Source organism: Zalophus californianus, chromosome 16 (assembly GCF_009762305.2).
Source record: "Zalophus californianus isolate mZalCal1 chromosome 16, mZalCal1.pri.v2, whole genome shotgun sequence".
In the NCBI taxonomy this organism is placed as follows: Eukaryota; Metazoa; Chordata; class Mammalia; order Carnivora; family Otariidae; genus Zalophus; species Zalophus californianus.
This window is the reverse complement of record NC_045610.1, coordinates 3,466,910-3,703,267: the sequence shown is the minus strand read 5'-3', so window position 1 is coordinate 3,703,267 and position 236,358 is coordinate 3,466,910. Positions and strand designations below refer to the sequence as shown.

The 236,358-nt window shown below is 49.6% G+C and overlaps 5 protein-coding genes across 23 annotated transcripts; 4 read left to right on the top strand and 1 right to left on the bottom strand.

The window, feature by feature from the left end:
* The first annotated feature begins 28,566 nt into the window (after positions 1-28,566).
* Positions 28,567-94,883, top strand: PIK3R5 (phosphoinositide-3-kinase regulatory subunit 5). 12 transcript variants are annotated; one of them, XM_027567683.2, is made up of 21 exons: positions 28,600-28,690; positions 36,204-36,316; positions 69,209-69,367; positions 71,462-71,577; positions 74,917-75,017; positions 77,163-77,346; positions 78,097-78,235; positions 85,753-85,822; positions 87,672-87,846; positions 88,370-88,523; positions 88,773-88,856; positions 89,126-89,846; positions 89,959-90,121; positions 90,440-90,547; positions 91,013-91,141; positions 91,254-91,347; positions 91,458-91,534; positions 92,186-92,279; positions 92,359-92,441; positions 92,868-92,980; positions 93,087-94,883. In XM_027567683.2, exons 4-21 carry the CDS (start codon positions 71,518-71,520, stop codon positions 93,232-93,234), a joined length of 2,697 nt encoding a protein of 898 aa, XP_027423484.2. In that variant the 5' UTR covers positions 28,600-28,690; positions 36,204-36,316; positions 69,209-69,367; positions 71,462-71,517; the 3' UTR covers positions 93,235-94,883. The 12 variants fall into 12 exon arrangements, with proteins under 12 accessions (XP_027423493.2, XP_027423488.2, XP_027423482.2 ...); XM_027567689.2 differs by having other exon boundaries at positions 28,608-28,690; positions 77,278-77,346; XM_027567688.2 differs by lacking the exons at positions 36,204-36,316; positions 69,209-69,367 and adding an exon at positions 33,476-33,629 and having other exon boundaries at positions 28,585-28,690; positions 77,278-77,346.
* Positions 94,884-105,555: 10,672 nt separating this feature from the next.
* PIK3R6 (phosphoinositide-3-kinase regulatory subunit 6) lies at positions 105,556-156,815 on the top strand. 7 transcript variants are annotated; one of them, XM_027568286.1, is made up of 20 exons: positions 105,556-105,691; positions 120,239-120,340; positions 128,123-128,206; positions 128,637-128,728; positions 129,420-129,488; positions 129,953-130,085; positions 130,243-130,312; positions 131,320-131,503; positions 135,289-135,454; positions 136,159-136,245; positions 137,235-137,658; positions 137,969-138,047; positions 138,789-138,911; positions 141,594-141,704; positions 147,915-148,002; positions 148,284-148,354; positions 148,861-148,951; positions 149,751-149,866; positions 155,427-155,539; positions 156,123-156,815. In XM_027568286.1, exons 2-20 carry the CDS (start codon positions 120,328-120,330, stop codon positions 156,274-156,276), a joined length of 2,268 nt encoding a protein of 755 aa, XP_027424087.1. In that variant the 5' UTR covers positions 105,556-105,691; positions 120,239-120,327; the 3' UTR covers positions 156,277-156,815. The 7 variants fall into 7 exon arrangements, 6 of the variants coding, with proteins under 6 accessions (XP_027424087.1, XP_027424088.1, XP_027424090.1 ...); XM_027568287.1 differs by having other exon boundaries at positions 128,633-128,728; XM_027568289.1 differs by lacking the exons at positions 105,556-105,691; positions 120,239-120,340 and adding an exon at positions 124,799-124,941.
* Positions 156,816-159,153: 2,338 nt separating this feature from the next.
* Positions 159,154-183,117, top strand: MFSD6L (major facilitator superfamily domain containing 6 like). Of its 2 annotated transcripts, none has more exons than XM_027568291.2 (2): positions 159,154-161,196; positions 182,984-183,117. In XM_027568291.2, exon 1 carries the CDS (start codon positions 159,287-159,289, stop codon positions 161,066-161,068), a length of 1,782 nt encoding a protein of 593 aa, XP_027424092.1. In that variant the 5' UTR covers positions 159,154-159,286; the 3' UTR covers positions 161,069-161,196; positions 182,984-183,117. The 2 variants fall into 2 exon arrangements, with proteins under 2 accessions (XP_027424092.1, XP_035580680.1); XM_035724787.1 differs by lacking the exon at positions 182,984-183,117 and adding an exon at positions 178,113-178,128.
* Positions 183,073-194,594, top strand: CCDC42 (coiled-coil domain containing 42). Its single transcript, XM_027568292.1, has 7 exons — positions 183,073-183,208; positions 183,502-183,607; positions 183,801-183,905; positions 185,224-185,421; positions 189,710-189,931; positions 190,045-190,203; positions 194,315-194,594. Exons 1-7 carry the CDS (start codon positions 183,126-183,128, stop codon positions 194,390-194,392), a joined length of 951 nt encoding a protein of 316 aa, XP_027424093.1. The 5' UTR covers positions 183,073-183,125; the 3' UTR covers positions 194,393-194,594.
* Positions 194,595-226,893: 32,299 nt separating this feature from the next.
* Positions 226,894-227,391, bottom strand: LOC113908195 (60S ribosomal protein L12-like). Its single transcript, XM_035724752.1, has one exon. The coding sequence runs from the start codon at positions 227,389-227,391 to the stop codon at positions 226,894-226,896; it is 498 nt and encodes a 165-aa protein (XP_035580645.1).
* Positions 227,392-236,358: the final 8,967 nt, after the last annotated feature.

Here is a 236,358-nt window from a genome sequence, read left to right as displayed (position 1 = left end):
CTCATCCTACCCACTCTAGCTCAGGAGGGCCCGGGGCTTGGAGGAATCTTATTTTTTGGACCGGGTGCTGGGGTGGCGCCGGGGGAGGACAGGGCTGGAAAGTCTTGTCCAAGGACGTGCGATTACGTCCCCGCTGTCATCACCTCGGGACGCGCCTTAGGTCCGTGCTAAACCGGTCCTGTCGCCCTTGATCCAAGATGGCGAGCTGACACGCCTCCCCCAGTCGCTGCGGACAAGACCGAAGCGATAAAACAGACGGAGAGCTGTCGCCACTTAAAACTAGGGGGGAGTGCCATTCACACTCCTGAACCAGAAAAGTTTAAGAGGGCCCGAGGGAAGGTTGAAGGAACTCCAGTTCCTCCGGCGAGAAGCAGGAGTCGGCCTGCAAAGAGCCTAGAGCAAGCCTGTCTGCCGTGCCGCTGCTCCAAGTTCAAGGGAGCGAGTGCGTTCACGCGCGGGCCGCACCTGGGAACGCGGCGCAGGGCTCACGGCTGCTGCCCGGCGCAGGCTGGCAGGCGCAAGCCACCGTTCTGGCCCCAGGCCATTATTAAAATTGTAACTCATGGGTCCTCCCTTTCAGAAATTATTTTTTGACATTTATATTGAGATTGCAGGCTGCATTAATAATTAACTCAGGTTTTCTGCCTTCGTTGTTTACTGTTTATACAAACGCCTTCCTCATTCCTGAGTTTCTCATTGTAGTTTCTCACACAACTGAAATGTTGCTTTGAGTAACCCCTGGGGAAGGACACGTGGGTATGGGGACTTTCTGAGTCTTTGCGTGTCCAGGAATGTCTCTGTTAACTTCCAAGCAGATACTGGTTGCATATAGGATCCTGTAGGATCTAGAACCCATAACCCTTTATGTACCCGTCTGAGATAGGGGTGTCGTTAGCACTAAACAGGGAAACGAGTGGAAAGTGCTTGCTTTGCTTTGTGGCTAATACATCTGGGGAATCCCTGGACCTATTTGTGATGACCCCTTACAAGTTATTGATTCATTGCCTTCTGGTTTTTATAGTTGCAGGAACTTCTCCTAGAGAAGTTTTAGAGAATAACATCATTCAGACCTTTCCCTCTTTTTTTTTTTTTTTTTTTTTTGGCCACTGGCTTTAGTTTTCTTCACTTTCTTGAAAGAAAAAAACAAACATATAGGTTCTGTTACTGCCTCCCTTACTAATTACTGTTACTGACCTTGGGTTCGTCCTTTCTTCTCCCCTCACCTGTAAAAGGAACAAATTGGGCCGAGTAGGATGGCTGTAATAAAAAAAGGTAATAACAAGTGTTGGCGAGGATGTAAAGAAATCAGTACTCTCATGCATTCCTGGTGGGAATGGGGAAAACGGTGTAGCCCTTGGAAAACAGTCTGGCAATCCATCAAAAGTTTAAACATACAGTTGCCCTGTGACCCAGCAATTTCACTCTTAGGGATATCCTCAAGAGAAATGAAAACATTAGTCTACTCAAAAACTCGTATATGAATGTTTATAGTAGCCATTATTCATAGGAACCCCAAAGGGGTTAACAACCCAAATGTCCGTTAACTGATGAAGAGATACATAAAAGGTGGCATATCCCTATAATGCAATATTATTCAGCCGTAAAAGAAATGAAATACTAATGCATGCTACAAAGTAGATGAACCTTGCAAACGGTATGCTGAGTGAAAGAAACCAGTTACCAAAGACCACATGTCATATGCTTCCATTTATTCTGAAATGTCCAGCATAGACGGATCCATACAGACAGGAAGTGAACTGGTGGTTGTTTAGGGCTGGGGATGGGGCTTGGGGGCTACAGGGAGTGAATGCTAACGAGAATGGGCTTTCTTTGGGGGCTGATAAACACTGTGATGTTGGTTGCACCCACCCTGGGACTATACGAAAAACCACTGTACACTTTAAATGCATGAATTGTATGGTATGTGGATTATATCTCAACACAGATGTTGTATCCAAAGTCCTTCCTGAGCACGCAGTGAGTGTCAGGTGCTGGGGTGAGTACGGGGATACAGAAGTGAATGAGATGTGGGCTCTGCACTCATGAAGCTTACGTGAAGCTTACAGCATAATTGGGAGGTTAGCTATTTCAGAATCTGCCAAAAGAATGAAACAGCCTCCGGCGCCTGGGTGGCTCAGTTGGTTAAGCGACTGCCTTCGGCTCAGGTCATGATCCTGGAGTCCCGGGATCAAGTTCCACATCGGGCTCCCTGCTTAGCAGGGAGTCTGCTTCTCCCTCTGACCCTCTTCCCTCTCGTGCTCTCTGTCTCATTCTCTCTCTCTCAAATAAATAAATTAAATCTTAAAAAAAAAAAAAGAATGAAACAGCCTCCTCCTCACACTGCGCACAAAGACTTCCATGGCCCATACAAAGACAAGACAAAGGTGACGCTTAGGTATTACTTTCCCGTTCTTTTTCCTCCTTTTCTCCTGCCCGGAAAGAAAAGGCTACAGTAGCCATGAAGACTCAGTGGACTTTGACTCTCAGAATAGTGTCTCCCCAGAGAGCAGCCGCCTGCAAAGCCATGGCACAGTGATTAAGAGCAGCCCCTGTATATAGAGCCAGAACTCCAGGGTTCAAATCCCAGCCCTGCCTCTGGCCAGGCACATAGTCAAGTCACTTACCTTTTCTGGGCCTGCTTCTCTATGGGCAAAATGGGCATAACAGTTCCTAAGTCATGAGGAGAGAATGAGTTGATATCTATAAAATGATAGCCTGCGGTAGGCGCCCGGTAAGTACTAGCTGATGCTACCACTCAGTCCTTGCTACCCATCTGCCAATCAAGGTGCTTGACTTAGCTCACAGACCTGCTATTTTCTCATGTACCACTAGGTGGCGCAGACATACCACTTCGGACGCCGGAAACAGGTCCCTGGGTCCCCGGCATGGTTAACTCTGGGCTTTGATAAACCACCCCAAGAGTTTGCTCCTGCTGGTTCCATCTGTGAGCTATAGATAGCAACATCATCTATAACTCGGCAAATCTCTCTGGTCAGTGCCACTCCCTGGGAAAAGTGTTCTCCAATCTAGAGAAACCAGTGCAGGTGTCCAAATGAAGTGCGTGGTCCCGGGCAAAATGTTCGCTGTGCCCCAGCTCAGGACCTGCTATGGAACAGTCGCTGTGATGCACCCTCCCAGGGCACCCTCCTCCTTTGGATCACAAATATTTTTTAACACCCTCCCTTATCATCCTGAAATGAAATTTACAATGATGTAGCTTTCCTGCACACATAACTTCCTCCTCCAACATAAGCCCCCGGTGAGTGACATAGGCAAAAAATAAAAATAAAGTCACATATAGTCAAATAACACGCATTTCAATATGCTAATGCCCCGCATAGCTTCATTCAGTGATGTAGAGAAATAGTTTGCATGCTTCCATCTTGGGGTAGAATTACCAGGAAGACCTCTGTAACAAATGATATCTGATCAAGGCGTGTAGCCCTGGTGATTGCAACATCACCAATGGCCACCGCCCTGGGCAACGTGATTTTCCAAAGCGGGTCAACACGTTTCCGTGGAGCTGCCATCCTGCGAGGTTCGTGTACGTTAAGATTGTCAATCAAGACAAAACAAGACAGATCCTTTGTGTTCGTTAACAAAGTAAAACTGGGCTCTGGGCACAGATGATTTTTTTTGCATCTTTATGAATGTTCAGGGGGACACTTCGAGGACCTCCCTTCATGTGGCTCTTTGTCCAGAAAGGGGGGGTGGCCCTGAGGGAGGCTGGCCTCAATGGCCGATCCCGGGCACAGCCCAGTGGTCTTTTTGAGGCTTTTCCTAAAACCCAGCTGGGAAGTAAATCAGCACAGACAGAATCCTGATTTTAGCCACAGGGGCCAGAGCCTCTGAGCAAACCCCTGGCTTAGGAGAATTTCCTGCTGTACATTTGCTAGGCACGGCAGTCCCAAGCTATTCCTGCTCTGCTTTCTCAGGGATGGGGTTAGAGAGACCGGGGCTCGGTGGAACAAGGTTTTGACATGTTGGCATGTCCAGGCTTGTCCCTGGGCTCCACCTGCTATGGGGCTTTTTCCGGTCCATGCATCTGGCCTTTCCTTTCTCCCAGCAGTTAGGGCACCTCTCCCCCGAACGCCCCCCACCCCACCCCAGCTTTCAGCTTGTTTGTCTTGAGAAGCAGGTATGACATGACCCAATCTCCCTGCTGGTATTCCTGGAATTCAGCTAGTTTAGCAAACCGAGACTGGATCCCTCCCGAGCGAGGCAGCCGCTTCTCTCTGTACACATTCCAGCCCTTCTGCCAATTGATGTTTCAGGGCCAGCTGGTCATCTACAACACAGGTTTGGACACCTCAAGAATTTTCTTCCAGACTGGCCTAAAAAGGGCAGCCAAAGGGCCCGCAGTGCATCCTGCCATCAGACAAAAGGGTCAGAAGCCTCTCTAACTGTATATTTCTGCTCTTCAGACAACAGTCCGAATGCCTTCTCACTCAGCTATCCATGCACCTGCAGCTGTAAACCTATGTGGCTTCTCTAGTGCACAGACATTTATTGACCACCTCCTGTATGCCATGCCCTATGGTGCAGTGGGAACAGGGCAGGTACAGTCCCTGTTCTCCTAGGGCTCACGGGCTGGTGGAAAAGACAGACATTCAATAGACAATAACACAAACAGCTATGTGATTGCAGTAAGAACTGCAAGGAACATGGAGGCCAGATGAGGGAGCATCACAAAGGCTGGAGGGGACCGGGGACCTGGGACTCCGGAGTCACTGACGAAGTCATATTTATGTTGAGACCTGAGAGATGAGGTGTCTGTCAGCCAGGTGAAGAGAGTGGGGAAGAGACTTCCCAGTGGCGGGAACAGCACAGGTAAAGTCCCAAAACCAGAAGGCAGGTTGGTGTGGTCAAGAAATTATAATAGTCAACATTTATTGGTTCCCTCACTGTATGCCCCGTCTGTCCTAAGAGCTTTATGGGTATCCGTTCTAATGTTCATGATCATATGAAATAAGGTACTGTAAGCCCTGTTTTACAAATAGGGAAACTGAGGCATGGGGCGGCTAAGTAAATGTCCCAAAGCCTCCAGCTACAAAGTGACAGAACCAGCATTTGGACCCAAATCATCTTACTCCAGAGACTGTTATCCTTCTTCTTCTTTTTTATTTTTTTTGAAAGATTTATTTATTTGAGAGAGCGAGAATGCAAGAGAGAGAGTACATGGGGTGGGGAGGGTCAGAGTGAGAAGCAGGCTCCTCACCAAGCAGGGAGCCCGATGCGGGACGCGATCCCGGGACTCCGGGATCATGACCTGAGCCGAAGGCAGTCGCTTTAACCAACTGAGCCACCCAGGCGCCTTTTTAGTTTTTCCCCCCTGGCTTCATCAAGATAGAATTGACATACAACATGGTGTAATTTTAAGGCGAGCCGTGCCACAGTTTGATACACATACATAGCAACTTCCAAGCCTGTGATACAATGTAGTTAACTAGTGTTACCAGGCTGTACCTATTCATCCTATAAATGAAATTTTGTGCCCTTTGACCAACTTCCCCCTTTTTCCCCCAGCAATCCGCACCCCCCCCCCCCGCCCTTGGCAGCCACTGCTCTATTCTCTGTATCTGCAAGTTTGAAGTTTTTAGATCACCCTTAAGGTGAGCTTGGATGGTATTTGTTTTCCTCTGTGTAATTCATTTCACTTGACATAATGGCCTCATGGCCCGTCCCTGTCGTTGCAAATGGCAGGATCTCTTTTTTATGGCTGAATAATATTCTGTTGTCTGTATAGACCACATTTTATTTATCCATTTATCTGTGGATGGCCACAGTAGTTTTTTCTATGTCTTGGTTTTTGTGAGTAGCACTGCAATGAACATGGGGGTGCATATATCTCTTCAAGATAGTGATTTCCTTTCCTTTGGATATAGACACCTAGAAGTGAGGTTGCTGGATCATAGGGCAGTTCTATTTTTAATTTTGGGGGGAACTTCCAGAATGCTTTCCACGGTGGCTTTGCTAATTTACATTCCCACTGATGGTGCGTCTCCTTGCCAGAATTTCATCGCCTGCCTTTTTCTTAACAGCTATTCTCACGGGTGTGAATTTTTTTTTTAAATATTTTATTTATTTGTTTGACAGAGAGAGACACAGCAAGAGAGTGAACACAAGTGGGGGGCGGTAGGAGAGGGAGAAGCAGGCTTCCCACGGAGCAGGGAGCCCAATGTGGGGCTCGATCCCAGGACCCTGGGATCATGACTTGAGCCGAAGGCAGACGCTTAACCAACTGAGCCACCCAGGCGCCCCTGAATTGTTTTTTTAAGATTTTATTTTTTACTAATCTCTATACCCAACGTGGGGCTCGAACTCACGACCTTGAGATCAAGAGTCGCATACTCCCCGGACAGAGCCAGCCAGGCACCCTGTGGTGTGAGGTTTGGATGTACATTTCCTTGATGATTAGTGATGTCGAGCCTGTTTTCAGGTATTTGTTGGACTCTTGCATGTCTCCTCTGGAGAAATATCTCTTCAAGTCCTCTGTCCATGATTGTTTGGGTGGTTTTTTTGGTTTGTTTTTGTTTTTGTTTTTTGTTATTTAGTCATATGAGTTCTTTATATATTTTGGATATTAACCCCTTATCAGTAGATGGTTTCCAAATACGTTCTCCCATTCTGGAAGCTGCCTTTTCATTTTGTTGATAGTTTTTTGTTTGTTTGTCTGTTTGCTTGTTTTGGTATTTTTTTTGCCGTGTACAAGCTTTTTAGTTTGATGTAGTTCCACTTGTTGATCTTGCTTTTTGTTGCTTAGGTTTTGGTGTCATATCCAAAAAACACACTGCCAAAGTCAATGTCAATGAGCTTTTTCCACCATGTTTTCTTCTAGCATTTTTATAGTTTCAAGTTTCATATTTAAGTCAATCCATTTCAAGTTAACTTTTGTGAGTGGCATAAGAGAAGGGATAGACCTTCACCTGCGGGGGTGGGGGGCATGCTGGAGCATCCTGCGACCCTGGATCTAGTGGTGCGGGGCACCAAGTGCAGGGGGGTGTGGCAGGGTGTGCAGGTCCGGGGGAGCATGATGTCTTGTCAGCTCAGGCCACGGGAGTCTTCAGCATCAACAACAGTGTGGTTCTTGGCGAGTGCCGTGGGAGGTCCGCAATGGCTACAAGGGCTGATGGGGTCCTCAGCCCTGACTCTAGGGCCAGCAGTTAGGGACCAGGGCAGGTGGTGGTAGTGGTGGTGGCTGGAGTCAGTGCTGGGCACACTCGCAACTATGCGTGTCTGTGTCCTGGCCGGGGCCGGCTGCAATCATACCCATAGTGGTGGGGGCCAGGGCCAGCTGTGGGCACACTGGCAATTGTGAGGGCCCAGGCTGTGGGCATGTGCTCCTGTGGCTTCAGGTTCCCCCCTTTGAGCCTGTGCAAGGCAGTGGGTACCAGTGATAGGCACCAGGCTGGTAGAATGCAGGTGCACAGCCGGAGAACACGCATGGTGGTGAGGATCAGCTGCAGGGGTCCAGGACTCCTGGACTCCACTCCCAGGACTGCAGAGACCTGGACTCGCTGCCCATGCAGGCCCCACGCTCTAGGGGAGGAGGGCACATGGTAGAGAAAGGAGTGGGGAGGGACTCAGATGGCTGGTGTCTATAAACGTGAATACCTGTAGGGTGAAAAGGGGTGGTATCTGCAGGGGTCTGCAGTGGCCTTGCTGGCTGTTAGGGGCTGGGTCGTCTGCAGAGGAGATCCCTCCCGCTTCATGGTCCCTCCCACTGCATGGTTACTAATGGCTGTCCCCTGCTCTGCTTCAATGGTCCTAACCATCTCTGCACATCTCAGCCTTACCAGTCTCTCTGAGTGGGGCGAAACTGAAGGGGGCCTTCCATGAAGTGCCCTGAAAGGCTGTGCAAGCTGGTGGCTCACCCCTCTCTCCCTTTCCCAGCGCGGGGAGCTGTCTAGACTGGAAGCACCCTCCTGGCCCTGAGCAGCACCCGCCGAGGGGATGGGATGGGCAAAATGGGGCTAATTCTAGAGATAGCAAAGCCCCCCCCACCACCTCCCCACCCCCCACCATGAGGGTGCTTTGGATATGCAAGCCAGCCAATCCTGAGACCACACCTGGCCTCTCCCCTGCCAGCCACCCTCTACGCCCCCACCCCAGGTCCTAACCACCCCAGGCCAAGTATCAGACAACAAGAAACATCCCCTAAACACCAGAGCCTTCTGGAATGATTCAAACCAGCCAATCCTGAACCTGCATTACCAGTTCTTTCCCCGCAGAAACCACAACAAAGCCTCTTGCCACGTTTCCCTGTCATTTCTTCTGCCTCGTGACCCCCGCTGGGGCTTCCCCAGGAGACCCTGCATGGCCCTGGGAAGTGTGAGCAATAAACTGTCTGTTTGCTGGCCCATCATCTTTAGCTCTGCAGGGGCCTTTACTGTACATGAGTAATATCAAACCCTACACTTTACAACAAGGGGACCCTGGACGTTTAGCTGAGGCTCAGGGAAGAGCAGCTGAGAAGTAGGACCAGACCCGGGTCTCTGGGCTCCATCCCCAATGCTTGTTCCGCTGGTCTCCCCCGGAAAGATCGTGGGGGGCAGGGACGGGCAAGTCTGGGGGTGCGGCGAAAGGAATAAGCTCTTCAGAAAGGGAATAAAGATTTATTTCTCAGATAAAAACAGAGTAGTGAAGGGAGGACAGCATTGGAGTGGGCATCTGGGTAAGTGGAGGCAAGGAAGGAAGGAACAGTGGATGTATTTTATTTGTTTATTTTATTAAATTCGTGCCTATGATCAGTAACAGCAAAATCTCATCTGACACTTCCTGTCAGCCGGGCGCTCTTTTAAGTGCCCTCTGTGTCACATGGTATTGACCCCACGTAACAACCCGATAAGGTCAGTAGCCTTATTAATGTCATCTTGGAGAGGAGGAAATGGGCGCGCCCATGTTAAGTAACCTGCCCAAAGCCACCTGCTGACTCAGGTGGAAGGGCTAGGATTTCCAAGCCGGGTGGTCTGGAGTCTGCTTCCCAACCACTCTGTCACATCACCTCTCCAGTGACTTCAAGGCGGGCTCACCTATCAACGGGAGGTCACGCTGGGGACAGCCGACGACGTCCTCTGCTCTGAATGCACAGCAACATGCTGGTGCTCTGCCTCAAGGGGACATCATTTCTCCTCTCACTCTGGGAGGAATTATACTGCTCTGGCTATCCCAGCGCCACCAAGGGGCAGACCGTTAGTCTTCCCTGAGGAGCCCCCACATATGGAGGAGAGAACTTTCCAGAAGGCTAGCAGCCCACCTCCAATTTCCTCAGAAGCTACCCCCTGTGAGCCCCGACTCCCCACCAGTCGCAGAAGAAAGGATGGCGGTTGGCCAGGAACCAGCCTGTGTGATATTTCTCTGGGTTCTCGCTCACAGCCAAGGACCCAGAGCTGGGCAGCCATGTTGGCGAAACCCTCTCAGGGCTGGTTGGCAGGTGATTCACCCCCAGGGAAGGCTCTGCGTGAGTTTCAGATGGTCACACCAAGAGTTGTACCTGCACCGTCAAGGCGGTGTGTGTGTGTGTGTGTGTGTGTGTGTGAGGATGTGAAGGAGGGCAAGGAGGAGGTGGTCTGGGGAGACATCGGAGCCCCATCAGGGGCAGCCATGGGCACTTGACGCTCTCTTAGCCAGAGGAGCAAACTCCTCTTTCTTAAATACCAGCACCCCCTAGTGGGAGCAAGCCTCCACTCGCCCTTCCAGGGGTCTTCATCTGGAGTGTCTGAATTCGGAGGGGGAGAGTACACATCTTAATTTTCACTCACCTCCAACTAAAATCTGCCATTTTCTTTAATAATGAACGTTTGCCGCAAATCACAGTAGTGTCGGCAAATGGTACCCATGACTCAGTCCCCAGCAAACTAACAGGTATTTTATATCACATTAGGGTTTTTACAGGTAACTTGAAATACCACTTATGTTTCTCATGACATTAAAACGATGCCAGCTATTAGATTGGCCCCTGGGTCATATTATGTTGCACAATGATAAAGAAGCCGGTGTTACTGGATTTCTGATTTGTTTTTGTTTATGTTACAAATATAACACAGTTTTGTCATTTTCCTTTGCAGCCTTATGTGTTTTATCTTCTGCATTTAACACGTTATTCTGAAACAGGAGCCACAGGCTTCATCGGGCTGCCAAAGGGGTCCACGATATAAAAATGATTAAGGAACCCTGCTTTGGAAGGAGCAGGGTTAGTCGAGCCTCTTCTGCCGCAGAGGTAGAGGCTGCTGACCCACGGTGCAGTTATAGGATTCAGGATAGCCGGGATCAAGGCGAGTGGAGAGAGGGACCACCGTGGTGTCTGCCTTAGGCTGACGCACAGCTGACGCAGTGGTTCAAGTCGAAACATCAAAATTTGGAATCTCCAAATCCTACTGGTATTTGTGCACAAGTGGGCAATGGGGTTCCTCCCAGGGGCCAGCAAATGCTGGCCAGAAGGTTGCATTTTAAGACAAACATACGATAATACAGTGAAATAGAATCTGGTCGAACAGAACGAGGCAAAATTACCTCAAGGAGGGAGAATGGTTACCAGGTCCCAGAAGCATATAATGTGCCTGCAAATGTTGATATAAAGGGGGAAAAGATCTCTACCTTTAAAGAACTTTAAAAAACTTTTAAAATTGTGAAGTGCCAAGTGCTTTCAGGCAACATACAGCATACAGCACACACAATGCTTAATAAATAATTACAAAACACAGCTTAATAAATAGTTACAAATACACACACAGCTTAATAAGTAATTACAAAATGCATAACTACCACCAAGAAATAAAATATTAGCCTCTCCCTTAACAAGCCTGCCATGGGCTTCCCTCTGATCATAACTTGCTTTCCCAGAGGTAACCACTATCCCCACTTTTGTGGCTTTCATTTGCTGATTACTAAGGAGATTATGCACCTTATATGTTTATTAGCTATGGTTTTATTTTTTACCTGTGAAGTGCAAGTTCATGTCTTTTGCCCATTTTCTACTCAGATGTATTCTTTAACTCACTGACTTATAAAAGTGTCTTATATATTCTGGTGGCTAAATGTCAGTTATATGTCCTGGAGATACATTCTCCAAGTCTGAGGTTTGTCTTTTACACTTTCCTTGTGCTCTTTGTTAGTTAACAGAAATTATTTTTAAAATGATTTAAATATTTTAATCTTATTTTATGATGATGACTTTGGTATCATGTGTAAGGAATCCTTTCTTAGCCTATGGTCATGAAGATATTCTCCTATTTTCCTTTTAAAGTTTTGTTTTTCACATTTAAGTGTTTCATCCACATGGGAGACTTCCACTTCCAAATCGAATGTTGTAAGTAGTGGTGAGATTTTGTTGCAACAACCAGAAACAACTGGGTAAATTATAAAAGTTATATTTGTAAACACATCAAAGAGCTGTGGAAGCAAACAAAATTAGACTCACTAAAATTTCAGAAAAGGAAGGATGCTCCTTAGGTGAGCCACAATCAACAACATTTTCTTCCAAAGGGCATTTGTTGAATCTGAGCACAGACTGAGGCTCAGGCTTGCTATAGGGGAGGCTTCTAACTGGGGGAAGAGACATCAGCTGCACGTTTAATGACTTCATGGCCTGGCCTGATGAACCAGAATCTAGGAGGTCCTCAGACTGAAGGCTGATTTCCCCAAGGATGTATTTGCTGAGTGCTGGAGTGGCATGGAGGCTGGGGAGCTGGCTATAAAGGTAGCATGAAATCTCCTGCATTCTTGTACTGCTTAGAGAGAGAATGTCATATAACAAACACACGACAGGTCTCAACATGGACGCATGTGAAAGCAGCTGTGGGTTGAGTGGAGCTGGAGCTGCGAAGCCATTTCTGAAATGGCTCGTTCTTGATTGGAATGAGATGGTCAACCCCTCACTCTCTGTGCCCAATAGGGGAGAGGACAAACCCTTGCTGGGAGAAAACAGCATTGACTTTAGTCTCCATGGTTCTTTTATAAACACTGTACAGAATACAATAAAAATTAACGTGACAAGTATGGAGGCCTGAAAACATGACCTATTATCAAGAGGAAAACACAAACAATGGTAGTAGACTTGCAGGTGATCTGGATATTGGAGTAGGCAGACAGGGACTTAAAAATGACTATGGAAAGTATGTTAAAGGAAACAGAGGAAGAGGCAGACGAAATGGATGAGAAGATGGAGAACTGGATCTAAGTAAGAATCCAGTGGGCATCCAAGAACTGAGAAATATGGTACCTGAAATTAAGAACTCACTGTTTTGTTTTGTTTTGTTTTTAAGATCTTATTTATTTATGGGTGCCTGGGTGGCTCAGTCGTTAAGCGTCTGCCTTCGGCTCAGGTCATGATCCCAGAGTCCTGGGATCGAGTCCCGAATCAGGCTCCCTGCTCAGCGGGGAGCCTGCTTCTCCCTCTGCCTCTCTCTGTCTCTTCTGAATAAATAAATAAAATCTTTTTTTAAAAAGATTTTATTTATTTATTTGAGAGAGAGAGCACACAGAGGGAGAGGGAGAAACAGACTCTGCTGAACGGAAAGCCCGACGCAGGGCTCGATCCCAGGACCCTGAGATCATGACCTGAGCTGAAGGCAGATGCCCAACCAACTGAGCCACCCAGGTGCCCCAAGAACTCATGGGTTTAACAGCAGGAGACAGGACTGGTAAACTCAAACACAGTGCAACCAAAAATATACAACTGTAGCACAGAAGAACAAAAGAAAAGAAGGAAAATAGTCCTTATTCACAGACAACATGATTGTCTAGGTAGAAACCTCAATCTTCGAAAAGCTACTGACACTAATAAGGAAGTTTAGCAATGTTTCAGGTTGTAAGATCAACACACAAAAAGTCAATTATATCTCTACAGACTAGCAACAAATCATTGGAAATTGAAATTAAAAACAATACCTTTTATGATAGCATCAAAAAGATGAAATACCTAGTGATAAATCTGATAAAAATATTAAAGACCTGTACACTGAAAACTACAAAACACTGCTGAGAAAAAGTAAAGAAGACCTAAGTAAGTGGAGAGATATACCATGTTCATGGATTAAAAGACTTAATATGTGTAAGATTATCAGTTCTGCCCAAACTGATCTACAGTTTCAATGAAATCCCAATTGAAATCTCAGTAGGCATCTTTTTGGTGTAAATTAACAAAGTGATTCTAAAATTTATCTGAAAATGCAAAGGACATAGGATAGCAAAACCAGTTTAAAGTTGGAGGTTCTACACTACCTGATTTCAAGACATTATAAAACTACAGTAATCAAGACAGAGTACTTTTGGCATGGAGATATATAAATATATCAATGAAACAGAATGCAGTCAAGAAATGGAGCCGCACATAAATGGTCAATTGATTTTCAACAGAGGCAATTGTGTTAGAACTATTGGATATCCGTATGTAGAAACAAATTAAAAAAAAACAATAAAAAACCAGAAGTTTGGATCCATACCTCTTAAAAATGAACAAAAATGGATCACAGACATAAATTTAGAACCCCAAACTTTAAAACTTCTGAAAGAAAAGAAAGGGTACAAATCTTTGTGGTCTCAGATTAAGTGAAGGTTTCTTAGGTGTGACACCAAAAGTAAAATCCTATAAAATAAAAAATTAATAAACTGGACTTCTTCAAAAGTAGCAATTTCCACTAATAAGAGAACGAAAAGCTGTAGACTGGGAGAAAATATTTGCAAGTCATATATCTGGTAAAGAACTTGTATCTAGAATATATAAAGAACTCTAAAAACTCAATATTGAGACAACAAATTCGTACTTCCAAATTGGAAAACTATTTGAACAGACTTTTCATCAAAAAAGATATACAGATGGCAAACAAACACATGAACAGATGTCAAACACTATTAGTCACTGGGGAAATGTAAAGCAAATCCACTATTAGATACCACTACTTACACATTAGAATGGATTTAAAAAATATTTTAAAGATAATTCTAAATGTTAGCAAAGATGTGAAACAATTGGAATTCATACCTATTGGAGGGAATGTAAAATAATACAGCCAGTTTGAAAATGGCAGTTTCTTAAAATGCTTAAAATTTCGTATGATCTAGCCACTCCCTCCTAGGTATTTGCCCAAGAGAAATGGAAGCATATATCTGTTCAAAGACTTGTACATGAATGTTCACAGCAGATTTATGTATAATAGCCAAAAAACCTGGAAAAAGCCCAAATGTCCATCATAGGTAAATGGATAAATTATGGTAAATCCATACAATGGAATATTATTTAGCAACAAAAATGAATGGACTTTTGATATATGCAACGGGATGGGCGGAAAACCTCAAAATAACTCTACTAAGTGAGAAAATCCAAGCTGTGGCTAAAAAGAAATAATTTAGTCTTTGTCCCTGGTTCCTGGCACAGAAACTCCTAAAACCTGAGTGAATAGGATTGTTTTTTGGTTTTCATAATGAGCCCCTTTTGATCACACCTGAGTTTATGCTAATGAGATGGGCATGGTTACCAGAAAACCATTTGGTTAAAGAGTTGAAACTTTCAGACCCACCGACCAGCCTCTAGGAAGAGGTGTCTCGGAGATGAAGCCCTGTAAAAACTCTTGAACAATGGGATTGAGGAGTTTTCTGGTTGGTGAACAGGTGGAGGTGCTGGGAGAGTGTCGCATCTGTAGAGAGCTGGGAAGCTTGTGCACCCCTCCTACACACATTGTCCTTTGCATCTTTTCCATTTGGCTATTTCTGAGTTGTATGCTTTATAATTAACTGATAAACATTGGTAAAATGCCTTTCTGCATTCTATGGGCCTTCCTAGCAAATTACTGAAGCTTAGGAAGGGCTTTAGGAAATTCCCTATATATATAGTTTGTCAAAAGTACAGGAACGCTGGGATTTGTGACTGGCATCTAAAGTGGGCATCAGTCTTGTGGGGCCAAGCCCTACAACTGTGGTATCTGTGCTAGTGTCAGGTAGTTAATGTCAGACTAATTGAACACCCAGTTGGTGGCCAGAGAATTAGAGCATTGATTGCTGGTGTTGGAAAACACTCCAGAAAGAAAAAATAAAAGAGGACATATTGTATGATTCCATTTATTCAAAATTCTAGAAAATGAAAACGAATCTATACTGACAGAAAGTAGAACAGGGGTTGCCTGAAGGCAGGGGATGGGTGGGAGGAAGGGAGTAAGAAGGGGCACAAGGAAATTTTGGGGACTGATAGAGATGTTCATTACTGTGATTGTGGAGATGTATTTTCCTATGTACACATGTATGGCAAAACTTCTCAAAGTGTACTCTTCACATATGTGTATTTGCTGTGTACTATCTCAAATATACCTCAATGAGGCTGTAAAAAAAAAATTTTTTTTTTTTTTAATCCTACAAAGAGGGCGCCTGGGTGGCTCAGTTGGTTAAGCATCTGCCTTCGGGTCAGGTCATGATCCTGGGGTCCTGGAATCGAGCCCTGCATCAGGCTCCCTGCTCAGTGGGGAGTCTGCTTCTCCCTCTCCCACTCCCCCTGCTTGTGTTCCCTCTCTCGCTGTGTCTCTCTCTGTCAAATAAATAAATAAATAAAATCTTTAAAAAAAAATCCTACGAGGAAAACTCTGACCCAGATGTCATTCCTGATTAACCCTTTCAAATATTTAAGGAAGAAATAAGACCAGTTTAACATAAATTCATTCAAAGTTCAAAGTATACAGGATGAGGAAACACATTCTAACTCTTCATGAGGCCAGTACACCCTGATTCCTAAAACCTGACAAACACATTCTAAGAAGAGAAATTACAGGACAATTTCTGTTGTGACTATAAATGCAGAGTTCTAAGTAGAATGTCAGCAAATTTAATCTAGCAGTTATATAAATGAGATTATGTGCATAATGATAAAGTGGGGTGTTCTCCAGAATTGCAAGATTGGGTTAAGTTTAAAAGTCAACGTCATTCATCATATTCACAAAGTTAAAAATTTTTTAAAAACATATGATGATCTTAATAGATACAGAAAAAGCATTTGATAAAATTTAACACCTGTTCAGAATAAAAACTCTCAGCAAACAGGAAATTTCCCTTAACCAGATAAAGCATAATTCATATGCAGTTAATTCTGTGTTAAGTGTAAGATTGTAAGGACTTTATTTCAATTTTTATATGGATAATCAGTTGTGCAAGCACCATTTTATTGAACGCACTCCCCTCTCCCACTTGTCTGTAATACCATCTCTCATAAATCACATTTCCGCATATATGTAGACTTGTTTCCCCTGACCTAGATGTCTATACCTGCACCAATACCACATAATCATAGCTTTAGAATACATTTTTGTCTCATGTGAGGAAGTAACCCAGCACCACCTCTGCCCATCCACTTATTCTTCTTAAGGAGTGTCTTGGATATTCTTCGTCCCTTGGTCTTCCCCATACCATTGAGAACACCTTAACAAGTTTGATTTACAACTCTGTTGGGATTTTTCTTGGGATGGCATTGACTCTTCCTCAAATTTAGTTAGACATCGTCTCCTACTTTCATTTAATTCTTCAGGTATGGTTTTCTTTAGTTGTTGTTTTTTAAAATACATTTATAATGGCCGACTTAAAGTCTTTGTCTAGTAAGTCCAGCACCTGGGCTTCCTAAGGGACAGCCAATATTTTCTGTTTTATTTCCCGTGTATGGGGCATTCTTTACTGTTTCTTTGAGGGTCATCATTTCTCGTTGAATACAGGGTATTTTAAACCTGGAAATCAATTCATACCTCCATCCCAGAGTTTGTTGTTGGTCCTGTTATTTGTTCAGTGAGTTTCCTGGATGAATCTTGTAAAAAGCCTGGATTATTTGTAGCACATGGTAAGGAAGTCTGTTTGGTTAGCTTGGTGGTGAGCTAAAGATTTGATAGAGCTTTCCTTACATGCCTTAAAACACTAAGTGTTTTATCCCACCTTTTGCCAGCAGGTTGTATGTATGTGTTGGGTGAAAACCTCAGTGCTCTGACAGTTTACAATGCTGCCTTATCCACTTCCTGCTCAAGCAGATCCTCAAGGTCAGTCAGAGGTGAAAGATGAGGGTCCTCTCTGGGGTCTTCCTTGGGCGTACAAACAGCCCTGCACATGTGCACAGCCTTCTAGATTGCCAGGAATGTGTCTGAACTTTTCAAAGCCCCTTATGGACAATTCATTCCCCAGATTTTTTTCTTTTACGTGTTTTGGCCAACCTTTTGTCTGCCCACACTGGGACTGTTGCCCCGGGCACCTGTGCTGTTAAATAATCCCTCCTGATGCTTCCAACAAGGGACCTGGGAGTAGGGCAAGCTCTGAGCCAGGTGAGTGGGGCTTTTCTAGGGAGACATCGGATGAATTAAGTAGTGACAGTTATGGGGTGGGGCACTCTGGGATTCCCCAACCTCATTCTGCCTCCCTCAGTGGCTGTAAGATTGCCGGTTTTCAAGTCTACCTCAGAGCTGGGGACAGGGCAAGTTACAAATGACACAAAGCCTGCTGTTATCACTGACAGTCGGACGCTTTTCTTGAATAAATGCTCCCCAGGTTGTCACCGTCTGAGGATTAACCTTTGGTGAATTTCCAGAGTTCTGAAAAAAAGTTGATTTGGACAGTCTGTGTATTTTGTTGTCGCTGTTTGTTTGTTTGTTTGTTTGTTTTTTTGGCCAGTGTTTTTACTGGGTTCATGGGACACATTTTAGGAGGTCTTTACTCTGCTATTTTGGAAGTGTTTCTCCAGGATTGCCTTAAGTGTCACAGATGAGTTTGGAGAGAACCGATATCTCTGTAGTACTTTTCATCCATGAAAATGGGATACGTTGCCAAATATTTAGTTCTACTTAAATGTCTTTTGGTGACATTTTACAATATTTTGCTTATTGTCTTGCATATGTTTTATATTAATTTTTACTGCTTATGTTGGTGTAAATTTTTTTAAAAAGATGTGTCTTTTGTTAGTTGCTGGTATATGGCAACAGAATCCATTTGTTGTGCAGTGATCCTACACCCAGACATCTATTCTTGTTTGGGTTAATTTCTTTGCATCTTCTTTTTAGTTTTGTATGTCAAGAGTGCTATAATCTGTGAATCTTTTCTTCTTTTACAGTGACTTCACATGTGCTGTTGCTGTTATCCCAATGTTCTGGCTACGATTTCTAATACAATGGTGAACAGAAGTGGTAACAATGCACGTCCTTGTCTTGTACTTGATTCTTTTTTTGACTCCAGATGTTTTTATTCCAAATTGACTGCTCTTGGCAACATCCTTCTGCTCATTAACTGCTCGTTCAAAAACAGCTTTATTGAGATAAAATGCACAGACAACTCACCCATTTAAAATATACAATCAAATGGTTTTTCGTATATTCAGCATGGTGCAACCATCACTATAATCAACATTTCATCTCCCCATAAAGAAATCCCATACCCTTCAGCAGTCACCCCTCCCCAAATATCCCCTGAACTATCCCCACCCTTAAGCAACCACCAATTTACTTTCTATCTCTGTGGATTTGCCCATTCTGGATATTTCATAATACATGGAACCATACACTATGTGGTTCTTTGTGACTGGCTTCTTTCACTGAACAGTCACAAAGATGTCCAAATAGGTTGTTCCTTACTTCACTCCCCCTTCGAAGAACAGCCAACATCTATTCAAGAACAAGACATCACCGAGAGCATCCTAGAACATGGGGATGAGGCTGAGGCAGCCCCCTGCACCTCAGAGACCAAGACACACTTAGAATGAAGTTTTTAGGGTTCATCTACATTGTAACTCGTGCCCAATTTTAAAGAGGATACTACTAATATTTCCTCACTGAAGCTTTCTATTATAGGTATTTGATAGATGCCCTATTTCAGGTTAAGGAAGTTCTGTTCCTAGTTTTCTAAAAGGACTTTACCAAATGCCTTCTTGGCATCCAACCAGGTAATTATATGACGTTTCTCCCTTTTCACTGTTATATGATGAATGACATCACAGAATTTTCTAACATCACGTTACCCTTGCATTCCTGGGATAAACCCAAGTGGCCATAATATATAATGTTTTGGCCTCTTAATATCTGTGCACCTAGATTCACAAATAAATTGGCCTATAATCTTTCCCTTCTTCTCCCATATTTCTCGAATGTGAGTATCTAGGTTATGGTGGTCTCATAGAGTGAGCTGTGGACCTTTCATTCTTCAGTTGTCTGAAGGGGTTCGTACACGTTTGGAATGGTCTGTTCCTTGGAAGTTAGCAGGGACTGTCTTTGAGAAAAGATTTTAAATTGTCACTTAAATGGTTTTTTAATTTTAAAAAAGATTTTATTTATTTTTTTATTTTAGAAAGAGAAAGTTCAAGCAGGGGGAGGGGCAGAGAGAGAATCTTAAGTAGACTCCATGCCCAGTGGGCTCAGTGCAGAGCCTGGGGCAGGGCGGGGCGGGGGGAGGGGGAGGGCTCCATCTCAGGATCCTGAGATCATCACCTGAGCCAAACACAAAAGAGTCGACGCTCAACCCACTGAGCCAGCCAAGCACCCCAGTTGCTTCAATGTTTTATTGTTGCAGGATTGTAGGCATTCTGTTTCTTCTTGAGTTGGTTTTATTAAGTTTTCTAGGGAAAAAAAAGAATCCCTTCATCTTAAGTTTTAAAATGCATCATCATAAAGTTGTTCGTTGTATTATATTATTTTCAAAATCTTCACTGTGTTTGTAGTTACATCTCCTTCTTCATCCTTAATATTATTTACTTGTATTTTCTATTTCTCTTCTCTCTTGCCAGATATGTGTTTTTCTTTCTAAAAAACCATCTCTTGGCTTTATTTGGTACCCTCTGTTGAATATTTATTTTCTAGTTCATTGATTTGGGCTCTTATTTCTTTATCTCCTCCTTTTGGGGGGTGGAACGGAGACTTACTCTGTTTTCTTTTTCTAACTTCTAAAATCAGGCACTTAGCCAAATTTTCAGGCTTTGTTCAAAAGAACAAAGATTAGCATTTAAGAGGCTATACCTTTCCTTCTATCTACTGCTTTATTGAATTCCACAAGTTTTTTTTTTTTTTTTCCTAAATGGAATGTACACTTGGTAGGTAGCATTTGATTTTACTTAGGGCACAGGCAGGTTTTACATCTCCTTTTTCTTTTTTCTTTTATTTATTTATTTGACAGAGAGAGACACAGTGAACGAGGGAACACAAGCAGGGGGAGTGGGAGAGGGAGAAGCAGACTCCCCACCCAGCAGGGAGTCCGATGCGGGGCTCGATCCCAGGACCCCGGGATCATGACCTGAGCTGAAGGCAGACGCTTAACAACTGAGCCACCCAGGCGCCCCTCCACAAGTTTTGACATGTACTATTTTTGTTACCATTCAGCTCTAAATATTTTTCTTTAATTTCCCATTGTGCTGTTTTTCTTTGAGCCAGGGGCTATTCAGAAGTGTCCACTTTTATGGTAATTTTTAAGTTTTTTTTGACATCTAACATAATGGCACTGTGGTCAGGAATGTAGTCTGTATGACATGAATTCTTTGAAATTTATTAAGACTTGATTTATGATGTTGCACATGATTAATTTCTGTTGTCGCATGTGTTGTTGAGACGAACGTGATTTTTTTCCAATTATTGGATGTAGGGTTCTATGTATGTTCATCAGGTTCAGTTTAATTGATTTTGTTCAAATGTTCTGTAGGTTTACTACATTCTATATTTTGAAGTATTAATCATTCAGGAGGACTGTTGAAAGCTATCACAATGACAATAGATTTCTCAACCTCTTCATGTAGTTCTATTTATCATTGCTTTACATATTATTTAGCTTTTTAAAAATTGGTTTTGTGCAAGTTCAGATTTGTTCTATCTGTTGGTGAATTAAACCTATATCATTATATAATGACTATCTCTATCTCTAATACTTATGTCTATTTTAATGTGCAACGAACACAATCAACCACCTTTATTTTAGTATTTGCTGGGTGTTTCTGTTTTCAGCCTTTAACTTTCAACCCTTGGGGGGTCTTCATCCCTCAGATTTACCTCTCATAAACTGCAACAAATTGGATTTTGTTTTATCCAATTCAACAATCCTTGTTCATAGGTCACTTTGTTTCACTTACATTCATTATGATGATTGATATATTTTGGCTTGTTTCTGCATTTTAGCTTGGTTTCTATATTTCTCACTTTTTCTGTTTCTTTTTTCCTCCTCTCTTGCTGTTTTTGGGGCGGTGTGTGTGTAACTAGAAGCCTACACCATGTATGTATATATACATACACAAATACTCCTATACAGGAAATTTTGTATGATTGATTCCCAGAGGGGCGCCTGGGTAGCTCAGTCAGTTAAGTGTCTGCCTTTGGCTCAGGTCCTGATCCCCAGGTCCTGGGAACGAGCCCCATGTCGAGCTGCCTGCTCAGTGGGGAGTTTGCTTCTTCCTCCCCCTTTGCCCTGCTCCCTGCTCATGCTCTCTCTCTCTCAAATAAATAAACAAATTCTTAAAAAAAAAAAGATTGATTCCCAGAAATGGAATTTCTAGGTCAAAAAGTTTTATACTGTTTTGAAACTGCATTTTAAACCTCATATTTCAACACTTTTCCATGTCACTAAATGTTCTTCTATAATATTATTAATTAATTGTTCATATTTTATTATTGCATAGATTAAGCATATTTTAAAACTAATTCTCTATGTTTACATATTCATGTTACTAATAAATTATTCACTGCTTTAAATTATAAGCAAACTGGGGATTAATACTCTTGCATGCAATCTTGCATACAAGATTGATCCATTTTTCCTTCAAATAAATTCCAAGAAGCACCATTATTGGATTAAAGAGTACATGCATTTTGATGTTTCCATACACAATACCAAATTTATAGTTACTGTACAGCTTATGAGAAGTAGGTCTCCAAATGTTTGAAAACTGTGGGTAATATAAATTCTCCTATCTTTGCCCAGCTGTCAGGTGGAAGTTTGTATCTCCTTGTTTTAATTTACATTTTCGCTTATAGTTGAACACTTTTCATTTACTTATGGCTATTTGTATATATTTGGTGAATTGTCAACTTATCTGCTCAGATCACTCTTCTTTCAGGTATATAATTTTTTTAATGTAAAAAATATGTTTTATATTAAAGATGGAGTCCTTTGTTATTGCAAACATTTTGCCCTAGTGTGCCATTTACCTTTTAATTCAACGCTTATGGTAATTTTTCATGTAGAGAAATCATTTTACTGTAAAATATTCAAATCCACCTTTTCTTTCATAACTTCTGATTTTGGTGTCAAGCTTTAAAATGCCAGTTACAATTCCAACAGTATATACACACTTCCTTTTTTCCTTCTGACTTCTCTTGTTTTATTTTAATTTTTACATGTGGATCTTTAATTAGTCAGGGTTTTTTTGTGGTATAAGATTTGAGGTAGAAGCCACGCTTACGTTTTTTTCCCCTCTGTGGTTAGTTAGTTGTCCTATTTGAGGTAGAAGCCACACTTAGGTTTTTTTCCCCTCTATGGTTAGTTGTCCTGATCTGTTTATTGGATGATGGATCCTATCTTCTTTAGCACCTATTAAATTCATTCAGATACTTGTGTTTGTTTCTGACAAATCAGTTTGGTCCCATTGATGTTACACTTTCTATATATAGTACTATCGTGATTTTATGGAACTCTGTGATTTTATAGAACACCTTCCTATCCCAGATGGCAACTCCTCTCATTACTAAACCTTTGACAAATTTTCTTGGCTATTCTCACACAGCATTTCTTTAACGATACAATGTAAAATCATTTTGTCAATCTCCTTTCCCCTCCCCAAAGTCTTATTTGGCTTTTAATCGAAACCGTATTACATTTATATACTCAACTGGGAAGAACGGATGTCTTTGATAATATCACTTTCCAATTCAAGCTAATTTGTTTTTCCGTATGAACAGCCAACTGTCTCAGCATCGTTTTGGAAAAAAAACAATTCTTGCCCCCTTTGAACTGTTTTGCACCCTTGTCAAAAATCAATTGATTGTAAATGCTTGGGTTTAATTTATGGACTCTCAACTTTCTTTCACTGATCTAAATGTCTACTTGTAGCTTTGTGGTAAGTTTTGAAATCAGGGAGTTTGAGTCCTCTAACTTTTTCTTTTCAAGATTATTTTAGCTATTCTGGGTCCCTTGGATTTCCAATCCCTAGATGTTCTTCTTGCTAGGGTGAATGAGCTCTATTTTCTATGTGGTCATTGCTGGTGTACAGAAAACTACGGAAGGTCATATTTTTGTTTTTGCATCCAGCTACTTACTGAACTCTCTCATAGGTTCTAAACATTGCTCAGTTCATTAGCTAGAGTTTCTCAGGTAGACAATTGTATCTTTTGCAAATAACAATAAGCTTGATGTTTCCTTCACAAACTTATTTATCTTTTTTTAAATATTTTATTTACTTATTTGAGAGAGAGAGGGAGAAGCAGACTCCCTGCTGAGAGCCCAATGAGGAGCTCGATCTCAGGACCCTGAGATCATGACCCGAGCCGAAGGCAGACGCCCAACCGACTGAGACACCCACGCACCACCGAATTTATTTTTCTTATTCATTTTTCAACTGTTAGGGATTTCCCTTGAATTTCAGAATATTATCGACACCATCCACAGAGTGACATCCTTGTTTTGCTCCTCATTTTCACAGGAATGCCTTTGCTATTAAGGACTGTATTTGCTCTCCATTCCAGGTCATCACTAGGTATCCTATTGTTTGTTGGACTGAGATCGACACATTTGTCATCTTGACAAAGTCTTTCTAACCCCAGTCACTATGCATTTTCATCAGGGCACATCTTATTGGGATAATTATATGGTTTTTCTCCTGTGTCCTATTCCTATGATGAACAACATTCATAAACTTTTAACGTTGGCCCTCCTTCCATAAACGAAGTGTCTCCGGAGCCAGTGGGAACAAATTAGCTCACATTAACAGAAATAACTCAGGTCTCACTGGTGCAGCTCCCACCTGCATAATATAAAACAGATGTCACAGACTGGAACTCAATAGGGTCATGTCTGGCTTGGCCTGCCAGGGGTTTTAAAATACCATTTTGAATTAGCTGCCAGAATTTAAAAATCAAGAGATTTCAGATTAATAATGCCAATTTCTGATCTCTCTTTAAAAATTATAAAATCTGACCACAGCAGGCCTGCATTCCCACATGCCCACAATGGGCTGGAGTTGCCCCCCTGGATGGGGGCCTGGGAGAGGGGCTCCTTTAGTTTATTTGCATGCTTTCCACACCTTGTTTTCTTCATACCCCACTGTTTCCTACACATCAAGGTCAAGGTTCAATTGCCAGTTTTGTATTCGTGCAGTTGTTTTTCTTATAATGGGATTAGGCGAAGGTGAAATATTTCTTGTAATCATGTCTCTAGCAAATGTGGAAATAAGAGAAGAAGCCAAGAGGGTTATGGGCTTCAAGAGAAACGGGAGCAAACATATTTATCAGTGGAAGCAAAGAATATTCCTATATGTTTAATATGCAAAGTGTGTCTCTTGGAAGAATACAGTGTTATGATGCCACCAGAAAAGAAATCGTAAGAATACTGTGTGTGGGGAAAGAAAATCTCACTGAACTGGGGAAAATAAAAGAATGAAATATCAACGGGGTTTGTTTCAGGAGGCACAGAGTATAAACAATGCTGCCATGAAATGCCCTCCTATGGGGAAATGAATACCTTCTGGCCAGTTCGGTCCATAAGCTTGACCTCTTGGCTCTCAGAGACACTAGAGCTTCTGGCCCGTATGCCAGTCTCCCAGCTTCTTTCAAAGCTTCCTTCACTGTGTGCTTCTCCCCAACTCTCTCCCTTGGCCCTTCTGCTGCTGTGTCCAGGTTGGAAGACCCTAATGAAAGCAGCTCCCTGTGCTTCTGCCTGAAGCTCTTTTCCCATCGGGTTCAGATGCTAAGCTGTGGGGATGGCCAGGTACAGTGGTCACATGCCCATTGGTTGCAACACAGGACAGGCTTGGCGGGAGTGGGGGTGAAGGTTGGCCCCACGTCCACCACCTGCTCCCCAAACGTCCCATCTAAATTTCAAGATGGCAGTCGGTCAGTCAGAGCCTCAACCTCTCTTATGTTGAACTTCTGGAACTTTCCACTGGAGACCACTCTTTCTGGTCCACCCACAAACCCCTCTTCACAGGCCCCTGAATTTTGACCAGAGATGCTTTGGGCAAACCAGTCCACCTGAGGCAGCGAATATGTCCGAATTCCTTTAGGCTCCTCCAGGATGTTGGCATTCCTTGAACAAACCCTACTTTGTCGTGGCATATTACTGTTTTCCACTGAAGGCTGAATATAGTTTGTGCTTATTTTATTTCAGATTTTTATATCTGTATCATAGAGAAGAGTTCCTGTAGTTTCCTACAGAAACTACAAACTATGTCTGTAGTTTCCTTTGCAAGTTTTAATAAGAGAAAATGACAGGGGAAGTTTTTCAAATGCTTGTAAGATTTGGAACTTTTTTTTTTGTTCTTTAAAGTTTATATATTGATAAACAATTTTTGAATTACATAAGAAGTTGCAAAGAGTGTTCCCATAAAACTTTCAACCAGTTCCCCTAAATATTAGGATAGAACATAACATAGTATGATTATTGAAATCAGGAAATTAAGAGATACAGTACTATTGATGAATCTATAGACTTTATTCAAATGTTGCCAACTGTCCCATTAATGTCCTTTTTGTTGGTCTGGGATCCAGTCCAGAATCCCTCATTGTATTTCATTGTTGTGTGACACTGTCCCTCAGTCTTCTGTGTCCTGACTTTTATGCTGTTGGAAGATTTTGTAGACCTTCCCTCAGTTTGGTGTAGTCTGATGTTTTCTCATGGTTAGATTGAGGCGAGGCATTAAAAAAAGAGATTTATTTATTTATTTGAGAGACAGAGTAAGCACGAGATTGGGGACAGGGGCAGAGGGAGAGGGTACAAGTAACCGGAGCCCGACAATGCAGGGCTCAATCCCATGACCCATGAGATCATGACCTGAGCCAAAATCAAGAGGAGGATGCTTAACCAACTGAGCCACCCAGGTGCCCATGGGGGTAAGGCATTTTTGACCAGAATGCCATGAAAATGATGTGCTTTTCTTAGCGCATCAAATCAAGAGGTAAATGACGTTGCGATGCTTTGCTATGATACTGTCAATATTTTTCACTTGGTGAAGGTAGGGTCTCCCCGTTTCTTCACTGTCATGTTACTATTCTTTCTTTGTAGCTAACAGGTGGTTTGTGGGGAGCAACTTTAAGTCTAAGCGAATAACCCATTCATCATCACACCTTTGGCCACCACACTGAGCATCCATTGATGATTCTTGCCTGCAAACATGATTACTGTGACGTCTGCCAATTTCTAACTCCATCATTCCTCCGACGTTTAGTCACTGGAATTCTACCATTAAGGAAGCGTTGTCTTTTCTCCGCTTAGTTATTTATTTATCCAATTTTAGTGTTTCCTTGGTGATTATTTTCAGAGCATTAAGGATAAATGTAATAAGAGGAAGCAGATGGGGTAGATTCCTCTTTGAAAACAAGGCAGTTGAAAGGAGAGAGATTATAGATAGACATATATTTTTATTTATTTTTTAACACTTTATTTGACAGAGAGCGAGAGAGAGCACAAGTGGGGGGTGGGAGAGGGAGAAGCAGTCTCCCCACTGAGCAGGGAGCCTAATTCGGGGCTCCATCCCAGGACCCTGGGACCATGACCTGAGCCAAAGGCAGATGCCCAACTAACTGAGCCACCCAGGCGCCCCAGACATATGGAGCGACAACAAAGAGCTGTACAAAGTATTACACAATCAGGTGCCACAGGAGTGACAAGGGCACCTTGAGTCTTAACCAGTGGCTTGGGGGAGGTGGGAGTAGAAGGTGGCAGAAGGTGCCAGAATGGCTGTAGTTCCAAGTTCTAGCCAATAGGTGTCAGGTGTTGACCAGATCTTCAGGTCAGTGGCCAGCCCTCTGAGGACAGAGTGGAACTTGGTGAGGGGCTGGGATACGGGCAAGCCCAGGGGATGCAGGATGGGACTAAGTGGGCTTCATGGCGTGCTCAGCTCCCTGGCAGTGAGCTCTAACAGGCAACTCTGCCTTCCTACACCTTCAGTTTTAGGAATACCAGGGACATGGAGGAAGTCAAGCATGCCATAACTTCTCTAGCGTCTTCTTGAGCCTTGCAAAGTGATCTCACAATCCAACACGTCAATCCGGGATACATTGTGCCATTCTGGAGACTCAGTTCCTGAATCCAGAGCAGTTCCACCCCAGTGTCCCCACCCTGGCCACCTCTGGGCTGTCTCCATCTTCCCCTTTCTCCTTTTATTGTGGTGTAAAAGAGTAGGGATTGGGGAGACTAGAGTCCGCGCCCACCCTTACCAAGTCGCGTGACCTCAGCGTGCCGTCTCGCCCTTCCGTGGCTCTGGTTCCTTATTTGTGAAATGGTGGCGTGCGGGGGTCTGGCTGGTGGATGACGCATACAAGTGCTAGATGGCCTCTGAGCGCCCTTTGCAGCTCTAACTGCAGGCTGGAACCAGACCGTTGTGTTCGCCCAGGGGTACTTTCTGTTTCTGTGCCTTTGGGGAAGTTGCTTTTTCTTGGTATTTTGGGAGTCAGGAAGAGAAGAGCCATTGGTGTTCACATCCCTCAAAGCCTCAGGTAGGTCTGTGGCTTTTGACCAACAGTAACGTCTGACCTTGTGGCCAGTTTCAAGCGCCTTCCACAGCTATTGTGAGAGTCCCATTCAACAGTGGAAGTGGAAATTTCAGCCTTGCCCTGTATTAATTCTGAAATCAAGGGCTATTCTTCCCTTGCAAGGGCTGCCGGCACAACTTTCTTACCCCCATTTTGTAAGTGTGGAAACGAGGCTCAGGGCAGCGCAAGGACTCCCGCGACTCCGTGCTGAGTTCTTCCTGCCAGCGTCGTCGGGGGGGGGGAGGGGAGGAAGGGGCAAGAAGAGGGCCTGGACTCTGGACATGACCCCCCACCCCCCGCTTCGGGGGCCGAGAAATGGCCGAGTGACAGCCACCGGCGGAGGAAGGGGGAGAGGCAGCCTCGGGGCTAGAGGTGCGGTGCTGAAGGCCTGCCTTCTTGCAGAGGGGTGGGGGTCCAGGCGCCCGTCTGCGCACCAGGGGTGCAGGCATTTTAAAGGTTAAGAGCACCCAAAGAAAATAGAAGTAGGAGGAGGAAGTGGGGCGCTGGGTCGCAGTGAGAGAAGGAAGCAGCTCGTCGGAGCTTCCCCTTTGTCCTCCTTCCCCGAAGCCCCCACCCCAAGCCGCCCTCCGGCTCCGCCTACCCGTCCTGCGGGGCCGAGGCCGCGCTTCCGCTCTCCGGGACCCGCCGCACCTGACTCCCGGGGGGTCGGTGGCGCTCGGGGCCCCTCCGGCCGCGGCCGCCCACCCGCGGGGAACTGACTCTTCCAGGGCAGACGCGCTCCACGCTGGTGCCGCCGCTCCTGCGCTGCGCGGGGCCGGCGGGACTCGGGGGATGAGTGGGCCAGCCGCCCGCGCGCCCCGGCCGCCAGGTGGCGCTAGAGACCCGCCGGGCGCCCCGCCCCGCCCCGCCCCGCCCCGGCGTGGCCCCGCCCGCGGCCCGCCGTCCGAGCAAAGCCGGGGCCGATGCGGGGACTCGCAGTGCGGCTCCTGCCCGGCGTCGTGGTCCCGAAAGCACGCGAGCCGCGGGGAGTCGCCGCTGGAGAGGGGCTCGGCGCCCGGCGGGGACTGCAGGTGCGTGGCGGGGCGGGCGGAGCAGCGTGGCGACCGTCGGGGAGCAGTGGGCTCTGAGAGCGGCGGCCGCCGCGGGCGGGCTGGGCGGTGCTGCCGTGTCCCGGCCCCGGGGGCACGGGGGTCCAGGCACCTGCCGTCCCCGTACTCCCGGAGACAGAAGGGGCGTCCCGGGGCGGGGGGGGCCCTGCCGAGCGCCGGGGCGGTGCGTTTGGCCGCGTCCTCCCGCCCCCTTCGAAAGCCGGCCGGAGTGGGGGTCAGGAGCCCGCGCCCCCTCCTCCTGGGGACGGTCGTGGGGAGCGGTCGCGGGGAGCGTGGGCGTCGCCGCCGGGACCCGGGCGTCGCGGAGGTGCCCAGGCGCCGGCCGCTTTTCTGGAGCGCGGCTCGTCAGCGCGCGGCGGGAGCCGTGTTGACACCCGGGTGTCCCTGCGTGACTCCGCGGGTGCGTGTGTGCAGGTGTGTGTGCGCGTGTGTGCGCGCGCGCGCGCGCGCTGGCCCATCCCAGGCCCCGGGGTAAATAAGTGAGAGGTTCAGGTCAGTAGGAGGAAGGCGAGGGTTCAGAGAGAAAAGGAACGCGAGATGAAAGCAGCAGGATGTGGTATCGAGTGAGTTAACAAACCTCTGCGCGGAGAGGAGGGGTGGGTTTAGGCGAAATGAGGGCTCAAAGTAGGCCAGGTCTGCCCGGAAGGCCCCTTCTGGATCGCCCTTTCCCTTCCTCCCTCCCGTGGTCGCTGCATCTTCTCGTCCACACTCTTCCTCCTGCCCTGGACCACCTGGTAAGGCGCTGGTTCCCAGGGCTTGTTAAAGCACGCATTCCCCGGGCCCCAGGCCCAGCTTTAGGGGGCGGGGGGTGGGGGCGAAGTCTGGAATCTGTATTTTTCTAAAATTTGGATAAGCTCCTTCAGTGATGCCCTGGACCCATTGCTGGGGAGCCCTGTGTGATGTGGAAAGGAGACTTGAGCTGCCGCTGGGGTCTTGCTGTGTGACCTTGAGCATCTTCTGTCCCTCCCCCAGCCCGTTGCCCTATCTGTGAAATGGGCTCTAATAGTGCTCCCCCCCCCGGGGGGGGCGCTGTGGGGAAATTCCATGAGAAAAGTGTGATGAAACTAGCTGCACATGGGAGCTGTTTCCTGCGCGCTTGCAGAACAGGAGTATGGAGATCAGGGGGCTTCCCTGCTTCCTCAGCCTGCCCACCGTGGTGCGGGTCCAGGAAGACAAAGAAGAAGGTTTCCAGTGGTCAAGCTCTCTTTTCCTGGATACCCCCTCTTTTCAGGATACCCTTCCTTGCTTTTTGAAGCATAAGCTGCCAGGACTGTAGGGACCGGCAGGCTTGGGGTCTCTGTATGCTGGGCCTCGTTGGGATTTTAAGCATCGCCCCCCGCCTCCAGCTTAAGAGGGAGATGATTATCTTCTCTCCCCAAGCTGTAATGGAAGCAGACCACCTCAGCCTCCCCTTCCTCGTTCCCATGCTGCTCTGTTTGTTTCTTTCAAGAGGAATCAGTGGAAGCTAAGTGGTGGTACTAGGTGAAAAGCGTGTTTGGGGTTACTGGAGGGGTAATGATGATGAGGCTCCCCACACTGATCAGGGGCCTCTTGGCTGAGAAGTGGCAGAAGAGGAGAGCCAGAAGCCCCCAGTAGCCTCTTGGCTTGGACAGCCTAGAAGCCCCAGCTTGGATTCACCTTAGTGCTCCAGCTTTTGTTCCAAGAGGCTCACCCCAGTGGGCTGACCTGGCTGGCCCTGTGGGATCCCTGTGAACCAAAAGTGTTGTCTGCCTCAGCTGTGGGTGGGCTGAAGGCCTGGATCAGCTTCTTAAGAGAGGAAGCTTCTAGAGGGGCCAGAGAGTGATGAGCAGTCACTCAGGGGAGAGGGGGTAAGTTTGATTTTTGAGGCTCTGGCATAGATGTGTGTAGGAGGGGAAAAAGGAAGGGTTACATCTGACTTGTGCCCAAAGGGAAGATGAGACGTTCCTAGAGCAACCATGTATGACATAGTAGGATATCCCGTAGATTTGAAGACATATTTTCACATTTTAATGACTCAGAAATCGAGATGCATCTTACCATTATAATAGACAACAGTATTTCTTTCTTGGCAGCACACAAAATAATGACTTTGGGGACATGAGTGGTGGCCCGCCCTGGGTCTCTTGTGTTTGCTTCCAGGCTCGCAGCTGGGTTCTGGGTAACAGGGGGTTTCAGTTAGGTGCCTTCTGGATAAGGGAGATAGAGCTGTAGCAAGGTGCCCCCAGCAGGAGGATGGGGCCTCAGGGGTAGGACACAGTGGGTGACTGGTGGCAGAGAGCGGGTGCGGGGTCCTTCCTGGGTCTGGTGGGTCTACCAGTTGGGGTACTAGGCTCCAGCCTTGCTCCTGTTGCCGTGGTCATGTAAGGCAACAGATCGAAGCAAGAGTTTTGACCGTGAACCCTTTAGAGCTGCCACCACCCCCTGGGGAAGGCCCATACCCCTTGGCATGGCTCCCGGGCCTCTCGCCGGCCAGCTCAGGGCCACTGTCCTGCTGTATCTCTGGAAGCTTGGGCAAACCCCAGTGCCTTTGCACCTGCTATTTCTTCCTTCATTTTGCCATTCCCTTCCTCTACTGCCCAATGGACTGTGATTCCACCCCCCTGTTCAAACCTCATCATCTGTGAAGTCTTTTCCAACCACCCCCTCCCCACTCCCCGGCCCTGACCACTCCGCCTGTCCTCAGCCCACCTCGTATGTCTTCCTGCCGGGGCACTGACCACTCTGGCCTACAGGGTCTGACCAGCAACATGTTGGCTTGCTCACCTGAGCCACCTGATGCTCTGTGTGGCTGTTCAGGTCTCACCATAACCCCATCCCCACCCCCCAGAATGTCAGAGGCAAGAAATCCATGCGCACCAACAATGGGAGTTGCCGCCTGCAGGAGGGAGGGGTGTGCTTTTCATTTTCGGGTCCTCTGGAGTCTTCTAGCTGCTGTTGTTGACCTAGGCAAATGAGGCTGTGTGGTTTCCTTGTTGGGGGCAGGGGCTGGGGCACGAGGGCTGAATGTGGCGTCTGGGCTTCTGCCTCCCTTGGAGTTGATTGACCTGGTTTCCGCGTGTCTCCTGCGCTGCAAGGCATGTGACCTTGGTTCCGTCCGCGCCCGTCCCCTGGGGTGTCCGTTCTCACCTGCGGGGAGGTGTGTAACAGGTGCTTTCTACGGTCCCTTCCTGAGCTCCCACTTTCCCTTCACTGGCTCCGCACTTTTTTATGGAACACCTTCCCTGTCCCGGGCAGGTGCTGGGCTCCCTCCCTCCCTCCTGAGCAACACAGACAGTTGTTCCTGCCCTCATGAGATTCATCAGGCGGGCGGGACACTAGACCCACCTCCCATTTCATCACACTGGTGAGAATTAGCAGGGGCCTGTGATTTTACACAAAGGGAGCGCCATATAGCTTGGAGGGTGAAGGAAAGGCTTCCCTAGCCAAATCCTATTCATGGTGAGACTTGAGAGATGCAAGATAGAAACAAACAGCAATGCCGATTGATCGTAGTAATCCCTACCATTAGGCAGGTAGCTCACCCAGTGTGTGGCATGGACCAGGGGCTCAGGCCCTTGGAGGCCATCAGTTCTATTAGCGGTGTTCCCCTTTTCCTCGGCACTGATCATCAGCAGGGAGCATGTTTCACCGCTGCCCCCGTGGTCTCCTGGCAGGAGGGCCCCAGCTTCGAAGGGAGCCCCTGCGCCACATTGTCTGCCGAGCCTTCATTCTGTCCCTTTCCGGAGCAGCTGCCCTTACAGGGTTAAGAAACGCTGGTTTTCTATAATCCGGTCAACGCCCCCCCTCCACCCACATCCTTCTCCATCCAGAGCTGTCCTCCCAGAACCACGAAGTCCGTGTGGGCGCTTGGGGTCTGAGCGTCTGTGCCTGAATGGCCTTGTGGTTGGGACTCTTGGCACGAGGCACATGGTCACAGAGCCACGTCCACGCAGCCGGGCTGGGACGGCCCACCTCCTCAGGGTGTTTTTCTGGGTTAGATCACATCTGCACATCTGCACGGCTCTTCCTTGATAATGGAGATGGTAGACTTTCTACCACCCCGCCCCTCGGCCAGAAAAAAGGCACACATGTGCGTACACACGTATACGTGATTTCTCTCCCTCTCTCTTTCCAAGTTTTGCATAAAAGGTCAGGGTTGGGACGTCTGGGTGGCTCAGTCAGCTAAGCGACTGCCTTCAGCTCAGGTCATGATCCTGGAGTCCTGGGATCGAGTCCCCCATCGGGCTCCCTGCTCAGCGGGGAGTCTGCTTCTCCCTCTGACCTTCTTCCCTTTTGTGCTCTCTGGCTCTCATTCTCTCTTTCTCAAATAAATAAAGAAGATCTTTAAAAAAAAAACTTAAAAAAAAGTGTGGGGGAGTGGAGTGGGCGCAGGGGATGAGCTCCCTGACCACTCACGGAGCCCCCACCCTCCATGCTTACACTTTCTGGACTTCTCATCAAGTCTTGAATTCAGGCCATTTTCAAGATGACGTAAAAGCGTTACTTTTGCTCGTGGCGTCCTTACAAGAAACCCTCTGCTCCGTCCTAGCACTGCTCTTTCTTTGCCACAGATGCTCCCAGCTCCCCGAGCGCCCAGGGACCAGCCTGAGCCTGGGGCCTTGTATCTCTGATGTGGGGGCCCGGTCAAGTGCTACGTGTGAGGGAAGTTTTCTTCCGTTCCTCATGACGAAGGATTTTTAGAAGCCTGAATGGAAGTGAAGTCTGTTGAATAGTTCTGTCAGCATCTTAACCAGGAGATTCTTGCATCCTTTTGCCTTGCCATAGATTTATGTGACAGATGATATCATTAGCTTCCTTGGATTGAGCCCATCCTGCATTTCTAGAACAAACTCCGTTTGGTCAAGGCGTTTTATTCTTTAAAGGCAGTGCCAGATTTGACGTGCTGGGAACCTCTTTCGGATTTTTTGCATCCTTTCTCGTAAGTAAGGTCGGCCCGCGTGTTGCTTTTGTCCTGCTGTTGTCAGGTGTGGAGGTGTCAGGCTCTGCAAAGTGATTCTGGAGGAGTCTCATCTTCTTCTGCATCGCGGGCTGGTGGCCGGAGCAGGGGAGTGATCTGTTCCTGGGAAGTCGGGATAAAGGCTCTGGTCTTTGGTTCCTCTGCCCGCACATCCCGGCCTCCGGGGGCCTTTTTTCCTCTCCTCTTCTCCCTTCCAGAGCCTTCCAGGCACATACCTGCTGCCTCAGTGCTCCCCAGCTGGGCGTCACCTTTGATTCTTGGCCTCCAACGGTCAGCCACGAGTTCCCACGAGTCCTTACTTCCCACGCCCTTGGGCGACCAGATGGCCCAGTTTGGCTCCAGGTGCTGCATCTGGTGGGGATGCTGATAAACCACGTCATACGCAGACACAGGTCGCCAAGATGGTGATGACATCATGCCAAAGGACCAAAGAAGCAGAGAGGTTGTCCTCTAAGAAGAAGAGGGCACCAGGGACAAGTTGTGTCTATCTCCAGATGTTTGAAGGGAAAAGGCGAAGGCTGCCTGCTCAGCGAGGATCATTCTCCAGGAAGGAAAAAACGGGACCTAAATAGGCCGCAAGTCTGCTACAAGGAAGATCGTGGACAAATGCAGAACAGATCAACAATGGACTGGGTGGCCTTATGGTAATGAGTTCCCCGTTGGGGGAAGCATTCAGGGGAAATACATGTCATATGTGGACATGATTGCCGTGAGAATGGAGGCCACAGCTGCTCCATTCCCAGGTCTCTAGTTCTCCAAATCATAGTGGCCGCGTCAGACTGGTTGTATACAAATCGGTTGTTCTGACAACGGAATTTGAATTTAAGAAGTTCGGTGGCCTTGAATAAACAGATCCCGAAGCTGGCCGGATGCCCCCCCCCCAAAACCCACGGCCTGTTCCTCCGGAGTGGGGGTGCTTTGGTGGTCAGAAAAGTGTCGCCATCCAGGGCAGGAGACCCCAGGACCCTTGCTCACGTCCTGTGCTGGAGCGTGGGCTTTTGTGGGGGGCTCTCTTGTTCTTGGCTCCTTCCAGCCCCTGCTGAGGGACACGCATCGAGCCCCACTTTGAGGATCACCTTTCCGGGTGGCTATCCGAGACCCGCTATCAGGGCCAGCCTGCCCAACCTCCTGGTGGGGATTAATGGACTCTTATTGTGGGGTTTGGGGAGCCAGTGTTTCATAGATCTTTGTGTTTTGCATTCACTTCTGTACTGACATCTTGGGAGCTGCGTTCTGAGAAGACAAAGTCAGAGTTTTCCTTGGCCTGCTATTGCGCCTAAGGGAACCCAGGGGGCTGCAGCCTGACGTTCACACCATGGGGTGGGGGTGGGAGGTGACAGCTCCCCATCCCGGCCTCTGTCCCTAGGTCACCCGCTCATCCCTCCCAGCCCCTTCCCTCCTGGATCAAAGGGGCCCAGCCTGTGAGTTGCCCCAGTCTGCTCTCCGAGTCTAGTAGACTTAGAGGAGCTGCTCCTTCCCTCACGGCACTTGTCTTAATGGCAGGACTCCCGGCGGCTGCCAAGTTCAGACCCCAGGGCGCCATGCCTCCCACCACCCAGCCCTCTGTCTATAGGTCGGCTGCCTCCAAGGTCACTGGTGGCTCCGTAATGGCGAATTCTGGTGGCCTCCTCCTACCTGGTATGTCTCTTGGGGTTGCCCAGGCCCCCGATGCCCCCAGCTCCCCTGGGGCTTTCTCTCTTCCGGCCATCCTGGGGTCCATCTCTGTCCCTGTCCCACACCCACGGCTCCGAGCCCGGGCCTGCTGTTTGCACCATTTCGACTTCAACCCCTGTCGGGAGCCCAGCTCCTCACCCACAGAGCGGGCTTCCTCTGCGGACTTCCCCATTCTTGTCTCTGGTGACAACAGCCTCCCAGGCGTGAAACCGTGGAGTCACCTCTGAGTCCTCCCTCCATCTTCCCGCTCCCTGGTCCGTGTCATGTCGCCGCCTCCCCCCGGGGTCCTGGCTTCTCTCACTTCCCCACCGCACCCGCCACTCGCCATTCAGCTTTTGTCACCCTGCTCTTCCTGCGAAAACCCCTTCGTCACCGTGCTCGGAAGCTTCTGGAAGCCTCTGGTGACGCCCTACCTCCCAGGGAAAGCCCAGAGTCCTTGGCTTCCCGTTCAGGTGTCAACACTGAGTCCGGCTCTTGGAGTCTTTTCCCCGAACGCTCACCCCTCCTCCAGCCAGGCTGCCTGCCTCAGTTTCTCCAGGACCTAACATGTGCTCTTGCCTCCCTGCTCCCTCCTCCCGATGAGGAGACTCCCCAGCTGTCGTGTTCAGCCCCTTCTCCCCAGTGCCCAGCGAGCGGGGCCAGGCTTTGGGGGTGCTCAGTCCGTGTTGGCCGGTTGAGCCTCCATAGGGAGGAAGCCCGGGGCCCCAGGCTCGGATGGCAGGTAATTGACCGTCCCCCCCATCTGAGATCTCGTGGGGTTCAGTCATCCCCCAACTCAGGAACTGCACCCTCCAGGCACCCGTGGATTCTGCGGGCATCCGAAGGAGCACCAAAATCCTGTGTCTTTGCCTTCCTGGACAGGACAAGGCACATGTCTCCCCCCAGCCCGTGGGGTCCCTCCAGGCCCCAGGGGCCCCTGGCCAACTACACATGCTGAGAGCCCACTCCTGGGGAACCCTCGTCCCATCCTCCAGGTGAGTCAGATCTAAGACAAGCAGTTCTGTAAGTCTGATGGTGGGAAAGCCCGGGGCAGCCGGCCCCAAACAAGTCACTCCCAGACCGATGGCCGCTTCTATGCAGGGACCTGGGGAAGTAAAGTGTCTGTTTGCAACACGATGTTTACAAGGCAGAGGGGCTTCCTGTCCTGCCTACCGGGCAGGCTGTGGGGCAATCAGGAGCCGTGTTTTCAGGCGGGAGCAGGACAAAGAAACGCTTGGAGGATTTCTGGGGATTCTGCAAACATCCCCAGGGGTGCGCGGCCATGCTGACCCTGGAGGAGGCCAAGGCAGGCATAGAACTCCCTTGGGAGTTTTTAAATTGGGAGAAAGTAAAGTAGTACCATTAAGCATGGTTAGTTTGCATATTGCCCTTTACAGCTTATAAAGCATTGTTCCCGAACGTGGCTCTGCTAGTCAAGTGGGCACCCTTTAGAGCAAAAGGAGATTCCCTTCTGTCACTCCCAAGCAGGGTGATCGCCGGGGGTAAGCGTGGATGAGGTTTGGGTTTTTTTTCCCTTCCTCCCCACCCCCCCACTTTTGAATGGGAGTAATGCTTTGGAGAGGAAAGAGGGCTTTCTGGGAAGGAGAGAGCCCTGGGAAAGATTCCCTAGGAGAGAGAACCCTCCCATCCTGATTCCTCCAACGTAGACAGTGACACCATTCTCTGTGCCCCCTGAGAAACGGGCCGAGGGGGCTGAGACTGCCTTCCCCACCTCCTCCAACGTTTGTGGCAGTGGCCCTGGGCTCCCCCGAGCAGCCTGGGACCACCCACAGAAGAGCACAAGCTTGTGTCCAGGATCCCCTACTATCCCTGCGACCCGACAGCAGCGTCTGGACGGGTCTGGTAAAGTACCTCGGGCTTTGGTGGCCCTGGGGACAGGAATACTCTAGGGTTCCCTCTGTAGCAAGTGGGTGATCTAAAGATGGGGCTCACCATCGCCACCTGACTTTTCATGCCCCGAGGTGGTTTTCTGCGGTGAATTCTTCCTCTGAACCCATTAGAGAAACGTAGAGATGAGCTGCCCAGCTGGAGGGCAGAGGTGCCGAGGACTCCTGTGATGTCACCTTGGCCTGTGGGTCCTGGTGTGATAATATTGGTTTGGGTATAAGGTGCTCCTAAGACGCAGAGGAACGACAAAAAGCAAGGGCATGCCTTTTTAAAGAGATTGGTCATAAAACCCCTTACGTTAGGCAGAAGTGGGCTGAGGGAGGTGATTTGAGGAGGTGGCCTTGGGGAAGGACTGGCCTTGGGTGGCATCCAGAAAACCCATTTCTGAGCTAGTGATGCTAAGGAGCTCCGGCCTATGGCGTGCAATCTGTGTGGGCTTGGCAGAGGAGGCTGTTCTAGAAGGTTCCCGAGTCAGCTGGAAAAACGTGCTGGGGACTTGTGGGAGTTGGCAGAAGCGAGCCTTCGAGACTGTATGGCCATGTGTTGGAGGCCGTGGATAAAGAAGGAGGTGCCACCCATTCTTCATTCTCCTGGTCTCCTGCCTCTGGCCCAAGGCAGCAGGCTGTCATGGTCCAGCATCGTCCCGAGGTGGATGGAGAACGCCCCTTCTTGGACCAAGGCTCCGTTCTGCTGGCTCCCCGTCAAGGCCCCTGTGTGGGGACTGTTAAAGAGATTGGGTCGGTATAGTCCCACCTCGGGTCCAGAGCTCAACCCCTCAGAGTCCAGTTTCCCCCCTTCTCCTCCCCATTCAGTGTTTTCGAAGATCAGGGATTACTTTTCACTGCCTGTTACTCCTACCACCTGCCTAGTGGATGGAGGCGGCAACAGGATAATCATTATTTTTTTTTAAATAAAGACTTAATTCTTTTTTTTTAAGATTTTATTTGTTTGACACAGAGACATACAGCGAGAGAGGGAACACAAGCAGGGCGAGTGGGAGAGGGAGAAGCAGGCTTCCCACCGAGCACGGAGCCCGATGGGGGCTCAATCGAAGGACCCTGGGACCATGACCCGAGCCAAAGGCAGACGCTTAATGACTGAGCCACCCAGGCGCCCCTGAAGACTTAATTCTTGAGAGCAATTTCAGGTTTGCAACAAAATTGGGAGGAAGGTGCAGAGATTTCCTGTACACGTCCCCTCCCCCCAACACATGCATAGCCCTCCTTTGTTCTCAGCATCATCCACCAGAATGGTACATTTTCAACCAAGGATGAACATATATTGACACATCATAGTCACGCCAAATGCATAGTTTACGTCAGGGTTCACGCCTGGTGTTGGGCATTCTGTGAGTTTTGGTAAACATATAGTGACCCATAGCCATCATTGTAATATTATACAGAGCATTTTGAATGTCCTAGAATTCTTCTGTGCCTTGCCTGTTCATTTCTTCTGTTTCCGCCACCGTGGGCAATCACTGATCTTTTTTGTCTTCATAGTTTTGCCTTGGGGACGTAATTGTTCACAAAACTATCTGATCTGGTTTCAGGAAGACAAGTTCTGTTAATGCCTACACTGTATTTGCATGGTCCCAGCTGCCCAACCAGTAGGAGATTATCTCGAATTCAGTTATCAGAACTGTCCCTCTTGACTTGAATTGCTTCAATCCTAGCTGGCCAACCCAGTCCACTCCAAAGGATGTCTGACCTTTACATAAGTCAGTCCCTGCTCCTGCACCCCCAGAGTGGGATACACGGAGGTGAGCTTGCTGTAGAGAAGCTGCATGCTGCTTTTCTGGGAGTATGACTTCATCTTCTGTGGTGTGTCTTCTTAAAGGGGAATGTGGGGGCATGCTCTGTGGTCTCTAAGGTCAGATCATAAAACCTACTCCACCAGTTTGGGGAAAATCCTACCAGCTGTATCAAAATGACATAGTAACAACCCAAACAAAAATCTAATTTTGCTTCTTAGATAACTCAGTATTGACTGAACTATATTGTATCAGAGAGACATAGCATGGTGGTGGCGTAAAGAAGACACCTTCGTAGGGCGCCTGGGTTAGTGGATGGAGGCGCCATCTGGCTCAGATGGTTAAGCGTCTGCCTTCGGCTTGGGTCATGATCCCAGGGTCCTGGGATCGAGCCTCACATCGGGCTCCTGGCTCAGCGGGGAGTCTGCTTCTCCCTCTCCCTCTGCCTCTCCCCCTGCTCATGCTCTCTTTCTCTCTCTATCTCTGTGTCTCAAATGAATAAATAAAATCTTTAAAAAAATAAAAATAAAAAAAAGAAGAAGACACCTTTGTAGATTGAGAACCTGTGCTCCTTCTGTCTTGATCTGCCTGCCTGAACATGTGGCTTTCATCTTGTGGTGCATAATGGCTGCCTAGCAATGGCCATCATATCTGCATTCCAGCTAGCAAGAGGAGGAAAGAGAAGGAAGGAGGCATGCCTCTTCCTTTCAAAGGCATGATGTGGAAATTGCACTCATCAATATCTACCTCTATTCCAATGGCCAGAGGATAGTCACGTGGCCACACCTGACTACAAGAGAATCTGGGAAATGTAATCTAAGACTTCTAAACATTATATTATTATAGAAGAAAGGAGAATGGATGTAGGAGGACAATTAGGAGAGTCTCATCCACGTTTGGACTCCACTAGTTTGAGGTCTTTCTGAATTCTCACTGTCATATAAAGGTTCTTTATCCCTCCTGTTCTGTGGCAAGTGTGCCTTCTGAGCTCTGTTGAAAACCCTTAAAATACAGATGGCATTCTCTATCAAAAGCTGGAATCCACCCAAATGTCCGTCTACAGATGAAGGGTAGACACAACATGGCATGTACATGCGATGGAATATTATTTAGCCTCAAAAAAGGAGTAAAATTCTGACATGTTCCAATATAGATGAGCCTTAAAGGCTTTACGTGATGTGAAATGAGCCAGCCGCAAAAGGACAAATATGGTATGGTTCCTTGTATATGAGGAACCCAGAGTTGTCAGACTCATAAGGACAGCAAGAAGACCAGCGATTACCAGGGGCTGGGGAATAGGAAGAGAGGCTTGGGGAGTTAGCATCTCATGGGTGTGGAGTGTCAGTTCGGGAAGATAAAGAAGTTCTGGAGATGGATGGTGGTGGTGCCTACCCGGCCATGTGAGTGTTCTTAATGCCACTGAGCTGTGTATTGAAAAATGGCATGCTTTAAAGGGCCAAGAGCTGAGTTCTGATGAAGATCCTTGACACTCTTTAGCTGACACCAGTATTGAACCAGGGATGAATCCCTCTGTCTGTGTCCTTCTTCAGCTCGCACTTTTCCATGTTCTCACGTGACTCTAGCAGGACTCGCTCAAATCCAGAGATGCTATTTTCGTGCATTTTCTTGTATTACTGTTCATGAGGCCATTCCAGCCCCTGGTGACCCCCCGGGTCCTTTCATGAGTGTTCTCAATCTGCCTTTAACGACATGCAGAGAACGCTGCCAGGGCTCTGGCCGGCTCAGAGACTGTAGCTCCCAAGATTCTACGCTTTTGATGTCCTTTAAAATTGAGACAGCCCTTTCTAGTGTCTGTCTCTGTCTTTGTGTGTCTGTCTCACTCTCCATATTTCTCTTGTATATCTTTCATTTACTCCAGTTCTTCAAAGATGATTGGTAGCAGTCCCCTCTCACAAACTCTGGTTTCCTTATGACTTGGGGATGTGTTTATGCTCATCTGCAATTCTCAGCTCCTTTTAAGCAGCACACTCTCTATTTGACTTCATAGCCCTCCGCGGCGGCTGTCTCTCCCCTGGTCTCCCCCTCACCCGTTGTGAGTGTGATCCTTCTGAATCCCAAGGCTGATGTGTTATGCACCGGTTGAAAGTTCAGCAATAGCCACACAAGGCTCTTGAATAAACCCTTAACGCTTAGCCTGCTATCCAAGGCCATTCCCTCTGCCACCCCAGCCCATGAAGCAAACTTTCCCAGTGCGCCCCGTGTCATACTTTATCTTCCAGTGGAGCTGATCACCTGCCCTTCCCTAAAGGAATCATGCTTTCTTATGCCTATTGCCTCTGTCCATCTTCCCACCACCGTGCCTGAATCCCACCTCCGTCCATCTTCCCACCGCTGAGCCTGAATCCCACCTCCGTCCATCTTCCCACCGCTGAGCCTGAATCCCACCTCCGTCCATCTTCCCACTGCCGTGCCTGAATCCCACCTCCGTCCATCTTCCCACTGCTGTGCCTGAATCCCACCTCCATCCATCTTCCCACCGCTGAGCCTGAATCCCACCTCCATCCATCTTCCCACTGCCGTGCCTGAATCCCACCTCCGTCCATCTTCCCACCGCTGAGCCTGAATCCCACCTCTGTCCATCTTCCCACCGCTGAGCCTGAATCCCACCTCCGTCCATCTTCCCACTGCCGTGCCTGAATCCCACCTCCATCCATCTTCCCACTGCCGTGCCTGAATCCCACCTCCATCCATCTTCCCACTGCTGTGCCTGAATCCCACCTCCATCCATCTTCCCACCGCTGAGCCTGAATCCCACCTCCATCCATCTTCCCACTGCCGTGCCTGAATCCCACCTCCGTCCATCTTCCCACTGCTGTGCCTGAATCCCACCTCCATCCATCTTCCCACCGCTGAGCCTGAATCCCACCTCCATCCATCTTCCCACTGCCGTGCCTGAATCCCACCTCCGTCCATCTTCCCACCGCTGAGCCTGAATCCCACCTCTGTCCATCTTCCCACCGCTGAGCCTGAATCCCACCTCCGTCCATCTTCCCACTGCCGTGCCTGAATCCCACCTCCGTCCATCTTCCCACTGCCGTGCCTGAATCCCACCTCTGTCCATCTTCCCACTGCCGAGCCTGAATCCCACCTCCGTCCATCTTCCCACTGCCGTGCCTGAATCCCACCTCCGTCCATCTTCCCACTGCCGTGCCTGAATCCCACCTCTGTCCATCTTCCCACTGCCGTGCCTGAATCCCACCTCTGTCCATCTTCCCACTGCTGAGCCTGAATCCCACCTCCGTCCATCTTCCCACTGCCGTGCCTGAATCCCACCTCCGTCCATCTTCCCACTGCTGTGCCTGAATCCCACCTCTGTCCATCTTCCCACTGCTGAGCCTGAATCCCACCTCTATCCTCTTCCCACTGCCGTGCCTGAATCCCACCTCTGTCCATCTTCCCACTGCTGTGCCTGAATCCCACCTCCGTCCATCTTCCCACTGCTGAGCCTGAATCCCACCTCTATCCTCTTCCCACTTCCGTGCCTGAATCCCACCTCTGTCCATCTTCCCACTGCCATGCCTGAATCCCACCTCCGTCCATCTTCCCACTGCTGAGCCTGAATCCCACCTCTGTCCATCTTCCCACTGCCGAGCCTGAATCCCACCTCCGTCCATCTTCCCACTGCCATGCCTGAATCCCACCTCTGTCCATCTTCCCACTGCCGTGCCTGAATCCCACCTCCGTCCATCTTCCCACTGCTGAGCCTGAATCCCACCTCTGTCCATCTTCCCACTGCCGAGCCTGAATCCCACCTCCGTCCATCTTCCCACTGCCGTGCCTGAATCCCACCTCCGTCCATCTTCCCACTGCCGTGCCTGAATCCCACCTCTGTCCATCTTCCCACTGCTGTGCCTGAATCCCACCTCCGTCCATCTTCCCACCGCTGAGGCTGAATCCCACCTCCGTCCATCTTCCCACTGCTGAGCCTGAATCCCACCTCTATCCTCTTCCCACTGCCGAGCCTGAATCCCACCTCCATCCATCTTCCCACTGCCGTGCCTGAATCCCACCTCCGTCCATCTTCCCACTGCCGTGCCTGAATCCCACCTCCGTCCATCTTCCCACTGCCGAGCCTGAATCCCACCTCCGTCCATCTTCCCACCACTGACCCTGCATCCCACCTCTGTCCATCTTCCCACCACTGAGCCTGCATCCCACCTCTGTCCATCTTCCCACCACTGAGCCTGCATCCCACCTCTGTCCATCTTCCCACCACTGAGCCTGCATCCCACCTCTGTCCATCTTCCCACCACTGAGCCTGCATCCCACCTCTGTCCATCTTCCCATCATTGAGCCTGAAAATCCCAGGGAAGTTGTTCCTTCCTGAAGAATTATCTTGGGAATTACCCTCTCAGAGCAGCATTGCTAATTGACCTTCTCCCTCCTCCAAGTTCTTATTGCACTGCATATTAACCTTCACTGGATGCCTCGCCCATTAGATATAATCCAGTTCGAATGGTGCTGCTCTGAACTTTGTGGTGTGTGTCCTCTGAGTAAAAGTCTGGGAGTGGAATTGCTGTGTCATGGGCCATGCACAGGTTGCACTTGAGTGGGTAGTACTAACTGGTTGTCCTGGTTTGCACCTCCCCCCCACCTGCAGCCGTGAGGGTTCAAGGTGCTTCATATCCTCACAAACAGGGTTTTCTATGTTTTTCATTTTGGCCATTCTGGTGGGTGTGTGGTGGTATTACATCGTGGTTTGAATTTGCATTTCCCTTATGACTAATGAAATTGAGCACCTTTTCATGTTTATTGGCCATTTGGAGAGCCTCTTTCATGAAAGATGTATTCAAGTCTTTTGCCTGTTTTTCTAGTGATTTCTGTCTGGTACGTATTTGTCATTGGTGGTGATGGTGGTGGTGGTCCTGTCACTATGCGTGGTGACCTTTGAGGATCCCATCTTCCCATCTGACCACGAGCTCCTTGAGATTTCTGGACCCCCAGTGCCTACTAAGACCCTCCAATAGTAGACTCTGAATACACGCTCACTGTTGGTTAAATAAACCCTCTTTGATCCATACTTTCCAGTAGGATGACCATTCTCTTTGAGAGAGAGTGATGGAGGAAGTAGGCGGTAGAGTGGTTCTGCTTTCTCTAGAGCAGCTGTAACTATTGCCCCACATGCCCAGAGTGGCTAGCCTTATCCCCAGGCTTGAGTTCTGAAAATAACTCTACAGGCCCTTTTTGGTGTCCTTGGTGCTTTTCTCAAGCCTTCCTTTCCTGACACGCCTACTCCTCCTTTGTGTCCATTCTCTTTTGGGGACCTCCCTTCTGTCTTTGCCATACATGCCAGGCATCACGCTTCCAAGATAGATGATTAGAGGAACAACAGTTTATCAGATGGCTTGATTTTATCCTAAGGAAACCTTCCAGCTGCTGTCCAGGTGAAGCATGCCACCATCCCGAGGCCTTGCTGCGGGTCAACCTGTAGATTCATCTGAGAAAAGCAGCATCCGTATCTCAGTCAAGCAAGGTGTGCATGGTCCCATATCCATCTCTCTTCTTTTGTCATCCCTGAAATCTCTTTATTGTTCCCTCATTCATTCGCTATGCCTTCACTCATCTAGCAAATATGTGCGAGGCACTCTTCTAAGTCCTTGTGGAGCTTACATTCTAATGGGGCTGGAGGAAAAGGATGGGCAGCACATATGATAAATAATAAGTAACATGTACAGTGTGTCCGTTGGTGGTAAGAGGTGGGAAAAATAAAACAGATGTGCCAGAGGTTGGGTTTGCCAGAAGCCCTCCTCGACAACATAACATAAAGACTGGAAAGAGGCAAGGGAATGAACCTAGAAGACGTCTGGGAGAAGAGCACTCCAGGCAAAGGGAACAGCAAGTGCAAAGGTCCTGAGGCAGAAGCGCACCTGGTGTGTCGGCTGTGGTCATTCTAGTCCCCAGGAGGTGGCACCTTCCAGGGTGGCGTCAGCAGATCTCAGTATCTGAAATGAAGGGCAGTGTATTAGTCATGTTTGTATCTACCACAGCATTGAGCAAAATATCTTGTGGTCATATTCACTCGATAAGGGAAGTTTTTCTTTGAGTAAATGAATTTAGGGTGGACTCCCTCTTAAGCGCTTCCTCCTATCATGGCAGCCTCTAGCCGGCTAGTCAGATCTCTTACTCGACTGCTCCGAGCGCCGAGTGCAAGACTTCCAGCAAATGAGGCAAGAGCTGCTCCGCCTTATGACCCAGCTTGGGAAGCCACACGCTGTTGCGTCTGCTGTCATCAGTTGGTCAAAACAGTCACAAGCCCGCTCAGGCTCCACGTCTTGATGGGCAAGGGGCATGGCTGCACCGTGGAAGAGGCTATGGGATGAGAGATGGGGTGACCCCATCTTGGGAAAATATAGCCTCGTCATGTACCTTCTGTTTTCCCTGGGGAAGAATTCTCATTTTGTGTTGTCGTCGGGTTGTGGAGGATTTTCGGATATGTGCCGGGCAGCCCGGCCAGCATAAACTCCCAGTGGGAGGTGGTTGCTGAGCCCAGCGTGCTCCCTCCTCCACGCCTGCCCACGCCCCTGCCCCAGGGACGAGCCCTCCCATCCCCCAGGCATGGGGATGGCGGGGAGTCAGGCACAGACCTGTGCTCTGTAAAATAGGTACAGTCCTGGGGCGCGGCAGACAAACCTTGTGTCATTATTTTTTTGCTCGGTGTGATAATGGTATCTTCAGGCTGGAGAATGCTCTTGTTCTTAAGGGGTGCATGCTCAGGTGTTAGATTGAACCATATGCACTTGCTGATACTCGCTCCTGTTTGGTACAGTTCAATCTAACATTTAGTAGTGACTTGTCAGGATATCTGCAACCAACAGCTTGCTTTCAAATGGTTCAGCAGAAGGCGTGTGTGTGTGTGTGTGTGTGTGTGTGTGTTGTCAACCTAAGGATTACTCTGCCCCCTGGCTTAGGAGCCAAATAAGGGTGAGGCTGAAAGCAGATAGAGGTGGGACACCTCTGCCTTCCTTCCATCCATGACTCCCACCCACAGCCTGCCTCTGACCCGAGCCCCGGCTGCTGGGGGGGTTCACTGCACCTGCAGGCCTGTAGGACTTGCCCCCAGCCTGAATGGGTGATGCGAGGTTGCTCAGTGTCTGTGCGTAGAGACCCCCTCCCTGCCCTGGCATCGCTGGCAGGGAAGGAGGCATCTATCTGCTCAGGGCCTGGGGCATCAGCTGTGGGTGAAGCACGGGAGTGCGCAGAGGAACTGCTGAAGGAGGCTCTGGTTAGGGATGAGGAGGGAAGAGGGCTGGGGCAGGGGAAGGGGTGCAGAGAGGGGCTCTCCAGGGGCAGCTGGGTTTTCCTGGAAGGGTGCGCAGGCAGGAGCAGGGTACGCTTCCCGGGGAGGTGAGAAGGGGGCTGATCCTCTGCCCAGCTCCAGGGTCTGCTCTTCCCTCCAGGGGAGCTTTTGAAAGAGCCCAGACCCTTTTTGTGTGTGTTTGTGGGGGGGGGGCACTTGCGAAGAGCCCTGGGTGCCTCGCCCTCCTCTATGGGAAACCTGGCCCCACGGGGTGTCCCCGAAACCCCCGCACCACCAGCCTGGAAATTCTCAGAGAAATCGACAGGCCTGGGGAAGCCCCCCCACGTGACCCCCCCCCGGAAGGGTCTGCAAGGGGTCTTCCTGCAGAGAGGGCTCCCCAGCACTCACGGCCCTGCGCCCCTGTGCACCCCAGAGCTGCCGACCTCTCCGCCGGCCACATCCTGTGCCCTGGGGTGCGCGAGGCACGGGGCGCTCTCGAAGCACAGGCCAGATGTGCAAATTCTGCGGCTGTGCCCGGGGCCAAGCGCAGCACGGCTTGCTTTTCTTGGAAATCATTGGTGATTTGTTAGAAAAACAGGAAACACTGGGGCTGCTGGTGTGCATTTTGACTTTTCTGTTTTTGTTTTTGAACTTCTTTCATCTGTCCCCAGGCCCAGGATGTTTTAAGGATATTTCTGGTCAACCCCGGCCTTTAAGCCCCCTCCTCACCATTCCTCCTGCTGCCTATCCTCTCTCTCTCTGTCTGTCCCTCTTGCCTTGTGCCCCCTCCTCCTGCACCCCCAAGCACTGCTGTGTGGGGCAGGCAGGTCTCCAGAACCATGGAAACAGGTGTTGTATTTTGGTGATGCTGTCACTTGGTGATGCAGGGGCATGTGCTTTTGTGGAGTCGGGCTTCCCTGCACCTGTCCCCATGCCCTGTCTGTGGTACCCCCCCACCTTTATCACCGTGGTTAGACAGGAAGCAAAGTGGTCTCTGTGCCCTGGGACCACTGCAGCTGGGGCCACTGTCCCCTTGCTGGGGGACGGAGATGGGTGGCGTAGGTGGGAAGGGAAATGCTTCATCCCTCCTGGGTCAGACTGGAGCTGGAAGGGCCCTCAGAAGGCACTTTTTCTATGGAGACACTGAGGCCAAGACAGAGGGGACTCTGCACGGGCCCCAGATGGGGTGCCTTGACTTTAGAGGAAGAACGGGAAAGGGCTGAAGAGGTCTGGGTCCAAGCTCTGGCTCTGCCCCAAACCATCCCCTCCCTGGCTGTGTCTCAGAACAGCAGGAGGTGTGCAGTTGGCGGAGGGGAAGCTGTGGTCATTTTGTGCACTGAGCCTGTAGTAGCAGGCCAGAAAGCCCCCCTTTGGTGCTCTTGGTGAGTTTCCCCTGGGTCTCATCTTGCTAGGGGGTGAACTCTGAACATGCCTGATGGTTCGTTTGGGGCTGTATTCACGGATTTTTGTTGTCTATCCCCCACCCCATAATGGGCCACTGTGGAGAGGCCCATCTCCCATTTTGTGGATGAAGAAACTGAGGTCCACAGAGGTTACATGGCTTAACTCACTGTTCTCTGTTACCCAAGCAGCCCCCCAGGAGGCGAGAGGGCAGTGGCTCTCTGCCCAGGGAACTGCTGTGCCCCCAGGGCCCCCCTTGCTGGGCTCTGCCCTGGGTTTTCATTCAGTGTCTCCATACCACACATTTAGCTGGGGCCTCCCCCTCTCTTGGGGGAACCGTGCTTAGGGACTGCCCTTCTGAAGTCATATAAGAAGTCTGATATGAGAGATTAGAAACTCCCCAAACCTCTCCAGGGTGTTATTTTAAGAAGGTATTAAACTGTCTTGAGAGCGCTAGGATGGGTAAGACTAAGAAAAAGATGGGAACCAGCAAGGGAAATGGAAACACTGTTTAGGGCCCTTCCCAGAGAAGGGGATTTGAGGAATTCCGGACTAGGGAAGGAGGGTGAGCAGGAAGGTGACCCCTCCTCACAGCAGGACTCCTGTATCAGGCCCTGCTCTCCCTGCCCACATGCCTGTTCCTCTGGGTCACACAGCTTCTGGGGAGCAATGGCTCCTACCCAGGGGGTCCAAGAACTTGCGTGGGAAATGTGCGCCATCTTTGTTGTCACCCACCTCTAACTGAATGAGGCTCAGTATTTCCTTCCATTATGAATGCAAACAACAAGCCTCAGTCATATTAGTAGCACCTGTGACTTGGTCCACAGTAGAAATCCAGATGGGGTCCTATCACTTTGCATGTCATGTTGGGAGCATCTCAAATGTCATTTATGCTTTTGACTACTTTCAAGTGATAATAGTGCTTAGACGGCTGCTGGGTTTTGTTATTTCATGTGTTGATGAGGAGAACATAAATGACCATTTCACAAGGTTGATTATGACAACATATTGGTAGACTACCAGTTTGTTGTAATAATCAGTATTTCAGTGTAATTCATTTCCTTTGCTGTCCCATATATTTTGTTGTGTGCATTTGAAACATTATTCTGAAGAAGGGTCTGTAGGCTTCAGATCTAGGGCATAAAAAGGTTAGGAATTCCCGCTGCTAGAGCAACTAGGGAAAGAATTCTAGACGTTACCGGAGAGCTGAGGGGGGCTTCTATGTTAGGCAGACCTGATTGGCATCCTTCCTGCAGACCCTGAGAAAGTGGCTTTATTTCTCAGAGCCGTAGTCTCTTCACATGTCAATGGAGGTAAAAGAAGGTCTACCTTGAAAGCTTGCTCTGTGCATATGCCTGCCTGGTTGGTGATAGTGGTAGTAGTTTATTTAAGCCCACAAGACTCAAGCAGGCTCCTTTTTTTTTTTTTTTAATCACAGAGGAGATTCCAGGCTAGGTCCATTTCTTAGTGTCCTTTATGCAGAAGGGAAACGTGCATACCTGGATAATGTCTCTTATCTTTTTCTTTTGCTCTGGACAGGAGCAGATGGTCTACAGGTATCCAATATGAATGTTGATCCATAAACTGAAGTATTTAAGAACTAGGTGTGATGGCCATACAGTGGAATACTATTCAGTCATGAAAAGGAATAAGTCTTATAACACACTACAACATGGATGAATCTAGAAAACACACTAAGTAAAAAAGCTAGATGCCAAAAATAGTATATTGTGATTCCACTTATATGAAATGTCCAGAATAAGGAAATTCATAGAAACAGAGAGTAGGGGCGCCTGGGTGGCTCAGATGGTTAAGCGTCTGCCTTCGGCTCAGGTCATGATCCCAGGGTCCTGGGATCGAGTCCCGCATCGGGCTCCTTGCTCAGCGGGGAGTCTGCTTCTCCCTCTCTCTCTCTGCCTCTCCCCCTGCTTGTTCTCTCTCTGTCTCTCAAATGAATAAATAAAATCTTAAAAAAAAAAAAAGAAACAGAGTAGATTAGTGGCTGTCAGATGATAGGGGGAGGGAGAAGTCACTGCTAATAGGTATGGGGTTTCTTTCTGGAGTGATGGAAATGTTGTGGATTTAGATCATGGTGATGGATACACAACATAGTGAATATGCTGAAAGCACTAACGTGTGCACCTTAAAATGGTGCATATTCTATTACGTGAATTATATCTAAATTTTATAAAGTTAATCACTACCAATCCCACGGACATTAAAAAGATAGTAAAGGAATATTATGAAAAACTCTATATCCACAAATTTGATAACTTAGACAAAATAGACCAATTCCTGAAAAACACAATCAAAGCTCACACAAGGATGGATCATTGGAATAGATCTGTATCTATTAAAGAAATTTAATCAATAATTTATAACCTTCCAAAATAGAAAGCATCAGTCTCAGATGGTTTCACTGGTGAATTTTACCAAACATTTAAAGAACAAATTATATCAATTCTTTACAATATGTTCCAGATTATCTATGTAGAAAATCTTAAAGAATTGATCAAAAACAAACAAACAAACAAACAAACCTGGAAACTAGTAAGTGATTATAGGAGGTTGCAAGATGCAAGATTAATACAGAGAAATCTGTCATTTTCCTATATACCAGCAATAAACTATTGGAATTTGAAATAAAAAATATAACACCATTGACATTAGCACTAAAAAAAAAAAAAAGGAAATACTTAGGACTAAATCTAACAAAATATGTGCAAAATCTACATTAGGAAAACTACAAAACCCTGGTGGATGAAGTCAAAGAAGATCTAAATAAATGGAAAGATATTCCATGTTCATGGATAGGCAGACTCAATATGCCAGTTCTTCCAAACTCAAACTGCATATTCCATGCCATTCCAATCAAAATCCCCACAGATCACTCTGTGTCAACAAACTGATTCTAAAGTTCATATGGAAAGGCAAAAGATGCAGAATAGCCAACACAGTATTGAAGAAAAAGAACAGAGTTGGAGAACTGACACTTCTAACTTCAAGACTTACTATAAAGCTATAATAATCAAAACAATGTGATATAGGTGAAAGAATGGACAAATAGATGAATGGAATGAAATAGAGAGCCCAGAAATAGGCCAACACAAATATGATCAACTGATCTTTGTTTTGTTTTTGTTTTTTAAAAGATATTATTTATTTATTTGACAGAGAGAAAGCGAGAGAGGGAACACAAGCAGGGGGAGTGGGAGAGGGAGAAGCAGGCTTCCCACAGAACAGGGAGCCCAATGCGGGACTCGATCCCAGGACCCTGGGATCATGACCTGAGCCAAAGGCAGACGGTTAACGACTGAGCCAACCCAGGCACCCTGATCAACTGATCTTTGACAGCAAAAAGTGAATTGAGACATTAAGCTAAAACCTTTCATAAAATTAATTCAAAACGGATCATACACCTAAAGATAAAATGCAAAACCATAAAACTCCTAGGAGATAATTGGAGAAAACCTAGATGACCTTGGGTTTGGCAATGAGTTTTTAGGTACAATACAATACCAAAAGTATGATCCATGAAAGAAAAATTTGATGAGTTGGACTCTATTAACATGAAAACTTCTGCTCTGTTAAAGACACTGTAAAGAGAATGAAAAGACAAGACGTAGACTGGAAGAAAGCATTTGCAAAACATTTCTCTGATAAATAACTTGTGCCAGAATATACAAAGAATTCTTAAAATTCAACAATAAGATAATAAACAACCCAATTTAAAAATAGGCAATAGTTGGGGCATCTGGGTGGCTCAGTTGTTAAGCGTCTGCCTTCAGCTGGGGTCATGGTCCCAGGGTCCTGGGATCGAGCCCCACATCGGGCTCCCTGCTCAGTGGGAAGCCTGCTTCTCCCTCGCCTACTCCCCCTGCTTGTGTTCCCTCTCTTGCTGTCTCTCTCTCTCTGTCAAATAAATCAATAAAATCTTTTTAAAAAATAAAAATAAAAACAGGCAATAATATAGTAACCAGGAGAGGCAATGGGCGGGGGGGGGGGGTCTTTTTAAAAAATTTTTTATTGTTATGTTAATCACCATACATTACCTCATTAGTTTTGGATGTAGTGTTCCATGGTTCATTGTGCATAACACCCAGTGCTCCACGCAGAACGTGCCCTCTTTAATACCCATCACCAGGCTAACCCATCCCCCCACCCCCCTCCCCTCTAGAAGCCTCAGTTTGTTTTTCAGAGTCTGGGAGTGGTGTTCTTAAGGATACCGATTGTGTTCTGCTTCTTGATCTGGGTGCTGGTTCCGTGGGTGTGATCACTTTGTGAAAGCTCATCAAACTACTGTTATGATCTATGTACATTTTGTACATAACATCATACTTGAATAAAAATTTCACTTTAAAAAATAAAAAATATAAATGGGCAAAAGATCTGAACTGCTCACCAAAGAAGAGATGCAGGTGGCAAATAAACAAATAAAAAGATGCTCAACATCGTATGTCCCTAGGGAAGTTAGAAGTTAAAATGAGATACCAGTACCCACCTATTAGAATGGCGAAAATCCAAAACACTGACAACACCAAATGCTGGCGAGGATGTGGAGAAACGGGAACTCTGGTTCATTGCTGGTAGGAATGCAAAACGGCACAGCCCCTTTGGAAGACAGTCTGGCAGCTTCTTAGAAAGTTAAGAAGTCTTGCCATATGATCTAGCAGTTGGGCTTCTAGATATTTACCAAAAGGAGTTGAAAACTTACTTCCACACAAAAACCTGCACCTTCATTCATAATTGCCCCAAATTGGAAGCCACCGAGATGTCCTTCAGTAGGTGAGTGGATAAACAAATTATGCTATATCTATAGAATGAAATGTTATTTAGTAATAGAAAGAAATAAGTTATGAAGACACACAAAGCCACGGAGGGACCTTAGATGCATATTGCTAAGTGAAAGAGGCCAGTCTGAAAAGTCTACATAATGTATAACACCACCTGGGTGACATTTTGGTAAAGGCAAAACTGTAGAGACAGTACAAAGATGAGTGGTTGCTAGGGGTTGAAGAGAGAGGAAGGGATGAATAGATGACAGCATAGGGGATTTTTAGAGTGGGTACAACAATTCTTTATGATACTATCATGGTAGATACATGGCATTTTGTATTTGGTAACTGTATATAACGTACAGAAGGAACTGTAATGTAAACTGTGGACTTTGGTTAATATTGGTGTATCAACATAGGTTCATCAATTGTAACAAATATACCACAGTAATGGAAGGTATTAATAAAAGGGGAAACTGTGGGCGGGAGGGAGTTGGGGGGTCAGAAGGAGTATGTGGGAACTCTGTACTTTCTGTTCTTTTTTTTCTTCTGTAAACCTACAACTGCTCTCTACAAATTGCAGTTTATGAAAAGAAAAAAAGAACCCATTTCTTGACCCTTCTTACGTCAACTGAAATCCAGCTCTGAGTTTCACGCGTCCTTCCAGGAGCTGTCCAGGAGCTCAGAGATTTTCATTTTCCTACCACAAACCTTCCCCCAGGTGGTTGCCTTATTAGCATGGAGGCAGTGAGGGGAGGGAACAGTATACAGAAGGAAACACATTAATAGCACGTAAATTGTCCTCTACTCGGTGGCCTTAGGAACGGCTCTTGGAAAGCTTGCATTCTGACCTGAATCTCTTCCTTTGGTCCCAGGAAGGGAAATGCAGGAGGAAGGAGGTCTCTGGGGCAACCTGCCCACACCGCGGGTAGTCAGAAATGACCTGTATGACACCTCCGAGAACTGACTCACTGGGAGGTTACAGTAGATGTGATTTCCCCCAAAGCCTGAGGAAGATCCCCTATTGCACATGTTTGGGTGGGGCTTTTGGTTTGCAGGGCACATGGGCACGCTCACATGTCCAGGGAGAATCCATCGGGGCCTTGCTCCAGAGGCTGGAGTTGGAACCATTTGTATGGTGAGTGGGCCACTGTTGCTAAGTTGAAAGCCCAGTAGAGGAAACAGTTACAACATAGGCGTAGGGGGAACAGGGGTGGGAGTGGGCACCCAACCCAGCCTGCAAGGCAGGAAGGCTTCCCGGAAAAAGTGACTTTATAAACAACGACAGAAGAATGCATATTAGCCCCAGCAGAAGCAGGGGAAGGTGGTGGAAATGTTTCAGGCAGAGGGGGTCCAGGCAGGGAGATGTTCATTATGGAGAGGGAAGGTGAGGGTATGAGACTGGCCAGGGAGGAAGGGCCCAGACTTCTCAGGGTTCTTACAATCCAGGTTGGGGGTTGAACCTTGTCCTAAGGCAACAAAAAGACCATTAGCTTTAAGGGACAGGGAGGGAGTGATAATCAGATGCACATTTTGGGGGACAGTTCTGCATAGGATACCAGGTCTATGCTGTGAGCCCATCTATGTTCGAAGAAAATGCATGCGTGTTGTAGGTATGCATATGGGCATATTCATGCATGAAAAACGACTGGAAGGATTACAAAGTCAGACAGGTGGCAAATATCCGTGTGTTTGAAAAAGGAAAATGGGGTGCAGATCCATGGTCAGGCTAAGAAAAACTTTGAAGAGTTATTCTGTCCACTTAGGTATTGCACGAGTCTTTAAAAACATTTTTATTGAGGTCTGGTTTATATGCAGCGAAGTACACACATTTTATCGTACGGTTTGGTGAGTTACAGAAAATATATATACCTGTTCAGGCTGTTCTTAGCAAGAGATAGAATATTTCCATCATCCCAGAAAGTTTCCTCATGCCCATTCCTGGCCAGCTTTCCCTGTACCAGCCAGAGGCAACTGCCATTTTTATTGATTTCACCGTAGGTTACTTTTGCCTGTTGTAGAACTTCTTGTAAATGTAGCCATGGAGTATCCGTCTTTTGTGTCGGCTTCATATGCACACCATGTTTTTGGTTTTCATCCATACTGTTACTTGCATTAGCAGTTTGCTTTTTTGTTTTGTTTTGTTTCTTGCATTGCTGAGTAAACAGGTAAACATGTACCAAATATGTTTTCACATTCTCTGTTGAGGGACTTGGTTGTTTTGGGTTTGACGCCATGATGAATGAAGCTGCTATGAACATGTTTGTACAAGTGTTTATGTCAACATATGTCCTCATTTGTTTGGGGTAAGCAAGTAGAATTATTGGGTCAAAATGGTAGGTATTTGTTAACTTTACAAAGCTGCCTAACAGGTGTTCAAAGTAGCTGCACTATTTGATGTTTCCACCAACAACGTACGGCTATTCCATATCCTTGCCAATTTGGTATTGTTAATCTTTTTAATGTTAGCCATTCTAGTGTAGTGTGATCGCATTGTGGTTTTAAATCTCCATTTCTCTGAGAACTAATGACGGCGGGCATATTCTCACATGTTTACCAACCATTTGGATATCTTTTGTGAAGTGTCCGTTCCTATTTGTTCAATTCCAAGATGCAAGTCATTTGTCGGATATGCGTATCGTGAATATTGTCTCCCAGTCTGTAGTCATTCTGTAATTTGGTCAATTCAAAAATGTTATATAAATTGAATCATACCGTAGATAATCTTTTGGGATTGGCTTTTCCAGTCAGCATAATCTTCTGGAGATTCATCCTGTTTGTGGTGTATACCAATAATCATTTCCTTTTTATTGCTGAGTAGTATTCCATGGTATGGATGAACCATAGTTTGTTAAACTCTTCACCCACTAAAGGACATCTGGGTTGTTTTCAGTTTGGGGCTATTATGAATAAAGCTGCTATAAACATTCATGTATAGGTTTTTGGTGAACATAACTTTTCATTTCCCTGAGATAAATGCCCAGGAGTGCAACTGCTGGGCCATATGGCAGTTCTAATGTATGTATTTAGTGCTATAAATTTCCTTCTCAGAGCGCTTTAGCCATGTCCCACAACCTTTGATATGTTAGATATTCCTTTTCATTCTGTTCATTGTATTTTTGGATTTTCTTTGAGACTTCTTCTCTGACCCATGGATTATCCAGATGTGTGTTTAGTTTCTAAGTGTTTGGAGGTTGTCCTGTTATCTTTCTGTTTGCTTTCTAGTTTGATTCTGTTGTAGTCAGAGAACACACTCTGTATGATTTCAGTTCTCTTACATTTGTTGAGGTTGGTTTTTTAAAAATCTTTTATTGTTATGTTAATCACCGTACATTACATCATTAGTTTTTGATGTAGTGTTCCATGATTCATTGTTTGTGTATAACACCCAGTGCTCCATGCAGAGCGTGCCCTCTTTAATACCCATCACCAGGCTAACCCATCTTCCCACCCCCCTCCCCTCTAGAACCCTCAGGTTGTTTTTCAGAGTCCATCGTCTCTCATGGTTCATCTCCCCCTCCGATTTCTCCCCCTTCATTCTTCCCCTCCTGCTATCATCTTCTTCTTCTTCTTCTTCTTCTTCTTCTTCTTCTTCTTCTTCTTCTTCTTCTTCTTCTTCTTCTTCTTCTTCTTCTTCTTCTTCCTTCTTCCTTCTTCCTTCTTCCTTCTTCCTTCTTCCTTCTTCCTTCTTTCTTTCTTCTTTCTTCTTCTTCTTCTTCTTTCTTCTTCTTCTTTCTTCTTCTTCTTCTTCTTCTTCTTCTTCTTCTTCTTCTTCTTCTTCTTCTTCTTCTTCTTCTTTTTTTTAACATATATTGTATTATTTGTTTCAGAGGTACAGATCTGTGATTCAACAGTCTTGCACATTATGGCTCAGGATATGGTCTGTCTTGGTATATGTCTCATGGATACTTGAAAAGAATGTGTGTTTTGCTGTCATTGGGTGGGGTGTTCTGTAAGTGTCGATTAGATCCTGTTGGCTGTTGGTGTGACTTAATTCTTATGTGTCCTTGCTAATTTTCTATATAGTACCTCCCTACATTGTTGAGAGAGGGAGGTTGATGTCTCCAGCTATAATTATGGGTTTGTCTTGTTCTCCTTTCCATTTTGTCAATTTTTACTTCACGTAGTTTGCAATGTCATTGTTTGGGAAATCACATTTAGGATTGCCATGTCTTCTTGGTGGCTTCACCTTTTTGTCATCTGTCATGTCAGTCTCTGTCTCTGGTAATTTTCTTTGTTCTAAAGTGTACTTTTCCTGATATTAATATAGCCACTCCTTTTTTTTTTTTTTAGTAATGTTTACATGGTATGTCTTTGCCCACTTATCACTTTCAATCGGCTGGTATCATATTTGTCAGTTTATTATGGACAGCAAGCCATTGGGTCATGTTTTGCAATCCACTACTGATCTCTGTCTTTTAATTGATATATTTAGCCCATTTAAATTTAACGTAATCATTGATATGTTAGGGCTTAAGTTTGCTTTTTTATTTTTTGTTTTCTGGGGTCTTTTTTTGGGGGGGTCTGTTTTTGTTGTTGTTTCTTGGTTTTTTTTTTCCCCTGCCTTCCTCTGGATTACTTGAAAAACTTTTAGAATTCATTTTGATGTATCTGTAATGTTATTATATACATCTCTTTGTATAGCTTTTTTAATCTCTGCTCTACCTATTATGTGTTATATACATGTCATAGTTGAACGATGTCATCACTTTACAGTTCTAATGGAGCGTAGAAGCTTTACTTCCCTTTAGGCCCCTTTACCTTTTCTCATTTATAATATAATAGTCTTAAGTATTTACTCTGCATACCCTTAAACCACATCAGGTGATGGTATAATTTTTGGTTCAACCATCAAATATAATTTAAAAAACAAAGGAAGAGAAGGAAAGCCTATCGTATTTATCTAGATATTTGCTTGCCATGTTCTTCCTTCATTCCTGATGTTTCAAGATACTTTTTTTTTTTTTTTAATCATGCTCTTTCTGTTTATAGAATTTCTTTTAGGGTAGCTATGCTGGTGACAAATTCCCTTAGCTTTCCTTCATCTAAGAATGTCTTAATTTCTTTTTCATTCCTGAAAGGTATTTTCTCTGGATGTAGGATTCGGGGTTGGCTGTTCATTAAGCACTTGAAAAATGTTGTTCCATTCCTTTAGGCCTTCATGACTTCTGATAAGAAATCCACTGTCATTTGAATTGTTTTCCCTCTAAGAGAAGGTGGTATTCCTCTCTTGCTGCTTTCGAGATTTCTTTTCTTTGTCTTTAGTTTTCAGAACTTTGACTGTGATGTGTCTTGGTGTGTATTTCTTGGATTTATCCTGTCTAGGGTTCACAAAGCTTCTTGAACCTGTAGTTTTATGTATTTTGCCAAATTTGCAAGTTTTCAGCCACTGTTTCTTTGCGTACTTTCCCCGCTTTGCCCTCTGCCACTCAGACTCAGATGATATGCATGTTAGACCTTCTCTTAGAGCCCCACAGGTCCCTGAGGCTCTGTTCATTTCTCTCTAGTTGGCTTTCTCTCTGTTGTTCGGCTTGGGTAACACTGTTGTTCTGGATTCAAGTTCATTGATTCTTTCCTCAGTCCCCTCTATCTGCTGTGGAGCCCGTCCACTGAGGTTTTTATTTCAAGTTATTGTATCTTTCAGTTGTAGAATTTCCACAGCTCTGCATTCCTATCTTCTGTTTCTTTTCTGAGACTTTCTTAGTTTTTATTTGTTTATAACTGCCCATTGAAGCATTTTTAATGAAGCTGCTTTAAAAACTTTGTCAGATAATTTAAACGTCTGTGATTTGGGTGTTGCCACCTCTTGATTGTCTTTTTTTTTTTTTTCACTCAATTTATAGAATTCTCTTCATTTCATTCCTTGTCCTTGGTGTGACAGGTTATTTTCCATTGGCACCTGGCATTTGGGGTATTACGAGAGTTAAGAGGCTCTGGATCTTATTTAAACCCCTGTTTTAGCTGGCTTCCTCTAACACTTCCCTGAACGGAGAGGGTACTGCCTCATTACTACCAGGGGAGGGTAGAAGTCCAGGTTCCATTCTCTGCTTCCATTGACAAGGAGCTGCTCTTTATTACTGCTGGGTGGGGTGGGAATTGTGGCTTCCAAATAGACTTCCATGGATGCCTCCCTGCCTGGGAGGCACAAGGGTGTCTCATCACTGCTCCATCAACACCATGGGATAGAGGAAGTGACCTCACCACCACTGGGCAGCAGTGAAAGTCCTGGCTCTCACTAGGCTTCTTTGACACCACCCTAGTTGGGGGTATCTTAACTATCTGGTGGGGCTGGAAGTCCAGCATCCCTGGTGGTCCTCACTGACCCTGTGGGGTGGTAGGGGGCTCCTTGCTGGCAGAGAAGATGAAAGGCCTGGCTTTCTCAGACACCACCCATGGTTGGGGGAGGAGGGGTCTGGCACCTCATTGGAGCCCAGCCAGAGCGAAGTTCGGGCCCCCCATTTGGCCTTTGCTTGTGGAGATGGTGCCATAGTTCTTTCTGTGGCGTTTGGCTGGGGTAGAGCGGTTATTCTCTAAAAGTTTTGTGTCTTGCTAGAGCCTTTGGCTGGAAAGACCAGGATTTTCTTGGGGCTTTTGCTGTCTCTGCGCATTGGTGTTTTCCAGGTTGTTGGCACCTCAGGTCCAAGTCTGGGATATATGAGGTGAAAAGGAAATCCTTTTCCACCATGATCACCACCATGTCCCTTCTTGTTCTCAAGGTCCTTAGCCTTCACTCTCCTTCGTATGTTAGTCTTGTATATAATGTCCGGGGCTTATAGTTGTACTTTGCAGGAGGAATAGGGACAAGTACATCTACTCCACTTGGCCAGACCATTGTCTATTTTTTATATCCTTTACACCTGTTATTTGTGTGATCAAAAAGTAATGTATAAAATATGTTATACAAATGTTTTTAGATAAAGTAAAAAGGGTATCTAATCTTGCCTCTCGGATTAACACTTGGCAGGTAACCCTATATATTTTTTTTAGATGTAAAGATTTTTTATTTTTAAGTAATCTCTATGCCCAACATGGGGCTTGAACTCACAGCTCTGAGATCGAGGATCTCATGCTCTACTGACTGAGCCAGCCAGGTGCCCCTTTTTAGATGTAAATATAGGACTTTAAAAAAACATAATTGGAAGCATCTGGGGATCCTTTTGGTCACACTTAGCAGAAATGAACTTGTGCTGGGTAAATTAAAAAAAAAAAAACTTAGCAGAAGGATATCAGGGTATCTTATAAAATCCAACCAAGCAAAGCTTCTCGAAGGAGTAGACTCTCCCTCACCTCCTTTTCTCTCCTCAGCCTATTCCATTGATCAAGCATCCAGAAAGGGGGCACATCCGCTTGGGGGCCAGGCTTTAAATCAGCCATGATGCCAGCCCCGCCCACCTTCCGTAGAGATTTTGGCCAGAACTGTAGCCTGGATTTGCCAAATCCATTTCCGTCTGATTTAGACATGATGCCCAAACCATACCAAATATGGGTCTTCAGTGTAGAGTGTGAGCTTTTCTGTGTCGTTGTGAGTGTATTTGGTGAGACTGGGGAAAGACTGCATCAGCCCTAATATCAGTGAATAGCCCCTCAGAGTCCCAGGGAGTTCTAGACGGGGCTAACTGGGACTCTCGAAATCAGTGTCTGTTTCATAAAAAGTTGTAAAAACCACACCTGGCCAAGTATCAAGACGAGTTTCTGATTTCAGTTCCGTCCACAAACCTTGATGATTTCTTGTTAGAGAAGTTTCTCTTGCATCAATAAACCATATTCATGGATGGGATGGAGAGGAAGGACGTGAGAGATTTTCTTTCTTAAATAATTGGCAAGAGTTTAAAGAGAGGGAGGAGAAGGAAGCTGATGAAGGTGGATGTGCTGGTGTCTGAGATCAATGATCCGCTGTTGGAAGGATGGAGAGCAGAGCGGGGTGCTGAGTGGTTTTCACTCCGGGAGGGAAGGGATAACAGATGAGACCAGCCTGTGCCGAATCTGTTCCAATGGTAAGGCATCTGGACGTCAGAATGCTCCATACAATCTTCTTTGCCTGAAACTACAAAATAGTCACTGTCTTACAAACTGGAAATGATCCTGCCGAGAGTGAGCAGCCTGTAATGAATGCAACTCATCACAACAACCGCCATCTTTGGCCACATCCAGAAAAATCAGAAAGCTGCCTGTGTATGTGTAATTGGACTTCCTTGAGTTTTGACATTTACATTTATCGGTCGCTTTGTTACCGTGCAAGCATTTGCTGGCAAACAAGACAGGCTCTGCATTTGAAAGGCGGCAGGATTAAAACAGCCTCCGGAGCCTGGGAGTTTATACCTTGGTAAATTCCTGTAGTCTTTCTCTTGTTCCCCATCTTGGCAAAAATTTCAGTTTGCCCGTCTTAAGGTCCCCTTTATTGCACAGGGATGCTAAGTTGCTAGCACATGCCAGGAAAGGCCATTCATCATTTGCCAGCGAGAGAGCCCTCTATGCCTCACTCTTTTCATCTGAACAATGGGGACAAGAACGTGTCTGCCTCCTATGAATTAATTCGTAGAAAGAACCTAAACAGTGCCTGGCACATAGTAAGCCCTCAGTTAGCATTAGCTGCTATTATTATAATCATTATAGGCGAAGGCAGCGTGAGGCATCCTGTTTCCTTCCAGATGATTCCCTGGGTAGAAGGCAGTCAGACAGAACTGGGTTCACATGGCTCAAATATTCCTGCCTGTGCTACTTGCTAGTTGTGCGACCTTGGGAAAGTCATATAGCCACCGGGACATTCCTCATCCTCGTGTGTTCAGAGTTTTACAAGGTTGCTCAGAAGGAACGAGATCGTGGGCTTCGAGCCCTAATAAGCGGTCTCTGGCATAGAGTCGCACGCACATTGTTGGGCATCTTTCTCCTTCCCTTCCCTCATCTTATTTCCTCTTGGTCCTGACCACAGCGTTGGTCTTCCCGAGCAGCCCGGCGCCCTTTCCTTGGTAAAGAAGGGCGTGAGCAAAAGTGAGAAGTAAGCGAGGCTTGTATCTCTGTTTCCTTGGCAGCTCTCCCTTTTTGTGCCCGTCTGACCACCCTGCTCCCTTCCTGCTCCCCACACCCCCTCCAACCATCACTGCTTACCCTTTCCCGTTTCCTCCCTTCTGTTTCTCTGGAGTCCTTCTGATGTCCACCGTCCACTGTCGCCGCTGTCTTGGACGCATCTGTTAGCTAAATGTCCCTCCACAAATCTTGCATCTTGAAGAGTAAGCTAGGCCAGTGGAGATGAGCCATCCTAACCCATGGAAAATGAATCACTGGCAATGAGAATTCAGGTCATTTGTGTGCAGGATGTCTTCGCTGGAAGCCTCAAATTATAACACAGAGGCGCAACCACATACTCAGCCCTCTGAGTGTCTAGAAAACAGCAGGGATGATTTCCTGTGAACATGGCACAGGAAAGAATGTGGGCTTTGAGAGCCCGGCCAACTTTGGATGTGCTTCCAGCTTGGATCATAGGAACTGTGACCGCAAGAACTTGGGCAAATACATGGCTGACTCTCCCCGAGCTGCAGGGATTGTGGATGACAATGATTATGTCATGGGGTGATTATTATGGTCATTAAAGTAGGCAATCCAGTGAAAGTGCCCCCCCCCATGGTGTCTGACACAGAACAGCCACTTGGAATAGCCAGCCAGTCCAGTCTGTCTGCCTGCCCGCCCTCTTTCCTTCCTTCCTGTTCTCTAGGCTAAAACTTACAGAGAATTGACATTCCTGTGTAATTTTGCAAAGGTGTCAATTAATTATTTCTTTATTCCTTTTTTAAAATTGTGGTAGAATATGCGTGACGTGAAATTTACCATTTTGGGGATGCCTGGGTGGCTCAGTAGGTTAAGCGTCTGCCTTCTGCTCAGGTCATGATCTCGGGGTCCTGGGATCGAGTCCCACATGGGGCTCCCTGCTCAGCGGGGAGCCTGCTTCTCCCTCTGCCTCTGCTTCTCCCCCGCTTGTGCTCTTTCTCTCTCTGTCAAATAAATAAATAAAAATCTTAAAATAAATAAAATTTACCATCTTCATGTTGGTAAGTGTATGGTTCAGTGGTGCGAAGCACATTCACGTCGTTGTGTAAAACTAAAATTCTGCACCTGTGTCCCCTCCCCCAGCCCCGACAACCACCATTCAGCTCTGTCTCTATGAATCTCATTACTCTGGGTGCCTCATATACGGGGAATTGTACAGTATTTTTCTCTTCGTGACTGGCTTATTTCACTCAGCACAGTGTCCTCAAGGTTCCTCCATGTTGGAGCATGTGACAGGGTTTCCCTTCCTTTTTAAGGCTGAAGAATATCCCATTTTGGTAGACACCATATTTTATGTATCCATTCACCTGTCCGGGGACACTGGGGTTTCTCCTACTGTTTGGCTATTGTGAATAATGATGCCATGAACACGGATGTAGAGGATCTATTCCAAGTCCCCGCTTTCAGTTCTTTTGGATATACACTCAGAAGTGGAGTTACTGGATCATATGGTAATTCTATTTTTAATTTTTGGGGAAATCGCCAGCACCCTTTCACATCCCCACCAGTAGTGCACGAGGGTTCCCATTTCTCCTCATCCTCACTAACACTTCTTCTTGTTTTGTTTTGTTTATAATAGCCATTGTCATGGGTGCGAAGTGGTATCTCATTGTGGTTTTGGGTGAAGATTTTTTTATTTGTTGATTTGAGAGAGGGAGAGAGAGTGCGCACGAGCGGGGGAGGGGTGGCGGGGCAGAGGGAGAGGGAGAAGCAGACACCCCCACACCCCACACCCCCCAGCTGAGCAGGGAGCCTGACAGACGTGAGGCTCGATCCCAGGACCCTGAGATCATGACCTGAGCCGAAGGCAGATGCTTAAACGCTCAACCAACTGAACCACCCAGGCGCTCCTTACATTGTGGTTTTGATTTGCATTTCCCTATTGATGAGTGATGTTGAGCATCTTCTCATGTAGCTCTTGGCCATCTGGGTGTCTTCTTTGGAGCAATGTTTATTCAAGTCCCTTGTCCATTTTTTTAATTGTTTTTTGTTGTTGTTGCTGTTCTTGAGTTGTAGGAATTCTTTATATATTCTGGATATTGACTCCTCATCAGATACATGGCTTGCAAATATTTTCTCCCATTCTGTAGGTTACCTTTGCCCTCTCTTGACTGTGGTGGGCAGAGTTTTAGATTTTGATGTAAGTCCACTTTATCTGTTTTTATTTTGTTGCCTGTGCTTTTGGTGTCATTTCCAAGAAACCATTGACAAATCCAGTGTGAGGGAGTCTTTCTCTTATGTTTTCTTCTGAGAATTGTATCACTGAAACTCTTTACATTGAGGCTCTGATCCATTTTGAATTAATTCTTTGATACTGAATATTTCTGTCTCATAATAGCATATGTATTTCCATTTATTTGCCTTCTTTTGTGTCCCTCCAAACGTTTTATTTCATCAAAATTTTGCCTATTTTTAAAGCTTATTTTCTCTTATTATTTTTTTCTTGCTGTTATAGGCAGGGTCTTTTTTTTCCAATGCAACTTCTGTTTTTTATTCATATAATGGAACAATAATTAATTTCTGTCTTGTACCAAATTTCCATATTTGTACCAAACCACCTTACCTAATTCTCTTTGTGGTAGCCATGTCTTTGGTTGATTATTTTGGGTTTCAATATAAACATTTTGAAGGTGAAAAAACTTTGAGTTATGCCAGCTCTTTAATCGGCAAAGGTAGAACTCATCGTGAGCCTCAATGAAGGAAATGACATGTGACATATAAACTCTCAGAAACTACCTCACCCACACACTCATTGTGAAGCTACTCGAAATGCTCCAGCTGAGCAAGACATGAATCAAAATAAAGAACTCATAACTAGGGATGGCGTAGTTTAAAAACAAAGAAACAAACAAACAAAAAAACCAGCAAGCAATGAAGTAAATCAGTCTTAAAGCTGCTGCCTCTGCCCGGACCAAACACTGCCATTTTCACAGTTATTACGTTTACTGTGAATGTCAACAAGAATTATTGAAAGAATTGTGATGTAGTGTAAAAGTAGTTAATACAATCCGGTCCAGATCTGTATTTTAACAGAAAATGTAATTTTACAACATTGCAATTAAGAGAAGGGCTAAAATCACAGGTTCAGAAACAATTTTTTAAAAAATATAGAAATTCTGGGCGCCTGGGTGGCTTAGATGGTTAAGCGTCTGCCCTTGGCTCAGGTCATGATCCCAGGGTCCTGGGATCGAGTGCTGCATCAGGCTTCCTGCTCCTTGGGAGCCTGCTTCTCCCTCTGCCTCTCTCTCTCTCTCTCTGTCTCTCATGAATAAATAAATAAAATCTTTAAAAATAAATAAATAAATTACTAGACTTTCAATAAAAAGTAAATTATAAATATATATAGAAATTCTCCGGGGCGCCTGGGTGGCTCCGTCGTTAAGCATCTGCCTTCGGCTCAGGTCGTGATCCCAGGGTCCTGGGATCGAGTCCTGCATCGGGCTCCCTGCTCAGCAGGAAGCCTGCTTCTTCCTCTCCTTCTGCTGTCCGCCCCCCCCCCCCCCGCTTGTGCTCTCTCTCTCGCTGTGTCTCTCTCTGTCAAATAAATAAAATAAAATAAATTATATAGTAATTCTAGATCCCGATCTTGGCTAGGAAAATTTTGAATCTGGATTAAAATGAATGATGTTGTCAGAAAACCTAAATTCACAAAGTTGACACGTGAAGAAGTTGAATACTTACACGATAACTTCAAAAGAAATTTAGAAACGGAGTCTAGAAATAACCTTGAGGAAAAGAGCCGAGGTCTTACTGATGGACAGCAGAGGTTGACTCCCACCAAAGCAAGAGGGTGCCATGACTCCCCTGGTCCTAGGCTCGGAGTCTAGTGATAGATTTGCCACTTTCTAATCTGAGCAAGGCCCTTCCCTGCTCAGAGCCCTCATTTTCTTATCTGTAGAATGGGAAAGTTGCACTAGCTGGCCTCCAGGATGCTTTCCTAGTCAAATATAGTCTAGTACTTGTATGTCTTTGAATAATAGAAAACATTCCTTTTCAAGCCTGACTGCAGCAGAATCATCCAGGGAGCGTTATATTTCTTGGCCCAGTCTCAAAGCTATCTGGAAGTGGGCCATAGAATTGCTTATGCGAAGAAACCACGCTGATAGCTAATAGATAGCCTTTACTGAATGCTTATTACATGCCAGACACTTTTTAAAAACATTTTTCATTAATTTACATTCTGGTTTCTCCTCAGATGGTATAAGTGTTTCTCCTTTTACTAAACATTTTCCATCAACTCATTGTGTGCAACCTTGATCCCTAGTAGACCCCAAGAACACACCTGGCATGCCCTGTCCTTTTAGGTGATGGTCTCAAATGCAAACCAGGCTTCGACTTTTTATGGTAACATTTGGTCGTAGGTGTCATCAGTGTGCTCCAAAATATACTAATTACTGACTTCTAGATTGCCATCAAAATGAAAACACAGTTTAACTATTCTCACAGAGGGCCCCCAGAGACCCTCCAAGAGCCCCAGAGATTCTCCACCGTAGTTGAGGAACGTTGGGTTGGGGGGAGGCAGCTAGCCCTGCATTGGCCCTACCCACCGGTAACTAGGAAATGTGACCACACGTGAAGTGGGAACTTGACACCGGGTCATGAAGGACAGCAGGGCATCGAATAACTACCTGGAAATATGTTCAAGGGATATGTAAGGCTATGGAAAGGGCTTTAGAACTATGGAGGCCGTCCACCCAGCTTCCCCCCATGTTAACAACTCACGCGACTTGGTACAGTTACCCAAACCACGAAATGATCGCTGGTCAATACCGCTCACAAAATTGTAGACCTCGTTAGGATTGTAGCCATTTTCCCCCCATGGACGTCTCCTTTTAGTTCCAGGATCCCACGTTGTGTCTCCTCAATGTCCTCCAATTGCGGCAGTTCCTCAGTCTTAGCTTTTATGACCTTGACATTTTGGTGAGGACTGGGCAGTCCTGTTATAGCATGCTTTCTCGTGATTCAGTCGTGGTTATGCATTTTTTTGGGGGGGTAAGAATCCCGCAGAAGTGACATTAGGTCCCTCTCCGTGCTTCAGGGGAGATAGGATCTTGAAATATCTTATTCCTGGTAATATTACCTGGGATCATGAGGTTAAGGTGGTGGTGGGTTTCTCCACTGTGAGATTATTATTTTTCACTTGTAATCAATTAATTTCTTAGAGGAAATACCGTGAGACTATGCCACTATCCTGTCCGCTCTCAGAATTTCATCCAGAGATTTTAACATCCATACTGAGGACGGTTATTACTGTGGTGTTTGCCTAATGGTGATTTTTGTATTTTTCTCATTCTGGCCACATTTATTAATTGGTGTTCTGTCATAAAGAAGATCTGTTCCTTCTTCATTTATTCTTTTCTTCAACTGTTTATGACATAAGTGTAGACTCATGGGTATTTATTTCATTCTACAAATTATGATCCAACACTTTCATTATTTATTTTGTCATTAAAATTGTCCTGGCTTTGGCCACTGGAAGCTCCCTCAAGCTGGCTCCCATATCCTCTGCCACTGCCATCCCTTTTCAAGGAATGACTTATTTTCTGGCACTATAAGATGTTCCAGGTTCATCTTCAATATTTCCTGCCCTGGTCTTGGAATCGGCCATTTCTCTAAGGAGCCCTGGTTCCTTTGAGTGGAGAATGGTATTTAGAAACCAAGACCTGGGCACTAGGTGTGCTCATTGCTACTGGGATGTCATTTCCTGGCTCTCTCAGCAGAGCTAGAAAATATATGTATGCATTTTAATGCAAGCAGACACACATCTTTTTCACTTCTGTATGCATCTCTGTGTAAATACATTAAAAAAAAAAACACGAGTTCATGCTGATTTCTCCAACTCCAGTCCAATAGAGTTGGTTCATTCTAGATTTCCCATGTTCCTTATTTGTAACGTCTTTCTCCAACAGTGAGAAGCTGGCTCCCATTACCTGTATTTACTTATTTTCTTAGTCATAGCACACGCGTAAAGAAGTCTCTGGATTTTAAACACACGTCCCTATGGCAAACAGGTTTAATAATTAGAAAACAATGTTTCTATGTAGTTCTTTTTGTCTTTAGCCTTACAGTATCCACTCAAAATACCATTTTCCAAAGTTCCTCGGTTTAATTCTTTCATCCCCTGTCCCTTCAGTGCGGTTATGTTACTCATTTATAATGAAGTTGGGTTCCCTTGTTTTGTTTGGATTTTTGTTCCCCTGCCCCCCCCTGCAATCCCAGTTGACTTGAGTTATTCTAATGTGGGGTATGTAAAGATCTTGCTTTGGTTCTAAGAGTCAAAGGGATACCCTAAAAATAGCCCCAAAGAAGTGGGGCCTTTCTTCCTCCGCATCTCATTCTCCTCTCTTTTTCACCCCTTTCTTACCCCAGTATCTTTAGTTTCGGTTGTATCCTTCCTGCTTTGATGGTGAGAAACTTTAAAATTAGGTCGCAGGAGGGATTCTGCCTTGAACAGTCACATGGAGAAGAGCGGGGGCCAGAGAAGGGAGGTCAAACCGCAGGGGACCATAGGCAGGGGCAGAGGGAGGAGTAATGCAGGGCCGACCCAGGCGGGATCAGTGCAGTGCCTTGGGGCCTCTGTGATTCCCACCTGTGGAACTGAGGCTTCACAGCATGGGCCTGGACTATCCCAGAACAGCAGGGAAGCTGTGCGGGTGCCAGCCAGAGCCTGGAGGCACATGCTTCTCCCCCATGAGAGGTAGGCCCTCTACGCCTGCCATTCCACAGTGTTTGAGAAGTCCTCCGAGAAAGAAGCGCCATGTGGGGGCTGCCCCAGGACAGTCGGACCCGGGCAGACCTTCGACTAGTCCCGCACGTTTGGGAAGATGACCCTGTCTTGCATTATGTGGTCAGGTCAACATGTGAAGAGGAGGTCTCCCTCTGTGCCCTCTGCAGTCACTGCCTGCCCCACCCCCCCACCCCCCAGCTCCAGGCCTCCCTGTTCTGCTCAGGGTCCCCAGTAAGGACTCACCCCTACTGGCTCGGAAGAGGAACTTGGAGAAGGGGGCAAGCCCGGCTGTTGAATGTTTCCACACAGCCCCACCGGTGGGTGAGGGGCATTCCCATTCCAGGCAGCAGCTGGGATTTCACAATAGAGACTCCTCTTAGAAGGTGCTTAGGGAAGCCGGGCCTTGCCTGCCAAGTGTTTGAGAAAAAGGCATCGTCCTTGGGGAGGGAGGGAGTGCCACCTTCTCCCCTCTTCATCTCCGCCCCAAAGCCACTAGGGTTCTGCTGACAAGTCACAAGAAACAGCTGATGACTGACTCATCAAACGGAAATGAGGGTGCCAAAGGACCAGGTGTTGAGCCAGGGGGCGCTGGGTTAACCCCCAGGGCAGCTCAGCTGAGCATCCCCCTGGCTGGGCTCCCACCTGCCTTGGCTCCCAGGGCCCAGTGCCTTGGGCAAGTCCAGCCTCTCAGAGCAGCTTGGGGCAAACTCAGGATGCCCGGGGGCCGGGCGGGGGGGGGGGGCGGGGGGCTGGCACACCAGGAACTGTGCCCCGTGCCCTTGGGGATACCTGGCCCGTCCGCGGAGAAGGTCTTGATTGTCTTCAGTGAACCGCGGGGGCCACTGAGGCCAGGAGATGGGAGTGTCAGGGGCCTGGGGAAGGGAAGGAGTGTGGGCCAGCAGGCGTTGGGGTGCCGGGAAGGCTGCTCACAGAAGCCCCAGGACACTGTGTCCTGACCCCCTAAGGATAGGGGTGCAACAGAGGCAGTGTTGGCTGAAAACGTTCATTTGCATTTTGTGTTCACAGTGGGACGCAACAGGGCAGGGTGACTCATCCCTGCCTCGTGACACAACCCACTTGTCCCTTGCAGCAAGGACTGGGCGGAGGGAACTTCAAAGCCAGTCGGTGTGGTTCAGCCCTTGCTCCAGGCTAGAGATCGCCCAGTTCAGCAAGTAGTGCGCTTCTGTGAGTCCTGATTCCCTCCCTGGAGGGTGGGCAGCTAGTGTAGACCGACATGGGGGGCTCAAGATCCCTAGCAGCTGGGAAGGTAGGTCTTTTAAAGTAAGATCATGTTACAGCTAATTGAGTCTCCATTTGGGGGGGTAAGAACACAAATTGGTTTTCTTTTTCTTCTGGTAACTGGCATCTTGACTGTACTGAGAGCGCCCTGTAGTGGCCAGGACCAGACTCCCTGGGTTCCTCTCCTGGCTTTGCCACCTCTTCGCTGTGTGGCCTTGGGCAAGTCGTCTAGCTTCTCTGTGCCACAGATGACCCATCTCTCCATCCGACTCCCCAAAGGTGACCCACCCATCAGCCTCCTACTGCTAACTTCCCCTCCTCCGCCCCCCACCAGCCCTCCAGGGCCAAGTATCAGCAAAACAGCTGCGGTCCAGCTTCTGTGGCTAGTTCTCACCTGCCCCCCTCCCTACAATGAAGGACTGTGAAATGAAGGACTTGAGGCAGGGCTGGGTGGGCAACATCTGAGCTCCCTCCAAGAAGCCACCCTGGGGCTCACGGGAAGAAATCAGCCTGTGGGGCAGAGGATCCGTTGATGCCATCTGGGCCAGCCATCCATGCCCCAAAGTCATCCTTTTGAAGGTGCCTGAGCTTCAAGCTCCTGCAACGGATCCTGGTAGCCCTGAGTCTGGGTAGGACTAAGCTGGAGAGAGTCTTGTATTGGGGCTCCACTGGAGGCAGAAGGCTGAGGCCTCATCACAAGGGCCCGTTCCCAGGATGCACACCCATGGCAGGCGAGGCGGGGACCGGAAAGCTTGGAATCTGCCCCGTCTGGCTCAGTGGCATCGGACTCATTGCCTGGGCTACCCGTGGAGGAGTCCACAGACAAAAGGCCCAAAGGTGTACCGGGAAAGTTGCCCTGGAAGGGCCCGGGGACATCTCTGGGCTGCCGGATGCTGCTCATGGAAACACCCAGCATGCACGGGCCTGAATCCCCAGTGAGAGGTTTTTCTGAGTTCAGTCTGCCACCTCAACAGCCGGGAGGTGGGGGACCTGGCCTTCTGTTCCAGTGTCTCAGTCCTGGGCGGGCTCGTCCCTGCACCCAGACTTTTGCACGTGCTGTCTCTTCTTTCTGGAGTGTTCTTCCCCTCACTTCGTCCAGCTTCCAGGTCCCTTTGGGGAGGCTTCCTGACAACCTAGTGTGGGCTCCCCATTTAGCCTGCCCCCAGCACCATCTGTCTTCACAGCATCACCTTCTGTGACGACTTCTTTCTTGGTCTATTGAACTGTTCAGTGTTAATGTCTGACGCCAAGAAGCATGGCCCAGCAGGGACATCACTGAGGTGGGAGACCGCTGGACAGCTCACAGAGAGCTGATGTTTCCTCGGGCATGTGGTTCCTCCCGGGCTAGGGAAGTAGGAGGATTTGCCTACGTGGGCCCCCCGCAAGCCGAGGGTGCCAGTCATGCAGCTGGGTCCCTGTTTGGATTTTGCAGTTTTGCATGTCGTTTGCATGGCTCAGCTCTGAGCTCCGTGCTTCTGCTTGTGGTTTCCTGGTTTGTCCCCAGCTCCACAGAGTTGGACCACTGCTTCCTTGGCTCCTCTCCAGGGCCTGGCCTGACGGGCCAGCGACAGGGTCTGCCTGGAAGGGGTGAATGCGGGAAAGTGGGAGAGTGCCAAAGCCTGTGGCAGGATGGCTTTCGTGTCTCGAGAACACTCTGGGCCCATCCACTGTGGCATTCTTCCCGGCGGTCCTCCAGGGTCGGCACCTTGTTAAGCCCGTTTTACAGAAAAGTAAACTGAGATTCTGCAGCCTTCTCCCTGCCTGTCCCCGGGGCCTGGGGGGAACACAGAAAACACTTGCCACTGCCCCCGTCTACCTCGCAGCGTCCCGCCCTGACCCTCACTGCCTGCATCGCTGTGCCGTTGGGCCGCAGTGACTGTGAGCTCCCCACCTTCATGCTGTGCTCTGGGCAACAGAGCTACGGCAGGGCTGACCGAGCTGGGCTGCGGGCACCCATGGACTCTGCTGTCCGCTCTGCTAGGCCATTTGCTCCCCCTAGCCTGGGGCTCTCCCGGCTGACTGGTGTCTTTCCCCTTGCAGGCGATGACTCAGGATGCAGCCAGGGGCCACGACGTGCACGGAGGACCGCATCCAGCATGCCCTGGAGCGCTGCCTACACGGGCTCAGCCTCAGCCGCTGCTCCACCTCCTGGTCAGGTAGGTCTGGGGGGGCAGGGGTGGGGCTGGTGGGGCCCAAGAAAGCCCCGGGGGCTACAGTGAGCACTGGAGTGCCTACAGAAGCCCACAGGTTCTGGTTCCAGGCCCGTGTGTGGGACCTCCCATGGGCCGGTGCTCGGCGCAGCACCTGATGGCGGGTGGCCCGTCAGAATGTGGCAGTCTGTCTGTCCTCCCCTGACATCTTCTTCCTCCTCCTCAGGGCTGTATCTTGCTTTCTCTGCATGTGCCAGAAGCACAGCTCCTTGAAGAGAGGTATCGGTCCTGCTTAGAAAAACCACAGCTGCTGACTCCAAAAGAACAGCTAGGAGTTTGTAGATGGCTCCCCCCAGAGTTCTGTTTAGTTGGTTTCTGGTTCCTTCCAGAGCCCCATCTCCTTTTTCCCTGCAGGACAAGGGAGAATCTCAGCCGAGCTTCAGGGAGTGGGAAGCTTCCTTGTTTCCCAGGACTGAGAAACGGGCTTATCTGCAGGCTGGGGCAATTGCATCTCTGAAGACTGGTGCCTACTTGTAATAATTTCTCATGCTTCTGAGATTGTTCGCATCCCATATCTCACTTGCCTCTCTAACTATCCCATGAGATAGGTAGCCACTGCTCCTTCAACTTACCTGGTTCCTTCCCTGGTTCCTCCTACCTCAGGACCTTTGCACTTGCTGCCTGGAACTCTTCCCTCAGAACAGCATGTAGCTGGCTCCTTCTCATCCAGGTCTCAGCCCAAGTGTCACCTCCTCTGATTGACTTTCCTTGGTCTTTGGGATTACACAGATCTAGATTAAAACTGCCTCTCACTGGCTGCTATCACCTCACACAAGTCACTTAACCTCCCAGGAACCCCACCTGCCTCGGCCATAAAGTGAGAGTAGCGACAACAGGAGCCACTTCCTGAAGGGAAGATGGGAGACTCAGTGGGGCAGAGCGTATGCAAGAGCCTAGCACCTTATCGGCACACAGTAGGTGCTCAGTAAATGGTAGTTTGCTTCCTGCCTAGGGTTTGACGGAGCCTAAGCGTATAGAATGGAGTCGGAGGGGGGTGCATCATTAAGTAAAAGAAGACAAAAATGTCTGACTTTGGCCAATTTTACAAAACCCCGTATCCACATGAAAATACTGTTAGGGTCTCCCCGACCTTGGAAGGAGCCGGTGCACCTGAAGGCGCGCGGAGCTCAAGTTCCATGAAACTCACGGCTGGTTCCCTTCCCGCCTTGCCCCTACTGCTCTGACCTCCAGTACGTGCAAGCGCACACACGCACACGGGCCCCCATGACCACCCCTTTAATTTCTAGGGGTTTGCCCTTGCTGACTGCGGGGAAACAGAGACCGACACAGTAAGGAAGTCTGGGGAAGTTACAGAATGACCAAGTGCCCACTCTGGCTTTCAAAAGATAAAGGGATGTAGCTTACCCCCTCCCTGCGCTCCCGTGCCAGGCAGTCCTGGGAAGCCCCACGGGCCGGGAGAGACTTGCTCTTGCTTCCGGGAGGGGGGAGGGGGAAGGAGGGAGGGGGGATGGGCGTTAGCCGAGGCTCTTCTCCTTTCAGCACTTTCTGCCTCTGCCCTCCTTCCCTGCACCTTGCAGGTTCTAGCACCCCTGTGGGAAACCGGGGGCAGGGGAGGCTGTGGAAGAACCGTAGCTTCCCGGCCCATCTCTGTGTCTCTTGCAGGACTAAGACACTTGTTTCGATGAGGCATGACAGAGATGACTGTTTTTTATTTTTAAATTTTTTTATTGTTATGTTAATCACCATACATTACATCATTAGTTTTTGATGCAGTGTTCCATGATTCATTGTTTGTGTATAACACCCAGTGCTCCACGCAGAACGTGCCCTCCTCAATACCCATCACCAGGCTAACCCATCCCCCCACGCCCCTCCCCTCTAGAACCCTCAGTTTGTTTTTCAGAGTCCATCGTCTCTCATGGTTCGTCTCCCCCTCCGATTTCCCCCCTTCATTCTTCCCCTCCTGCTATCTTCTTCTTTTTCTTTTTTCTTAAAATATGTTGCGTTATTTGTTTCAGAAGTACAGAACTGTGATTCAACAGTCTTGTACACAGCGCTCACCGTAGCACATACCCTCCCCAATGTCTATCACCCAGCCACCCCATCCCTCCCACCCCCAACCACTCCAGCAACCCTCAGTTTATTCCTGAGATTAAGAATTCCTCATATCAGTGAGGTCATATGATACATGTCTTTCTCTGATTGACTTATTTCACTCAGCATAACACCCTCCAGTTCCATCCACGTCATTGCAAATGGCAAGATCTCATTCCTTTTGATGGCTGCATAATATTCCATTGTGTATATATACCACCTCTTCTTTATCCATTCATCTGTCGATGGACATCTTGGCTCTTTCCACAGTTTGGCTATTGTGGACATTGCTGCTATAAACATTGGGGTGCACGTACCCCTTCGGGTCCCTACATTTGTATCTTTGTGGTAAATACTCAGTAGTGCAATTGCTGGATCGTAGGGTAGCTCTAATTTCAACTGTTTGAGGAACCTCCATACTGTTTTCCAGAGTGGTTGCACCAGCTTGCATTCCCACCAACAGTGTAGGAGGGTTCCCCTTTCTCCACATCCCCGCCAACATCTGTCGTTCCCTGACTTGTTAATTTTAGCCATTCTGACGGGTGTGAGGTGGTATCTCATGGAGGTTTTGATTTGGATTTCCCTGATGCTGAGCGATGTTGAGCACTTTTTCATGTGTCTGTTGGCCATTTGGATGTCTTCTTTGGAAAAATGTCTGTTCATGTCTTCTGCCCATTTCTTGATTGGAATATTTGTTCTTTGGGTGTTGAGTTTGATAAGTTCTTTATAGATTTTGGATACTAGCCCTTTATCTGATCTGTCATTTGCAAATATTTTCTCCCATTCTGTCAGTTGTCTTTTGGTTTTATGGACTGTTTCTTTTGCTGTGCAAAAGCTTTTTATCTTGATGAAATCCCAATAGTTCATTTTTGCCCTGGCTTCCCGTGCCTTTGGTGATGTTTCTTGGAAGAAGTTGCTGCGGCTGAGGTCGAAGAGGTTGCTGCCTGTGTTCTCCTTTAGGATTTTGATGGACTCCTGTCTCACGTTAAGTCTTTCAACCATTTGGAGTCTGTTTTTGTGTGTGGTGTAAGGAAATGGTCCAGTTTCATTCTTCTGCATGTGGCTGTCCAATTTTCCCAACACCATTTGTGGAAGAGACATGACAGAGATGACTGTGGATCCAGAGTTTTCTCAGACTCGTACTTTAGCAAGGAGCACCCCCGTGCAGTCCCCCCGGGGATTCCCGCTGCTCTCCAAACCTGAGCTGAACTCGCCTCTCTGCCTTTCCAGCTGGCCTGTGTCTCAACTGCTGGAGCCTACAGGAGCTGGTCAGCAGGGACCCGGGCCACTTCCTCATCCTCCTGGAGCAGATCCTGCAGAAAACCCGAGAGGTGAGCGCCAGCCAGGGACCGAAGACGCAAGGGAAAGGTCCCCATGGAGTGTTGGTTCTGGGGTGCTTGGCCCGGCGTGGGGCTTGGCAAAGGCACTGGGAACCCCTGACTTTTCTGTTCCAGCAGTGCTTGTGGATTGAAGGTTTCTGACTAGAAAGGAAGGAGGAAGCTCTCCCGAATCCCTTTCCTTGAAAAGATCCATAAAAGTAGACACAGAAGAGAAAAGTGATTAAACTGAGACCTAACAGCAGGTCCATAGTAAATAGGCTTTTATGACAAAGAAGAGGGGTGTGTTTGAGGCTCAGCTGGGCTGGCCTTCCAGAACAGCTGGGAATCCCTACAGAGGATGCTGGCTCTTGTTTAAAGAATTCTTAAGTGGTTTTTTTTTTTTTCCCCTTTCTTTCTTTTTTTAAATACATGACTGAGTTGGAAGACATGTGACTGTCTCAGCTGTCCCTGGAAAGTCTTGTTTTATCAAGATGCCCAAGGTCCCAGTTCTGGGGCCCACCATTTACCTGGTGCTGTTAGACCCTGATCACAAGCAGACCAATTCAGAAAAGCTAAACCACTTTGGGGTATTTACTTTATAAACGCAAATATCAACTACCTTGTAACAATAGGGGAGGGTTTGTGGAAGGGATGGGGCAGCAGGTGTATTGGACACGTGGTCTGTTCAGGGTAAAGACAGGAGAATTCTCAGTTTGAGCCTGTGGAGCACAACACAGATGGTGGGGCTTTCTCTGCATCTTCAATGCCCACAAGTTCCAGAAGGGGCTGAGACCTTTAGCATGTTGACCAAAGAATTCTAAATCACGTGCATATGTAGTGTGGCGGGTGGGTCAAAGAGATGATGCACCGGAGAATACATAGACCTTGGAAAAAAATATGGAAAAAATGTTGCCTCAGTTATAATAAAACAGATGCAAATTAAAACCATATGAGACAGTCTTTGCCTAGCAAATTAGCAAAAAAATTATAACGAGCAATACAAGGAAGGGTAGAGTGAAACCCGTGCTTTTGTATGTATGGCATATTAAAATTGGCACCATCCTTCTGGAAAGCAACTTGGCAATGAGCTTCAAAGATCAGAAATATGTTTATAGTCTTTGATCCACTGATCCCACTTCTTGAACTCGAACCTAGAGAAGTAATCCAAATTATGGAAAAAGGTAATGTGCACAAGTAATGTGCATTGCAAAAAAGATTTAAAACAGGAAGATGATAATCTCAAATGTCCAAAATGAAGCTAATAATAAATGACGGAGGTCTAGCAGAGGAAATATTATGCAGGTAATAAAAAGATGGGCATTATCCAACGGCATAAACAAATTTTAATGTACAAAAAAATTGCATCAGTGAGATTTATTAAATGGTTTAGTGAAAACTGACTAAACATTTGGAAAAATTCAGAGTGCGTTTCCTAGTGCATACCATACAGCAGATGGAATTCTAAGTGGATTAAAGATTTACATTTACGAAAATGAAGCTTCAGAGAAAAGAAGAAAAAAGATATATGAATATTTACATGATGTTTGCATGCCAAAGCAAAAACTTATACGGGAAAAAAACTGAACACTTCTAATATTGGGACTTCAGGAAAAGAAATCTATAAAATTAAAAGATACGCAACAGGGGTGCCTGGGTGGCTCAGTCGGTTAATCATGTGCCTTTGGCTCAAGTCATGATCCCAACGTCCTGGGATCGGGCCCCATGTTGGGTTCCTGGCTCAGCAGGGAGCCCGCTTCTCCCTCTCCCCGCTGCTCATGCTTTCTCTTCCTCTCTCTCTCTCTCAGAGAAATTAAAAAAAAAAAAAATCTTTAAAAAAAAGATACCACAAATTTAAAAAATATATATTTATAACAGAAATAAAAAGGAACCGCATAACTAGGAGCAGGGGGAAAAGGCAGGCTTAGGGATGATGTAGCAAAACAAATTCATTTGTAATAATAATAATAATAGGTAAGAAGCATGAGGCGTAAAAATATACACACTGTGCTTTACACGTTTGCAGAGGAAAATACGTAGAGGAAAAATGGTGTCAGGAGAATCGTTGCGACATCAGCTGTGGTTGCTTCTGGAGGGGGGATATTGTGAGTGCTTTTTTTTTTTTTTTTTTTAACTTGTATTTCCCAAATTTTTGCCTAGTGATTACATTACTTTTCCCCGTAAGAAAGAAAGAAAAGAAAGGCCAGAACGAGAAAGCGCTGCTCTGTTCTGCACCTGTGATGAGCCTCATGTTCCTCTCCTGTGCTGTCCACAGGTCCAAGAGAAGGGCACCTATGACCTTCTCGCCCCCCTGGCCCTGCTCTTCTACTCCACTGTCCTCTGCGTAAGTTCCAGCACGGGCCAGCAGGGGGAGGCAGGAGGGGCCCGGGAGGGGCGGCCTCACCCCTCCAGAGACAAGCCGGGACCCTTGAAACGGGTGTCAGCCCTCTGATGGCTTCCAAGCGGCCCCCGTGAGAGACCTCCAGAACTCCATGCAGGACGCCATGCTGCCTGGCACATCGGGGTTCCCGTGGAGGGCCTGCTGTCCACGGCCTGTTCACGAGGCGTGACGCAGATCCTGCTGAGAGATTTTCGGTCCACCCCATTCTGTACCCCAGGAGTCAGTTCACCCGGTGTGAGCATCCCGTCTTCACCAGACCGGTGGCACCAAATGACCGCACATACGTGGGAGCGCATCCACTTCCAAGCATAAACCTTTGCCTCCCGTGGGGATATGTAAATACAGGTGGTTCAGGCCCTGAAGACCGTTCCCCCAAGTGAGGGGCAGCAACGGCACCATTAGGCTGACCTCCCCAGTGACAGCTTTTCAGAGAGGCGCTCTTACGTATCGAGTATTATGTGTGGTGAAAACATGGCCCTTGTGGTAGAAGGGCCCCCGGGTGCCATCTTGCCCATCCGTAACTCACTCCCAGTGGTAACTTCCGGTTCTTTCTGACCTTGTCCCGGGACAAACTGCTGCCAGGAACAGCGTGCCTTCTGTGGCACATTCCAGAAAGGAGCAGGGTCTGTTCTGGAATATCAGTGAGCTCTCTCTCACCCAGACCTCTCTGCTCGCTGCTCCCTTTCCATCCAGACGCCACACTTCCCACCCGATTCAGATCTCCTTCTCAAAGCAGCCAGAACCTACCACCGGTTCCTGACCTGGCCTGTTCCCTACTGCAGCATCTACCAGGAGCTGCTCACCTTCATTGATGCTGAACTCAAGGCCCCAGGTGAGTGTTGGTGTGGCAGGCGCGTGGGGCCTTCGTGGTGCACAAAGGATCCGATGGCTGACAGAAATGAACACAGGCGGTAACTCAAGGAGGAATTCTTAGGGGAAGCTCAGCAGCGGTTCCAGGCAAGGAGACCCCACTGCATGGTCTGTGCCTGCGATCTGGTTTGCCAAAGGGTCTCCGAGACTGCCCAGGTCAGACAAAGGGGCCCCCACAATACTGACAAGAGGCCCTTGCTTGTCCTCTTGGCTTCAGGAGCAAATGGGGAAATGCATATGTGGATCGATTCAGTTCTGGTCAGGGGAGTGACCGGGGCTAGGAATGGACAGGTTGATGGGCGCCATGACAGGGGTGGACAAGGGCCTGGGGCCAAGTTGTCACACGTGGGGTCTGGAAAGGAGGAATTCTTGAAAAATTGCAAGTGCTCTAATAAATACGAAAAGGAGGGCCCAGCAAACTGTTCTAGAGCAAGAGAAAACCTAAGTAGGTAAGATTTACTGCAGGGTGGCCTGAGAGAGTAATTCATCAATGTCAGCAGCTCAAAGGAATAATGTCACATAAACATCCTGATAGATGCCCTTAACACATTTGATAAAATTCAACATCCATTCCTAATATTCAAAACCCTTCTAATATATGGATACTATTAAAACGTGGAAGTATTCTTAACAGCCCACCGTGAAATGCTAGAGGCATTTCCATTTAAGTCAGTAACCTTCCTCTTTGTGCTTATAGGTATTTAGCCTAGGCAAAAAGACAAAAATAAAGAATATTTCTTCTTCCAGAGAAGATAACATTTTAATTATTTTTTAAAGATTTTATTTATTTATTTAACAGAGAGAGACACAGCGCGAGAGAGAACACAAGCAGGGGGAGTGGGAGAGGGAGAAGCAGGCTTCCCCGCGGAGCAGGGAGCCCGATGCGGGGCTCGATCCCAGGACCCTGGGATCACGACCCGAGCCGAAGGCAGGCGCTTAACGACTGAGCCACCCAGGCGCCCCGAGAAGATAACATTTTAATTATGCAGAGATCAAACAATTGCTTATCTGTCAAGACTAAGAGAATCACCCAAAGAACTGACAGAGCTAGTAAACAGGTAGCTAATGGCATTAACCAGTAAGGGAACCTAGTGACGGCGGGGGGGGGGGGGGGGGAACCATCTATAATAGCAACTAAACATATAAAAGAAGTAAGATATTTGAATTACCTACATAGAGAAACAAATTTAAGGATAAATAATTTAAGAGATGTGTTGTCAGATTGAATCAATATTGTAGTAACAGCAGGTGTTATAGAAATAAATACAACTGTGATAAAAAAAATACCAACCATATCTTTTTAAATTTACCAAAATAAAGTCTGTCTGAAAGAATAAATGCTCTCCAGTAGCATTTACTTATGCATTTATCATGTATGTATTGATGCATTCTTAACAAGAGAAGAATGGGGTACTTCCCATACTAGGTCTTTGAAGGTTGTGACTATAAGACTATAGGTATCAAAATAGTGCGCTGTTGGCATAAGAATAGATAAGTTAATGCAACAACATAGAATGGCTAGAAACAGGCTAAATATCTAAAGATTTGTTATATGACCAAGTGGCATCCTGAAACCAGTGATGAATCAAATCAGTCATTTGATAAATGGTATCAGGACCGTTGAAAGACCATTAAAACTGAGTTACAGTTCTATCTCAAAAAAAAAATTAAGAGTTCTATCTCAAACATAAAATAAATTTCAGGTAGATTAAAGGTTGAAGTGTGGCAAACGAGACCATGAATGTAATAGAAGAGAAGTAGGTTCCGTGAACCACCTAGAGGAGAGATAACAAACAGCCACCCCCTCCCCCAGGCAAAAATGATAAAAAGATAAGGCCGACAGATTTGAGAGCATACAATTTAAAGCTTTTATATAGCTATTCAATCATTAAAGATAAAGATACAGAGGTACCCAGGGCAAAAGATGGCGAGTCACTTGCTGAGTTAAGAACCAGGTCCCCAGGGCGCCTGGGTGGCTCAGTCGTTAAGCGTCTGCCTTCGGCTCCGGTCGTGATCCCAGGGTCCTGGGATCGAGCCCCACATCGGGCTCCCTGCTCTGTGGGAGGCCTGCTTCTCCCTCTCCCACTCCCCCTGCTTGTGTTCCTGCTCTCTCTGTCTCTCTCTCTGTCAAATAAATAAATAAAATCTTAAAGAAAAGAAGAATAAACGTCCCCTTAAAAAAAAAAAAAAGAAGAAGCAGGTCCCCAGAATACTATGTATATTATAAATCTCATTTTGGGTTTTTTTTTCCCCTTTTAAAAATTTATACAGGTACCAGACCCTGTTTAGTGCCCACAGCACTTGGTTCTCATCATACACATTGAACACACACAGGACCGGAGTACCAAATCTTACTCCCCAACAATTCCTAGAACCCTAGAGAGCTCAGGACTGAAGCTGTGTGTGTAAATTCCTTTGCAGGGATTCCTGACTTCCTTCCCCAGTCATCTGATTTGTCTCCTCCCAGCCAATCAGCTGAGCTGTGTCCCCCAAACAGCCGGCCTAGCTGTCTCCTCCCAGCCAATCAGTGGGTCTGTCGTCTCCCAACCAATCAGCTTATCCGTCTCCTGCCAACCAATCCGCTGATCTGCCTGCCCAACCAATCAGCCGTCCGCGGTTACAAAGGCGCAGGGTGCGGCACAGGTTGGGGTTGGCCGGCCCCAAAGCCCACCCGTCGCTGGGATCTCACCGCGTGGTAGAGACCTGGGTGCAAGAATTTAAAAAACCACGGAGGCCCTGAGGAAAAGGTGCTGGGCGAGGACAGGTGCTCAGGCACGTGATGAATAGACAGTTTGCCAGTCTAACTTTGCAAGGCGCGCTAGGTGAACCAGCCAGTTCAGGGTTAATCTCTTCCATTCCCTTCCTTCCAACTCCTCCCCCAAACCAACGGATCTGCATTGCGTCTGGGCTTCTTGCTGGTGACCAGAATTCCTTTAACAAGAAGGCGAAGCTTTTCTTCCCTTCTGTAGTGTATAGGCAGAAAGGATTCAAACTGCAGATACCTTGGCAGGGCCTTCAGTGGCTAATCAAAGATCCAAGTGACTCTTTCTTACTTTGAAATGGGTTCGGGGCGGGAGATGTAGGGCTGGGGCAAGCTGTCACCTGCACGCAGGGAGACCGCCTCCCAGTGTCAGGTAGAACCAGCGGGCTCTTCTTCGCTGAATGCACGCTATGCCTTGAGATATTGGGGGCGCGGGCAGCTGCGCAGGGACTCTGTTCTGGGCAGCCCAGTGAGCGTGGAGGGCGAGGGCCTGACCCTGGGACGTTGGGGTTCCAAGCCTGGGGGGCAAGAGCCAGGCAGAGCAACAACGGGAGCCGTTGATGGGATGAGGGTGCTTGGACTCAGAGCAGAGGACCCTGGGAAGCCCGGTCACTCGCTGCTGAGCGCCTTCCCCTCGACATTGCCCGGGGGACCTTGTGACACCTCCGATGTCCTGGTGATGGAGAAGGCCAACACCCGTGTGGAGAGACTGCCTGTGCTAGGAACTCGTCCTCTTCCAGGAAAAGCAGAACCGAAATAGGAAATCACGGACCCTCTCGCACATCAGTCATTTTCAAACAGTTAAAAAAAAAAACCCACCCTCACCCGGACGAACGAACGCATAGTGAGCCTTCGCCAAAGACGCTGAGCTCATTACCGACGGAACCCGCGAGATGGCAGAGCTGGTTTAAAGGAGGGTATGAGAGCCTGAGAGAAGTTTCTCGATAAGCCAGAGTAAGATTGCAGAATTAGATACGAAATGAGTTAATATCGTAGAGGCGGGTAACGCCATAACCTGTGGGGTGCGCTTTTCGACCGAACAAAAATCCCTTCAATCTCCTCACACCCTTCGGTTCACCTCTCACTCCGCAGAACCTCAGCCCTCGTCAGGGCCGACTGGTAAATTAAGCTAAATTACCCTTTCCTACATGATCCCAAAGTAGGCTTGTTAGAAAGGGCCGTAGCGAGCTTTTGTTACCGCACGGGCGAATGTTTTTGCCTCTTTGCAGAGTGTCCCCATTCCCGGTTCTCCCTGCTGAGGGAGGCAACGGGGTGGAGGCTGGAACGGAGGCCACGGAATGAGCCCTCGGAGGGGAAGCCGAGGTTGAATCACGTAGTGGTTACCAGTACTTGGTATGAGGCCATGGTAGGGTGGCAGACCTTTATTTCACTTATACGAGCTTTTCTTCCTCATCCGTAAAATGTTAGCATAGCAACACCTCCCTGCCGGAGCACTGTGAGGGTTAATGCTGGCCTCCATGGGTTTCGCGTCGCTGATGGATTGGGCAGTGGTAGCGAAGACACGGGTCTTGACAAGGGACCTGGGGAGGCAGGCCTTCCACCCGTGGAGCCTTAGGGAGCCAGCTGCCATAGCGACGAGCGAAACAGTTTATCCCGCTTTGATGTGGCTGGGTGGGCAGAGGAAGTGGGCAGGTTATCAAGCATTCGGGCCTCCCCCTTCTTCCTGACTCCACCCCTGTAGTGTGGCTCCCTCCGCCTCTCATCTGGGGGTGGCAGGAAGCCTCAGGTCAGTGCTGCCTGCTCCCACCCACCACAGCCCTCTCGGATTCAGCTCACATGTCTGTTGAGTATTTGCTCCAAGCCCCCACACGGCTGTGTAGACCACAATACTTGCCTGCAAAGAACAGATCCGTAATCGTGAGGGGCGACAGTGAGCATCATCCGTGAGCCACAGGACAGTTTCCAAAGCACACACTGATTGCATTCCTCCCAGACCTCGGCCCCTCTGGGCAGAGGGAAAAGCAATATTCCTCCCATTTCATGCATGCGAAAACCGAGACTCAGGGAAGTTTAACGTGTCTTGCCCACGCTATGGAGCCAGGTGTGAGAGAGGGAACACGGGCCTTGGTATGACCTCTGCTCTGTCACTTCCTAGCTGATGACCTTGGGCAGGCTATATAAGCTCTCTGAGCCTCCCTGTCGAAAGTAGGACTGTAATTTGTGGTGATGATGGTGATGATGATGCTGATGTTTGCATCTCCCCTGGGCTTCCCATCCATTGACCGCTGCTAAGGGTGGGTCTCCTCTGTCCTCAGAATACCCCCTTGGGTACATAGTTTAGTCCCATCTTCCAGAGGATGAACCTGAAGGCTAGACAGGTAGGTAGCTTGGCCACGCTGATAGAGCTGACAAGAGCTCTACCCCTTGAGTCTATGTCTGCTTGATCCCCAAAAGCCATGTCCTTTGACTCCAGAAACCTATTCTCACATTTGCATAAAGCTCTTTCTGCCAGGAGGCATAGGCCGGGAGTTGTGTGTGATGGGAAAACCCGGGGCTGTCCCAGCTGCCATTTTGTAAGCACGTTCCTCTCTGGGCAATCTCAGCCGCTTTTCCTTTCACTTGGTGCCTTCGACCCTTTGACCTTGTGTCGAAGCAGGTACAAACCTAGATTCGGTCACTTTGGCCCATCAACTGGTGGCAGGTGAATTCTGAATAATTTTCAGTGGCCATAAGTTTCTCTCGGGACATTTGTGACCAGAGACATTTGCATTTCATACTTTTCTTGTCTCTGATTATGGAATAAAAGGTGTAGATCCATTGAAGGAAAGTCAAGCATCATTGACTAGCAGGTAGGGGTTTTCCTCAAAGAACGCTCTCACACCAAATGCATGGGTTCCCCCCAACCCCAGACAACCACGAATTCTCCAGCTCTCCAGACACCACCTGAGTGTCCCAATACCCGGCTCAGTTCTGACACTGGCTACCCAGAGTTAACGCAGACCCCACGGGTTAAGAGCTCAGTCCCATAGACTACAGCCATTTCGGATGCCAGTTGCAAGTCCCACTTTGATAAGAACCCAAAGTGAGGGACGCAACTGGCAGGGGAAAACATTATAATTGAAATCTACTCCCTACCTTTCAAAGTCTTAATTATCATTGACCAAAAGTGGTCTGTCCAAAAAAAAAAAACACAGAAAACTTTTAAAAATTTGAGTATTTGATGGCACAATATCAGTGAAAGAGATTTTTATGATTGAAAAACAGTAGTTAGGAGGGACATAACATCACTTCTCTGGTATTCTTGTCAAAGATTCTTGCCTCACGCCAATCCTGGGGTGACAGGAGACACCCCAAATCGAGGAACATTCTACAGGAACCAATCAGGACACTTGGGTCAAGATCACGGAAGACTGGGACAGACTGAGGAAGCGTTACGGGTGGAGGAGGCTAAGGAGAAATAAGTCCATGCAGTGTGGGACCCTGATAGGATCCTGGAACTCAAAGAGGACCTTACGACCACATAACATGTTTCTTGTATCACGGAGTCACAGGGGGAGATGTAGGGAAAGGGGTGGGGAGCCGCTGTTCCGGAAATCACAGGGTGCGATGAATCAGAAGTAAGCTGGCTGCCCATAACAGAAACCCGCCCAGTGTAACGCTGGTGGAAACGCATAAGGGTTTATTTTTTTCCTTCTATTAAAAAAAAAAAAAAAATCCAGTGGAAGGCCGTCCACGGTTGGCACAGGGCTCCCACTAACATTCTAAACCAGCTCTTTCCTTTTATTCTGCTCCACCATCCTTAGCAGGAAACATCGTTCTTGATGCCACTTCGTGGTCTAATGGCTGCAGGAGCTCCAGCTATCGTGGCCCTATTCCAGTTAACAGGAAGTAGGAAAGCGGGGGTTGCAGAAAGGGTATTCCAGAAGCCCCACCCAACCCCTGCAAGGGAGGTTGAGAAATGTCACCTATTGCCCTGTGCCCAGGGTCCCTTTGGTAAAGAAGGAGGATGGGTGTTGGGTGGATGCCCACAAGTTTCTGCTGCATGTGGTCCACCAGGAAGAGTGGTGTGGCAGAGCAGGACTGGTCCTGTCGGGGTGACCGTGGGCAGGGCAGTGAAGGAGCGGGGGGCGGGGGAAGGTCTCGCTTCACTCCCTCCCGGAGCTGGTGGCTCTGCAGAGCTGGAAGCCATCCCACAGGCAGGAGGGTCAGGAGAAGACTGAGCAAGCGAAGTCTGCACGACAGCATTTCCCGGGGGGACTTGAAGGGGGCGCGGAGGGGAGCTCGCCTCTGTGATGCACTTGAGTGGCCACCAGGTGGCGTCCCAGGTCCCGATAGCGGTAGCCAGTTTCAGGGACTTTCCTATCAAAATAGACATAAGGTTAACTTTTTTACTGGGGGCAGAGGCAGGGCTCAGCCTGGGAGGGACAGCAGCAGGGAGGGCGAGCTGCCCCGAGAGCCAGTGGGAAGCTGGGCAGAGGCTCACAGGGCTGGAGGAGACTGAGCTGGGGGCCCGCACACCCTCGGGGGAGCCGAGAGAGGGTCAGGGAACCCCTGGGCAGCCGCAGGCTGGCCACCCTAAAGCCTCGGGTGCTGCACCCACCGTCTGTGGGGAGCAGAGCTGCACGGGGCCTGAGCCTCATCGTGGGGGGCCAGGGGGGAGCAGACTCGCTGGCCGGTGCCGGGCCACTGGGAGGCCCAAGGCCATGACTGCTGAAGTTGCAGATAAACCCACCAACTCTCGTTTGTTTTGGCAACAGGAATCACCTACCAGCGACTGGTGAGGGCCGAGCAGGGCCTGCCCATTAGAAGTCACCGCAGCTCCACCGTGTGAGTGTTCTTGAGGGGGGTTCCCCCATCCCCACACGTCCCCCCTCCCAGCCCCATGCATCTGGTTTTCCCTTCAACACTGTACCCCCCCCCCCGCCCCCCCGCCCCAGCCACCAACAAACAGTCTTCGAGAGGACCAGGAACGCCTTGGAATAGTTGGTGATGCTTTGTACATAAGGTTGTTTCTCTGGGCTGAGGGGTTTTCCTCCGAGTTCTAAATGGCTCTGAAACTTAAACAACAAACGTTGAAAACCACCTGCACTGATCATGCCGAGTCCTGGGCACACATGACCTCACTTTGCCCCCACTTTTCAGATGGGGAAACTGGAGGTCAGAGAGGCCAAGTATTACTTCATGATGGTCACACAGCTAGTAAGCGTCTGAGCCAGGATTTAAGCCTCAGTCTTACTCAAAAGCCCACATGCTTTCTATGATGTCTTTCTGCCTGTTACTGAAATAGCATTTTCCAACCTTTTTTCGATGAGGACCTACAGTAAAAAATGCACGTTATTTTATTTTTATTTATTTATTTATTTTACGTAATCTCTATGCCCGAGTTCTGTGGGGCTCGAACTCACGACCCCGAGATCAAGAGCGGCATGCTCCACCACCTGAGCCAGCCAAGCACCCCTAAACGATGCATTTTATATGAAAGCCTACGTTCATATATGCACAAGCGCACACGCACACAGAACTGAAATGAGTTTTAGGTGAGAACACGCGTGCCGAGAAAGCATGCGGGGGGAGGGCGTGCGCCTGACTGGTCGCGTCCTGCACACAGTGGAGCTCAGCACACGTACGTGGAAGGAGTGAGCAAGTACTCAGTGGAGGAGAGTGGCTCGGGCAGGGACGGCTTGTGCAAGCCTGTCCCCTTTTTCTGACAAATAGAGAAATCAACATTTGTTTTCCCCCCTAAAGGATGGGGACTCTGACAGAGCCCGGTCCCGTCTGGGGGGCCCTGACCCGGGGCAGCCATCCACAGAGACAGGACAGGAGGGCCGCCCTCACCATGCGTCTCTGCACGGAGCCTGGGCGGGGTGGGGGCGGTGCGGGGCAGTGCAAGCAGCTCAAACCGAAGTCTCTACAGCTGGGATACTGTGATGTCTCCAACACACTTCGAGAAAACACAGCGACGGAGGGCTGATGTGGGTGAAGTGAGAACAGTCACGTGTGGCTAACTGTTAACTGAGCCATTGACACCCTGGGGGGTTCACGATTCTTTGAACATTTGGGTCTGTGTCTGAAGTTTTCCATGATGAACAGAACGTCAAGGCCGGCCTGGAGAGGGAGCTCAGGGTCCAGGAGGGGAGAGGCGGCGGTGGGGGAGGCTGGGCACACACTCCCCTCCCAGCCCCGTGCAAGCTAGCTGGGGTGATGGCTTTCGGGAGTTAGAAAAGGGGTCCCTTGTGAGCTGCAGACTCACAGGCAGCCTTGACACCTAGCCTGAACTTCCAGGCCAGCCTGCATGCAGGTGTGTGGCTGCCCGGCTCCCTCCCCACTGCAAAATGAGCCCCTAGCTCCAAGTCACCTCCGCTGAGAGGGCAGTCCTCTTGAGTCCTCCTTCGTCCATTCCAACCACATGTAGGAAAAATGTTGATATAAAAATAAGGTGAAATTCTTTTTGTAAAAATGAAGCCCCACTTTCAAAAGGCCCTTTGAAAACACTGGCTGAGAAATACTCAGGAGTAGACCATAAGCTTTGCACTTGGACCTGGGGCCCTTGAGCCAGCCCCCTGCCTCTCCCCTGGCCTCAGCCGCCAGGGGGGTTGGGGCTTAGCAGCTCCGCCAGGGCCGGATGTGAGGGGCTGCGCTGTCCACACCCCCCAGAGCCTGCCCTCTGTGCCCCCAGCACCGTGCTGTTGCTGAACCCAGTGGAGGTGCAGGCTGAGTTCCTCGCTGTGGCCAATAAGCTGAGCACGCCCGGACACTCGCCCCACAGTGCCTACACCACCCTGCTCCTGCACGCCTTCCAGGCCACCTTCGGGGCCCACTGTGACCTCCCAGGGCTGCACGGCAGGCTGCAGGTACGTGCCTGGGGCCCTGGGGCCTTAGCATCACCGTGGCTGACGTGGCAGGGCAGTGGCTGGAGGGCTGGCTACACTGAGAGGCTTTGGTGACACTGGGCCCCGACGGAGGTGGGTGGCAGCCTGGGCAGGGGGCTGGGCACGAGCCTCCGAGGATGGCATGGGCTGGGTGGGCTGGGAACAGGCTGTAGAGGGAAGCTGGAAGACCTGACTTCTAGTCCTAGCTCTGTGACGGGTCAGCTGTGTGGCCCTGGACAGCCCCCTCCCCTGTCTGGGACATAGTGGGGAGCTGTGAAGGACCCTCCCCCAACTCGGCAGTGTCCTGGCTCTGGGCCTTTCTCTTGTGACCACTTCCTGAGAAGAGGGGCCCGGGGAGGCCCCAGCCAGGCGTGGGGGGTTGTGGGTGCCAAGGCAGGGGAGGAGATGGGCCACGGCCGCCATTGGGAAGACCCTAGGAGCTCGAGAAGTCGGGCAGCCGAGCCTTGGTTCGGAGGGGCAAGCCCGTCTCCTCCTGGGCTTTCAGTCCAAGAGCCTGGCCGAGCTCGAAGACATCTTCACGGAGACTGCGGAAGCTCAGGAGCTGGCTTCTGGCATCGGGGACGCAGCCGAGGCCCGGCAGTGGCTCAGGACCAGGCTGCAGGCGGTGGGAGAGAAAGCTGGCTTCCCCGGCGTGTTAGGTGAGGCTCTTGGGAGAGCATGGCGCATTTTCCCCAGGTGGTGAGCAGTCCAAGTTGGCCAATGGTTCTGCCCCACTCCGCCCGCGGGGGACCCAGGCTCTCGTCATCTGGGTGCTCCACCACCCCCGAGGGCGGAAAGAGGCTGGCCGGCTTCCCACTCGGACCCGGCCCCGTCCAGGTGTGTGGCCAGCGCTGGTCTCTTCCTTGAGCCCCTTCCAGCCCTCACCCCCTGTCCCCCTGTTCTTGCAGACACTGCCAAACCTGGCCAGCTCCGCACCATCCCCATCCCTGTCGCCAGGTGTCACACGTACAGCTGGAACCAGGACAGCTTCGGTAAGCAGTCAGCTGGGGCCCTCATGGCGCCCACCCCTCACCCCCCCCGGGGTGGGGGGTGAGGGGGGTGCTTTTTCCTGGTCCTGCCCCCCCTGCCGCCTGGGCAGGCTCCAAGCAGAGCAGGGGCCGGTCCTGGGCTGCCCTTCACCTCCTTCCGCCCTCTTCCTCCCTCCGGGGCCGGTCTGAGCCTGTCGCCCCTCCCGAGGGCGTGCAAGAGGGGTTTCAAGGACCCAAACGCCCAGACGGTGCCTCCCCTGGCTTCCCTGCAGACATCCTGCAGGAAATCCTGCTCAAGGAACAGGAGCTGCTGCAGCCAGGGATCCTGGGGGACGATGAAGAGGAGGAGGAGGAGGAAGAAGACTTGGAAACCCACGGGCTTTGTGCCCAGAGGGACTCACTGCTCTCCACCAGCTCGGCGGTCTTCCACGACTCCGACCTGTCCCTCGCCTCGTCCCAGGCCTCGGGGCCCGCCCTCTCCTGCCAGCTGCTGACCTCCTTCGTCTCGGGCCTCTCGGACGGCGTGGACAGCGGCTACGTGGAGGACAGCGAGGAGGGCTCCCCCGAGTGGCCCAAGAGGCCGGGCGGCCGGGAGCACCGGGGCCACCGCAGGCCCGGGCAGAAGTTCAACAGGATCTATAAACTCTTTAAGAGCACCAGCCAGCTGGTGCTGCGGAGGGACTCCCGGGGCCTGGAGGGGGGCTCGGGCTTGGGCCTGCCGCTGCGGCGGGCGGGGAGCCTCTGCAGCCCCCTGGACGGCCTGCCGCCGCCGCCGCCACCGCCCCCCGCGCGGGCCCAGCGCTCGCGCTCCCTGCCCCAGCCCAAGCTCAGCGCCCAGCTGCCCAGCTGGCTCCTGGCCCCCGCCTCGAGGCACCAGCGCCGCCGGCCCTTCCTGAGCGGAGACGAGGACCCCAAGGCATCCACACTACGCGTCGTGGTCTTCGGCTCCGATCGGATTTCGGGGAAGGTGGCTCGGGCCTACAGCAATCTGCGGTAGGAGCTGGACCAGGGGGCCTCGCTCTGCCCGGGGCGGGGCGGGGGGCGGGGGGGGGGGCTGAGGGTCCGCGAGGGACCACGCTCCTCTCCTCGCCTTCTTCTTTACCAGGCAGCTGGAGAACAACCACCCGCTCCTCACACGGTTCTTCAAGCTTCAGTTCTTCTACGTGCCTGTGAAGCGAGGCCAGGGGACCGGCTCCGGTGCCTGCCGCCCCCCTGCCAGCCAGACGCCCTCACCCCCCACAGACTCCCCGAGGCACCCCAGCCCTGCGGTATGTCCCCAGCCCCGGGCCACATGCAGTAGGGGCGCAGAGTGGGCACCTGCAGGTCCAGTGACCCGACGGGGGCTGGTGAGAAGTTGCCAAGAGCAGCCACCGTTTCTAGGGGGGGTGCCTTCTCCCGCTTGAGCCTCGCTCTGGGGAGCAGCTCCTGCCCTGCACGTGGGGGCGGTACCTTGCTGGGTGACACAGACTAAAGATTCGCAGATTTCTCTCGGGGCTGGGAGGAGCTATGGTTGGGGCTGGCAGATGCCATCTGTGGCCCTGGGCGGTGGGGGGGGGGGCTGGAATGACTCTCACCCCTTGCCCCAGGAGCTGGAGAGCACCAATGACATCTCCCACTACCTCGGCATGCTCGACCCCTGGTATGAGCGCAACGTGCTGGGCCTCATGCACCTGCCCCCCGAAGTCCTGTGCCAGGTGAGTGGCCCCCAAGGGGGGCGGGGGGCACTGACTGCAGTCGCACAGTGCTGCTCGGAGGCCCTGGTTTCGGGGGATCCAGCTTGAGGCCTCCAGGGAGGACCGGGGTGAGAAGCGCGACTGAGCCCAAATTGAGGGCAGTGTCAGGGCGGGTCCCAGCAGGCTCTGGGGGACCTTAGGCTTCAGCCCCCTTCCTCACTTCCTCTGGCTTCGTCCAGCTCGGCCAGGGCCCTCCGTGGTGGCCCTGGTGGCCGGTGCGGGGGCTCTGGAGGCTGGGCTGTGGGTCGTCCCCCGACCATTCTGTGTCCTGCTTTGATCCCACCACCCCCTTGCCTGGCTGTCTGCCTCTGTCTCCGCACGTGTGTGTGTCCGTGTCTCCTGCCCTCACGTTCCCTTGCTCCCTCGCTTGCTCGCTCGCTCACTGGCCACCGGTGCCTCTGACCGGGCTCTGGCGCCCACCCTCAGCAGTCTCTGAAGGCGGAATCCCGGCCCCTGGACGGCTCCTCAGCCCAGCTGCCCATCCTGGCGGACATGCTCCTCTATTACTGTCGCTTCGCGGCCCGGCCGGTGCTGCTGCAGGTCTATCAGACAGAGGTAAGGACCCCCCCCCCACTGCGGGCACCCCCCCCACCCCTGCAGCCAGCAGCCCCGGGTGGGGGGCCCCCTCCGGGAGGTCCCCACTGACGCCGGCCCTTGCCCTCTGCAGCTGACTTTCATCACCGGGGAGAAGATGAAAGAGATCTTCATCCACTCCCTGGAGCTGGGTCACTCTGCCGCTACACGTGCCATCAAGGCTTCGGGTGGGTGCTGCCTGAGCCCCGGGGGAGACGGGCCTGGGAGGTGGGGGCCCTGGGGTCTGGCAGGGGTACCGGAAATGAGAGGGAGTGACAGTCTGTCCCGGGTGGCCCAGGTCCTGGCAGCAAGCGTCTGGGCATCGATGGTGACCGCGAGGCCGTCCCTCTAACACTACAGATTATTTACAGCAAGGTGAGGCTGCTGCCTGGGGCCCCTGTCCCTCTGGGGCCTGCTCCTGACCCATCCTCACCCAGAGTCAGCGCCCCCATGTGCCCGGGCCCCAGTCTTTCAGCTGGGAGGCTGCAGCAGGCTTCCCTGGACAGAAGGGGAGGGAGTGGACATCCTTCTCCCCTTTGGCCTCCAAGCCCCCCCCCCCCCCGCCCCGCCCGGTGTGCTCTCCCCCCAGCTGGATGTGCTCAGCGGCTCCCGTGAAGTGTTAGGGCCTGGCTGCAGGGCTGAGGGTGAGGGGTCCAGAGGCACAGTGAGGGAGAGCCCAGCGTCCACGGAGCTGGCGTGCCTGGCTGGGTGCATGGGAGGTGGGGCCGCTTCGGAAGGGAAAGGGAGGATCTGGGGGGCCGGAGGGTGGGAGGGGCGCCCATGAGCCCACCAGAGGGCGCGGGTGCTCCCAGCTCTCCTGCCCTCAGATCCATGGACCAGGCCAGCGACCTAACGCTCCTCCCGCTCCCGGTAGTCATCAAGGTCTATAGGGGATGGGGAGTCCGAGGGCTCTCGGTGCAGAAGCGAGCGGGTGAGAGCTTCCCGGGGGGCGCCGACTGCAGGCAGCTCCGTGTGGCTGGTGGGCCCCGGAGTCCTCCGGCTGAGAGGGTCTGGCTGCGTTTGCAGGGAGCCATCAGTGGACGAAGCCGCTGGAGTAACATGGAGAAGGTGTGCACCTCTGTCAATCTCAGCAAGGCCTGCCGGAAGCAGGAGGAGCTAGGTGAGGGGGCGCGGGGCGGGGGGCACGACAGGGCGGCGCCGCCCCTCAGAGCCTGGCCTGAGCCGCCCCTGCCCCTCAGACTCCAGCATGGAGGCCCTGACGCTAAACCTGACAGAGGTGGTGAAAAGGCAGAACCCCAAGTCCAAGAAGGGCTTCAACCAGGTAAGGACGTGCCCCTCTCCGCCGTGGTGCCTTCCGGAGACCCTGGCGCAGGAGGAGAGGTAGGCTGGGGGTGTGGTTTGGGGTGCACACGCTGTGGGGTGCCCTACGGGCAGATGTGTCTGCGTGCAAAGGCTCTGGCGGGCAGCCGGGGGAGCCCCGGGTGCGCGCAGAACGGCTCCGTGTGGGGGACCGGGGCCTCACAGTGGGGCCATGGGAACTTCTCCTGGGGGCACGTGTTTCTTCCAGACCCGGGGAGGGTGGAGGCCGGAGAGGAGGCAGGGCCTCACGGAGGCTGCCGGGCCCTCTCCCGAGCTGGCCGTCAGCCCCGCAGGGCGGCTGCTGGGGTGGCCTGAGGCAGAGAGCCGCCCAGGGCTGGCAGTTCTGGGGCCGGGGATCGGGGCGGACTGATGGGGGCCTTTCTTCCAGATTAGCACATCACAGATCAAGGTGGACAAGGTGCAGATCATCGGCTCCAACGGCTGCCCCTTCGCAGTGTGCCTGGACCAGGATGAGAGGAAGATCCTGCAGAGCGTGGTCCGGTAGGAAGGGGGGCCCGGGGAAGGGGCTCGCCTCTGTGCCATGTGCTAGAACCCCGGAAGGAGCTGCGGGGATGGGGGCCTGCCCTTACTCCCGCCTGCCCCACAGGTGTGAGGTCTCACCTTGCTACAAGCCAGAGAAGAGCAGCCTCCACCCCCAACCCCAGAGGTCCCCGGACCCGCCAACCCAGGCCCCGCCGGACCTCTGCTCCCTCCTCTGCCTGCCCATCATGACGTTCAGTGGAGCTCTGCCCTAGTGGGACCCTCACCAGCCTGGACAGGAAGCCCTGGGCAGGCAGCCTCCCGGGAGGCCCTCCCCACATGGTGGCCTCGAGGGTCTCGCTCCCTCTGGGAAACTAGATGGCCCTCTGTTGGATCAGGCCCTGCTATGGGCCTTGCAGTGGACAGTGGGCAGGGGATTGGTGGTTTCTGGGCCCTCAGGGCTGTGTGTAGGAAAGACACAGGCATTAGGGAGAGAGCGGCTGGCCACACCGCCCCTCAGATTCCTCACGGTGGAGAGGAGAGAGATGGATGAGCTGACCTCCAGAGGCCCTGGCCGCTGGTGTGGTCTAGGATCCTTTCTAGAAAAATCTGAGGCTCTGGTGCTCTGGGGTGTGGTTTAGGCCTCCTCTCCCAATGCTTGGCTGGAACCCCCACCTTAGTTTGTCTAAATCTTGGGGGGGCCCTTTGTATCTGGGGTTCAGTCCCCTCCACTCTGGGGCTCAGGTGGTAGAAACAAGACTAGGAATTTCTTCCCAGACTCTCAGTACCACCCCATCTCTCTTTCTCTCTCTCTCTCTCCGCCCCCCCCCCCCCCGCCTTGTCTCTCAAGTTCCCTGGGTCTTTTGAAAAACAGCACTAATCCTTTACCTGTCTACTCTCAGCCCCTGGAACATATTCTCTCAGGAGCCCCTTTCTGGATCTGAGAGCCTTGGGAGACAGGGCAGGCATTGATTCTACAGCTTGGTTACCTTCTAGCTCAGTGACCAGAAGGAAGTGAATTAGCTTCTCCGAGCCTCCACATCCTCAGCACTAAGACCTTCAGGGGTTGAAAAGAAATTGTCCGCTAAGCACCTGGCCCAGTGGCTGGCTCATAGCTGGTGCTCAGTACAGATGAGTGGCCTCACCCTTAAGCGCCTACGCCCCCCCCCCCCCGCCCCCCGCCTGGCACTGGGACACTCTCACGGCCTCTGGGATGCTCTTCATTCACCCTTGAGGCAGAACCGAGGCTGAGGGAGTGAGGAGTGGTCAGTTTTACCCTCTGAAGGAGGAATGGCCTTGGCAAGGCTAAGCGGAGGGTTGCACGGGTGCCCCCAAGCCCTCGCCGACTTCTCTTCTGGATTGGGCCCCGTGACCCCTGCTCCCACGTCACGCCTTAGGCTGGTGCACATTGCATATGGAGGCTTCCAGCCCCAAAGTTCACTGGCACCATTCTGGCATCTGGGCCGGATCCTGGAGGGGTCGAGGGAGAGCCTGGCCTCCGGAGGCTTCATGCCTGGCTGGGGGAAATGGGTCACAGGACATGAGAGCCAAGAACGTAAAGCTGGCAGGTTGGAGTGGTTTGGAAGCGGAAGCAAATGTGGGCTAGGGTGGTAGTGGGGGAGGGCAGGGCTGAGGACCAGGATTTGGATGGTACAGGTGGAGAAAGTAGCCATGGAAGATGATCGCATCCTGCCCAGAGCCCCTCCGTCCCCTCCTTCTGCTTCACCCGGCTCCAAAGGTTCGGGGCTTACAGGAGCCCCCGAACCCCAGCCTGTCCTCACCATCTGTACTTGCTCCACGCTCCAGAGAGCAGCCGGCCGTATATCTTTCATAGTTTTTTTGTTGTGTGAACAGGTTACTACATGCTAAACGGATATCAAAAAATAAATAGAATTTAATATTATTTTCAAATAAAACTTGGTTAGTCTCGTATTTCTTGACCCCCAGTCTCGTATTTCCTGACCCCCATTTGCTGCATGATGAGTAACTGCTAGTTGCTTCGTTAACATCAACCAGTGTACATGCAGCGGCAGCAGTCAGTTCTTGGGGGTTGTCCTATTTCTGTTTTTGTGCACGAGAGGGGTAAGCAGAGACATAGGATGCCTCCTAGGGCCTGGGCCTGGAAGTGGCACGGTGCCCGTTCTGCCAAAATTCAATTGACCCAAATCAAGGAAGCATATCAACCCATAGATTGAATAAATTCGGCAAATGTCACACAGGATAAAAACAAAATCACACGAAAAGAGAACTTCACTTCTGATAGTCTTCCCAAAATCCCATAGCCCCAGTCTGATCATGAGGAAAATCCCAGACAGATCCAGATTATGAGACATTCTATAGGATAATCTGACTAGTACTCCTCCAGGAAGTCAGTGTCATGAAAAACAAGGAAGGGCTGAGAAACTCAAAAACCAAGGAGACAGGAAACCTGAAAACTAAATGCAACATGGTACTCTATCTACATTGGATCCTGAAACAAAGAGGGTATTAATGGAAAAATCTGGTGAAATCCCTATAAAGTCTGGAGTTTAGTTTTTAAACACACACACACACACACACACACACACACACACATTTCATTGTTAGACTCCTGGGGGAGAAAAATAGAATGAAAAAATCTTAAAGACAGACAAAGGAAAAAAATATATAGTTTCTCTTCAAAAGATCAACAGTTAAACTGAGAACTCCCTTCTCAACAGAAACATTGGAAACCAAAGACAATGAAATGACATCTTCTAAGTGCTGGAAAATTCAATCTAGAATTGTTCAATGATTTTTTTAAAAAATTTTATGCTGCTCACCAGAGACACTTTAAGAACACAGAAAGCCTGAAAACAAAAGGATTGAAAGGGTAACACCATACAAACTTGACCCAAAAAGCTGGTGGTATTACGCTAATATCAGACAAAGACTTTAAGGCAAGAACATTAAAAAAAAAAAGGGGACATTTTATAAAGATCAAAAAGTCAATCCAACAAAAACATATCACAATCATAAATCTGTATGCATGCAATAACATAACTTTAAAATTGTAAAGCAAAAATTGACAGAATTAACATCTCCACAACCATAATGAAGGACTTTATTATACCTCTCTTAGTAGCTGATAGAACAAATAGACAAAAAATAATAGAGCTATAGAGGATCTGGACAACACAATTAACACATTTGATCTCGTTAAAATAGAACACCGCCCAGACACAGAATTCACATTATCTCAAGTATAACTGGAATATCAAATTTCAAATGACTGAAATCAAAGGGAGTATATCCATCTCAAAAAGATAGAAGAAAGGTATAAATCCTAAAGAAAGTAGAAGAAAAGAAAGAAGTGTAAGAGCAGAAATCAACGTACTAGTGGATAAGGCCCTAGCGAACAAATGATCAATATGCATGGAAAAAAGGACATCTCTACAGATCCTACGTACACTCAAAATATAATGAAAGGATATTATAAATTCACCAATAAATTGGAAATTTGGATGAGATGGAGAAGTTTCTCAGAAGTACAATTTGTGAAAGAAATGGATTTCCTGGATATGCAAATATATATTCCAGAAAAGGAGACTATTCCTTTCTTAACTAGTCTGGCAGCCAATCTTTCTTTCTGCTGCCCCTGTACTTAGCATATTTCAGGATATAGAATTGGAACCATACAGTAACTAGCCTTTTACAGACTGGCTCATCCACTTAGCAATATGTAGTTAATGTTCCTCCTTGTCTTTTCATGCCCTCACATTTCATTTCTTTTTGTTGCTGAATGATACTCCATTTTATTGATGTGCCCCAGTTTGCTTCTTCACTCGCAGACTGAGGACATCTTGGTTGATACCAGTTTTTGGCAATTATGAATAAAGCTGATATAAACATTCATGTGCTGGTTTTTGTGCAGACATATGTTTTCAGCTCGTTTGAGTAAATACCAAGGAGCACAATTGTTCCATCATATGGTATAAGTATATTTAGTTAAAAAAAACAAAAACGCCAAGCTCTTCCAAAGTGGCTGTGCACTTTTTCGTTCTTATCGAATGAATCAGAGTCCCTGTGGCTCCACATCCTCATCAGCATTTGGTGGCGTCATGGTTTTTTGGATTTTATCTATTCTAATGGGTATGTAGTGATCATATCTCATTGTTGTTTTAATTTGCAAGGCCCTGGTAACTGCGAGGACGGTGGAGTATCTTTTCATGTGTTTTTTATGTGAATATCTTCTTTGGTGAGGTATCTCTTCAGATCTTTTGCCCATTTTTTAGGTGCGTTGTTTATTTTCTTCTTGTTGAGTTCTAAGAGCTCTTTGTATATTCTGGATACGAGTCTTTTATCAGATACATGTTTGACAAATATTTTCCCCCATTCTGTGGCTTGTCTTTTCATTCTCTTAACAGGGATGCCCTTTTCAGAGCAAATGGTCTTAGTTTTAATGACGTCCAATGTATCGATTTGTTCTCCTCTAACAGCTTGGAGCTTCCTCCGGGGCCCTGAACGCACTGGTCTGTCATCTTCCTCAGACCTTTCCCTGAGGTCCCTGACATCCAAGTCATGCCTCCTCCAGTGGACCAGCTCTCGCACAACCCCTGGGGCAGGGAATGTCTACATCCCCTTCAGTCCGCTCAAAGCAGAGGCATCAGAGTTGTTTCCATCCCCTTGGCAGAGATGTGTGTGGACCCCACCTGTCTGGTGCCTGCCCAGGGCTTCGGACTCTCCTCCCCCACTGTCACACCCACCACCCCCTCCAGCACTGGGATCCAGCCTGTTGCCCTGGGGGTGGCGGGTGGGCGCTTCTCCCTCCTTTCCCATCTCTGAATCCCTCTATTTCCTCAACCCTACCGGTAAAATGAGGGTAAAGGTAGCTGGCTATCCTGGAAGCGGCTGTCCTCCCCATCTCTCTGGGGGCAGAGACAGACAGGTGGCAGACTGTCCCTACCTGTGCCACTTTATTTCTCTCTCTTCCTTGCAGCAAGCACACGTGCGTCCCGGCTCCGACCACAGTCCCCTGTGTCTTGGTCTGCTCAGGCTGCCATCACAAACGCCATAGAGTGGGCAGCTTAAGCAACAGACATTTATTTCTCACAGTCTGGGGCCTGGGACATCCAAGGCGCCGGCAGATTCTGCGTCTGGTGAGATCCTACCTCCTGCTTTGCAGATGGTCACCTTCTCACTGTGTCTTCGCGTGGTGGAGAGAAGAAGCTCCTCCTCGGACACCGGGGCTCCACCCTCATGACGTCATCTAGACCGAAATCCCTCCCAAAGTCCCCACCTCTTAATTACCATCACACTGGATGGGTAATTGGTAACCTCCTAATTACCATCACACTGGAGGGTCAACATATGAATTTGGGGTGGACCCAAACATTCAGTCCATAACACCCCGCAACTCTGAGTGTGTGGTCACTGGAAAGGCGTCTGTGGCCACACCAGTCACCTGCACGCGTGCAATGCCCCTTGGAGGAATCTCAGACATTTAGGGCTTGGAAGGCTGAGCCTCCTCGTCCCTGCAACCTGACCAGGAAAATCTCCACCGAACGTCAGGCAAGCACAAAATGAGATATTAGCAAACACAGCGCTTACTGTCCACGCGCTTCACGTACTTCTGTTGTCACGCTTATGCCTCCCAACAGTCCCCTGGGGTGGGTACTATTAGGCCCATTTTACAGATGAGGAAACAGAGACGCTGAGGAACTCGGCCAAATTCACAGAGACAGCGGAAAGGAGAAGCCAGGTTTCAAGCCCACATCACTGAGTCCCAGAGTCCAGAGTCCGGGCTCTTTAACCACTAAGCTAGGCTGCTCCCCTCAAGCCGCTCAGGTCGGAGTTGGGGAAACTGAAGCCTGGGAAAATAAAGTTCACACAGCTCTCCGAGAGGGTTGGCTTCCTTGTCATGGAATTCTGGAGCTCTGAGGTTTCAAAATGGAAGCTAGGGTCTTCGCAGACCCCCAGAAATGGGGGTGGGTGGGAAAGTGGGTGGGGTGGGGTGCGGGAGCAGGAGGGGGAAGCCGAGGCCCGAGTGGGTTGGCAGGACTCCAGGCAAGCCTGTGCCTTCCACTGGACGGGGGCGGAGGGGGGTCGCAGTCAGGAAGGAGGCCCTCTGTGGAAGTGCTGCTGGCCCCAGGGGGTCCCCGGAGACCTCTGAAGAGGGGGAAGTGGGAGGGGCGGGAGGGGACAGAGCAGCCCTACCCCACCCCCACCCCTGCACAGAGGCCTTCTCTGAGCAAAATGAGTGGCAAGTCTCAAGGCCAGAACCAGAACCAGGATTGTCCTCAGGGACCTGAGGAAGCGGGCAAGGGCTTTGCAAAGGCCCTCCCCAATCCCTCTGTGACAGAGGAGGAAACTGAGACCCAGACAGGAGGAGGGGCCTGCGCAGCTAGAGGAAAGTTACAACAGAGCCCCTATTTGGGGTGTATGTGTGCGCCTGAGGGCGCGTGCGCGCGTGCAGGGGGGACAGGCAGTTGGCATGGATAATAAAGGGTTGGGGTCTTTGAGTTTTTGCAACAATCCTAGTTACCCCCCAGCCCTCTTGACCCCCAGCTTTCTTGCCCTGCCGGCCGGTCCCTATTCCTACCGGGAATTCATGTGCAAGAACACAGCGACTGTGATAGGTCTCTTATACAGAAAGAGGCTCCAGGCCCCTCCACATTCAGGGGAGCGCGCAGGCCAGCTCCCCAGCTCGGCTCCTCCAGGCCCCCCCCGCCCCGCCCCGCCCCGCCTCGCCTGAGGACAGGGGAGGTGCGGGGAGACCAGGCCCCGCCCCCAGGGCAACCCAGCCCGCTCTCCGCCCCTCCCCCCGCCGCCCCAGAGGAGTCTGGGAGGGTCGACAGGGGCACCGACCAAGAGAATCTTGGGGAGGGAAGGTTTCTTCCGCGCCTTGAAGGCCGGTGTGTACGAGGGGGAGTGGGCTGATTTTCTCTGCGTCTCGACCCATGTCAGCGTGGTGCTGGGCCGGGAAATACGGACATTTACATTTAAGAAATTGATCCTTAGATACTGATTTAGCACGCTCTCCAAGTAAACAAAGCACGTGGAAGATCGATTTGTATAATCACCCCAGGCAACACCGATTATCACTGGATGGAGAGAAAAAAGAGAGCACAAACCTGCTTCCTGCAACCATTCCCCGCACTAGTCCTAGCTCTGCTCGCACACTCACCCCATAGGACAGCATTGCCAGAGATAAGAATGGAAATTTCCCGACACTGTAATCTTCCACCCTCTCCACACCCACAGCAGACACGACTAGAGGCTAACAGGTTCCCAGGTGATAATGATGCTGCTGATTCGGGGCCCCCACTGGGTGGACCACTGCTTTAGAGCATGATGTTGTCCTGCTGCCCCCCCACTTCCCTGGGCCACGGCTCTGAGGGCTGGAGGGAATTCACTAGAAGCAGATGTGCGCGGCAGGTGGGTACCAGCCATGTCCTTGCGGGCGTGTTCCTGGAGTGGGGATCCGAGCCGAGGAGGGTGGGCCAGGCTTCTCGCTGACTTGGCCTTGCACGTCCCCCTCGGGAGCTGCGGGAAGTCCCTGGACCAGGGGTCCCCTGGTTCAAGTCCCACCCCCACCACATAGGTGAGTCATCTCCATAACTGTCCTAGCTCATGAGGTGGTTGTATGCATGAAGTAAGGCGTGTTTCCATCACACCTCTTTTCTGGTCTGCTTACCTCTCACACCTTTCTCACCAACCAGAGAGCCATTTGGTTTGGGGTGTTGTTCATGAGTTTGCGGGTATAAAAATGGAGTCAAGGGTCAAAATGGAGGTATAGTGTTCGGAATGCACTTCTTTTTTAAAGACTTTTTGTTCATTTGAGAGAGCATAAGCAGGAGGGAAGGGCAGAGAGAGAGAGAGAGAAGTAGACTCCCCACTGAGCAGGGGGCCGGATGCGGGGCTGGATCCCAGGATCCTGGGATCATGATGTGAGCCGAAGACAGATGCTTAACTGACCGAGCCACCCAGGCACTCGCTTTGAATGCACTTCTAAGAGGACTTCGCTTTGTTTGTGAAAAAGTCTGGGCGGAAGGAACCAGGAGTGTGTGATTCAGAGTCACTGGGGGAGAGAAGAGAAAGCAGAAAAACCCCTCCACCCTACCCCAGCCCACCAGTCCAACAGCATGGCATGGACCAAGACCATCTGGACAATAGAAATGTCCACGGGGGATTTTTATTTATTTATTTTTTTAGGGTATTTTTTTTTAACTTAAAATCAATTTAATTAACATACAATGTGTTATCAGTTTCAGAGGTAGAATTTAGTGATGCGTGTAACACCCAGTGCTCATTACATCACGTGCCCTCCTTCATGCCCGGCACCCAGTTACCCCACCCCCATACCCCCTCCCCTCCAGCCACCCTCAGTTTGTTTCCTATAGTCAAGAGTCTCTTACAGTTTGTCTCCCTCTCTGCTTTCGTCTTATTTTTTCTTCCCTTCGCCTTTGTTCATCTGTTTTGTTTCTTAACTTCCACATATAAGTGGCATCAAATGAACTTTGTCTTTCCCGCGGAGGATTTTTAAATCACTTGCTAAGAGATGTGTACACACTTATGCCATGTTCTCCCTGTAATCGTCAGTAAGATCTACATTGCTTATTGGGATTTTCTGTGGATGGATTCCTTAGGAAACTGCCAAGAGCTGATGAAGTCTGCGTTTGCTGCTTGAGCTTCCCAAGACAGTTCCCACAGAAGGTGCAGCTGGAGCAAGGGCGCAGGTGACCCTGGGTGTCAGGTATGCAAAGCAAACAATCTTGAGTGATTCCAATGCCCTGGTCCTCCAGGGCACCCCGATCCCAGCACTGGTCCCCCTGCCACCACTATATCAAGAGGATTTAATGTAAGGTGCTTAAAAGTTAAAAATGTAATTTGTCTGAAGCTCTGGGCTACTTGGTAATGGACAGGCAATGATACACAGTATCTCCCTGAATAGGAGGGCTCTTCTTGCAACATTGGTGCAGATGGGAAACCTAGCCACCCCGCACCTGGAAAAGAGATTCAACCCTAAGAAAAGTGTCCGGAAAGGCAAGGCATCCCTGGGATCAGTCAAAAGGGCAGTGCCTTGGTGATGGTAGGATGCTGCAAGGGACAGGTAGGGGCACTCTGTCCTTCCTCTCCCCCTCCTCTTCACTCCTCCTTGTTCCTGGCTGCCAATCACGCAGCCCCTCCTTGCAAGGGACAGCTCTGGGGCTGTCCACGGTCACCAGGCAGCCCGTGGCTACCACACCCAGTACGCGGGCAAAGACGTTAGCTGTTGAAAGAGGAGACTGTAGCCACAGGAGGCCCTCATCAGCTTGTGATTTCCGATTCAGTTAGGCCAAAGCTGATAAGGAGAGGGGGCTGCCCACTAGGGCCACACTGGCTGCCTGCTGCTGAGTGGTGGTCCTGCAGGGGTGGAGTCCCTGGTCCTTATCCTGCACTGGACTTACTCATTGCATTCATTTACTCCCCCATCCATCCACCCACCCACCCACCCACCCATCCACCCACCCATCCATCGACCCACCCACCCACCCATCCACCCATCCATCCATCCATCCACCCACCCAACCACCCACCCATCCACCCACCCACCCACCCACCCATCCATCCATCCACCCACCCACCCACCCATCCACCCACCCACCCATCCACCCACCCACCCACCCACCAACCCATCCACCCATCCATCCACCCATCCATCCACCCATCCACTCAACCACCCACCCATCCACCCATCCATCCACCCACCCATCCACCCAACCATGAACCCACACATCCACCCACCCATCCACCCACCCACCCACCCACCCACCCAACCATGAACACACGCATCCACCCACCCACCCACCCATCCACCCATCCACCCATCCACCCACCTACCCATCCACCCACCCATCCACCCACCCATCCACGTATCCATCCATCCAGCCAGCCATCCATCCACCCATCCATCCACCCAACCATGAACCCATGCCTCAACCCACCCACCCACCCACCCATCCACCCATCCACCCAACCATGAACACACGCATCCACCCACCCACCCACCCATCCATCCACCCATCCACCCACCTACCCATCCACCCACCCATCCACCCACCCATCCACGTATCCATCCATCCAGCCAGCCATCCATCCACCCACCCATCCACCCACCCATCCACGTATCCATCCATCCACCCATCCATCCACCCAACCATGAACCCATGCCTCAACCCACCCACCCACCCATCCACCCACCCACCCACCCATCCACCCACCCACCCATCCATCCATCCACCCATCCATCCACCCATCCATCTATTCACCCATCCATCCATCCATCCATCCATCCACCCATCCACCCACTCCCCAGCCAGCCAGCCAGCCAGGCATCCACCCACCCACCCACCCACCCACCCATCCATCCATCCATCCACCCACCCACCCACCCATCCATCCATCCATCCATCCACCCATCCACCCACCCACCCAGCCAGCCAGCCAGCCAGACATCTACCCACCCACCCATCCATCCATCCATCCACCCACCCACCCACCCACCCACCCACCCACCCATCCATCCATCCATCCACCCACCCACCCACCCACCCATCCATCCATCCATCCACCCATCCATCCACCCACCCAACCATGAACTCACCCATCTACCCACCCATCCATCCACCCATCCATCTACCCACCCATCCAGCCAGCCAGCCAGGCATCCACCCACCCACCCATCCACCCACCCATCCATCCACCCATCCACCCACCCACCCATCCATCTATCCATCCATCCACCCATCCACCCACCCACTCAGCCAGCCATCCACCCACCCATGCACCCACCCACCCACCTACCTATCCATCCATCCATCCATCCATCCATCCATCCATCCACCCATCCATCCATCCATCCATTTGTTGTATTTAATGAGCCAAGCATTCTCTTAACAGTCTCTTACCCTGGGACAGATAGGATAATGAGTAAGATCTAGCCTCTGCCTCCCCAGGACTTACTGGGGGAGGGTGGACGGATGAGGCAGAACTCAAAGATATGAGATAGAATATGATTCCAGTCACATGAGGCAACGTAGAAAAGTACCTATGGCAGGGAGACTGAACCATGGAGCAAAGGATCTGCTCCTCCTCCCTCGTCCTCCCTCCTCCCCCCTCGCCCTCCGTCCTCCTCCCTCTTCCTCCTCCCACCTCCTCTTTTTTCTCCTCTTCCTCCTCCTCTTCTGCAGAACCCATTCAAATCCTGGCAGAAAAAAAGACCAGTCACTTCTTTGGTTGCAAGGGACAGAAATCCAACTCAAACTGTCTTACTGAAAAAATATGGGCAAGAGAATGTATTGGATCACGGAGTCAAACAATTAGGCATCAGGGTTTCAGGCACGGCTGAATCCAGGCATTCAAATGGCACTGTCAGCAGTCTGTCTCTCTCCAGGACCATTTACCATTAGGCCAAATCAGTTGAGGGCATAGCGACTCTGAGCGTTTCAAAGGTCTAGGAGTGTGTTGAAGATTTCCCAAAGTATTGCTTGACTTCAACGTGTGAGAAAAAGAAAGACTATGAGGAGCTAGCCAATGGGTCCATATCTTAGAGGTGATCTGCTCCCTGGCACTGCTCCCTCTTAATTGCCAAGGTCAGCAGATGCTTTTGTCGGCCTCCTCCCCCGTGTCCTCTCTGCAGTCTTTGACACTGCTGACCGCCATGTCCTGGACACCCTCCCCTCCCCCAGCTTGCACGGCACTCGGCTGTCCTCCGGCCTCTCTCAGTTGTGTTTTCACTCTCCTCTGCTGGAGCCAAGAGGACCGAAGGGGACTCCACAGCATACGATCCAGCCTGGAGCTCGGCGGCCGCCCGGACCACTACAGAGCTGCAGGTGTCCAAGACTCCCGGGAGGGGTCACAGTGACGGGATGAAGCCCGGACTTGGGGATCAAGGAACCACCAGCTCAAGACAGGCCTTGCCAATCACACCAAGGAGTCTGGCCGTTCTCCTAAAGATAACAGGGAGCCAGTGAAGGCTGTACTGGGAGCATAAGGTGATCAGATTTGTGTTTCAGCACCAGAGAGGGCCCTTTGGCTGTGAGGTGGAGGCTGGATCAGGCTTCTGTGGCCATTCAGGAGGAGGACAATGGTGGCCTGATGAAGGGGTGACAGCCATGGGGGTGGAAAAAGGGGACGATTTGCGACATAGGACTTGGTTCCATTGAGATGGAACAGTTGAGGGAGAGAGGTGTTGAGGATGACACTCAAGTTTCTGAATCTGAGATGAGGAACAGAGAGGTGGGTTTGCAGGGGGTGGGGGAAGAGAGCTTGGTTTTTTTTCACATTGAGCTGGAAGTGCTGGATGACCCTCTGGCTGACCGTGTCCGGGGCAGGGACAGTGGGCTTGGTGTGTCGGGAGCTCGGGAGAGAGGTCTGGGCTCCGGGCATCACAGCCCAATCAGCACCGGGGGGGGGGACTCTATGGAGGTGCCCCCTCCTGCCCCCTCCAAAGAAAGAACCTCCAGTGCTCATGAGTGACCGCAGAGCTTCTGTAGAAAGCAGCCTCACTGCAGGATGTGTTCTGGGAGGAGCTTTGAAGGCCACGGGGAAGGGGAAGGAAGAGGAGGGGACAGAGCCGGGCCTGGGCGACACGGGCCCTTTCTCTGCAGATCTGGAAGCTGCCGTGGAGACTAAAGACATCGGGGTCTCCAGTGCGGGCAGCCTCCCTGGGCAGGACCGTGGGGAGCCAGTCAGCAGAAAGACTTAGGGGAACCCAGTTCTTCCTGAACCACGGTAGGTGCTGGCTGGGGTAAGGTGTCCAGGGAGGAAGCTGGGGGAGGCAGATCCAAGGGGAGCAGATGGAGGGGCCTGGGGGAGGGATTCTGGCAGGGAGCCCTCGAGGGGCTGAGATGCCCCCCGGCGCTTATATACAAAAGGCTTTCAGAGAAGGGTTACCGAGATATGTGGCCACTAGGAGCACTGTGCCAAGTTCAGATCATTTAACTCATTTTCACAAGAACTAGGGACCCGGGATCCATGAGAAGACCTCTCCTTTCTTCCCCGAATCCTGTAAGTGCCAATAATAATATAACAGATTACACACGCCCGGGTGCAGCAGAGTATACTCTCCGTCCCGCGGGCTCTCCCGAGCAATCGGAGGTGGGCTGGATATGTGTTTTAGTGCCCGTTTTATAGCTCAGAGAGATGAGGCAAGCTGCCAAGGATTGCAGGGCAGGTAAGCAAGGCGCCAGACTCAGAGTCAGCCTTCTGGTCCCACCCACAGCCCTGCCGGGACATCCTCTGTCCATCCCTTTTCCCGGGGGTGGCAGGTGACCATCATGCTGGGCTGGCTGCTTCTCTCCGCACGCACAATCGAGCAGGAACCCGAGGCCACGCAAGGCCAGGTCTCCGTGCTCGAGCTGGTGTGGCGTTGAGACGCAGCATGAGTGACTGACAGGAAAGTAAAAGGCGTGAGGGCCCTCGATGAGGGCAGGCAGGTGCGCAGGTGACCTTGGGATGTGGGATGGGGGCGCGGGGCTCTGCAGGAGGCGGCACGTGAGCCTTGAAGGGCAGGGAGGGTCTGTGTGCAGAGACAGCAAGCGTCCCAGTGGGGAGCAAGGTGTGCAAACCCACAGAGCAGGAGAGTGTGGTGTGGAAGAGGGCGTTACGGGAAAGCACAGCTCTTGACTCCGTTTGGCTGCTTAGAGGGCTTGCAGGAGCCTTCTCCACGCCTTCCGTTCCCCTAAGAGGTTCCTGAGCACCCTCCTGTTTAGTCCTGGCAGTAACCCTACGAGGTAGGTGCCATTATTAGCCCTCCTTTAGAGATCGGGAAGCTGAGGCACAAAGGTCCTAAGCAACGAGCCCAAGATGTCGCAGCAATAGAGAAGATTAGAACCCAGGCAGTCCAGCACCAAATGCCATCAGCCCAGCCACTTTGCCACACAGCCCCTCCCCGCAGCCCGCTCCTTGGCTGCCGTGGTGGCTGTGAATCTGGTCCCCCGTGAGATTCCTCCCCTGCACACCCCTGCCCCCCACGCCCCAGCCCCCGCAGAACAATGCTGTCCTTCCCCCACCCCTCACCGCCCAGACTGGCCTCCCTCACATCCAGGTGTTTCCTCCCCGGCCAGCGGCAGACACAGCAGGGGAAACAGGCCTGCCCCATCCCCAGGGGACAGCTGCAAGCAGGGCCCCCGCGTCCCCGGCGCCTCGGGAATCTAGAACGCCCGAGTGGGCCTCATGGGATGAGGGATGAGGGTTGAGGACTCCGAGCTCTGCATTTCTACTGTGAGTCCGCTACTCACATGCTCTGAACCAAAGGACCGGGTGTGTTGTCCGGCAAGTATGACTTTCTCCACGGAGGCAAAGGTCAGAGTACTGGAAATAGCGTCTGTCCCCAAAACTCAGGGGTTCTGAGGCAGCATTGGTGGGAGGAGAAGGAAGTGGGTTTGGTGGCAGGGAATTCCCTTTTCCCAGTGCCAGGGTTGGGGGCGGACGACAGGTGGGCCACAGAGCTACCATCTTGGGAAACTCTGTGTCTTTGTTCCCGGATTGTAGGCCTGGAGGGCTGGCTGCAGGGAGGGTGCGCGGTGGGTTCTGTGTAAAGAGCCTGGCCTAGAAGCCAGCAATGGTGGTGGGGGTGGCGGGGGGAGGGGCTGGGGGTACCGGGGTGGGCACGGGGTCGTCAGAAGCCAGGGTCTTCACTGCTGGAACACCAGCCCCGAGCCAGGCCTCCCCAGATCCTCCTCTGAACCCTGCTTCCTTGAGTCCTTCCTGTAGCTAGAAGTCTTCCCCACCTGGTCTTGCACCAGCCATGGGCTGGGAACAGCAGTAGGGAACGGGCTCCCGTTGGCTTCTTCCCGCTGCGTCCCCTGCAGCCACCACTGTGGTTCTGTGGCGGGTCCCGGGGTGTGTTTCACCCCAAGGCAGTGACCAGCTGGTGTTTGCACCTGCTCTGAGGACCATTTATTGTGAATGTTCTGTATTTAAGGAATAATACCCTCCGAATCCCAAGTGACTCATTCATCCCTTGTCCCTGATCTTGTCCCTATGTCAAGAATTGTGAAGCGCCTAAGATTTCCCCCTCCTTGTAATTATTCGGTTAGCCAGTCACAGTTTCGCCAGCAGAAAACATAAGACTCTAGAGTCCAAGACGAAGGACTTGATGACTCAGGGCGTGACAAGCATGTGAGCATCAGGCTGGAGCGTCTCGGGCAGATCTGGCCCCGCTCATTCCCGTGCCTTCACATGTTTCCACCCAGAGCTCACCTCCTCAGTGAGACCTCCCTGAGCAACCTCTTAGAAACCTCACCCCCAGCTCTGGAGCCTCACATTCCCCTGCCCGGCCTTGCCCTTACAGCACTGACCGTCTGCTAATATACGACTTAATTCCCGAGTCTATCGTCCATCCCCTGCGTGCTCACTACACACCCTGTAGAGAGAAGACTTTATGAGAGCAGGTGTTTTTGTCTATTTTAAATTATGCCATTTCCCCAGGACCTGGAATGGTGTCTCACATCTAGAAGGGGCTGAATGAAGGAATGAGTGAGTGAATCCATCCATTTCTTGGGTCCCCCACTGAAGCCCTGGTTTTCCTACCCGTGTCTGCAGGACAGTGTCTGGTACACAGCAAGGCTCAGTAGAAGAGACACTGAATGGACACTGGGGGGTGGGGGCAGGGCAGGGTGAGAGGCGGCCCACAGGGACTGGGGGTTTTCTCCCTGGTGGTGGGGGTTCACCCCGGGCTGCGCTCCCTGCTGCCGACACCAGCTGCTGAGAATCTTCCCGACAGATTGGGGCAGAGGCTGATGTGTTCCTTTCCTGTGCTGCCTCGTTCTTGTGGTGACTGGGGGAGCCGGGAAAGGGCGGGGGCACGTGAGTGGAGCCCTGCGGTGCCCCTTTGCTTGGGCAGTGGCACAAAAGCCACAGCGGGACATCGCAGCCTGGGTTGTCCAAGGTGCAGTCTGACCCGGACCCCCATGCCCAGGTGGCAGAGCACGATGTCCTTCTCACTGTTGTGCTTGGGTCCCCTTCTCGTGGGACGGTCATCTCCTTCGCCAGCATTCTGAGCATCAACATAATCTTCATTTCCTGTGCCACTTGTCCAACCAGCCGAGCCCCACAGTCTTGTTTCTGCTCCCTAGCCTGAGAGCGGTCGGGAACAGTGACCCTGTTCTGTCTTCCTACAAGTGCCTGGTGGTCATTCATTCAATGGTATTTATCGGGGTCCTTCTATTGGTATAAGCAGCGTCAGGTAATGGGGAGCCAGAAGTGAGTAAACAGAGTCCCGCCCTCATGGAACATTCTAGCAGAAGCAACCAGTCCATCCACAAATGGGACTCTATACATGGTGCCTAGAGAAGTGGAGAAGCACCCGTGGGTGTTTGTTGACTGACTCACATGGGCGCCGTTGGCAACCCCAGCGCCCAGCTCACAAAAGCCATTATTCTTTTTTTTTTTTTAAAGATTTTATTTATTTATTTGACAGAGAGAGAGAGAGAGCACAAGCAGGGGGAGTGGCAGGCAGAGGGAGAGGGAGAAGCAGATTCCCTGCAGAGCAAGGAGCCCGATGCGGGACTCGATCCCAGGACCCGGGGATCATGACCTGAGCTAAAAACAGTTGCTTAACCAACTGAGCCACCCAGGTGGCCCCACAAAAGCCATTCTTTATTAGCTGCTCTTGGAGCATTAGGACTGGAGACACAGCATAGCTCATGTCTGCCTCCAGGGGCCCCGCCGGGGCCTGAACGATGCCGCAGACAAGCTCCCGGGCACCAGGGAACAGCCGCGCCTCTGGCCCTCCCCACAGGCTGGGCATGCCTGCAGGTTGTTGCCGTGTGGAACGGGGGGCCCTGTCTTGCCACATCTCCCCGTTATTCCTTTTATGTAAAAGCTGGGAATCTGGATTTTTATGTGAAATACGACTTTTTAAGAGTTGGCCGCAGATTCAGATCTTCTGAAGCTCTCGCTTCTTCTGGGGTCGGGGGTGGCGGCGATGGCCCAGACGAGGGGTGAGGATGCTGGCTTTTCACTGTAGAGCAGTTTGAACCTTTTCGATTTACTGTTGGCGTGGTGGTTCTTCCAAAGGTGCGTTTTATCAATCCACTAGGCAGAGCATGTCACCGGGGCCCCGGTGTGAATCTGTGAAATGGGTTCTTTGTCGGGCGTGTTGCGGACATGGGTCCGTGAGAGTGTCAGCGTGCTGATCTCGGGCCAGGAGCGAGGCAGCTAGGGCTACAATGCCGTCCTTAAAAGTCCTTAAAAAGTCAGGGCCCCCAGTTCGAAGGGCAAGGACCGCGTCTCCCTCATTCCTGTCTGAACTCCCACGCCCTTGCCCAATTTTGGCCGCCCGGACTGGACCGTGTTCCACAGATGCTCTTTCATTCGCTCAGCAATGTCAGTCACTCCGAACTCTGCCAGGAACTAAGAAGAGAGCCGCGGGGCCTCTGAGCTGCCCAACTAGAGGTTCCACGTCTGTGGATGGAAGCTTCCTGCTCTTTTCCTGGATCTGTTTTCCTCCGGCTTTGTTTTTGTATTTTACCTACAAGACAATCCCACGTGCTTACCTGGCTTCCCAGCCTTCTGGAAGAGCAGAGATGGCTGAGACACGGTTGCTGCCAACACAGGGGAGCCTTGGTTGGAAGTAGAAAGAAACATCCCCTCTGAGCAGACATTCAGGGTAGGATGGAGGCTGCCGTCCTCTGCAGACAGCCCTTGAAATCTTCAGCGTGCTAACAACATGCAACGAGCCCCGCTGAGAGTCATCGAGAAAACGTTCGGAGACCTGTTTCGGTGCTAAAACGGGCAAGCTTCATTTCCTAAGAAATGCGTGTCGTCGTGAATTGAAGACAGAGGTGATGATGCATTTTGAGTATGACCTGGGTGCTGTTCACTTCCATTTCCTGTCTGGGTGCAAGCTTGTCCCCTGAGGGCTCCCCCGCTGCCTTATGGTCAACAGCCCCAAAGGACAGGAAATAGATTACAGAGGTCCCCTGCAGAGGAGTAAAGGGGGGTGAGCACAGAGCATCTCCGGCACCTGTGCAAGTATATGTTCGTACTGAGGAAATGTTTGGTGAATGAATGAGTGAGCAAATGAATGAAGAGAAAAATGGATAAGGAGGCTTTCCGACCTTGGTTGTTTACGCTTCTTACAATTTTTATTTTCAGTTAAAGATCAGCCCAGAAGAGCCCCAGTTTTGCACCACGAATCCTGGGGCAAGCACCTCTTTTAATATATCTCTTTGTGATTTCTTTTCCTTCGAGCATGCTCAATATTCCATATCTGCCGATTCCACCTGGACAGACGCTTACCTGTGTGTTCATTTCATTTTTACTAGGGCAGAGGGTGCCCTGCGAGGTTTGGAGGTAGGAGAAGAAGGAGTGCAGAGGGCAAGGGAGGTGGCTGTGACTTCACACCCTCAGTTGAGATTGAGCTCTAGCCCCGGTTTCATCGTTCATTAGCCATGTGATTTTTGGCAAGATACTTCACCTTTGTTCTGCAGGATGTTTCTTCATCATCTACGGGGCGCTAGCACTGCCCGAGGTGCTAGATGTGCTGTGGTGAATAGACACAGGAGAGCCCAGTGTTTGTGGAGCTCACTGCTCTAAAGAGTAGCCGAGAAAATTAATCATGAGACAGGAAAACTTTGATACTGATAAATGCTATGAATAAAATAAAAGAGTGTGCTAGAGTATCACCTGGGGAGGGTGGGTGGGGGGTTATTTTAGATAGATTGACTAGGAAAGGCCTCTCTAAGGAGATGACATTTAAAACGAGACCTGAATATTGAGAAGGAGTGTCGCTGTGCAGAGAGGTGTTCCAGGCAGAGGCGTGCAAAGGTCCTGAGGCAGGTCTGGGAAGTGTGAGTAGCACAATGAGCCATGAGGTGAGAGCCTGGTGAGCCAGAGGGAGAGGGGAAGGACCTGAAGCTGGAGAGCTGCACTGGAGAAAGATGAGGCAAGATTTAGGCAGGGTGAGGAGTGGGGAGTTATTCTGAGATCTAAGAGAAGCCTTTGGTGGGCTTTAATCAAGGACTGGGTTGTAGGGAGTGGATACAGGGGGACTTACTGAGGGAACGGCCATGATCTGAGCAAGAGGTGACAATGGTAGCTTGGTCCCCATGCATCGGGCAGAGATTATCATGATCATTCTTTTTTTTTTTTTAAGATTTTATTTATTTATTTGACAGAGAGATAGTGAGAGAGGGAACACAAGCAGGGGGAGTGGGAGAGGGAGAAGCAGGCTTCCTGCTGGGCAGGGAGCCCGATGTGGGGCTCGATCCCAGGACCCTGGAATCATGACCGGAGCCGAAGGCAGATGCTTAACCAACTGAGCCCCCCAGGCGTCCCTATCATGATCATTCTTAACCACAGCTAGTAGAGGGGGACCTGGGAATCCAACGTCTTGGGTCCCACTTGGGAATTTTCTCTTGGCCTCCCCGCATCACTGGGTCTGGAGTCAGGGTCTGTCCTGTCCCCACCGTGCGGTGGCTCAGACCACCCCACGTTGCCATTTCCAGCCCCTCCCCCCAGACTGGGGACACCCCAGGGTCAGCCACACACTCTCATCCATGGTTGGATCTTCAGGTTTGCGTTTTCACAATTCCTGCAGATTTCAATGTCTATTCTCACCCACAAAAACACACCACGGAGCCTTTTCGGAAAGAATGAGCAGCATGAATGCTCAACGCATTCCTCTTTGGCAGAGTTTTGGGTCCTTCATCTCTACAACCAGCCCTTTTTCGAAATTTTGTCACGAAGCAGTTTGACATCCTACCTGGCGCTTTGGGGCACCCATCTCACCAAGGGGGAGGCTGTAGCTCTGAGAGGCCAGTGACGAGCCCCACCAGTGCCCAGGAAGGGAGAGAAGGGAAATTATTTTAACAGTTCTATTGTGGTTTTTCGTTTTTAAGTTACCCTGCTTTTAAGTTAACACACACAGGGCAACATGATGGCAGTCTTCCTAAGTTGGGTGGTGGGCTCACAGGTGTCCATTTTATTGTTAGGCTTCACAACGTACATATATGTTAGCTCGCTCTTGGGCACCATCTGTTCCATAATAAAAATAAAGCCAGACATCGTATTAGGAAGTCAGAAGATGTAGAAAAGCATTACAATGAAAATTATCTGTGATCCCAGTGTCTATGGGTAAGTGATATCATGCGCACGTGCACACACACACGCAGAGTATAAAGAGACAGAAGATACAGGTAAACTGGGCAAGTCTGAATAAGGAGGTTTGATGTCGATGTCCTGGTTATGATACCGTCCTGTGGTTTCACGAGATGCTATCACTGAGCAGACCGGGTAAAGCGTACGTGAGATCTCTTCTTACCATTGCAGGTGAATCTGCCATGATCTCAAAATGAAAAGTTTACCTTTCAAAAAGATAGCAGCTCTTTCTTTCTTTCTTTTCAAACGTAACTACAATACTATGATCTCCCTCCCCGCAAATCTCTGTAGTGTTTACATTCCCACTTGCCTCTGTGTGGTAGTTTTTGTAATAGTTTGAATTGGGATCTAAACAAGATACACACATCGTCTTGGTTGATTAAAGTCTCTTCAGCCCCTGTGAATTCCTAGCCACCCCCCACCCAACACCATTCATTTCCATGTGTGTTCTCACCGCCACCCCATCTTCCTTGCAATGAATTTGTTAAGAGAGAACAGGGTGTGTGTCCTGCAGAGGTTCTCAGAGTCTGGTTTTTGCATCCTGGTAGTATGCGTCCGCGTATTCTGTATTTTTCATAAATTGGTCATCGGATGTAGAGGCTTGTTTGCTTTTAGAATTTATAAAACATGCACAAGTTTTAAAAATTCCTTTTCTAGAATGTCCTATAAATGGAAACATACAGCATGTAACCATTTGAACCTGGCTTCTTTTACTCAGCATGAGATTCACACATGTTGTTGTATATAACAATAGTTCCTCTCTTTGATTCAGCAAGTATCCCGCGGTAGGAATGTATCAGTTCGCTTGTCCTTTCACCCTTGAAGGCATTAGGTTGTTTCCAGTTTGGGGCCGTTATGAACAGAGCTGCTATACCTACCCATGAACAGGTTTTTGTGTGAAATTGTCATTCTTCTGCAGGAAGTCGTTAGGACTGGGATTTCAGGATCACATAGTAAGCGATGTTTAACTTTATGAGACATTGCCAGACTGTTTTCCAAAATGGTAGTGCTATTTTGCATTCCCACCAGTAATGTGTGAACATTCCTGTTCTCCCCGATCCTCTCCAGCATTTTGTATTGTCACCACTAAATTTTGGGCATTCTGATGGTTGTATGGTGGTATCTCCCGGTTTTAATCTGCATTTCCCTGATGACAAATAACATGCATTTTTTTTTTTTTCTTGTGCTTACTTGCCATCCACATATCTTTTTGGATGAACTGTTTAAACAAATATTTTTCCTGCTTGGGGATATTGTTTGGGGATATTATTTGTTTCCTTACTGTTGAGTTTTGAGAGTTCTTTATATGTCATGGTTACAAGTTCTTTGTCAGACATGTGATTTGAAACTATTTTCTCCAAGTCTCTACTTTGTCTTTTCATTTTCTTAAAGCTACTTTTTGCAAAGCCAAAGTTTTCAATTTTGGCAAAGTCCAATTTATCAATTTTTTCCTTTATGGATCGTGCTCTTGGTATCATATCTAAGAATTCTCTCTAACCCAAGGTCTCAAAGACTTTTCCCTATGTTTTCTTCTAAACCTTTTATAGTTTTACCTTTTACATTCAGATCTGTGATACATTTTAAGTTCACTTTGCTTTGAGATGTGGGATTTAGGTTGAGGTACTTTGGTTTTTTTGCATATTGATGATTGATTGATTGTTCCAGACCGTTTGTTGGAAAGACATATCCTTCCTCATTGACTTGTCTTTGCAACTTTGTAAAAAATCAGTTGGCTGTTTCAATGTGGGTCTATTCCTGGACACTCTATTCTGTTCCTTGGATCTGTGTCTAGTCCTTCACTAATAATTTTATAGTTGTTCTTAAAATAGGGAGATGAGTCCTCAATTTTTTTTTCAAAATTTTTTTGGCTCTTTCAGTTCTTAGAAATTTTAGAATCTGGGCGCCTGGGTGGCTCAGTTGGTTAAGCGACTGCCTTCGGCTCAGGTCATGATCCTGGAGTCCCGGGATCGAGTCCCACATCGGGCTCCCTGCTAATCAGGGAGTCTGCTTCTCCCTCTGACCCTCCCCCCTCTCATGTGCTCTCTCTCTCTCTCTCAAATAGATAAATAAAATCTTGAAAAAAAAATAAAAAAAGAAATTTTAGAATCTGCTTATCTTCAAGCTACAAAAGAAATCTGATATTTTTATTGGAATTTTATTAAATCTATAAACCAACTGGGGAGAATTGACATCTCAACTATGTTGGGTCTTCCAGATCATAAACAGTGTGTGTCTCCATTTATTTCAGTGTTCCTTGCTTTCTTTCATCAGCATTTTGTGGTTTTCATTGGACAGATCCTATACATGTTTTGTTAGCTTTATTTCTCTCTTTTTGTAAAGTATTTCTCTGTCTCTTTTTTTTCTTTTAGAGCTATTTTAAATGGCATTGTGTTTTAAATTTTGGTTTCCAGTTGTTCATTTTCAGCATATATAAATATGTCTGGTGTTGTATGCTGACAATATATCCTGTGATCCTGGCAAACTCACTTGTTAGTTCTAGGAGATTTTTTTGGTAGATTCTGAGGGATTTTTCTATGTACACCTGTTACCTGTGAATAGGGTTGTATTATTTGCAAATAGTTTTATTTCTTCCTTTCTGAGCTGTATACCTCTTTTCCTTTCTTTTTCTACTTTTTTTCTTTGTCTTACTACACTGGCTTCCAACATTATGTTGATTTGTTGAATAGAAGTGGTGAGAGTGAATGTCCTTGACTTTTCCTAAACTTTGAGGGGAAATATTCAGGGTTTTTTGCTACTATGTATGTTAGTTGGGAGGCCTTTTGGTGTAGGCCCTTTATCAGATTAATGAAGTTCCCTTATATTCCTAATTTATTCTAAGTTTTTATCATGAATGTTAAAATTTGTCAAATGTTTTTACTGCATCAATTAATAGGAACATACTGTTTTTCTTTTTTAGTCTTTAATATAATGGATTACACTGATCAACTTTCAAACATTGAACCAGTCTTGGATCCCTGGAATAAACCCCATCAAGTTGTTATACATTATTCTTTTTATATATTGCTGGTTTTAGTTTGCTAATATTTTGCTCAGAATTTTTTTCATATATGTTTATAAGGGATATTGGTCTATTTTCTTTTCTTGTACTCTCTTTGTCTGGTTTTGATATCAGGAGAGTGTTAGACTCCTAAAATGAGTTGGGAAGTGTTTACCCACTTACTTTATTGTTGGGGCCGATGGATTATTTAGAAATGTGTTGCTTAATATCCCAACATTTGGAGATTTTCTAATTATCTTTATGTTACTGATTTCAAGTTTAATTTCATTATAATCCGCAAACCTACTTTGTATAATTCAGTTATTTTAAATTTGTTAAGGTTTGTTTTATAACCAAGAGTATTGTCTATCTTGGTGAATGTTTCATGCACACTTGAAAAGAATTCGTATTCTGCTATTGTTGTGTGTAGTGTTCAATGATTGCCTGTTAAATTCAGTTGGTTGATAGTATTATTCAGTTTTTCCATGTCTTTCCTGATTTTCCATCTGCTGGTCCTATCAGTCACTGAGAAAGAACTGTTAAAATCTCCAACTGTAACTGTGGATTTGCCTACTTGTAATTTAGTTTTATTAGTTTTTCCTTTGTGTATTTTGAAGCCCTGTTTTTAGGTGCATACATGTTTAGGATTGTTATAGCTTCTTCATGAATTGACTCTCTTGTCATTATGAAAAGCAATAAGAAGCTTGTTCCTGGCAATAGTCCTTGCTTTGAAATCTACTTTGTCTCATACTAATACAGCTACTTCAGCATTCTTTTGATTAATATTCAAGTAGTATATATTTTTTTCTGTTCTTTTGCTTACCTATGGCATTATATTTGAAGTAAATTTATTGTAAACAGCATAGAGTTGGTTCTGGTTTTTTAAAATACTGACAGTCTATGTCTTTTAATTGGTGTGTTTAGACTATTTAGATTTACTATAACTATTGATATGTTTTTATTCAGGTCTGCCACATTATTATTCATCTTCTGTTTGTTATTTTTGGCTTTTGTTCCTCTGATAGAGGGAAGAAAGCATTAAGGATTCTTCCCATGCCCTTGGAACTATAGTTCCTCTAGTCAGAGGGAAGAATTTCCCTTTTTCAGAATTTTAGGCACCTGCATGGCCTCCGGTGCCATCACCGTCGCTGCTATTGTTATTACAAGATTGCCTGCGGGATATGGAAGGAGGAATTGCAAAAGAAAAAGTAAATTCCCCCATCTCTCCAATCCTTTGGGGACCCTTTTTTTGATCCTCAGACCAGAAAGAGAGGCTTTTCTTCTAGCTCTTTCTGTCTGCCCTAAGTGTGCACTTGTGAGTTTCAGGCTGTCTTTGTGTCCAGGCCAGGGTATAATGGGGAGGGGGGACGTGCAGAAAACTCATTGTCAGATTGTTCACGTTCTGGTTTTCTTCCCCATTCTGCCTGATACCATTTACTTTTCAGAAGCCTCAGACAGCCGTTCCCTGCATACCGTCCAGAGTTTTTAGTTGTACTGAGTGGGAGAGTTACAGCCAAGAATTACTTACTCCGTGTTAACTAGAACCAGGACCTCCTCTAATGTCAAGTTTTGATGTTCAGTTTTTCCTGGCTTTTTACAATGCATCTGAGCAAATTTAGAAATATACTTTTTAAAATTAATGTGTTAGAAAGGTGTTAATTGTTTTGTTACCTAGTGCTTAAAATGAATACTTCTGAAAATCTTTTAAATTCAATAAATGTATCATTTTTATGTCTGCTTAGTATTCCATTGCACAAGTAACTTTTATTTGCTTAGTTGACGCTCTGTCATTGGGCCTTTGAGTTTCTTCTGTTTTTCTCCCTTTTTAAACAATATTTCAATGGACATTGTTATATACTTTCCTTATGCACTCATCCAATTATTTCCTTAGGAGAAATTCCTAATAGTGGAGTTGCTTGGACAAAAAGTAGACACATTTTGAATTTTGATGTTATTGCCCAACTACCCTCCAGAAAATTTCCGCTCTCACCAGTTGAGTACAGTGCAAATTTTTCCGTATCTTCAGCAACAGTTGTTGTTTTTATCTTTTCTAATCTCTGCCAATGGCATATCACATTTTAATATTCCTTTCTATGATTATCAATCATCTGGAATTATTCAGAATACATTATAATTTTAATTCATTGAATTCTATCAGTGATATTTGTTTTATACTTTTAATATTTAATTTCTTATTGTGGCAAAATATCATAAAATTTTCCATTTTAACCATTTTAAAGTGCACAAATTCAGTGTCGCTAAGTGCATTCGCAACATTGCACAATCACCACTGTCCATTTTCAGAACTTTTTCATCATCTCTGTACCCACTGAGTAATAATTCCCCATTCCTCCTGCCCCATAGCCCCTGGGCACCTCTGTTTACACTTTCTGTCTTTGTGAATCTGCCTATTGTAAGTGCCCTGCGTAAATAGAGTCAAATAATATTTGTCCTTTTGGCCTGACTTATTTCACTTAGCATGATGTTTTCAAGGCTCATCTATGTGGTAGCATGTGTCCAAAGTTCATTCCATTTTAAGATTGAATAATTTTCTTTTGTATGGATATACCACATTTTGTTTATCCATTCAACTGTTGATGGACATTTGGAGTATTTCCAATTTGGGGCCATTTTGAATAATGCTGCTATGAACATCAATATGCAAGTATCTGTTAGAGTCCTTATTTTCAGTTCTTTTGGGTATTTACCTAGGAGTGGAATTTCTCGGTCCTGTGGTAAATCTATGTTTAACTTTTTGAGGAGTCACTGTACTCTTTTCCACCACAACTGCACCATTTTAAATTCCAACCAGCAACGCACAGGTCTGATTTCTTTTGTCTGTTGTTTTTTTTAAATAGCTGTCCCAGTGAGTGTGGAGTGCTTCATCTATTTTTTAAATGATCTTTATTAGATTTTGCTATCAAGGATAAGTTGACTTTTTCAGGGAATCTTTCCTTCTTTCTCTATGCTTTTGAACAGTTGAAATAGCTTAACATTTTTTTCTTCACTGGTTTGAGAGAGCTTCTCAGAGGAACCATCTGAGACATAAATCACCTGTTTTTAAAGAGATTTATTTGTTTATTTTAGAGAGAGAGCGTGTGTATGAGTGGGGGAGGGGCGGGGGGGGAGAGAGAGAGAGAGGAAGAGAATCTCAAGCAGACTCCACACTGAGCGCAGAGCCTGATGCGGGGCTTGATCTCACGACCCTGAGATCATGACCCGAGCCGAAACCAAGAGTGGGACACTTAACCAGTTGAGCCGCCCAGGTGCCCTGACATATATCATTTTTTAAGAACTAATTCTTTGACAGCTTTCTTTATTTCTTCACTGCTCACTAACATGAGCAGTTTTGCTAACTCTCCTGGAGCCTTTTGTGTCATTTTTATTTCCCTAGAAAACCATGTGTGAGATAGAGAGTTCATATTTTTTTTGCTACAAATAAACATATATCACATATCATATATGTGTACATATATGGTATGCATGTATGTTATCGTTTTAAATCATTGCCAATGGTATATCACATTTTAATATTCATTTCTATGATTATCAATAGGCTACAATTATTCAGAGTACGTTATATTTTATTCCATTGAGTATATATGACATTTACCATTCCTGATATTTTCTTATTGTTCTCTCTCTCTCTCTCTCTCTCTCTCTCTCTCAATTAGCTTTCTCAGGCATAGTTTTATTCACTTATTCTTGGATTTGTTCATAGTTCCTCTGCTTTTCAGTTGTGGAGTTTATTGCTCTGCGAAGCAGGCTTTGGGGGTCCCTCCGACTGGGATCATGGTCGGGCAGCCAGGGGTCATGACTAAGGGCGTGCATTTGAGAGCCAGATAGCCTGAGTTCAGTGCTCATTCCTTTACTTACCAGCTCTTTGACCTTGAATCATTATTTAACCTCTCCGTACTTCAATTTCCCCATCCATAGAATGGGGGAGAAGATAGTACCTACATTATAAGGTTAATATGAATATTAAAAAGTTGATTGTCTTTAAGTGTTTAGAAGAGCACCCGGCACGTAGCCAGAACCATAGAAGAATTTCTTAAATAAATCTAGGCTTTCCTCTAACGCACTAGAAGCCTAGGTCCCCTAGGAGCCTCTCCATTCCCCCAAATATACTTTCTGTACCTTCCCACCACTTACACTAACTGCCTTTTATTTTGCAGAACCACCTCTGTGCGGAAAAACAACCACTTTACTTTCCATTCTGCTGTCTGAGACAACCACATCCTCCTCACACATACCCCAGGTTCCCATGGAGAGCTCAGGTCAGTATGATTGGGGGCAGAGGGGTCCAGTGCCCCTGGCTGCATCGCAGGGTAGGCCTCCCTTGCAGGTGAGAAGGCCCCCAGGGCAGGCAGGACCACCTTCACCTTCGCCCCGACCCCCAACTCAGCTGTCCAAATGTGAGAACATCTTGAGAAGTGGACATCCACACACTTGTATGAGCCCCAGCTGCTTGCAGGTCACTGAGCTGGACATTGGGGATAATGACAATAATAGCCAAGATCTGTCACCAAATGCTTGCATTTATTTAACAAAAACCTCTCTAGTGCTTATACTTTATCAAGTAGTGATAAAAGCAATTGACAAATATTAACTCATTTAGTCTTCATAAGGACCCCATGAGATAGCAGTAATCATTGCTCCCATTTCTCAGAAGGAGAAAGCGAGACCCAGAGGGGACAAGTATACTTACAAGGCCACACATTGATACTGTATAGTCAAACCAGGATTTGACCCCCACAATCCAGCTCCAGCCCTATGCCCTTAATGATTTCGCTGAGGATTGCCCTGTGCATTCATCAGAAGGATTTGTGAGGTACAGTATCAATGTAATTGTCCTCGTTTTACTGAAAGGGAAACAGAGGCTCAGAGAGGTTAGGTAATTTGCTCAAAGCTACACAGCTAGTAAGTGGCAGAGCAAAGATCAGAACCAAGGTCTAGCTCATTTCCCAAACCCTTCATGTTCTATCAACCTGGGACAGCAAGGAGAGATGACCCTTCCCTCAAGATGTGTATCACCTAGTGGTCACCCAGGAAGTCCCACAGGACTCCTCACGAGGCTTGACTCTAATGCCCTTGAAGACCCCGATCCCAGGGAAGGGGAGGGCACATCCGGGGCCGGTGCAGCTACCAGGTTACCATCCCTAAGACACGCATTCTTTCCACAAACTCCTCACGCCCGCCGTCATAGTGCTTCACCCCACCAGAAGAAGCTCCATCGGAATCAGGCAAGTCCGTGAGTCCTGGTGTTGAGATATTCTGGGTTGTCTTTAACCAGCTGGGGTTTGCACCAGGAGGATGGTGGTGGAGCCAGCCCTGTGAAAATTTAAATATTTCAAAACCAATTTACTTTGCCCCAACTTTAATTGTAATAATAGACGCATGCCATGCTGTTTTAGGAAGAGAGGTGTGCCAATAGAGTTTCTCTGGATACAAGCAGTAGAAACCCATAGGGCTAGTTTAATTGTCAAAAATAAAGAGTGGCCAAGCACTGAAGGAAAAGTGAAGCCCCAGGCACCAGTAAGGGCAGGGAACAGAGTGGACCCACCACCAGGACAGGAAGAGGTGGACAGTGACCTCAGAGAGTGCTCCACGTGTTCTTCCCTGCTGGCCGTCACCTGCACAAGGTTTGCCTAGAGGGAGAGAGAGTCCATTGGCCAGCTCGGTCCTGTGCCCACTCCAAGGCCAAGGCAAAGCAGGGCACCTAGGCCACAGTCTCACCAAGACAACAGAGAGCAGGGAGGATTGCTGGGCAGAAGAACCAACAGATATCCACCACCAAAGATGTGACAGATGACCCCCCCCACCCACCCGAATCAAATGGGCAGAAGGAAACGTCCCAAATTTAGGAAGCTTGCCCTGGGAGCTCTGAAGGGGAGTTTTCCCATCATGATCAGAGCAGCAGTTGTACGGGCTGTCTCCCCAAATTACAAATGTTTATAACTTCCCACCTTCCTGTAGCCCTAAGGGGTTCTGTCATTCTAGAGTTAAGAAGAAGGACCCCTGAAAAGTAAGATATTTATTTTAAGGGATACAAAAGGGCAATGTTGCAAAGGTACCAACACTATTGTTACTTAGCCATCCCTGCAAACAGGGCCAAGACTGCAAACATTTTTAGAGCACTTTGAACCTTTGTTCCACATGGCGGTAAGGGGGATCGAGCATGGGGTGGAAGAAAAGCGTGAGCCACGTGACTCCAGCTTATGGTGCATCCGGGTGCTGAGCCCAGATTTCAGTGAGCAGCTGAGATGCCGAGACAGCTGTCTATGCACCGGGAGATTCCAAGACAAGTCCTCGGTCCTGGTTGGAAGGGCAGTCCGTGAGGTCCAGATGGTCAACATGTCAAGGTCAGAGAAAGGTCATCCTCTGAAATGGAAACCAGTGTACTAAGTGACATCCATCTGTGCAGAGCTAACCTACCTCGGGAGTCCCAAGTCTGAATCGGAACACACATAGACCAACCGTGTTCCTCTCAGTTGCTTAATGGCTCACCTGGCATGAGGAAACGGGACCTGGGGTTAGTGATTTTATAGTGATTTTAAAAGAGAACAGACCGGAAAGAGTTTATTGGTAAATTTCCATTTCCATCCCAGGGAGGGGGTGCTGATTCGGATGGTTGATATCCAGAAAGTAGAAAAGGACGATTCTTTTCAACACTCTAGTTTGAGGGGAACATCCTTTGGGAATTACAAATTCAACCTCTTTGGTAAGAATTTTGTGGATACCAAACGACCTGCGCGTCCCTGTAACCCTTGCGTCTGGATGGACATGTCCACCTCCCAATTCCACTCCCTGGCTGAAGAAGGCTGAGGAAGCACTAAGTTTGATTAGTCTATCAGCCTTCCCCATTCTGATGCGATGGTCCTCTGTGGGTGTGTTAGGAAGGGTATCCTACTGCATACACATATGTAGAATGAGATTTATTATAAGGAATTGGCTCACATTATTATGAAGGCTGTCAAGTCCCAAGGTCTGCAGTTGGCAAGCTGGAGATCCAGGAGAGCTGATGGTGTAGTTCCAAGTCCAAAGGCAGGAAAAAAAACCAATGTCCCAGCTGGAAGGCAGTCAAGCAGGAGGAATTCCCTATTACTTGGGGCAGGGGGGAGGGGGTGCGGCGGTGTCAGCCTTTTGTTCTATGCAGGCCTTCTACTGATTAGACGAGGCCCACCCACATTAGGGAGAACAATCTGTCGACTCAGTCTAGTGATTTAAACATTCACTTCATCCAAAATCACCCTCCCAGAGATGCCCAGAAGGGTGTTTGATCAAATGTCTGGGCACCCTGTGACCCAGTCAAGGTGACACATAGAACTAACCAATTAACCAAGTAGGAATAGAAAAATCTGAGAAGATTTTATTCATGTCATGGCTGGACCCCAAGAGACTTAGAGGCCTAGTGTCTGCTTCCTAGCTCCCAGGGTCACATTTCTGGATGAATGCCGTACCTATTGCAAAACAAGCTAAGAAACAGCAACAAACAAAAATCAAACTTTCTCCAATTATATTCTTTGAATTTCCTCCCACCACTGTGACAGCCAGGGAGGAGCCATTCTGACCCTGTGACCTTCATCCTTAACGCAGGGATGATTGGCCTCTGTGAACTCTGAGTGTTTTGGCACCTGACTCCTTCCTTGACCAACAGGTTAATTGTCCAGAACTCAGCTTATCACCTAAGACAGTAATTCTCACCCTAACTACCCATTAGAGTGTACTGGGGAGCTATTAAAAGAAAAAAAAAAAAACATTATTAGTCCCTACTTTCAAAGATCTGATTTAAACTGGTTTGGGGTGGGCTGTACATTAGTGCTTTTTAAAGCTTTCCGGGTGATTCTCCTGTGCAGCCAAGATGGGGAAGGAGGGAAAAGGCAAACATTCTACCAGGATGTTTGGGAGAGATCTGGTTCCTTCTGGGATCACAGGGCAACACAGAGCTGGAATGACCAAGTGCTACTATAGAGGCAAATGGCCTGAAATTGAAGACTGGACCTTGCACTACCTTGAGAGCTGGGACTCTTTTTCCGGGCAACTTTGTGTGGGGCATTGGCTCTTGGCATTCAAAGCCCAGACACACATAGATGGACATGTGTTCTTCTCCCTTTTCCGGGTAAGCAGGTGAATATAAGGGCACATATAAGGGTGAAGCTTTAGAGGAAGAGCATCTGCCAAAGAGAAAGCCCTGTTCCAACAGCTCTGTAGCCTTACACAAATCACCTCTCCCCTCTGAGCCTCATTCGCCCAGCTATCAAATGGGACGAGAGCCTCCGAGGTCCCTCGGCGTGTGACTTCTGTGTTTGGAGAGGCAATATGGGGCAAGAGTAAGAGCTCTTGATTTGGAATCTACGAAACAAAACAGGGAGAACAGTATTTGCGCTGCCAAACTCCCAGGGCTTTGCTCAGAATCCAATGAGATAAGATTCCAGAACACTCTTGGCGCGTCCGCGAGTCTGTCAGAGAAGTCTAGCTGCTGTAACAATGACCCCGATGTCAGTGGATTAGCACAACAGATACTTGTGTCTCACCCACTACACCATCCAGTCCAGGCTCCAGTCCTTTAGGGACTGAGGCTCCTTCCCGCTTGTGGCACTGTCTTCTCCAACACCAGCTCACCAAGGAACGGGAAGAGAGAGGTGGAGGATAATGCAGAGGACTTTTTTTAAAGATTTTATTTATTTATCTGTGAGAGAGAGAGCACAAGCAGGGGGAGGTGCAGAGGGAGAGAGAGAAGCAGACTCCATGCTGAGCAGGGAGCCCGATGCGGGGCTCCATCCCAGGACCCCGGGATCCCGACCAGAGCCGAAGGCAGACGCTTAACCAACTGAGCCACCCAGGCGCCCAACACACAACATCGTCTTGCCACACCTCTGTAAGACTCTGTGTGTATGCCTTTTATGTGCTATTTAAATGTTAGCTATTAATAGTAATGTGATGCCTGATAGTAATATCCCACATTCCTGGATGGAGGGGAAGATAATCATTATGAATGTCATTTATTTATTGGCTGTTCTGAGTCAGGAATCATAGAGACAAGCATGTCGTATATGAACAATCCTGAGACGCTCGAGGCACAAGAAATATCCCCTTCCTTTTGCTTAATCAAATCAAATCCAGCTTCAAGCCCTCGTTTTCCAAGGTCAGTACAAATTCCAGTGTCAGTCGCTTGGGGTGCTTCCCCCGTCTTTGTGATCTTGTAAGCCCAGGCGTTACAAAGTCTTCGTGATGGGAAGAGGCCGTGGTCTTCAGTCCACGTAGCTACAGCCCACCCCCCTCCCCGAACAGGTTGGCCAGGTCTGCACAGTCCATAGGGCGAGAGGGGGTTCCTTTGGAGACATTCTTGTGTGCTGGGAAAGGTGACCGAGGAGACCACAGCAGTGCCCCTCAGGCGCAGAGTGTAGTACTCACCTGCCTTCAGCTGAGACCCCTGCCCACCCCCACCCCTGGGAGGCTGTGTCCCAGCCAGCCCTAGTCCTTCTCATTCCCCAGGTCCCCATAACCCTTGGGCGCTCACGGTCCCGGGGACCCCAGCCTCCCACCTCGGGTTGCCAATGTCCTCAGTAGCTAAAACCAGCAGCCTTCATCCCCATCCCTTTGAGACAATCCAGCTCGGTTATCTCGGTCCCATAGCCCGGGGTCTCAAACCCAAGGGGCCGGGTACAGGGTGTCGATGAGCAAAACAAGGAGCGGGGGCACTGTGAAGGACCAGAGTAGCTGTGCCCGTCTCAAGGGGGAGCCCCCCTCCCCAACCCCGTGGATTGCCACATGTGCGAAGAATGCACTCCTGGTGTCAACAGACTTTCAAGAGGTGCCAGGAACCCAAACTTTCATGCAAAATCTCCTGATTTGTACATGTTGGCAGCTGACTCGATTTTTTTTTTTTCCAAGACACTCTACAAGCCCAAACAAAACACGTCTGCAAGCCAGATGTGGCCCAAAGCCTGAGCGTTTGTTCCGGCCGCCCAGACTTTCGAAAACATAACTTTATTTGGGGCTGTCTCCTGGGGCCACTGGCAACTTCTCTATTTTTCTCTGAGACATAAAAGCTTGACTCCCTGTGCAAGGCAGGGGAACCCAGGGCTCAGAAGACAAAAGCTTGGCTGCCCTTCTAGTGAGGGGGTGGGGAGGGGATCCCGTTTATCATAGCTCTAAGTCTGTGCTGTCCGTGGCCCGGCGGCTGGGGAAGGAGGGAGGGCAGAAGGAAGGAAGGGAGGAGGAAAGAAGAAAGTAGACGTAACATAATGTTTTGATAACTCCGCCTGCGTTAACTCCTTAAATCTCCGTGCAAGGTGGAGACAGGTAGATGGAAAGATAACTTGCGACCAGCCTTAAAGATTTCTTTGCCATTGTGGGGGCAGGGGAATGCTGCACTGCCCAGCAGAGTGGCGGGTGGAGAAACTTGGGTTGGAAGAGGTGCCCGCTCTCAGCCTCGGGGAGACTCGGGAACAGACCTTGGTGAGGTCCAGGGGGACCAAGTGAGCGGCAGGAGAAAGGTGGGGGTTTCAGACTTAGCCAAGCTCACGCCAGAGCCCCGGAGGGGCCGGTCCCTGAGCACCAGCGCCTTGGCTAGACACAGTCTACCTGCTGATTCTTTAAAATGTGTGATCTCTATCCTGCCTGCTTCCAAAGGAATGTGAGGGACTTAAGATATAGGTTTAGTAGAACATAAAGCAGGAGCACCAAAAAGGAGCAGAGAGGAGGCGTCCCTGTCCCTGGAGATGAGCTGGGTTTTGGGGGCTGGGGACCCCGCTTTGTAAGTTTCCTGACAACCCAGCAAAAGAGGAACCCCCGAGGCATGTGGTTCGTATTGTCTGACGACCAAAAAAGGCACGCTTGCCTATGAAGACAAATGCTTGGTGAAAGCCGGTCATAAAGAGGAATTTATGGTGCAGGAAGTGTCTCTCATGCTTCCTGTTTTTAGTCTGGAGGCTCCAAGAAACAGACTTCACAACGGGGTGGCCGTGCAGGGATTGAGGTGGGGACACAGCCCAGGGGCGGGATACGGAGAGGGTGCTGACTGACATCCAGCTCCGAGGGAAGGAGAAAGAGTCGAAGAGCTCATGGAAATGCGTTCGACTGAGCTGTGACCAAGAAAGGCTCAGCAGGGCGGTTGGGGAGCCCTGAGCTGAAGTCAGGTGCCTGGAGGGTGTCCCAGTCTTGGAGGAGGAGTGCACAGTGGCCGGGAGCCTGGTGCACAGCCCCGAGCCGCCCCCCCAACCCTGGCCAGCTAACCTCCCTGCAGTGCGAGATGGGCCAGGGGCCTCCTCCCTGCTCCCATGCTTCCCGATGTCAGTGGCTCATCCTTGTACCACGCTCACGCTTTGCCACGGCAATGGACCACAGTTGAAGAAAGAACAATCCCGTGACCCTGGTTCCAATGGCTCAGGAAACTTTATTCTAGACTATCACACCAGGGGACAGAGATGGGGCTCAGTCCCAAATGACACAAACCTGGGGAGTTACAAGCCCACGGACCGCGAGGAGGGGTCGGCGGGTGGGAAATCAGTCCGAGGAGACACGGGGCGTCTGGATTCCGGCCGACAACGTTCTGCTCAAACTGGGCCAGGCGGGCAGGAGACAGAACCGGGGCCGAGGCCGGCGTCTGGAGGGGAAGTTGGCTTAGCGGAGCCTGAGCTGAGTTTGATGAGGGGACAGTCTGTCACCTCCTGTCCCAGCACTGATCTGACGTGAAATTGACTTGAAACTTAGGAACACATTATATTTTTTTCGAACACACATTTTAAAAAGTGCATAATTTTTCAGGTTTTAGGACCACGTGAGTGGCCCCTAAAATCGCCCTGTGTGCCACGGCGCTTTGGGGGAACGTGGGTTTTACAGAGAACACAGAGATGCTGATTGAAAGGCTGTCTTGCAGACCCGTGTGCGGGCTGCCCGCTCTAAGCGACTCACTTTGGTGCACCTCGTAGGGCTTATAGAAGGGGGCGAAAGATGGTCTCAGGGAGAGCAGGGGTAGGGGCAAGGGTGAGGCCAGGGGCGCTGAGCTCCAAAGCTCCTGGCCTCAGGGCACCCTCCATCCCACCCCTGCTGCCCAGATGTGGAGCTGGACCTCCAGCGGAGTGTGCAGGCAGTGCTCCGGGAGCTCAGCAGCCAGGCCCCAGCCCTGCAGAACAACCAAGGTAAGAGCCGGCAGGCGACCTCTGCGCCCGCTCTTTCCCCACCATCTCCCCAGCTCCCCGTGCGAGCAGAATTCCTCTTGGCCCTCTGAGCCCGTACAACTTCCAGAAACGTGGCCCGAGGTGCTGAGCTGCAAACATAGCCAGCCCATAAGCCACCCGCCCACTCTGCCCCACTGATGTTCCACAGTCCCCATCCTTTCCGCCGTGAGAATTCGCTGTCCTCGATGGGTAGCGGAGCAGAATTCCCCCACGTGTGACAAGCCCACCCTTGTGCCCCCAGAGCCAGGCGCCCGGCGGAGGGGTCGGATCTGTGGCTGGTCAGAGTCATGGTGTGGGGCTCTAGGGCTCAGGGTCCTGCTCGGGGTCGGGGGGTCCCCTCTGAGAGCCCTCTGCCCCGCCTGTGTGCTGGGCTCCCCTCTGTCCTAGCCAGGCATGTGGAGATGGTCCCTGCACAAGAAGGTCGAGCGAGATCCTGGTAAGAGTCCGGTGCTGGTCCGCATTCTGCTCAGAGAACTGGAAAAGGTGGGTTCTCAGGCTGCGGGGAGGCAGGGGGGTGGGGGGAGGAGGGAGAGAGAGGCGGGGCCTCAGTCCCATCAGTGCCGCATCCCCCGAACTCTGGTCCCTTGTGGCCCGCCTGCGTGATTTTCAGCAGCTCTGTCTCCCTCCTGTACTTCTATAAGGGATATTTTCTTTACGTTAACTCCCAGGGTTTCACCTGACTTTGCATATTTCAAAACCTCTGTACCGTTCCAATACATGGAAAGCCCCCACTTGCAGGAACAGAAAACGCTGATAAACATAAATGCAGACCTATTAAAAATGTTTCAAAATTGTTCTTGTACCACCCAAAAGTATCCCCCACACCACCCCATGCTCTGCGTTGCAAACGTTCGGGAGACGCTGCACTCAAGGCACCTCCGTGTTGGGGGCGGGGGCGGCTGGCTTGCCGCTTGGCACGAGCTCCTGCCCTGAGTGGATGCCCCACGCCCCCCAGGCTCTCCCAGCCGGCTCCCACCCCTGTGCTCCCTCCCCACACACCCCTCCCCTACTGGGGCAGGCTGTGCCCTTTCCCGCCCCTTGGTGTGATGGGACGCTTGTCTTCCACCCCATCTCCTGCCCACCCCCCACCCCCCCAAGCTGCATCCTGCTAGGATGTGGGGAGCCCCCATCGAGCCCCAGCCCAGTAAATGCCCCGCGGTCTCCTGTTTTCTAGGCAGAAAGCGAAGACCTCCGGCATGTCATCATTCCCCTGCTGCATACCCTCCTGTACGTGCTCACTAAGGTGAGCTGGGGCTGAGGGTCGGGGGGGGGTGGGTCGTGGAACCCCACAAGTCCCAGGGCCAGACACTGTCCTCTCCCTCAGAGGACACCCGGTCTCTGCCTTGGGTGAGCCTAGAACTCTTGGAAGCCCCAAACTGGCTTCTCCCCCCTAGCGGCGCCCTCTCCCTAATAGACGGAGGGGAAGTGGGGAAAGCAGTTCACAGAATGCACGAGGGCCTCGACTGCCAGAATGAGGTCCTCAGGATTGCTCCTATGTGCACTGGGGGCCATCGCTGACCCCTGCACAGGGAAGGGACAAGCCACGGAGAAAATGTCTTGAGAACAGGAACCAGGAGCTGAGTATAGTCACAGGGGTGGGGGTGGGCAGCGAGGGACATGACGGGCGTGAAGAGCATCAGGGGCCACTGGAACCCAGGGACAGGTTGGGGCTGGGCTCCGGGCACCCGACTCCCCCCTCCCACCCAGGCCACCGGCATCACGGAGGAGCTGTACCGGAGAACCTACAACTTTTGCACGAGGCTGCTAACCCTGCCCGCCCCCTACTGCACAGTAGCCTTGGACTGCGCCATCAGGCTGAAAACAGAGACAGCTGTCCCAGGTAAGAGCCGTCTCAGCCAAGTCCCAGCTGCAGCGCGTCATCGTCTTGCTCTTTCTCCAAGGTCCCTGGAGCCTTAAAGTCCCGGCACCTTCCGAGGAAGGTGAGGAATGGGGCTCAGGGACCAGGGGCTGGTTGGCTGAGGTGATCTGCTTTGCAGGGACACTGTACCAAAGGCTGGTCATTGCCGAACAGAACCTGACAAGTGAGATGTACCCCTACCAGGAGAGGTGAGTGGCCCCGGGAAGGCTGCTGCCTTCTGTCCCGTCCATACGTGACTGCTCACTGAGGGGGACCAGGCGGGGTGGAGAGGAACCCTAGCAGAACTTCCCATGCATGACATGTGTCCAGCAGTGGGGTGTATTTTCAAGGGTGGGCGGGGCCTGCCTTCTCCGGAGATCACCCAAAGCAGGGTAGGTCTTTCTTGTTGGGCTGGGCTTCCGAGCCATCCTGCTCCCGTGCAGAAGGTGACATGAGCCCTGAGCCACTCTGGAGTTCTGTGGTCCCACCTCCATGCCGCCCTTGGCCGTGATGCAGCATCAGCCAGCCAGGCAGCCAGAGGTGGCTCTGGGGTATTTATAGCTCAGGCCACAAGCACACCATGGGATCTGGGCCTTTCATCTGTGTGTGCCTCGCCCTTTACGCAAGATTGAGCCAATGTCCACTTGTCGTGTTGGGAAGAGGGGCTGATGGAGTTGGGGTGCCGTGCCTCCCGCCCTGCAGGAGCTAGCACCGGAAGGGGCAGCTTGAGGCGGTGTTCACGGAGGGTGCAGGGAGGTGGAGGGACCCAGAGGAGCTGGCAGCGGAGAGGGGGAGCAGGTGCGGGAGGCTGGCTTTTGGGTGTGATCGGGCAATGGGAGGAGATGGGGCTCACTCATGGTCCAGAGCTCAATTTGGGCAGGAAGGATTTAGGGTCCCTCCTGGAGGCTGATGTCATCAGTGGGCCCCAGAGCTAGGGGAGGGAGCAGGATTTAGGATGGGGCTTACCTGGACTCTAGACTAGCCCTCCCTCTCCCCCTGCCCCAACAGGGACGAGCTGTTCCTGCCTGCTCTGATTTGCCCCAGTCCCCACCGCTCCCTATCGCCATTCCCCTCCTAGACTTTCGCATTCGAGGCTCCTGTTTTTGGAGAAGCAAAACACTTGGGGGCTATGAGGCTCTGAGGGTGCCCATCCAGGGGCTCCTCTCCTGGTAGTCATCCTCACCAGCCCCCCCCACCCCCCACCCCCTGCCCTCAGAGTGTTCCTCTTCGTGGATCCTGAGTTGGTATCTCCCTCCGTGTGCAGCGCCCTGCTGCTGGAGATCCAGGCGGCCCAGGCGCAGCAGACCCCGGAGGCCTGCATGCGCCACGTGGTCTCCCACGCCCTGCAGGCTGTGCTTGGGGACGCCTGCCATGCAAGTGCCCTGCAGAGGAAGCTGAAGGTAACTGCCCTGCCCCAGCCCTCCTTGGCTGTAGCCCACGCCGGCGCTCCGACTCATGCTCCCGCTTCTTCTATTTTCATACCGCTTTGCCCTCAATCAAAAATGAGTACACACTCACGGAGGAAGATCCGGGTGGGGGGGGGGAGGGAAATGCACGTAAGCCCAAAGAGGAAACAAAAATTCCTCACACCCCCCACCCAGACATAGTAGCAATGAACATTGTGGTCTGTTTGCTGAATCACACTGACGACGCTCATCATCATAGTTGCTGTTGACTGAACGTCTGCTCTGTTCCGGGCACAGCGCTAAACACTTCGCAGGTATCGCATTTAAAAATTCTCACCACATCTTAACAACGTTGTGAAATGGATATAATTATCAAAATGGGCACAGAGGGGTTGCTAACCTACCCACGGTCACACAGATACAAAGGGACTGAGTCGGGATTTGAACCCAGATCTGTCTCTCTGACTTCAAACCTATGTTCCACCGCCTCCCAGCCCCACTCCCCGACCAGTGCTTTTTTAACAAAAGGAGATACCAAACTCTGTATACAGTTTTTATATACTGCACGCGTATGTGCCTTTATATAATTCTGATTCCCCCGTGCCACTGGAAATACGCCACATGGAAACGTTTTCCTTGGAAAATATGTACCCCTAATGGCTGCACCATATTCTCACCTATGAAAGTGCTGTTATTTACTTAACTAGTCCCCCGTTCCTGTTGTGGGCATTTCATTCATTTCTCACGCTCACCTGCTTACTTCCTAATTTCTCTCTCTGACTCAGCCTGGGCCCTTGTACACAGCCAAGGCTCCAGTAGGTTAGAGATGCTCCGGCCAAGGGTGGTAGCAGGTGCGGGGCTTCTTAGAGGGGAAGGCTGCCACCTGGGGCTGTGCGTCCTGCACCGTGGGAGGCGACCTTTTTGAGGGGAAAGGCTCCGGTCCTCTGGGGCAGCTGGCTGGGATCGTGGCTAAGGTTCCGAGCTCGGGACTGTGGGGTTGCTGCTATGGGAGGGACAGGCACCAGGAGGGGGGGCGCCCTTGGGGGCTCAGCTATCCCCCGCTTGTCCTGCCCCAGGAAGGGGTATCAGTCCTTCATCCAGCCCTGTCTCAGACCCTGCTTTGCGCATCAAGATGCATCGGATGCGGCCCTGTCCCTCTTGCCATTCTCCACCTGGAACCCTCCATCCATGCTCTGAGCCCAGCATCTTGGACACTTCCTTTGACCGTGACTTTTATGTATGGCTAGGTCCCTCCTGAAACCATGATGATTGTTTTCCATCATTCCTTCGCTCTCAAAGAGCCCTTCGTGCCTTCAGAATCCCAGGCCTTTGCTGTTGCTGGGACCTGTGGAAGGTCCCCAACTCATACCTAAGCCCCATGTTGGTTTCAGCCCAGACACCTATGGCCCCAGATGGGGTTCCTGTCCCTTCTCCCCGCAACGGGCACGGGTCTCAGAAAGGTGCGGGGGGGAGGAGTTTGTCTCCTGCAGCCCCCACCACCTCCCAGCAGCTCTGGTGATTGTTTCTGGCCTATAAGACCCTCTGAGAGCAAGTGCCCTGGATTATGTCCTCTGGCTGTCTTCCCTCACCCTCACCCACCGCCAAAGAATCCCATCTTTTAGCTTAGAGGATGCAGGGTTCTAACAAGGACATCAGCAGGCCCACCTCTGTTCTGTGCTAGGGGTCTGCTGAGCAGGGTCCTGACTTCTCGATTAAGGGAGAGCAGGTCATTCTGAACAGCTAGGGCTCCAATAAATATTTGCAGAATGAATAAATAAGGCAATTAGAGGAATATATGAATCAGAGTTGGAAGGGGCCATAGGATCCATTTCATCTTGTTGCTTAATTTATAAACACATTAAATATTTACCGAGCACCCACTATGTTTGCTGAACCATTGTTCGCTGTAGGTGCTGGGATCCAGATAAAAATTCCTGTCCTCGGGCAGTTTATATTATAGTGTATCTCTTTCCCTTTCTTGTTCTGTGTGTGTGATAATAAACAAGATAAGTAAAATGTATAGTATGATAAATAACAGCTAAAGGGGAAAATGTGCAAAGAAGGATGTGAAATGGGGAGGGGCGGGGCTGAAATTTTAGATCGTGCGGATCAGGGAAGTCTCCCTGTCAGCTGACTTTTGAGTCAAGTCCTAAAGGAGAAGTGAAAGAGCGAGCCATGTGGATATCCAAGAGAACATTCCAAGCATCGGGAACAGCAAGTGCAAAGGCCCTGGGGTGTAAGCATGTCTGGTGTGTTTGAGGAATGATAAGGAGACCTGTGTAGCCAAAGCAGAACAGGAAGAGAGGGAGAGTATAGAAGATGGAATCAGAGAGTAAACGAGGTGGTGGGACAGATCTTGAGGGTGTATAGGACTGGAGGCAGGAAGCAGCCATGCTAAAGAGCATGGAATGCACGACGAGAGGCTTACAAAACCTGTTTCCATTAATTTCCATTAACGAGAAAAGCTCAGCTTGGTGCTTTACCCCTAACTTCTTTTAACACTAACTTCCCTTTTTAAAAAGGGAAGGCAGCAGGGGCGCCTGGGTGGTGCAGTTGATTAAGATCTGACCCTTGGTTTTAGGTCAAGTCGTGAGCTCAGGGTTGTGAGCTCGAGCCCCACAACGCCCTAAGGCAAGCCCCTGGTTGGAGCCCCACATGGGGCTCAGTGCGGAGTCTGCTTAAGATTTTCACTGCCCCTCCTCCTGGCGCTCATGCATGCGCCCTCACTCTAAAATAAATAATAGGGGGCGCCTGGGTGGCTCAGTTGGTTAAGCGACTGCCTTCGGCTCAGGTCATGATCCCAGGGTCCTGGGATCGAGTCCCACATCGGGCTCCCTGCTCAGCAGGAAGCCTGCTTCTCCCTCTCCCACTCCCCCTGCTTGTGTTCCCTCTCTCGCTGTCTCTCTCTCTCTCTCTGTCAATTAAATAAATAAAATCTTTTTAAAAACTAAATAAATGATAAATTTGGGGGCTCCTGGGTGGCTCAGTCGGTTAAGCACCTGCCTTCGGCTCAGGTCATGATCCCAGGGTCCTGGGATCAAGTCCCGCATCGGGCTCCCTGCTCAGCGGGGAGTCTGCTTCTCCCTCTCCCTCTGCCTCTCCCCGTGCTTGTGAGCTCTCTCTGTCTCTCTGTCTCAAATAAAAATAAAATCTTTAACAAAAATACATAAAATAAAATAAAATAAAATAAATAATAAATCTTAAAAAGGAGAGAGAGAGAGAGAGAAGGCAAGCTCCAAGCTCTAAAGGCTGGCAGGCCAGAGTACCTGGCTAGAATTTAATAATAGTGCCTTGTGATCGTTATAGACACCTCAGCTATTGTCCATTACCTCTGCGACACTAGTCTTTCTGTAGAGAGCAGCAACATAAATTGCCCCTCTGAAATCGTTCTGAACCCCCAAAAAATGAGCTGACTGAAAGAAAAATAGCAAGTAAATACTAGCAGAGGCAGTATGTCAAGACAGCATAGGAATGACAGAAGTCTAGGGAATATTCGGCAACTGCTTCTTGAGCACCTACTATGTGTAGGAAGATGTTCTAGGGGCATCGGGTGCAGCTGCAAACAGAGGCCTGCCTTCCCGGAGTTTGCGTCCAGGTGGGGGCAGCACATTGATCCCAGGACGGCGATCCCTGCCCCTCTGGGGTCCAGCCCTTGCAGGGAGCCACAGTGGGAGGGACAGGGGGGACCCGCAGGTGCAAGCAGCTTCAGGCAACATCGGAGCTGGGGTGGTTGGGTGCTGGGCCTGGACCCAGGCTCTGGCGCGCCCCACCCCCGACAGGCCAGCCCTCGCCACGCCCTGGAGCGCTATTTCCACGCCGTGGTGGCGGCCGTGGAGCAGATGGCCGGCGAACCCAACCCGAACCGGGAGGGACACCTGGAGAGACTAGAGGAGATTTACTGCTCGCTGCTGGGGCCGGCGGCGGCCGCCACGGAGAGCTGCTGCGGTAAGCGGGCCGGGGCAGCGAGGCCCGGCGAGGGCCCGCAGGGGGCGCCAGAGAGCAGCGCTGCACCTGCCGCGCGCGGCTCAAGCGAGTGGCAGCCTGGGGACTGAGGGCCGCCCAGGAACTTGGAAGGTCGGGGGGTGGGGGGGAGCGGGGGCAGCTAAGAAGGTGGGTGATTTGGTCACAATGGCAGCTGGCACCTGCGGGGCACCGCCTGTCCCCCAGCTGCCGTTCGAGGCACTTGACATATTTAAATATTGCATGGATTAATATCCTCAGAGCAAACTTCTGAGACAGAAATTATGCCCCTCGTTTTATAGACAAGAAGCCTGAGTTAGAAAGAGGCTGAAAAATCTTGCCCGACATCACCCGGCTACTAAGAATCAGACCCAGACCGTGTTAGAGAAACACGGCAGGGAGAAAGGTGACCCGGCCTGGCTGCGCTTCTGGCTCGGGGTTAGCGGGAAGGGACCAACCATGGGAGGAAAGGTCTCAAAGGACACGAGGAAGTTTGCAGGAAACAGGGGGCCGCTGAACAGCCTCGGGCAGGGAGGGGGCAGGTGGCTGTTGGGCCCTGGGTGAGCCGATGGGACAGAGAGGAAGCCTGGGCTGGACCCTACGGGAGAGAGGGTCTCTGCACCCACCCTGGGCCCTATAGGAACGCGAGGGGGGAGCAGAGAATGCCACAGCCGTCCTCCTGCCTTCAGGTGACCCCCTGCAGGACCCGCAGCCAAGCATCCCTCTGCCCAGCCCCCACATCACCTTCCACCTGTGGACCGATGAGGAGCAGCTCTGTAAGTGCCTTGCACCTTCTCCGTGGAGAGCTGGCTGGAAATAGGGGTGTGTGTGTGTGTGTGTGTGTGTGTGTGTGTGTGTGTTTCTCGGCATCTGTGTATGCATTCATGTGTCTGTGTGACTGTGCGTATTGCGTCTGCGTGTGTGTATCTGTTGCTGTGTGTGTGTTCGCGTGTGTGCTCCTTGTTCCCTGAGTCGTTCTGCACATCCGGAAGGACCCATTTTCTCTATGTCAGAATGGCTCCTGTGCCGAGGAATCGCCCCATGCCATGTTGATGCTAGTAGACAATGAATGTCCCCGGGGAGGAGGCAGTTACCCAAAATGTTACAGTTCCAGCAGCTGGAGGGGGTCTTCCAGAGAGACCCGCCTGCCTGACACTTCTGTGCACCTGTGTTCCCATGCGGCTGTCCCCAGCCCTTCTCAAGGCAGGCGGGGGGGGGGGGGCGGGCAGGGGTGTGGATTACGGTGGGAAGTGCTGGGCTAGTGAACCGGGTCCAACTCCTGGCACCTCCTTTCCTATGCTGGGTCACCCTACACTGGCTCAGTTTCCTCATGGGTAATAAAATGAAAGCCGGTGAGAAAAGCCTAGCAGTCTTTCCCGGAGCAGGTGCGCTCTGTTCCCTGTGTCCCAGGGGAAGCTACAGACAGCGGGAGGATGGGCAGAAGCCGATGAGTGGATATGATAAAGAGGACTCCAGGGTCAGCTAAGTGGGAGGTACTGCGTGAAGCTGACTTCTTTACTGCAGGACTTCTCAGAGCCTTTCATATGTTTACTAATGGAACTCCACAAGAGGTGGCAGGAATATGCGGGCTTCTCTGTCTTTGGTAGCCACCGAACCTTTGTTCCTTCGTGGGGCATCTTGTGGGGCTTCTATGTGGCTGAACGGTGTTTGAGAAACACAGAACCACGGGCCTTGCCGGGGTGAGACCCCGCCAGCCTCACGTAACTTCTCCGCCCTGACGGTTTGCTTGTCCTCGGCATCCCAGGGAAGGAGCTGGTACTCTTCCTGCGCCCGCGGTCCCGGTTGCGCCTCAGTGCTGACTTGGAGGCCTTGGATCTGCAGGGCCTCTGGCCAGACCGGGAGCTGGCCCGGGCGTCCCTGCTGTCCACCGACAGTGGCATCGAGCGGGACCTCCCTGCAGGGGCCGACGAGCTGCCTGTCCCCAGCAGCCCTGAGATGGAGCGTGCCGGGCTGCAGCGCAAAGGAGGCATCAAGAAGCGGATGTGGCCCCCCGACATCTTGATGCCTGCGTGCTGGGACGGGCCCCAGGGGCTGCACCGCAGGACGGGCATGCCCAGTGGGGATGGGGAGCTACTGCCCGGGGTCTCCCGGCTCCACACGGCCAGGGTGCTGGTGCTGGGCGATGACAGGATGCTGGGGCGCCTGGCCCAGGCCTACCACAGCCTCAGGTAGGGCCCCGTGGCGGGGGCGGGGGGAGGGCAACTGCAGGTGGGGAGGGTGCTGGCCGGGGCACAGGCGGGCCCATGCAGCAGGGGTGCGGTCACCAGCTCGGCACTTTGCAGTGAGCTCCGTAAGCCCCGCCACTGCCCCTCGAGACAGACATGACTGTACCCATTCTGTAGACGGGAACACGGAAGCTTCAGAGAGCTGGAGCACGTCGCCCCACGTCAAGAGATACTAAATACCAGAACCAGAATGTGGAACTGTCGGGAGCCACAACACCTGCCTTTACCCCTGTGCTCTGCTGCCCCTTTCCAGGAAACGAGAGACCCAGAAGTTTTGCCTCACCCCCAGACTCAGCCTGCAGCTCTACTACATCCCCGTGTTGGCGCCCGAGGTGGCTGGGCAGGGCAGGGGAGGGAGGGGAGGGACGTGGGGGAAGGAGTTGGGGGGGGGCTGTCCGCAGCAGGGGTCTGGCTTAGGGGCTGGGCAACCACATCTCTGGCTCCAGGCACTAGAATCCTCTCGTCCTTCCTTAGGATGCGGGGCCGGGGGAGCCCTTCTAGATCAGGTCTGTGTCCCAGAAGCCCCAGATGCGGGCCCTGGAGGCTGAACGTCCCCTCACCGGGCGGGGGGGGGGAAGCAATGAGGGCAGCCTGCCCATTGCTGAATTTTGTTTGGCTTTTCTGATGGAATTCATTGCAAGCTGCTCCTCAAACAGGGGCTCGCACACACAGCATGCTTCCTGGGGTCACATAAAAGGAAATTTCAGACAGTGGGAGCCCATTGAGCTATTGGGGGGTGGGGGACAAACTTACGCTTGCGGCTGTGCATTTCTGCTGTCCCGCTCTGCTTGCTTTTCCGGGAGCAGTAAATTCAAAGCAGTCCTTGTCTCTCCGCTTCCAAGGCTCATGGTCATTTTTCAATGTCCCTTGGCAAGTGGCCCTCAGTCAAGGGTCTCCCAGCTTCGCCGGGGGGCGGGGGGAGGGGTGTAAAACCTAATGGTCTTCACATGGCAGAGAAACTGAGGCCCCAGGAGGTTCAGTGACTGGCCAGTTTGCCTAGGGGACCCTCTGGCCAGGAAGAAGGTGCCAGAGACCGGGCCTGATGGGTCTGCCCCGTCCCCCTTGAACCCCAGGAGCTGCCATCATGCAGACATTCAGAGCTCAGAGAGCTGGCCACGTTCCTGGGCCGCGCAGACCCGTGGTACCAGAGCACCGTCAACACGCTATGCCCGGCCATCCACAAGCTGGCAGAGATGGTAGGGGGCCCGCGAGGGTAAGGGGGGAGGTGGGAGGGGCCCATTTTCAGATACCACCCTTGGCTCTCGACCTCAAGAGTCAGCCCCAGGGCCTGCCGGGGTGGGGTGAGGCTGGAAGGGAGCACAAGGGAGATGCCCTAAGCAGCTCGTGGTGGAAATGCACTCGGAACTCTTAACAGGCACCTGCTCTGGGGGCAGGAGGACACTGGGGACAATGTGAAGGAGAACCTTCTTCCATAAGGGTGTCGGCCCGTTTCTTCCTTCTCTTCTGAGGTTCCTGCGATGGTTTCTCTGTGACTGTAAGAGCCTGTGCCTCCTGAGAGCTCACACGGGCCAGGCACTCAGCAGCCCTACCAAGTAGGCACTCTTGCTGGCGGGTGCTAACGTTGCCATGTCCCCATTTTACAGATCAAGCCGTGGCGATGCAACGAAATTAGGGAACTTAGTCCAGAGTTGCAAAGTGAGAGGTAGAGTCCCACTTGGAATCAGATAGCTTGATTCCAGAGCATATCCTTTGACCACAACACCGGGCTGCTACCCCCCAACCCTCCTGGGTGGTAGGGAGGGAGTTCCCATCTTTTCCTGACTTGAAAAGGCCTTTGTCTATTAAGAGAATCTTTTTTTATATCTTTCCAGTAAACTCTACCCCCATCATGGGGCTCGAACTCACAACCCTGAGGTGGAGAGTCTCATGCTCCACCAACTGAGCCAGCCCCGCAGGCACCCCTCATATTAAGAGAATCTTAACCTTTTTGGTGTTGCAGACTTTTTTTTTTCCACTTTGTTTATTTGCCTATCAATCTCGTCAGTAGTGTTTTCTGACTTACAGAAGTTTGATATTTTTATGCAGTTACACACAGAACTCTTATCCTTTGTGATACCTGCTGTTGGAGTCCTGCTTGGAGAGGTCTTCCTCACTGATTATGTTATATCCAGGATTAAACTAATATTCACTGATCATTTACTGTAACTTTTCAGGTCTCGGTTTTTCCATTTAAATAACCTGCCTGCAATCAGTTTCAGGGTTGAGTGTGAGGCATGCAAATTGCTTTTTTCCAAATGCTTAGCCAGTTGTCCTAAAGCTATTTATTGCATGAGCCATCTTGCCCCGTCAGTCTGAAATGCCCATTTTATCATCTACTAAATTTTTACAGATGCTTGAGTTTATTCCGGGACACTTAACTCTTTCTCGTTAATCCATTCATTATCGGCCACATTAGCATTTTTTAATTTAATAGTTGGCAGGGTAAGCCTACCCCATTACTCTTCCTCTTGAAAACATTTCAGACTATGTTTGTTTGTGTCTGTTTCCAGATAAATATTAGAAATTTGGTCAAATTTTTTTTTTAATCCTTCCACCACCCCCCCCTTGGGATTTCAATTGAAATTTGGAAGAGAATCAGCCTCTTTTAGGGTGTTACGCAGCCCCCTCTGGGAACATGGTGTTTATCTTCATGTAGGGAAGTCTTGTGTGTGTCCCTCAGAATAGCCTTACACTGTTAATCACAGCGCTTTTACCCATTTCTGGTTAAATTTCCTCCTTACGTTTCCTAGTTTTTTTCTTGCCTTTGTGGATGGTGTCTCTCCCCCCTTATATCTGGTCAGCGGGTAGTCCTACATAAAAGGAGCCTCTTGATTTTAGGTACCTGATTTCTAACTTGACACTCTACTTGATTAGGGTGCTTTCTCGTACCTTCTAATAGAGGTGTGCGGGGAGGCCTGTTTCCTGAATTACTGCTTACCCGAAAAATGTCTTTGCGTATGCACAGGAGACTGTTTAGCTGGGTATTGAAATACTTTTTTGCTCAAAACTTGGAGGCTGTTAGAGGAGGAACGTCTTATTTGTGCTCTGTTGTCGGTAGCTTTTATTCCCATGCTGGTACACACGCAGGATTTGGGGTCCTCCCTGTTCTCCTTGCCCTCATAATTAACAATTTGTACGGCCCCAATGCTTCCTCCAAAAGCGGTTTCCACAGGAAGAGACTGGAAACAGTGTGAGCAAGGACAGCCTTGTTAGAGTACATTCACCGGTCCTCCATGTGGCCTTTCTGAAGGGAGCAATATTTCAGTAGGGCCAGACAGGGGAGTCAGAAGAGACGTTATAGGATCGGGTATGAGTTGGATGAGATAAACTCTAGCTGCTTTCCAATTCTGGCACTATGTGAGCATTCCATTTATCTAAAAGAAAAAGAAACTGTGGTTCTGTTTTATGATCATATGAGGAAGGCCTGTAGGACATGGTACTAGTGTTTTCCCAATAACCCACAAATGTAAATTAATCTGTGATATACTTAAATACCCCAAGAGCTGAAGGAGACAGCAGATCCCCTCACTTCTCATGCCCTAGGTCACTTGGCCAGTGAGTGGCTGGAACCCAGCCCAGACTCTGTGATCACTGGCTATATTCCCAAGCATCTTGTCTACCCCAAGGCACCCAGCTCAGTGCCTTCCACCTAGAGGCACCCCATGTGTCTTTGTGCAAGTGGAATGAATCAGAGGCCCTGGGGACCTGGGGGTGGAAATCGGGTGGGAGGAAAGGCCTAGAGTGTGTTGAGGGACCAGCTGGTTTAGTGCCTCACAGAGGGTACGTGGGAATGTTTTGGAGTTTCTCTGTTACCAAAATAGCACCCCCCACAGTCACATGGAGGGCGGTGACTGAAGACCTTCTCTGCCCCTTCACAGCCCCCTTCCCTGGACACATCCCGGACTGTGGACCCCTTCATCCTGGATGTCATCACCTACTACGTTCGCATGGGCACCCAACCCATCTACTTCCAGATCTATACTGTCAAGGTAGGTATCCCCCACCCTGGGACTCCACGGGTAGTGTATTAGCCTGCAGGACCCCTGGACCCCACCCCCTAAAAACACCCTAGCTCTGGGGAAATGCAGGTTACCAGGGTACAAATCACAGACCCACTGGACTTGGTTGTTAACTGTATCCTCCTAATCCTTGGATGCATTGGATAATTCTCAGCTTCAAAGACCTCCAGTGCAAGCAGAAACAGAATTTGTTCATGTGGAGGGATGCCTTAGGCTTTGACCCTGTAGAGGACGGGGGACAGGCAGCTGTGAAAATTATCACCAGGAATTGCTTTACCTCAGAATTCCTAGATGCTCACTTTCTAGGCTCTGATCACAAACTCCCATCCCTGCAAGACCCTCTCACCTTCTCCTCCAGGACCTGCCTCCTTAGAGAGGTGGGCGGGTCCTTCTGCTTTCTCATGTCCATTGGCTCCTTGCCGTGGTTTCCTGTCCCAACCCCGGCCTCCCTGCCCTGCTGTCTCCCGAGCCCAGAGCAGTGCTGCAGTGTGCCTTACCTTTCACTAAGCTCGGGCTCCTGAGCACCATCTGGAAAACATTCCAAAGCCCTCCGGCTGGACACAGACACCTCCGTGGTGTCCAGCCTCAGCTGGGCCTACACTGCCTTCTTGGCAAGCTCCCCCTTCCCTGCTTTTCTCCTGTCCTTCACTTTCAACAAGTGACTTTGTCATCCACACCACTGGGGAAAATGGAGACCATTAGGTGTCCCCACGCGTGCTGTCCACACCTATCAGTGCATCCACACCTTCGCATGCGCCTCCCCAGTGGATACGGAGCACCTCCAGCTCCAGCAAAACCCCGTTACCCGCGCCCTTCCTGTCCTCACCCACCTCCTCCCGGACCTCCCCCTCAGCCAGCCCCTCTCCTGGGCCCTCCCCTCCCCCATGCTGTCCTTGCCACCGAAAATGCGCAGAACAGCCTCTGGAGCCTGCAAGGTTTCCATTCATATTCCTGCTAAGCGTGTTGCCTAGGGACAGGGCCTGGGAGGGAGAGCCCAAGAATCAGACTCTTCCCAGACTTTGTCTCAACCTTATCTCCCACCTTGTTTTCAAGCTCCCAGGCTCAAATGGTGGCAGGGAAGTCAGGTTTTTAAACCCTCTGGTTCCCAAGACTGTCCAGCTCTTGTAGGCTGATCCAGTCAGAAAGGAGCTCTCTTGGACGAGAAGTGTTTCTGCCCTCTGTGCTAAGTTCCACCAGCGTCTGCTGACAGTTGGCGCTTTCTTAGCGTCCCTCACCGACACACACCTGCATCCCCGCCCCCTAATGCTTCAGCCTCCTTAGGCTCGGGGTCTGAGCGCGGGTCTCCAGTGGGCAGGCCGCCCAGTCCCCACCGGGTAGAAGGATGCTCACCGCCCTTCCACTCCTCTTGGACTGTTCACTTGCAAAATGCCCCTCCTGGCTCCCGTTTTGTGTTGGGGAAGACTCTTGGAGTTGCAAGTAACAGACATCTTAAAAATCGGTGTCAGGAAACGAGTTCTCTTGGCTCACCTCGCTGGCAAGGGCAGGGGGGACGTGGTTTTGGAAAAGCTGGGTCTGGGGCTTCAAACGGGGTGATCAGTACTGCGTCTGCCTTGCTTCGTCTCCCGTCCTGGTGACCAGATGACCTGCAGCAGTCCCGGGCCAGCATTTTTTCAAGCTCAGCAACCCCAGATGGGGAGAGGGTGTCCCTTTTCCAATGGGATCGAGGCTAATTCTCATCAGTACGCCGATCACTGTGACCCAGGAGATGGGCCACACGTCTGTCCGCCCTGAAGCCAGGGCTGTGGGGTTAGATGGCCCGACCTCCATCCCCGTCTCTTTCTGTCTCGCTCTGTCCTCCAACCAGGCAGTCTGGCACTTCTGACACATTCTTGCCAGTGACCTCCAGTCGCCAGACCCGAAGGATGCTTCCTGTCCTCTCTTTTGGGCCCTCTTCTACTTTTGACACCCCGGGCCACGATACTTTTCTTCCTTTGTCTGTACAGTTAGATATGTGATATCCATGTGTGTGTCACAACAGCAAAATCAAGGCCCTCATTTCCCCTTCTTGAAGCCCGCCCCCCACCTGACTTCTGGAACCTTCTCTCCTGCTACTCGTCCTCTGTGACCTTCAGAGAGGCTTCTTTGCCCAGTAGCCCCTTCATTCTCTCTTTGCTTTCCATACACACCCTGATGCTCCCACCCCCAAGGCTTTGCTCACACTGTGCCTTATCCTGGACTTCCCTTCCTGACCCCACCACATCCTCCCCTGCCTCCTCGCCAGTCCTCACCTCTCTGTTTCCTCCTGCCCCCCAAGCGGGCTCAGGTGCTTCTCCTCTGTGTCCACAGTGCTGTGGGCACAGCCCTTGCTTTTCCCTACACCCCAATAACATCCCTGCTCTGTGCATCGCTCCCCACCCAAACTGTGAGTCCCTGGAGAGATGGTTCTGCGCTTTGTTTGAATCTGAATTTTTTTTAAGATTTTCTTTTTAAGGAATCTCTACACCCAACATGGGGCTCGAGCCCACAACTTTGAGATCAAGAGTCATGTGCTCTACCGACTGAGCCAGCCAGGCGCCCCCTGTATCTGAGTTTTGAGTCTCACGCCATTAACACAATAGTATGTGTACATGCCTGTGTGTGAGTGCATGCATGTGTGTGCATGCATGTATGTGCGTGTGCAGGCACGTGTGTGCGCGTGTGAGTGTGCACGTGTGTGCATGTGGGCGCGGGCGTGCACACGTGTGCATGCGTGTGGGTGTGCATGTGTGTATGCATGTGAGTGTGCATGTGAGTGTGCATTGTGTGCATGTGTGTATGCATGCGTGCGTGTGCAGGCATGTGTGTGAATGTGAGTGTGCGTGTATGCATGTGTGTGCGCATGCGTGCATGTGTACATACGTGTGTGCAGGCGTGCGTGTGCTTGCAGATGTGCACGTATGAGTGTGCGTGCGTATGTGCATGCGTGTGCGAGTGTGCATGCGTGGATGCGTGTGTGTGCATGTGTGCGTGCATGCATGTGCGTGTGAGTGCATACGTGTGTGCGTGCGCGCGCACACGTGTGTGCATGCATGTGTGTGTGCGTGCAGACAGTGAATCTGTGTGGCACTGGTGGGCTGTCAGGGTGCAGCAGGTGTGGAATCAGAGGCCATGTGGGGTGGTAGAGAGTCCACAGCCTGGCTGGTCCCTCCGCTTGCTAGCTCTGTGGTCATGGGCACCTGGAAAAGAGGTATTATGATCTTCACCTGCCTTAGGGGTTTCATGAGGCTTCAAATATGGTAAAGACATGGGGGGAGGGGCAGGGCAAGGAGGTAGGCACGCAGATGATTCCAGAGCCGTTCCAGAGCAGCGGCTGAGATGCTGAATGATAGCCCAGCTTTGCTGCTTGTGACCTGGGACAAGTCAGCGCACATCTCTGAGGCTTAGTGTCCAGGATCCTAATGGAGGCTAATGAGGCCCATCCCCTGGTGCTGCTGGGGGGTTAAATGAGGTCACGTAGGTCAAGGGCCTTTCTCAGAACGTCTAGTGCAGAGTAAGGTCCCAACAAAAGAGACTCTTGAGTCCCCTCCCCCACCGGGTCTCGTTCATCCAAAGATCCGGCCCGCATTCCCCCAGCAAACGTCTGCGACAGAGCTGGACGTTGGCACGTGTCCCGGGCTTCCGCTAGGATCTCCCTGCTAGCTCAAGTCTAATGACTATTTCCGTGAGTCCCCATTCCATGTTCTTTTTTTTTTCTTTTTTTTTATTATGTTATGTTAATCACCATACATTACATCATTAGTTTTTGATGTAGTGTTCCATGATTCATTGTTTGCATATAACACCCAGTGCTCCATGTAGTACAAGCCCTCCTTAATACTCATCACCAGGCTCCCCCACTCCCCCACCCCCCCTTCCCTCTAAAACCCTCAGTTTGTTTCCCGGAGTCCATAGTCTCTCATGGTTCGTCTCTCTCTCCGATTCCCCCCCTTCATTTTTCCCTTCCTTCTCCTAATGTTCTCCGTGCTGTTCCTTATGTTTCACATATGAGTGAAACCATATGCTAATTGTCTTTCTCTGCTTGACTTATTTCACTCACCATAATCCCCTCCAGGTCCATCCATGTGGATGCAAATGGTGGATATTCATCCTTTCTGATGGCTGAGTAATATTCCATTGTATATATGGACCACATCTTCTTTATCCATTCGTCTGTTGGAGGGCATCTCAGCTCTTTCCACAGTTTGGCTATTGCGGACATTGCTGCTATGAACATTGGGGTGCATGTGGCCCTTCTTTTCACTACATCTGTGTCTTTGGGGTAAATACCCAGGAGTGCAATTGCTGGGTCATAGGGTAGCTCTATTTTTAACTTTTTGAGGAACCTCTACACTGTTTTCCAAAGTGACTGTACGAACTTGCATTCCCACCAACAGTGTAAGAGGGTTCCCCTTTCTCCACAACCTCTCCAACATTTGTTGTTTCTTGTCTTGTCCATTTTTGCCATTCTAACTGGTGTAAGGTGGTATCTCCATGTGGTTTTGATTTGAATTTCCCTGATGGCTGATGATGTTGAACATTTTTTTCATGTGTCTGTTAGCCACTGTATGTCTTCTTTGGAGAAGTGTCTGTTCATGTCTTCTGCCCATTTTTTTGACTTGGTTATTTGTTTTTTGGGTGTTGAGTTTGAGAAGTTCTTTATAGATCTTGGATACCAGCCCTTTATCTGTAGTGTCATTTGCAAATATCTTCTCCCATTCTGTGGGTTGCCTCTTTGTTTTGTTGACTGTTTCCTTTGCTGTGCAGAAGCTTTTTATCGCAATGAAGTCCCAAAATTTCATTTTCACTTTTGTTTCCCTTGTCCTTGGAGACATGTCTTGAAAGAAGTTGCTGTGGCTGATGTCAAAGAGGTTACTGCCTATGTTCTCCTCTAGAATTTTGATGCATTTCTGTCTCACATTGAGGTCTTTCATCCATTTAGAGTTTATCTTTGTGTATGGTGTAAGAGAATGGTCGAGTTTCATTCTTTTGCATGTGGCTGTCCAAGTCCGTGTTCTGAGGAAGGCCCCGCACCGCCCCACCCCCCAGAGGTTTCTGGGGGCCGCCTCTGCCATTCCCGTCTCCTTCTGAATTCTCCTTCTTCCCCCGGCATCCCGAGATGGATCTTTATCACCTTCCCCCTTTCAGACCTAACTGAGGAATTTAGGCCCTTTCTTGGGTTTCCAGAAGACAAAACCAAACAACGCAAAGTGGCACAATTGGGAGAAACCTCTCACGCAGTTAAAGGGAGTAAACATCTCCGCACCGCAAATAAAAGGAAAGGTTAGGCATCCGTCCACAGTCAACGCCTTCAGCTGGAGGCCCCAGGAGCGCACCTGCCCCCGCATGGAGCTGGGTTTGCGGATGCGGGAGGAGCAGTGCACGGCGTGGGCAACCGCCGGGAGTGGTTCTGTGACTGGGCATCTCGGACGTTCTTAATTCAGAGTGATCCTTCGATTCTGAGAGGCAGCCGTCCCCCTCACGCTTACCTCGATGGCAGGGTAGGGGGGGATGCGGCCCCCACAGCGTTCCCGTTTTTTCCTGTGTTTGCGACTGTGGCAGGGCCTGGTGTTAGTCTTGACCCATCAGCGTCACCGAGCGGCCTCCCCTAAGGATGCTGGCGTCTGTGAAGTCCTTGACGGTCCATGCGAGCACGAGGCCTCGCTGGGAGCGCCCGCCCAGCGCACAAACCACTCTCGGTAGCCACTCTTCCTTCGGGATCCCCGCTCTCAAAAATCCCCGTGGCCACCCTTCCCCGCTGCGCTGCCTGGCTCCCCTCAGAGGCCTCTCTGGCCCCACATTTCTGCCCTTCCCCCAGAGTGGCTCAGCTCCCTCTAGCCCTTCCCTCCCAGCCCAGCTCACGGTGCACGTCAGGAATGTGGTTCCCCTCACTGGACACAGCCCCACAACGTGAGAATTCTGTCCCCAGCTCCTGCCCTCCCCATTAGACCACACTGGTTACAGGTAGTTAGGGTTTCAAGACCAGCTTCTTCCCCGATTTATAAACATGTTACGTGGCTGGAGACATGTGGACCACAGGTGCAGGAAGTCACTGGATGCGGCTCAGAATCTAGCGCTAGCAGGATGGTGGGGGACCCTCCGCCCTGCTTCCGGACACTATTCAACTATCCACACCCTCGGGCTCTGGGGGAGGAGGGTGAGCTGGCCTCCTTCAAGCCTCCTCCCTGTCCCCCTTCCCTCCAGATCTTCAGGGACCTGAGCCAAGACCCCGCAGAGGACATTTTCCTCACTGAGCTGAAGGTGAAGATCCAAGACTCCAAATTCCCCAAAGGTGAGCATCGGTTTCCCCTTTCCCAGAGCTGGCTGACTCCACTTGCCGCGCCCCCCGCCCCCCGCAAGCCCTGTTTCCAGAAAGTCCCCCCCGCTCTCACCTTCGCTGAATCCCGGGATGCCCTTGGCTCCTCCAAGCCTGCCTAGACTGGAACCCTCGAGGTGCTTCCTTCCATCCGGGGAGAGGTGCTGTCAAAATTCAGGAGCTTAGCTCGCCCTCGGTGAGGTGGGGAGCAAGGTGGGAGCCTCCCATCCTTAGCCTCTTCTCCCTTTGTGCTTCAGATGGCTTTGCACCCAGGAGGAAGGGCGCGGCCGAGGGCCCAGGGGCCGAGCTGTCCATCTGCTACCAGAAGGTGCGTGGCCATGGGCGTGCTCAGAGGAGGTTGGGGGGGTGAGTACGGCAGGATGGAAGCAGGCGCCAGGGACGTGCAGGTGAGGAGCAGATAGAGCCAGAACCTTCAGCCTCTTTTCTTGCAGCTGCCCCCAGACTTCTCCCAGCCTCTGGAGAGTTTTGCAGGGATGGGCGGATTACAACTGGCCTTGCATGCAGCCCAGGAGGCCACCTGATTTAAGGAACAAGGGGGCTGTCCCATCGCTCAAAAATACCTTCCTCCCTGGCCGACCAGATGCTTGAACTGATGGCATCAGAGACATATTCCCTTGGGTCTGGGGGGCTGAACGTGTTCCCTGGGGCCAAGAGCGCTCTAAGCCTCTCTCCGCCAGCCCCTTGTTGGACAGGAGCGACACAGACAAGACTCTCGGTCAGGCCAGGGGCGGGAAGCGGGACTGTTGACATGAGGATGCCCAGGGACAGGGCTCTTCTGAGGACCCCCATCTGTTCCTGCCTCCCCCTCCCCAGGCCCTGCTCAGCCACCGCGCCCAAGAGGTCTCCAGTTCCCTGCGGGCCACTGGGCTGGTCCTGAAGGCCCTTCCAGCCAGTGACACTGAGGGTGAGGAGCAAGAGAGAAGGCACAAGAAGCAGGGAGGACGGGGAAGAAGGAGAATGACAGTCGAGTGACAGTAGACGGGAAGAGCCAGGGGAGTTGGGCCTCCCACCTATCCCTGAGATCCTAGAGAATGAGGCTGAGCCCCTACCGGTGCTGGGCCCCGGGCCGGGCGCTGGATACCTGGGGGAGGCGCGGTCCCCACCCTCAGGCTGCTCACCAGCGGGGAACGCACCGTAGCCGTGGCCTCTGGCTGCGCCCTGTAGCCCCGATGAGACACACCAGCTGGAAGTGGGAGGCACCCCATGGAGGCAGGTGCGTTGCCCTCCTGCTTCTGCGTCGGGCCCGTAGAGCTAGCTGTGTCGGGTCTGGAGATGTTGAATGTCGTTCCACGGGGCAGGTACTCTCCAGTTCGCAAAAGGCACCACTGGTCCAAATTACCTAATTCTGGCCAATTGCCTAATTAGAGCTATACAGTAGATAATCAGATAGTCGATCTAATGACCTAACTACCTAAATCCAAAATGGGGATGAAAAAAGATACCAATTTATAGGCATATCGTAAATTATACATATGAGCTCTCCCGTTAGCCCCCTGGTCTTCTGAAATGACGAAAAGTTTTGTAAGGTGGATTAACGTCACCGAACACCTTCATCGGAGGCCAGGCCATATTCAAAGCCAAACACGTCAACGCTTTGAATCCTATGAGATAGGCATTATTACTGTTAGCAGCTTTTTACCGGAGAGGTAATGAAGCCAGAAAAATGACCCACCCAAGGTCACATCCCACCTCCTTCCTCCTAGGTTCAGGGCCCACCCACGCCCCCCCATCTGCTGCTCCAGTCATAGACCACAGGTACCTGAATGTCAACGTGATGGAGGTGGTCAAGTCCTCCAACTTGGCGGGCAGGTCCTTCTCTGTAAGTACTGGTTAGAATGGGATGCTCCGACAGGGTAGGTGGCTGGGAGCCCGGGGTGGGGGTGTTCAGAGAAGGGGAAATGTCTTCTGAGCCTTTGCTGTCGAAGTGGGTCTTCCTATTGGAAAGAATCTGTTTTCCCCCCATCTGTGAGGTGCTGAGCGTAAGTAAGACACAGTGAGACTTAAGGCCTTGCCCTCCACCTGCTGGCCCTCCAAGGACCTAGAACATGCCCCCAAATAGAAACTGCGTGCACATTCTGGCTTCTCCTGTAGGACCCAGGAGTCAGACTCCTACGCAACAAACCTTGGACCAAATCAAACCAGCTTTTTTAACCTCACTGCCCTTTGCCCTTATTGATACTTACTGATTTGGATTCCCTTATTGATACAGACCTAGGACCTGCCCATATGCTCCCTATCTGATGGCCTCTCTGGACTTCACTTCCCTACTCAACTGGGCTGTGAACCCCATGATGATACCTGAACCCTACTCCAGACGCCCTCCACTCCCCCCACACCACCGATCAGGCAGACACTCCCTTGGGATCAAGCCGCCTACTCAGTCTGGCTCCAGTGGCTTCTTCTGGAATAAATCCTACATCCACGGGAGCAAACACCTGACCTCCCACCTCAACAGGACCCTTGGCATCACTCAACCCTCTTCTCTTGCAGCTCTTCTGGGCTCTTGTTCATCTATGTTAGTTCCATTTCTCCAGCGTGGCCTCTCTAGCTACCACTGCGCTCCTTCTCTTCCTGGTCAGGGGTCTTGAGAGATACCCCCACAGGAGTTTCCAGTCCCTTGCCAAAGACTCTCCTCCCCACTGCCATCTGCATACAGCCCACCCCACCGTGGCAAAGTCACCTCCGGGCCACTAAGACCCAAGGTCACCTTCGAGTCCTTAATGTTTCTTTTTCTTCCCCTTTAAAAATAATGTTTGTTTTTGGGCGCCTGGGTGGCTCCGTCGTTAAGCGTCTGCCTTCGGCTCAGGTCATGATCCCAGGGTCCTGGGATCGAGTCCCGCGTCGGGCTCCCTGCTCCATGGGAGCCTGCTTCTCCCTCTGCTTCTCTCTCTCTCTCTCTCTCTACCCCCCTATCTCTCATGAATGAATAAATAAAATCTTAAAAAAAATAAATTAAAAAAATAAGTTTGTTTTTTACAAAGATTTTATTTATTCATTTGACAGAGAGAGACAACAAGCAGGGAGTCCTTGAAGGGGATCTCAGTTTCCAATCCCTTGGGCCTGTCCCCTGGCCCCCATGGCTGTTGAAACCCAAGCCCCTTGATTCCTGACATCACCAAATGCCCGTGGGACGACAAAGCATCTGACCCACACGACTTCAACTTTAGAATTTATATGGCATTGTCTTCACTGCCCCATCTAGGATCGATTTTTAAATATCCTGTGATAACTAAAGAGGACATGTGTGTTTCCTGTCTACAGAACACAAACTAAGGTACTTCCTTATTAGGTCAAACACATCATATTACTCAAATCTGTCGTGTAGAAATGTTGGCCTGCTTCATCTAGCCAAAACAAGAAGGGTTTGTCTGCATTCCCAGTATGGCTTTGATTTTGTCAATTCGATCTCAGTTTGTTCAAACCTGAGTGTTCTAGTTTCTGATACTGCTACGGTGGGATGGGATGCCTCCTTCTGCCCAGTCTTTGTATAAGACTTCCTTTCTCTCCTTTCCTAGAAGCTTCTGATGCTTCACTTCATAGAAGGCTCTGGAATATCACAAGCACATGCGTTGGTGGAATCTTTTTCATTCATTATTGTGGATCTTTAAAGGACGTTATCAATCTGGAGACTCCCATCTTTTGGTTCTAACATATTTCCTAATGTAGTTTTAAAAATTATTTCCTTCCTCTTCCCTCTTTTTTCTCAAAGTTCTACATAACTGAATTGTGACTTTTTGGCCTCTTTCCCTGGGCTCTTTTTCCTAAACCGGTTCCTTAAATAGCTACTGTTCTCAACTTTCATCCACAGCTCACTTCTTTTCTCATTCCCTGGACTACCTAACCCACATACGTGGTTTGAGTCTGATGTGCTCGGGACGCCCAAATCTCTGTCTCCTGCTCTGGTAGTCAAACCCCGAGTTTCTGACTCTGCATTCCACTCCGTGGGAACCAGACGTCCCACAACACCCCACTCTCAAGACCTGCAAAACCAAAGCCAGTACTTTCAGATAATTAAGAGCTCTCCAGAACCAGACTGAGCCGTCCTGGGTTTCGGAGCTCGGCTCTGCCATTTAGCAGCTGTGTGACTTCAGGCGAGTTAATCAAGCTGCCTGTGCCTCAGTCTTATCATCTGTAAATGGGGATGATAGTAATAGCACTGAACTTACCCAGTCGTTGCGGGGATGAAATGATGGTCACATGCACAGCTCTCAGAAGAGTGTGTGGCCAAGTAAAAGCTATGCACGTGCTAACAATGATTTTTAATTCATTCTCTGCCCGCTGTGGCTGACCTCTCCCTTAATGGTACAATCCTTACCCAGTCACCTCTGCCACGACCCTGGGAGTCCGCTCAGATTCCTCCTCTTCCTCCCTTCCCTGTGTCCTGCTTTGCTCTCTCAACACTTCTCGAACCTCGCCCTTTCCCCCATCCCCCTCCTTCTGAGCCACTTAGATTGACAAACCACCCCAATTTGCCCAGGACCGAGGACGGCTTCCCGGGGCATGGGACATCCTGTGCTAAAGCCTGGACAGTCCCAGGCAAATCAGGACGGGTTGGTCACCCTTGCTCCAGACCCTCACCATCCCCTTTTCCTGGACAAACGCCGTAGCCTCCTAGTTGGTCCCCCTCATGCCCCTGCAGTGCCCCTTAGGTCCACCTTCCACATCTCTGCCCGAGTGCTCTAAAACCCCTCTGTCATTTCCCATTCTCCACAGCAGAAGGGCAGCAAAACCCTCTAGTTTTGCATAGTGTGATTCCCCCCGCTCCTCACCCCTAAATAGTGCACTATTTCTGGGACAGCCCAGCCACTGTAGGAGAGCTCTGATTGGCTGAGAGGTCCACCCCCCGCCCCCGGAGCTGAAATCTACCTTCCTATTGGACAGCTCTGTGCGGGAGCCTCAAGCCCCAAGGTGGACCCCTTTACCCTCCTGCATTTCCCAGGTCCTGTGACAGTTTGTTTCTAATGACCTCTCTAAACAACCTGCCTGTAGGCATTTTGAAAATCGAAACTTCTCGCCCCATCGAGTTCCCTTTTACCCCTGCGCTGCCTTACTCGGGGAAATTCCGGGAGACATTCTTTGCTCCGGGAACCCAGGCCGGTCCCTACCATCCATTTGTGTTCTGCACAAATGGATGGATGATAAACGCCGAGTGGCAGGGGAGGTTCACGGCGAGCTAGAGTGAAGGTATTCTCCGCTTGGAGAACAGCAGGGCAAGGGCATTCGTGGTAGCTGGCTTGCTGAGTTTAAGAGGCAGATACTGGCCAGATTGGAAGTTTGATGTAGGAAAATAGTGGGAAATAAGGCAGGAATGGTAGGGTTGGAGCTTTGGGGACATGGGAGACAGGAAGCCACCAACAGTGAACTATGAATAGCAGCCTTTTGCTCAGCCCCTGAGACCCTTTGCAAATTCGGCTGGCCCTTTCAACTGACCTCCACGGCTGCACCTATAGAGTGAAATCCCAGAGTCCTGGGGTCCCCCAAGGGCCAAAGCCAGGCAGGTCCGCATGTGTCCAGGCATGCAGGCCACAAAGGGGAAATGAAGGCATCTGTCTACACAGCAAGCAGGTGGAAGGAGGCCTTTAGACTGCCTCTGGCTACCGGAAGGGCAGGGTCATGGGAGCCCAGATCCTGCTGGGAGTTACCTAGAGCGGCCTGATGCAGAGAAAGAGCACTGTGTCTGGAGTCAGGGAGATGCATCCCACACCTACTACTGTGAAAGCTTTAGAAGATCACAGTCAATACCTCCGGACCTTGGTCTTGTCCTCTGTAGGAACCCAGAGTTTCCCTCACCAGCAGGGGTCAGTTCAGGTGGGGTCCCCTAAGCTATCATAATTCATCTGGCTTTCCCCACTCCCCAGCCTGCACAGGACTCCAGCCTCCCCGCAGTCTCTCCAGGCACTTCTGGAAGGTCGTGGACCACAACTGCCCACCATAGCCAAGGGCCCCAGGCCCTGATGCTGCCGTGGGTCCTGATGCACAACAGGGGACAAGTCCCCTTTCCCTTTGTGTCACTCTCTGTCCCAGCAAGGCTTAAGGCTTTCTGCCTTTGCTCAAACCCACCTATTCCGACTCACAGGAGTCTATAGATAGAGGGATGGCAGGAGGGGGCTTGGGCTAGGAGACAGACGGAGCAGCAAAAGAACCCGCAGTGGGGTCCCCATCCCCTCTGACAACTGAAGCCGCTACTCATGCTTGGCTCTTTCTTGCACAAGTATAATTAAGAAGGAGTGTAACAACTGGCCAGCAAATACAGGGCTTACCGTGTCTTGGGCACTTGGTATATTCTCTCCCTTTTAAGCTTCACAAAACAATCCTACAAGGTAATTGCTATTACTACCATGTTTTTGTTTTTGTTTTTGTTTTCTCACTAGGTGAGAAATAAAAGCACAGAGAGATTAAGAAATACGTCCAAGGTGACACAGCTAATAAGTGGCAGAGTTGAGACCGGAACCCAGGCAGTCTGTCTGTAGGGCACCTGGGTGGCTCAGTTGGTTAAGCATCCGACTCTTGATTTCAGCTCAGGTCATGATCTCAGGGTCATGATCTCAGAGTTGTGGGTTCGAACCCCCTGCATCAGGCTCCGCACTCAGTGGGGAGTCTGCTTGAGAATCTCTCCCTCTGCCCCTCTCCCCGTTCTCTCTCTCTCTTTCAAATAAATAAATAAATCTTTCTTAAAAAAAATTTTTTTCCTTGCCTGGGCTCGACTCCAGACCACTTAAAATCAGAATCTCTAATTTTATATTTTGGAAAGGTGATGCTCATGAGCAGCCGGGATTTGCGAATTCTTGAATGAGAATGAATCCTTAAGGCTCAGAACGTTGTGGGGATGAACCACCCAAAGCTGCTGTCTGCACGTGGGGGGCGCCGGCCACCTGGAAAGGCCATCTGACTGCCCCACGTGTATCTGACCCCTAGATGATTCCACGATACAAACAGATATAGGCCCGGTCTGCATCATGAGAATAGGTGGCTGCTTCCCAGGGAAATAATTTTGCATGTAATCCAATTCTGAGATCTGCAGTCGGAACTCACAGAACCCCTGAAATACTGCCCCCCCAACATTGCACATGTGATATATGCACCTGGGATATGGGTGTGCTGAGGCCCCCGGATAACCTGGCAAGCACCAGCCACAGCATTCGCGGTGGTTTGAAATTTAGGACAACAGATCGGGCGAAGACTTGCAGAAATGAGAGACCCAAGGGCCGGGGGGAGCACAGATGCAGTTTCTGCAGACTTGTCAGTGCTCCAAGTCACTTGCAGAAGAGAGCTGGGGACCCCGTGGGCTGGACTGTGGAAATACACCACAGAGGGCAGGAGGTGTTGGCAAGGTGAAGGTCATGAAGGTGACACTCACACGAGCTGTCTCTCTGTTGTAGACGGTGATGAACACCTTCCGGACAGCCACCATCCAGATCCAGAGCCAGGACCAGAGGCTCCTGACGCTGCTGCTGGACAAGGACAGTCGGCGCACGTACAGGGATGTGGTCAGGTGAGGCTGGGCCTCACCACCCCTCCGTGCCCCACAGAGCAAGCCCCTACCACCTCCTGCCTCTAGCCCAGGACACCTGTCGGAGGCAGACCCTGGGGCTGGGCAGGTGGGGTCCACCTGCTGGCGTGGACTGAGGCCAGTGCCCGGTGACTTCCTGGGAATCCAGGAAGAAGAGCAAATGAGTGGGGCAGCCGATGATACCAATGTTTCCGGAGATTTCCTGTGCATCCACTCAGCCCGTAACCGTAGCCACAGATGCAACCCCCCTATGCGGGCACTGACCTCTCCCACACAGGCTGGCCTTCTGTGGCAGTTGTGCCCCAGTTAATGCGACCCTTAGCGGTTTCCCCCAGGGCAGAGTAGTTGGGTAAGGATGGGGTGTACACAGAGGGACCCACGCAGGCACACCTCCTCTCCCGGGGTTCACCCCTGGCCTGGGTGCTCTTTCCTTGCGCTGACTCCCCCTTCTCTGTCTGCAAGGCCTCCTCCCATATACCCTGCAATAGAGGGGTTGTCTTTACAATGCCCCAGCAGATCTGACCCCAGAGATGGGTCTCCTGAGCTGGCCTCTCTCCACCCACAGGTTCGAGGTTGCTCCCTGCCCAGAGCCGTGTTCCGGGATGCACAAGTCCAAGGCGCCGTGGCTCGGTTCACCCCAGCCGGAGGTGGAAGGGACCAAAGCCAAGCCCAAGCCCCTTCTGATGCCCATCAACACGTTCTCCGGCATCGTCCAGTGAGCCCGAAGGGGCGGCAGAAGTGCTGAATCTGAGAGCCCCAGACCAAGAGGAAGGATACACTACCCCGCCAGCCTCCCAACCCTCACATCAGCAGCCGGGACAAGGCCTGGCTGCCCTGGGTGGCTTCTGGCTGTGAGTAGGAGCCAGCGAGTGACCGGAGCACAGGGAGCTCGGCCGTGGCAGGTGATGGTGCAGGGCCCACACCCAGGCCCAAAGATGGCCCCCACAAAGCTGCACACACACACAAGCAAGACCCAGCTCCGAGCACAAATGTCCACATGCCTTCATTTATTTTTAGGCCCCTCCTCTCCCACTCAAGCTCCCCCCTCGCCCCTTAAAACCCAAGTGAGAGCTGCTATCTTGTCCAGGGTCCCGTGGCCTGGGGGGAAATGGGAAGCAGGGCAAAGGCACCTCGTCTCTCCTGAGTCTGTTCCTTTCCTCCCTCTAGCCATCACCCACGCCCTGCGTGCCCAGGCAGGTTTCTCTCCTGGAGGAGAGGAAAATATCAGATTCAATAAAAGCACACTAAAGCACTTTTGCTTTTATCTAATACCTAGTGACATTTGGATTTTAATAGAGATCCAGGGCCGTACGTGATCTAACCTAATGAGTCCTCTTAGGCCAGTTGGGAGTTCCGTGGAGTATTATTGGTGCATTCTCTCTGGCGCCCGCCCCTCTCCCCGTTCGCGTGGACTTCGGGACTTCTGACTGGCACTGTCCCAGAACAGAGATGGCGATGCAAAGTCATTTCAAAGGAGCCAGATAGTAAAGACATGAAAATTCCTGGCTTTTGAGTTCCAAAACTTATATCCAGATGCAAAATAGGGAAGATCAGGGACACAGAACTTCTGTCCTCACTGCTAGGACTAGGTAGAGGGCAGGAGGGAAAGCGGAGAGGGCAGGGTCCCAGGGGAGAGTGGGAGGAGGGTTGTGGAAGAATCCCTTTCAGGTTCGGGGATCCAGGGGTACAGAAGTGGGTGCTTTACTTCCGGCCTCATTGCCCGGGGAGTGGGGGCAACTCTGGAAGACTCCCTGTGAGAGGGGCTTCCTGGGGGTCTAGGCAGAGGGGTCCAAGGGACACCAGTACGGCAGTGTGCCCGCCCCTCAGTGGACATCAGCCCTGGACAGAGTGACGACGGAGAAGTGGATGGATGTGAGATCCTCCATGGAAGCTGCCCCCTCCCAAAAGAGAACCCAGGGAGAGAGGGATGAGGGACAGTCCCCAGTGAGCCTGAGTGGTTTTAAACCGGAAATGACTGATATCACTGAATTTGAGTGAGTTCACCTGGAGGTGGCTAGGTATTATTTCTCTGCTCTTGGCGTGATATACACTGATTCCTATCGATTTTGGCATTCACACAGTTACTAGATTCTTTCAGTAAACATATGCAGAGTTTACCAGTTGTTTGAATTAGGTGAGATCTCCGGGCTCCCCCTGCAGTAATCTCTCTACCAGCTCACCATGGAGAGCAAGTTGCAGACCGAATTTTGCTACACATTCAGACCGGTGTTGGCAAGCCGCCATCCCCCTCAACCCCAACCGCCAGCCAAACTAGGTGCTCTGAGCACACCTTGCATGAAAATTTCACGGAATCAGTGGCTGGATGTTGGACCATTTGGGAGTGAAGCCTATGACACCATTTCAAAGGGCTGGACCAATTGGGATCTCCAGATTCCTATAAATGCTCGCCCAAGGAGCAAACGTCTCCAAGAAAATTATAACCAATCCACGTGACACGGACACCACTAATATCACCAGTGAAATTTCGCCAGTATCTATCAGGCTAATTAGTGAAACCCCTTCGGTTGATCTGACTGTTGACGTGTTGGTATTCGCTGCCTCTGGAGCGCAGCTTTTGGATTAAATGTTAGCTAACTTCCTCTGGAGGGTGTACCCCCTAATTGGACCACGGAGCACCCTTAGGTGTAGATTAAAACTCTCCGGTACATACACACTGTTAGAGGGGCTGGGACGGCTGCCTGGATGGGGTGCAGAGTGCCACCCCAACGCAGCCCTCAGCTGTCCGCCCTCTGGGGATCGTTCCGCTCAAGAAAGCTGTCACCCAGGGGCGCCTGGGTGGCTCAGTCGTTAAGCGTCTGCCTTCGGCTCAGGTCATGATCCCAGGGTCCTGGGATCGAGCCCCACATCGGGCTCCCTGCTCTGCGGGAAGCCTGCTTCTCTCTCTCCCGCTCCCCCTGCTTGTGTTCCCTCTCTCGCTGTGTCTCTCTCTGTCAAATAAATAAAATCTTTTAAGAAAGAAAGAAAGAAAGAGAAAGAAAAAAGAAAACTGTCACCCATAGTGCCTCTCCCGGGGGCAGCTGGTATCCAGTGAAAGAGCTCTGTGCCCCGGGGACAAAAATAGCCGCCTTCCTGGAGTTCTGATTCTGATGGAGACAGACAAGAAACAAGATAAACACGCGCAACAGAAACCCGTGGAGTGCTGGGCGGTGATGCGTGCTACGGAGAAAAATAAGGCAGGGGAGGAGGTGGGATTTGCCAGCGACGGTGGACAGGGACGGTCCCTGAAGGTAACAGGGCGGTCCTTGACGGGGGAGGGGGCGTCAAGACCTGAAGAAGATGAGGGAGGGAGCCCCCATCACGAATTCCATTCCCGCTGCCCCCACCGTCCACCAATTTTCCTTGCCCGAGGCAGCTCAGAGAGCTAACTCAGGTTTGCGGGCGACCCGGCGCCTAGCTCGGAGGGTACCCCGCAGGCCACAGGCACCACCCTCGCGCACGCGCGCACGGCCGGGGCCCCGCAGGTGCGGCCGGCAGGTGCGCCGGCCCCGCCCCCCAGGTGCGGCGTCCCGGGGGCGGGGCCACTTCCGGGCCGGCTGCCGTACGTGGCCGGGGGCGGGGGAGGGGGCGCGGCCGTTGACCCGGTGCCCGCGGCGCTGCCCGAGGCGGGAGGCGACTCCCCGCGCCCCCGGCTCCCGGGCCATGCCCCCGCGGCCGCCCCACGCCCAGCTCGGCTCCCCGCCCGCCCGGGAGTGACGGAGCCGGGCCGCCATGAACGCCAACCCCCAGTGGGACATCAGCAGGGCGCTGCGGGTGGCCAGGCTCTTCCACCTGGTGTGCGGGGTCCGGGACGCCTGCGTGACTCCCTTCCTGGCTCTCTACCTGAGGCAGCTGGGCTTGGCCGCGCCCTGGGTGGGCATCCTGATGGCGACCAAGCACCTGATCGCGGCCCTCTGGGCTCCCTTCTGTGCCTTCCTGGCCAAAAGCTACCGGAAAAGGAGGGTGCTTCTGATGGGCTCGCTGCTCGGCTCGGTGGCAGCCAGCCTGTTGATGGTGCTGGTGCCGCCGCCGGACAAAGATCCGGCGTACCGCTCCTGTAACGCCGGCGACCGCGCCACCCCCACGGCCCTGCCACCGGGGGCCGCACGAACTGTGACCGTCGCCTCGGCCCGACAGCCCGCCTCGCGCCACGCGGCGGGGGCGCCCAGCCCCCCAGGCGAGAGCAGGACTGGGACGCTGGACGCCGCGGGCTTCAGAACGGCACCTGCGGGAGGCGGCCACCAATCATCCGGCCCGCCGCCTGGCTACGCCGTGCGCTCCGTGGAAGGAGCCAGGACCGCGTCCCCAGTTCTCCAACCTGACACTTCAGGGGTGAAGGATACTCCTGGGGAAGGTGGTTTGAAGGCGGGCAGGACGGCCCTCCCTCTGCTTGCGGGGGGTACAGCCCCGGGAAGTCCGGCCAACTTGTCAGCAGCCCAGGGGAATGGCCGGACCCTTGGCCTCTCCTTGGAAGGCTTGCGCTGGACTTTCTTCCTCTCCCTGGGGTCCCTGGTGTTCTGGGAGCTGCTGTCAGCCCCTCTGGAGCAGGTGGCCGACGACAGCCTTTATGAATACCTGGATTTTGTGGACGCCACGGACCGCTACAGAAGCCTGTGGATCTGGAGGCTGTTGGGCATGTCGGCAGGTGTGTGTGGCATCGCGGCCCTGGTGGGGCAGCTGGAGTGCGTCCTGATGACAAATGGCCCCCGGGGTGTGTTGCATTTCTATGGCTACTCGCTGGTCAGCACGCTGGCTTTACTGGTGAGCATTGCCTTTCCTGTCCCCATCTGCAGGCCGCAGGAGCCCAGCTGCAAAACGGTCAAAGCGCTGTCCCTGGTGGGCGGCGACCCCCGGCTCATTCTCCTAGCCCTCACCGTGTTTCTGATAGGCGCGGCCACCAGCACGGTGCAGAACTTTCTGTTCTGGTCCATGGAAGACCACGGGAGCAGCGAGCTGGTCATGGGTTTCTCGGTGGCCCTGGGCTTGCTGGGGGAAATACTACTCCATCCATTCAAAGCGATGTTGCTGAGGAAACTGTCCAGGGTGGGCACGGTGGGGCTGGGGCTGGGCTGCCTGGCGGCCCAGCTGCTTTATTACTCCTTCCTCTGGAGCTGGTGGTCGGTCCTCCCCGCTCAGATCTTGAGTGTCATCAGCAACGGGGCCCTGTGGTGGGCCGTGAAGGCCTCCGTCGAGGACCTGGCCACTCCCGGGACGGAGAGACCTCTGGGAGCCATGTTCCGAGGCCACATTTACGGGGGAGGGTCCAGCCTGGGCAGTGTTGTGGGGGGCTTCGTGGCATCGTCCTTCAGCCTGGCTGTGCTGTATCAGGCCTGCTGCGTGGTCCTGGTGCTCTGGCTGGCCCTGTTCCTGTCCATCCAGCCCAGACTGCCCCGAGAGCAGAAAATCAACTACTCGAAACTGCTGGTCATGGAGGCCAGTGACACGAGCGACTCTGAGCAGGGGACGGAGCGGGACTGGCTGGTGAAGGCCATGAGGGAGGAGTACTCAGAGTAGAAGGGCAGAGAGAAGATCAAGATGCGCTGACCCAGGAAGGCGCCCGAGGGGCTGGACAAGAACTCACCTGCTGAGGACAAACCCTGCATCCCACCCGGGGACTGCAGGGGAGTCTGGAGAGAGAGAGAGTAAGTTTGTGCAGAACCCCCCCACCCCCACCCCCACTCCGGGGATCGTCTCATTGCATGATTTTCTTTTACGGTAAAAGGAGATTTAACTTTTTGCTGTTCAATCTTTTTTAAATAATGGAAGAAGAATACATTTGCTAAAAAAAAAAAAAGTGCCCTTTGTATTCACCATGTTTTGGTGTCTAAGGTTTGCAAGAGCTTGATGGTACTGACTCCAGTGCTGTTGATTTCAGCCACGGCTGGAGTGCTCAAACAGTGGGGACCCGCAGTATTCAGTTGGCAGAGGGGGCGGCTGGCTTTGTTTGGTGAGTCACGTGTGTTGCCATGGGTCCTAAAAGCAGGAGCCTGGTCCTATAGAGGCCATGCTGTGGGCAGGTAAGAATGGGAATGAAAACCAAGCAGGTGCCTACACTCATACCCAGGTACCTGGGTTTCCCAACCAGAGCCAATGCTAGGCAACGTACTCTGTGTTGGGGGAGCAGGGATTCAGGTTAATGTTTTCATTCTTCCTCTCGGATGTGCGTGTCACTGGGCATATGATCCCTAGAATTGTCTTCTGTACTTATATCCGAGCAAGGGCGGCTTCATGTCTTTGGGCACATATCATGCACGCTCCGCCCCGCACAAGTTCATGGAGATTGTTTGCATCTGCTTGATTGGGGTGCGGCGGCCTCTGTAGGGTTGGGGTGCCACAGGGGGTCCACACTTGTACCTGTGCTTAGTCACTCAGCAGGGTGGCTGCTCAAACCCTCCCCCAGCCCAGGAAATGGCCCTTTATTCCAGAAGCCAGAGATCAAGTCTTCTACCTTATAATCAGGTAAGTATAGGATATTGGATTTAGAAGGGCCTTACTTTACAAATGTGAAAACGTCTCATAGCTGGAGAAGGGGGACGAACCCATGAATGTCCACTGGGTCAGACATGGTTCTAGGAAATTGATTCTTTTTCAATTTTCCCTGCAAAGCTTTAGGGTATAAATAACCAACAACAAAAAAAATTAACCTCTGCCTTAAATAATTAGGGATTCGTTTGTCTCACATAAGAAGTCTGGGGGTAGGCAGTCCAGAGCTGATAGAGCTGTTCAGCAATGCTACACCTAGGGACCTAAATCTCTTCATCCCTCTGCTCCCATCACCTTCAGCTCGTAGATCCCATATTTGTCCACTCATAATAACAGAATGGCTGCCGCACCTCCAGGCCTCTCATCCGTGTTCCAGGCAGGAAGAAGAGGGAAAAGGGGGAAACAGGAATGAGTGCCTATGTCAGGGGAACAAAAGCCTTCCCAGAAATCCTTGGCAGATTTACGCCACCCTGAACTGCAAAGCAGTCTGGGAGGTGGGGTATTTTCCACCAGGCACGTTTTTACATTCCAAGCAAAGTCAGGGTTGTGTGAGGAAGAAGAGGGGGCTGAATGTCGGATCATGTCTAGCGCAGTATCAGATGTGAAATTCACGTCCAGGCCTGTCTCGCTGCAAAGTCTGTGTTCCTCCCTGCACGGTAGGCCAGCCTCCCTGGCCTAAATGGCTTTAACAATTCCACTCCCCTGCCAACAACGCTGCGATTCAACCATATTTGTTATCTGCGTGTTACAAAGGAGAAGACAAGAGTCTCGGAAAAGTCACACATTGGGTCGCTGGCGGAAACACCACCAGAGCCCTAATTGCCTTCCCCCAGATTTTGATCATTTTCTGCGGTGCCACAGTTCCCAAGCCCAGCTGTCCATCCGAGTCATCTGGGGGGCAGATCCAAAAAGACAGGTTCCTGGGTTCCATCAGAACCTGCTGGCTGGCACCCAGAAATCTGTATTTTTAATGCAATCTCCGAGGCGTTGGAAGGTGCCCTTTCCAGCCCTGTCTGTCTCGCCACTCCTTCGGGAATGCTTCTAGCATGCAGGGAAACGCACAGTAGCTGCTGAGGGGTCACCGTGTGCTAGACACTGTTGTGAGTACTTGACACGAAGCGAACTTAGGACGAAGCCAGTGTCACCACCTCCAATGTACAGATGCCAAAGTGACAGCTCGGTAACTTGCTGGAGGTCAACAGCTAGGAAGTGGCAGAGCAGGGACTCAGATCCAGCCTCGTGGCACCACAGCCCGAGACTTTAATCACCATGCTCTATGGCTAAGGAATGGGAGAAAAGGAGGGAAATTCAGTATTAGGATTTAAGGTAGCCAGCACCTGAAATTTACTGGACGGGAGACAGAACTTCCTACGCAGATAGAACACACAATAATATCAAAACACAAACACAGGTGTGTCCCCCTAATATAAACAAAAGGATGAGGAACAGGACTTGGTTTAAGGAAGGACTGAAGTTAGGAAGTGGTTTGACCTGCAGAAGGAAGGAGAAAGAGGAACAGAAGGAGCTAAGTGATGTGCCAGTTTAAGGATCTAAAAGATTTTACAGGGAAGGTACCGAGAAATTTGTGTTTGGGCTTTTTAGTTAATATGTGACAATCCTTTGTTTGTTTTTTTTTTTTAAAGATTTTATTTGTTTGACAGAGAGAGACACAGTGAGAGAGGAAACACAAGCACGGGGAGTGGGAGGGGGGAAGCAGGCTTCCCACCGAGCAGGGAGCCCGATGCGGGGCTCGATCCCGGGACCCTGGGATCATGACCTCAGCCGAAGGCAGACGCTTAATGACTGAGCCACCCGGGGGCCCAACAATCCTCCGTTTGTAAAGAATGATGCCCCCTGTCATGGGGAACTCAAGAATGAAGAAAATGCACAGTCCCTCCCCTCAAGAAGCTAATGGTCTAACAGGGAGATTTACTTACAAACATACGCACGTACCTCAGGCAGCACACACGTCATGGAAAAGGCCACGCAAACAGCATCACAGGAGTGAGGAAAGGGACAGATCATTCCTGACTCAGGAATTCAAGGAAGGTTTCGAGGGGGTGACATGTAAGCCAAGCTAACAGGTACAGAGAGGGTGGTAGCTCGGGGACTCGATCCCAGGACCCCGGGATCATGACCTGAGCTGAAGGAAGATGCTTAACAGACTGAGCCACCCAGGCTCCCCTACACTAAACTTTAAAAAAAAAAAAATCAGCTTTATTGAAGTATTATTTACATATAATAAAATACACATATTTAAATGGTACAAGTTGACATATATACAAATACACACCCCTGAAACCATTACCACAATCAAGATAGTGAGCATATCCATCACCCCCCAGATTTCCTCCTGCCCCTTTGTAATCTTTCCTCCACCCTGGTCCTAAACAGCCACCAATCGGTTTTCTGTCACTATGTACTGGTTTGCATTTTGGTAATACATACCAAAGACTATGGTATGTATTATTTTATGTCTAGCTTCCTTCACTCAGCATAATCGCAGTGACTTCTGACACCAACCACCCTGAGTTAAGCCAAATTCTACTGGTTAAGGGCACCCAACTGCCCCCAGCTCCCTTCGGACCCCCAAGGTCACCCTCACTTCTGACCAACTGGCTGCACGTTTGGAGGTTCCCAACCCCCCTCAGGTTCCAGAATTCACCAGAATGATGCCTAGGACTCCGAAAAGTGCTAACGCTTATGATGACAGATTTGTTAGAGTCAAAGAGGACAACTCAGAATCAGCCAGAAGAGGGGCGCCTGGTTGGCTCCGCTGGTGGAGCACATGACTCTTGATCTCGGGGTCATGAGTTCGAGTCCCGTGATGGGCACAGAGATTACTTAATAATAATAATAATAATAATAATAATAATAATAAAAGAATCAGCCAAGAGAAAAGATGCATGGGGCAAGTTCTGGGAGGATCCTGATGTGAAGGGTCATGTGTCCCCCCCACCCCCAGCCCTGTGAGTCGGACCACCACGGGCTCTCAGCACATTGATATGCGACATTACACAGAGTACTGCCAATAATCAGGGGGACCCACCAAGCTTCGGTGTCCATGGCTTTTACTGGGGCCTCATTACAGAGGCATGATTGAAGGAAGGACCAAGTCCTAAAGACTCGAGGTATGACTTTTACTCTATTATCTCTCCGGCAGGTCAGTAAAGCTTCATAAAATCAAGTGACTGAAATTCTTAGCTCCCAGCCTATGGCTATCAGAGATACTGGGTTCTAGCATATCCTGGTTCCATCTAAGAGGAAAGTAAACACTGAATGAGCCATTAACCTTTATGCTCAGGCTTACTTAGGCCATTATTTTCCAAGTGAGTTTTGCAGAACACTCAGTCCTCGGGTGGTGGGAGTTACAAGGTTGCAGCACACATTAGCAGTAAAGGCTCTGTAAAGCCCTGTAGTCCACCAACTCGTTTAGCTCTGTCGGACCTGTAATTCCCCTTACCCGTGGGTTGTCACAACCTCCTTCCTGGTAACACGCATCACTATCTTTCAGAACTAGTATTTCCTGGATAATACTTTGGAAAATGCCTGTGTTGGTAGTTCTCCATGTGACCTTTTCGACGCGGCAGAGCCGGTGCTTGGGGACAAATCTGGGCTCCCACCCCCAGAATGGCAAGGATCCTGAGAATCCGTGCTAAGAACTTGGCTGAGCTTGCACCATTAAATCAGAGCATGAACTCATTTTACTGGTGAACTAACTAAATTCAAAGCTAGGTCTGTTTGAGCCACCTGTCAGGCTCTGCGTTACAACAGGTTCAGATAAGTGGAGGGTGTATTCCTGGCCAGGGAGCAAGGATCAGAGGCAGGGACATGGCGATGGTGGGGAAGAGACACTGAGTCTGCAGGTGGATTTTGTATTATGAGGAGCCATGGACAACAAGGTTGGAGACATGAGTTGGATCCAGACTGTGGATGTCCTAAGGGGGACTCTCATAGGATGAACCGTGCCTTCCCTCTCTGGGCTTAACACCTGCATACGGTAATGCTTGTAATTTTCACAGCACTAATGCTCGTTTTACAGCAGGGGAAACTGAGTCTCGGAGAGATTAACTGACCTAGTTGCCCAGCATCATGACTATTAGATGGTAGAGCATGGCTTGAGTGCAGATCGGACCACTGCAAACCTCGTGGTCCTTCCTCTGAACACCATGCTGTTTCTGGGGGGTTTTACCAGCCACTGGGGGACGCACTGAAAGCTTTTGACCCTCTCTTGCCACTTGCCTTGTGAACAATAGGTCTGAGTTGGGGGGAGCTTTAGGGGTCTGGGCCGTCTGTTTTGGGCAGACCATTGCAACTGTCCAGGCAAGAAGTGTGTTAGCAAGGGCTTCTAATACCATATTGAATAGTAATGGTAAAGCAACCGTTTTCATTTTGCTCCAGACCTTGAAAAGAATGCATCTAAAGTTTTAAGTATGATGTCCGCTGAAGGTTTTATTAAGTTAAAAAAAAAAATCTTCCCTTTTCTTCCTTGTTTTCATGACATTTGCATCACAAACTTTATCAAGAATTTCCTGCATCTATTGAGAATGTCATGTGATTTTTCTTCTCTAGTCCATTTGTGCGGTGAATTTCACACTAACCATGAATTCTTAGATGACCCTTATTTGGTCCTGATAAATTGTGTTTAAAAGAAAACACAGTGTTGGATTTGGCTGGCCAATATTTCATTGAAGATTTTTGCATAAATGTTCACTTTGCTTTTTCTTTCCTTAGCTAGTTTTGTAGTTATGGTTATACTCGTCTCCCCTTTATATTTTCTATTCTGTGGAACAACTCATATTAAGATAAGATTCATCTGGTCCACGAATGGTAGAACTGTTTGTCACGGGCTGTCAGTAGAACACGTTTTCCTGTATAGAGGCACAGTTCTTGGTTTATTCATGTGACTTTTTAACGTTTTTCTGTATCCTTTTTACTTAAGCTTTCAAATGCATTGGTGTATTGTCGTTGAGACAGAAACTGCTGCTTGCCTACTCAACATTCATTCTTCTCTCTCCTCTACCCAAATTGTGTTCAAGTGGAATGCTTACCTTCCCAGATTCCCCTGCAGGTGGAAATCTGCACAGGATGTCTGGGAAAGTCTTTGCTTTCCTCGGCATAGGCCCTGCCTCCTCTAGGGGCCCCGCCTCCTCCTCTTCTTTCTTTGGGGGAGAAACAGCCATCTCACAACTGTAAGTTGACAAGCATGAACCAAAAAATACCACACACACTTAGCGGAATACAGTCCTTTTTGCTTAGCTACTTTTATCAGACATTTGTGTTTAGAGTTTTCAAAAGACCTCCTTTGGGTTTTGTTAATTTTGTGCATTGTTTTTGTTTTCTCTTTTCATTTTGGTATTAGCTTTATTGCGTACTTTCTTCTTCTTTCTGTGGGTTCACTCTGCTGCTTCTTCCCCCTTGAGTTACACACTCACCTCTTTTGTTCTGAGTATTTCTTGTTTTCCAATAAATGTCAAAAATGTTAGTTTCCCTTATGTATTGCTTTAGTACAAACTTTGACATTGCGATTCAGTTCCAAGTATTTCGTGATTTTCCTTGTTGTTTCTTTTGTTAGCCCAAAGATAGTTTTCATTTTTTCCTGGGAATATGGGATTGTTAAATGTTCTGGTTTTACTAGATTGTATCTTTATTTCATTATAGTTGGAAAATGTAACCAATATCATCCCTTTGTAATATGTGGAGATTTCCTTTGTTTGTTAGGTATAAAGAGGTGTGTGTGTGCAAGCGTGCACACGTTTTAGCTCAAGATTATTGATTGTATTAGTCAAATATTCTATCCTGCTTATTTTGGGTCTGCTTGCTGTATAGTATTCTGAAAAAGTTGTGCTAAAACCTCCAAATATAATTGCTGATATATCCATTTCCCCATGTTAGCTATTTGTTGCTTTATGTATTTTAAGGCTACCTTGCTGAGTACACATATGCTTATGATTGGTATTTCTTTATTATTCCTTATTAGTATGTAACCTCTCCATTGGTCCCTTATTTTTACCCTAAATTCATTTTTTTTCTTCTGATGTTAAAATTGCTACCCTAGAGTTATTCCTTTTCTTAATGTGCCAGGCTTTTTTAACCTTTGGTTTTCCAATTTTGCTTATATGATTCTTGCTGACAATATATTATTGTATCTTGGTTTTATATCTAATCAGAACCTCTCTGTGTTTTGATCTGTGAGTATGACTCATCCTCACCTATATTCATTAACATTATTTTAGGACATAGTTCTGCTGAATCATTTTGCATTTTCTATTTATTGTACTTTCTTTCTACTCCTTTCCATCTTTGGAATAGTTCAAAATTTCCTTCCTTGGACTTTTCTGCTTTCTGTTGACAAGATCAAATTATTCTGTAGAAAATAATACATCCTATTTATACCCTTCTCATGGTTAACCCTAATGTATCATGACCCTTACTTATATTTATTCTTTCCCTTGTCAATTTCTTAACTTTGACAGCTCTAGATGTTGCCTTAAATAAGACATGTTCCATCACCCTTCAGTCTTTCCTCCTCCCACCAGTTTCCCATTCCCCTTCCCCAGTCATGCTTCTAATCTAGGGTGTTACTTCTAAGTTATCTGTAATATATAAATTTTTTTTCAGGAGGGACGCATTGCTGATTTAAGTAACATTACACTTTTCTAAGTTATGTTCTCTCTTTTACTTTGCATAACTCATTGCTTCATCCTGGATTTATTTCCCATCTTGCTGAAGTACTTCTCCTTTAAAAATGCTTTCAAGGGAGATTGACTTCTGGAATGGTAAAGTGAGGACCTTGGTGAACCACTCTCCCATAAAAACAACAAAAATACGGGCCAAACAGCTAAAATCAACCATCCCAGAGTTCTGGAAATGTGCCAAAGCTACCACATGAACTGTGCATCATCTATCCAAGAGAAATTACTGAGCTTCAATAAGACAGTGGTGCCTGTCACATTTTAACTTGGGGTTATTCTTATACTCTCTCCATCCCCAGCTTGGTGGCCCAGTAGCCATGAAAAGTCAACAGTCTCAAAGCTAATGGAGACGACTGACTTCTTTTGGAGCTCTGTTAAGAGCCCCATCCCTAGAACACAGTCAATATTTGGTGCACTTTCGCAGCTCCCTGGAAAACCTTCATTGCCAAGCTGTCGTGGCTATTTGGTTTGACTCACAGCTCAGCTCAGGGGGGAAATAAAAACTATACTTAGGGCACTACCAAAAACAATAGCAATCTGCTGACAACACATCAGCTGCCAAAGCCTGTGATTTTGGTTAAAGGAAACAAGAGTCTGGCCAACACCAACAGAAGTTTAAAAGTAGGCACTAGATAACTAGAAAACCGCAGAGGACTTTGAAAAGCCCCAACATGTTCCTGGGGATCTAGAAGGTTGCACAGTGTGCATGCTTGGGAGAGACCTCAGAAAGAAGAAGGCCCCAGTCACTCACCTCTGGCTGACCCTCAGGCCCTGTGCACTCAGGAAGTGAGAGCTAAAGTTGTTTTGTAAACTGAAGTTTGATGTGTGCTTTCAGACACAGCTCCCCTTGTAAAAGGGTAGGAGACATACAGACAAGGCATTTAGGGAAATCTTTGGACTGATCATTGGTTCACCACTAAATTATACTGAACCAAGAGTAAACCCTAGAAGACCAGACTTAAAAATAAGAACTTTAAGAAAAAAAAATAAAGGCTAGCAGAGAAGTCAAGAGCTGCACACTGCAAGGAATATAGAATTGACAGAATTCATTTAGGAAATTCACTAAACAAATAAGCAGCCACAGGAAACAATAATAATAATAATAATAATAATAAAAAAACAGCAACAACAACAAACCCGGGGAGAGGGAATCCAGTTTTAGGTTGTTACAATATATTATTTTAAATGTCTAACTTTAGACAAAAATTTGCAAGCTCTGCAAAGAAACAGAAAAGTATGCCACATACACAGTAAAATAAACAGCCAACTGAAAATATCACCCAGAGGGCACAGATGTTTAATTTAGTAGACAAAGACTTTAAATCAGCTATTATAAATATGTTTAAAGAACTAAAGGATACATTCTTAAGAATTAAAAGAGGGGCACCTGGGTGGCTCAGTCGGTTAAGCATCTGTCTTCAGCTCAGGTCATGATCCCAGGGTCCTGGGATCGAGCCGCACACCAGGCTCCCTGCTCAGTGTGGAGTGTGCTTCTCCCTCTCCCTTTGCCCCTTCCCCCCACTTGTGCACACATTCTCTCTCTCTCAAATAAATAAAATCTTTTTTAAAAAGAATTAAAGGAAAGTATGAAACAGTGTCTTACCAGAGAATATCAACAACAACAAAATTACAAAAAATAAATAAATAAATAAATAAATAAATAAATAAATAAATAAATAGAAATTCTGGAGTTGAAAAGTACAATCACTGAAATGAAAAATTCACTAAAGGGACTTAATGGTAAATTTGGGCTGTCTGAAGAAAGAATCAACAAACTTGAAGATAGGTTAATAGAGATTATCCTGCCTAAGAAAAAGACTGAAAAAAAAAAAAAAAGAAAGAAAAATGAGCAGGGCCTCAGAGACCTGTAAGATACTGTCAAGGATAGCAACATACACCTAATATGAGTCCCAGAAAGAGAAGAGAAAAATAAAGGGAATAAAGAATATTTGAAAAAAATAATGACTAAAAACCTTCCCAAATTTGATGAAAACAATTAATGTACACATCCAAGAAACTTGACAAACTCCAGGTAAAGTAATTCAAATAGATCCACACGTAAACACATCATAGTCCAACTGGTAAAAGTCAAAGACCAAAAAATCTTGAAAGCAGCAAAAGGAAAACCATTTCTCATGTACAAGTGATCCTCGGTAAGATTAACAGCTGACTTTTCATCAGAAATCATGGAGGCAGAAGACAGTGGAATGATATCTTCAAAGAGTTGAAAGAAAAAGACCATCAATCAAGAATTCTATACCCAGCCAAACTCTCCTTCAAAAGTGAAGGAGAAATTAAGATAGTCCCAGATAAACAAATACAGAGAACTTGTCACTAGATCTGTTCCAAAATACTAAAGGGAATCCTTAAGACTGAAATGAGGGACACTAGACAGTAACCTGAGGGACACTAGACAGTAACTTGATTCTTATGAAGAAATAAAGAGCACTAAGAGAGGTAATTATATACATAAATATAGAAGACAATATAAATGTATTCTTGTTATAATTCTTTTCTTATGTCATTTAAAAACAACTGCATAAAGCAATAGTTATAAGACTTTATTGATTGGCTTAAAATGTCTAAAGATGTAATTCATATGACAATAATAGCATAAAGGAGGAGTTAGGGAATGGAGGTATACTGGAGCAAAAGTTTTGTAGACTATTGAAATTAAGTTATTATCCATCCAAACTAGATTGTTTTAAATTAAAATGCTAATTGTAATCCCCAGGGCAGCCACTAAGAAAATAATTTATTAAATGGTTTCAAAGAGGATCTTGATGTGGTAAACTTTTTGAGGATATGTGTGCCTGACAATATTTTTAATTCATGGTCACATTTTTTTTAAGATTATTTATTTATTTATTTGAGAGAGAGTGAGAGAGAGAGAGAGAGCACAGAAGAAGAGGGGGAGGGAGAAGCAGACTCCCTGCTGAGCAGAGAGCCCAATGAGGGGCTTGATCCCAGGATCCTGAGATCATGACCTGAGCCAAAGGCAGACGCTTAACTGACTGAACCTCTCAAGCATCCCTCATGGTCACATTTAATAAGAGTTAAAATACATGAACTAATTCTAGGATTTGAAAAGTTCTTAAGTCCTCTCAAATACTCCATTGTTATCTTGCATCCAGTTTGATGTTGAGGAGTCTGATGTCAATATATTTATTGTTTCTTGTAGGTGATCTGCTTTCTCTCAGGAAGCTTTTAGAATTTTCTCTTTCGACAACAACAAAATATTAGAATATATGGGAATAAACTTAACAAAAAATGTACAAGACCTATATAAAGAAAACTTTAAAACTCTGTTGAAGGACCAAAGAAAAAAGACGGGAACAAATGAAAAGAATATCATGTGTTTTGATAGGTAGACTCAACATCACAAAGATGTCAATTCTCTCTACCCAGTGGCAATAGGGTGTACAGCAATCTTCCCACAGCAATGTGAAGGAGAGAAATGAAATGAAATGATCTCTATTCTAGGTATCTGGCCCTCTTCTGCTCTAGACTGCTGAGAGAGAGAGAGAGAGAGAGAGAGAGAGAGAGAAGCATTCAACCACCAACCACTTTCTGCCTCACTAGGGTTTTCCTCTCAGATTTTTTGTTTGTTGTTGTTTGGCTTAAACAACAGAAACTTAATTTCTCAGAAATCTGCAGGCTAGAAGTCTGAGGTCAAGGTTGGCAGGGTTGGCTTCTTCTGAGACCTCTCTCCTTGGTTTGCAGATGGCCTACTTCTCCCTGAGTCTTCATGTAGTCTCCCTTCTATGCACATCTGTGTTCTAATCTCCTCTCTTATAAGGACACCAGTCTTCCTAAATTAGGACCCACCTTAATCATCTTATTTTACCATAATCACCTCTTTATTTTTTATTTTATTTTATTTTTAAAAAATATTTTATTTATTTATTTGACAGAGAGACAGCAAGAGAGGGAATGCAAGCAGGGGGAGTGAGAGAGGGAGAAGCAGGCTTCCTGCGGAGCAGGGAGCCCTATGCAGGGCTTGATCCCAAGGCTGTGGGATCATGACCTGAGCCGAAGGCAGACACTTCACTGACTGAGCCACCCCGGCGCCCCTTCATTTTTTATTTAAAAAAAATTTTTTATTTGAGTAGAGTTAACACACCTGTTACTTGAGTTTCAGACATTCCACATAGTGATTTGACAAGTTTATACGTTATGTTGTGCTCACCACAAATGTAGCTACCATCTGCCACCATATGATGCTGTTACAATTCCACTGATTATATTGCTGATGTTCTACCTTTTATTCCAATGACTTATTCGTTCTATAACTGGAAGCCTATGTCTCCCACTCACCCATTTTGTCCATCCCCCCACCCCCTCCCCTCTGGCAACTGTCAGTTTGTTCTCTGTATTTATAGGTCTGATTCTGTTTGTTATTGGTTTGTTTATCCACTTGCTTTTTTTAGATTCCACATATGAGTGAAATCATAAGGTATTTGTCTTTTACAGTCTGGCTCACTGCACTTACGATAATGTTCCTCTAGGTCATCTACATTGTCACAAATGGCATGATCTCATCCTTTTTTATAGCTGCATAATATTCCATTGTGTATATATACCACATCTCCTTTATCCATTCATCCATCAATGGACACTTAGGTTGCTTTCATGTCTTGGCTCATGTAAATAATGCTGCAATAACCATATGGGGCACGTATATCTTTTTGAATTGGTGCTTTTGTGTTAGTGTTTTCATTTTTGTTGGGTAAATGCCCAGTAGTGGAATTATTGGAGCACATGGTGTTTCTATTTTTAATTTTTTGAGGAAACTCCATACTGCTTGTCACAGTGGCTGTACCAATTTACATCCCCACCAGCAGTGTATGAGGGTTGCTTTTTCTCTACATCCCTGGCAACACTTGTTGCTTCTTGTCTTTTTTATTTTAGCCATTCTGATAGGTGTGAGGTAATATGTCATTGTGGTTTTGATTTTCATTTCCCTGATGATTGGTGATGTTGAGCATCTTTTCATGCATCTGTTGGCCATTTGTATGTGTTCTTTGGAAAAAATGTCTATTCAGGTCATCTACCCATTTTTTAATCAGACTGGGGTTTTTTTGGTGTTGAGCTGTATAAGTTCTTTATATATTTTAGATATTAACCCCTTGTTGGATATATCATTTGCAAATATCTTCTCCCATTCATTCGTTTGCCTTTTTGTTTTATTGATAGCTTCCTGTGCTGTGCAAAAGCTTTTTATTTTGATGTAGTCCCAATAGTTAATTTTTTATTTTGTTTCCCTTGCCTTGGGAGACATATCTGGAAAATTGTTGCGATGGTTGATGTCAGAGAAGTTACTCTCTGTGTTCTTTTCTAGGATTTTTATGGTTTCAAGCCTCACATTTAGGTCTTTAATCCATTTTGAGTTTATTTTTGTGTATGATGTTAGAAAGTGATCAGTTTCATGTTTTTACATGTAGCTGTCCAGTTTTCCAAGCACCATTTATTGAAGAGAGTGTCTTTTCCCCACTGTATATTCTTGCCTCCTTTGTCATAGATTAATTGACCATATAAGTGTGGGTTTCGTTCTGCGCTTTCTATTCTGTTCCATTGCTCCATTCGTCTATTTTTGTGGCAATACCATACTGTTTTGATCACTACAGCTTTGTAGTATGTCCTGAAATCTAAAATTATGATACCCCCGCTCTGTTTCTCTTTCTCAAGATTGCTTTGGCTATTCAGGATCTTTTGTGGTTCCATACAAGTTTTGGTATTATTTGTTCTAGTTTTGTGAAAAATGCTGTTGGTATTTGGATAGGGATTGCATTGAATCTGCAGATTGCTTTGGGTAGTATGGACATTTTAACAATATTAATTCTTCTAATCCATGAGCATGGAATATCTTTCCATTTGTCTGTGTCATCTTCAACTTCTTTCATCAGTGTTTTACAGTTTTCAGAGTATAAGTCTTTCACTTCCGTAGTTAAGTTTATTTGGAGGTATTTTATTCTTTTTGGTGTGAGTGTAAATATTTTCCTCTTAGTTTTTGTGTTCAGTTTAGGAATCCACTTCCTTCCCACCTCACAGCATTTCCAGGGACAGGAGCAAAGACCTTCTCCTGGTTTTCAATCTTATGGGAAACTTGAAGTTACCCTCATTTGGAATCCTGGCTTTGCTATTGCTGAAGATGAACTTAAATCTCCAAGTGTCCTTTTTTTTTCTTCTACATGATGAGAAGTTTGGAATAGATGATCTCAAATGGTTCTAGCTCTAAAATTCTGTGATTCTGTGCAGTAAATGAAGAGGTGGCGGGTAAGAGACATTGATATTTTAAGACTCTACGGTTTCCAAGGAGATAAAGAGGCATAATGGGGGGACACCCAATGAGAGAGTTATTAGCAAGAATAGATGTCAATTTGGAGGAGGGATGTCAATCAAGTTTCAAGGAACAAGGGGAAGAGGGAGGATGCTGGCAGAGGTTCACAAGGAAAGGGAAAACCTGTGATTGAACAGAGGTTAAGAGGAGAACAGCAAGTGTTGAGAATAACAAACGATTAACCACCATGGGAGCAGATGCAAAAATATTTCCTTTTAAATTTATTATTAAATATTTCTGACATAGCAAAAGTATGCAGAATAATATAATGAACACTTGTGTACCCAGTGCCCAGTCTAAAATATTATTCACTACCAATTTATAGTAACCCTGCCCGCATCAGCACCGAGAGGTAGTAGTAACTATTATCCTGAATTTGTTGACTATCATTCCCCATAGTTCTTTACATTTTTATTACATATGTGTGTATTGAAAGGCAACATTTTATCTTCTAAAAATCAGGTTTGATGTTTAAACATGGAGAAGTATAACTATTGAAATCCTTGTTTGAAGTAAAGCGAAGTGTCCTCGCTGAAGGGGTCCCAGGCAAGGAGAATAATAAAATGGTTGGAATAACTTTGATCAGAACATAAGAAGCTTCTTCCTATTGACGTAGGTCTCTCCAAGGTGATGAGGGTCACTGGTGAAGCTCCCACAGTTGGACCAAGAGTAATGGCCAGCTTCCTGATGCAGGGAGAGGGCCACACTTCTAGAACATCAAGGTCAGAAGGAAAGGGATGATTTCAGCCACTGCTGAGCAGAGCTTTTAGTTTGGACCAGTGGGAATGCTGTTCTCAGAAACATAAGCAGTGGGAAATCGGGTATCAAAACACAGCAGGGAGTCATTTACTATTTCAAGGACAAACCGTGGAGCAAGCTGAGTTTGGGGCCAGGCTCCAAGATCAGAGTTGGCCCATGGCTAGCCAATGAGAGGCAGAAGCCTCTTCCTCTGGCTGCAAGACGCCCTTGAAACCACCTCTGCTGGAGCCTGCCATCCTCAGGCTCAGCAAACTGCCAAAATAGAGTAACAGAATCTTTCCTGGGTTCAGTGAGACTGCTGTCTTGCACAATTCTGTTAGTGAAAACCCACATGGGCCATCTTAGAAACCTGACCTTACAAGGAACATAACTAAGGCCTAAACCCCACCGTAGCAAAGCAATTAAAATGCACCCCCATCAACACTAAACACGATTTGGAGGGGGAGGGAAGTGAAATTGTCAACGAGTAACTCGTTTAGTTCTCAATTTGCTTTGATTTTTTTTCCAAAAATCTGTGCAGAATTGGAAATTCTTGAGAAGTGAGAAAATCAGATCCACAGATTACTTTCAAATGTGTGAAATGCTAAAGTTGAAAACTCATAAAGTTGGAATATTACATTTGTATGCTTTTAATTAAACATTTATCCTTTATTTTGTGGCTTCCTTTTTGTATTTGAGAGCCAATAATCATTTCCAGGCTTCAAACATTGTTGTAGGCTCTTGAAAACCTCATAGACCCTGAGCTGTGTATCTACAGGGCCTGGAGGATAAACAGCCCACTGGGGAGTTTTTAATGGGAGATGCCTGGGTCAGTGGGCCCCGACTGGTTCCTTTGTCCCACCTCCTCTGCCTCCCCACCCATAGTCACTCGTGGTGGTAGTGGTGGCAGTGCCCTGAAGACAACATCCCCAGAAGTAGTCACCAGAGTCTGTTTATTCCCTGCTTCCTCCCTCAACTGCTGTAACAGTGGGGACTTTGTTTGGTTCACTGCTGCATCCCCCCACCTAGTAGAGTGTCAGGTACATCAGGCACTCAACATGAGTCTTCGTTGAGTTCACCATCAGCTCTGGGACACAGGATTGGATGGTGGATAAACTGGGCTCCAGCTGGACTGGTATCATTTGAATGATGTAGAATGAGAATGTATTCTCTTATTACTCTTGTAATTAAAAGGTAATAGAATTTTACGATGAGATATCCCCTCACACCCAATCAGGATGGCTACTGTTGAAAAAACAGAAATAAGAAGTGTTGGTGGAGGTGTGCAGAAATCAGGACCCTCGTGCACTGCTGGTGGGAATGTAAAATGGCAGAGCCACTCTGCAAAACAGTATGGCGGTTCCTCAAAATATTGAAAATAGAGCTACTGGGCGCCTGGGTGGCTCATTTGATTGAGCGACTGCCTTCGGCTCGGGTCATGATCCTGGAGTCCCGGGATCGAGTCCCACATCGGGCTCCCTGCTCGGCAGGGAGTCTGCTTCTCCCTCTGACCCTCTTCCCTCTCGTGCTCTCTATCCCTCATTCTCTCTCTCTCAAATAAATAAATAAAAATATTTTATTTATTTGAGATAGAGTGAGAGAGAGAGAGTGCACACACACACACACACACACACACACACACACACACGAGTGGGGGAGGGGCAGAAGGAGAGAGAGAGAGAAGCAGGCTCTCCACTGAGCAGGGAGCCCGACGTGGGGCTCGATCCCCGGACCCTGGGATCATGACCTGAAGGGAAGGCAAATGCCCAACCAACCAAGCCACCCAGGTGCTCCCCAAAACACATTTTAAAGTAATATAATTCTAAAAGTAAATGGGTTGACATACACTCATAATTTTGAGTGTGTAAGACTTTTTTTTTTTAATGAAACACCAAAGTCCCAACCCCCAAAAATAAAAAAAAAAGATCAACATATTTGGATAAATATTTTAAATTTCTATGATAAAAGGAACCAGCAATTTAAAAGACAAACAATAAGCTTGGAGAAAATATTTGCATATCCATATTGGGTAATATTGGTCCTAAGAGAAAGCTATGGTATGGGAGGAGGGACAAGCAAATGGAATGGGCAGGTAGCACTCCAGACAGGTTCTGTCACGGGATAGAACCCGGTGTCACTGATACCATAAACCACATGCAAAGGAGGCAGGTCAGGTCTGAGAGGAGTTTGGGAAGAGTCTGTGCAATGTCAAAGAAGGCACTCACAAAGGGGTAGACTTAGGCTTAGTAATAAAAGGGTCTGCACTGAGCCTAAGAGCTCAAAATGTTCTTGGGGACTGCAGGTCTGCTGTATCTCCTGTGATGGGGGCACGGAGTTGCCTCCCCTCTTCATCTTGGTGCCATCTCTGCTTTTAAGAAGAGAAAACTCATTCTAGTGATTTGTAAGTCAGCTTGGGTTACTAGCTGTTGACCATCTAGCCCTTTATTGCCTCCCCTATCTCTTCTTGCATCAAATGCTCGTCCAACTGACTCAAAAATACTAGGATTGGTGGGGTCCCTGGGGGGGTGCGGTCGGTTGAGTGTCTGACTCTTGGTTTTGGCTCAAGTCATGATCTCAGGGTCGTGGGATCGAGCCCTGCATCGGGCTCTGAGTTCAGTGAGGAGTCTACTAAAGTATCTCTTTCCCTCTGCCCCCCTGCTCGCTCTCTCTCAAATAAATAAATAAATAAATCTTTAAAAAAAAAAAGGATTGGTAGAGAAGAGCATCAAAAATGTAGGATTACTATCCAGAATCAATATATCCTATATATTGACATATATTGATATAATCAATATCTCTTACATATCAGTTATATCCTATAAATCAACAAAAATACAAAAAAAACTCAATTTCTTAATGTGCATCGAATATGACCAGGAAACAAACAGAAGAAATGGCTATATGCATGAAAAGATGCATAGCCTCACCAATAATTAGGGACATTAAAACAAAACAACAATAAACTATCATTTTCTCCCGACTGGCAAAAAAAAAAATGTAAAGACTGGTAATATACAGTGTTGGTGTGGATGCAGGAAAATGAAGACTCCATATGCTTTGGGTCAGAATTTAAACTGTCTCCAGAGGCTCACCTGTGGCTTATGCACCTCTTTGCATCAAGGCTATATTCTGACAGCTCTTTCACCAGGGGCAGAAAACATAATTTACTTTTATACTTAAGACCAATAACCATCTGCAATGTAAGCTTGCAGACTCTTGAACAACCAGTAGGTCAAAGAAGACATCAAAAGGAGACTTAAAAATTATCTTGAGACAAGAAAAACGAGGACAAACTTATGAGATGCACCAAAGCAGCACTAAGAGGGAAGTTTATAGCAATAAATGCCTATATTGAAAAGAAATATCTCAAAAAAACAAAAATACAAAAAAACACAACCACAAACCAACCTAACTTTACACCTCAAGGAACCAGAAAAAGAACATCACAGTAACCCCACAGTTAGCAGAGGAAGGAAAATAATAAAGATCAGAGCAGAAATAAATCAGAGGATAGAAAAAAATCAATAAAATTAAGAGTTGGTTTTTTGAAAAGTGAAATCAAACCCTTAGCTAGACTGAGAAAAAAGCGAGAGAAAACTCAAATAAATAAAATAAATGAAAGAGGAGACATCAAACCAGATGCCTCAGAAATCAAAAGGATTATGGACCATTATGAACAATTAGATGCACACAAATTGGATAACCCAGAAATTGATAAATTCTTAGAAACATAGAACCTAACAAGAGTGAATCAACAAGAAATAGACTTAACAGATAAATAACAAATAAGGCGATTGGACTAGTCATCTAAAACCTCCAAAGAAAAGTCCAGGACCCTGATGGCTTCACGACTGAACTTTACCAAACATCCAAAGAATTAATACCAAAACCTCTCAAACTCTTCCAAAAAAATAGAAGAAGAGGGAACACTTCCAAACTCATTCTATGAGGCCAACATCACACGGATACCAAAGTCAGGGGAAAGACACCACAAGAGAGCTACAGGCCGATATCTCTGATGAACATAGATGCAAAAATCCTCAATAAAATACTAGCAAACTGAATTCTACAACTCATCAAAAATAGTATACACCAAGACCAAATGGGGTTGATCCCTGGGACGCAAGTTTGGTTTAACATGTGAAAATCATTCCATATGAGACACCATATTAACAGAATAAAAGATAAAGGACACATGATCATCCCAATACATGTAGAAAAAGCATCTGAGGGGCGCCTGGGTGGCTCACTCAGTTAAGTGGCTGCCTTCAGCTCAGGTCATGATCTCAGGGTCTTGGGATTGAGTCCCACATCAGGCTCCCTGCTCAGCGGGGAGTTTGCTTCTCCCTCTCTCTGCCCCTCCCCCTGCTCATGCTCTCTCTCGCTCACTGTATCTCAAATAAATAAAATCAAGAAAGAAAGAAAGAAAGAAAGAAAGAAAGAAAGAAAGAAAGAAAGAAAGAAAGAAGAAAGAAAGAAAGAAAGAAAGAAAGAAAGAAAGAAAGAAAGAAAGAAAGAAGAAAGAAAGAAAGAAAGAAAGAAAGAAAGAAAGAAAGAAAGAAAGAAGAAAGGAAGGAAGGAAGGAAGGAAGGAAGGAAGGAAGGAAGGAAGGAAGGAAGAAAGAAAGAAAGAAAGAAAGAGAAAAAGAAAGAAAGAAAGAAAGAAAGAAAGAAAGAAAGAAAGAAAGAAAGAAAGAAAGAAAGAAAGAAAGAGAAAGAAAGAAAGAAAGAAAGAAAAGCATCTGAGGGGCACCTGGGTGGCTCAGTTGGTCAGGCAACCTTACTCTTGATTTGCGCTCAGGTCATGGTCTGGGGATCATGGGATCAAGCCCCTGCATTGGGCTCCGCGCTCAGCGGGGAGTCTGCTTGAAGATTTTCTCTCTCCCTCTCCCTCTGACCCTCCCTCCCACCCCCCACCCCCACATGCTCTCTCTCTCAATAAATAAATAAATCTTTAAAAAAAAGATTTGACAAAGACCTTGTTAAGCCATTGAAACATACTCAACCCATACAAGGAGTCATTTTGAAACATATTAATAAAATTCATCTGTGTGACTCCACTTACAGGGACTATAAGACATACATGGAATTGGAATATAACAGGGACAAAATGTGATTTCCTCACACCCAGTACTTGATTGTGTCCCCAGCACTATGCTGTTCTGTATGGATATGCAGGATAACATTTTTTAAGATATGAACCTAGATAGAGCTTTTTTTCTCCTGATATTTTCCTCCTGTCCTTTTTTTTTTTTAAGATTTTATTTATTTATTTGAGGGACAGAGAGAATGAGAGAGAAAGCACATGAGATGGGGGGAGGGTCAGAGGGAGAAGCAGACTCCCTGCTGAGCAGGGAGCCCGCTGCGGGACTCGATCCCAGGACTCCAGGATCATGACCTGAGCCGAAGGCAGTCGCTTAACCAACTGAGCCACCCAGGCGCCTTCCTCCTGTCCTTTTAAAGCAGAGGGAGGATGGGACGGACAGAAAACAGAAACGCCTATTGTTTTCCCACAGCCTAAATCCAACAGGAGATCTTCTAGATGCCTCAGAGGCAAACAGCAAGATGGACAAAGGCTGGGGTGGAGGGGGCGCGGGGAGGGAAGCTGGGCTCCCCCAGGGAAGGAAGAGTGCGGGAGTTCTGTGAATCCCAGGCCGCCCTGCATCGTCCCTATGGCCCCCGAAAAGGGCAGTGAGACCCCAGAGAAGGAGGTGGTGGGCAATGGAGAGGGAGGTTCTCAAGCGAGGTCCAGAGGAAGCAACAGAAAGAGCTCCCAGGCAAGAGGGGTGCCCGCACAGGAGGTGAGGATGCCCTTAGCTGCCACCTGTATGCACCAACGTGGCCCTGGGCCACCTGATTGCATAGACGCGACCAAGGATGCGTCCAGAACGACCAGGGCAAACCGGGGATCCGAGAAGCAGACAGCCCCCTCCTCAAGGGGAGGAAGAAGGTAAAGCCCAAATTGACTGTGCCGGACTCTAGCAACGCACAAGGAGAGAAACATCCCCTTTTGCGGACCCTACAGTCATCCTGCTGGCTCCGTTTCCTTGGGGCGCCCCCGGTGAGAACCATTGCGGGCTGCTGGGGGCCTCAGGGGGGGGTGGGAGCTGTCCTGCTTCCCCCACCCCTGGCCCCGGGGGGCGGCGGACTGTTCCGGAGGGGGGCTGGGAGAAGGGACGGCGGCGGTGGGGGGGGACGGTGAGGAGGGGGCTGGGCAGCGCCCCCACCGCGCCTCCCACTCGGCCCCCCCGCGTCGGGCGGCCAGCAGGGGGCGCCAGAGGACCGGCAATGCCGCGGGGTGGGCTTCTCGGGTCCCGGCGCCGCAGGGCCGCGGAGGGAGCCCCCGCCCCAGACCCGGAGGGGCCGAGCCCCGCGGCCCGCGCGGGCGGGGGACAGAGGAGACGGCGCGCAGCCGGGAGCCTATGTCCCGCAGCGGGGACTCGAGGTCGCGGCCGTCACCCCCGCCCGGGACCTCTTGGCGCCCGCCTCCCACGGGGTCTCGAGTCTGGGCGTCGGCCCGGGGCCCCAGTGAGCTCGTGCCCAGTGCTCTGACGGGATCAAGGAAGGCAGCTCTGATGAGGGACACGTGTGAGACGGTCGCGGTACCAGGATGTGGCTTTTCTTCATATTTTGATGGCACTGGCCCTGAGTCGGCTACACCCCCGGGGGGGTCCCCCTCCACATCCCCCGGGGTGGCCTCTTTGGTCCCCAGGCTCCCCGCCTACCCTCGCCCACCCCTTGGTTCTCAAGCTCTGGCCTCCTCCCACCCTCGCACCCTCCCGCCGGCCCCCACCCCTGTCTCCTTTTCTTCTGGGCCATCTGTCCCAGCCTCAGGCCCTCTCTGACCCTCACACACACACCTGAACCCCCAAGGACACCCCTCCACCGGAACCCCCCTGTTAGGTCATGGACCCCCAGACCCTGCCTCCCAGGCCTGGACATCAGCATCTAATCAGGCCTAACTTCTCCCCAGAGTTCCTGGGGTGTGTTGGGGGGGGAGAGGGTAAATGCAGGAGCAGAACGCAGGATTCCAGCAGGACTGCGGTTGGCGGGGGACAAGGGTCAGAGAGCAAAGCCTGGGTTCCATGGGTGGTCCACAGAACCAGGCCTGTTGCCAGGTAACCAGATCTCCCTTCATTTGCCAACACCTCACCCCGAGCTGCTGACCCACCAGCCTCCCGCCGTCGTGGGACCCTGAAAAGCAGGAGGAAGGGAGAAGCAAGAGCCCAGCCAGCACCCCGGAGCCACCTGCGGCTCCCCCAGCCACCGTTTCCCTGCGAGGACCCGGCCGCCGGGCCCCCTGGGTCAGCAGCAGCATGAGTCTGGGCATCATGGAGGAGGAAGACCTGGCAGAGTACTTCCGGCTGCAGTATGGGGAGCGCCTGTTACAACTGCTGCAGTGAGTCTCTCGGGGTCCGTGCCCCCCCCGCCATGCCCCCCCCCCGGTAACCCTGAGCCCCAAGTCACTGCCCCCTGACCCTGACACCAATCCACCACCCCACCCAGACCCCCAGCACCTGTAGCCCTGCCCCCCATTCCCAGATGCCAACACAGCCCTCCCCACACATGACTCCCTTCCCTCACGTCGGGGGACAGGACCCCCCCCTTGCCTCCCCACGGGCTGGCCAAGCCCCAGCCTGCCCCCGGGGTGCTGAGCACCCACCAGCCTCTCCCACCCCATGTCCTGGGCAGAAAGTTCCCCAACATTGACGATCAGTCGGAGTCCCCATCCATCCGGCTCCTGGAGAAGAAGAAGGAGGCCAAGATCATGCACCAAGTTATGGAGCAGAAGAAGGAGGTGGGACTCGGGAGTGGAGTGCGGGAAGGGCAGTAGGGTTTGGAGCCTGAGGACGCCCCCTCCCATTGTGTGGGTGCCCGTGGCTGGAGCCCGGAGTCCTGCGCAGGGGAGAAGGTGGGAGGCCTGGGGGCAGAGGCCCTGGGGGCAGGAGGTGCAGGGGCCCTCCTGACCTCTCTGCTGCCCCCACTCCAAGACATTTCAGCGTAGAATGGAAACCCTGAACCTGCGCTGGGAGGAGCTGGGCATCAAGGAGGCCCAGCTGAAGGCCCACATCCAGAAGTTTGAGCAGTTCATCCAGGTATGAGGGCCCCCAGGCTGCAAATTGCCCCTCCCCCATCTCCCCCTCTTCCTTGCTTTTGCTGACTCCTCGCCCTGGGTTAGCATCTCTTCACTGCTCAGCAAGGCCTAGGGCTTCTCCCTTTATGTCCCCACTCATTACGGTTTGTAATTTCCTGTTTCCCTGTTGCTTTGGGCCCTTCTTGACGGCGGTTCACCGTTTCCTCGCCTGTACCTGGTACATGCAATGTCTCGGGGGAATGAATGAATGGGTGGAGGATGACAGGCAGGGCTGAACACGTGGGGCTACACAGATGACTCAGACAGGCCGCCCGCCCACCCCTCCGTCCTTCCGCTGAAGGACCAGGGGTTGGTTGAAGGACCAGGCCCCAGAGTCCATCCGGAGACAACTCCTTTCAATCAGTCCTTAGAGGAGTGATCTGACCACCCAGATTTCTCCCGACCAGCCCTGATGGAGCCCTGAGGGCGCCTGGCCCAGCTCTGGAGGGGGGTGAGGGTGGGGAATCCCTGGCCTCCACTTCCCTCGAGGGGGCGGCCCTGCTCTTAAGCAGTGCTGTCTTGCTCTGTGCCTTCTCCAGGTGGGAGAGGAAGCTGATGGGGCTGGGCACGTTCTCCAGGGGTCAGGTCCTTACTGGCCAGAGAAAGCCTAGTGGCATGGGTGGGGTGGCAGGAGATGGGCCTGAGAGCTTCTCCAAGGGCTGCCAGAGGCCCAGCAGCCTGGCAATCCTGGAAAACTGTCACAAATACAGACCCCTGGGACTCCCTCTGTGCTTTCAATGGGCCTCGGGGGGGGACCCAGGAACTGCATTTTTAAAAAGCTCCCCGGGGGATTATGATGCACAATTGGACTGGTTTAGGGGACCCTGGGTCCTCTCCCGGGCTCACGGGGCAGAGTGCGAACCCTCCCTGTGCCTTCTCCACCTGCCTCCAAATGTCCTCCATCCATGAAGCGGGACAGGAACCACACCGGTGCACTGTGAGGGGTGCGTGTGCCCCCTGATCTTGCGGGAAGGGCTTTGCAGAATGAAGGAGAAGGGGGTGTCAGCCCGAATGCCCTTTCTTTGAGGACACCAGTAGTCTGTACCGTTGGCTCCAGCCTCAGCCTGATACCTCTCCCAGCTGGAGCACGGTTGCCCAGGGCCTCTCCTTTCTACAGCTGGAGAAATTGAGGCACCAAGTACCAAGCACCAAATGGGGAGGGAATCCGGGCCTCCTTGCCCACAGGGGCGGCCCGGTGATCCCTGCCCATCGCCGGCAGACAGAAGGGAGGACGGGCCCAGTGTCCCACGGGTGCCACCTCTGCCCCTCGCCCACCCCAGGAGAACGACCAGAAGCGGATCCGCGCCCTGAAGAAAGCCAGCAAGGAGCGGGAACTGAAGAGGCAGCGTGTGCGAGAGCTGGCCAAGGCCAAGCAGGAGTTGGTGGCCTTGCGGCTGGAGCACCAGAAGCTGAGCACAAAGCTGCAGGACTACTCCATCTTCAACAAGTACCTGGAGAAGGTGGTGGAGAACTCGGAGGTGAGCTGGGCAGCGTGCGTGCGTGTGTGTGTGTGTGTGTGTGTGTGTGTGTGTGTGTGTGTGTTGGGGGAGCGAGGTTTCGCTTGGGACCACCAGTGACTAGCTTTGCCTGCAGCAGGATGTGGCTGGCACCCACCCCTGCTCCCCCTCCTCCCTGCTGTGTTTTGTTTACCTGGGAGTCCGCGGAGAGGAAAAGGGAGAGAATGCAATGCAGAGCTAGCGAGCACAGTGCACAGGCCGGGCCCTGGGCTGGTGCACACGCCTCCTTGAAACAGGGCTTTGCCCTTTTCTTGGGGCTCCTCCCCTGTCTCCTCCCCTCCTCCCACCTCTGGCCCTTCCTCCTCAGCCTCCTGGGGTGGGGGGGCTCCTGTTCCTGGCTCCTTCCTTAAATGGTCCTCGGGTCTTTGTCCCTGACCCTCCACTTCTCTCCCTGAGCAACTCAAGGGACCTCCCACGGATGCCTCCCACATCCCCCATGTGACAGCAACAGGCAGGTCCCCTCACAGCGGTGGGGGAGGGGTGTGTGCCAGGTATGGGGTATGCCCTCTGGGGGGGTGTGCCAGGTATGGGGTATGCCCTCTGGGAGGGGTGTGTGCCAGGTATGGGGTATGCCCTCTGGGGGGGTGTGCCAGGTATGGGGTATGCCCTCTGGGGGGGGTGTGCCAGGTATGGGGTATGCCCTCTGGGGGGGGTGCCAGGTATGGGGTATGCCCTCTGGGGGGGTGGGTCAGTGTCCTGAGGGCAGCGCCAGGGGAGACAAAGGATGGACAGCTTTCAAATTCCCAGATAATTTCTAAAGTCCTGTACTAGAACTAACTTATGCAAGTGTGAAGCCCAAATCTGTTATGTGTTCCATTCTAAGGTACCTATTGTACAATAAATGGTTCTTTCATAATGGGGTGGGGGGGGAGTGGGGGAGACTATGTATCAAAACAGCAGATAAATTATAAGAGAGGACTCAGATTCAGAGCTGGGGAAAGGTGTGTCTTACAACCGAGGAGCTTGGCCTGTGTCTGGCTCTGAGCTTCATGCCCCTACACCCACGGTCTGGAATCCTCGGCTCAGCCCATCAGCTTCCTGCCACCCGAGGCCAGTCCTCCCGCTGTGCGTGTCTGGCGCTGTGAATGGCGTGGCCTCCCCCCCTCAGCCCTGCTAGAACCGGGGCCTGATCCTCGCCTCCTCCCCCTCCTCCCTCCCCACGGCCCATCAATCAGCAGATCTGGTCTATTCTGCCTCCTAAGTATTTCTGGAATCCAGCCCCTGCCCCTTCTTCATGCAGACCCCCAGTGCACCTCATCCGGAGTTCAACGCTGCTTTATTCCTGGCCACCAGCCTGTCCTATGCTCTCCCAGCGTGATCTCCCGCCCCGCTTTCTTCCTCCCTCTTTCATTCTTCCGTTACGTCTTTCAGAATATTTTAAGCACACCCAAAAGTATAGAGAAATATATAAGAGCACCCAGGTATGCACTGCACCTTGTCAAATCTTAATATTTCCCCCTATTGGCTTCCAGTCCTTTCATCTTAAGACGCTACTGCTAATTGAAACCCCTTGTGGGCCCCCGCTTCCAAACCCCCTTCTTTCTCCCCCTCTCTGAGGAGGGAGCCACCATCCTGATTTTTAAACTGCTCATGCTTATGCTTGTTATTATTTTGGCCACATAGTACATATCCTTAAACTATGAAGGGTGTTGCACGTGTCTCTGCGTGACTTGCTTTTTCTGATCAATGATGCTTTTTCTTTAAAAAAATTGTTTTGTTGTGGAAACTTCCCAACATATACAAAAATAGAATCATCTACTGAATGCCCGTTACTCATCACCTAATTCTGACAATCATCGACTCATCAAATCATCCGCCGGACCTTCCCACCTTCGCCATTTCAAAGCAAGTGATATTTTTTTCTCATCTGTATTTCAGTATGTGACTCTCAAAGATGAGGCCAATACCATTATCACACCCGGTAAAAATGTGATCGTAATTCCTTAATATCAAGTCTGCAGTCAATGTTAAAATTTCCCCAACTGTTGCAACACATGCTTTGTGTACAATTGGTTTGTTCCAATCAGGGTCGCAACAAGGTCCCTATGCGGCATTTGGTTGATATGTTTGTGTCTCGAGTGTCACAGACATTCTGATGCTGATCCAAAGAAACTAGACAGAAAAGAGGACATACGTATGATCCCACTGATAGATTTAAGAACAGGTAGAAGTGGATCTTTGGTGATAGAAGCCACAGTTCTGGTTTCTTTGGTAGCGGGGGCAGACACTGAGCCGAAAGGGGGCGGTAGGCCCTTCTAGGATGCCGGAAATGTTCTGTCGTCTCTTCACGTATTAGCTAAGAAACTACCACCAAGAAAGACTTCATCAGGAGAATCTTCCTTTCATCAGCTCTTTGATGACTTTGTGAGTCTTAAAGGAAAAGCTCGTTAAGTGCTTGATTCTGAATTACAGTTTTCGGATTCATGAACTGATTCTCTGGCATCCTCCAAAGGTGACCTGTCGTGTTGTTAGTATGTTATGAATTCGTGGATTGTTGACATTATCTGGTATGTGTCGATCCTTTGCCCTTTTTCTCACTGATGTGCAAAGTGTCCCATCTTTAAACAGCGGGGGCCTCTTCAGGTTGGTACCTGCGTCCTGTGGACACCAGCACCAAGTACTCGACAGGTGCTCCTGGGAGCGCCATTCGCTTTAACTGTCGCCTGCTGTCGTGTGTGTACTTGGTGAACTTTCGGAAACGCAGACATAAAGTTATCTCTCTGCTTCCTAAAACCCTTTAATGGAGGAAGTCCACGCTCCTCCTCCGGGGCTGCTGGGCACTTTTGTTACTTCCTCCGGGTAGATCTGTCCCTCCCCATCTTGAACAGAGGCTATTATTCATACTAAGCTCCCGTGAGCACCTTGAACATGCCACACGTACCCGTGGTCTGTAGGCAGCTACTCCCTCTACCTGTCCTCACCTTCCCCCACCTGCCTGTTCCCACCTCCCCTAATGCTGACTTGGGTGGCCCTCCCCCACAGAGTCATTATCGACGCGGAGGCCGGCGTTCACACTGCCTTCTAGGGAGAGAGGGTGGCCTGCAAGGTCAGGTCCATGCCAAAGGAGACAGCTGTGCCCGGCAGGCCACCCGCCCCGCTGGTAGCGTCTCCAGCCCCCACTGGAGAGGGGACCTCAGCAGATGTGAACAAATACCAGAAAGCCTTATGCTGAAGACATTACCGTACATCTTTGACCAGCCCCACCCACCCCCCACCCCCAGTCATAGATAGGGCTTATCACTCCGTGTTGTAACTCTTTGTTGTCTGTCTGTCCTCCCTCCACACCAGCCCAAGTTGTAGGCTTCCAAAGAGCAGGGTCTGGCTTCATTATCTCCTGCTCTGTCCCTCACATTTAGCATACTGCCTGGCTTATAAGTGGTTCTCGTTCTTGGGCAGGGTAATTATTGCCTTGAGAGACCTCTCAAAATGCACCTCTCCAACCCCCCAGCCCCAGCCAGCAACCCTCTAGAATCACCTGGGGGACCTTTTTGCAAAATTCAGGTGCCAGGGACCACCTCAGACCTGTTTATTTAAATGAATCTACTGGGGACGCCTGGGGGGCTCCGCAGGTTGAGCACCTGCCTTCCCCTCGGGACATGATCTCGGGTCCTGGGATCAAGCCCTGCTCAGCGGGGAGCCTGCTTCTCCCTCTCCCTCTGCCCCTGCTTGTGCTCTCTCACTCACTCTCTCGCAAACACATAAATAAAACCTTTAAAAATAAATACATAGGGCACCTGGGTGGCTCAGTTGGTTAAGCGACTGCCTTCGGCTGAGGTCACGATCCTGGAGTCCCGGGATCGAGTCCCGCGTCGGGCTCCCCGCTCAGCAGGGAGTCTGCTTCTCCCTCTGACCCTCTTCCCTCTCGTGCCCTCTATCTCTCGTTCTCTCTCTCTCAAATAAATAAACAGAATCTTTAAAAAAATGTTAAAAAAATACATAAATAAAATGACTCTCTCAGGGGTGGAGCCAGACAGATGTCCTTTTTAAAGCTCCCAGGTGATCCCAACATGCAGACCCAGGACCCCAGCTCCAATTGCACGTGCCCCCAACCCAGGAAGGCGAGCAGGAGGGGACTGAACGCCCTTACGGCCTCTGCCCTTTGACCTTGGCCTAGGGTCTCCCCGCTAGGCTGAGGCATCTAGGCAAGGGGTTGGCAGGCGGGGCAGGGCGGGGGGCCTCCACCCACCATCGGGCCCGGGGCGGGGGGGGGTGGTGGTGCAGCAGTGTAGTGACGGAGCCCCCGCCGCAGTTCGAGGAGATCCACGAGGTGATTGCGCGCTACAAGACGCTGGTGAGCATGCACCAGGACCTGATGCAGTCGGCGCAGGAGGGCCAGGAGAAGATCGAGCGCGCCAAAGCGCGGCTGGCGCGCTACATGGAGGAGAAGGACGACGAGATCCTGCAGCACAACAACGAGCTGGCGCGACTGCAGATGCGCTTTGACCGCGCCCGCAGCGATGTCATCGTCTGGGTGAGCGCGGGGGCGGGGGCGTGGCCGGGGGGCTTCCGGGCGCGGCGTGAGCGAGGGACCACACACGGGGCGCGCACACACCTGCTCACGTCCCGGCCCCACCCCCTCCCCAGGAATCTCGCTGGGCACACATCCAGAACACTGCCGCCAAGAAGACCCTCTTGCTTGGCACCATTAAGATGGCGACACTGAACCTCTTCCAGATCGTGAGCAAGCAGCTGAAGGAGACCACCACCGTGTCCCTGGAGGACACGCATAAACAGCTGGACATGGTAAGAGGCAGCGCAAGTGCCCTGGCCCCTGGGTCTACTGAGCTAAGATGGTTGTCCATTGGTCTGAGGCAAGAATGAACCCCACAGAACTGGTTCTCAAATTTAACAGGATCAGAGTCACCCTGGGGACTGGGGAGGGTTGCTGGGCCCCAGCCCCAGAGTGTCCGACTCAGTACGTCTGAGATGAGAACCCATGAATTTCCATTTTTCAACAAGTTCCCAGGTGATGGTGCTGGTCTGGGTTCCACACCTTCAGAACATTGGTCGTAGTTCACAAGGGCAATGGCCGGGACCCACTAGTGAACTCAGTACTTGTGCAAAACAGTTTTACTGAATTCTAGAAAGAGGCTGAAGGCTCGTGCCCAAGGTCCACTCTTTGGGAAAAGAGAAAATTGGGGGTTGGGGGGTAGGGGGAGGAATCAGCAAGTTTAGGGAAGTGTTAGGGTCTTATTAATACCAATCTGATGTTTCTCTTTGAAATAGCTGAAAGGAGGGGCACCTGGGTGGATCAGTTGGTTAAACGTCTACCTTCAGCTCGGGTCATGATTGTGGGGGGGGGGGGGGGTCCCTGCTCAGTGGGGAGTCTGCTTCTCCCTCTCCCTCTGCCCCTTCCCCTGCTTGTGTGTGCGTGCTCTCTCACTCTCTCTCTCAAATGAATAAGTAAAACTTTTTTTTAAGATTGTATTTATTTATTTGACAGAGAGAGACACAGTGAGAAAGGGAACACAAGCAGGTGGAGTGGGAGAGGGAGAAGCACGCTTCCCGCGGAGCAGGGAGCCCGATGTGGGGGTCGATCCCAGGACCCTGGGATCATGACCTGAGCCGAAGGCAGACGCTTAACGACTGAGCCACCCAGGTGCCCCAATAAGTAAAACGTTTAAAAAAATAAAGTAACTGAAAGGAAATTGGAAAGGAAATACCCTTCTCACTACGTGATTCAAAGCTGTTCAATGCCATGTGCATGCACTACCCCCAAATCATCTCACTTCTGACCACAGATGCACATATCCCACAGTTGGGGTAACTCCGTGAGGGCAGATGCATTAGCCATGCTTCTCGTGCCATGCAGAGAACCTTGACTAATTCTTCATTCCTTTGGCAAAAGCCTTGGGCTCTGCCGTGAAATAATAGAATTTAAGCTCCAGAAGGCAGGGATTTCTGTTTGCCTTTTTCCCAACTGTATCTCAGTATCTAGAACGGTGCCTGGCACATAATAGGTGCTCAATAAGTGTTTGGTGAATGAATATGAAACACAAGCCAATAAAAGCCATGGACTGGAAGGTACTTGCCCTATTTAACAACAACAAAAAAATGAAACTTGGGGCGCCATGGGGGCTCAGTCAGTTAAGCGTCCAGCTCTTGGTTTCTGTTCAGGTCATGATTTCAGGGTCATGATACTGAGTCCCGCGTGGGGCTCTGCACTCAGTGGGGAGTCTGAGATTCTCTCCCTCCCTCATCCTTGGCCCCTCCCCCAACTCGGGTGCACGCTCTCTCTAATAAATAAATAAATCTTTTTAAAAAACAAAAATAGGGGCACCTAGGTGGCTCAGTCGTTAAGCATCTGCCTTTGGCTCAGGTCATGGTCTCAGGGTCCTGGGATCGAGTCCCGCATCGGGCTCCCTGCTCGGCGGGGAGTCTGCTTCTCCCTCTCCCACTCCCTCTGCTTGTGTTCCCTCTCTTACAGTCTCTCTCTGTAAAATAAATAAATAAAATCTTAAAAAAAAAAAAAGTAAAACTCATGAAATGTAAAGGATTTCACCCACTGACCAGCCCAGAAGAGGGATTTCCCCAAACCGGACAATCAGCCTGCAGCTCAAAGTATGTAGAGCAGAATTATTGACAGTTGAAAGACTATGAAGGAAATTGTTAAGAAAGTTTGTTCCAAAGCAGCGATTCTCAAACTTTTTGGTATCAGGAGACCTGCATACTCTTAAAGTTGATTGAAGACCCCCAAAGAGCTTTTGTCTATTGATATTTACCGTATCAGAAACTCAAGCAGAAAACTTAAAAAGAATTCACTTTTCAGTGATAAGAAGAAGCCGATCAACATCAATGGCATGCTTGATGAAAAACACGTTTTCGAAACAATACTTTGTGGGACAAGTCGCACTTTCACAAATCCATTTAATGTCTGGCTTCATGGAGGACAGGTGGATTCTCCTCTCTGCTTCTGCATTCAACCTGCTGTGATAGAGCCCTACGTCATGGAAACACCCCAGTCTGATAAAAAACCACTGTATGCTCATGACAGAAAAAGACAAGTAATGTCTTCGTATCACTGAAAAAGGACTTTGCCCCTGCAGACCCCTGTCCCTGGCAGAGGGATCTCAGGGACTCCTGGAGGTCCTCAGGCCCCTCTCTGTTAGCTGTTGTAAAGCCAGGCGGTGTTCATCTCCAGCTCCCCAACCCACCCAAGCATTCCCTGCTCAGACCCTAGCTCCCAGCCTGTCCACTCCCGATTTTGAGCTTTCTATAGGAACACTTCCTACTGCTCAAGTTATTTTAAAAATATCCCACAGCCTCCCCATAGGACGGGAGCCTATGGACAGACATACACATGATCAACTAGCCTGAAACAATTAAAAACAAGGATCTGGGAAAATTAACGTCACAACCGAAGGTCCAGGCCTGAGTGAGAAATACAGACTGCAGATGCTTGGAGTATAAAGGAGAGTAGCTCAAGAGGGTCAGTAGTTGGTTCTGCGCCTCCTGATGACAAGAAGGAAAAGCAACACATAGTTCTTGTGCCAAAATGAGAAAACGTAGGTGTGCTCAGAGCAAACCTTCTCCGGTGCTTGACTCTAATTGAAATTTCCCAAGGAGGCTGCAGAGACTCCCAGCACATGGATGTTCCCAAAAACATCCCTATGACGCAGCCAAGCACGAGCTCTGGAAGGCAGCCACTTATCTAGAATTTAGGAGCATGGTCCCACAGTACAACTTAGGAAGCATGATTTTGCAAAAGGTTGAATTTGAATTCAATGGTACCGTGTCTTGGAAGGTCCAGCATGATCCCTGAACAAAACCCGAGCTCTCTGGAGTGGCATTTTCCTAATTGTTCTTGGCAAATCCTAGGACCCCAAGAGGTGGTCAAGTTTCCTATGGGGGAATCAAAGGAGGTCGTGGACTAATAGATTTGGAAAATTCTCAGTGAAGCAAAGTTAGATGGTCTTTACACACAGGACTCCACCGTCTTTGCTATGGTTCTGCCCTGAGACTTTCCGAGCAGATAACATTTCTAAAGCTAACTTGACCACAGAACCCTTTTTGTGGGGGAGTGTGATGACTGGTTATAAGAACACAGAACATGGAAAATTCTGGGCTTGTCTCCTCTGTAGCCTTGGGGAAGAGACTTTAATTCATTGACTCTTTGTTTCCTCTTTTGCAAAACAGGAATTGTATCCATAATAGTAACAGTATTCATGGCAGACAGGGTTGTTGAGAGTTTGGGATGGTCTGTGTAGTCCCATCTCCAGGAACATTCTCGAAAAGGAGAGATTTTAGAACGGAGGTCTTAGAGGCCATCGAGGTCAACCCATTCTCCCCCTTCCCTTCTTGAAGATGAAGAAACTGAGTCCCAGAAAGACGAACTGATTTGCCCAGAGCTGCATCAATAGACCAGGTCCCCACGTGGCACATGGAGCCCGTGTTCTTTGAAACAGAAGCTAGTGAACAGAACTCAAGCTTCCCTTGTGACTCAGGATTGTCAAAACGGGCATTGGTTCTGGGTTCCAAGTAAATGCCCCCCTTGAAGGCTATTAAATTGTGGGTAGCCGTCTCCCCCAACACTGCTGGCCCCCGCCTGCCAGAGGCTTCTAGGGCCCGAGTCTGCTCAGCATCCTCTCGTCTTTCCCCCATCCATCAGACTGTCCACCGTTCTTCTTCATGCTGTCACCATGTCAGCCCCCAGGAGCTCCGTGTTTGTGCCTCCCGGTCTGCTAAGCCTGATGCTTCTACTAGAGTAACTGTCAAGTAAGGGAAAGTTAAATGCTTCAAGAAGTCAGTCGCAGAGAAACAGCGACTCCTTCTAGGTTATGCCCCAACGTGCTCCGTATGGGGACGGGGTGGCCTGATGCTGGGTGGGCTAACTCGGGTCCCCTTGCCTTATTAGATCCAGCAGTTTATCCAGGATCTGTCGGACATCTGGGCAGAGGTGAGGAAGAAAGAACAACAGCAAGTCCGGGTTTAGGGAGCAGCCGCGGTTCCAGAATGTTCTGAGACAGAGACGGAGAGAAGATGGGTTCCTGGTGAGCTTGCAGTCCCGTCAGCCCAGTCCAGCTGTCTGGGGACCCCTGTGCCTTTCTGCTGGCGAACACCCTGCCATTTTCCTGCCTCAGGCCTCCGTCCCTCCCGTCCCTGAAAACATTAAATTCTGTAAGATGTTTGTTTCTAAGGTCTGTCCCTTTTTGGTTTGTTCATGGGGAAGACGGTCCATTGAGGGGAGAAAAGCACCCCCTCTTGAAGCTGGTCACTTAGGCAGCCCAGGGACTCGAAAACAAATCTCGGGCCTGGCATGTCCTAGGCTTTGGACTTGCACACAGAAAGAGGCCAGCAGCGGGGTGAGTACCTAGGACCCTTCTTTCCTCTATCAGTTCAAAAAAAAATTTTTTTTGTAAGTTGGGGTTTCTAACCGGGGGTTCAGAGACTCACTAGAAACTGCGAATGCAGCTTCCCAAGTTGGAGTGCCATAGGTGGTGAGTCCAGGACTGTCCCCAACCTAGACCAAGCCCTGCGCCCTACCCACCGGGACCCTACAACACGCAGCGTGGTACCAGCGACGCTAATATGGGAATAGCAGGCAGGCTGCCGAAGGACTCATCTCAGCAGGCTGGAATGATGGTTACAAAGCAGCAAAACTCAGGCGCCTGGGTGGCTCAGTCGGTGAAGCATCTGCCTTCGGCTCAGGTCACGATCCCGGGGTCCTGGGAAGGAGCCCCACGTCAGGCTCAGCGGGGAGCCTGCTTCTCCCTCTGCTCCCCTCTTGCTATCTCTGTCTCTCTCAAATAAATAGACTCTTAAAGGGGAAAAAAGAAACCAGCAAAATTGAACCGAGTAGAGATTAATGTAAAATTTTGCACTCAGGGTCAAAAACTCAAATCAGGTCAGATCAGAGAGCAGACAAAGAAAACAACATTTATTGAACATATATTCATGCACACGTCATCCGGGTGAAAACCCCGTGGGGCCCCACTATCTCTGTCTTGGGGAGCGGCACGCCTGCTCGGGGTCGCTGGCTACAGGTGACAAGGTCGGGAGTCACAATGGTGCCTCCTGTCCCGGGCCGGTGCTCCCTCTGCCAGGCTGCCTCTCAGAAGGTGGGAGCATTGTTGCCTTCCCCTCCGAAGCCAGTAGCAGAGCAGGACGGAGCGAGGGGTCCCCACTGAGAGGGCTGGGGCAGCCTCCCCTGTGGGGATCCCGCTGGGGGCAGCGGGTAGCCCTCACTTGGGATGCGCCAACTTACAGGGGCAAGTATGTGCTCCCCAGACCAGCTGCACCAGCATCACCTGTGAACGTATTAGAAATGCAAATTTTCAGGCCGCGCCCCAGGCCTGAGAGTCAGAAACGCTGAGGGTGGGACCCAGATCCCCCGGCTTTTTAATAAGCCCTGCAGGTGATTCACCCGGCCCAGGGTCCGAGTGGGAGAAGCTGGAGGGGGGGCCCCCGGGAGGGTGCAGCAGTCCTGGCCTCACGTGGCTGGGTGTGAGCTTCACTGGGGAGGGGGGGAAGCCTCCCACACAGTCTCTCCGGGTCCCCCACGCCCCCTCACCGGAAGCACCCATAAAAAGAAACCCTGGGAACTACAGGGCTGTCTGGCCCCAAGCCTCCACACGGTGCCTCCTCTGCCACAGGTGAGGGCCAGGGCGGTGGCCTCTGGGAGGGGCTGGGGGCAGAGGCCGTTCTGGGAACCCAGGGTGGTGAGGTCTGGGGGTGCTGCTCCCGGACAGTGGGTAGTGGTGCAGGAGGGAGATGGGCGTCAGGGCCCTCCGGAAACAGGTTTGGGGGTGACGGGTGTGCCTCTAAGATAGCTCCCCCTCCCCTTTGAGTCTCCTGGGCTGTGTCCCGGGAGGTGGGAGAGGGTGCGGGACACACGGTTCCCCCAACGCCCCAAGACACAAATCCCCCCTGTTTTCTGCTGTGTCTGTCAGGTGGGGGTCGAGATGTCCAGACTTCCAGGACTGAACCCCCTTCCTGGAAGGCTTAGGATCCCCTCAGCCCTGCCGCAGGCCCTCCCTCTCCCTCTCCTCCCCCTCCTCTGCCCTCTCCCTCTCCCCTCCCCCTCTCCCTTTCCCTCCACCCCCTCCCTACCTACCTCTTTCTTTTCCCTCCCTCTCTTTCCCTCCTCATCCTTCCCTCCCCCTCCCTCTTCCTTCCCTCCCCCTCCTTCATCCTTCCCTCCCCCTCCTTCATCCTTCCCTCCCCCTCCCTCATCCAACCTTCCCCCTCCTTCATCCAACCTTCCCCCTCCCTCATCCTTCCCTCCCCCTCCCTCATCCTTCCCTCCCCCTCCCTCATCCTTCCCTCCCCCTCCCTCATCCAACCTTCCCCCTCCTTCATCCTTCCCTCCCCCTCCCTCTTCCTTCCCTCCCCCTCCCTCTTCCTTCCCTCCCCCTCCTTCATCCTTCCCTCCCCCTCCCTCATCCAACCTTCCCCCTCCTTCATCCTTCCCTCCCCCTCCCTCATCCTTCCCTCCCCCTCCCTCATCCTTCCCTCCCCTCCCTCTTCCTTCCCTCCCCCTCCCTCATCCTTCCCTCCCCCTTCATCCTTCCCTCCCCCTCCCTCATCCTTCCCTCCCCCTTCATCCTTCCCTCCCCCTCCCTCATCCTTCCCTCCCCCCTTCATCCTTCCCTCCCCCTCCCTCATCCTTCCCTCCCCCCTTCATCCTTCCCTCCCCCTCCCTCATCCTTCCCTCCCCCCTTCATCCTTCCCTCCCCCTCCCTCATCCTTCCCTCCCCCCTTCATCCTTCCCTCCCCCTCCTTCATCCTTCCCTCCCCCCTTCATCCTTCCCTCCCCTCTCTCTTCCTTCCCTCCTCCTCCCTCTTCCTCCCTCCCTCCTCCTCCCCCTCCTCCCTTCTCCTCCAACCCCCTGCTTCCCCCTCTTTCTTCTCCTTCCCTCTCCCCTCCCTCCTCCCCCTCCTGCTCCTCCTCAGAGTGTCAGGTTTCCTGCGTGACTGAACCGGGGAACTGGGGGGTCACCCTTAGAAACCCTGCCATCACACACGGGCTTAGCTCACCCCACACGTGCTCACACGTGTGTGGCTAAGTCATTCTGATACCACTGCACTTTTCAGGTTTCCAAAGGGGCCCAGCCCTGGCCGGGGAGAAGAAATTCTGTGGGTCTAGGCAGATTTCTTGATTACAGGCAAAGCCACAAACCCGCGAACTCCTTCCCAGGCCCACAGACAGGGGCCGAGCGCGAGCAGAAAGCCCGGGGATCCTCTGGAACCTCTCACTGAGGAGTGGCAGAGGGCAGCGGCTGAGGACAGACCCCTGCTCCTTCCCCCAGCCCGTCGGCACCTCTGCCCTGGGCCCAGGACCCACAGAAAGAAGCCCAGGACCACCTGTCGAAGGCAGATTTGGGCTCCCAGATGCAAGGAGGTCACCTTCCAAGAAAAAGATGGAGTGAAGGGCCTGATTAGAGCGTTCGCAGCAAGAAAAGATACCAGCTCGTTAAAGCAGAAAGAAGTGGTTAGTTCCAGAAGTGAGTGGTTCTCATCAGCAAAGGCAGAAAGTGGGGCTCTGGGTGTTTTATGGGTGAAGGGAGGCAGGAGGAAAGGAGACCCTCGAAGACTCCCTGTCCGAGTTAGAACACCCCAGTCCCCACTGAACCTGTTAGCTCTTCAGACAGAAAGGAGGGGAGAAGGTGGGCCTCAGTGTGAAGGAAGGAGCCCAGCCCCTTCCCAGACTCCAGGCTGGGGTCCCACATCTGTGCAAGCTGGAGGCGCTCTGGAACCTTCCAGGCTTCTCTTCCCCTTCTCCCACACCGAGGGCCGTGTGCTTTCCCTCTCTGGAACTTTAAACATTTTGACACTGAGACAGCTCCCAACGTAGACCAGCAGTGATAAGAGGGCGAGTAGCCATGTGAGGAATTTTATCCAGATGATCTCCGTTTTACTACAGAACATGGGAGTAACACCGGACGGGGGCGGGGGGGCGGGGGTGACGGTCCCGGGCGCCACCTTAAAACGTTGCCTTCCACACTGATCAAGAAAGGACATCAAAACAGCTTGAGAAGGGAGGGGGTGGGGGTAAGAGGGGACTGTGACAAGGGAGGGGGTCAAAGGCCAAGTTGAGGTGTGGAGGGAAGGAAATCTTTCAGCTGTGCACCTGACCCAGCATTTATGTATTAGTGATAGTTTCATACAGGGTTCCCCTGGGGTTTATTGCCCTCTAGGGGGTCCGTAAATGGACACGAGTCAGTCTGGGCATCTCCTGATGTTTCATGAAGCTTTTATATACATGCATGTAGGGATATTTCATGAGTGAGGGATTGGGAATGGGGGCAAGAGAAAGTCCACATCTGTCCATAGATTCTTCCAAGAATCTTGACCTAACAAGATTAGGAAGGACTGCTTTTTAAAAACTTAACAGCTTTATTGAGGTAGAACTCATATACCATATAACTCGTTCACTTAGAGTTTATATTTCGGTGGTTTTTAGTATGTGGACAGAGTTGTGCGACCATCACCCCATCACTTTCAGACATTTCCATCCCCGTTCCCCCAAAAAACCTGCCATGCCCATTAGCATTCATTCCAATTTTCTCCCAAACACCCCCAGCACTAAGCAACTAAGAATCTTTCTGTTTCTCTGGATTTGCCTATTCTGGGCATTTCATGTAAGTGGAATACACCATGTTGTCTCTTGCCTTTGGCTTCATTTAGTACAACAGGTTCAGGGTTCATCTGTGCTATCCTGTGAATTGATGCATCATTCCTTTTTATGGCTGAATAATATTCCGTTGTATCGATATACCACATTTTACATAACCAGTCATCAGTTGATGGACATTTGGGTTGTTTCTAGTTTTTGGCTACTATGAATGATGCTGCTATGAACATTTGTGGACAAGGGTTTCTGTGGACGTAGGTTGTCCACTCTCTTGGGTTATACTCCCCAGGGGTGGAATTGTTGGTTCATACGGTAACTCTGTTTCCCCTTTTTAGGAAGTGCTAAGCTGTTTGGAACGACTGCATATTGAGGTACTCTAGGGGCACGCACTTTCATTTCAAGGATTAACAGCAAATTCGCAAAAAGGAAGGCCAGCTGGGAAGGAAGAGTCTGAAGAAAAACCAGGATCTTATGAAACAGTGACCCAGGGACACAGCTGGAGATGGACAAACACAACACCCAATTACGGGCTGTCCGGGCTCCGGGGAAGGAGGCTGGACCACGAGGTAGGGACCAGGCAGCCACCCAGCCCTACACGTAATTCCCTTGGCAGCCCCCACATGTGCCATCCATCCTCCCCACGCTCTACCCTCACAGCTGGGCTTCAATACCCTCCCGCCAGTCAACAAACAGTGGCGTCATTGAGTGCCTTCTGTATGCCAAACACACAGAAGCAAAAGCGACAGATTAGCAAACAGTTGGTGTGGGTTCCACCTCTTAGGGCTCATGGTCTCTTGGGAGAGACATTAAACCAGTAGTTACAAATAGTTAAATAACTAATGATCGCTGCTCAGCTGTCAGGAAGTACTGGGTGCTGAGATCACATAAGGGGGTAAAGAACAAACCAAACCCTTCTGAGGATGCTGTGTAATGTTTAGGAGGAGACTTGAGGGATGAATACGAGGGGTTTTAGCCAGATGATGGTGAGAAAAGAGTAAGGCTGTCCTAACACAAAATGGGAACGCGCCGGGTCTGGAAGGGATAGCTCGCTCCGGAGGCGGGGGTCGCTGGACCAGAGAGAGGGAGGGCAGAGAATAGGCAGGCCTGGATCACGCCGGGGCCACTGCGGAGGTCTTTCCAAGGATCTTGTGCTTTATTCTAGCCTGAAGAGCATGTAGAGGGTTTTTTGTTTTTGTGTCGGTTTCTCTCTCTCTTTCTTTTTTTCTATTAACATATGTTGCATTATTTGTTTCGGGGTACAGGTCTGTGATTCATCAGTCTTGCACAATTCACAGCGCTCACCATAGCACATACCCTCCCCGGTGTCCATCACCCGGCCACCCCATCCCTCCCACCCCCGACATAGAGGGTTTTGTTAAAGAAAGAAATTAAGCACAAGAGGCCAAAATTCTGAGTAGAAGTTTGTTTTTTGTTTTATGGTGAGAGGTTTGAAACCCGGTTTGCAGGGCACCTGGGTGGCTCAGTTGGATAAGCATCTGACTTCAACTCAGCTCATGATCCCGGAGTCCTGGGATCGAGCCCCGCGTCGGGCTCCCCACTCAGCAGAGAGCCTGCTTCTCCCTCTCTCTTTCCACGCACCCCCCCCCACCGCTGCTCATGCTCACGTGCTCTCTCTCTCTCTCTCTCTCAAATAAACAAATAAAATCTTAAAAAACAAAAAAAAAAGAAGAAGAAAGAAACCCAGTTTGGCACTGAACCGAGGATCTGGGGAATGAGGTTTGGGGGAGGAGAAAGGAAGTAGATCTTTAAATCTAGAAAAGCAAAACAAAACCCACAACTTTCTCTGTCCTGTGCTAGAAAGGCAAGTCTGACGACATCTGAGCTTCATCAGGGGGGTACAGGGTCTCAGCCCGGCAGGTGGGGCGCCTTCCCTGGGAGGCAAGGTGCCCGGCTCAGCGTGGCAGCTACCACTGCTGTCCGTGGTCTACACAGCATGCCAGTCTTAAGCCGGGCCGGAGGACCTTCAGATGTGACCTCAGAAAGACGGCTCTGCCGGCTATGTGTGTAGAATGGACTGGATTGAGCACAAAGGAGGATGGCCAGAGTGGCTGCAGGGAGACCATATTGCTAAAGGATCATGTTTTTCACTTAAATTTAAAAAATATATATATGACTGCCATTTAAATACAAAATGCACGCATCTTAAAGATTGTATTGAACTCATCAGCTGAAAGACCCCGTATGATGTAAAACCCAGTTCAAAGAAGAATTTAAAGAACAGACACATAGTCTGGAAAGTTGATGCTCCTTTGCTCATAGACGCAAAAATGATCTCTGCCACAGGACGGAAGTCAGTTGCATCTTCCCGGTCCAAAACTCATTCGAGTTTCTATGACCAGAAATGCTTTGCATCCCCTTTGTAAGTTACCTTCTGTCTCTACAGGGTGGCAGTAATATCCTCCTAGTCTTCCCTGTTCGAAAGCTGGCCACACGTGTCGCTGACAGCCTGGGGCTGCTACGGGGGTCTTCGCAAACCTGGACTTCTGCAGAGGAACAACGTGTGAAATAGACCCACGTGGGGTCTTGTGGGGGGATTGGGGAGAGGAGAGCCCACAGATCTCCCCCTACTCCCGACAGCAGATCCTGGGACACCTCAGGAAGCCTGGAGCTCTTCAGAATCCAGTGTGAAACTGGTGGCCTCAGTGTTTTCCTACGCTCCTGCCTGCTTACTGTTGTATGCTACCCGGGCTTTCTAATTTCCTAAATTATTTATGTACCATTTCAGTGCCGTCTCCTGCTTGCAATTTACGACGTTAAAGATGAACTGTGCAATTTTGTTTAAAGTTTCTTTCTTTCTTTCTTTTTCTTTTTTTTTTTTTTTTTAGTAATCTTGACACCCAACGTGGGGCTCAAACTCGTGATCCCGAGATCAAGAGTCCCATGCTCTTCTGCCGGGGTCAGCCAGGCGCCCCATGACCTGTGCAATTTTTAAGAGGCAATCTAGCATAATGGTTTTAAACACAGACTCTCGGATCAGACTCTGACTGCCGTGACCTCAGGCATGTTTCTTAATCTCAGTGGGCCTCTGTCCTTAATGTCCTCCTCTCTGTAAAATGGAGATCATAGCAAGCAGCTCATAGGGTTGCTTTGAGGATTAAATCAGTTAATGGATGTACATCCCTTCGCACCGAGCCCGGGACACGGGAAGTATGGAGTATTTCCTGTCACTGTGATTCCAGTGACTGAATGAATTCAGGAGCCATCATTCTGTTTCACTCTGCTCATGAGGAGCCTGGAGGATGGGTCCATAATGCCAGTCTCCAGCAACATTGGGGTCCTTAATTAAAGAGCAAGCAGCAGGAGGGAACACACAGGAAGTTTCAGCCATGTCAACAAACAGCAAGCATGAGAACCTTCAGCATTGTCCTCATCATGGACCTACTGATACCCCCAAGTGTGAGTGCAAGGGGCCAGAGAGGGGATGCTGGAGACAACGGGTACCCACCCCACGGTGCAGGCCCAGCCATCTCAGGGGGAAGGAATCCCTGAAAATGTCAAGGTGGCTTCTTCCTTCTTGGGGCCCAGTGGGTGTGATGAAGACAGAGGGTAAGGGTTGTTTCTAGGCCATGTTTTTGCCCATTCTTCTGTCCTTCTTCATAATTTTTTCCCAGGTACGCCCTCCAGGATCCCCTGGGTTAGCGGAAGGTCTATGCGGTACCCCTCCTCATGGGAGGTACCGGCAGAGTGCAAAATACTGATACTAATAATTATTAAATTATACTAATTTAATACTAATAATTATTTAAATTAAAAATCTTGTATAGCACTTGCAAAGAGGATTCTTTGATATTCTGCTCTGCATAGAGGTTGAGCTAACCCCCCTCTCCTAGAGCGTGGGCTAGACTCGGCAGCTGACTTTGGAAGAATGGAATATGGCGGAAGGGAAGGTTTTGGACATCCAAGACCAGGTCATAAAAAGCATTGTGGCTTCCTCCTTTCTCTCTCTCTCTCTCTCTCTCTGAGTTCATTCAGTCTGTGGGGAAGCCAACCGCCACACCTTGAAGACGCTCCAGCGACCCTGTAGAGAAGTCCACATGGTGAAGAACCAAGGCCTCCCACCAACAGCCATGTGAATGGATCTTGGAAGCGGGTCCTTTTACCTCTGATGAGTTACCCAATGCCTGTAACCCTGGTCAACACCTCGACTGCACTTCATGAGAGACCCAGGGCAGAATCCCCCAGTGAAGCTGCTCCAGATTCCAGATCCTCAGAAATCTTGTGAGATAATAATATTTTGGGGGGGGGGGGTTGTTGTTTTGTTTGTTTTTTTCTTTTTTGCGACCTCACTTTCTCAGCCCTCTCTTGGCTGACGCTCTCTAGGATGTAAGCCCATCGTATTTTTATACCACCTATTTCAACGTAATTTCCTTATTTGTGCGTTGTTTAGCTAGCTCCTCTATAACTGAAGCTCCATGAGAGCGGGTATAGTTGTCTTACTCGGAGATGTGTACTCATTGTCTGGAGCCGTGCCTGGTACGTAGTAGGTGTTCATTAAGTGTTTGCGGGATGAATAAAATGAATGAAGCGTATATTCATGGAAGGACCTATGTTGATCTTCAGATCTCCACAATTCTAAACGCAGTAGCTTGAACATGATCACAGCTCAGTTAACATTCCAGGCCAAAAATCCTTTTTGTAAGACAGTAAAGAGGTGAAAAATGAATGGTGGGAATCCCAGAATCCCTCATAAGTCATGTGCAATCCTACTGTTTTATGCCCCTGAGTTTGAGGTCATTTATTGCTCAGTAGTAGACAACTGTTACACATAAGTAGGTTTTTTTTCTCTTTTATTCCTAATAATTTGAAAATAAGTTACAGATATCAGGACCCGTCAAGTCTAAATACTTTAGCATGTTTTTCTAAGAACAATAACACTGAAGATTTTTATTTCAATTTATTAGGAATTATCACACCCAGGAATTCCATATGGATTAAATAACACCTAATACACAGTTTATAAATTTGTCCAGTTCTCCCCCAAACTATCCCAACGGCTCCCCACTTCATTTAGAGTAAAAGACAAAGTCCTTGCCGAGGCCATGAGGCCCTCCACGGTCAGCTCTCACCGCCCCCCACCCCAATCACCTCTCTGACCTCCTCTCCTGCCCTCCCCCTGTTCACTCCCCTCCAGCCCCACCTCCACCTTCCTCCACTACCCAACACACATTCCCACCTCATGGCCTGTGCCCTTGCTCTTCCCTGTGCGCACAGTTCCCTCTCACCTCCTTAAAGTCTTGGTTCAAATAGCTCAAGTGTCTCCTTTACCATGGGGCCCACCGTGGTTACCCATTCCCTAAGTGCAATCCCCACCCCTGGCAGTCCCATCCCCTGGCCCTGTAGATTTTTCTCCATAAAGTATCCTCTCGGAACATACCGCAGGATTCGCTTGTTGATTTTGAGCAGCATGCGTCTCCTCTACCAGAACGTGAGCCCCATGAAGATGGGGGTCATCAGCCGAGTTGGCTGCAACGTTCTACTCCCTAGACCCATGCCTGGTGCAAACATCACCAGACGTTTATAGGATCGGTGAGCGAACGAGTGAAGGAGCAAGCCCAGAGAAATGCCTCCCGCGGGCACTGGCAAAGGGGATGCTGGAGGGTGTAATGATAATGAGCTGAACGCCACCCCTGCTGGAGAGCTTGGCCATAGTTTGGGGAGACCCGGACACGGTGACAGCGAGCCTTCCCATCCAGAGAGGGACTGAGGGATGACAGTGTGCCGTGGACATCTTACTCCGGCCACCACGACGTTCTGTCTCATATCCTGCATCTCAGAATATCCCTCTTACCGCTGAACATTTTTAGACTCTCCTTTAAGAAAGAGTAACACTAATAATCCCTGGCACGTCATATTGAATGGTCTTCATGCCAAACCCTTGAAACCCAGTGTCTTGAACGCAATCCTCTCCATAATCCTACGAGGTGGGTTTTACTGTAAATCTCATTTTCTGGACAAAGATGATTCAGAGATTTAACTGACTTTTAAAATTCATATTTAACTTGCTGACCTTACAATTCAAAACATCTAAGTTCTTCCTTAAGCTTTTGCTTACGCTTATTCTATTTCTGTCCAACATATTTTAACTATCACTTCTGAAAGGAGTTTGAATGTGTGATCCAGTGACAAAGTTAAACTCCCTTAAACATTTTAAATCACATGTAAACATTTATTGTGTTCGGTTCCCTCTTACATATTTTCACGGTCTGACGGGACAAACAAAATCTTTCCAAGTATTTACATTTAAATTACTCGTCCAAAAAAATTAAACTTAAACATAGGGTGAACTTTGTGTTCTCATAAAAGCTCCAATATTAGATGTAAGTTTAAGAAATTTTCAGTTTAAAATTGTGAATCTGAATCAATTACATACTTACTCACTTTCCACTGGAGTTCCAAGAACGTTTTTCAAGTTTATTTATTTATGAGTAGTTTCTATGCCCAAAGTGGGGTTCACACTTATGACCCCGAGATCAAGAGTCACGTGCTCTTCTGATAGAGTCAGCTGGTGTCCTGGAATTCCAAGATTTTTCCTCTAAATAGGCCAAATCCTATTGAGCCCTAACTACAGAAATACCAAATGTTCATAGATTCTTTTAAATAAAAATATTGATGCCATGATTTGGATTCCCTTAAATTATCTATACTTAATTTTAAATCTTTAAAGATCTCCCTCACCAGGAAACTCTCACCTTTGTTTCACTCCATTTTGGTGTTGCCTTCTTCTCGACTCTCCTGAGATTCTAGAACTTCTCCTCTGGCCTGCCTATCACTGTTGTGTCGGTGACCCCACCATCCAAAGGAGGTGCCACATGGCCTAGGGTGCCTACGTCTGAGTTCGATCTTATACCCCCACCCAGGAAACGCTACCGCCCGATTTGATTCTGCATATCTTTGGTTCTTCAGATGAGTCAAGTCATTTCTATCTTTGAACCAGATGGAATGGTGCATTCTTTCATACTCTGACAGCGTCTTTGGACCAGACAAGCCTTAGAGATGGGAAACTGATATCCGAGGGAATCACGGCTTAGGAAATCAATTGTTTTTCATCTAGGGGTGGAACTTCAGGCATCCGTCAACAATGGGAAGGGACTTGGGGTGGGTCACCGGCTCCTTCCCAGGTCTGTGACATCACACCCCATCCTTCTGCGGCCTGGGGGGGTCAGCCAGCTCTCGGGGCAGGAAATAGGGAGACTTCCTTCAAGAGTCCTGTGTTGGCTTCTCTCTGGCCCTAAAGGATAAAGTTCAGACAGATGGGACCAGAAGACACAGAAGCAGCATGATGGCAGCTAGATAGAGGAAACCCAGAGGTGCCCAAGTACATCTTTATTGATCTCCTTTCCAATTCCAGTAAGTCTGCTGAGGCTGATAGGGGGCAGCTGCCATGGCTCTCAGTTTTCATTCATTCGACAAGTATTTCTTGCTTCTGTATTATGGGCAAGGTCCCGCTTTCAAGGAGCTCACAGTCCCTAGAGGAAACGAGCAGCCAGAGCTGGGGTTGAATGTGATCTACCTCATAGGAGGGGCATTGATGAAGCCAGTGGGCATGGGGAGGGAGAGTGATCTCCCTCTGGTGGAAGGAGATCAGAGAAGGCTTCCTGAAGGAGGGGATATTTGCTATTCAACTGTGTTTACTGGGCACCTACTATGCGCCAGGGGGTGCTTAGGGGTGAGCAAGGAAGAACTAAGCAAAATAATTGCAGGTTGCAGGGAGCTAACATTTACTGAGAGCTTACGACGTGCTGACACTGTTCTAGTGTTAAACCTGGACTGACCGGTTTAATCCTCCCAGCCCTCTGTGAAGGAGGAAACCATCAATATCCCCATCTTTATCGTGCTGCTATTTGGTGGATCGGGAATTCAGGCAGAGCTCAGCGGGGACAGCTCATCTCTGCCCCACAGGGTTAGCCCGGTTGAGGCTGAAGCTGAGGCTGGAGGACCACGATGGCTTTGTCACATGGCTGGGACCTCGGGATGGCCGTGAGCTGGGGCACTTCAGCCGTCCTTCATGTGACCTCTGTCTTTGGCAGGGGAGCCCGGACTTCTTTACCCAGCGACCAGCTGGCTTCCCAGAATGTAGACGCAGAAGCCGCACATGACACAGCATCAACGGGTTGGTGACTATCACAGAGCCAGCCCAGGCTGAAGGGGAAGGGAGGTCAACAAGCCAGGAGCATCAAAGTCACACTGCAAAGGGCATGAAGGATGGAAGGAATTGCTCCAGTCGTCTTTGGAAGCGATCTTACACAGACACGGGGTTCAAATCACTTTGCTCAAGGTCATACTGCTAATAATGGGGCCGTGGGCGGTAGGCAGGGGACAGGTGACACCTGCAGAAATGTAGAGAAGGACATTTCAGGTACAATGAAGCATGCCGCGTGAGGGCCCCGAGACATGAACATCTGGAGTGTCGTTCTGTTTGCTGGTAGGTAAGAACGAGGCAAAAAAGCGAGGTTGGGGTCAGACCATGGATGATCTTGAGCACCAGGCTAGGCTAGCTGGACTTGACTCTGTGGGCAGTGGGAAGCTACGAAAAGTCTGGAGCAGGAGAGTGACTCATCCTGGCCTGCGCTCTCGGGACACTGGGAGATTGGCAGCCCAGTAAATGCGGACCCTCTGAGGGAGTGATGCTATCTGACCTGGAGAGCGTTAGGACGGGAGGAGAGGGTGGGTACGAAGGCAGGAAACATTACGGGGTGGGGCTGACCTAACCCGGCAACCTGGTATTTTACAGGTGAGGAAGTCGTGGCTCTGGGAGGGCAGCGCTCCAGGATCTCCCAGCAAAGCAATGAGCAAAGGTGGAAGGTAAGAGGCAAGTGCATGAAAGTGTAAGTGGGGGTGGGGGCGCCCAGAGTCCAGGTCTTTGGACCCCGAGCCCATTCAGGCACAGTGGGAGTGTTCGTGGTGGGAAGTAGGAAAGTTGGGGCTCCGTTGACTTCTCTGCGGGGCACGTTGGGTGTCCGTCCAGTGCACTATGCAGTGAGAGCATGACCCGGCTTGAACCAACAGAAAGAGCCTACCCCGGTGGAGGACAGGCCTTCTTCTCTCCCCAGGGAGCAGGGCCTGGGCCAGCCGGGGTTGGATGGGGGCTGGGTGTGGACCGGAACATGGAGGCTTCCATTTTGCCGCGTCCACACATACCCGGAGTTGCTCTGAGGGTCTTTCCGAGTAATAAACATTTTTTAAAGCAAGAGGGAAGAGAGAAGGGCAGGAAGATGAGATAGGCAGTTCTTTTGAAGCTCTTACTTTGAAAAGACAGAGTTTAAAAAAAAAAAAAAAGAAGAACCAGGAAAGATCCTGGTTGATCTCATTCTTAGCATCTCTGGCTGGAAGGGGGCTCCCCACCCTGCTCTGTACTAATCGCTCCCTGGAATCAGTATCTTCTGTTCTTCTGACACACTTCGTGCAGGGAGAGCTCATTTTGGCTCCCTCCAAAATTGGACTCTAAATTTAGAACTGGCCTCGAAACTTCTGATCTTTGAGCTCTACTTGTCTGGCTTGGCCTGGCCCGTGGCAGCCACCTCTTATCACCATTCATGTTCTTCCTATTTGGTTCTCCAGTTGCCTTAGAAACAGGAATTGGTATGATGGGTCGTGGCCAAGAAACAGCAACCAGAGCCCACCAGTCTCCCCCGGGGTAGGACCTGGTCCCCGTTCTCCTTGTAAATAATGTTCTCTCTGAGCAGAAAATGTTTTGCCCTCACGGCCCCAGAGCTGGGCCCCTTGGGTGCGTTCCAAATTCTTCTGGTCTCTCTCCCATCTGTGGCAAGTTCCTTCCCTGATTTCTCATCTCTGCAATCCCCAGAAAGGGGAGGAAGCCGTCCATGGTTTGTGCCTCAGCCAGCTGCTTGCCATCTGGACTCAGGCCTATTAACCCCTGACCTTCAGCCATAACCCTTCCTGTCACCTTCCACATGGCCACATTGGGAGCTGGAGCCAAGGGACCTCCTAATCCCCTGGCCCGTTTCACTTGGCCCGTTCAAGCCAAGGAGACGCCATCTTCCTCAGAGCCCAGCTCCGTCCATGTGATACACATCAGTCAGCTGGCTCTGGGCTCTGGGCTCTGCCCTCACCTCCACAACTCACCTCCACACGTCTTTGGGCAAGTCACTTGACTTTGTAGCTGAGCCCGTTTTGCCCTGTTTAAAATGCAGAGTGGAAAGAGTGGGCCTCTAACTCCATGGTGCAGCCCACTTAAAACAATCCACGCCTCTATGAACGTGACCATCTTTACTAGAGAAAGGGTCCTTTTAGCATTAAAGAGAGGAGTGTCACACAGTGTCGTCCACACAACCCTGAGAACACCGGTCATGGGACACGTTTGAGTTCCAGCATCCCTCCATGAAACCCAGAGGCATAACCCCCCGAACTCAACTCGGAATGATTCTGCAGGAGGCCAAGCCTTCTGGATCTCATCTGCAATTGTTCTGAAGGTCCACAGCATTCTAAAGATAAAAGCTAACCCCTCTAGAGCAGTGTTTCCCACATTGCTCTCCATGGAACATAGGGTCGCATGTGGTCTTGGCCTTCGTCAACCTGTTGTCCAGTAAGTTTGGGGGCAGCTGGATTTCTTTACCACAGGATTGCTCAGAGCCTTTAAAACACTGGTGTGCCTCAACTAGAGAGCCACGGACATTCTGCTTACCCTTCAAAACAGCGTTGGTTTCTGCCATTTTGCTATTTCCATTTTACAGATGAGAAAATGAGGGTCAGAGAGGTTAAACGACTTGCCCAGGACTTGCTTCGGAAGCAAAGGAGTTGGGATCTGAATCTAGAGCCCACGTTCCTAACACTCGGCTACATTTTCATCCCATGTTAGTAAGTTCCAGAAAGGAGTTATTAGCCCCGAGAGGCTGCCTTTGTCCCAGCTGCCCCATCTCAGAGAAAACAGAACAAAGGGCAGTTTGGGGGGAAGGAGAGGGCATGGTAAGGCGACATGGTATGTGTATAGAAAATCAGGTATAAGGACTTGTGGCTGGTTCTGGCGGATGGGGACTCACAGACATCTACGCTGTTCTTCACAACTGGGACCAGTCTCTGGAGCTAGTCAGGTGGAGGTCCCCTTTACAAGGAAGATACACAGAGACTCGTGGAGGTTCTGAGATGTCCATTCTAGAAATATGCACTGTGCATGCAGATTTCTACTGCACATCTGCCCTCCCCGACACAGCCCCCAGGTGTCCAGCCTGCTCCTGGGGAATTCTGAGAGACTGGATTATTCATCACTTGTTCATACTTCTGTTTCCCTCCCAGGCGCTGATTGAAGACAGTGCCCTGCATGGGAGACACAGTGGCAAGCGAATCTATTGCCCTTGTTCTCAAAGAGAGACAAACCTTAAACAAAAATAATGCTTACAAGTGATTTAGTTTCAACTGAAGTAAGTTCCCTGAAGGGAAAGAACATGGTTCTATGACAGTATCAAAGGTACGTGATCCTCGCCAAACTGTGGAAAGAGCCCAGATGTCCATCGACAGATGAATGGATAAAGAAGATGTGGTTCATATACACAATGGAATATCACTCAGCCATCAAAAAGAATGAAATCTTTCCATTTGCAATGACATGGATGGAACTAGAGGGTCTTATGCTGAGCGAACTAAGTCAGAGAAAGACAAATACCATATGATTCCACTCATATGTAGAATTTAAGGAACAAAACAGGAGCATAGGGGAAGGGGGGGAAATAAAATCAGAGACAAACCATAAGAGACTCTCAACTCTAGGAAACAGGGCGCCCGGGTGGCTCAGTCAGTTAAGCGTCTGCCTTTGGCTCAGGTCGTGATCCCAGGGTCCTGGGATCAAGTCCCGCATGGGGCTCCCTGCTCAGCAGGGAGCCTGCTGCTCCCTCTACCCCTCCCCCCTCTGCTTGTGATCTCTCTCAGATAAATAAATAAAATCTGAGGAAAAAAACTGTAGGAAACACACTGAGGGTTGCTGGGGGGGAGGGGAGTAGGGGGATGGGGTAACTGGGTGCTGGGCATGAAGGAAGACACTTGGTGTAACGAGCACTGGATGTTAGATGCAACTGATGAATCACTGAACTCTACCTCTGAAACTAATGTTACACTGTATGTTAATTAATTGAATTAAATTTAAAAAAAACAACAACAAAGTACCGTGATCCAGTTTAGGAAGGCATGTGTCCATGGAGGGGGACTAGTCCCCTGTCCCTTCAAGAGGCCCTCTTGCAAAGAACGCAGTTGGCTGAGAGCCCCCAACTGCGACAACCCCAGTGTTCACACCAGGGCTACTCCCTCCCCAGGTAGCTCCTAGCCAATGACCAAGCATAGTGGGGACTCTGCGGCTGGCCCACCCTGCTGGCAGGGACCCTCTCGAGGCTTCAGTGTGGTCCAAAGCTCGTCCTTCCCTCTCTCCTTTCACAGGCTCCCCACCCTCACCCTGCCCCCTTCACATCATTTGGGCATCTGCTTCTTGTTGAAAAACACAATTCAACTGAGTACATTTGAAAGATTGTATTGGCTTTAGTCAACAGTTCATGAATCGGGCAGCATCCCATTTCACAGATAGAAAAGAGCTCTGAGGAAAGACCTTTATACTCAGAGGAGAGCAGGAAAAGGAAGTTCTGCTGGCAAAAAAAAAAGGGGGGGGTTTGTTATGGCAAAGTCACTTTCCTTTAATGGATGGCTGGGGTCTACCAGGCAGATGACCCAACTAGTGCCGATCAGGTGATTCTTGACTGGTTCAAGATTCCATTTCTGAGAGAACCAAGACTGTAATTAAATAAAATCTCAGTTTGGTGACGTTGGGCTTAGCATAAGTGGCTCCATTTGGAGCCTTTTGTTTTTAAGACAAGGAAAATTAGGAAATAAATATTTTGAGCTGAATGATAAATGAAAATATAATCCATCAAAATTTGTAGTATACAGCACAAGGGGTGCTGAAGGGAAAATATTTAGCTTTAGTAGAAAAGATGAAAGATATCAAATTGATGGTCTGAGATTCCACTTCAAGCTAGAGGAAGAAGAGCAAAGTCAACTCACAGTCAGTAGAAGGAAGAAAGGACATAATGATAAGAGCAAATGTTTGTGACGCAGAAAGCAGATAACAGAAAAGTAACAAAGCCAAAAGTTGAGTCACTGAAAATATCAAGAAAATTGGTAAATTCCTGACCAGACTGGGGCGCCTGGGTGGCTCAGTCGTTAAGCGTCTGCCTTCGGCTCAGGTCATGGTCCCAGGGTCCTGGGATCGAGCCCCGCATCGGGCTCCCCGCTCCGCGGGAAGCCTGCTTCTCCCTCTCCCACTCCCTCTGCTTGTGTTCCCTCTCTCACTGTGTCTCTCACTGTCGGATAAATAAAAATCTTTAAAGAAAACATTCCTAACCAGATTGATCAAGGACAGAGAGGGAGAATAAATTATGAATATAAGAAATAAAAGAGAAGATATCATCACAGAGCCTATAATAAAAATGAGACAACAGAACAATAAGAAAGCATTGTGAACAACTTCATGCCAATAAATTTGACAACATAGATAAAGGGGACAAATTGCTTAACAATTTACAACCTACCAAAATTGATACAAGATGAAATTGAAAATCCAGATAGTTTTATCTGTTAAAGAAACTGAATTCATTGTCAAAACCTTTCCCACAAAACCAAACCAAACCAAACCAACCAAACAAACACCTCTAAGCCCAGATAGTTTTACTGGTGAGTTCTATCAAATATTTAAGGAAGAAGTAAACGAAAATTACACTATCAGAAGAAAATAAAACAGGAGGGGACACATTCCAATTCATTTTATGAGGCCAGCAACACCCTGACACCAAAACTTAATGAAGACGTTATAAGTAGATAGATGGATGGATGGATGGGTAGACAGACGGATGGGTGGATAGAATCCAGATCTCCGTATCTCAATTCAAAAAGATTTATTTCTTACTATCCCATATATCCGAAATAGGTCATCAGGAAGGCTTTGCTTATAGACACTCAGGGACCAGGCTGATGAAACATCCATCTTAACACATGCTTTCACTAGGATTAAGACAGAGAAATGATAAATTGCATATTGATTCTTTTTTTTTTTTAGAGAGAGAGAGCATGTGAGCAGTTGGGGTGGGGAGAGGCAGAGGGAGAGGGAGAAAGAATCTTAAGCAGGCTCCACACCCAGCGTGGAGCCCAGTGTGGAGCCTGATCTCATAACCATGAGATCATGACCTGAGCCAAAATCAAGAGTCCGACACCCATTGGGCCAAGACACCCAGGTGCCCCTGCATACTGATCCTTAAACCTTCTGCCCAGAAATGTCATATTTCCCTTGTGCTCATGTTCACGACCATGTCCCAAGGAGATGGAGAAGTCCTAACATGTTCTCAGCAGGGGAGGGGAAGGGACGGTGACCATCCCAGGAATCATAAATACCTAATGTGAATGAGCTGCCCAGGGAGAGAGGACAGAGTGGACAACACGGGGGCCTTGGGGCCTGGCCTTGAGAAATGCCACCAGCCTGAGAGAGGGAATGAGCCCATGAAAAAGGCTGAGATGGAGGGGTGGGAGAGAGACCAGATGAGTTCATGAACAGATGGGTCAACTATATCCAACGTGACTGAGGGGTCGTGTAAGTAGAGGATGTGGACAACTAGAGAAGGGGGTCAGGGACGTTATGGGGTTCCTGGAAGGCGGGGCTTGAGAATCGGCAGTGGAGGATGCCACAGAGGAAGCAGGGGAGAGGCTGTAGGCTGGAGGGAATATATAGTGAGCAGCGGCAGGAGAGAGAGAGAGTCTGCAACACCGCCTTGGTGGTCCCTGGGGTTGCTTCTGTTCTGCCTTCCAGTTCTAGTTCTGGACCTTCTGTGTCCCTCCAACTCTATTTTTCTTGAAATTATTTCATTCGTTCAACAAATATTTATGGAGCATCTGCTGTGTACCAAGCCTGGTTCTGAGCACAGCACATAGCGCAGTCAATACGAGAGACGCCATTCTTGTCCTCAGAATTGATTCCTGCATCCAAAGAAGCCGAGGGGCCCAATCTCTTTGGCAAGGCCGGTGGCCTCGATCTGAACCGATTATTGGATAGCGGCAAATAGATGCAACAGATATGGGGGGTCAGAGGGAAATGGACTTCCCGTAACGGGAGGAGAGCCATCGCAGAAGGTTAGTCGTCAGGAGAGTCTTGGAGACTTTGGGCAAGAAGGGTGTGTGTCCAGTTATGTCTCTGGGGCAACTTGATGCGGAGAACCACTCTGTGCTTGGAGAGTGTTGTGATGTGCACATGAGGGTGGTGGAACGTTTGTGTGCAAAGGAAGACCCACGAAGTGACGCCCTCGTAGGAGGCATCCCCATTCTGATTTTTTTGTGGCTGGTTTTCACTTTTGTTGTAGGCATTTGAACACACACGTGCAGAAATGGACAGAATAGTGCAGTGAACTTCCAAGACCCATCATTCTCTCTCGGACTGACCTCTCCTCCTCCAAACCCCTCTGACTTGTCCATGCCCGCCATCTGGCAATTCATCGTGTGCTTTCTCATGAATACTTGGTGTTGGCTACTCCTGAAACCAGTACTATTTCTCTGGGCTTTTCTGTTATGGAAGCCAACAAATTTCCTTCTATACCTCACCGCAAAGTGAATTTTTTTTTTCCCTCTGGCAATGGGAAGAATCCTGTCTAATATAGAGACCCAGAGTTTAGTCCCGCCCAACCTTATCTGCCTGTCACCCTGGGCCCAAGTCCCCTTGCGAGGACATCCACCGCTTTGCTTCATTATCTATGGCTGCATAACAAATTACCCCAGACTGGGTGACTATGGTAACCAGGCTCTAAGATGGCCTTTAAAGATCCTCACTTCCTGGTAATCATGCCCTTGTGTAGTCCCCTCCCATATCCTATCAGGGTTACCCGTTGAGGCCAACATATTACAGTGGAGGTGATGATGTGTGACTTCCAGTCTGGGTCATCAGAGACCCTGAGCTTTGCCCCTTGTTCCCGCTGGGCATATCCAACTGCTCTGTGATACCTGAATGAGCACAGAGGGGGCCGGGCCTCGCCCCGGGAAGCCAAGGAGGGCTTCCTGCAGGAAGCGACCAGCCCAGAACAAACAGACCATCGCTCACTCCCCTAAAATCTTATCCTCCTCTCCAAATGCTCAGGGAACACGGGTCTCTGAAGGCATGATCACTGATGACATTCACCCCTCAGGACAGGCTCTCATGCCTTCTAGGATGTCCAGGGACGCATCTGGTGCAGTGTATGCACCCTGGAGGGCAGAAAGCCAGGCAGGGGCCCCCAGACCCTATTTTCCTGCGGGGCCACACAGAGCAGCTTCTTAGGGACCTCCTGCGGCCAGTGTCCCAGCTCAGAGAAGGGGAGCTAAAGGAGGGGCCAAGAGTGGAGGCTGTCAGAAAGTGGGTGTTGACCCTACCCCCACCCTTGCACACACACAAACACACACATCCTGAGCTGAGCTGGTCAGTGGCGGGAGGCTGGGCTACTAGCCTCTCCTCAGGCCCCCCACCTCCCCTCTGCTGACCAGCTGTCTCCATTCCCGTCTGTGCCTTCCCAAAGGGGGAGCCCGGAGGACCTTGCTAGAATGTCTGTCCCCTTCCAAGAGCCTCGGCTCTGCCGCCCACGCGCCCGGCTTCCTGGCCTTGTTCCTTCCACAGGCCTGCCTTCTCTCCCTGGTTCTCACTTGTACTTCATTGTCCCCTCTTCCCTTCTGCTACATTTCGTTGTTTATGTGACGGGCCAACGGGTGGGCATGAGCATGCGTCTCTGCGCACATTCCTGGGTTGTGAGCGCGGCTGCTGGAACTGGGGTGTCGGTATGTGCCTGTGCTCGGGGGCGTGGGCTCAGATGCGACAGGAGGCTGGGCAGGTGGGCAGAGATCCAGACCCTTTAGCACCTCCTGGGAAAGGCTCCCTGCTCTGGCCTCTGCCCACATCTCCCCACACTCAGCCGGCTCTTGCTCTTTCTCTTAGCCTGGAGTTTCTGTTCCCAATCCCCAGCCACTATTAGGCAAACTGGTGTTATCCCGTGTCACCTCCTCCCAGGACCCTCCTCGGGCCCCCGTGTCTGGGCTGTATGTCCCCCGACAGCAATGGCCAAGGACTCATCTCTGCCCCGGGGCGAGCTGCTGGAGGGCCAGGCCCTCCCCTGTGCTGGTCACCTTCCCCCAGGACCCAGCACTAGCGCCTGGCCCAGAGTGGGAACTCAGGGCACCGGGGTGAGCCCAGCGGTGAGGTTTGGTTGCTGCAGACAGGACAGAGGGGAAGAAAGAATTAGAGAAGGTTAAAAAAAAAATTTTTTTTTCTTTCCCCCAGCGAAACAATCTAGCCTAAACTTTCTCCCGGTGGGTTAGGGTCAAGGGAATTGCAGAGATGTCTGAGGAATGAGGGTTCATGATCTCCTTGGAATTGGGGGTGACTGTGGCCCCTGCCCCGTTACCCACATATGTGCTGGCATGACACTAGGCAGTTTTCCGGAAAGAATGTGGGTTTATCACTCAACTTCTAATCTTCCTGGTATAGGGCCAGGATCAAACACACCGCAGCAGCTGGGAGCCTCCCCTAAGCATCCTTCCCCCCACTCCCCCCACCCCCAAACACGGGCCGCCAAGTCTGTCCCGGGCCTGAGCCAGTGGGGCGAAGCACGGAGGCCCCGCCCCCTGGGCCCCCCACCGCATCCCGAGCCAATCGCTGAGCCCCTGGGGTTTCCGGAGCCCGGGTCGGGGGCGGGCGGCAGGGAGGCGGCCTGGGAGGGGTTTCGAGCCCGGCAGGCTGCATGCTCCGGGGGCTGACGCAACTGGAGAATTTGGCTTCTTTTTATCACATATATCATTTTGCCATATATGGTCACCGAGAGCTACTGGCTGCGAGGCTCGGGCCCAGATGGTGGGCTCCCAGAGTGAAATGAGCTACATACCAGCCCAGAACAAACAGACCATCGCTCACTCCGCCGGACAGGTGGGTGGGCCTAGAGAGGGGTTATATATAGTTCTGGTCACATTCCTTCACTAACGCATGTTGGCCCCCAAACGCGCAAACAATCTGCATTTCTGGCGCTTTCTACTGAATTTGCTAATTGCTATTCTTCTATAACCAAGGGAACGAAAAAAATTCCGGGAGGAATGTGGGGGAAGAGATCGGCTGGCCATTTCCCTTCCTTGATCCCGTGACCCTCCCCCGCTCCCACCTTCTCTCCCCTTCTTCCCTCAGAGCCCCCTGAAATCTTTCCCATCCCACCACCCCAGAGGGCCGCCTCCGCTGGCTCTTCTCGTCTGTGCCCTGGCCAGAATCCCCTTCTTCCCTGGACCCCTCCAGCCCAGGTGAGGCTGGCCAGGTGCCGATGAGCCTGAGGCTGGGCAGGATTCAGAGTGGGGAGCCACCGCAGACACGATGCCCCAGCCCCCAGGACCTGTCCTGGCCAGAGGTTGGAGGCTCACCCTCCCAAGCAGGAGATGCGGCCCCAGCCCTCCCAAGCCCCGGAATCAGGTAGCTACAAGGGTAGCACAGGAAGCCAACCGCTGGGATTCCAAGAGACCCAAATAAATATCAGGGATCCCCCAAAGCCACCACGGGGACTTCACTGTCCCCTTCCAGGCCCAGGCGGCAGGATTTCTGAGGTTCACACCGCCAGCCCGGATCTCCTCCGGAACCCCAGACTCAGGTCACAGGTGACACGTTTACCCGCCAGGGTGACGGCACAAGCCTCAAATGAAGACAGACGGACCAAGGTTAGACCAGCCCTTGAGGGGTGGGCACAAGTTTGAGGGTGCTCACGGGAGCGGCTGACCCTCCAACGTGAAGGGTGAGGAAGACAGCCAGCCCCCTCTTGCGGTGTCCAGAGTCCAGCCTCAGAGCACACCCAGGGTAAAGGGTGGCTTCGGTGCCCCCTGTCTTCTAATTCGCTCCAAATAATAAAGACTGGCTCTTCCAGCACTGCATGCCCTGAGCCTCCGGTACACAGGGGGTGCTCAGGCCTGCCGATGTGAGAAATCCAAGGCAAGGGTTGTAAACTGCTGGTGTCCAGGTCTGGCGTCTTCCGACGTAATGGTCTGCGATGTGATCTCTATCTATTCCCACGAGCTTCCTGCGTGATCTGATGTGCGCACGGCTACAAAATAAGCTGGCTCTTCCTGGGGCATCTGACTCGAGCCCCCAGCTCCTGGTCCCCTTGCCTGGACCAGCCTCGGGTCCCCCAGGCAAAGCCAGGAAGGATGAGCCCTGGTCTGGGAGTCAGGATTCTGACTCATCTCTGCTCTGAATTACCAGAGCCCCGTACTCAATGCTCCTAATTTCTAAAAACCCCCAGTCCCTTCAACCACAGAATCTGGAGCTAGAGAAGTTTTCTAAAGACTGGTGACGTGATTTACATAGTGGTAATGCTTACTCTGCACCCACATGGTGCTGGGTGCTGAAGACATGTCATGTCATGTTCTACTAATCTGCCCACTTGAAAGATGAGAGAACTGAGGCTGAGAGAAGCTAAATCACTTGGCCAAGTTCCTACCAACAGCACCGACATGGAGGAACAGGAATAATTCAAGAGCTTACATGCCTAAGCGCCAACCACCGGTGTGTATACACCAGACTTACTGCTGGTTGTCTTTTCGGGGATTTCAAGGCTAACCCAGGCAAGACCAACTCTGGGCGGATGCTTGAGGTCATGCAGAGAAATGCTCTTAGCTCGCTCCTTGATTTTGGCACAAGCGGCACGGTGTCCCCCCTCGCCCTCCGCCGTGGGCTGCCAAACAAATGGGTTTCAAAGCTTGCTTCTCCACGTAATAAGCACACAAAACAGTGGCTGGCCCAAAGATGAGGTGACATCAGCCAGCTGAGAGAGGACCGTGCCCCCTCTCTGCCCAGCAGTAAGAAAAGAAAAAAACAAACCAAACCAAAGGAGGATGGCCGAGTGCACGGGGGACCCGTCGCCAACGCAGAAAGTCGGGAGTGTGTAGGTTCAGCCTCCCTGCATCCTGCCATTCTTCCTTCTACCTGCCTTTTGAGCAAGATCAGAAGGAAGAGGAATCTGAGCTCGGAAGAGGGTTGGTGGTGAGGTTAGTGTCCCGAGAGAGTGGGGGTAGACGCAGCGAGCCGGGGTGTGGTCACTGCAACGAGCAAGTCCAGGAAAAGGCAAGCAGCCAGGTGAGGGAGCCTGGGGGAAGGGTTTCACATGAGTCTGGTCTGTGGACCTAACGGACTTGGACGTGAGCGATGGGAGTCCAAGAGGTGGAGAGTTGCCTCTGATGTACTCTGCCCGCAAAGGGGGGGGGGGGGCGAGCAGCCCCCGCAGGGCCTGCATCGGGGTGTTCGAACTGTCTGCTGCAAAACCAGGACCCTTGCCTCTCATCATTTCTAGGAAGCATACGCACATAGGACGCGCAAGTTAAAAATCAAGAAACCCGAGTTTGAAAAACAATACCCCTACAAGGCAAGGTCCAGAGAAACCAGTTTGTAGGTCCGCCCTGGTTCCTGGTTCACGAAGGCTAGACTCCCACGGTTCTTGACCTTCTCCCCCACGGTGATTCCAGCACAAGGCAGCTTTGCCTTTTTTGCTTCACCGGCTTGATTTGTTGGCCACACCCCTCCCTCCCCTCCGAGGGATCTGTGGCTCGGTTCTATAGCCACCCTTGGAACTCACATCCCTGTTGTTCCATTCCAGCGCTTTCTGCAGTGCCACGGAAGGAGCTCATGGTGGGGCCATGGAGGCAGCATTGGGGATGCCATAGGCTGGGTCTGAAGGTCAGGTCTGAAGGTCAAAGGGGCAGTGCTCACCATGGTTCTGACGGTGAGGCTTCTTGGCTCCGGGGCAGATGAGGGTCTCAGTACATTATGGAGGATGGGAAACGTCAGCCACAAAGTGCCCCCCTGGACTTAGTTGCCTACTTCCCTCCAAGGAGATAGAAACAGGTAAGGGAACCTCGGGAAGAACTCCTATAAAGCTTCTGGAACCGGGTTCACCCAGAGAAGGGGGTCATTGGCGAGGCCCAGGTGAGGCAGGGTCAGGAATACCAGGCGTGGGAGCAGCACCAGTCTCCAGATCCTCGTGGATTTGATCATCTGTTTTTTTAAAAAGATTTTATTTATTTATTTGAGGGAGAGAGCACATGGGGGGCGGGCAAGGGAGAGGGAGAAGCAGACTCCCCACTGAGCAGGCAGCCTGACTCGGGGCTCCATCCCAGGACCCTGGTATCTTGACTGGAGCCAAAGGCAGGTGCTTATCCGACTGAGCCACCCAGGTGCCCCCCCACGCCCCAATCGTCCTTTTAAAATGTTTTCACGGGGCTCCTGGCTGGCTCAGTTAGAGGAGCATGAGACTCTTGATCTCACGGCTGTGAGTTCAACCCCATGTGGGGTGTAGAGATTATTTAAATAAGTAGAACTGAAGAAAATAAGGAGAAGAAAAATAAAACATTTTCGTTATTGAAATTTTCAAACCTATACAAAAGTTGAGAAAATAGTACCGAGAAACCCCTGGTACCTGCTGTTCTGTTTCAATAGTTAGCAACACTCTGGGGCTCTTGCATCGTCATTCCCTCCACACGTGCTTTGTTGTTGCTTTTTTTCCTGGAATATTTACAGGAAATTTCAGATGTATGATTTCATCCATAAATACGTCAGTATTTATCTCTAGCAGATAAGGACTTTTGTTTTGTTTTAACACAGCCGTCGTACCAATATCACATCCAACAAAACTAACAATAATTCCTTAATATGAAATAATCTGTGCTCTGTTTCCTCTAGTCATCTCAAAAAATGCCTATTTAGGGTTTGTTCGAATCGGGATCCAAACAAGGCCTGCCCACAGCATCAGAGTGACATGTTTCAAGTGTTTTCACTTACCACACTTCCCTCTCTCCTGCTCTGGTTTTCATGTCATTTTGCTGCTGAAGAAACTGGGTCATCTGTCCTATAGAATTTGTCACATTGGCTGACTGCATCCCCACTGGGTAGTTGAACCGCTCTTCAGGATAATATCATAAGTTCAAATTCAAGACCTGGGGATTCTCAACCCTGGCTGCACAGCAGTGTCACCTGGGGAGGTGTTCGGCATTCCAGAATTCATGCCTTTGCCCCTGGTGGTTCTGATTCAGCAAATGTAGGGTAGAGCCCAGGAGCTTCTTCTTCTTTTTTTTTTTTTTTTAAGCTGCTCAGTTGATTCTGCAGTGCATCCCCTGGTTGAGAACCACTGACTTTTCTCAAAAGGGCTGCTCATTATCCCTGAGGAAGAAAGAGAGGAGAGAGAGGGGAGGGGGAGGAAGGGGAAGGAGGGTTCCTGCCAGATAGCTCCTGAGCGCCTAGCGCTAACTTAGATTGGGGATGGCATTGTCGGGAGAGGAAGAAAAGATGTTCAACTTGCTGGCTTAAAACGTCAGACCAGGGAACCCAAACTTGGACTGTAATAAAGCAATAGACTTTAAGTCCAAGCCCTAACCCATGTTTTAGCGCCCTGTCCCCCAAGCAAACATAATTGGGAGATACCAGGTTACGGTGGGAATAAGGAACAGTGGGGAGTCAGAATGTCCACCCACATCGGGAGTCTGCGCTTCCATGCGTCCTGTGGGTGCCCATCTTCCTCAGAGTCTTGAGCCCCCTGCCTTGAAGCTGGCTTTCACTTAATCCTGTAGGTCATGTTCATCCTTTGTGAGTCTATTTTTGAGCAAGAGAAAATCAGCGGTGTGGTGCCTGGGTGGTTCAGGTGTTAAGCGTCTGCCTTCGGCTCAGGTCTCGATCCCGGGGTCCTGGAATCGAGCCCAGCATCAGGCTCCCTGCTCCGCGAGGAGCCTGCTTCTCCCTCTCCCACTCCCCCTGCTTGTGTTCCCTCTCTCGCTGTGTCTCTCTCTGTCAAATAAATAAATAAAATCTTAAAAAAAAAAAAGAAAGAGAGAAAACTAACGGACAGATAATGCTAATAAGCTAAGATGCTCTGTGACATTCGACACGTCGGATAATTCCCTTATGTGGTATGTAAAGAAAGCTGTGTTTCACTATAATGAAAAGAAAAGAAAAGTAGCTTCTTTCTGTCCTCTTAAATAAAAGTCCAGTAAGTATTTAAAGAATAGCACCCTGGAAGGGTAGTCTTGATGACTGAGTATGAAAATTTCTCATTATTCACAGAAGTGAGCCTGCTAGTAGACAAGATTCAAATTGGGGGGGAAAAAAGCATAGAGGAAAAACTCACAAGTTTGGCTCATTAAAACATAATGGATTTAATGTGGACTCGAAACAAAATTCAGGCAAAGGCAACAGGTTAGGAGAAAATATTGGCCACAGTTTTTTCCAAAATAAAGATCTCCAACAAACCAATAAGAAAAGAACGAGCAACTAAGTGGGAAATGGGGGAAAAAATGGGAACAAATAATTCACAGATAAGGATTTCCACATGGCCAGCAAATAAACACGTGGTTGGCTGTAGGAAGGAGTGCAAATTAGAACAGCAATAAGATGCATTTTTTTCACTCCTAAATTGAGCAAAAAGTTAAGTGTGTTCATAGCAGATGTTGGCCAGAGAGGAAGTGAATTGTCTGAGGTATTACTCATGGAAGTAGTTCCAACTCACATAAGTGTCCTTTAAATGGGAAATAGTTTTAAATATGCCCATACTGGGGCGCCTGGGTGGCTCAGTCGGTTAAGCATCTGCCTTCGGCTCAGGTCATGATCCCAGGGTCCTTGGATCGAGCCCCGCATCGCGCTCCCTGCTGAGTGGGGAGTCTGCTTCTCTCTCTGACCCTCCCCCCCCATGCTCTGTCTCTCTCTCACTCTCTCAAATAAATAAATAAAACCTTTTAAAAAATTTTTTTAAAATATGCCCATACTATAAACTATTACATGGAATTTTAAAAGGATGAAATAGGTTTATATGTACCGACATTATGGTGAGTTCTCCAAGATGTAAAGTTGTTAAGTAAAAACACACACAAAAAACCCATAAAACATAAAAATTTGCAATTCAGAATGTAGAATTTAATCCCATTTATGTAAGAAAAAAAAGTACCACGTTATATATAGGTACACGTATGTATGGAAATGAAGAGAACACACAGCAAATGGATAATGTGGTCACTTTTCAGCAGGGGCTTAGGATCTAAAGGGAGAGCCAAAGAGAATTTTTTTGCTTTTTCTATATGGTTTGAATTTTTTACAGTGGGAATGTTTTTATAAATGCCTAGCATATTAGAAGGACCAAAAAAAACTTACAGAACAGAGAAAAAGATGGAAAGCTTCCCAATTCAATTAACAAAGCTAGCATAACCGTGGTATCAAAACCCAACAATGTTAGCACAAATAAAGAAGACTAGAGATCAATGTCACTTATGAATATGGATGGAAAATTCCTACGTAGAACATTAACAAATGGAATCCAGCAGTATATGAAAAACCATGACGAAGCAGGGTTCATTCCAGAATCACCAGGATGAATGAGTATCAGGAAGTCTATTCATATCCCTCTCTCTCTGTCTCTCTCTCGCTCCCTCTGTCAATTAAATAAATAAAATCTTTAAAAAAAATTTAAAAGTCTATTCATACAATCTATCAAGACAATCAGTACTGACCTCAGGCCACGGCATCAGAGCCCCCCACCCGGACCACTTCCAGCCCTGCTCCCAAAGGATAAAGATTCCTCTCAGCCAAGAAGACTTGTCCTGTCTTCCTTCTTCCTATTAGACCACACTTTCAGTACCAGGACTCCAAAAGTACTTGCCCAGATGGCCCCAAGTCCATCTCCAGGGTCTACACCAGCTTCTTCCCTGGTTCCGTGCTCTTGAGGGTGGATCTCGCCACCAGAGTGGTGTGCACCCCAAGGCCTGAGGGATGGCCAAGGTAAGGTTGTTTATGGGAGATGGCAGTGTAACAAGGTGGAGCTTTGGTGTGAGGGTGGGGGCATCCACAGCTGTGCCCATGAGGCACTTCATGGTGTGGGATGGAGCTGGGCTAGGAAGAGAAGAACATGGCGGCGGGGCAGGGGTGGGGCGGGGACCTGCAGCTTGGTCCTTGACATATGCTTGGCCATCATCTTCCCTCTGCTAGATGGGGTGAGGAGTACCAAAGTAAGGAGGGTTGGAGGAGAGACTCTATGAATTTAGAAACTTTGAGGGGGTGGCAGTGGGGACTGCAATTGAAAAATTAGAAACAACTTTTCTGTTACTAAAGAGGGAGCTTGCAATTTCTCTTTGAGGCCAGCTGCTTTTTGTAATTGTTTGTCATGGCAAAACACACTAGAATTGACCCTTTGTCATGCAAGTATAAAGCCGGTACCCATCCATTCTTCTTACACAAACTGAGCAGTCCACACAACCTGAATGCATTTACTAATTGTGGTGGTTTCCTCTTGTCACACTCTGTGTCTGCTGAACCAGACTGTGTAAGGATGTCCTAGTACTCTGGACTTTTCTATGGAGAGGTGGTTTTGTGTTTATTTTTAAGGGAGATTGACTTCTGGAGATTAGAGTCTAAGGAACAAAATACTAGAGAAGGTACTCTGAGATTTCTAAATAGTCTTCTATCTTTAACCTTGCCCCCCAAGTGAATGACTTTTCTCTTTTTCAGTGGCTTTATTAAGGGGTGTCTGAGTGGTGCAGTCAGTTAAGCATCCGACTCGGTTTCAGCTCAGGTTATGATCTCGGCGTCCTGGGATCGAGCCTCACGTCAGGCTGCTCTGTGCTCAGCATGGACTCTGCTTGAGATTCTCTCTCTCTCCTTCTCCCTCTCATGCTGTCTCTCTCTCTGAAATAAATGGATAGGCGCTCCTGGGTGGCTCAGTCATTAAGTATCTGCCTTCGGCTCAGGTCATGATCCCAGGGTCCTGGGATCGAGCCCCACATCGGGCTCCCTGCTCCATGGGAAGCCTGCTTCTCCCTCTCCCACTCCCCCTGCTTGTGTTCCCTCTCTCGCTGTGTCTCTCTCTGTGTCAAATAAATAAATAAAATATTAAAAATAAATAAATAAAAATAAATGGATAAAATCTTTAAAAAATAAACAAATAAATAGCTTTATTAAGGCATAATTTACATACCATAGAGTTCACCCAATTTAAAGGTACAGTCAGACAAGTTTTAGTAAAATTTATACAGTTGTACAACCATCACCAGAGTCCAGTTTTAGAATTTTTTCCATCACCCCCAAGATTTATTTTGTGCCTGTTTGTAGTCAGTCCTTGCTCCCACTGCTAGCCCCAGGCAACAACTGATATACTTTCTGGCTCTATAGTTTTTGTCTTTTCTAGAAATTTCATATCAATGTAATCATATTCTATGTAATCCTGTATAGTGTGGCTTCTTTTGGTTGGCATAATATTTCTGCGGTCCCTCCATGTCGTGGAATACATCAGTACTTCACACTGACGTTGTGTTCATACTATTAATGAGTAGTTTTCCACGGCGTGGACATACCACATTTTGTTTATACATTCATCAGCTGATGAAAGTTTGGGTTGTTTCCAGGTTTTGGCTGTTATGAAAATCATTGCTATTAACTTCTGGTACAAGTCTTGGCATGAACACATTGCTTTCATTTCTCTTGGGTGTACACCTGAGAGTAGAATTGTTGAGTCTTTTGGTGAGTTTATGTTAAGATGTTTACGAATCTGCCAAACTGCTTTCTCAAGTGGCCGTGTCATTTCGATTCCCTCAGCAATGGCTGAGGGTTCCAGTTCCTTCACATCCCTGTCAGCACTTGGTATCATCAAATTTTTGATTACAGCCATTCTGATGGAACATGTCATTGTTGCTTAAATATGTGTCTTCCTAATGTCTAATGATGTTGAGCATCCTTTCTTGTGCTCATTTGCCATCCAAATACTCTTCTTCAGGGAAGTGTCTATTTAAATCTCTTGCTCATTTTTAAAATTGGGTTATCTTATTATTAAGAATGATCTGTTGGGGCACCTGCGTGGCTCAGTCAGTTAGGCGTCTGACTCTTGGTTTTGGCTCAGGTCATGATCTCAGGGTCGTGGGATCGAGCCCCGCATGCTTAAGATTCTCTCCTTCCTTCTGCCCCTCCCCCCTCTAAAAAAATCATAATAAAATAAAAACATAAATTGTGTCGTGATGGGAGAGATGGTGCACACGAGGAATTCCTTCCTGAGGAAGAGTCATCCAGCTCTTGAACTGAGTGTCGATGAGGAATTACCACAGATGAGGTGTGGAGAAGGCTTGGCTGTGGGAAAGGCCTCTGAAAAATCCCCTCTTCCCACACCCCAGGTTGGGCACGAAGAACTAACTGGAAGCCAGTATTGTCAGGAGAGCCCGACAGGGCCACCCGCCTGCGCATGTGTGGGAAATAGTCTCTCAACCTTTCTCTCCCAGCCCCATGTCCTTCCTTGTCTCCATCATCACTGAACGTCTTCGTTGGTGCTTCTGTTTGTCTGTGGTAACTTAACATTAATCAAAGTTTGGATACAATCGATGGTTGGATACAATACAAACTTTTTGAAATATCACTCTCAAAAAAAATCGAAATGTCCCTCCATGTGCCCAAAGGAGGTTCTCCCATATTATATGTTTCCCATGGTTTGGTGGCCTTGGACAGATGAGCTCTTTGAGCAGGAATCCCTTTTATTTCCGCAAAGCTGTGTGACTTTTGATGACAGAAGAGAGAAAGAGCACTGAGGAAGAGTACAGTGTGAACTGGATAGGGTCAGCTGTGAGCTGAGTGCTCCCCACTCCACACTGGAAATCCCCAAGGGCCACGGGGATGAGGGACAAGGTGCCCAGAACTGGGTCTTGAGCTCTGGCCAAGCTTTAAGATCTCTAGCAGATTGCAATTCAGAGACCCTGGTAGTGAGCAGTGCCTTTTAAGTTGTGGGCATTGGCTTCTTCATTCTTTTTTTTTTTTTTTTTTTTGGTTGTCAGATGATCCTTTATTGAAACATTTTCCTTTGTAGTTAACTAGCCGGGCATTCCAGCGCACCACTGTTGATGTCATCTATGATGTCATGAGGGTGGCGGCCATCTACATTGCAGCCCACAGACTGGGCAGTCCCCAGGATCTCTTTAATGGTTCCAGAGAGTTCTCTGGCTGAAGATTGGTGTCGCATCTGTCGGGCAATATTGACAATCTCATCAAAAGTGATATTTCCACTGTGCTTAATGTTTTCCTGCTTCTTTCTGTCTCTTGGTGGTTCCTTGAGGGCTTCGATAATCAGGGCAGAGGCAGAAGGTACCACTTCAATCTGGGCCTGTCTGTTCTGAATGGTCAGTTTCACCATAATCCTTAGACCCTTCCAATCACCGGTTGCCTTGGTGACATCATCACCAACCTTTTTTGGAGACAGACCCAGCGGGCCTATCTTCGGGGCCAGGGCAGACGTGGCACCGACTTTGCCACCGGTGCACCTCGGGTACACGACTTTGATCTCATTGGGGTCGAACTTAGGTGGCATGGCGGAGGTGGCTGGTGTCGGATGAACCCAGATTCGGGACGACCGAAGAAAGTTGCACCTTTGCCTCCCCGAGCCGAAAGCCAAAAGCTGGCTTCTTCATTCTTAAATGTCCAGGAGAAAGAGAATCTCTAAAGAATACACCAGGATATATGGTGACCTATTATTAGGGAAGGGGAGGGGGTCAGGGATCAGAGGCAAAATTTTTACTAGGTAATTTCAAAGGTTTTGATTTTGCAACAATCTCAAATGTATACAAAAGCTGCAAGTAGGGTAAAAAAATTCTTTTTGAGAGTATGTTGCAGATAAGATGCTTCATCATCCCCAGATACTTCAACATGGATTCCCTACAACTAGGACCTTCTCTGACATCGCAGCAACACCATCAACGCAATCAGGATATTAACATTACATACGTTTCTACCATTCACATTTCACCCAACAGTGTCCTTCCTAAAAATGAAAGAATCCAGTTCCTAATCACGTGTGGCTTTTAGTTGTCATGTGTCTTTGGTCTCTTTCAGTCTGGAGCAGTCCACTTATGTCTCCTCAGCCCTCGCGGTCACAAAGGTTACAGGCCAGTTATCCTACACAAGGTCTACAGATGTGGGTGCATCTGATGTTCCCCACAAGTAGATTTGGGTTCTGAATCTTGGGCAGGACTATCACAGAAGTAATGCGATCTTCTCATCATTGTCTTCTACCGGGTGGCACATGATTTTCATTTGTCCTATCACTGATGTCATCTTAACTTGAATTGCTTCGTTAAGGTGGTGTCTGCCAGGATTCCCCACCGTAAACTTACTCTTTATCTCTTTGTAATGAATATTTTGTGGGGACATCATCTGAGACTATGTAAATGTCTCAAATTTTCAATGTATTCACTTTTGACATATAGACTCATAGTTTTTTATTACTATATAGCTTCTTAAATGTTACTTTTTTTTGGAACCATGTGAATCTATTAACTATTTTAAAAGCTAACTTTTGGGGCGCCTGGGTGGCTCAGTCAGTTAAGCATCTGCCTTCAGCTCAGGTCATGATCCCAGGACTCTGGTATCGAGTCCTGTGTCGGGCTCCCGATCAGCAGGGAGTCTGCTTCTCCCTCTCCCTCTGCAGCTCCCCTGCTTGTGCTCTCTCTCTCAAATAAATAAATAAAATCTTTAAAAAGAAAATAAAATAAAAGCTAACTTTTTTAAAAGGAAGGACCCGAAGTCTAAAACCTCCACTGATCTTGTGTCTTCATCAAATCTGTCATTATCCTTTGGCCAGGCTTAGGGCATGCGCCCCACCCACCCGAGGTGCCTGGGCATGTGTGTGAGATTAGGGACGGGTGTGTCATCAACCCCAGTGGGACCCAGGGCTGAGAGCAGGGAGGGGTGTCTCCCCACATGGAGGTGTGTAGCTGTTACCAGAAGCAGAGAAAATGGAAAGTGGCCATCGAAAAAACAATAGTGGGTATAGAAACAACAAAGCACAGACAAGGGGCTATGACCAGAGGGGGTCTGGTGTTGGGAAACAGGGGAGATGATGGAAAAGAAATGAATGCCAGCAAGTCAAGCATCGGGAGGGTGCTCAGGGCAAGGAGGCCTCTGCTTGCTGGTGTTTCAAGTCACATACTGGGCCACTTTCCATGAAGTGGAGACCCGAGTGGGGCCAATTGGCCCCAACTGGCTGAGGGGGCTGTTTGGGGGCAGAGGATCAGCTCTTGGGAAAGCTGGACAGTGTCTTCCAAAAAAAAAAAAAAAAAGCAAACCTGTGTCTTGGTACAAGACTTTCCCTGATGGAACAACCCCAAGAATTTGCTAGTCATGCTTCCCAGAGGTGGCCATCAGCCCCAGCGTTTGACCTTGGTGGAGAGGCTGATGTGGAGAAGGTTGTCGGCCGCGGGGCTCTTTGGAGACCCCATTTTTTAAACACAGGAAGTATCTGCCCCATTAACATGAATTATGCTTAATGCCACTTACTCTATGCCTCTCCCCCAGGCTTTTCTCTCCCCACCTCCCAGCCACAAATCCATGGAGTCTGCTTATCATTCCTGTGTGCGCGGATATTTTAGGAAACTGTTTGCATGTTGGCAGCCGTCCCTAGCCTGACCAGAGCACACCTCCGCAGACAGACACATTCTGCAGATTTCTAACAAAGCAAATATGTTGGTTTTGGCGTAGGTTGGCCCCAACTTATCAGACTATATTGCTTGGTTGACTTGGAGAAAATATCTAGGGAAAACACATTTTATGATTTTAATTGTTATTATAGGTACTCTCGAAAAATAAATCTGCAAACTACAATATATTTCAGTGAAAGTACTCACATCTGGTTCCGATTAGCTGTGGAGTCTGTTGGTGGACTGAGCACGGGAGCCTTTTCTGGAAGTCAGCTCTGGGTCTCAGGGATTTTGTTTTCACCCAGAGAGGCACAGTGGAGACCTTGTTCCAACACAAAGGCATTAACTGTGAGCGTGACCCCCTCACAAACATGGCAGTGCTAACTGAAGACCTTAACACGTCAGAATCCCTGTCCCGGAGAACCGAGGCCAGGAAGTCCGAAGGCAAGGGCAGATGGATGGAGAGAGAGTTCCAGAACAGCTCGGCAGACTCACTGCTGTTTCAGCCTCATTCACGAGGACCGATGGAAGCTTGGATAAAGACCGTGGGGCACTTCTCACCCTTGCCCTGGGCAAGAAGACAGAATCCAAACACTGTGCCGTGTTCACTTCTGTCACGAGCAAGATGGTAGACTCCCTAACAGACATCTCCCGGGATGGTTCGCGTTCTTCTTGCAAGATGACAAGAGCTCTAATAAACACGGTGCTATGTCTCACTTTCTCTATGGGCAAGATGGCAGATGAGTGGTAAAAATGGATAAGATGAAAAGAAGCCAACACAGCCAATACTGCTCTGAGGAGTCCACAAAGCACCTGAGACCCGAACCCTGGCAATTATAAAATATAATTATATTTAAATTTAATTTTTTAATTATAAAAAATAGGCACCAGCAGTTTCTAACTAACGGGGTATCACAACTCCTCCAACACCCTTCTCCGTGGGTAGGAAGAACAAGAGAGCTTCAAGTTCCCATTTCTCCCATTCAACACATATTCTCCCCATGGACATTGGGAGCCCTGTGGAAAAATAGCATCCTGCCCCACTCCTGGGACATGAATGGGTCTTGCTTGAGGTGACCTCCCCTCCTTCTCTGTCTATGTGGCCCTTAGTCCCCTAATCACCCCCTTCAGAAAGCCTTTGATGAGTTGCCCCACATGAGGCTCCATGAGCCATTGGATGACTACTCGCTTTTTGTCACAAGTAGGGAGCTACTTAGGTGCAGGGATGAATGGGTGCCTCTTGGGATGGAAATGTAGGAATAATCATTTTTAAAATAGCCAACAGTTATGGAGCGCTGACCGTGTGCAAGGCATTGCTCTAAGCGTGTCCCAAGCATTAGCTCACTTATCTTTGTAGGGGAGGCGCCATGATGATTCCCATTTGACAGGCCAGGAAACAGTTACAAAGACTTGGCTGAGGCAACCCAGCTGGTCCCAGAACCATCATGGGTAACATCGTAATAATTCACTTGTGTTTTATAGGAGAACTCATTGTGATATTTGTTAAGTGACACAAAATACTTACAAGCGTTGAAAATTCCATGAGCATTTTCAGCTCCTGGTCACAGTTTTGGCCCTTTCCACCCTCAGTCTCCTGGTAATTCTAACGGCATCATCTCTCAACAATGTCCCCTCCTTTCCAAGCCCCAGCCACCCACCCTTATTCCGGCCTGACTCCATCAGCCCTGAAATTTTGTAATGGCCTCTTCACTGGTCTCCTGGCACGCTGTTGCTTCTGTGCTCCAGTTAAGTCACCACCACTCTGCAAGATGGAATGAACACAGTACAGTTCTGGCCTGGCCCAGGCCAGCTCACAGCCCACTGTCATTCTCCAGCCAATTTTTCCAGCATTGCCCACGTGATGCTCTTTGACTCCATACATTTTTTTCCCCCTTTGAGGAATGACCATGAGCCAAAATACGGTGGCAGGTGATGGGAAGTCAAAACTGAAAGGTCATAGTGATTGTCCACAAATTGTTTTTCATAGTGAGACGATGAATTTGTAAACAGATACACAATGATAATCATAGGGATGTATAAAATATATCTGCCTGTGGGCATCACAGAGGGCTTCCCGGGCAGGGAGCTTTGAGCTGGAAAAACAAGCCAGAGTCCCAAGTGGACCAGAGGAGCAAGTTCCAGGTGGAGGATGCAGTGCACAGGGATGGGGAGCAGAGTGTGAGTGTGTTTGTGGAAGGACAAGCGGCTAAGTCTAGTGAGAGCATAAGGTTTGATGAGAGGTGGAGGAAGTTGAGGAAACAGGAGCCAGATAAGAGCCTTTTGTGATTGTGCGGATATAAATCCAGCTGCAAACTATGAAGTGATTCCAAAGTTCGTCTGGAAAAATAAGTGTGAGGGTTGCCAAGAACCATTTCTGAAGGAGAAGACCGAGTAAAGAAGAAATATTACTTTGCTGAATATTAAAATATAGCATCACAGTGGTTGGAATTGTGTGGCTCTGGCGAAGATTAGGAAGAGGAAGGAATAGAACGAGAAATATAGAAATGGCTCCAAGTGTTCATTACCAGATGTACAAATAGTATAAATGTGATGTCTCAAATCAGGATCAAAGTGAGGAGTTGTTCAGGACATGTTGGGACAACTACCTAAACTATTTTGAAAGAAAGTTGGATTTCCTACCCTTCTCCATCATTCACAAAATAAATTCTAGATGTGCCCTGTCCAATCGAACTTTCTGTAGTAACAGAAATAATCTATAGCTGTAGCAGCCATTGACCACATGTATATTGAGCGCTTGAAATGGGGCTAGTGCACTGAAGAACTGAACTGCTAGTTTTATTTTATTTTATTTTTAAAGATTTTATTTTTAAGTCATCTCTACACCTGAGGTGGGGCTTGAACTCACAACCCCGCCTGCTCTGCCCATGGAGCCAGCCAGGTGCCCCCTGAACTGCTAATTTTAATTGATGGGAATTTAAATAGTCATTTGTGGCTGACAGTTCTAGACGGGCTAAACATATAAAAAATTAGGAAAGAAAATAAAGCGCTACAATAAAAGATAAGTAAATATATAATCTTGAGGTATAATCTTCTTTGGTATCATATCAAAAGCAGAAATCATAAAAGAAAATGTGGCATTACCTACCTAAAAACATTGAACAGGGACGCCTGGGTGGCTCAGCTGGTTAAGCATCTGCCTTCGGCTCGGGTCATGATCCCAGGGTCCTGAGATCGAGCCCCACATCAGGTTCCCTGCTCGGCGGGAAGCCTGCTTCTCCCTCTCCCACTCCCCCTGCTTGTGTTCCCTCTCTCGCTGTGTGTGTGTGTCTCTCTCTGTCAATTAAATAAATGAATAAAATCTTTTAAAAAATAAATAAATAAAAATTAAAAAATAAAAACGTTGAACATCAGAATACATGAAATGTACTAGAACAAGTTAAAAGACAAAGTCAGAACATAATTTACCCCCTATATGACAGATCAAGGGTTCATTTTTTTGATATATGATGATTATAAATTAATAAGTCAATTGTAAATTAATATTGTAATTTTTTAAAGATTTTTTGAAAGATTTTATTCGTTTATTTGAGAAAGAGAGAGAGCACAAGCAGAGGGAGCAGCAGAGGGAGAGGGAGAAGCAGACTCCCCACTGAGCAGGGAACCTGATGTAGGGTTCGATCCCAGGACCCTGAGGTCATGACCTGAGCCAAAGGCAGACACTTCACCGACTGAGCCACCCAGGCGCCCCAATATTGTATTTTGATAAAAAGTGAAGAAGCCTTAAAAAAAAACAAAGGATATGAGTAAAAAATCACAAAAGAAGAAATACAAAAGCCTCGTAAATATGAAAAATCCTTCAACCACACCAATAATCACAGAATTGGCAATCAGGACAACTGAGATACTTTGTCCAACTGGTGATGCCTTTAAAAATGTTGCAATAGGCATTATTTTTTTAAGTTTACTTATTTATTTTTAAGTAACCTCCACAGCCAGCATGGGGCTCGAACTCACGACCTCGAGATCAAGAGTCACACTGACGAGCCAAACACGCACCCCTCCTATAAGCAATATTGAAGGGAGAGTAGGGAAGGCTCTCTCCTAGGTTTACGTCCAAGTGTAAATGGATGCAACCTTTCCGGAAAGTGATTTAGCAATACAGATCAAATTATACATTCTTGGGTCAAATTCTAGATATTCTTATATCCCCCATTTTTTTATGGGAAAAATCCACAGCTTAAGACACCTCCCCTCCCCCGGATGGCCTGTGTGTGCGCGTGTGTGTGTGTGTGTGTGTGTGCAGCATACCCAGTGATCTATGGCTCTCTCAGCTACGCCCCTCCTGCAAGCTGAAGGAAAGAAAATTGGTGTCCATACGGGTGGGGAGGAGCTGGGTTGAAACTCATCCGAAAAGACTCTAACTTGTTGAGGCTGAGCTAGGGTAGAGCTCTCAGAAAAGGAATTTGGAGAATTGAGTGTCCTCAGACTTTTCCATCTGCTCTCTGAGGAGGCTCTGCCAAGTGACCACGGAATGCTGTGTGTGTGCCCAGCCTCGTCGTGGCTCATCCATCTCCGGCATCCTGCGTCAGGCTGGGGCTCAGGTTCTGCAGCCGGGGTGGGTGGGGGTGAGCTCTTAGCGGGGGAGAAAACTCCAGGCTGCCACCTCCCTCTTGCAGCATAGAGCCTGAGATAGTTGTGTGCTCAGAAGGAAGTGGGTTGGGCGAGCAGAGCCAAACACCATGTGGTCTCCATCAGCGGGCAGGAAGCACGTTGGGTCAACGCTGCAGGCAGAATTGGGTCTGCAACAAGGAAGATGGCAGCCAGGACATTTCCTGGGGTGGCTGGACCTCCCAGGGAAACCTAGAGAGAAGGATGGTCTCCCCTGGGCCGGGAGGGATGGAACGGGGTTGGTTTGCCGGGACAATAGAGGGGAGCCTACAGATGGATTTGTATCCAAAAACTTAACAAGCTTGTATGTTTCTTGGAGGAAAGGAGTCTTCTGCTTCTGTGTCTGTTTTAAAAGCAGCTAGAAAAAGTAGCTGTGTGGATCTGGACAATCACTTTAGCTCGGTGGAAACTCCTATCTGAGAACTAAACCAGAGGAGATCCTTTTAGTGTTAAGGTCAGGGATGCTCAAACCTTCCCAAGTCCTGCCCCAGACTTACTGAGTCAGAGTCTCCAGGGAAGGGGCCTGAGAATCTGTGTCTTCTTTTATTATTTATCTAACCTTTTAATAGATAAGGATACTGAAGTACTATTTATTTACCCCATTTTATTGAGATATAATTGGCATACAGCACGGTATATGTTTAAGGGGTACAGCCTAAGGACGCGATGTACGTATATGTTGCAAAATGATTATCACAGTAGGTTAACACCCGTCACCTTACATAGTTACCCAAAAACTTCTGTTTTCCTTGCGATGAGAAATTTTAGGATCTACTGTCTACGGCATGGTTAGCTACAGTGCCGCTGCCCATGACATCCCCAGAACTTGCCGGTCTTCGAGATAAAAGTTTGTACCTTTGGACACCTTCACCCAATTCCTCCACCTCCCACCCCCGCCTCTGGCAGCCCCGAATCGGATCTCTGTTTCTAGGAGTTTGGTGGGTTTTTTTAGATTCCACATAGAAGTGAGATTGTGCAGTGTTTTTCTCTGTTTAACTTAGTTCACTGGCCTCTGTATTTTAGTCATCGCCCCAATAAGTCTTATCTCAGGAAAATTCAGGAATTGCTGGAGGGGATGGGACGTCTCCAAACTCCGCCTGCCCTGTTTTGGAGGAGAGGCTGGGAGCACCGGCCTTTAGGGGCTCCGTGGTGTCAGGAACGGGGAGCCTGCGATGCTGGGGTCTTTCTGTCACCTGTGGTGTCTCCCACCTGCTGATCAGTAGTCCTGGGAGTCTGAGGCTCTTCAGTGAACTTGCCCACACATCCAGGCACCCAGAAGGGGCAGCAGGTGATCTGCACGGGGGTTGGGGGGCACGTTCCAGACCAGGGTTTAAGAAACAGGGGTTCTGGCTCGTCTCTGTCTCTGATCTTGGCAGAGTAGCTTTGTGCGACTTCGAGCCAGAGCTGGACTTTTCTGAGCCCTAGTTTCTTCAGCAGTAAAGTGGGGACAATTCATAAGCTCACTGACTGTACTGTGATCAGTAAGTATTACTGAGGTCTAACAGTTAAGGACTATCTTTAGGGCTTGCTGGCAGTGATAGAAGTACTTGGAGCAGCTATAAAGCTCGTTACCAGCAGTTCCCGGAGTGTGCACCATCATGCAGGCTATGAATAGCATCCTGTGAAAATAAAAGGGTCTGTATTCAGTTGAGGAAATGCTTGATGAAATTGAATTAAACAGTCTTTGATTTAGGATCTCTCTGAGTCCTTTATGAATGCTCTGTGCCTCGCCAGGGCTGAAGCCGTGGGTGAGGGGGTGGCAGGGGGCAGGATGCAGAGCCCCTCAGGCTGGTGGGTTTGGGGGTACCACTAAGTAGGGGAGCGTCTCTGTACGTGTGCGGTAAGGTATACAAAATGAGAAATGAGCATTAAGTACATTCACATTGTATAACGACCGCCACCATCCCTTTCCAGAACTGTTTCGTCCTCCCAGATGGAAAATCTACTCATGAAACAGCAACTCCCCTCCCCCTCCCAGCCACTGGCAACACCATTCTCCTTTCTGTGTCTATAAATCTGAGTCCTCTAGGAACCTCCTGCAAGTGGAATCCTACAGTATTTGTCCTCTTGTGACTGGCTTTTTTCGCTCGGCAGAATGTCCCTGATGTTCATCTGTGTCTGAATTTTCCTCCTTTTTAAGGAGGAAAATGCATCGTATCCATTATATGCATGTACCACATTTCGTGTATCCTTTCGTCCATCCGTGGACCCTCGGCTTGTTTCCACCTTTTGGC

Excerpts from the sequence above, each read along its gene's own strand:
- PIK3R5 (XM_027567681.2), top strand. The coding sequence starts at position 71,518 with ATGCCCTGGAGCGCTGCCTACACGGGCTCAGCCTCAGCCGCTGCTCCA. Across the intron at positions 75,018-77,162 it reads TCCTGCAGAAAACCCGAGAG|TGATTACATTACTTTTCCCC; the intron begins GTGAGCGCCAGC and ends ATTTTTGCCTAG. Across the intron at positions 91,142-91,253 it reads TGCAGGTCTATCAGACAGAG|CTGACTTTCATCACCGGGGA; the intron begins GTAAGGACCCCC and ends TGCCCTCTGCAG.
- PIK3R6 (XM_027568285.1), top strand. The coding sequence starts at position 124,831 with ATGCGGGGCTCCATCCCAGGACCCCGGGATCCCGACCAGAGCCGAAGG. Across the intron at positions 124,942-128,122 it reads CATCGTCTTGCCACACCTCT|ATGTGGAGCTGGACCTCCAG; the intron begins GTAAGACTCTGT and ends CCTGCTGCCCAG. Across the intron at positions 130,086-130,242 it reads AACAGAGACAGCTGTCCCAG|GGACACTGTACCAAAGGCTG; the intron begins GTAAGAGCCGTC and ends TCTGCTTTGCAG.
- MFSD6L (XM_027568291.2), top strand. The coding sequence starts at position 159,287 with ATGAACGCCAACCCCCAGTGGGACATCAGCAGGGCGCTGCGGGTGGCC.
- CCDC42 (XM_027568292.1), top strand. The coding sequence starts at position 183,126 with ATGAGTCTGGGCATCATGGAGGAGGAAGACCTGGCAGAGTACTTCCGG. Across the intron at positions 183,608-183,800 it reads TTATGGAGCAGAAGAAGGAG|ACATTTCAGCGTAGAATGGA; the intron begins GTGGGACTCGGG and ends CCCCACTCCAAG. Across the intron at positions 189,932-190,044 it reads GCAGCGATGTCATCGTCTGG|GAATCTCGCTGGGCACACAT; the intron begins GTGAGCGCGGGG and ends CCCCCTCCCCAG.
- LOC113908195 (XM_035724752.1), bottom strand. The coding sequence starts at position 227,391 with ATGCCACCTAAGTTCGACCCCAATGAGATCAAAGTCGTGTACCCGAGG.